Raw genomic sequence first — 288,358 nt, forward strand, 5'->3', positions numbered from 1 at the left:
TCCTTAGGGTCTGACCCCTAGGAGGCCCTGTGATCCCCACAGATTAAGGGATGGCTACCACTTGGTCTTCCTCTGGGAGTCCTGTGGTCTGTACAGCCTTCCCTAGGGATTATCACAGGGTTCTTCCTCAGGACTTTGGCCCTGCCTAGGAAGTCCAGTGATCCCCAAAACCACGTTTCTCACATCTGCAAGGAGCTCCTAGATACACCTAGACTACCTCTAGACACTCAAAGAGGAAAATTACTCTTTATTATATTTGTATATCAAGAAACAAATGTAGAATTGTTTTCCATCTCTGCAGCAGATATAGGCAGCAGCTGTGGATATGTGGATACTTTTTCTTTATTCATTAGCTATCATCTCTGCATTGGCAATATGCAGGAATACTTGCTCCAGTGTGGCCTGACTGATGGAATAGTCTTCCAAATCGAATTCTTCTTTGGCATTCTCCAAGATACCAAATACCTTTGAGGCAGTAAACAGTCAGTGTAAGACTCTGAAAGACTCCCTAATGTGCTCTTAAGTATGCATTGTGGTGGGGGTCGGGGAGGAATGTGTATGTGGTTGCGTTGGCATGAAAGTAAGTGCAATAGGCAAGTGAAAGACAGAGTGGGGAAAAGTATCACTTTTTCTCCTACCATTTATGGCCATGGAATGAAACAACAGATAAGAGGGGGAGGGAAGGTATGGAAAGGAGAGAGAGACTGAGAGAAAATTCTTTGTAAAATACATCCCTCCAGGTTATGAGGCATAGAAGTTAGTCATTTGAGCTCTCACTTTATAAAGAATGCATGTCAGAATAAAAGAATTTTTTTCTTTTTTGGCCTATTTCTGTGATTTTATTGGTACAAGAAACTCCTGGTAAGGAAACTTCCATGACCAACATGGAATAGCAGCTGTTTTACAACTAAAAGCCTTAGAGAGTTTCCTGAGATAATTAAGAACAAGAAATCCCAAAAATGTAGAATATCAGAAGAAAAACTCTAATAGAATGGATTTTCGCTCAAAGGGAAAAACAAATTCTTTACAGAAAAAGTGTCCCTGAAAGACTTGAGTTTATTGCATTTTCAAATGCTTGAGTCTCAATGTCTCATGCTACTCACCCATTGTGAATTTACCACTTAGCCTTTCTTCTGTGGCATTCAGTTAGCCCCATACTCACCTTTGACCAGCTGAGATTCTCAATGGGAATGCAGAATCGGACCATTCTTTGATTCCGGAATAACAGGGTGCTGCCTGAGAAAAAGCAAGAGGCTCTTTTGATGGTCAGGGTTGGGGCATTTCCATGAAGATTAATTTTTAAGCCCAAAGTAATTATTATTGTTATTCACACTAACAAAGACAGAATATATGTACAAATAATTTAAATGATCTTTTTCCTTTGGAATCAATCTTATAATTTTTTTTTGATATTTTTTTATTTTTAGTTTACAACACTCAGTTCTACATAATTTTGAGTTCCAGATTTTCTTCCCCCCCTTCTCCCCTCCCTCCCCAAGACGGCATGGAATCTGATATATCTTCTACATATAACTTCACATTGAACTTATATACATACTAGTCACAATCTTATAATTTTTAAGCAGAATATTTATTCTCAAGTTATATTTTATCCTTGATATGTTTTCTATGACATGCAGAAAGGCTAGCTGCTGAATTTTAGGCGCTAGGCAACTCTAATAAAGAAGTATAAATAAATTCGTTATGACTGAACACCTTGAAAAACACATTAGTCCTTTGTAAATCCATGCATACTACAGGAATTTATGCCATGACAAAGTTCCAAAGCAGCAGTTAGGATTATTTTCTACTGGCTAGTGTCTATACACTTTCTGCCCCTCCAGAAGAAATGCCTTTACACACTAAAAAGCAGATTAGGTTCTTGTGCAGCTGAACAAGGTATATGACTCAGAAGTATCTTCTGGACAGGAGAGAGGGGACACTCACATCTGCTTAAGAAAAATATGAGTAATAGGAAAAATCATGTTTATATTTATTATTCCATATATAAAGTCTAGTGGGAACTAGAACCAAAGTGTTCCAGCAACACTGGAGAAAACACTCTATCCCTGTTTTAAAACCTGGTTGCATTCCACTTAACAATGTTTTAAAATTTTTACAAAGAAAAAAATTGTGGTCCCCTAAAATGTTTTTTAATAAATCTGAAAGGAGCTTATTGTCTAAGAATGATTAATGGATAATTTCAAATAATTTAATGCAGATTAAGACAGAAAACTAGGGTGGCTAGGCAGTGTAGTGGATAAAGTGCCAGGCCTGGAGTCAGAAAGAAACCTCTTCCTGAGTTCAAATCCAACAACAGATACTTACTAGCTGTTTGACCCAGGCAAGTTACTTAACCCTGTTTGCCTCAGTTCCTCATCTGGAAAATGAGCTAGAGAAGTAAAAGATAAACCACTTCAGCATCTGCCAAGAAAATCCCAAATGGGGTCACGAAGAGTCAGAGGTGACTGAAAAATGACTAAGACAAAAAACTAGGTAAAGAGCAAGGAGAGGGAAGTATATTAATTGAAAAGAAACTTTAGGGGGAGGGGTGAGGAGAGGGAACTAATACAGAGTTGGAGAATCTGTGGCATAGATTCTTCTCTTCTTGACTTCATTCAAAGGAGAAGAGGAGGTAAAGAAATTGAAAAGAGCAGTTGGGTCCCTTCACCCCAGAAAATGGGAGTGCCAAATACAAAGTAGGTAATAAAATTAAAGGTACCAGAAAGCTGGTTATATAAGGGAAGTTATTTATTCATTTATTCTTCCCTCCCTCCTTCTCTTTTCCCTTTTTTCATTTCTTCCTTCTCACCTAGCAAAACTAGGTATAAGGTAGGAAAATGGATATTTAATAAAATAGATTTTTAGTATTCCTAATGAAAAGACCAGAGATGAATAGAAAATTTGATTTTCAAAAACAAGACTCAAGAGAAACACCTTTTGTACTCAATAAGATTAAACTGTTTACAATCCTATATGGGAAGATGGTATTTGTAACTCATAAGACTTTATCATTTGAAGAAATCAAAGTTATCTATAGTCATATGAAAAAATGCTTTAAATCACTATTAATTAAAGAAATGCAAATTAACACCATTCGGAGGTACCACTTGACATCTATCAGATTGGCTAATAAGACAGAGAAAGAAAATGATAAATGTTGGAGAAGATGTGGGTAAAATGGGACACTAATGCATTGTTGGTGGAGTTGTGAATTGATCCAACCACTCTAAAGAACAATTTGAAACTATGCCCAAAGAGCAATCAAACTGTGCATACCCTTTGATCCAGCAATGCCAAAGAGATCATGATAAAAGGAAAAGGACCTACATACAAAAATATTTATAGCAGTTCTTTTTTCGGTGGCAAAGAAGTAGAAATTGAGGGGATGCCCATCAATTGAGGAATAGCTGAACACATTGTGGCATATAAGTGTAATGGAATACTATTGTGCTATAAGAAACGATGAGCAGGCAGATTTCAGAAAAACCTAGAAAGACTTCCATGAACTGATACTGAGTGAAGTGAGAACCAGGAGAACACTGGACACAGTAACAGCAACATCGTGCGATGATCAACTGTGAATGACTTAGCTTTTCTCAGTAATACAATGATCCAAGACAATTCCAAAAGAATTATGATGGAAAATGCTATCCACATCTAGAGAAAAAAATTGATGCGTCTGAATGCAGATCAAAGCATACTATTTTCACTTTCTTTGTTTTTTGTGTGTTTTCTTCCTTTTTTCCATTTCTTTCACAACAGGACTAAATGTGGAAATATTTTATATGATTGCACATGTATAACCTATATCAGATTGCTTGCTGTCTTGGGGAGGAGGGCAGAAAGGGAGGAAAGAAGAAAATGTGGAACTCAAAATCTTATAAAAAATGAATGTTGAAAATTGTCTTTATGTGTAATTGGAAAAATAAAATACTATTCAAAGAAGGGGAAAAGACTTTATCATTATTAGGGCAGTTAAAAAGAGTATACATAGAGGGCACAGGTGTGAATTGATTATGATGAGATGCTTTAAAAAAATTAAGAGGGAAAAGGATTCTGGGAAGATGGCAGAGTAGGTCAGAAAAATTCCAAGCTCTCCAGATTTCCCCTACAAACACAAACAGCTCCTCAGGGCATATATAGAGTGGTAAAAATAAACAAGACTTGGGCCCTCTGGGACAAGTGGAGAAGGATGGAGATTTGGTGCCTGTTTCAACAATCTGGCTAGCAGCTGCTGTAGGGGTGAAAAACCAACACAAGCCCAACAACAAGCACTCTACCAGCACACTGCAAAAGCCCAGGTTCTTTTGATCTGTTTTACTAAGGAAAGCAACGTTAAGGGGTTAACAAGCTTACTTTAATTTAGCATAAAAATACCATTCACTTAGTTCAGGGGAAAAAACCAGCACCCTGAACTTCTGAACAAATACAAACAAATTATAAACATCGACAGACAGACCAAATACAATTCATAGTTACCAACATCTAGGTTCAGCCCGGGAGCTCATAACAAGGGCTGGCCTGGAGTCACTCACGCCACAACTACTGTGGGTAAGAGCTCCGAAAAAGAGAAAGCCAACCCCTAGTTTTATATCTTTTTCAAGGTCAATGTGTGACTCACCCACCTGACCTAAAATCGTCACAAAGAGGCGATTTAAACCCACGTGGTCTAACAGCCTCTGATGTCTGAAACATGTCACTCAAGCTCATGTGTAAACTAGGCCCTCCCCTGAGGCAAAGGGGTCACCAAGGACTCTTAATCTAATCAAGGAAACAAAGGCCAGACTCTTCAAGGGCACTTGGTTGAACTGAGTGCTAAGAGCCCATTTTGTTTGCCAACACAGTGCCTTTGAAATGTAAACACCTCCAGGGTATGTCCTATGAAATAGCAAGCATTGAGCCCTGGGACTAATTGCATTAAGAGGTAGTCAGGGGCCCTCACCACAGGATATTTCACCTCCTGGACAGTGTTGGGAGTCCAGCATCTAAGAAAGGAAAGATTGAGGGAACCTCTGGTGATAAGAAATGCTAGGACCAGCTATGCTGCCCAGACATGGCCCAGGACAAGAAAGAACCAGCACATACCTTGTGAGTGCAGAAGCAGTGGGGCAGCAATGCTGCTGGCTGTGGACACTTACTTCCTGGTTTTGGTTCCAGATGGGAGGCGAGAACTGAAGGAGGATCTGAAGCCAGAGGCATCATACACTCCACCCTATCCCATACTCCTGGACTAGAGGTGATTACAATAATTTTTTTTTAAATGAGAAATCAAAGGAGAAAGAACTCAATCATAGAAAGTTAATATAGGAATAGAGAAGACCAGGACTCATCTTCAGCGGAGGATACTGAAGCAAAATAAAAAGCCTCTCCTACTCCAAAGAGTAATGTCAAATGGTCACCTGACCAAAAAGAATTCACAGAACAACTTAAAAAAGGCTTTAAAAATCAAATGAGAGAGATGGAGGGAAAATTAAAAACAAAAAAGAACAACCCAAGAAAAATAAGATTATGAAAAGAAAATTAACCAACTGGAAAAGGAGATCCAGAATTTTTTTAATATAGTATTTTATTTTTCCCCAGTCACAAGTAAAAACAATTTTTAACATTCATTTTTAAAAATTTGAGTTCCAAATTGTCTCCCTTCCTCCCTCCACATCTACCCTGATGGAGAAGGCCAGCAATTTAATATAGGTTAAACATGTGTAGTCATGCAAAACATATCCATAATAGTCATGTTGTGAAAGAAAACATTAAAAAAAACTCAAGAAAAATTAAAAAGTAAAAAAAAAGCATGCTTCAATCTGTATTCAGACACCATCAGTTCTTTCTCTGGGAATGGATAGCATTTTTCATCATAAGTCCTTCAGAGTTGTCTTGTATCATTGTGTTGTTGAGAATAGCTAAGTCATTCATTGCTGTTCATCTTACAATATTGCTGTTACTTTGTACACAGTACATTACACTTTGCATCAGCTCATGTAAGTCTTTTCAGGTTTTTCTGAGAGCATCCTGCTTATCATTTCTTATAGTACAATAATATTTTATCGTGATAACATACCACAACTTGTTCAACCAGTCCCAAATTGATGGGTAACCCTGCACTTTCTAGTTCTTTGCCCCCAGAAAAGAGTTGCTATAAATATTTTTGTACATATGGGTCCTTTTCCTTTTTGGTTTTTTATCTCTTTTGGGATACAGATCTAGTCATGGTATTGCTAGCTCAAAGCATATGCATGGTTTTATAGCCCTTTGGGCATAGTTTCAAATTTCTTTACAGAATGGTTGAATCAGTTCACAACTCCACTAACAGTGTATTAATGTCTCATTTTTCCCACATACCCCCAAAATTTGTCATTTACCTTTTCTGTCCTATTAGCCAGCCTAATGGGTATGAGGTAGTGCCTCCAAATTGTTTTAATTTGCATTTCTCCAATCAGTAGTGAGTGAGAGTATTTTTTCATATGGCTATAGATAGCTTTGTTTACTTCATCTTAAAACTGATCATATCTTTTGATCATTTATCAATTGGGGAATGGCTCTTATTTTTATGAATTTGACTCAGTTCTCCACATGTCTGAGAAAAGAGGCCTCTATCAGAAGAAACTTGCCAAAAAAATTTTTGAGAGAAACTTGCCTCAAAACTTTTTCCACAGTTACCATTGCTAACTGTATTTCCTTCCATCTTATTCCCCCCATTTATTCTTTTCTCTCTCTCCTTTCACCCTGTCCCTCCTCAAAAGTGTTTTGCTGCTGACTACCCCCTCCTCCAATCCGCCCCTCCCTTCTACCACCCCCTTTTCTTATTCCCTTTCTCTCCTACTTTTCTGCAGGGTAAGATAGATTTCTATACCCACTTGAGTGTGTTTGTTATTCCCTCTTTGAGCCAGTTCTGATGAGAGTAAGGTTCACTCACTCCCCCTCATCTCCTCCATCTTCTGCTCCACTGTAAAAGCTTTTTTCTTGCCTCTTCTAGTTGAGATAATTAACCTCATTCTACCTCTCCCTTTCTCTTTCTCCCAGTACATGCTGCTCTCACCCCTTAATTTAATTTTTTAGATATCATCCCTTCATATTCAACTCACACCTGTGCCCTCTGTCCATATATATATATATATATATATATATACTCCTTTCAACTACTCTAATAATTAGAAAGGTCTTATGAGGTACAAATATCATCTTCCCATGTAGGAATGTAAACAGTTTAACCTTAAGTGCCTTATGATTTCCCCTCTGGAGACTTGTATTTGAAAGTCAAATTTTCTATTCAGCTCTGATTTTTTTTTTCATTAAGAATGCTTTTCTGGGTAGGTGATTCTTGGTTGTAATCCTACTCCTTTGCCCTTCAGAATATCATAGTCCAAGCCCTTTGACCTTTTAACATAAAAGCTGCTAAATCTCATGTTATCTTGATTGTGGATCCACCATACTTGAATTGTTTCTTTCTGGTTGTTTGCAATATTTTCTCCTTGATCTGGCAACTCTAGGATTTGGCTATAATATTCCTGGGAGTTTTCCTTTTAGGATCTCTTTCAGGAGGTGATCAGTGGATTCTTTTTTAAAAAAATAATTAGTAGTTTATTTTTAGTTTTCAACCATCACTTCCACAAGATTTTGAGTTCCAAATTTTCTCCTCATCTCTCTCCTTCCCCAACCTCAAGACAGCATGCAAGAATGCTTGAAAGTCCTCTATTTAATTGAATATCCATTTTTCCCCCTGAAGGTTTATACTCAGTTTTTCTGGGTAGGTGATTCTTAGTTTTAATACTGGCTCCTTTGACCTCAAGAATATCATATTCCAAGCCCTCTGATGCAGAATGCTGCTAAATGTAGAGACTCATAAATCTTGTGTTATCCTGATTGTATTTCCACAATATTTGAATTGTTTCTGTCTGCCTGCTTGCAATATTTTCTCCTTGACCTGGGAACTCTGGAATTAGGCTACAACATTCCTAGTTTTCCTTTTGGGATCTCTTTCAGAAGGTGATTGGTAGATTCTTTCAATTTCTATTTTCCCCTTTGGTTGTAGATATCAGGGCAGTTCTCCTTGATAATTTCTTGAAAGATCATGTCTAGTCTCTTTTTTTTTTAAATCATGGCTTTCAGGTAGTCAATAATTTTAAAATTCTCTCTCCTGGATCTATTTTCCAGGGCAGTTGTTTTCCCAATGAGATATTTCATATGGTCTTCTATTTTTTTCATTCTTTTGATTTTGTTTTATTGTTTCGTGATTTCTTATATAGTCATTAGCTTCCATTTGCTCCATTCTAATTCTTAAGAAATTATTTTCTTTGATGAGTTTTTGGAATCCTTCTCCATTTAGCCAATTCTACTTTTTAAGACATTCTTCTCCTCATTGGCTTCTTAGACCTCTTTTACCATTTGGCCTAGTCTATTTTTTAAGGTATCATTTTCTTCATTATTTTTTGTGCATGTTTCCTTTACCAAGCTATTGACTTTTCATTATTTTCTTGCATCACTCTCATTTCTCTTCTCAATTTTTCCTCTACTTCTCTTACTTGATTTTCAAAATCTTTTTGAGTTCTTCCTTGGCCTGAAACCAACTCATGTTTTTCTAGGAGGCTTTGGATATAGGAGCTTTGACTTTTTTGTCTTCTTCTCAGTGTGTGTTTTGATCTTGTCACTATAGTAACTTTTTATAGTCAGAGTTTTTATTTCCATTGTTTGCTGGGGGAACCAGCCAATTACTTAACTTTGAACTCTTTTATAAAGTAGGGCTCTGCTTCCAGGGGGGAAGGTGTACTGTCCCAAGCTTCAAGGGTTTTGTGCAGCTATTACTTCTGGGCACCTGTAAGTTTTAAGTTCTTCTTAGGTGGTATGAACTAAGGCAGACCTGATCAACATTCGGTTCTTACCCCACTTGAGGCTGGCCAAAGGATTTTGGGTGGCCCATGAAAATTGTAGAGGATATAAAACAGGCCTGCACAACATACAGCCCTGGAACTCTGAGGAGGGTCTCCCCTTCACTGTGGCCACAAGTTCTGTTGTATTAGTGCTCCTCCTCACCCTGGGACTACCACCCAGGACTGGAACCTGGATCCAAGTATGGGAGTTCTGCCTCAGTTCCAGCAAAAAGACCCATGAGTTTCCATCTGACCACTTTTTTGACCCCTTTACCATCTTTTGGCTGAAAGCTCTGGAAGCAGCCAGTGTTGCTGCTGATTCAGTCACTCCCAAGGCCTGATCTTGGTTTGCTGTGGTGGGGGCTGTGCTAGCGTGGCCTGTGCTGGTCTACACTCACCCAGGTTTGACAGACCTTTCTTGCTGACCTTATAAGTTTTTTTGGCATCTGTGCGATGAGAGGCCTGGAAACTGCCACTGCTGCCATTTATTCAGTTGCCTCAAGTCCTACTCCAGCTTTGCTGGCGTCTGATCTCAGTTGGCATGACCCATGCTGGACTGTGCTCCTCTCTCACCCTGGTGCAACAGACCTTTCCTGCTGAGCTTCCAAGTTGTTTTGGGCTGGAAATTGGTTTCACTCTTTTTGTGTTTTCTGCTTCTCCAGAATTTGTTTAGAGTCATTTTTCAAAGGTTTTTGGATGGGCTTGGGGGAGAGCTCAGGTGAATCCCTGCCTTTACTCAGCCATCTTGGCTCTGCCTCCCTCAAAAAGGATTAGGCTTGAGAAAAGGCCAGTGGATTTGACAATTAAGAGAATACTGGTAATTTAGAGAGAGAGAGAGAGAAGTTTCAGTGGAATGATGAAATCAGAAGATGGATTGTAAGGAATTAAGGAGTGAGAATAGAGAAAACAGAAGGAACTAGTATAGATGGCCTCAAAGAGTTTTGCCATAAAAGACATGAGAGATATGGGAACACATGTTTGAAGCTGAATAGTCATCTAGTCCAACCTCTTCATTTTGTAGATGAGGAAACTGAGGCCTAGAGAAAGGAGATACTTGCATAATTTCACTTAAGTTATAAGTAGTGGAATGAGGATTTGAACCCACATCCTCTGACTCCAAGTCTGTATTCTTACTAGTATACCATGCTATCTCATTGCACTAGGCATTTCATTATCTGAAAGAGCTTATTACTTGGAAATTTCACAGTATTCTTTACCTGATTATTTATACAAATACTACACAATATCAGTATTCAAGTACTTACTCATTCATGGCATGAAAATGACAGGTGTTATACTAGTGGAGCTTAAACTCTTGCAATAGTGATCAACCTGTAAAGTGTTGTGTACTGTCTCTGTACTAGGTAAGAGACAACTTAGCTAAGTATGCAAACAAAAGAGATGCATAGAGAGATGGATACATAGACATAAAGGCTCTTATAAAATGCCATGATTGACATTTCTATGGCTTTATTATTATTATTGCATGGAAAGGTTACTTATGAGAACCTTTCTATAGCTATGTATTATCATTGTGGTTATTGTTATTATTATCTGGAAAGCTTCTTCATGAACCACAAGATGATGACTTTTTACACCCACAAAATGATCTAATAAGGCATGATGTATGTGGGTGGTGGGGGAGAGTGGTGGAGGGCTACAAACTGTGACAGTGCAATAAGCAACTATACTAATGAAATCATGAAGCATTGAAAGATTGAATTAGGATCATCCCCAGATCCAGTCCCCTAGGAACTACCAGTATTTACCATATTCTGGTTCAACATGTCTGTTCATCCCTATCCTTTGGTTTTTGTCTGCAAAAATAATTGCTCGTCATCGCTATCTCTGATAAAAAATGTGCCAGCCAATCCCACGTTGATATGATTTTTAAAGTTAAAAAGGTTATCAGTCTGAATTTATCTTACCTGAAATAATGAAGAATTAATCCCTAAGCTCGAAAAAGAGGCAATATGGTATGGTAGATAGAACACTGGTTCTGTGAATTATCTTGCACTATTTCTGTGGACCTAGACAGGTCACTTAACCTCTCTTCGCCTTTCACGTAAAATTACGGGGTTGGAACAGATGATCTCTATGGCTCCTTTAACTTTAAATTTATAATCTTACGAACATTTGGAATTTTAAAGTAGCTGGTAAGCAAGGAACAGAGGAATTGTCTCCCCAACTTACAGACAGGTACAGCTTAAAGGAAAAACATTTATTTTAGCAAAACCAGTGAGACCTGGAGGAATTTGTAATATCACCACCAGTTTTACTTCCCTGGAGAGAGTTTGGGCTTCTGATTGATTTTTCAGGGTGTGGCAAGATGAAGACCACAGCAGCCTCCTAGAGGAACATGGAAAGCCACAGCTGTCAACAGATCTGCTATGTGCCTCAAGAATGGGCACACATATGTTAGTTTTGAACAACTAAGGTATTTTGCCATTTGCATGGAGAAACATACTTTGTCAGGGAATGAAACAGAATGGAAAAGCATTTATTAAGTACTTAACTATGTGCCAATCACTGTGCTAATACAATACTAGGAATAGAATGGAAAAGGAAGACAATCCCCACTCTCAAACACCTCTCATTCTAACTAGGAGAATGAACATATTTAGGAGGGTTCAGCTTCCGGGGAGATGGAAAGGCCTAGGATCCTAAAGGGCAAAATAGCAAGGCATGTGGTAAGGCCTAGTGGAAGGTTAGTGGAACCAAGGATAGTGGGTCCAGGAATTGGAGTGGAGTGGAGCTTTCCCCCTAAGGGAAAAGGGAAGAATTTAGTGCAAACAGGGCAATGGAGAATGGGGTAGGAAAGAATAATGAGATGAGGTTAATTAGAAGTATGATATTGGGGGCGGAGCCAAGATGGCGGCTGGTAAGCACGGACTAGAGTGAGCTCCGTACTGAGTCCCTCCAAAAACCTATAAAAATGGCTCTGAACCAATTCTAGAACGGCAGAACCCACAGAACAGCAGAGGGAAGCAGGGCTCCAGCCCAGGACAGCCTGGATGGTCTCTGGGTGAGGTCTATCCCACACGGAGCTGGGAGCTGGGAACGGAGTGGAGCAGAGCCCAGCCTGAGCGGCGTGGACGATCCAGACCAGAAGCCAGGCGGAGGGGGCCCTAGCGCCCTGAATATGTGAGCTGCGGCAGTTACCAGACCCCTCGACCCACAAACACCAAAGACTGCGGAGAAGGTTAGTGGGAAAAGCTGCGGGAGTGGAAGGAGTTCGCGGTTCGGCTTCCAGCCCCGGGGGCAGCGGAGGTGGGGCAGCTACAGCTGTTGTTACTTCTGGCTCCAGGCCCACCTGGTGGGAGGAATTAAGTGGCGGATCAGAGCAGGAGTGCAACAGCCTGCTGAAGATCTAAGCCCAGCCTGGACTGGGGGGTCTTGGGGAAGGAGTAGTGCGGGTCTGACAGAGCTGGCACCTCCCTCCCAAACGTGGAACATAGAACTCTTTAGTCTACAAGCAGTCATACCCCACTGAAAAACTCAAGGGTCAAGTTAGTTGGCTGGGAATATGGCCAGGCAGCGAAAACGCGCCCAGATTCAGTCTCAGACTTTGGATTCTTTTTTTGGTGACAAAGAAGACCAAAACATACAGCCTAAAGAAGACAACAAAGTCATAGAGCCTACAACCAAAGCCTCCAAGAAAAACATGAACTGGCCCCAGGCCATAGAAGACCTCAAAAAGGATTTGGAAAAGCAAGTTAGAGAAGTAGAGGAAAAATTGGGAAGGGAAATGAGAAGGATGCGAGAAAACCATGAAAAACAAGTCAATGACTTGCTAAAGGAGACCCAAAAAAATACTGAAAAATACACTGAAGAAAACAACACCTTAAAAAATAGACTAACTCAAATGGCAAAAGAGCTCCAAAAAGCCAATGAGGAGAAGAATGCCTTGAAAGGCAGAATTAGCCAAATGGAAAAGGAGGTCCAAAAGACCACTGAAGAAAATACTACTTTAAAAATTAGATTGGAGCAAGTGGAAGCTAGTGACTTTATGAGAAATCAGGATATTATAAAACAGAACCAGAGGAATGAAAAAATGGAAGACAATGTGAAATATCTCATGGGAAAAACCACTGACCTGGAAAATAGCTCCAGGAGAGATAATTTAAAAATTATTGGACTACCTGAAAGCCATGATCAAAAAAAGAGCCTTGATACCATCTTTCAGGAAATTATCAAGGAGAACTGCCCTGATATTCTAGAGCCACAGGACAAAATAGAAATTGAAAGAATCCATCGATCGCCTCCTCAAATAGATCCCAAAAAGAAATCTCCTAGGAATATTGTTGCCAAATTCCAGAGCTCCCAGATCAAGGAGAAAATACTGCAACCAGCCAGAAAGAAACAATTTGAGTATTGTGGAAACCCAATCAGAATAATCCAAGATCTGGCAGCTTCTACATTAAGAGATCGAAGGGCTTGGAATGCAATATTCCGGAGGTCAATGGAGCTAGGATTAAAACCTAGAATCACCTACCCAGCAAAACTGAGTATCATGCTCCAAGGCAAAATATGGACTTTCAATAAAATAGAGGACTTTCAAGCTTTCTCAGTGAAAAGACCAGAACTGAATAGAAAATTTGACTTTCAAACACAAGAATCAAGAGAAGCATGAAAAGGTAATCAAGAAACGGAAATTGCAAGGGACTTACTAAAGTTGAACTGTTTTGTTTACATTCCTACATGGAAAGATGATGAGTATGATTCATGAGATCTCAGTATTAGGGTAGTTGAAGGGAATATACACACACACACACACACACATATATATATATATATATATATATATACACATATATGTATATGTATATGTATATATGTATGTATGTATATGTATGTATGTATATGTATATATGTTTATGTGTATATATAAGTGAATGTGTATGTATGTATATATCTATGTGTATGTGTATGTATGTGTATATATATGTGTTTATATGTGTATATATATATATATATATATGTATATATATATATATATATAAAAGAGAAAGAGCAGACACAGGGTGAGTTGAAGATGAAGGGAAGATATCTAAAAGAAATAAAATGAAATTAAGGGATGAGAGAGTAACATACTGAGAGAGGGAGACAGGGAGAGATAGAATGGGGTGGATTATCTCGCATAAAGGTGGCAAGAGGAAGCAGTTCTATGGGAGGAGGGGAGAGGGCAGGTGAGGGGGGAATGAGTTAACCTTGCTCTCATCAGATTTGGCCTGAGGGGGAATACCATATATACTCAGTTGGGTATCTTACCCCACAGGAAAGAAGAGGGAGGAAGATAAAAAAAAAATAAAAGGCAGGGGGATGAGGGAGGGGAGGGCAGATGGGGGTGGAGGTAATCAAAATAAACACTTTGGAAAGGAGACAGGGTCAAGGAGGAAAATTCAATAAAGCGGGATGGATTGGGAAGGAGCAAAATGTAGTTAGCCTTTCACAACATGAGTATTGTGGAAGGGTTATGCATAATAATACATGTGTGGCCTAGGTTGAATTGCTCAACTTCTTAGGGAGGGTGGGTGGGAAGGGAAGAGGGAAGAGAATTTGGAACTCAAAGTTTGAAAATCAGATGTTCAAAAACAAAAAAAGTTTTTGTATGCAACTAAAAAATAAGATACACAGGCAATGGGGCGTAGAAATTTATCTTGCCCTACAAGAAAGGAAGGGAGAAGGGGATGAGAGGGGAGGGGGGTGATAGAGGGGAGGGCTGACTGGGGAACAGGGCAACCAGAATATAAGCCATCTTGGAGTGGGGGGGAGGGTAGAAATGGGGAGAAAATTTGTAATTCAAAATGTTGTGAAAATCAATGCTGAAAACCAAATATGTTAAATAAATAAATTGCATTTAAAAACTAAAAAAAAAAAGAAGTATGATATTAATAGCTAATGTTATAGTTACATATTATATATATAATATATAATCATATATTATGTATATAATATATATGTATTATGTATATAATACATCATATTATATATGTGATATATAACAACTAGTTAATATCAATAACTAAAATAATAATGTAACTATAGTAATAATAATATGACCCCATCATATACTTATTTTTTGTGCTTCATAACTGTAGGCTCTCTGATTAATGAAGGTTCCTTAGCATTAATTTACCTTTTCTGGATACATTGTTGATGCAGCAGGAGTTAGCAGTTGTACGGAAGGTAGTTACAAGAAATCTTAAAATTAGGCCACAGATGATGTTCATAATTAACAAAATAATCCTTAAGACTTTAACTCTAAATATTGTTAAATTAACAAAGACAAGAAACACTACACTAAAATTAGCTGTAGATGGTTAAGAAGCAAGAGATGCAAACCAAATGCTTCCCAGCATGATTAGGGATTATTTCAGGGAGTAACATGCACCTCAAGGGATCCCATAGGGAAAGTTTGTGCTTAAGTTGTACTACCTGGGAAGGTCTCCTTGATGAATTTCTTAAAATATTCCAGCACAGACGCCTGATGATCACTCTTAATCTTGGCTAATAAGGTGTATCCCTTGCTAAACTTGTTCTTGAGATGCTGTAGACTTCCTAGACACTGAAATCTCCCCTTCACCATGATGGCCATTCTAGTGCATAATGCCTTGCACTCCTCCATGCTGGGGAAACAAAGAATCAAGACTGCAGATTTATCACCTTCCCTCTCAGTGAGGACTAAGGACTAGATGGAGGCAGAAGTTTATATTGTTTTTCTGTAGAGGCCAGTCTGAGCACTACAGGCTCCCAATGCCCAAAGCTTAGATAGAGTATAAAGGTGCTGTCAAGATCAGTGTGCTTAGCACTGAAAGGAAGGGGCCAATTCCTAATCTTCAGTGGGAACTTCTCCCCAATTTCCCTGTGTTCTGAAGCATTAAAAGCAATATAGATCATAGCCCAGTGACCAACATCTGAGTAATGTGGGGTATCCCCTTTGGCAAAATTAGACATTTCTCCCTCTTAAATTACAGATTCCAGAAAGATAATCAAGCAATGCTTCTGGCACCAACTCAATACTTATTGATCCCACTATATTTCCCTTCAACCTCTGACCATGAATTAGATCCATACCTATGGGAAGTTATGACAATGGCCTTCCCAGATTGACGGGTCTGTATTATCATGTTCCAAAATAGACGTCTGGCCACAGGATCCATGCCACTGGATGGTTCATCCAGGAAGATGACTGATGGATTTCCAAGTAGGGCAATACCAGTACTCAGCTTCTTCTTAGTGCCACAACTCCAAAAAGAAGGAAGAAAAGGAGGGGAAAGAATAGAATATAAATAGCAGTAATTCATAGAGAACCATTTTTAGAATTTAGCAAGACAGTTGAAAACTCTCTTAGGTCCCAGGACCATAAGAAGGCAGCTTTAAATAGAAGTTCTTAACCCAACATCAAAATCTGTAGCAACATTTCTGGTTTCAGAAAGGGACTGGGTGTGGCAGAGATCATCCCTATAGCATGAACTCAAGATATAGAGTTCCTCATAGAATGATGATTGCTGAATGGGTTCTTGAATGACTCCATACAGCTGCTGCTGACCCATCAGTAATTTTAGTTGGATGGATACTAGTAATTTCAATAGAAATTTCAAAAATACTAAGTCAAGAATGAAACTAGAATGTAGAATTGGTGATGAGGGCATGAGAGTTTGGAAGTATACATTTCAAAAGATAAATTGGCCATAGAAAAAGAATTACTGGGACTACAATTAAAGATATTCTAGGTTGTCTGTCATCCTTTCTTCTTGAAGAGGACCAAAATGACATCACTATGCTTGAGTCAAGATTCAATGTGCCTGACTGTGGCTAATCAGGAAAATACAAGCTCAGAATGCTCTACCACAGGTCAGGCACAAGTAGTCTGTGTGAACATTTAGGGTGGGTATTCCAAACTTATGCATCCTGTATTTCCTCTGAGCTGTTTCAATTCTCCTTTGCTCATAGAGCACAGCACCTTCTTCGATGTGGGAACACCAATGTCTCCCATGTCACACAATCAATTCCAAAGTTCTTGAGAGAGACCTTGAGAGTGTCCTTGAGTCTCTTCTTCTGACCACCATGTGAATGCTTGCCCTGTGTAAGTTCTCCATAAAATAGTCTTTTTGGCAAGTGTACATTTTGTATTCAAACAATGTGGCCAGCCCATCGGAGGTGTGCTCTCTAAAGCAGAGTTTGAATGCTTGGCAGTTTAGTTCAAGTAAGGGCCTCAGTGTCTGGTACCTTATCCTGCCAGGTGATCCTCAGAATCTTCCTAAGACAAATCTTACTCTCTGCTCCAGAGTCATCACAGTCAATGCAGCCTCTGAAGCTGAGATGCAATGAAGTATGGATCAACTCTCTGCTGCTTGTGCTAATTTTGGCCCAACAATTAACACCAAGAAAACACAGGTGCTCCATCAGCCACCGCAACACCATCCATATGTGGAACCAAAAGTTACAGCAAATGGAGAAGTTTTAAATGCTGTGGATAAGTTCTCTTACCTTGGTAGTGTACTTTCCAGGTCTGTACATGTTAATAAGGAGGTTGACGCACACATTGCCAGAGCTAGCTCAGTGTTTGGGAGGTTCCGAAGGAAAGTATGGGAGAGAGGAGGTATTAGGCTGATTACCAAACTGAAGGCCTACACAGCTGTGGTGCTGACCTCATTGTTGTATGCTTATGAAACCTGGACAGTCTACTAGCACCACGCCAGGAAACTGAATCGCTTCCATTTGAATTGTCTTAGGAAGATTCTGAAAGATGTTCTAGGAAAGTCAAGTGCAATGTAACTTTTGCATGTCGTTCAGTCATTACAGTCATGTCCGACTCTCGGTGAACCTCCTCTGTGGTGTGCTGTTTTGTTCTCCAGCTCATTTTTCAGATGAAGAAACTGAGGCAAACAGGATAAGTTAGTTGCCCAGGGTCACATAGCTGGTGTCTGAGGCCAGATTCAAACTCTTGTTGAATGCAGATATTTTCTTAACTCAGGATGGCACTCTATAGTTTGGATACACTGTATTACCTAGCTGCCCCAACTTTTGCATACAATAGCCTAATAAAGGACTCTTTTTTAATATAAAAAGAAATAGAATGTTTTCGCATTCTACCACAATAACAATTTAAGATTCATGCCTTCTGAAAAGACTGACCACCGTGGGTGTACTTAACTAACATATGGTGATTACATAAGAATATAGCTAGGTCGCAATTGATGCTAGTTTGAATAATGCAAAATTCTATTTATTGTGAATTATAAAAGTCAAATTCAATTAATATGACATTGACAGCTATTTGAGGGTTTTAACATGTGTAGATGTGATATGCAGTTTTGTGCCATATTGCTACCAGTTGTGTTAATTGTTTTAAGTTATTGTAACAAAATGGATCAGAAAAAGACTTTCAGATGTAAACACTGCCAGCGCTAAAAAAATGACATTAGAACAAAAATTTATAGTAACTGAATGATATCAATGTGGTTATAATAACTCTAAATTCAGACAAGATGTCAGAATGCCTGAATCTATAGCATTATAAGACACACAGGCAAAAGAAAAAACAGCAAGGTTGCGAAACAATTACAAGGAATAGAAGTCTAACAATGATGGAAATGGACCATCTTTTAGCCATAAGGATTGAAGCTTGCCATCAAAAACACTTTCCTCTTAGCAAAGCATCCATTTAGATAAAAACTTAAAGTTTAAGGCAATGACAGGAAAATCAGAAATAAAGTGGATAGTGAAGAAACTTTTACTGCAAGTGTTGTTGGTTCAATCACTTTAAAAATTGAATCCAACTGTTTAATATTAAAAATACCAGAGAAGCTGCGAGTACATATGAGGACATAGGAGCTATATATTCTCATGTTTTGGAGAAAATAATAAAAAGTAGATATACTGATCAACAAAATTTTAATGTGAATGAAACAGGCTTATTCTGGAAAAGGATGCCTTCCATAATTTGTATTTCTAAGAAAGGAAAAACTCAATCTGGATTTAAATTATCTAATGATCAATAAAATTTTTATTGGGATGTAATGCAGAAGAGGATTTTAAGTTAAAGCAAGTCCTTGGTTATTGTTCTCAAAAGCTTCACATCTACAGCTTCCAGTTCTTTGGCAGTCAAACAGAAAAGAACTGGCAACTGAAGCTGTTCTCTTTTCTCTTTGAAATTTATTATTTAATTATTTTAAGCATTCTTCTCTCTTTCAACTCTGGGTTCCAAATTCTCTCTCTCCACCACCTACCAAGAAGGCAAACAATATGATGTCAATTATACATATGAAATCATGCAAAATATATCTCCATATTATCCATATTGCAAAAAAAACCATAAGAAAAATAAGGAAAATTATGCTTCATTCTGTACTCAGTTGCTCATTTCTCTCTTTGGACGTAGGTAACATTTTTTCACCATGAGTCCTTTGGAACTGTCTCAGATGATGGTATTGTTGAGAATAATGAAATCATTCACAGTTGATCATCATTACAACATTGCTGTTACTGTGCATAATAATTTCCCAGCTTTTCTCACTTAACTTTGCCTCAGTTCACATGGGTCTTGCCATGTTCTTCTGAAACCACCCGCCCTGGTCACTTTTTATAGCAAAATTACGTTTCATTACAATTATATACCACAACTTCTTCAGCTATTCCCCAATTGATAAGCCACCTTAAATCTTTGCCACCTCAAAAAGAGCTGCTATAAATATTTTTGTACATATATGTCCTTTTTCTTTTATCTCTTTGGGGTATAGTGGCATTCCTCAGTCAAAGGTAGTTTTATAGCCTTTTGAGTATAGTTTCAAATTGTCCTCTCGAATGGTGGACCAGTTCACTCTTCTACCAATAGTTCATTAGTATACCTATTCCCCTCCCCCATATCCTTCAACATTTGACATTTCTGATGCCTCAGTTTTTAAAAATTTGCATTTCTGGCCAAGATGGCGACTGGAAAGCAGGGACTAGCATGAGCTCCCCACCAAGTCCCTCCAAAAACCTATAAAAATGGCTCTGAACCAATTCTAGAACTGCAGAACCCACAAAACAACAGAGGGAAGCAGGACTCCAGCCCAGGACAGCCTGGATGGTCTCTGGGTGAGGTCTATCCCACACAGAGCTGGGAGCTGGGAGCTGGGAGCTGGGAGCGGAGCAGAGCAGAGCCCAGTGTGAGCGGCTCGGACCAACCAGACCAGGAGCCAGGCAGAGCGGGCCCTAGCACCCTGAATCAGTGAGCTGTGGCAGTTACCAGACTTCTCAATCCACAAACACCAAAGACAACAGAGAAGGTTAGTGGGAAAAGCTGTGGGAGCGGAAAGAGTTCACAGTTCGGCCACCGCCCCTGGGGCAGCAGAGGTGGGGGCAGCTACAGCTGCTGTTGCTTCTGGCCCCAGGCCCACCTGGTGGGAGGAATTAAGTGACCGATCAGAGCAGGAGTGCACAACCTGCTGAAGATCTAAGCCCAGTCCAGGTTGGGGGTTCTTGGGGAAGGAGGAGTGTTGGTGTGGCAGAGCTGGCACATCCCCCCAAAACGTGGAACATAGAACTCTTTAGTCTACAAGCAGCCATACACCGCTGAAAAACTCAAGGGTCAAGTTAGTTGGCTGGGAATATGGCCAGGCAGCGAAAACACACCCAGATTCAGTCTCAGACTTTGGATTCTTTCTTTGGTGACAAAGAAGACCAAAACATACAGCCTAAAGAAGTCAACAAAGTTCAAGAGCCTACACCAAAAGCCTCCAAGAAAAGCATGAACTGGTCCCAGGCCATGGAAGAGTTCAAAAAGGATTTGGAAAAGCAAGTTAGAGAAGTAGAGTAAAAAATTGGGAAGAGAAATGAGAAGGATGAGAGAAAACCATGAAAAACAAGTCAATGACTTGCTAAAGGAGACCCAAAAAAATACTGAAAAATACACTGAAGAAAGCAACACCTTAAAAAATAGACTAACTCAAATGGCAAAAGAGCTCCAAAAAGCCAATGAGGAGAAGAATGCCTTGAAAGGCAGAATTAGCCAAATAGAAAAGAAGGTCCAACGGACCACTGAAGAAAATACTACCTTTAAAATTAGATTGGAGCAAGTGGAAGCTAGTGACTTTATGAGAAATCAAGATATTATAAAACAGAACCAAAGGAATGAAAAAATGGAAGACAATGTGAAATATCTCATTGGAAAAACCACTGACCTGGAAAATAGATCCAGGAGAGAGAATTTAAAAATGATTGGACTACCTGAAAGCCATGATCAAAACAAGAGCCTAGATATCATCTTTCAAGAAATTATCAAGGAGAACTGCCCTAATATTCTAGAGCCACAGGGCAAAATAGAAATTGAAAGAATCCATCGATCGCCTCCTCAAATAGATCCCAAAAAGAAATCTCCTAGGAATATTGTCGCCAAATTCCAGAGCTCCCAGATCAAGGAGAAAATACTGCAAGCAGCCAGAAAGAAACAATTTGAGTACTGTGGAAACACGATCAGAATAATCCAAGATCTGGCAGCTTCTACATTAAGAGATCAAAGGGCTTGGAATACGATATTCTGGAGGTCAATGGAGCTAGGATTAAAACCAAGAATCACCTACCCAGCAAAACTGAGTATCATGCTCCAAGGCAAAATATGGATTTTCAATAAAATAGAGGACTTTCAAGCTTTCTCAGTGAAAAGACCAGAGCTGAATAGAAAATTTGACTTTCAAATACAAGAATCAAGAGAAGCATGAAAAGGTAAACAAGAAAGAGAAATCATAAGGGACTTACTAAATTTGAACTGTTTTATTTACATTCCTACATGGAAAAATGATGTGTATGATTCATGAGACCTCAATATCATAGTAGCTGAAAGGAATATGCATATATATGTTTATGTATATATATATATATATATATATATATATATATATATATATATATATATAAGTGAATGTGCATGTATGTATATATGTATGTGTATATATATATATATATACATATATATACAGAGAGAGAGAGAGAGAGAGAGCAGACACAGGGTGAGTTGAAGATGAAGGGAAGATATCTAAAAGAAATAAAATCAAATTAAGGGATGAGAGAGGAATATATTGAGAGAGGGAGATAGGGAGAGATAGAATGGGGTGGATTATCTCTCATAGAGGTGGCAAGAGGAAGCAGTTCTGTGGGAGGAGGGGAGAGGGCAGGTGAGGGGGGAATGAGTGAATCTAGCTCTCATGAAATTTGGCCTGAGGAGGGAATACCATACATACTCAATTGGGTATCTTACCCCACAGGAAAGAAGAGGGAAGAAGATAAAAAAGGGGGGGATGATGGAGGGGAGGGCAGATGGGGGTGGAGGTAATCAAAAACAAACACTTTGGAAAGGGGACAGGGTCAAGGGAGAAAATTCAATAAAGGGGGATTGGTTGGGAAGGAGCAAAACATAGTTAATGAGTATTGTGGAAGGGTTATACATAATGATACACATGTGGCCTATGTTGAATTGCTTGACTTCTTAGGGAGGATGGGTGGGAAGGGAAGTGGGGAGAGAATTTGGAACTCAAAGTTTTAAAAACAGATGTTCAAAAACAAAAAAAAGTTTTTGCATGCAACTAGAAAATAAGATACACAGGCAATGGGGTGCAGAAATTTATCTTCCCCTACAAGAAAGGAAGAGAAAAGGGGATGGGAGGGGAGTGGGGTGACAGAAGGGAGGGCTGACTGGGGAACAGGGCAACCAGAATATACGTCATCTTGGAGTGGGGGGGAGGGTAGAAATGGGGAGAAAATTTGTAATTCAAACTCTTGTGAAAATCAATGCTGAAAACTAAATATGTTAAATAAATAAATTTAAAAAATTTGCATTTCTTCAATCAGTACTTATTTAGAGCATTTTTCATATAAATAGCTTTTAATTATTCTTCTGAAAACTGCCTGTTTATATCCTTTGACTCTTTATCAATTAGCAAATGACTCCTATTTTTATAAATTTGACTCAGTTCCATACTCAGTATATATTTGAGAAATGAGGCCTTTATTAGAGAAACTTGCTATAAAATATTTTTATATTACATTGTACCTATTAGCAAAATGTAATTTCCCTGGTTATTTCTTTTAAATAGGTCTATTTTTGTTTTTGCTTTGTTTGAGATCATGATTGCTATCTCTGACTTTTTTACTCCTGCCAAAGAATATTGGATTCTGCTCCAGCCCTTTATTTTAACTCCGTGTGTGTCTTTCTGTTTCAAGTGTATCTTGAGTAAACAACACATTGTTAGAGTCTGGTTTCTAATCCATTCTACTATCCATGTCCATGTTATGGATGAGCTCATCTCATTCACATTCACAGTTATAATTACTGTGTATTTCCCTCCATCCCATTTTCTTCTGTTTCTTCTCTCTTTTTGTCCTACACCTCATCAAAATTGTTTTGCTTCTGACCACTACCACCATTATATGCTCTCCCTTTTATTATCTCCCCTTTCTCTTATCCCCTTCTCCTCCTGTTTTCCTATTGGGTAAAATAGATTTCTACAATCACCTGAGTTTGTATATATTCTTCCATCTGAATCAATTCCAATGACAGTGAGGTTCAAGCATCGCCCACCCTGCTCATTTCCCCTCCACTGTAAAAGCTCTTCTTTGGGCAGCTCTTTATATGAGAAAACTTCCCCCATTCTGTCTCTCCCTTCCCCCCTCCCCCAGTGCATCCATCTTTATCATCCCTTCAATTTTTTTTCAGTTTTGGAGACCATCCCAACACAATCAACTCACACCATGCCTTTTGTCTGTGTAGACTCCTTCTAACTGACCCAATAACGATAAAGTTCTTAGGAGTTACCTGTATCATCTTCCCATGTAGGAGTAAAACATTTAACTTTATTGAGTCCCTTATGATTATTATTTTGTGTTTACTTTTTATACTTTCTTGAGTCTTGTATTTGAAAGTCAAATTTTCCATTTGCCTCTCATTTTTATATGAGGAATACGTGAAAACTTTCTATTTCTTTAAATATCCATTTTTTGCCCTGAGTTATGACTTGCTGACTAAGTTATTCTTGGTAGTAACCCTAGCTCCTTTGCCCTCCCAAATATCATATTCCAAATCCTCTATTCCTTTTCTGTGGAAGCTGCTAAATCTTATTTCCTAACTTAAATCCTAACCATGGCTCCACAATATTTGAATTCTTTCTTTCTGGCTGTTTGCAATATTTTCTCTTTGACATGAGAGCTCTAGAATTTGGCTATAATATTCCTGGAAGTTTTCATATTGGGATCTCTTTCAGGAGGTGATGGGTGGATTCTTTCATTTTCTATTTTACCCTTTAAATAAAGCTGTTTACAAAGAATGGTTTTTAAGTTATTTTAGCCTACCTGTTGAAAAATATTACAAGGGCAAAAAAATCCTGTTTAGAGCATTATTAATTTTAGTTAATGTCCCAAGTCTTCCAACTACACTTGGCTCACTGTGTGAGAAAATAAGCATGCAAATGCAGCAAGGTTTAGATAAACTTTCTGCACCTACCAGTATATGTATGAGGATTTAAAGATAAAACATTTCAGTTTGTTTTGCTAAAATATTTTAAATAATAATGATATTTTCATTATACTGTGGCTGTAGGCTTATTTTAGGTATGATATTCAGTGTTTTTTATTTTTTAAAAATTTTGCTTTCTATAACTACTTTATTACTATGTAATAAACTTGAATCAGAAATACATTTTTCTTATTTTCTGTTTATTTGCTTATATAAGCAAATTGTAATTTACTTATATAAAATAATATTTGCTTATATTTATACACATAAACAGATAAAACATATTTTAAAATTTTAATTGCATTATTTCCACTTGAAATAATGGCTGGAATCAAATCCTATAATTTACATGTAATTATAACTGTAAATAGTGCAAATCTGAATCATGGGACAACTTCACAGTTTTCATTATTTGCACTAATTAGGACCTAGTTATCAGTGTGAATTTGTGAATCATTCAGAATGAAATTGGATGATTACCAAATCTTACAAAAATCAAAAATCTACTTCTGTTTAGTGGTTTGTCTTAAGATCCCTACTTCCTGGTTTCCCATTTCTTACACAGCATTTATTTTGGTGGAGAAAGGAAAGGGAGATGAGTTCTTTCAACAAAGATTGACTTTTGTTACTTGTCCCCGTTAAGTCTAGACAAAGATCCTTTAAATTCCTGCTATATGAGGTCCAGAGGCCCCAATATCTTGACCAATGTCTACCAGCTTTTTGAAATGATTCTGATACATGCACTCTGACACTGGCTCTTACTGTCAAATCGTTGTCCTAATGTCTTCAACCAGTGCAATATATCAGCTACTAGACTTGAACTCATTGCCCTGTTATTGCCTGTTGACATAACCTAGCCTCTGGCTCAATCCTTATGTTGTCCCTTACTTCAGCTGATCAGTCCCAATTTGAACCCCTTTCCCAGGTTGGGGCTCTCTATCCTCCACATTCTCCTAGAAAATAGCCAGTTGTAAGTATAGTCTAGTAGAATGGCTCTTTGATCTGGAGTCAGAGTACCTAGGTTCACCTCCTGGCTTTGTTATTTACTGGCTCTGTGGTTGTGACTAAATTATTTAACACTTAAGGGTTTATCATGGGCACAAAGGACTAATTCCAAGGAGTAGAGGAGTAATCAGCCTCTTGCACTTATTTCCTGACATTTAGTATCAGGTCTTCTCTAAATGAAGAGTTATGTAGAAAACATCATTGCCACACCACTAACTGGTGAAACTAATGTACATTCCATGAGGGCATATTGAAGGATATGGTAAAGCTGAATATAAGACAGATAGTGAAAGAGAATGATAAAACTTCATTGGCTTCTTTAGTTGCCTCCAGATGAAATTTGAGACCTATGCCAAGAGTCAACACAGTGACAGAAACACCAGAATCCCTATGAGATCCAGGGGAAAATTCTTTGGCAGTAGTTTAATTTTATCGTTCTTATAGAGATAAAAATCCTTATCCTCAATATCACTTATCAACAGTCTTATTTCATGATTCTCTTGAAGGCTCAGAGTGATCACTGTGACCAGGGTACATATAAATGAACTCAGGGACAATCGTTTCTGAACTAGTCATTGTTCTTTCAGACAACTTGACCTTACCACAACACTCAAAATCCTTAATTGTCTCAGATGCACGTAATTATTACCTAGGGTAGGGGTGGAGAGAGACTATAATTTTAATAATTTTCCTAAGGATAATACACCTTCAATGACACTATGAAAGGGCTGTTTTATCAGGATGGGAAGCCTGCCCAGTTCAGGTACTAATATTTATCCTAAGAATGACCTTTGAAGAAGTACTATTATCACAGAGTAGGATAAAGTAGGGAAGCAGGAAAAATCCATCTTGCAAAAGTTATAAAGGGGAAAAAAATGATGAATTTTTAGCAGGCAAACTATGAAGTTGTAAACCACTATACATCAAATAAAATTATTAACTCAAAGTAAAAGCAAAAATAATTATGGTAGAGAAAACAATTTTCTTCTATTTAAAAGTCTCCCAAAATGGCTAGCATTTATTTAGTTTTTTAAAGTTTACAAAGCATTCTATATAGCTTAACTCATTTGATCCTTAGAATGCCCTTGTGAAGTAGATGCTATCATTATCCTAATTTTACAGATGCATAAACTGAGAATGAATGAGGCCAAGTAACTTGCTCAGGATCATATAGCTAGCAAGGGTCTGCAGCATGATTCAAATTGACTCCAAGCTCATTCTCCTTATCCGCTACACCATTTGGCTGCCTCCAAAATGAGGAGGCATTTATGGTTTCAGAAAATAAATGGATTCAAACCTAAGCAACCCACCACTTAACCACACTTCTACAGGTATAAATTAAGACACTAGTAGCACCTCAAACTCTGAGAAACACCACCATAGTCAAGGAAAGCACTGATCAATGGAAAAGACCATCCAGGACAGTCACCCAGGCTTCCTCATCTGTAAAATGCAGTAGTGAGATGAAATGATTTACATGCTGCTTTGAATCCTATGATTCAATTGCTTCATAACCAATTGCAAATCACCTGCCTGTAGCTCTCAGGTGTGTCCCCAGTGACCACCTGGAGCATTTTCCTACCTATACCTCCTCTTTTGGAGACAGTATACTTGGAATTGGCCCCCTGTCATTACAGAAGTGGGATAATCTGTTTCTGGTACATTTTCTTCACTAAAATGAAAGATATGGTTCTACATGTGTTTAAATGAAAAATATAATGTAGACAGTTTTAAACAAAAATAGCCAAAACTCAGGAGAAAGGAGTGAGTTGACAGGCATATCCTTCAAATATTGACTAAATACTTGTCTTTTAGGGGGACTGTCTCATTTAGTAAATGGTTTTGTTTTTCCACCTTAACTTCCATTTCTTTAAATTCTGCTTATGTCAGCTTTTTTTTTAAAAAAAATCTGCCTATATTAGCTTGTGTGTTTTTATCTCTTGATGATATCTCCTTAACCCTGTTGGTCAGTCTTCTCCTTCTGTTTCTCTTTTTCAAAATAATCTCTAAATTTGGAGGTAATTTATTTCAGTGCTTATTCTTTCCTTGGTAATTGTGCTTATTAAATAGAATATAAGCTTCTTGAAGTCTGGTATTATTTTTGCTCTTTCTTTGCATCCCCTGTGCTAACACATTGCCACAGACTAAGCACTATAATAAATGCTTATTGATTTGTTACCTATCATGTGTTTCTATTGTTTGGAGTTTTTATAATTCCAACATTCTGTTCATGTGTTGTTTTTTTTTTATGAATGACTCAAATGCTCCTCTTTTGTTGAATATCCATCATGTTTATTTGACGATTAGTCTCAGGTTTGCAGGGTATGTCAGGGTTGCAGCTTGAATTTCTTTGCTTTTCAGAATACACTATTCCATTCCCTTCTATGGTTTCTAGAGGTTATAAAATAATCTTGTATTATTTGAATTTCCTTTCCTTTATGCCTAATGTATACTTGAGGATGCTTTACTGAGGCAAATGTATACAAACAGAAGAATATTAACCTGATAAGTAAAATTAGAGGCAACAAATAAAGATCACTGAAACCAAAGCAGCTAGGCCCAGTGGACTGTTAAGGAAAAAAACTGTTAAGAAAAGAAAATTAAGTAATGTAGAAAGATTTGCATTCAAAAGATATACACATGCCCACTCCCTTAAAGTGCATATAAAGGACCCAAGGAAATGGAAGTCTTTGAGACATCCCAATGAAATTTCAGCTGAAGCTATGAACTTTCTGTAACAACTTCTTTATGTTTCCTGGGTTGACCAGGAGGTATGCCCGCCAACTATGCACTTTAAGCAAACATATCTGGAGTGAATGAAACTTTGTCATTAACAGATCTTTTGAAAATCAAAGTCCCATGCCCTAAACCATCCTCTCAGGTCTGGTTATGTATCTCTTACATAACATCTGGAATCAATTTTTCCCTGTCCCTGAGTATACCTCAATAATTATATGGTAACTATACTTTCCAAGGGGATGATACCCTTACAGACATTGATAAGACTAAAATGGTCATGTGTCAAACATCTTGACAAGGAATTCCCATTTCTCCCATATGAGAAATGCCTTCTCTGCTTCAAAAGGGAAATTTTGTGAGAAGAATACCTGGAAAATACTAAGTCTTACCTGTAGTTCATTGTGATTTTATCTGCATATTCATCCAAGAGTAGCAACTGCAGCATTTCCTTCACATATTGGTTGATATAAGACTCAGGGATGCCCCAAAGTCTAGCATACATGGTTAACATTTCCCTTGATGTCATGTAGTCCAGTAGAGCATCAACCTGTGGACAGTAGCTGATTCTATTTCTCACCTGAAATGAGAATCCAGCCACAGGCAGTAGGCAAAAGTCAAAGGTTTGGGCTAAATGAGAAAAATATAACATTGTGTGTGCTATAAGCACAGATGAGACTGATGATTTGTAGTCCCTGATACCCAAGTTCTTGATTGAAAAGACTATTTACCATGACAGCACCACTGGCCCTATACTTTGCTACCAAGGCTATGCTTTCTGTTCACTGGAGTGTTTTTCATGGAGTGTTTTTTTTTAACTGTGGAATTTTCCTCTGGTATTCTATACTACTTGGCCAGTGTTACTCGGCACCTTTATGGGCCCAGCACTGTTCTGGGAGTAAGAAGTTAAATTTAAAAAAAGACCTTGTTCTTTACTCTCAAGAAATCTCCTTAGAGGGGAGAAAAAATGGCGAAATTAAAGAAACTTGCTTTAGTACATGGTTATAGGTGAGTATAGCCAGTAAGTGTTATGGCCAAGAGAGATACAGATAAAAACATAAAATGAACCCCAAGGGCCATAAGCAAAGACTTTGATAACAAACAAGAAAAGAACAAAGTTGGTTTTTGCCTGCATTCCTGTCATGGAAACATTTAAAAAGTTGAGAATGTGGGTAGCATTGAGGCTCTAGACGTCAGGCAATTATGTTGTGACTGGATTCCTTCCCCACAGCTCCATCATTAACCTATGGATTTCAGTTATACAATACGCATTACTCAAATCCAAAGTCAACTGCAAGCCATGTCATCATTTCCCTGATGTCATGGTCCTTTTCAAAAATGAAGGACAAACAAAACCTGTGAGTAGACTGAGCTGACTGAAAGGGGACCCAGTTAGTTGGGAAACTCAGCTTGTCCTTTCCCTCTCCCTCTCCCTTTCCCTCTCCCTGTCCTTCTCCACTCCAAAGGAAGGCAAATTTTGATGGCCAGAAGCTGCCCAATTAACTTGGGGTTTACGAGCTAGATTTCTTTCTTTCTTTTGCTTTCCTTCTTTTCTTCGGACGTTCCTTCCTTCCTTCCTTCTTTCCTTCCTGCCTTCCTCTCCTCTCTCTCTCTCTCTCTCTCTCTCTCTCTCTCTCTCTCTCTCTCTCTCTCCCTCTCTCTCTCTCCCTCCCCCCCCATTCCCTCATTCCCTCCCTTTTTGGCTACATCCAGGTCAGAGGGCAGACAGGAGAAAAGAAAAAAAAAACTCAGTGAAGATTATTTGGGATATGATTGGTAAAGGAAATATTAGATCAGAATATGCAAGAAACAAGACAGGTGCAGTCTTAAAGGGCTTTGAACTAACTCTAAAAGAAAAGTTTCATGGACCCTAAAGAGGGTTGAGATCTTTTTTCACTTTGCAGGATTTTATTGAAATTTTGCATACAGAGCTTAGTAGGAAAAACTGTGTCAGCAAATTTATCTCTCTGTCTTGTTAACTTTTTTCCTAGAAACAAAAAGAAAATGTAAAACTCTTTAGGAAGTTCTCTGAGTTTTCAAAAGGAGACTTTCTTTCACTTTGCATTCCTGAACTATGGCCAGGTTTGTAGAGGGAAAGACAGAAAAGAAGTAAAGGAATCTTTTCCCTCACACTGCATAATGTTTTTACATCATAAACTAACTATAAACTGAGTTTGTGACTAAAATATAAATTCTCTACTGTGAATCTCCAAATTGTGGTTTGAATACTTTTATAAATGTTTATATACTTTAACAAGTTTTGGGTTAACATTCTTTAGAATTTGTTTTAAGGAATTAAGAGCAACTATTCCCTCCCCCAGAATGACAGATATATTGTTTTACAGCTAGGAGAGGAAGGTCATTTTCATTGATTATAAAGAGGTGCATTTGTGGGCAGTGTCAATGAAGTTTCAAAGTGAAGACAAAAGTAATAGGCTGTAGTTTTACACTTTGAAATAGATGTGGCATTTAGAAACTGCCTGCCTATTATTAACTTTTTCGTGATTAATGACAAGGAGAAAAAATGTGTGTACATTAGGTAATGACAAAACATAAATAAGTTTGATAACATCCATTTAGATACTTGAGGAGTCTTACAAACTGAAGTTAAGTACTGATGACTTTAAAAATAATTTTTAATTGGTGTGTCTTGAAATTATTAATTGTGCTGTAAATTATGAGATTCCCACCCACTTTTGTAATAGATTATGTTCAATTTGTAGTTTAAGAACTATTTGCTTCCTCTCTACAAAAAGAGAAGTTTATTTAAAGGCACAGGAGGACCGACCCTGACCCCTACTACTGAGTCCTCATCATTTAGGGAGGACAGTGTGTCTACTCTGGATCCTGGTCTGTAGGAACATCTTACCTTTCTGAGATCCTTGTAGACACTGTAGTTTTCAACGAAAGCATCCCCAGAGGTGATAGTCTCATCTCCAGTCAACATTTTGAAGGTGGTGGTTTTCCCTGCTCCATTCAAGCCAAGTAGTCCAAAGCACTCCATTTTTTGGACTTCTAGACAGAGTCTATCCACAGCCAGGAAAGGTAACCACTTAAAATACACCTAATAAAACATAAAACATAAGGATATAATTGATTAATCTTTTGCAAGAAACATTCCTAAGGTGACTTTACAAGAACTATCTATCCCCCATTCAGCTCAAGTTCCTTTCCCGATTGCAAAGATGAGCTTAATTAAACTTGTGTCATCTCCAACATGCCTTTGGTGGGACGATATTGATCATTGATTAACTCTACCTTTAGGAGATTCTTAATAATTAGTGGTCTGTCCAAAGATAACAGCCTCTCTGAAGGGTATTCTCGGATTTTCTTCTTCTCATTTGCCACATCTTCATCTTCAGAAATCTCTGGTACTTCAAATCTCTGCTCCTGTATTTCCAAGACAACAATTAATGATGTGGATGGCCTTAAGGTATCTGCCCAGCCTAAGCTGGTGGGGGAGAGATCCTGGAGGAGGGTGGAAGAAAGACACTCCTAGGGAGGTTACAGAGTTCTGAGAAGGGCTTTAGAGGAAGTTTCAGACTTACTACTTCAGTTTTCACAAACATAAAACTTCTGGATTCTATAGTTTTAGAAATTGGGCCTATACAGCCATGTTTAGGGGATGACTATTCTTATTGGAACTAAGAAAATTATATGAAATTGCAAATATTGATAAATCTTTTGAAAAGTAATAGTCATTTGTACCACAGTTACAAAATGCACCTAAGGCCTGAGCATGCTGAGCTGCAATTGGGGAAGGTTTCTAAATTGTTCTCTTGGGGAACTTAGTCACAGAACTAACCCAGTCAGATTCAAAATCGATAAGGGGCCTAAAAAGCCAGGTATCCCTCCTACTTAGGATGTGAGTGACAGTGGGAGACAAACATTCCATTTAAGTGTCTTGACTTTATAGGACTTAATGTTGTAGTGTCCTTATCCTTCCAGTTGATTATACCTTCTCCAGTTCCTCTCAGCTTTGTATCAAGCCTGGATCATCTCTATTCCAATTATAGCATCCCTCTGGCTTCCACCAACTTGCACTCACACCTATAGGTTGGACCTCAGAGGGTGGCTGCTACCTTGAGTTCTACGCCCTGTTTGGACCCAAAGTCTTTCCACCATAGCTCACAAGCCCCCTCTAGTGTGTTTCTCGTATCAGCCAGTAAACACAATTAGCTCTTAGCAAAGGCATTTACTAAACTGGCAGAGTAAAAACAGTAGCTATGAAGCATTCCCCTATAAATCTGGGATGCACTCTCCTACAAATACACAACTTTTGATATCTCCCTCCTCCTCTTTTTCTAATGATTTTCCCTCAAATTACTTTAACTGTATTCTCTATTGGAAACTGCTTTCAGACTTCAACAAAGCTAAAGGCCATAAAGGGCAAAGACAATGAAGTATGAGGGTGAAGGTCTCTTAAGGGTAAATGAAGCATTCCACACTTTACAGGGGTCTCTGAGGCATTAAGTAGTTCTATTATATATGAAAACTCCAGCAGAGATAATGAATTTGCCCTAGGACACAGTAACTTTCCCCCACTCCACTCAGTTACAAAGAGCAACAGGAATTTGGGAAATGCATGGGATGGTCACCACTAGTTGGGTAAGATTCCTCACCAAAGGAATCCAGTTTTGAACTGGGTACACATGTTGAGAAGGAGAGGCTGTATCCCTCCCTCCTACTATTATAGAGGTGACAAACCTTGGAGCCAAGATCCCAAGGAAACATCTGTAAAGACTTCTGACAATGCTAGGCTAAGGGTCTTTGCCCACTCTGAAAAAGTATAATGGCACATGGCTGTACCTAAGATAGGAAGTGGTGAAGACTACAGCTTCCAATTGAAGAGTGAATCCAAGATGTCTAGCAGGTTGATCCAGCTAGCAAATACACCACTTTCTAAGGTCTTTTAAGTTACCTTGGCCACATGTTTTCCCTACACTTGTGCCTCATAACCACTGTTCTTTAGGTTTCTGCCCACTATCTCTCCTACAAGATGTTGTATACTTACACAAGGGTACACTACAGGTTTCTCTGGGAGAATGCTTTATAACTACTATTTTTTTCCTATGCCATTTGAGTAAATGTCTTTTCTAAAGGATAACTACATACACTGGCTGCCTGCATGAGCAACAGTGTTAGGAGGAATTACCCCCAAGAACCCAAGGCTTGTTGCTCACAGCCCGGTTGCTCCTCTGGGTACCCAATCTATCAGCATAAGTATGAGTTAAGGAACTGAGCTAAGAGGGAATGCTAAATATATATTTCGCATATAGCTATATTTTGTAAGTGGTGTTTTTCCAGATAGAATGTAAGTTCTTTGAGAGCAAAGACTTTCAGTTTAGTCTTTGACTCAGTAGCACCTAGCACAGATCCTGGCTCAAAGTCATTACTTAATGAATGTTTACTGACTTCATGATATTTCTGTGGACAAGTAAGCCAGAAAAAAATATTCCCGTATCTATATACTGAATCTCGGAAAGTAATATCATAGTAGGAAATGAAACTATCTGAAAACATGTACAACTATACATGCACATATATATGTGTACATATACATATACATACATCTATATACATATACATCTCTCTATGTGTATATATATATGTATGTATATATATATACACATACATATACACACAAATTTATATACATACATACAAAGAAAGAAGGGACAACATGGCATAGTGGATAAAAAATTGGCCAGGAAAGACTGGGCTTTAAGTCCTAACTCTGCCACACCCTGCGTGTGTGTCTCTGGTCAAGTCTCACAACCTCTCGGTGTTCTAGGTATTCTCTAAGACTATAAAGTTGCAAAGAAAGATAGGAACTTGAATTGGTAAAGGGAGTTTCCTCATCTAAGCATTCTCTGTAACAGTGAAATCACAAGACCAGTCCCTATTTGTAGCCCTATAAGGAAGGAAATTCCATAGTTACACTCAAGAGACCTCACATGTGTGCACAGGCATACATGTCTTTTCATCACAACTTGTTTACAATCAAGCTTAGTTTTCAGGATGTCAGTAACCACAATGGTTACCATGAATATCAATGTATCTAACTTAATGAAGTATCTAACTTAAATGGGTACCAACAGTACCAAACAGTACCAAACAGTAAAAAAAAATTAATTTCCTTTTGGTGCAGTACCTTTTTCTGGCTCAACCCTAGATCCTTACGTATATGTTGCCACATCAGGTAACCAGAGAAAAGGAAGTGAGTGCAATGGTTTCTTAGTTTCCAAACATATATTTCAATCAAACAAAGCAAGAGGAGATAAAAGAAGCCTGAGGCAGCCATGGCAACCAGAAACTTTCCAATCCCATCACCGTTCCATGAATAGAAATTAGTCTCAGCACCTGGGAAATGGAAAAAAAAAGAAAGTACCTTGTTTTGTAATTTACTATTTTTAGAAATGATCAATACTCTCCATCTACCTTTTAATTTTAATCTGCGTTCAGATAATGGTCTCTTAGGTAAGCAACCAGTTATGAAGGCAGAGTACATTTGAACATCATTCAGTATTATATGATAAAATATAACATAATTAATGTGAGATATATATTGATATCCATAGTAATGCTTGCATTTTAGGATTACTACACACATTTCCATATTTTAAGCATGAATCTCAGCATCTCCCTTTAAGATTTTTAATAGGATGGAGAGCCCAAAATGTGTGTAACCCTTCCCTTATACACAGATTTCAATAAAAACAAGGAGTCAATTGCTCACTTTTTGGCAGGAATTCAAAAACACTGATAGTACCAATTACTGATCAGCCACATTTTCTTAAGTACCTACTATGTGCCAGAGAATGTCCTAAATGCTAAGACTAAAAACGAGGTGAAATACAGCCCCTGCCCTCAAGGAACTTACAATCTAATGGGAGAGACAACATGCAAATAAATATATACAGAGCAAGCTATAATACAGGATAAATAGGAAATCATTAATAGAGAGAAGGCAATGGAATTAACAGAGGTTGGGAGAGGCTTCTTGTAGAAAATAGTATTTTAGATGGGGCTTAAAGGAAGCCAGGGAGGTCAGTAGTTGGAGTACAGTGGGGAAAGCATTCCAGGCCTAGGTGACAGCCAGGGAGAATCCCTATAGATAAGAGATGGAGTGTCTTGTTTGTGGAACAGCCAGTAACCTAATGTCATTAGATCGTAGAGTATTTGTTGAGGAGCAAGGTGAACAAAAGCTGGAAATGTAGTAGGGGGCTAGGTTATGAAGGGCTTTGTAGGCCAGAGTATTTTGTATTTTCTTCTAGAGGCAATAGGAATTCACTGGAGTTTACTGGGTGATATCAAACCTGTATTTTGGGAAAAGCACTTTAATTTCTGAATGGGATGCTGAACATGGATTGGAGTGGAGAGAGACTTGAGGAAGTCAGACCCACCAGCAGGCTATTGCAATAATCCATACATGAGGTGATGAGAGCCTGCACTACAGTGTCGTTACTGTCAGAAGAGAGAAGGGGGCATATTCAAGAGATGCTGCAAAGGTGAAATTGACAGGCCTGGGCAACAGCTTGGATATGGGAGGAGAGTATGTGAGATATAGTGAGGAGTCTCAGGGTGACTCCAAGTTTGGACTGGAAGGATGATGTTACCCTCTAAAGTAATAGGGAAGGTAGGAGCCAAGGGGTGGGGGGAGGATTTAGGAGGAAAGATAATGAGTTCAATTTTGGACATATTGAATTTAAGATGTCTACTAGATATCTAGTTTGAGAAGTCAGGAAGGCAGTTGGAAATGTGAGATTGGAGGTCAGCAGAGAGATCTGAGAATCATCAACATAGAGATGGTAATTAAATCCATTGGGAGTGGATGAGATTACTAAGTGAAGTAGTATAGAGAGAGAAGAGAAGAGGGAACCAGGACAGAATGCTGAGGGACACCTATGGTTAGATATTGTACTTTGGAAGAGGATCTAGTAAAGGAGACAGAAAAGGAGCAGTCAGATAATAGGAAGAAAATCAAGAGAAAGTGGTATCCCAAAAACCTAGAGAGAAGAGAGTGATCAACAGTGTCAAAGGCTGAATGCAGAGAGATAAAGGAGAATGAGACAGAGGAAAGGCCATTGGATTTAGCAACTAAGAGATCATTAGTAACTTTAGAGAGAGCAGTTTCAGAGGAATAATGAGATTGGAAGCCAGACTATAAGGTGTTAAGAAGGGAATGAGAGGAGAGAAAGTGGAAGCACATATTGTAGATAGACTTTTCAAGGAATTTAGATACAAATGGCAGAAGACATAGGATAATAGGGATGGAAGGATCAAGTGAGGGTTTTTTCAGAAAAAGGAGACATGGGCATATTTATAGGGAGTAGGAAATAAAACAGTAGATAGTGAGAGATTGAAAACAAGTGAAAGATGAGAGATGACAGAGAGAACAATAGATGGAAAAAAAAGGATGGAATGAGATTATTTAAACAAGGGGAGTGGTTTGCCTTGGTAAGGAGTAAGGCCAATTCAAGGGCAGAAGGCACCTGAGTGGTAGGAGATAAGAAGGGGAAAGAGTTCGTGGTGAAGGGTCTCAATTTTTAGTAAAATATGAGGCAAGGTTCTCAGCTGAGAAAGTGGGAAGAGGGGAAGCCATGGGAAATTTGAAAAGATTTGAAAGAGCTGCTCTGGAGAGTGGGATAGTAAGTTGATAAGGAAGGTATAGAAGGATTGCCTAGCAGTAGTGAGGCCCCAGTTCGAGTTATGTAACATAAATTTCTAGTGGACCCAGTCAGAACCATTGCATGATTTTCTCCGCCTTCATTACTCATCATGTGTATGTAGCCAGGGTGTAGTGAAGTAGCTCATGGGAAGCAAATAGGTTGAGGAACTGAGTGATAAGGGTATTTGTGTGAAAATTAATAAGTATGTTGGTGTCCCCAGAAAAGAAAAAAATTGTAAGCCAGGTATTAAACTCATTGAGGGGAATGAATGACCTTGGGATCAAGTAGATGACAGCTACTAAGATTTTAATTGGGTGGTAGATATGAATAGCATAAACCTCGAAGGGAGAGAGGCTACTGAATGATGGAAGAAAGAAGAGAACTGGAAGAGGTAATGGGGAGCAAAAAGTATTCCAATTTCCCTGAATGAAAGTGCAGCCAGTACTGAAAATAGTAGCCAGGGAAAATATGTCATCAGGAAAAATCCAGGTTTCAGTAAGAGTTAGAAGATGGAGAGTGGGCGAGGAAAAGATTTAAGATGAAGGGAAATTTGTTGTCTAATGTAACAATCATTCCAGAGGGCACAGGGGAAGGACTGGGTAGAGTGAGGATGAAATTCTAGGCAAGAAGTTTGAGGGAGGTGGGACTAAAGAACTGGAAGGTGAGGGGTATGAATTGGGGCATGGATAATGAACAGGAGTTCAGACTCACTGGGGTATGAAAGATATAACAAAGTATGAGAATATTCATCACTAAGTGAAGGATGTCACATTTCTACCCTCAAAGGGTAGAATGCATCAAATGGACAGGAGGCCTGAAGTAAAAGGATGGCTTTCTCTTCTTTGTACTAGAGGTTCTTAACATCCCATTTGGCAGACTGATTGGCAGCAGGAGGTAAAAATTCCCTAATGAACCTCAAATTCTTAAGAACATTCATTCCTCATGAGATCTGTGATCCTCTTGAATTTACACTTGTATCTTCTGAAACCTCAGAGTACTTCATAAAGATGCTCTCAGCTAGAGAAATGACTTTTGTACTGGGATGTGCTGTAATGATGCCCTAGCCTTTCTCCACTGGATCCTTTCCTCCCTGGATTTTTAAATTTTTTTCTTTATTTATTTTTAGTTTTCACCATTCACTTTTATAAGATTTTAAGTTCTAAATTTTCCCCCTCCCTCCCCTCTCCACACCCTAAGATGGCATGCAATCTGATATAGGCAATACATGTACAGTCATATTTAACATTTCCACATCAGTCATGTCGTGAAAGAAGAATCAGAACAAAAGGGAAAAACCACAAAAACAAACTCAACAACAAAAAAAGAGAAAATAATATGCTTCATTCTGCATTCAGACTCCATAGTTTTTTCTCTGGATGTGGATAGCAATTTCCATCATGAATCTTTTGGAACTGTTTTAGATCATCACACAATGTTGCTGTTACTGTGTACGGTTTTCTCCTAGTTCTGCTCACTTCACTTAGCATCAGTTCATGTAAGTCTTTCCAGGTTTTTCTGAAATCCACCTGCTTATCATTTCTTATGGAAATAGGCCCCCTGGCCTATTACATGCATATACCACAACTTGTTCAGCCATTCCCCAATTGATGGGCATGCCTTCAATTTCCAACTCGTGGCCACCATGAAAAGAACTGCTATAAATATTTTTGTACATGTGGGTTCTTTTCCCTTTTTTATAATCTCTTTGGGATACAGACCTAGTATGCACAGTTTTATAGTCCTTTGGGCATAGTTTCAAATTGATTTCCAGAATGGTTGGATCAGTTCACAACTCCACCAACAATGCGTTAGCATTCCAATTTTCCCACATCTTCTCCAACATTTATCATTTTCCTGTTTTGTCAATGTTAACCAATCTGATGGGTGTGAGGTACCTCAGAGTTATTTTAATGTGCATTTCACTAATCAATGGTGACTTAGAGCATTTTTCATATGACTACATTTCTTCCTTCTTTTAATTTCTCCTCTGATAACTGTTTATTCATATCCTTTGACCATTTATCAATTGGGGAATGACTTCTATTCTTATAAATTTGATTCAGTTCTCTATATATCTTAGAAATGAGGCTTTTATCAGAGATGCTGGCTGTAAAAATTGTTTCCCGGCTTTCTGCTTCCCTTCTAATAATTTTGGTTGCATTGGTTTTGTTTGTGCAAAACCTTTTTAATTTGGGGCAGCTAGGTGGCACAGTGGGTAGAGCACTGACCCTGGAGTCAGGAGGACCTGAGTTCAAATCTGGCCTCAGATGCTTGACACATCTACTAGCTGTGTGACCTTGGGCAAATCACTTAACCCCAATTGCCCTGCCAAAACCCCCCTTTTTTAATTTAATGTAATCAAAATTATCCATTTTGCATTTCATAATGTTTTCTATCTCTTGTTTGGTCATAACTTCTTCTGTTCTCCATAGATCTGACAGGTAAACTATTTCTTACTCTCCTAATTTTCTTCCTTTATATCTAAATCATGTACCCATTTTGACCTTATCTTGGTATGTTGTGTAAGATGTTGATCTATGCCTAATTTCTGCCATACTTTCTCCCTGGATTTTTATGACACTGCTATATCTTTATTCTTTTCTTACATATCTGAATGATCATTCTCATTTCCTTTACTGGATCTTCATCCACATTTCTTTACATATATAGATAAGTACATTTCAAGATCCTCCTCTTACCCTCATACTTTGTGTGTGTGTGTGTGTGTGTGTGTGTGTGTGTGTGTGTGTGTGTGATTTCGCTAAATCCCATAGATTCAGCTATCATTTCTATGCAGATGACTCTTAGATATAGCCTTCATTTGTCTCCTGAACACATCATGTGAAAAACTGAATTCATTACTCTTCCACCCAAATCTATCTTCTCCTAACTTTCTTGTTTTTGTCCAGGGTATGCTATTCTTCTAGTCACCCAGGTTTATAAGCTAGAAGTCATCCTCAACTCTTATTCTCATTCACCTTCCATTGCCTCTAGAATAAAATACAAAACCCTGTTTGGCATTTAGAGCCCTTCACAATATGGCTCAAGCCTACCTTCCCAGGCTGATTGCACACCACTTCCCTCCAATTCCAGCATAATTAACTTCCTTGCTGTTTCCTTCACATAGCATTCCATCTGCCACTTCTGCGTTCTTGCTCTCAGACCATCCTTCATGACTGTAATGGTCTCTTTTATCACTAGCACCTCTTGGAACCCCTAGCTCCCCTCAAGAGTTAAGTCAAAAGTCATCTCATTCAAAAAGCTTTCATGAATCTTCCAATTTAGTGGGCTTCCTTACTAATATCATTTTGTCTTAATTTTGCATAAATGCTGTAAGTATGAATTTGTGAACATATTGTGTCCTCTGAGCAGAATTTGAGATCCTTAAAGGTAGGAATTAACTTATTTTGGTTTTGTGTCCTCAGCTCCTAACATAATGCTTGGCATGTTGTGGGTACTTAAATGCTTTTTGATGGACTCCACCCACTCTGTTTTGTGCTCCAAAATAGGGACAACTATGAAAAAAAGATTAGGGTAAGGGACTTTAACTAGGATCCAGAGCAGCCAAGGACACTTACCTTGGCAATTAATGGACTGAGAAATGGCACAGAACTTCTTGGCCTTGAAATTTTCAAAAAATCCTTGGACAGACATCCCGAAAGTATAACTGGGAAGCAGCAGGAACGAATTGGTCACAATTTCTGAGTAAACTCCCAAATCGAACACTGTGATGGAGAGGTGATTGATTAACTTTCACTGTAGGACACATACCTCTCCAGGGCAACCAAACAAAGCCACTGAAGTCCCCAGTGGCAACATACATATGTTTCTCCTAAAACAGCAATCAGAGTTCTTCAAATGTTTTTTTGATTTTATCAGTTTCTATATAACATGATCCATGTTTCTGCTGTCTGAGATATCAGAACCATTTGGACCAATTCTCCATTTCTCAATCTCACCTGAGGCTCAGAACATGAACGTTATGCTGCTACAGGGCACGAAGCTTGAGAAATGGTGAAGAGGTAGGAAATTATAGGGTTTATTTTCATTTCAATAAACTAAGGATGATAATACATCCTCACAGAAACATGTTTACAAGTTAATCAGGTTTTTCCAACAATAAAGCAGAATTCTCCCAGATACTGGCACTCTAAGTTATTATATAGGTGGATAACAAGGAATTAATAAATTATGTTACTGAGACTTACCTTAAAGGACTTCAAGTCTGAACTGACATGACTACAAAGTTTGACCCGTATCAGGGCATACATTGGGAAAGGAGACAAACTGAAGATAAGCAACATTCCTCAAAGCTAAAGTCACAGGCTCTCTCTTCTTTAGCAAGTAGGTCAACATTTTTGTTCCTTATTAGAGGAATAATTAGTCTACTAGGGAAAATGATTCCGGACACTCACTGCTTCACTGGCCAAAGAAGACTAGGATATTTTAGTGGACAATAATCTATTTCATTGTGTTCCCACTGAAGATATAATGACCTTCTCACTTCTGATGAATGAAAGAAAATCTCCCATGGTAAACAAGAATTGGAGGAAGAAAGTAAGTTTGATTTACTTGATATAAAACTTGCCATGCTGGGAGAAAAAAAAATAAGTCCTGACTTTGTCCTACAAGATTCTAGAAATGAAAGGAAATACAAGGATTGGTACAGTGAGAGTTTTCATGAAAAGAGCTCTTCAATAAAACCACAGAATTTTAGAGCTGTGGAATGAGGGGAAAGACTGTCGAAGATTTCAGAAAGAAAAACATTCAAAGACTTTGAACATAAGCAGATAAAGAAAGAGAAAAAACCCCAATAACAACAGAAGGAAATATGGCCTCCAGATCTAGTAAAAGGGTGTAGGCATCTATAACTAGACAGTACAAAACAAAGAATAATGATCCAACACTTGATGAGACAGAGGACTCTGCAGAGTTTGAGGAGAAGACAGAACCACATAGTGTCTCTGAGTGGTTCAAAAGAGAAATGTGTGTGTGTGTATGTGTGTGTGAGAGAGAGAGAGACAGACAGACAGACAGAGACAGAGAGAGACAGAGACAGAGAGAGAGAGAGAACAATACATTAGGAAAGCAAATACATAGAAATGAAGGACAATCTAGAATAAAAGAAGCAAAAAACAGTAACACTAAAAGAAAATATCATCACTATACAATCAAAGCATACTGATCTTGAAGACAGGATGTGCGGAGACAACCTAAGGATCATAAGTCTCCAGGAACAAAACAGGACAGAAAAAAAAACCTTAGAATCATAATGAAGGCAATAATAGAAGAGAATTTCCCAGAACTTCTGAACATAAAAATGAAATTCCAATTGAAAGAATTCACAGATTGCTCCCAGGAAAAAAAGTCCAAAGATGTCAACTCCAAAACTCCATACAGTTAAATGTGACAATTCAGTTTAAAAACATCAAGTTCTGCAAGCCATCAATAGAAAGACCTTGAAATATAAAGGAAAGGATATTTCAACAACACAAGACTATTCTGCATCCACCAGAAAACATGGGAAGGACTGGAATAATGTACCCCAAAAAGCACTGGAGTATGAGCATGAAGACCAGGGTAACCTAACCTGCGAATCTGAACTAAGCCATACATGAAAAATGCTAATATTCAACAATAAAGGAGGGTTTGGAACATTTTAGGAAAGAAAGCAGTATTGAAGAGAAACAAGAGTGAAGGGTTAAATCTGATAAAAGTAACTGAAAAAAGAGGTGGATGGGGGGGTTTTTCAGAATTTGGTGACATCTTGCCTATAGGTGAATCAATGTTGAAGTTTTTTTGTGCGAATACATTAAAACATGAGAAGGCTCATGAAAGGGAAGGGGGAGCTGTTGGATAGAGAGAAATGTGTGATGTGCTGTGGGCAAATCAAAAGCTAGCAATGAGGGGAAGGTGGCCTCTGAGGTCTCAGAAAGGGAAAACATACAGGGGATTTGATGAGGAACAAGGGGAAAAATTGAGAAGATGGGAAAAAGAAGGAGGCCTTACTTTAGTTTTGAAAAGTGTTTCCACTGATGAATGCTCCTTTGGGTGAAGACCGATGGTCTATGAAGGGAGACGGTGACTTTAGACTGGATGTGGCCTTAGGGATTTGCTATTTGAAAAGTCTACTCAGGGGTGGAGTCAAGATGGAGGGGTAGAGACAGCAATCCAGCCAAATTCTCCCAATATTCCCCCTCCAAACAACCTTAATATAACTTGCAAAATTGAATTCTGGAGCAATATAATCAACAAAAGGTTGGAATGGGACATTTTTTCCAGCCCAAAACAATTTAGATGGTTGGCAGGAGAGGTCTGTGACATTGAGTTGGGGGTCCCAGAACCCATGCAGCAGGAGCACTAACTGTGGGTCTTCGAGATCATGATAGAGGCAGCAACACTATCCAGAGTTCTCAACCCAGACACAGTAAACTGGTCAGAAAAAGATTACAAGGGACCTTGTTGAGGTCCTCCGCCCCAATACCTAACTTGGGGAGGGGTCTGTTACCCCCCCCCCAAAACCCAGGCCTTTGCCTAGCAAAGGGCCTGATCTCGCAGACAATGAATGGGGTGGGAGCCAAAGGTGGTGAGTGACTCCGTTTATTGTTTCAGCAAGCAGCATTTTTATATCTTTGGTTATGTAGGCATTAGGGGTGCCCTGGTCCCACCTACTCTCCTCCCCTTCTCCGAAGTTCCCTGCGGACAGGCAGTCCAGGCAAAGAACCGGAGGTTCCATGTGCTCAGGCAAGCCCAGTCAGAGAGCCGGAAGTGCCATGTGGTCAAGCAGGTCCGGGCAAAGACCTGGAATTGCTACTGAGGCAACAAAGGCGAGACCCCTCCTCCTGGCTCCACCCATATCTCAGAGCCCTGAGTTTACCTGAGCAGGCCCTGGGCGTGGAGGTCCGAGGAGGGCAGGGCTCGGCTCTAACTCGCCCGGTAACAGGACCTTTTGCAGACACTGAGCATAGGACCTGGTGCCATTTGGCAACTTCATTGCTCATACACAGTTCTGGGTCACAGTTTCAGAGTGGAGGGCTGTGTTCATGGCCGATCACAAGGGAGAAGGGGCCCTGGTTGCGGTTCCAAATCACAGAAACAATCAGTAATTTCATTAAAGATAATGAGACAACATACAAAAATTTGTGAGATACAGGAAAAGCAGGACTGGGGCGGGGTGGAATTTTAACTCTAGATGCTTACATCAATAAAAAATGAGAAGAGTAAATCAAGAAATTGGTCATTTGATTAAAAAACTAAAAAAGAACAAATTAAAAATCTCCAATTAAACAACATAATAGAAATCCTAAAAATCAAAGGAGATTAATAAAATCGAGAGTTAAAAAACACCATTACATAAATAAAACTAGGAGCTGGTTTTATGAAGAAAAAATAGATAGAATATCAGTTAATTTGATTTTTTAAAAGAAAGAAGAAAACCAAATTACCAGTATCAAAAAGGAAAGGGTGAATGCATCGCCAATGAAGATAAAATTTAAGCAATTCTAAGGGGGCATTTTGTCCAATTATAAGCCATTAAAACTGAAAATCTCAGTGAAATAGATGAATATTTACAAAAATATAAATTGCCCAGATTAACAGAAAAGGAAATAGAATACTTAAATAATCCTATCTTGGAAAAAGAAATTAAATGAACCATAAATGAGGTCTCTAAAAAAAATCCCCAGGACCAGATGGATTTACAAATGAATTCCATCAGATACTTTAATTTAAATATTATATTAACTATTTGAAAAAATAGATAAAGGATTCCTAGTCAAATTCCTTATATGACAAAGATATGGTTTTGATACCTAAACCAGAGAGAGCAAAAACAAAGAAAGAAAACTATAGACCAATTTCCCTAATGAATATTGATGCAAAAATTTTAAATCAAATATTAGCAAGAAGATTACAGCAAAATATCATAGAGATCATACACTATGGCCAGGTGGGATTTATACTAGGAATGCAGGGCTAATTCAACATTGGGAAAACTCTAAGCATAACAGACCATATCAATAACAAAACCAACAAAAAAACATATGATTGTAGCAATAGATGCAGAAAAAGCTTTTGACAGAATAGAACACACTCATTCCAGTTAAAAAGACTAGAAACCCTCGATATGAATGAAACTTTTCTTAAAATGGTAAGTAATATCAATCTAAAACCAGGAGCAAGTATTACATATGACAGGGATAAGCTAGAAACCTTGCCAATAAGATCAGAGGTGAGGGAAGAATGTCCATTATCACTGCTATTATTCAATGTTGTTGAACTAGGTCACTAGAAATGCTAGCTATAACAATAATACAAGAAATAATTCGAGAAAAAGAAACTGAAGGAATAAGATCAAGTAATCAGGAAATAAAGCTATGATTCTTTGAAGATGATATGGTGGTGTACTTGGAAAACCCTAGAGAATCAACTAAAAAACTGAGATAATTAACAACTTTAGCAAAGGTAAAAGTTGCAAATAAATCCATGTAAATCATCATTTCTATTTATTACCAATAAAACTCAACAGGAAGAGATAGAGAAATTCCATTTTAAAATAATGGCAGACAACATAAAATATTGGGGAATCTACCTGCCAAAAGAATCCCAGGAACTATGTGAACAGAACTACAAAATATTTTTCACACAAACACAGTTCTAAACAGCTGGAGAAATGTTTACTGCTAATGAACAGGTTGAACCAATATCACAAAAATGACAATTCTACCCAAGTTGATTTACTTGTTCAGTGCCATACCGAACTACCAAAGAATTATTTTATGGAGTTAGAAAAAATAATAATGAAAGTCATCTGGAAGAAAAAAGGGTCAAAATATCAAGAGAATCAATGAAAAAAATGTGAAGGAAGGCAGCCTAGGAGTACTTTATTTCAAAATACTACAAAGTGGTAATCATGAAAACAATCTGGTTCTGGCTAAGAAATAAGAGTACTGGATCAGTGGAATAGATTGGGTTTGTAATACACAATAGTAAATGACCATAGTAATTTAGTGTTTGATAAACCCAAGGTTCCAACTTTTTGGGGCAAGAGCTCACCATCTGATAAAAATTGTTGGGAAATCTAGAAAGCAGCTCGGCAGAAGCTAGGCATAGACCAACATCTCACAACATATACCAAAACAAAGTCAAAATAGATCAATAACTGAGACATGAAGGATGATATCATAAGCACATTAGGGGAGAATGGAAAAATTTAACTGTCTAAACTATGGATAAGAGAAGATTTTATGACCAAACAAAAGACAGAGAAGTTCACAAGAAGTAAAATGGATAATTATGATTATATGAAATTAAAAAGATTTTGCACAAATAAAACTAATGCAGTCAAAATTAGAAGAAAAGAAACTGGTAAAAAAATTTTCTATTGAGTTTCTCTGATAAATGCTTCATTTCTCAAATATATAGGGAATTGAGTCAAATTTGTAAAATTAATTAGTTAACTAAATTAATTAATTCCCCAGTATTTTATGTTGTCTGCCATTATTTTAAAATGGAATTTCTCTCTCTCTTCTTGTTGAGTTTTATTGGTAATAAATAGAAATGATGATTTACATGGATTTATTTGCAACTTTTATTTTTGTTAAAGTTGTTAATTATCTCAGCTAGTTTTTTAGTTGATTCTCTAGGGTTTTTCATGTATACCACCCCAATTAATAATTGGTCAAATAATATGAACAGGCAGTTTTAAGAAGAAATTAAGACTATCTATAGCAATATGAAAGAATGTTCTAAATCACTCTTTAGAGAAATGAAAATTAAAACAACTATAAGGTACCATGTCATACCTATCAAAATGGCTAACAGGGCAGAAAAGGGAAATGAGAAATGTTAGAAGGGATGTGGAAAAATAGGAACACTAAGGTGCTGGTGATGGGTTTGTGAGCTGGTCCAACCATTCTGGAGAACAGTGTGTAACTATTTCCAAAATGCTATAAAACCCTTTGACCTAGCAATATCACTACTAGGTCTGTATCCCAAAAAGATCTAAGAAAAGAGAAAAGGAATTATATGTACAAAAATATTTATAGTGGTGGCAAAGAATTGGAAATTGAGGGGATGCTCATCAATTCAGGAATGGTTTAACAAGTTATGGTATATGCTTGTGATCTAATACTATTATGATAAATGACAAGTAGAGTGGCTTCAGAAAAACCTGGAAAGACTTATACAAATCGATGCAAAAAAATCAGCAGAACCAGATCATTGTACATAGTGACAGCATTATTGTGATGATGACCAACTGTGAAAGATTTAGATACTTAATACAATGATCCAACACAATTTCAAAAGACTAATGATGAAAAATGATATCTACATCCAAAGAGGGAACTGATGAACTGAGTGCAAATTCAAGTATAATTTCTTCACTTTTTTCTTCTTTTTTAGCAACATGGCTAATATTAAAATACATTTTGTGTGATTTCACATGAATAATTGATATCATATTTCTTGCCCTGTCATTGGCTGTGGGAGGGGTGGGAAGGAGGGACAAAATTTGGAACTCAAAAATTTTTTTAAAAAGATTACAAACAAATAAATAATACACCCCCCCCCCAATCTAGTAATCTTATTTACATTGGGAAAGAGAGGATTACAATTCCTAGAAGCAACTGACACCTGGGAAAGTGGAAAGACAAGGATCCAAGGAGGAAATTTTTGAGACAATTGTGGAAAAATGGTAACCAGGCAGGTGTAGAGAATTCTGGTAGGCTGCCAAATCAGAGTCATGGTGGAGGAAGGGCCCTATTATTTGTCAGCATCCTCTATGATACTTATGATACTCTATGATCTTTTCCTGGGGCTGAGGTGCAATGCAAAACAGGAATCCATGGGTCAAGCCCTGCAAGGCAGTGGTAGAAAGTGCCTAGAGTGGAGAATGTAGAATGGATATCCAGAAGCTTTAGGTATACAGAGAAACAAGAGAGACATGGTAATTATAGGTGCCATGCATCTGAGAATGAGGGTCTAAAATAGACAGGAAAAGTGAATGGATAATTTAGAGAATGAGAAAAAGAGATGCACAAACAATTTTAAAGCATTTTTTTAAATTTTAAAAATTAAAAAAAAAAACAGTTTGATCTGGGAGTGGAGCCAACATGGCAGAGAAAAGCCAGGAAGTTGTCTGAGCTTCCCCCAGTTTCCCTCAGAAACAATTTTAAATCAAGTCTCTAAAAGGATTTTAAAATGACAGAACCAATGAAAAGACAGAGTGAAATATTTTCCAGCTTAAGATGACTTAGGAAGACTTTAGGAAAAGTCTATCTCATTTCAGTAAAAGAGGAAAGAAGCTCAGCATAGAGTTTGGGCAAGCCATCAGGAGGCTCTTAGTCACAGCACAGATCAGCAACTGAGGCTTCTCAGTCCTGGCTCAGCAGGTCAGTGGCACAGCAGACCAGCTGTGAGGCCTGTAGCCCCAGCACAGAAGACAAACTGGCAACCCCAGAACCCCTGGCACAACTGGCATGACTAGGCCAGGCTACTCCATTGCAGTGGGCAAGGCACCAGCACCTGAGGACCCAGCATGGAAAGCCAGTGACTAGGCCCCTTGCCCCCAGCACAAGAAGCTTGGGACAGTGCCCAAGGAGCAAAGCTCAACTTTAAAAGTCACTAAGTAGGCTAAAAAATCAGCAAAAATCAGAAAAGAGCTCTGATCATAGAAAGCTGCTATGGCAACAGGGAAGATCAAAACACAAAGGGGACAACAAAGTCAGAATGCCTACATTCAAAGCCTCAAAGGGAATATGGATTGATCTCGAACCCAAAAAACCTTCCTGGAAGAGCTTAAAAAAGATTTTAAAAATCAAATAAGAGATATAGAAGAAAAATTGGGAAAATAAATGAAAGTTATACAAGAGAGAGTCAATAGCTTGGAAAAAGGAAGGACAAAAATCCGCCAGGGAAAAAAAAACAACTCCTTAAAAAGTAAATTGGTTAAATGGAAAAGGATATACAAAAGCTAACTGAAGAAAATAATTCCTTCAAAATTAGAATTGGGCAAGTGAAAGCTAATCACTCTATGAGACATCAATAATTGGTCAAACAAAATAAAAAGAATGAAAAGATAGAAGAAAACGTAAGATATCTCATAGGAAAAACAATGGACTTGGAAAATAGATCCAAGAGAGTTAATTTAAGAATTATTGGACTACCTGAAAGCCATAATCAAAAAAGAGCCTGGACAGCATCTTTCAAGAAATTATCAAGGAGAACTGATCTGAGGTCCTAGAACCAGAGGGTAAAATAGTCATTGAAAGAATCCACCAATTACCTCCTGAAAGAGATCTCAAAATGAAAACTCCAAGGAACTTGGCAGCTTTACATGAAAGCATTGGAGGGCTTGGAATATGATGTTGCAGAAGGCAAAGGAGCTTGGATTACAACCAAGAATCAACTACCCAGCAAAACTTAGCATACTCTTTCAGGGGAAAAGATGGACATTCAATGAAATAGGAGACTTTCAAACTTTCCTGGTGAAAAGACCAGAGCTGAACAGAAAATTCAATCTTCAAATATAAGACCCTAGAGAAGCATAAAAAGGTAAACAGGAAATAAAAATGTTATTCAATAATATTAAACTGTTTACATCCCAAGTGGTGAGCTACTTTGGGAAACTAGGTTTCCTTATTCACAGTCCAGTGCCCATTGCATTATAGGAAGTTTCTTTCTCCCTCCCTGACCTAGTCCTAGCTAGTAGGTTCAAAGCCTTCCCATTGTCTTCTGCCTAGAATATTCTCGTGGTCCAATGTTGCTTCTCCCTCCCCTCCATAGGTTTTACCAAAGGATACATGGAGAGAGACATTAGCAATCTTTGGATTGACCTAAGCAGCTACTATTGCTTTATATCACTCTCCTGACCCCAGAAATCTCTAAAATCTTAAGGATATGATGGCTGTTGCTAAGAATTTGCCTTACACTGGTCTGGTCTGGACTAGTGTTAGAGTGGAAGAATCCATACTTTCCAGGGTTTGCTGTATTTACCCTACAGAATATTTTCTCCACTTTGGGAATACAGAACATATTCTTGGGTGTGGATGATATGTTCAAGCCTGGGGAAGTTGTAATTGATCCTGGCCTGGACTTCCACAGCCGACGTCTGGCCAATTCAGTCCTCGGAGAACATCTTTTAGCCCACCGACATAGTCATGCCCTAAGTAGCACAACTAAGTATTATCAGCTCCCCTAAAAAGAGAATCTGAACCTTGTTTTAAATAGAACATATAGAGTTCCTGAAATAGGTTCATGCCTTTCTCCCAGGAATGGCAATAACTGCTTCTCTGTACCTTTCTCCTGGGAACTACAGATCATCACTGTGTTTGAGTTACAGACATCTCCTTTAGTAGGGAACTTTTCTCCTTAAATTATTTAATTATTTTACAGTAAAATCAGGGGTTTGTGTTAGACATCTAAGGCCTCTTCTAGCTTGAAGAATCTGTATGTTAGAAATGGACATCTTCTTTATTCCAATAGTATTTACCTAAGTTCTAGGCAGGTGGGATTGAGAAGCCTCTCCCTCATCTCTTAGGAAGAAAGAACCAGAGAATTCATCTATATTGGTATGCCAGTCATTCTAGGAGGGCAGGAGCACGTGCCCTTCCATTAGTCATGTTCTTTGACTTTGGCCATTGGCCAAAAAGTGTTATTTTCTAGAACTCTGAATTGCATATAGAGAAAATATATTTTAGAGAAACTCTGATCCCTTCCCAGCCATGATGATAATGACTGTATTGTCTTTAAAAAAAGTGTCTCTCCTGGAAAGTCAACGTGGCCAACATGGTAGACAGAGTACTGGAACTGAAGTCAAGCAGACCTGGGTTCAGAGCTTATCTCAGACACTTACTATTTTGCCATTGGCAAATCTCTCAACTTCTCTAAGCTTTACATAGCTCTTTTTGACTCTTAAGTTATAGAGAAGTTGTGACCAGGAGGACTGAAATCACAAACCTTTCATGAATCTTTACTAGCTGATATTTATAGCATAATTTAGACTTTAGAAAGCATTTTACATATATTATCATATTAAATCTTCATAATAACCTTTAAGAAAGGTATCTCAGACATCTTTGTATGCAGAAGCTGAGTATGAAATATAAGGTGACCTGCCCAAGATCATATAGCCAATAAGTGTTAGAGGTTGGATTCAAAACCAGATCTCTATACTACATGTTCAGTGCCCCTTCTTTTAATACAAACTTTCTTCTCATGTAAAATAAAAGTAGTATTTTATCAATATTCCCAACAAGGGGACAGGCCTCTTAAAACTCATCTTCTTGTTTTCATTCAGTCATTTCAGTTGTATCCAACCCTTTGTGACCCCACTTGGGGTTTTCTTGGCAAAGATACTGGAGTAGTTTGTGTGTTGGTAAGCAAAATGGGCTCCTTAGCACTTAGTTCAACAAGTGCCCTTGAATAGTTTGGCTTTTCTTCCCTTTGAGTAATTCATTGAGCCTCACTAGGTGCTAAGACCCAGGCCTAAATCCCTATTAGGTGTAAAACCTTAGTGGGTGTGGATTGGCAACTAAGGTGGGGCCCAGGGTGGGGCTAACTCCAGGGAGGGCCTAGTTTACATGTCTGGGAGAGCAGAGGCTTTTAGACCACGTGGGTTTAAGTCCGCCTCTTTGTGACGATTCTAGGTCATGTGGGTGAGTCCCATGTGTGAATCACCCCTGATGCTGAAAAAGATATAAAAACCAGGGGTTGGCTGTCTGTTCTTTGGAGCTCATTCCTACAGCAGTGGTGGGGCTCGTGACTCTGGGCCAGCCCTTGTTCCGAGCTCCCGGGCTGAACCTAGATGTTGGTAACTATGAATCTGTATTGGGTCTGTCTGTTGATGTTTGTAATTTGTTTGTATTTTGTTCTGAAGTTCAGGGAGCTGGTTTTTTTCCCTGAACTGAGTGAATGCTGTCTGTATGCTGGATTAAAATAAACTTGTCAACCCCTTCACCTTGCTTTCCTTAGTTAAGCAGATCAAGAGAACCTGTGCTGTTGGCAGCTTTCTGGGTGCTGGGTGTGGGTAGATCTTACACCCCCACAGAAGCTGCTAGCGGGATTGTGGAAACAGTTTGCCATTTCCTCCTCCAGCTCATTTTGCAGATGAGGAAATAAAGACAAACAGGGTTAAGTGACTTGCCCAGGGTCACACAGTTAAGTGTCTGAAGCCTGATTTGAATTCAGAAAGATTAGTCTTTCGGATCCCAGGCCCAGCATCTCTATCCACTAAGCCACCAAGCTGCTCCAAAACTCATCTTACCCATCTGCCTCTTCCACAAAGAATGTGAACAACTATCCTGCAAGAGATGAAATAACCCTAACTTTTTCAAGGGTTCACAATTAGAAATAATTTCTCCTTTTTTACCAGTTGCTTCATTGCTTTAATTAGTAGCATTGGTTTGAGACATCTCTTCCAAAAGAGACCCTATATGATTAGAAGATTTGGGTAGTGCTGGTAGTGATGGAGAAAAGTCAACAAGTCAAGCATCTAGAATTTATAAAGCAACTAATTATGTCCCAGGTAATGTGCTAAATGCTAGGGATACAAAGAAAGGCAAAAAACAATCCCTGATCTCAAATCTAATGGAGGAGACAACATGCAAACAATTACAGACAAGATTTATACAGAATAAATTGGAAATAGTCTCAGAGGAAAGGCAACACACACACACACACACACGTATTTGTCAAATAGCAAAAATCCACCTCCTCTCACTTCTATCCCAAAGTCTTCTCCCCTAATGGAGAATGAAAGAAAAACAAAAACCCCATTACAAACATGCATAGTGTTAGAGTCCAAATAGGGTAATTAGAGGCATAACATTTTGAGCATGATCAATTTACTGGTAAAGTGAGAATTTACCAATAAATAGGATCTTGGCTTCCAGAGCAAAGCTAAGACCCAGAAGGAAGGGGCAATCTCTTTTTTATGGTTTTGAGGAATACAGAACAAAGAACAGGATTTCATAGGTGAGAGACAAGTTACAATTGGTTAAAGGAGCTTGACATCATGAATAGTGAAATCAATATGATTGGTTACAGAGCTGAGACATGTGGGACAATATGATTGGTTGGAAATTGGGAATGAGGGGCTAGCCAACCACCTCCTTCTTTCCTCTTCACTAATAAATTATTTCAGTCCACTTACAATGTTAGAAGTAGTAGAGCAGATTTCTTTGAATAATATACCAGACATTGTTGAAGGATAGCTTGGTGGTGTAAAGATACTAGACTGTGGTCTACCCACATCCCACAAGGATAACAGATTTCCTTGAGGCAAGAATAGAACAGAGATTAGCAGGGAGAACTGAATTTCTTTTTTTTAATTTTTATTTTTAGTTTATAACACACAGTTCTACATAATTTTGAGTTCCAGATTTTCTCCCGTCCCTCCCACCTCCCTCCCCAAGATGGCATAGAATCTCATATAACTACCACGAATAACTTCCCATTGAATTAATTTATACACTAGTCAAGTTGTGGAGAAGAATTATGACCAATGGAATGAATCATAAGAAAGATGAAACAGAACCAAAAAAAAAAAACAAAACAACAACCCAAAAACAAAAACAAAAGAGAAGAAAAAAAAGGGGGGAGAAAAAGGCAAGCATGAAGTGTGCCTCAATCTGCATTCATACTTCATAGTTCTTTCTCTGGATGTAGATAGAATTCTCCAACGTGAGTCCTTTGGAGTTGTCTTTGTACCTTGTGTTGCTGAGAACAATGAAGTCTGTCAGGGTTGGTTCTCACAGAATCCATATATCTCTGGTTGTGCATAATGTTCTCCTGGCTCTGCTCCGCACACTCAGCATTATATCGTGTAGGTTTTTCCAGATTATTATGAAGTCCATATTATCCTCATTTCTTATGGCACAATACTATTCCATTACCTTCATATACCACAGCTTGTTCAGCCATTCCCCAATTGATGGGCATCCCTTTGATTTCCAATTCTTAGCTACCACAAAAAGAGCCGCTATAAATATTTTTGTACATATGGGTCCTTTTCCCGCTTCTATGATTTCTTTGGGATACAACCCTAGAAGTGGTATTGCTGGGTCAAAGGGTATGAACATTTTTATAGCCCTTTGGGCGTAGTTCCAAATTGCTCTCCAAAATGGCTGGATCATCTCACAACTCCACCAGGAATGTAACAATGTTCCAATTTTCCCACATCCTCTCCAGCATTTATCACTTTCCTGTTTTGTTATTTTAGCCAATCTTACAGAAAAGATGTGGTATCTAAGAGTTGTTTTGATTTGCATTTCTCTAATCAGTAGTGATTTACAGTATTTTTTCATATGCCTATAGATATCTATAATTTCTTCCTCTGAAAACTGCCTGTTCATATCCTTTGACCATTTCTCAATTGGGGAATGGCTTGTATTCCTATATATTTGGCTCAGTTCCCTATATATTTTAGAAATGAGGCCTTTATCAGAGATACTAGTTGTAAAGATTTTCTCCCAATTTTCTGCTTCCCTCCTAATTTTTGTTGCATTGGCTTTTTTGTACAAAAACATTACAATTTAACGTAATCAAAATTATCCATTTTGCATTTTGTAATGCTCTCTATCTCTTGTTGGGTCATGAATTCTTTTCTTTTCCATAAATCTGATAAGTAAACTATTCCTTGCTCTCCCAAATTACTTATAGTATCAGCCTTTACTCCTAAATCATGAACCATTTTGACTTTATTTTGGTATATGGTGTAAGATATTGGTCTATGCCCAGTTTCTACCCTACCATTTTTCAATTTTCCCAACAGTTTTTGTGAAATAGTGAATTATTAGCCCAGAAGCTGGCCTCTTTGGGTTTATCAAAGAGTAGATTGCTATACTTGTTGACTTCTCCATCTTGTGTTCCTATCCTATTCCACTGATCCACACCTCTGTTTCTTAACCAGGTAGTTTTGATGACTGCTGCTCTACAGTACAGTTTAATATCTGGTATGGCTAGGCAACCTTCTCTAGCATTTCTTTTCATTAATACCCTAGATATTCTAGACCTCTTGTTCTTCCAGATGAATTTTGTTATTATTTTGTCCAGCTCAGTAAAATAATTTTTTGGTTGTTCAATTGGTATGGCACTGAATAGATAGATTAATTTAGGTAAAATTGTCATTTTTATTATATTAGCTCGGCCTAACCATGAGCAATTGATATTTTTCCATTTATTTAGATCCGACTTTATACATGTGAAAAGTGTTTCATAGCTATGTTCATATAGGCCCTGGTTTGTCTTGGCAAGTAGACTCCCAAATATTTTATAGTGCCTTCAGTAACTTTGAATGGAATTTCTCTTTCTGTCTCTTGCTGTTGGGCTTTGTCAGTAATGTATAGGAATGCTGAGGATTTATGTGGGTTTATTTTATATCCTGCAACTTTGCTAAAGTTGTTTATTATTTCAAGTAGTTTTTTACTTGGTTTTCTAGGATTCTCTAGATAAATCATCATATCATCTGCAAAAAGTGATAATTTAGTTTCTTCTTTTCCTATTCTAATTCCTTCAATTTCTTTTTCTTCTCTTATTGCTATAGCTAATGTTTCTAGTACCAAATTGAATAGTAGGAGTGATAATGGACATCCTTGTTTCACCCCTTATCTTATTAGGAATACATCTAACTTATCCCCATTACAAATAATGCTTGTTAATGGTTTTAGGTAGATGCTATTTATAATTTTAAGGAAGATTACATTTATTCCTATGCTTTCTAGTGTTTTTAGTAGGAATGGGTGTTGTATTTTGTCAAAGCTTTTTTCTGCATCTATTGAGATGATCATATGGTTTCTGCTAGTTTTGTTGTTGATATGGTCAATCATGCTAATAGTTTTCCTAGTATTGAACCAGCCTTGCATTCCTGGAATAAATCTTACCTGGTCATAGTGGATTATTCTGGTGATAAGTTGCTGCAATCTTTTTGCTAATATTTTATTTAAAATTTTTGCATCAATATTCATTAGAGAAACTGGTCTATAATTTTCTTTCTCTGTTTTGACTCTATCTGGTTTGGGTATTAGTATCATATTTGTGTCATAAAAAGAATTTGGTAGGACTCCTTCACCTATTTTCCCAAATAGTCTACAAAGTATAGGAATTAGTTGTTCTTTAAATGTTTGATAGAATTCACATGTAAAACCATTTGGCCCTGGAGATTTTTTCCTAGGGAGTTCATTGATGCTTGCTCAATTTCTCTTTCTGAGATGGGGTTATTTAGAAATTTTACTTCCTTTTCTGTTAACCTGGGCAATTTATGTTTTTGTAGATATTCATCCATATCTCTAAGTGTCAAATTTGTGGGCATACAATTGAGCAAAATAATTCCTAATTATTGTTTTGATTTCCTCTTCATTAGAGGTGAACTCATCCTTTTCATTTTTGATACTGGTAATTTGATTTTCTTCTTTCTTTTTTTTAATCAAATTGACCTAAGGTTTATCAATTTTATTGGTTTTTTCATAAAACCAGCTCTTTTATTTATTAATTCAATAGTTTTCTTGGCTTCAGTTTTATTAATCTCTCCTTTGATTTTCATTATTTCTAATTTGGTATTTAATTGGGGATTTTCAATTTGCTCTTTTTCTAGCTTTTTCAGCTGTATGTCCAGATCATTGATTTCCTTTTTCCCAATTTTATTCATGTAAGCATTTAGGGATATAAAACTTCCCCTAAGAACTGCTTTTGCTGCATCCCATAAGTTTTGGTATGTTGTTTCATTATTGTCATTCTCTTGAATGAAGTTATTAATTGTTTCTCTGATTTGTTCTTTGGCCCACTCATTCATTAGAATTAAATTATTTAGTTTCCAATTAGTTTTTAGCTTATTTTTCCATGGTTCTTTGTTACAAATAATTCTTACTGCATCATGATCTGAAAAAGATGCATTGACTACTTCTGCTTTTCTGCACTGGACTGTGAGGTTTTTATGCCCTAGTACATGGTCAATTTTTGAGTATGTGCCATGTACCACTGAGAAGAAAGTATATTCCTTTTTATCTCCACTCGGTTTCCTCCAGAGGTCTATCATATCTGCCTTTTCTAAAATTGTGTTTACCTCCTTAACTTCTTTCTTATTTATTTTGAGGTTAGATTTGTCAAGTTCAGAAAGGGGGAGGTTGAGGTCTCCCAATATTATAGTTTTGCTATCTATTTCTTCCTGTAACTCCCTTAACCTCTCCTCTAAGAATTTGTATGCCTTACCACTTGGTGCATATATGTTAAACAATGATATTGCTTCATTGTTTATGGTGCCTTTTAGCAGGATGTAATGTCCTTCCTTATCTCCTTTAATTAAATCTATCTTTACTTTTGCTTTGTCTGAGATTAGGATTGCTACACCTGCTTTTTTTACTTTAGCTGAGGCGCAATGTATTTTACTCCAGCCTTTTACCTTTACCCTGTGTGTATCCCCCTTCTTCAACTGTGTTTCTTGTAAACAGCATATTGTAGGATTATGGTTTTTAATCCATTCTGCTATCTGCTTCCATTTTATGGGAGAGTTCATCCCATTCACGTTCACAGTTATGATTTCTATCTGTGTCTTTTTCTCCATCCTATTTCCCCCTGTTTATGCTTTTATTTCTCCTTTTCCCCTTCCCTTCCTCAACAAAGTTTTGCTTTTGACTGCCGCCTTCCTCAGTTTACCCTCCCTCTTTATTCCCCTCCCTTATTGTTTCCCACTTGTTACTTCTCCTTTCCCTTCTGACCACCCCCCTCCCTTTTTTCCCCCCTTCCCCTCCTACTTCCTGTAGGACAAGTTAGGTTTCTATACTTATCAGGGTATGTTATTCCCTTCTTGAACCAGATCAGATGACAGTGAAGCTCAAATACTGCTCTTCTCCCTCCCTTCTTTCCCTCTACTAGAATATGTTTTTGTGCTTCTTCATTTGGTGTAATTTACCCTTTTCTACTACCTCCTTACCTCTTTTCTCATAGCCCTCCCTTTACATCTCTTACTTATGTTTTTTATCCTTATATCAATTATTTTATACAGGCATTCACAATCTATGTGTATCCCTTTCAATCATCATAATGGCTGTACCATTCTCACGACTGACATATATATGTCTATATATAAAAGAAATGTAAGATGATATAATCCTATACAAAGATGCAAATAATTTGCCCTTATTAATAATATTTGTGGGGGTTTTTCCCTCTGTTTACCTTTTTATGTCTCTCTTGAGTTTTGTATTTGGAGATCAAATATTCCATTGAGTTCTGGCCTTTTCATCAGGAAGGTCTGGAATTCCCTTATTTTGTTGAACGTCCATCTCCTTGCCTGAAAAATTATGCTTAGTTTTGCTGGGTAGTTCATCCTTGGTTGCAATCCCAGCTCCTTTGCCCTTCAGAATATCATATTCTAATTTCTGCTGTCTTTTAATGTAGAAGCTGAGAGATCCTGTGTGATCCTGACTGTAGTTCCATGATATTTGAATTGTTTCTTTTTGGCTGCTTGAAGTATTTTCTCCTTGACTTTGTAGTTCTGAAATTTAGCTATGATATTTCTTGGTGTTTTCAGTTTGGGATCTCTTTCAGGGCGTGATCGGTGAATTCTTTCAATGACTATTTTGCCCTGTGGTTCTAGGACCTCTGGGCATTTGCCTTTGATAATTTCTTCGAAGATACTGTCAAGGCTCTTTTATTCATTGTGGATTTCCGGTAGACCAATAACTCTTAAATTGTTTTTCCTGGATCTATTTTCCAGGTAAGTTGCTTTCCCAATCAGATATTTCACATTTTTTTCTATTTTCTCATTCTTTACATTTTGTTTTACTACTTCTTGGTGCCTCATAGATTCATTAGCTTCCACTTGCTCAACTCTAATTTTTAATGAGTTAGCGTTTTCATTTTGCTTTTGAGTCTCCTTTTCCAGTTGGTTGATTTTGCCTCTCAGTGTGTCATTTTCTCTCTCTAGATTCTGAATCTTCGTAGCCATTTCGCCAATCTTTTTTTTTTCCATATTTTCTTTTAGGTCCCTAATTTTGTTTTTAAAATCCTCCTTTAGCTCTTCCAGCCATGCTTTTTGGGCTGGAGACCAGTTCACATTACCTTTTGAGGTATCTGATGTATCTATAGTGTCATTGCTTTCCTCTTCCATATTGGTATTTTGATCCTGCCTGTCTCCATAAAAAGAATCGATGGTCCTCGTTTTTTTTTTCTTTTGTGTTCTTCTTCATGTTGGTTTGCCTTTTCCTGGCTTTACAACAAATTTCTGCCTTTGGAGCTCAGGGCTCTCTGCCCCAGCTTTCTTATTCTGGGGATTGTGAGTCTAGAATTATAGCCTTCAATTTCCTGAGGTGTGGGGGAGGGGTCTGGCTCCTTGACGTCTCTTTCCCTAAGGGCGCTCTCCAGTACTGTTGCTCTTCAGCAATGGTCTCAGCTGTTTGTTGTTTGAGCTGATGTCTGACACTTCCCCTGGGGGAGCAAGATTATGTCTGGGCTCCTGGTGTTGACCCCTGCTGGCTCTGCCCCTCTGGGACTAATGAACTTCTGCTATTTGACCACTGAAGCCCCACTTCTTTCTCCTCTGTTCCAGTGTTCTTTTTCTTTTTTCCCAAGGAATTCTCTGTGTGGGAAGGGGAGGGATTAGAGCCGTTTACCTGGCAAATATGTCTCCCGGAAGTTCAAGAAGTGTTTCATACCTTCGGGCTGCAAGGCTCAGGAGTTGGTGTTTCAGGGCCGGTGGCGTTGTGCTGCCTCTTGTCGCTTCCACAGATTCCTGTCCTGTGTTGGGAGGCCTGGGGATCTCCACCGGTTTCGGGTGCCCAGCTTTCTCCCAGCCTGTGTTCCACATGGGTTTCCCAGCCGACTGCTTCCGCTTTGGTCTGGAGCAGCTCCACACGCCGAGCACTCTCCAAGCCTACAGATTCATGCCTTTGGCTTTTCAGACTCTCCTGGCTCGGAAATTTGCCCCACTCAGACTGCTCGCAGTTTCTAACTCTCTCAAATCTGCTCAAATTCACTTCCTTATGGGAATCTGACTGACCTTGTCGAAAACTGGATTTCTAAACTTAATTCCTTGTAGGCCAGCTGAATTTCTGCACTAAGTTCATAGAAAAAGAACCCATGACAAGCACTGACAGGACAAAATCAATTAAAAGTAAAAAAGGATTGATTTTTTAAAAGACACAGAATCAATCTGATCATGTCAATTATCAAGCAAGGTAAATTTCTGCACTGGTCAGATCCAAATATGGGTGTGCATGTGTGTGTGTATCATTCTGCACTGAGTCCTTCACTTCTCTATCAGTAGGTACTCAGCATGTTTCATCATTAATTCTCTGGAATTGTGGTTGGTCATTACACTGATCAAAATCATTCTTCTGATGGTATTCACTTGTCTCTGCATCAAATCATGTAAGTCTTCCCAAGTGCCTCTGAAACTATCCCTTTCATAATTTCTTACAATGCAACAATGTTGTACCACATTTATTTATTCATTTACATAAATTAATATACAGATGAAGTGACTGGTGGAGCTTTCTATTTCCACTTTGCCTTCTGTTTCTAAGAAATTTGAGCAGTTTTCTTGTAAGATTTCTTAAAACAGGATCTCATTTTGGTTATGGTCTCCAGGTAGTTCAGTAGTTCTTTTTTCTCTTTGATCTGTTTTCCAGGTCAGTTATTTTTACTAAGATCTTACATTTCCTTCTATGTTTTATCCTTTTGACTTTGTTTTCATATTTTTGTTGTCTTACAGAGACAATTGCTTCTATTTATTCAGTTCTAACTTTCAGGGAGTTTCCTGCTTGGCAAGGCTCTTATACTTCTTGTGCCAAGCTATTATCTTTTCAAATACTTTTTTCACAGTGCTTATTTCCTTTCCAATTTTTCCTCTAGTATTTTCATTTCATTCATTAAAAAGCCATTTTACCTCTTTTGAAAAAAATATTCTTGTTTCATCTCTTCCAAGAATTGTACTTGAATTTGTGCCCAAGTGGTGTTTTTTATTGATGCTTTACTTGCAGGTTTTTTTAAAGAATTATTCTTTTCTTCATTTGTGTCATTAGTGTCCCTGTCATAATAGCTTTTTATGGTGAGATTCTTTCTTGTTTGCTCATTCTTCCAGTCTACTTTGTAGCTTTGGAGTTGTGTTACGGCCAGGGTCTGTGGACTTCTATGCACAGGGAAATGAAAATATCTGGACTTGGGACATGGAGTGTCTTTTGGTAGGAATGACAAGGAAGCCAGAGTCATTGAATCACAAAGTATATGGAAGGGAATAAGGTATAAGGAGATGACAAAGGTAGGAAGCAACCAAGTTACAAAAGAGTTTTAAGAGACTTGATCCTGGAGGCAATAGTGAGCCACTAGGGTTTAGTGAACAGGGATTTGACATGGTTACACTTGTGCTTTAAGAAGATCAATTTGACAGCTGTGTAAAAGTATAGAGTAGGGAGAGACTTGAAGCAACAGGCTGAATCATATAAATCTAGTTTTCCTAATCCAAAAGGGTTGGTCAGTCTGAGTTTCACCCCTTTGATTAAGGAATTTTTATAAACAGGGGTTTACAGGTACATAGGACCTTTTGTCTACTCAGTAAGATCCCTATGCCTATATCTCATTCTTTGTACTTTCTAATTACTACATCCTGTGAAAGGGCTAATTTAAGGAAAAGTAGGTTTTGATAATCTTACCTTTGTTGTCTATCATGAAGACAATGGGCATGCTGACCAATCCAGAAAATATATTGAATAGGAAAAGGCCGAATTCTGCACTTGGACCTCGTGAGAAGAAGAAACTCATCAGGTACGTGAGGGGAATGATGGACCATCCATATAACATGAATATAAGTAAGACATTCAAAGAGTATATGTCTTCAAAAAAATATTTCAAATCATGGGCTCTGAATAATCCCTGAGACATAGAGACAAAGTAAAGGTGTTGAGTAGAATGAAAGAACATGGTACACCAAGCAAGAAATCAATCCAGAATAGCAAATGAAGAAAACTGCTAGTTTCACCTTTAAAAGTAGAGCAATGTGGGGCAGCTAGGTGGAGCAGTGAGTAGAGCACCTGCCCTGGAGTCAGGAGGACCTGAGTTCAAATCTGGCCTCAAACACTTGACACACTTACTAGCTGTGTGACCTTGCGCAAGTCACTTAACCCCAATTGCCTTGCCTACCCCCCTCCAAAAAAGAAATAGAAAGTAGAGCAATGTAACTATTCGTCATAGAAGCATATTAAAAACTTCCTTTTGTAGTTCCACAGAAACATTGAGAAATATTTTCCTCTGAAGTCCTTTCCAGATTCTTTGGAAACAGTCCTTGGCAAAATAGACAAAAATGCTTTTCTTAGGGAAAGGTGGGTAAAAGTTTTCTTGCTGGCATTCTTTTTCTGTTTGCTCATTCTTTCAGACTACTTTTTGACTTTAGACTTTTTGTTAGGACCAGGCTCTGTGAACTTCCCAGCATGGGGAGTTCCTGGCCAGTGAAAATGACTGGAGTTGGGAGATGAAGTATCTTGTAGGAAAAGTATGTGGAAGGGAATAAGGTGTAAGGAGACTACAAAGGAAGGAAGGTAGAAAAGAACTTTAAAGGGCCGTGACTAAGCCTCAGAGATGATCTAAGTTGAGTGCCCTATTACATAGATGAGAAACCTAAGACCCAGACACTCCAAATCAGTGCTCTTTTCATCATACCACTCCAGCATCTGTGAATTCTGAGGTCCCATTCTTATATCTACTTACCAGTTCTTGGGAGACAGTGTACTTTTAAATGAAATCTGGCAGGTAATAAATCTGCCCAATGGGCATTCTGCTTAGATAAAACCTAGTTTTCCTGTAAATACCTAGATTTCAAAGTTCTGTGGCAGGTGAAAGATGAAATGACTGAGGAAACAAAGGTTTCAGCTCCCAAGCATATCAATTTATTAAGTAATGCATGCTAACTGCACATCAAATTGGGACCAAGCCACCTCAGCTTTGGCTGAATGTGGGGGGGGTGCAGGGAAGGCTTAGCTTTTTATGCATTAAAAACAATTAATCAAATTAGACCAATTAATTAAGAGCAAACAATTAACCAGCATACAAAATTAGGTAATCTGATTTCTAATTGGAGAAAAGATTAGGTACTTTCCAAGTTGGGAAGGAGAGAGTAAATAGGTATAATTCCCTGAAATCAGAAAAAGAGGTGTCCATCTCCCCCTCTCCCCGTGACTGTATTCAATCAAAGGAACTTGGAAACAATAAATGATTGACTAGTACAGGGCCAGTTTTCAGATAAGATACATGACCGGGGGGGACTGAAAGCAGGATAGTTTTCTTTAAAAATAAGTTTTATTGATACTTTCTATTTCTTACATGATGTATGCCATGTATTCTTCCCCCCTCCCAGAGATCCATCCCGTATGACAGTAGTATTTTTGGAGAGGAAAAAGAGGGGGGAAAGCATATCTGATCAGCACAATGAAAAAGTCTGAAAATGTGTGCAATGTGCAACACCTGTGGACCTGCCACATCCTCAAAGAGTTAGGTTGGGGGTGTATTCTCATATCTTTTCATTTGAATTCCACTTGATCTATATACATTTGTTACATTTACTTTTGATTTGGGGGTGTTGTTTTTTTGCATTTAAATTGTATTTACTGTGCTTATCGTTTTATTGGCTCTACTGACTTCATTCTACATCAGTTCATGTAAACCTTTCCATGCTATTTTATATTTATCACACACGTCATTTCTTACATCACAGTAATATTCCATTCCATTCAAATATCACAGCTTAACTATTCCCAAATAGATAGACATCTACTTTGTTTCTCATATTCAGCTATCACAAAAATGCTGCCATCAATATTTTGGAGTAGATGGGGATTTTTTTCTTATTGATGGCTTCCTTGGGATAGAAGCTCAGTAATGTAATTTCTGGTTCAAAGGGTATAACATTTTAGTCACTTTATTTGTATAATTCAAAATTGCTTTATAAAATGCTTGTGCCACTCCACCACTCCACTGACAATGTATTGAATTGTCTGTCCTTCCATGACTCCTCTAACATTGATTATTGCTATTTTTTGTACTCTTTGCTCATTTTCAGAGTGTGAGGTGAAGCCTTCAGGTTGTTTTGACTTTCATTTTCCTTATTAGTAGTGATTTGGAGCATTTTTTCTTGTGATTGTGAATGCCTTGCAGTTCTTTTGAGAACTATTTCTTCCTATGCTTTGACCATTCAGCTATTAGGGAATGGCATATTTATGTGCTATATATGTATATGTGTACATATATGGATATGCTATTATAAATACATATATATGATATATACGTACACATGGATACCAACCCCTTATCTTAAATATTTGATACAAAGATTTTTCCCATTTATCTTAGATACATTAATGTTGTCTGTGTAGAAGCTTTTCAGTTTTAAGTTCCCTCTTCTGTTATAAAAACAGCATTATATTCCTTCGGTTAATTTAATCTTTTTTTCACGTGGCTCCTTTCCCACTGACTCTCTTCTCACCTGATTCCCTCTTTTCACTTGGTATTCCCTCTTTCTCTCCTCCCCTTCAGGCACCTCTGTTCCTTAGTTTTTATATAAATATATATATATATATATATATATATATATATATATATATATATATATATATATATATATATATATATATTTTTGGTGCGTCTTTCCAAAAAGAATTTCCCCCTATCTCTTCATTACCTATCTTCTCTGTTTACTCTAAACTCTCATTTTCTTATCCTATTATTATCTGGTCCCTCTCTTTTTTCTGTATTCTTCATGCTATCAAAGCTTTCAAGGTATCCATTCTGTGGTCTCCCCTTTATGTGCTTTCTATCACTGCCTTAAAGGGCTCATACCATGGATTCCTCTTTTCCACTGTGCCTCATTTCCAGAGCAATGACAATTAAGAGGAATAAGAATAAGAATAACAGGGAACATTCGCACAATGCCTACCATTGGCCAAGTGCTCTACAATCTTTACCTTACTTGATCCCCGCAACAATCCTGGAATGGAGGTGCTATTTTTATCCCCATTTTACAGATAAGGAAACTGATACAAACAAAGATTAAGTTACTTGCCTAGGGTCATACAGCTAGTGTCCGAAGCCAGATTTGAACTCAGGTCTTTCTGAATCCAGGCCCAACACTCTATCCACTACACCACCTAGCACTGTCCCATCATAGGGACCCTCCTTGACTATGTCTCTGATTATGCATTCCACCACTGATCGATACCCTTTCTTATTGACTGCTTTGTCTTCACCTAGAAATCTCCTGTGTCCATGCTCTTTTACTCCTCCAGGTGCCAGTTGTCCCCAAGGGTTCTAACTCTTAGCTCCAGGACAAATAGATTTTTCAAGCACTAAGTCCCTGAGACTTCATCCAGTGTAATGTCTTCATCTCCCTTCACCACCCATCTCTTCATTTATAGGAATATTCATCAGTGGAACCACTTCCCACCTCCAAAGTAAGGATGTTTCCCTTCCCCCCTCCTTTTCAGTCTTTCTCCTCTCCTCCTCACCAATTCCCTTGTAGGCTCTTCTCTTTCTGACACCAAAGAGGCCATCTTTCCCTCATTGCTAACCCTTATTTGATCCAAGACATCATTCATTCTTCTCTGTTCTCCTACTCCCCCTGCCACCTATTACATATTCTCTCATGTTATAATGTGGTCCCACAAAAGAAGCATTCACCCATAGGCAGGGTGTTGCTAGGTTTTGTCCATCATAACTCATCTGCCCCCTCATTGTTATCTCCACCAGACTTCTACCTTCACCGCTATCTCCTTGTGTACATTTAGAAAGAAGTCTCTTACCCATTTTTACATCATCACTCTGTTGTGGTTATTCTCCCTACCTGCTATGCTCATTCACTACTCCTGTATTTCTGCTATTTGGAGTGTTCAAGTTCTCTTCAGTTCTGTTTTTCTCTTTTTAACATGTTTTATTGATATGTTCTGTATCTCACATCACCCTAGTATCAGGAGCTGAGGCTTCAGTCTGGAGCTGCAGACTCTTTCTGGCTTGGTTGGAATTCAGCATAGCACTTGCTTAAGAGGGAGTTTCTATGGTATAGGAAAAGATATACTCACATGGTACTTACCAGCAAAAGTAAATAGAGAATAAAGAAGCTGATGATATCCCATATCAATGCAGACAACCAGAAACTTAGGACATACACACCACTCACAAACTGGATGTGCTTTGCTCCAATGACTCTTTCAGTGACTGGTTGTTGAGAAAAACTACTTGGCAAGGTAGCTATGCCAAATATTAAAATAAAGGCAATCTCATATCCATGAGAAAAACTAAAAGAGAGAGGACACAGGGACACATTAATATATGTGGGAAATAGGAAAGATTCCTATTGTATATAGAAATTTCCAGAGTGTACATAAATGGACAAACACAATTAAGGGGGGAGAAATAATATAGCTGTGAAAACTACTCTTCCCCTCCAACCTAAGGAGAATGGAAAGCCACACATACCCTAAAGATTCTTTTGGAGAGTCGGTGGCTCTGTGAGGCTGAGGTTTGTTGAAGACTTCAAGAGAGGCTTTGGGGCCACAAAATAACATAAATAGGATATTATCCACCACTGCTAGGGATGTTGCAGGTGAATGGTATGCCTGATTGTTGAACAGAGCAGTGGCAACAATAGTGGATTTATTGACTTCAATGGAAAACGCAACTATACAGTGTTCAACACAGCTTCTACTTTCCCCCAGGAACTCTTCTAGGTTACCTAAGGTAGAGAGGCATTTGGGGTAAGTCAGGTGATTATATAGTTCACTATATAATTTCTGCCATGTATAGATGAAAATAAAATAAATGAAAATTATATTAGCTGTCTTTAAGAGGCTTACAACTCTAAGTTTTAAAGACGAAACATAAACATTAACATAGCAACTACCTTTCTTCTAAATCTACACAGGGTTAAACCTAATATGACAGAGAAAGATATACTCATAATCCTTACTTTTACAAATTTAACATGATAATAAACTAGAACTACAATCTAAACATATCAAAGTCATCACTTATATTTGTAATAGTTCCAAAATATAATGATGGCAGAGGTCTAGCTAGAGTTTTTCATGGCCATTTAAAGATCTATTTCCTTGTTACTAGTGGTTATCTGTATCTCTCCTCTACTCTGGCCCATGTCATAGCTATCATCTCTAATATAGTGAGAATATGGGTTTGAATTTTTTAGCAGCTGGAATAATTTCTCAACCTCTGTCTGGTCCAGAAACAATAATGAAACAATAGGGGGACCTAACAGTTGGACATTTTATTATTGCCTTTTACATATTGTTTCCTACTTGAAATGTTGAGAATAGCTAAATAGATTTGCTCCAGAGGAAAAGCAGTGTGATGAGCTCCTGAAGAAAAAAAACTATAGATTTGCAAATGAATTCAATTAAATATTCAAACAGATAATTGAAATATTACATAAACCATTTGAAAAATAGGTAACAAAGCAGTTGTATCAAATTCTTTCTAGGATATAAATTTTGTCTTGACACCTAAACCAGGTTGAATCAAAACAAAGAAAGCTTGTGACCAATATCCATAATGAACTGACACAAAAAAATTTAAATAAAATATCACCAAAGAGTCAACAGCAATGCATCATAATCATTATAACCAGGCTGGATTTTGACCAGAAATGCAGGATTGGCTCAACATTAGGAAAACCATTAATGTAATAGATCATATTAGTAAAAACAATGAAAATCATATCATTATATCAATAGATGCAATTTTTTGACAAATACAACACCCAATCTTCTTAAAAACATTAAAAAACAAAAGAATAAATAGACTTTTCCTTAATATGATAAAAAGTATCTATGTAAAGCCAAGAGATAGCGTTATATGTAGTGGAGATAAACTAATAACTTTTCCTAAAAGATCAAGGGTAAAGCAAGGATGTCCATTTTCACCACTAATATTTGATATAATACTAGAAGCTATCCAAAAAGACAAGAAAAAGAAACTGAGAAAATGAGCATAGACAAAGAAAAAAATAATCACTTTTTTATAAATAATGTGACGGTTTACTTAGAAAATCCTAAAGGGATAAATGAAAATTAATTAAAACAATAACTTCAGCAAAGCTGCAAGATATAAAATAAATCTATTCAAATCACCAACATTTCAGTATATTATCAACAAAACCTAACAGGAAGAGATAGAAAGGGAAATTCCGTTTTAAAACAACTACAGAATGTAGTGGGGCAACCAGATGGCTCAGTACAGCGAATGCTGGGCCTGGAGTCAGGAAGGTCCAAGTTCAAATATGGCTCAGACACTTATTAGTCAAGTGACCTTGGACAAATACTTAACCCTATTTGCCTCAGTTTCCTCCTTTGTAAAATGAGCTGGAGAAGGAAATGGCAAACCACTCCAGTATCTTTGCAAAGAAAATCCCAAAAGGGGTCATGAAGAATTGCACATGCCTACTATGCGCTAGGTACTTTGCTAAGTACTGAGGATACAAAAAAGGGCAAAAACAGTCACTATCCTCAGTGAACTTAGAATCTAATGGAGGAGGTAACATACAAACAACTATGTACAAATAAGATATATACAGGATAAATTAGGGATTTATCTTGTCACCTAGAGAAAAAAAGTTTCCTTGCTTAAGGAAAAGGGGCTGTATTGTCTTCTCCCAGTGAGGTTTACCCAGCATAGGTACCTTGTGGGTCCCCACAGCCATCAACTCAAGATATGTGGGACCAGCTACTGCCAGGGGTCTGCTCAGAAGAAAACAGGGTCCCAGAAGTAAAAGCACAAGGGAATAAACAATGAAGAGAGAAGCAAGAGACAAATGGCCATGACTGTAAGAAAAAGGATGAAATAAAAATATGCTAAGTATGAGCATGATTCCACATAAATAAACCAACAGTGAGACTCAGAGAAAGGAAAAATAATCAAGAATGCCCCTAAAGGTCACAACACAATAAATGCCATAGTTTAAAGGAGAGTAAATCCAAAATCCCTAACAAAAAAGAGAGTAACGGATAAGATCTATGGACTTCTCAAGGTTCATGGAACCAAATTAAGAAACTCTAAAACTTTCAAAAGATAAGGCTTTTATGTTTTTAAGAAAAATATTTTTTTTTATTTTTATATCACCTTTGTTTTCCACTATCCTTCTCCAACCTTTCGCATAGTCATCTTTTGTAACAAAGAATGAGAGAAAAAAAATTTAAAAAGCTGGTCTCCAAGGCTAACCCAAACATCAACTGAATCTAACAGTATATTTCCAAGCCCCACTGCTGCAAAGAAGAGAGAGAAATGAATTTTCTCTTTTCTATTCTGTGTCCAAGATTGGTCACTATAATTTTAAAATACTCAGTTTCATTTTTATTTTCTTGTAAGCAACAGATTGCAGGGTTTTGTTTTATTATCCAACTGGTCACTTTTTTTCATCTTATTGGATTATTTAATTCATTCATATTTAAAATTATGCATTAGTTTTATATTTTCCTCCATTTGTTTCTAATATTTTTAAAGTATAATTTTTTCTTCTTCTCCCGTAAACACACTATTGTGTTCCTTTAGTTACTTAACCTAATTTTTTTAAGGTGGCCCTGTTCCCACTGATTCTCTTCCCCTCAACTCTGTTTCCCTCTTCTCATTTGTTGCCCCTTTACTTTTAAGGGTTTACCTATTGATTCCTTCTACTCTCTTGATTTTTTAATCTGGTTATATAATTCTTCCCAAACCCTTTTCTTCCTTTCAGTTAGTCAATTAGATTCTTCTTTCTTCTGCTCTCTTTTAACTAGTCATGTTCATTGCTTTTAAAATTTTCATTTTTGAAACCCCTTTTAAGAGAGGGTTTCTCTTACTTTGTCATTGTCTGTCTTCTCTTTGGGTCTCCTCTAGACCCTCATGCTCTAATTCATGACCCTTTTAATTATCTAGTGTCTCTCTTTTCTCTGTATTCTTCATGCAATAAAGGGTTCCAAAGTATCCATTCTAGACTCTCACTTCTGTCATTGTCATCTAGAACTTGCCCTGTGGATTCCCCTTTTCCATCATGCCTCGCTCCTAAAACAAGGCCAATTATTACAGGTGTCAGAGAGGACACTGTCCCATGGTAGGGTCCCTCCCCTACCATATTATGCAGCTTACCACTGTTCTATATTCTGCTACTTTTTATCTCCATTTGCCTCAACATGCGCTTACTACATCCATTCTCTCCTGGTGCTAGTTCCCCCAGGAGTTCAGACTCCCACCCTTCCCATCCTAAAATGGGATGAGTAGACTTCAAAACTGGTGAGGCACTAGAGTAGACTAATGTTACTTATATTAAATGATCTACATTTCCATGGGCACTTTGATCTTCTACAGTGGGAATTAAAATTATTAATGTCTTTTTATCTTGACATCACAATCAATTCTTGGTAAGGAGGGAAGAAAGTTCCCTCTACTTCTGCCAGGTTTAATCCTCCTTTTAAGAAAAATGAGGGGGGGGGGGCGGAGCCAAGATGGCAGCTGGAAAGCAGGGACTAGCATGAGCTCCCCTCCAAGTCCCTCCAAAAACCTATAAAAAATGACTCTGAACCAATTCTAGAGCTGCAGAACCCACAAAACAGCAGAGGGAAGCAGGGCTCCAGCTCAGGACAGCCCAGATGGTCTCTGGGTGAGGTCTATCCTGCACGGAGCTGGGAACTGGGAGGTGGGAGCTGGGAGCGGAGCAGAGCAGAGCCCAGCCTAAGCAGATCAGACCAACCAGACCAGGAGCTGGGCAGAGCGGGCCCTAGCACCCTGAATCAGTGAGCTGCAGCACTTACCAGACTTCTCAACCCACAATCACCAAAGACAGTGGAGAAGGTTAGTGGGAAAAGCTGTGGGAGTGGAAGGAGTTCGAGGTTCAGCTACCACCCCAGGGGCAGCAGAGGTGGGGCAGCTACAGAAGTACAGCTGCAGCTGCTTTCGGCCCCAGGCCCACCTGGTGGGAGGAATTAAGTGGCGGATCAGAGCAGGAGTGCACAGCCTGCTGAAGATCTAAGTCCAGTCCTGGTTGGGAGTTCTTGGGGAAGGAGTAGTGCTGGTGTGGCAGAGCTGGTGCATCCCCCCCAAACGTGGAACATAGAACTCTGAAGTCTACAAGCAGTCATACCCCGCTGAAAAACTCAAGGGTCAAGTTAGTTGGTTGGGAATATGGCCAGGCAGCGAAAACACACCCAGATTCAGTCTCAGACTTTGGATTCTTTCTTTGGTGACAAAGAAGACAAAAACATACAGACAGAAGAAGTTAACAAAGTCAAAGAGCCTATAACAAAAGCCTCCAAGAAAAACATGAACTGGTCTCAGGCCATGGAAGAGCTCAAAAAGTATTTGAAAAAGCAAGTTAGAGAAGTAGAGGAAAAATTGGGAAGGGAAATGAGAAGGATGCGAGAAAACCATGAAAAACAAGTCAATGACTTGCTAAAGGAGACCCAAAAAAATACTGAAAAATATACTAAAGAAAACAACACCTTAAAAAATAGACTAACTCAAATGGCAAAAGAGCTCCAAAAAGCCAATGAGGAGAAGAATGCCTTGAAAGGCAGAATTAGCCAAATGGAAAAGGAGGTCCAAAAGACCACTGAAGAAAATATGACCTTAAAAATTAGATTGGAGCAAGTGGAAGCTAGTGACTTTTTGAGAAATCAAGATATTATAAAACAGAACCAAAGGAATGAAAAAATGGAAGACAATGTGAAATATCTCATTGGAAAATTCACTGACCTAGAAAATAGATTCAAGAGAGATAATTTAAAAAATTATTGGACTACCTGAAAGCCATGATCAAAAAAAGAGCCTAGATATCATCTTTCAAGAAATTATCAAGGAGAACTGCCCTGATATTCTAGAGTCACAGGGCAAAATAGAAATTGAAAGAATCCATCGATCGCCTCCTCAAATAGATCCCAAAAAGGAATCTCCTAGGAATATTGTCACCAAATTCCGGAGCTCCCAGATCAAGGAGAAAATACTGCAAGCAGCCAGAAAGAAACAATTTGAGTATTGTGGAAACCCAATCAGAATAACCAAAGATCTGGCAGCTTCTACGTTAAGAGATCGAAGGGCTTGGAATGCGATATTCCGGAGGTCAATGGAACTAGGACTAAAACCTAGAATCACCTACCCAGCAAAACTGAGTATCATGTTCCAGGGCAAAATATGGAATTTCAATAAAATAGAGGACTTTCAAGTTTTCTCAGTGAAAAGACCAGAACTGAATAGAAAATTTGACTTTCAAACGTAAGAATCAAGAGAAGCATGAAAAGGTAATCAAGAAACAGAAATTGCAAGGGACTTACTAAAGTTGAACTGTTTTGTTTACATTCCTACATGGAAAGATGATGAGTATGATTCATGAGACCTCAGTATTAGGGTAGTTGAAGGGATTATGCATGTATATATATATGTATATATATATATAGTATGTGAATGTGTATGTATGTATGTATCTATGTGTATATATATATATATATATGTATATATATATATATATATGTGTATATATATATATATATATATATTTAGAGAGAGAGAGAGAACGGACACATGGTGAGTTGAAGATGAAGGGAAGATATCTAAAAGAAATAAAATCAAATTAAGGGATGAGAGAGGAATATATTGAGAGAGGGAGATAGGGAGAGATAGAATGCGGTGGATTATCTCACATAAAGGTGGCAAGAGGAAGCAGTTCTGTGGGAGGAGGGGAGAGGGCAGGTGAGGGGGGAATGAGTGAATCTTGCTCTCATCAGATTTGGCCTGAGGAGGGAATATCATACATACTCAGTTGGGTATCTTACCCCACAGGAAAGAAGAGGGAAGAAGATAAAAAAAAGGGGGGGAATGATGGAGGGGAGGACAGATGGGGGTGGAGGTAATCAAAAACAAACACTTTTTAAAGGGGACAGGGTCAAGGGATAAAATTCAATAAAGGGGGATGGGTTGGGAAGGAGCAAAATATAGTTAATCTTTCACAACATGAGAATTGTGGAGGGGTTATACATAATGATACACATGTGGCCTATGTTGAATTGCTTGACTTCTTGGGGAGGGGGGGGGAAGAGGGGAGAGAATTTGGAACTCAAAGTTTTAAAAATAGATGTTCAAAAACAAAAAAAAAGGTTTTTGCATGCAACTAGAAAATAAGATACACAGGCAATGGGGCATAGAAATTTATCTTGCCCTACAAGAAAGGAAGGGAAAAGGGGATGGGAGGGGAGTGGGGTGACAGAAGGGAGGGCTGACTGGGGAACAGGGCAACCAGACTATACACCATCTTGGAGTGGGGGGGAGGGTAGAAATGGGGAGAAAATTTGTAATTCAAACTGTTGTGAAAATCAGTGCTGAAAACTAAATATATTAAATAAATAAATTTAAAAAAAAGAAATAACAAACAGGATGATTTCGGAAAAACCTGGAAAGACATGAACTGATACATACTGAAGTGAACAGAACCAGGAGAATGTTGTACACAGGAACAGAAGATTGTTTGATGAAGAATTGTGAATGACTTAGCTATTCTCAATAATATAATGTTCCAAGACAATCCAAAAGGACTAATGATGAAGCATATCATCTGCCTCCAGAGAAAGAACTGATACTGTTTGAATACAGAACTGCAACATGCTATTTTTCACTTTCATTTTTTTATTCTTCTTGTACAAAATTATTAATATAGAAATGTTTTATTCAATAGTACATATATAACCTATACCTGATTGCTTACTGTCTCAGGGAGGAGGGAAGGGAGCGGAAAAGAGAGGGATAAAATTTAGAGCTCAAAACTTTAAATAAAAATGTTTTTAAAAATTGAAAAAAAAGAAAAAGAAAAATGAGGACAATTTTAAAAATTCAGTACAATAAAATGAAGAATAAAAAGAAGAAAATGAACAAAATCTACAGAAATTATACTCCTCTCCCCAAGGCACTATTGTCCTCCACTAGTGTAAACAACCAGAAATGTCCTGAATTTTGCAATTTTGCCAATCTAACTCTACTGATTTAAAATTCATAGTAGCTATCAGTAACTCAGCTAAGCAGTAGACAATTGTGAAAGGCAAAAGCCTGGAATCCAAGCTTTGCTGATCCAAGTCTTCGTAAAGTACAATAGGCTTTATCTAGTGCTCCTTAGCCTAGTTTCCTAAGCCTGCATTTGTGCTTCCAGAAAGAATTGGGAGGTGTCATTTCATTTGGTCTTTATCCCATTTACTTCCCCAGAACATATATAGGATGCAAAATATTAGTGAGTATCCAGTGTCTGGACCAACTTAGGTGTTGCACCCTGCTTTACATGGAGAGTTTGGGTAGTTAAACATTCATGAAACAGTGTTATTTGTCACAAAATGATAATGCCCAGTATCTTAGCCTGTATAGTCAATCACTGATACATAAGAAGGGGCTACAACATGCAGGAATGGTTTTAGTAAAACTGTGCATATTAACGAGGGAGTTTTGGAGCCCGAGGCATGAAGGATGGTCTTCACATGCCATGGTTGTGACCCAGCTACGTACTGCAGGGTCCATTTTCTTTCCAACTGGAAGCATATGCTGTGGCAAAGAGAGCACAGAATTTGCAATTACAGGACTTGGGTTCAAGTCCTTGAACTGCTACTTACTATCAGTTTGCCCTTATAAGTCACTTAACTCAATAAAATAATCAAACAATCTCTATGGTCTCTTCTAGCTCTCAACCTTAGGACTCTAGCGCAGATAGTTCTTCACATCAGCACACAATATTCAGACGGTCCTTACCTTTTACTTCTTTGAGGATCTGTCCCTTATCTGTCAACACAGCTTTAATGTATTTTAAAATTTCCTGGGTCACAGATGAATTTCCAGAGATAGAAAAGGGCACAATGGTTTTACCATATGAACTCAAAACCAAATTCAAGGCTGGGTCATCCTTAAGAACTGGAGAGCGAAAGATACCGAGCAGTAAGGAAACATACAGGAGAGGTACCAATATGTATATCAAGGTCATCTTCCAGTGGCGCCAACTGTACACAGCCTTTTTTACAAACATGGCATAGAACTGCTGGCAGTAAAGAGTACACTAGAAAAAGGAAAGAGACACAGCATTATGATGGTCACAGATCTCAGCAAGTCATTCAAGCTAAAATCCATCTCAGCTTGTATCTTGGTTCCAAAGTTTCTAGTCACCAAAAAGAGCCCCCTGCTATGCCCTTGATTTCAATGAGGAAGCCCAAAGAGAAAAAAGAAATACAGAATTATTATCCTGCAGTCTGTGGTCCATAAGTGTGCATGTGGAGGGAAGGTTTTCAGCATCACAGAATCGATTCTGCCATTCCTGCCTGACTGCCCCACACAGCCTAGAACTTGGTGGCAGCTGTATTAATCAAAATTTCTGTTCTCTCAGGTCCACAAGCTTTCTCATGGCTTCCCCTTCTCTAGCTTCATATGTCCTCTATAAGACTTATCAGGAGTTTGGCTCTTAACCTGGACTCACTTGAACTGACCCCTTAAACTGTTTCGCTGTATTAACAAGATGGGGTGTAGTGAATCATTATTTGGCTAAATGTTATTTCCACTTCAAGAATGATGATTTCCTCCATTAACATATCATTTATGATTAAAAAATAAAATCATATTTACTTCTCATCAATTCATCAAATCTGTATTTCTCAGGTTTCTAAATATAGTTATATTTCATAAAGACATTTTATTCACTTTTCTAAAAATATATTTCATAGATTTCCTTTTATTTTTACATCAGAGTTATTTCTTAAAGCACCCTTACAAGCATTCCTACGCTAATTCCTCCTTCACAACAACAAAAAAAAACAATTGAGCAAAAGGATAGAATACATTAAGATCTGAAAATGTGTACAACATTTTGTCTTATTAGTTTCCTATCTCTCTGCCATGAGGGAGCCAGTATGTTTTGTTTATCTAGTCTCCAGGATCTTATTGTGTTGGAGTAAACTTCAATTACAGGCACTATGTATGCTAAGTGCTAGGAATACAAATAAGAGATGGTCTCAGCATAGCCAAGATGGCAGAGTAAAAGCAGGGTCTTGCTTGAACTCTCCCCCAAATCTCTCCAAACACCTGTAAAAATGACTCTAAACAAATTCTAGAGCTACAGAACCCATGAAATGACAGCGTGAAACAAGTCTCCCGCCCAAGACAGCCTGGATGGTCTCTGGGAAGGGTCTATTGCACTGTGTTGGGAGTGAAACACAGCCCAGCATGGATTCGGGTAGTACAGACCAAGCCATAGCAGACTGGGCAGAGCAGGCCGCAGGGCACTGAATCATTGAGCTGTGGGGGTTTTCAGACTTCTCAATCCATAAACACCAAAAACAACTTAGCAGGTCAGTGAGAAAACTCTGTTGGACCTGAGTGAGCGAAAGGTGTGGTCCAGCCCCAGCCCCAGCCCCTGTGTGGCAGAGGTGGTTTCAGGCAGCTACAGTCATGGCAGCAGTAGCTTCTGCTGCTTCCAGAGCTCCAGGCCCACAGATGGTGGGGGGAATCAAGTGGCTGATCAGAGCAGGAGTGCAGGGACAACTTTGCTGCACTGAGGCAGGATTCTCTTCCTTCGTTCTGCTTGGATCTGGATACCAGTACTGGGTGGTGGTCCTGGGGTGAGGAGGACTGCTTGTGTGGCAGAGCTTCTGGTGGCTGTGGAGAGGGAGTCCTCCTAGAAGCTCCAACACAGAAAAGAGTGCTTGAAGTCACTCACAGACCAGAGCACAGGTCATGAAATAAGTAAACTCTTCTCATTGGATCATACCACCTCAGAAGAACTGAAAATTTACATGCCTATAAGTAACTCGGAGAACAGCAGGACAAAACCCCTGAAGCTTGGGACAGAGTACTCCACTCTGGAAGCAGAGTCATACCTTGAAAAAGCACTCAAAAGTCAAGCAATTGGCTGGAGAAATGAGCACACAGTGTTAAAAAGCTCAGATTATAGAATCTTACCTTGGTGACAAAGAAGATCAAAACCTACAAACAGAAGAAGACAACAAAGTCAAAGATCCCACTTCAAAAGCCACCAAAAAAAATATGAAATGCTTGCAGGCCATGGAAGAGCTCAAAAAGGATTTTGAAAATCAAGCAAGAGAAGTAGAGGAAAAATTGGGAAAAGAAATGAGAGTGATACCAAAAAACCATAAAAAATGAGTCCACAGTTTGCTAAAGGAGACCCCCAAAATACAAAAGAAAGTAACACCTTAAAAATAGACTAACCCAAATGGCAAAAGAGGTCATAAAAGCCAAAGAGGAGAAGAATGCCTTAGAAAAACAGAATTGGCAAAATGGAAAAGGAGGTCCACAAGATCACTGAAGAAAATAATTCCTTAAAAATTAGAATGGATCAAATGGAAGCTAATGACTATGAAAAATCAAGAAATTATAAAACAGAACCAAAAGAATGAAAACATGGAAGACAAATTGAAATAACTCATTGAAAAAAAACCACTAACCTGGAAAATAGACCCAGAAGAGATAATTTAAAAATTATTGGACTACCTGAAAGCTATGATCAAAAAAAGAGCCTAGAATCTTTCAAGAAATGAATCAAGGAAAACTGCCCTGATATTCTAGAACCAGAGAGCAAAAGAGAAATTAAAGGAATCCACCAACTGCCTCCTGAAAAAGATCCCAAGAAGAAAATTCTTAGTAATATTGTAGCCAAATTCCAGAGTTTCCAGGTCAAGGAGAAAATATTGTAAGCAGCTAGAAAGAAACAATTCAAGTATTGTGGAAACACAATCAGGATGACACAAGATCTTAGCAGCTTCTACATTAAGGGATCGAAGGGCTCTGAATAGGGTATTCTGGAGGTCAAAGGAGTTAGGATTAAAACCAAAAATCACTTACCCAGCAAAACTGAGTATAATGCTTCAGGGCAAAAAAAAAATGTATTTTCAATGAAATAGAAAAACTTTCAAGAATTCTTGATGAAAGGACCAGAGCTGAATCGAAAATTTGACGAGAATCAAGAGAAGCATGAAAAAGTAAACAGGAAAGAGAAATCATAAGACACTTATAAGTTGAATTGTTTACATTCCTACCTGGAAAGATGATATTTGTAACTCAGGAGACCTTTCTCAGTGTTAGGGTAGTTGAAGGGAATATATATATATATATATAGACAGAAGGCACAGGCTGAGTTGAATATGAAGGGATTCTATCTAAAAACAAAAATTAAAGGGTGAGAGAGGAATATATTGGGAGAAGGAGAAATGGAGAGATAGAGTGGGGTAAATTATCTCACATAAAAGAGGCAAGAAAAAGCTGTTATAATGGAAGGGAAGAAGGGGGAGGTAAAAGGGAATGAGTGAATCTTACTCTTATCAGATTTGGCTTAAGGAGGGAATACCATACACACTCAATCGGATATCTTACCCTACAGGAGAGTAGGGGGAAGGGGATAAGAGAAGGGGGATGATAGAAGGGAGGACAGGTTGGAGGAGGGGGTAGACAGAAACAAACACTTTTGAAAAGGGACCGGGTTGAAGGAGAAAACTGAATAAATGGGGAACAGAATAGGATGGAGGGAAATAGTCTTTCACAATATGACTTGTTATGGAAGTTTTTTGCATAACCCATATTGAATTGCTTGCTTTCTCAAGGAGAGAGGGTGAGGAGGGAAGAAGGGAGAGAATTTGGAACTCAAAGTTCTAAAAACAAATGTTAAAAACTGTTTTACATGCAACTGGGAAATAAGATATACAGGCAATGGGGTATAAAAACCTATCTTTCCCTACAAGAAAGTAAGGGGAAAGGAGATAAGGGGGGAGTGAGTTGATAGAAGGGAGGGCAGACTGGGGAAAGGGGCAATCAGAATACATGCCATCTTGGGGTGGGGGAGGGGAGAGATGGGGAGAAAATTTATAACTCAAAATCTTGTGGAAATGAATGTTGAAAACTAAAACAAAACAATATAAGAATTAGAGGACTTAAAAAATAAATTAAAAATTTCTGAACTTAAAAAAAGAGATAGTCTCTGCTCTCAAGGAGCTTACAGTTTAATGGGGGAAGACAACACACAAAAGGTGTCAGGAAAGCAGGTGTATCCTGACATCACGGGTACCTAGCAGGTAGGCATCTTATATTGTGAAACCAGGCAGAGCAGCAGGTACAAAATGGAGTGAGCTCAAAGTCCAATTTTGCTCTCTAAAAAGGAAGGCTTTGAGAGAATTTGGTACTCCATCCTCAAGCCCTCCAGAGACAAGAGGAGACAGAGGCAAGTGATTCTTGGCTTGAGTTAGTAGCATGATGATAGCATTAGAAATGAAGACCTTATCCTGGGAGGGGCATCATGTTCCTAAGAGATAAAACCAGCAGAGCAGTGGATGCAAAGCGGAGTGAGACTCTAAGGCTGATTTTTTCTTTTTTGAGTTTAATAGTATTTTATTTTCTTCCCCAGTTACATGTCAAGAAAATGTTGAACACTGATTTTTACAAGATTTTTGAGTTCCAGATTTTTCCCTCTCCCCTCCCCTTCTGAAAATGCAGTTTGATATAGTTTATACATGTGCTATCATGTATAAATATTTCCATACTATTTGTGAAAGAAGAAACAAATCAAAAGAGAAAAAAACATGATAAAAATAAATGAAAGAAATATGCCTCGATATGCATTCAAAATCCGTTATTTATTTTTTTGCGAGTCTTTTGCATTTTTGTACTTATCTTGGATCATTGAGTTGCTGAGAAGAGCTGAGTCATTCGTAGCTGATCATCACACAATGTTGTGTTCAATGTTTTCCTGATTCTGCTCATTTTGCTTTGCGTCAGTTCATACAAGTTTTTTCAGGTTTTTCTGAGGTCTACCTGTTCATCACTTCTTATTACCCGATAGTATTCCAATATATTCATATACTACAGCATGTTCAGTCACTCCCCAATTGATGAGCATCCTCTCAGTTTCCAATATTTTGCCACCACAAAAATGGCTGTTATAAATATTTTGCATGTGTAGATCCTTTTCCTTTTTTATAATCTCTTTCAGATACAGACCTAGTAGTGGTATTGCTGGATCAAAGGGTACGTACAATTTGTTGCTCTTTGGGCATAGTTCCAAATTGCTCTCCAGAATGGTTTGTTCAGTACCAACAGTACATTAGTATCCCAATTTTCCCATATCCTCTCCAACATTTACCATTTTCCTTTTTTGTCATATTAGCCAATCAGATAGGTGTGAGGTGGTATCTCAGTTGTTTTCATTTCTGTTTCTCTAATCAAAAGTGATTTAGAGCACTTCTCCATATGCCTATAGATAGCTTTGATTTCTTCATCTGGAAACTGTCTTCTAAGACTGATTCTTTGCTCCCTGCAACATACTGCTTCTCAAATTATTCTGAAAGCCATAAGTTCATTTTCTGTAAAATATTCTTGAATTTAGTTGGGAACTATATTGGTAAGCAAAATGGCCTTTGTTTTCTTTGAGTGACTCAGTGTATTTCATTGAGCCTTGCTGGGTGCTGGGCCCCAGGCCCAGAGCCCTGTTAGGTGTGGAACCTATGTGGGTGCGGATTGGTGACTGGGGTGGGCCCAGGATAGGGCTGGCTAGGGGGAGGTGTTGACTCCAGAGCCATGCCCTATTGGGTGTTGACCTAATCTATGTGGATGTGAGCCTCCCAGGGTCCTGGGGGGAGGGGCCAACTCAAGAACCAATCACCAGAGCCTGGGCTCTGGTCATTCAGATGATGCTTGATGATGTCCAAAGCTCTATAAGAGGAGAGAAGACAGCTTGAAGATCCTTTTTCTGTTGGAGCTCTTTGTGGCAGCAGTGGTGACGTGTGACTCTGGGCCAGCCCTTGTTCTGAGCTCCCGGGCTGAACCTAGACATTGGTAACTAAGAATTGTATTGGGTCTGTCTGTTGATATTTGTAATTTGTTTGTATTTTATTCTGAAGTTCGGGATGCTGGCTTTTTCCCCTGAACTAACTGAATGCTGTCTGTGTGCTGGATTAAAGTAAACTTGTCAACCCCTTCAGATTGTTTTCCTTGGTTAAGCAGATCAAAAGAACCTGTGCTCTCCCAGCATCCTGGCAGCTTTCTGGGTGCTGGCTGTGAGTGGATCTTACACCCCCACAGAAGCTGCTAGCAGGATTGTTGAAACAGGAACCCTTGGAGGTTTATTCTACAGAAGTGGATGCACTGACATATGGACATGGCAGCAATGGTTTTTTAGACAGTCATCATTTCTAATGGACATTTATACTTTAGAATCAACATTCCACATGTTGATTAATGTGAGTCAGTTTACCAGTGCCTGGTCAACTCTGACTGAATGAATAATCACCTTTTGGGATAACAGAACTAAAAAAAATCCCAAATCAAAGGTTACTGATTCTGATGAATGAGATTACAAATTCGTGGTGTTTGCAAAGTAACCTTGGCACCATTTGAAATGGTATAAATCTTGACTAAAGCCCATAAATCAGCATTCAGAAATTAGTAGGTCTACATTTTGAGCAGGCAAGCCTGGCTACATTTTTCATTGCTGACATCTTCAAGCCTTTACAAATTTCTAAGATATCCTTTGTACCCTACATAAACTTTAGCAGGCTTACATTCCCAAGCAAAGTGCTCACCCCAGTGTTGAATGTCATACTAGAGAGATCATGCATGGGTAAGGTGTTAAAAAGGTAATTCGATTCCTTTCCCCCACCATGTACAATTTCTTCTTTGTTCTCTGCTTGCTGGTCTGATAAAGAAGAAAGCTTCTGGAAGTCCTGAAGATCCATCTTTAAATCAACCAGTTCGCCAACCCTGTACCAAAAAACATTTCCTTTTAATTGCAGGTAAAACATTTTAGGTATGTGAAACAAGACAACTGATAAAACAATAAACATGTAAAAGGTTCCTTGGCATGATAGCTTGAGTGGGTAAAAGGCATAGAACAGAAAAAAGTAAATTTTACTTATGTCTTCTATATTTGACATCGCCATAGTTGTCCCTAGTATACCTCTCCCTCCCCCTCCCAGAATATTTAAGTTATACTTGATAATTTCATGCATTTACTCTTGATTTTTCATGTGTGTGTGATTCTTTGTTCCATTTACAGTTGCCATTACTGTGCAGTTTTCTTGGCCCTGTTTACTTTATGCTACCTCAGTAGATCTTTCCATGTTTCTCTGTACTCATTATATACATCATCTCTTACAACACAATAATCGAGGTAACTGGTGGTGCAATGGATGGAGAGTTGGGCCTTTGTTCACAAAGACCTGAATTCAGTGTCCTCAGCAAGTCAATTAACCTTTGTCTCAGTTTCCTTAATTGAAAAGTGGAGATAATTACACTGACCTCACAGGGTGATGTGAGGATCAAATGGTAATATTTGCAAAAGCACCTAGAACTAGTAGGCATTGTATACATGCTTCATCCCTTGCCTTTCCTTCTTCAATGATGTCCTTTTACATTCATGTGCCACAATTGTTTAGCCATTCCTAAATCAATGGCCATTATTTTGTTTTCAATTTCTTGCTATCACAAAAAAAATACTGATATAAATATTTTTGGTGTGTATGGGGACTTTCTTCTTATCTATGCCTTTCTTTGGGTATAAGCCCAGTAATGGAGTTTCTGATTCAAAAGGGATAGACATTTTAGTCACTCTGTTTGAACAATTAAAAAATGCTTTCTAAAATGGTGATACCATTTCACAGGACAACGAACAATGCATTAATGTGTCCATCAAGCAACAATCCCTCCACAATCAACTATTACCATTTTAGTCAGCATTGCCAATTCTGGTTGTCTTGATTTGCATTTCTTATAATTAGTGATTTTGAGCATTCTTTCATCTAGTTGTGAATACGTTGCAATTATCCTTTTTAGAACTGTTTTTCATATTCTTTGACCACTTACCTATTTGGTAATAACTATTAGACATATATACACACATATGTATTGTATGTGTGTGTGTGTGTGTGTGTGTGTATATGTGTATATATATATATATATATATATATGGTGTGTGTGTGCGTGTGTACATATGTATGCTTATGTGTACAATATGCCTTTGGGCCCTAATTGACCAGTTGTAACTATAGGAAAGAGGTCCATATAGTGGAACTCAGGTAGGTTGGAAATTATCTCCTTCACTTTATTTTGATTGCTTGGGAAATGGGTGAACTCCCTGTCCAGGGAGGGATATCTGAGGAAGGTAGTCTCTGAATGCTTTCAATTGGGGAATTTCTTAGAAGGAATAGCCAAAAAGGCATGTGCCTCAGGAATCTAATCCAATTCTCTCAAGGGAAGTTCCACCCAAGAGTGCAGCTCCTGGTTGGGGATGCCCACAGGAGAGATGGGGTAGGCATAAGAGGAGAAATGCATCCTACAGGATCTCCATTAGTTACAGCCTGGGAAAAGGGTGGACTCCCTCTCCAGTGGGGTGGGGATGAATAAAGAAAAAGCTATTAAGCTGTGTAAAGTTTGTTTCGAGAATACAAAGGGTTTAGGGGATTGTTTTGGCCAAAGCACAGAATTTTTGACTACTTAGAAAGTTATGGAATTTTATCAAATAACCTCCCAAATCAGCTTAGAATAAATGAACTACTGATATTGCTAAATCTTTCACCACTCTCAGTTTTTCTTTCTTTGATTATACTTTGACAAAAGTCTACCAGAATGGAACTTTAGCTAGTTCTTCTATTTATTAGGGACTTGTTCTAAAAACAAAATGTGCTTTAAATAGGTGAACCCAATTGGCAAATTAGACTAAAGCAATTTGTATTGTTATTAAATTACATGTTTTATTGATAAGATTCTAAAAGCATTAACAAAATTAAGAAACAAGAATTATCTTAGGCTGATGGCAGGACTTCAGCTACAAAATGGTCATAAAGTTCTATACTTAATGGAGGAGACCAGTAAGATTTTGATTGCAAAATCTTCTAGAAAAAAACTTAGGAAAAGTTCAGGCCTGATTTAATGTGTTGTCTTATTTATATGTTCTGTGTGTGTGTGTCAGTCTGAAACTAAGTTTAGAGATAGTGGATTCTTTACTTCAGATAGTGTAACAACAATTTAGCTAGTAGCTGCTGGTGAGGTGTAAGACCCAACAAGACCAGCAACAAGAGCTACCAGCACAAGTTCTTTGATCTGCTTTGCTAAGGAAAGTAACTACAAGAGGTTAACAATCTCACTTTAATTAAACACACACATATATATATATATATATATATATATATATATATATATATATATATATACCATTCATTTAGTTCAGGGGGAAAAGCCAGCACCCTGAACTTCAGAGCAAATACAAATATAAATTACAAACAGAGACAATATCAACAGAGCAAACAACATAAACCGGTCTATCCATAGCAATACATAGTTACCAGGGAAGCATCAACATCTGGGTTTCTTCAAAGCTGGGGGGCTCCAGTGACTACCCAGAGTTTCCACACCAATACTCTTCCAGTGAGTGAGAACCCCAAAGGCAAAATACCAACCTCTGAGTTTATGTACCCTGTTCAGGGTCAAAGGGCGTCTCAACATGTGACTCAAACCCATGTGACCTAAAAGCTTCTGGCATCACAACATGTGACTCAAACTCATATAAACTAGGCTTTCCCATGAGATAAGCAGGTCATCAAAGACTCCTGATTTAATCAAAGAAACAAAGGCCAGACTCATCAAGGGCACTTGATTAAATAAGTGCTCCAAAAGAGAACAGTTAAAAAAAAAGTCTCACCTTAATTACTGATACAGATAGAAAGGAACCTTATGTAATCAGGAAAATCTTTACAGGAATGGGGAATGTGTCTCTGTTTTGTCTGTGCTATTGGTGCTAACCTATGCCTTTTCTTTTGGCATGATCAACCAAAAAAAAAACAGGCTATTAAAAAAAAACTTAAAAGAGGGTAAATCTCTCTTTTTTCTCTGTTTCCAACCCTGGCCATGTTGGAGATAAATGAGATGAAAGAGATAGGTAAATTAATTGAAAACTAAGATACAAAAAAAGAAAAATGATTGAAACCAAATTTGTGAAAAGAGAATAATCAATTTCTTTCATGCCTAAATTATAATTTGAATGTCATAAAGACATTTAAAGTATTTTGCTGACCATATAAGTTACTATCAAATTCTGTAGAGTTTTAATGAAAATAACAACAAAATTCACAGATCAGTTATTCCTTAAAAATGACTAGGGATTGATTTAAAGCTGAAGTTTGCATTTTAAGACCTGTCTTAGGAGTGGAGCCAAGATGGCAGCTTGAAAACAGGGATTCGCTTAAGCTCTCCCCCAAACCCCTCCAAACACCTGAACAAATTCTAGAGCTACAGAACCCATGAAATAACAGAGGGAAACAAGTCTCCAGCCCAAGATGGCCTGGATGGTCTCTGGGAAGTCTCGACACCATGCTGGGAGCAGAGCGCAGCCCAGCTTAGGCCACACCTGAAGAGACCAGGCTGGAGCAGACCAGGAGTAGCAGGCCTTAGAGCCATGAATCACTGAGCTGTGGCAATTACCAGACCTCTCAACGCACAAACGCCAAAGACAATGGAGCAGATCAGTGGGAAAACTGCTGGATCTGGGTGAGAGAAGTGCAAGGTTTGGCCCCACCCCAGGGGCAGCAGAGGTGATGCAGCAACAACAGCAGGAAGCTCCTGTGGCTGCTTCCAGAGCTCCAGTGGCAGCTTTGCAGCAGCTTCTGGCCCCAGGCCCACATAGCGGTAGGAATCAAGCTGCGGATCAGAGTGGGAGTGTAGGGAGTGCTTTGCTGGTGCAGAGGCAGGGTTCTCTTTCTTTGCCCTGCGTGGATCTGGGTCACGATCTTGGTTGGCGGTTCTTGGGGGAGGAGGAGCACTGGGGTGGCAGAGCTTGTGGTGCCTGTGGAGAAGGAGTCTTCCTGGTAGTTACATGGCAGAAAGGAGTGCTTGTACTCACAGACCAGAGGACAGGCCAGGAGAGGAGTATCATACCACCTCAAAATAGAAGTAGCTCTGAAAACAGGAGTGTAAAACCACTGAAGCTTGGGACAAAGCACTCTCTACCCTGGAAGCAGTCATACCCTGACCAAAAGCTACAAAGTCAAGTAATTGGTTGGAAAAATGAACAAGCAGCATAAAAGCACTAAGACTCAGACTATGGAATCATTTTTGGTGACAAAAATGATCAAAGAACTGTCTTAATAATCATGAGATATGTACAGGAGAAATTCAGTGAAACGAATTCAGGGAAGTGTTAAAATAAGAAAAACTTAGGAAATAGTATAGGAGAAATTAGATTAAAAATTTTGTGAGCTTAAATAATTTCACAACTCAGAACTTAAAAAGAACACATTTTCTAAGCTTGAAGAAGTTTCAGCTAGCAAATCTCTACGTCTGAAGTTTTGGGGTGCCAATTTGTGAAATTGGTTTTAATTTTGTGTAGGATAAAGGCATACTTAAAAAACTGTACTTAAAGTTGGGATGAGTTTATCGTAGGAAGGACTTTTTATTATTGAAAGGCAGAATAAGGAAATTTTAGACCATCTTCAGAAAAGAATAAAAGTGAGTGGAATTGGAGTTCATTTACTCTTCTATTGTTTACTGCTTTTAAACAAGCAACCTGCAGGCACCAAGCAAGTCTTGATTAGGGATCTTAGATTGAAGGTGATTCCCAAAGTGCTCCCAGAAAAAAGAAGACTTGTTTTAAAATCAGAAAGCAACTGAAGGTAAGTGAAGTTTAATGATGCTACTGCAGTTTAAGTCAATTGTCTAGGTAAATTAAAACATGGTAAAACTTGTGTTGAAATCAATTGGTTAGTGAAAACAAGTTCAAATTGTATAAATAAGGTTAAGGTAAGTTAGGGAAAGAATCATTGAAAATAGAATTAAAACAAGAATATGTACTAAAAAAATAATTATAGGAATAAAATAAGTGCATGCACAACTAATAGAGGTGCCATGAGGCAGGGCCTCCTTGGGGATCTTTTTCGTCTTATGAGCCTGGACACCAATTCTGTGACTAGATCTCCAGAAGTCTTTCTTAAAGGAATAGGACCAAACCATGTGACTCTTCAGGACAGGGACCCCCAAACCCTAAAAATATAAGGAATAGTTAAAAACAGCAAAGGGCAAAGCTGCTGGTAACAGTGCCTGTGACTGGAAGAGCAGGGTACTATGATTCCAGTTGCAGAGAGTGAGGGCTGGTTGTGGGGCCCTGTAACACTTTAATAGAAGAGTATTAGAGCTGCTTATAGCTGTACCAAGGCCATTGGGAGCATCCTTCAGTAATAGCAGCTTTGCAAGTACGGGTGGCTAGTCTGAAAGCCATGAAAAGCCATAAATGATCATAGTCATAAAAATACAGGTTCTCAGATTAGAAGAGATCAAATTAAAATGAGCATATGCTTATAAAGGTATAAAATACTGAAATTTTGAGAGGGAAAAGCAGAACTTGCAAATTATTTTAAAAAAATAAATGGATTTAATTTTGAGCGATTTGAAAGGAAACAGGGAAAAAGTAATACCCTGAGCCCTTCAGAAAAGCACAATCGCCATCAAGATAGTTTTAAGTAGAGCAATTCTTGTTAACTATATATGAAGTAAAAAACTGTTTTAATAAAAACAGAAATTCTAAATCAAGAAACTATTATACTTTAAATAAAAAGATCTTTATAATTTAAATCATTGTCAAATATATTTTAAAGCAAGAACATACTGATGATATTGGGCCCTGAAATTTGAAATCTTGGCAGTTAATGGCCTTTGTAGAAGTTGAGATTTGAACTGCATTTCATTTAGGTGAATTCAAAGTTAAATTAGTGTAATAAGGATTTCTGTTCATTTGTAACTATTAGGAAATTAGCTCCTCTTTTGCTGAGAGCAAACATAAAATTTCTAACAGGGAAACTATAGCTGTGGAAAATATCAAAACTTTGTAAAAAGAAAGAGGAAATTATGTATCTGGATCATTCACAGTCAACAAGCACCAAAATAGAAGTTGCCTTTGAGAAAACTGTTCAGTGTTTCATTAACAGTGAATAATAAAGAAGAGAGCAATAATTGTAACTTAATATTGTGAGAATAGCAGAGCACCTTTTAGGGTACCAACATCTGTGACATGAAAAAGCTTAATTTTGCGGAGCTAGACCATGATTTCTTCTCTTAAGTCATCTTGCTTGTTAAAATTTGTGATACCCTAAAATGAGTAGCTTGTTCTCAGTGAGTTATTTCTTAGTCCATTTGCCTATCACTTACAAACACTATATAATTGTAGCTAATTTTAATCAGCCAAAAGCCCTTAAAGAAATTGGTATTAGCTGTGCATTTGTAACCACTAAACCAAAAGGAAGTTTACTAGAGGAAGTAAGCAAGTAAAAGAAAGAGTAGTGTTATATAAGGAAATGAGAAAATTAGAGATGAATAGATAGGTAAAGAAAGTTGGAATTTGTTTGCACTGACAGAGTAAATTCAGAGTTTGAAAGTTTTGGAGTTTTGAGAGGGAGATTTCAGAGAGGGTCTTAATTACCACTGAAATAGAAAGGATATAGGAATTTTTTTTAAAGCAATGCCCCTTAGACTGCATATCTTTCTTCCCCAGTCAACATAAGTGTAGAAAATATGTTTCATCAAATATGTTAATTAATTGACAGAAAAAGGATTACCTCTTTGCTCTGGTTTAAATAGTCATGCTAAAGGATTAGCAATTGGGAAAATTTAAAGGAATTGGTTTGGTTCTTTCGGTAACTCAAAGAAGCAGTAATGGGAAGTTAGGAATGTCACCATGAACGTTTTTGAATGTAAGCCAACTAATAATAATAGAACCTTGTGCAAAATGGAGTTTAGTTATTGCCATTAGTCATTATAAACCAAAATTGATTGGGTTGAAAATATTGTAATGGTAGTTAGTTAGAGAATCTATTCAGTTCTTATATGTACGATGGGAATAATAAATATTTACAACTATCTCCCAGGGTTGCTGGGAGAAATACCTAGTTGCTAAGTGCTTAACACAGTGCCTAGCTTGTGTAAAGGATGAGCAGAGTAGTGTTCAGACCTTAAAGGAACAGAATTGAACAAAATGTCATCCCATTTATAGGTAGAGAAGAACCTTGATTTATGAATTTAATTTGTTCCAAGATTCTGTTTGTCATGCGACTTGTTTGTATTACAAAATGAATTTTCCCATAGGAAATAATGTAAAGTTAGATGATTGATACCACATCCCCAAAAATATTCATATAAAAATAATTATTTATCATTTAAAGTAAGTTTTTATCCCTAATGCACCTGAAATACAACAGCAATGATTAGTACACAATATAAACCAAAAATAAAACAAGATAACCTGCACTCTGCCTTTGAGAAGAGTTGTGGCTGGTGTGAGGGAGATGAGAGAGAGGAGGGGAATGAGGAGGAAGGGTTATTGCTTGGAAGGAGAACCAACCTTCCATGAGAACATTGGGGATTTCAACATCAGGAGTGTTCTCTCTTCTGCTACTTTCACTAAAAGTAAGACTGATACTACTGCCTTCACTTATTTTTTTATTTTTTAGAATCACTTTCATGTTTTGCCTTACTGATTTTTTTTTTCTTTATGTTTGCTTCTGACTAGGAATCTATCTAACAACACTTGTTTTTGATGTCATATGCCATATGGAGTAAATATCTCTATCTTGCCCTACAAGAAAGTAGGCAGGAAGGGGGTAAGAGGGGAGGTCGGGTTATAGGAGGGAAGGCAAATTGCGGGAAGGGGTAATCAGAATGCATGCCATCTTACAGTGGGGGAGGGAAGAGATGGGGAGAAAATTTGCAGTCAAAACATTGTGGAAGTGAATGCTGAAAATAAAAATAAACTAATTTTAAAAAATCAGAATTGGGCCAGTGGAAGCTAACAACCCTATAAGATATCAAGAATCAGTCAAACAAAATCAAAAGAATGAAAAAAGAGAAGAAAATACAAAGTACCACATTGCTAAAACAACTGAACTGAAAAACAGATCCAAGAGAAATAATTTAAGATTATTGGTTTACCTGAAAGCCATGATCAAAAAAAAAACAGCCTGAACAGCATCTTTCAAGAAATTATCAAGGAAAACTGTCATGGTATCCTAGAACCAGAGGGTAAAATCATCACTGAAAGAAGCCACTGATTACCTGCTAAAAGAGATCCCAAAATGAAAGCTCCAAGGAATATTGTAGCCAAATTTCAGAATTGTCAGGTCAGGGAGAAAGTACTGAAAACAGCCAGAAAGAAACAATCTAAGTACTGTGGAAGCACAGTCAGAATTATGCAGGACCTAGGAGCTTCTACATTAAAGGATCTGAGGGCTTGGAATATGATATTCTGTAAGGCAAAGGAGCTTGGATTACAACCAAGTATCAACTACCCAGCAAAATTCAGCGTAATCTTTGAGAGGAGATGGACATTCAACGAAATAGGGGACTTGCTAATTTTCTTGATGAAAAAACCAGAGTTGAACAGAAAAGTCAATCTTCAAATACAAGACTCAAGCATAAAAAGGTAAAAAGAAAAGAAAAAAACAACGTGTTATTCAATGGGATTAAACTTAATATCTCTACATGGGAAGATGATACTGTATCTTTATTATGACATTTAGAAGTTGTATAACTGGACTTTAATGTGATGATAAAAAAATAATTAAGAGGAGGAAAAGAATTGTACTGATAGAAGAGGAAAGGAGGAGGGAGAAAAGTATAAATTACATCACGTGAAGAGGAGCAAAGATCCATTACAGTAGAGGGAAAGTAGGGTGGGAAGTGAGCATTGTTTGAACCTTGCTCTCATCAGATTTGACTCAAAATGGGAATAACATAATACTCAGTTGGGTATAGAAATATATCTTACCCTATAGGAAGTAGGAATGGAAAGGGGAAATAAAAGGGTGAGGGTGGATAGAAGGGAGGGAAGAAGTAGTAGGGGAAAGGGGAAAGAAAAGGGAGATGGGCTGATAGTAGGGAGGGCAGACTTAGGGAGATAGTGGTCAGAAGCAAAACACTAGTGAGGGGTGAAAGGGAGAAAGAAGAGAGAAAAGCATAAATGGAGGGGAAATAGGATGGAGACAAAGACAGTAATCATAACTGTGAATATAAATCGAATGAACTCTCCCATAAAATGGTGGTGGATAGCAGAGTGGATTAAAAACCCGAATCCTACATTATGTTATTTACAAGAAACACATTTGAAGTAGAAAGATACAAGCCGAGTAAAGGTCAAAGGCTGAAGCAGAATATACTCTACTTCGGCTGAAGAAAAAAAGCTGGGGTAACAATCATGATCTCAGACAAAGAAAAAGCAAAATTAGATCTAATTAAAAGAGATAAGGAAATGAACTACATCCTGCTAAAACGTACCATAGACAATGAAGTAATATCAAAACTAAACATATATGCACCAACTGGTATAGCATTCACAAATTCTTAGAGGAGAACTTAAGGGAGTTACAGGAATAAATAGAAAACACAACTATACTAGTGGGGGACCTCAACCTCTCCCTCTCAGACCTAGAGAAATCTAACCACAAAATAAACAAGAAAGAAGTTAAGGAGGTGAATAGAATCTTAGAAAAGTTAGATAAGGTACACCTCTGGAGAAAACTGAATGGGAACAGAAAGAAATATACCTTTTTATCAGCAGTACATGGCACCTACACAAAAACTGACCATGTACTACAGCATAAAAATCTCACAATCCAAAGCAGGATTAAATATGTCCTTTTCAGATCATGATGCAAAAACAATTACATGTAATAAATGGCCATGGAAAGACAGACAAAAAATTAATTGGAAAATAAATAATCTAATCCTAAAGAATGAGTGGGTGAAACAACAAATCATAGAAATAACCAATAACTTCATACAAGAGAATGACAATAATGAGAAAACAACCCAAAACTTGTGGGATGCAAGCAAATCAGTTCTTAGGGGAAATCTTATATCTCTAAATGCTTACATTAATAAAATAGAGAAAGAGAAGATCAATGAATTGGGCTAGAAAAAGAACAAATTAAAATCCCCAATTAAACACCAAATTAGAAATTCTGAAAATCGAAGGAGAGAATAATAAAATTGAAATTAAGAAAACTACTGAACTAACAAATAAAACTAAGAGTTGGTTTTATGAAAAACCAATAAAATAAACCTTTAGTTAAATTTAAAAAAGAAACCAAATTACCAGTATAAAAAATGAAAAAGGTGGATTCATTATCAATGAATAGGAAGTTAAAACAATAATTAGGAGCTGTTTTTATCAACTATATGCCAATAAATTTGAGTGGATGAATATTTACAAAAATATAAATTGCTCAGATTAAAAGAAGAGGAATTAAAATACTTAAATAATCCCATTTCAGAAAAAGAAGTTGAACAAGTCATCAATATACTCCCTAAGAAAAACTCTCCAGGGCCAGATGCATTTACAAGGGAATTCTACCAGACATTTAAGAACAAATAATTCCAATACTATATAAACTATTTGGAAAAATAGGTGAAGAGAGAGTCCTACCAAATTCTTTTTATGATGGAAATATGGTGCTGATACCTAAACCAGGAAGAGCCAAAACAGAGAAAGAAAATTATAGACCTAATGAATATAGATGCAAAAATTTTGGAGATAATAATTTTAGAGATAATAAATTTTAGAGAAGAAAAAGAAACTGAAGGAATTAGAATAAGCAATGAAGAAATGAAGGTATTACTCTTTGTAGATGATATGATGTATACGTAGAGATTCCTAGAGAATCAACTAAAAGCTAATTGAAACAATGAACAACTTTAGCAAAGGTGCAGGATATAAAATAAATCCACATAAATCACTGGCATTTCTATATATTACTAACAAGGCCCAACAGCAAGAGATAGAAAGGGAAATTCCACTTAAAGTTACTGTAGACACTATAAAATATTTGGGAGTCTACCTGCCAAAACCATCCCAGGAACTGTATGAACACAATTACAAAACACTTCACACAAATAAGTCAGATTCAAAGAATTAGAGAAACCATCAATTGCTCATATAAAAATGACAATTCTACCGAAATTAATTTACTTATTCAGTGTCACACCAATCAAACTACCAAATATTATTTTATAGAGCTAGAAAAAATAATAACAAAATTCATCGGGAAGAAAGAAATGCAAGGGAAGGTGGCCTAGCCCTACCAGATCTAAATCTGTATTATAAAGCAGCAATCATGAAAATTACTTGGTACTGACTGAGAAATAGAGTGATGGATCAGTGAAATAGGTTAGGTGCACAAGACATGGTAGTCAATGACTATAGTAATCTACTGTTTGATAAACTCAAAGACTCCAGCTCCAGGGATAAGAACTCACTATTTGAGAAAAACTGCTGGGACAACTGGAAAATAGTATGGCAGAAACTAGGCATAGATCAACATCTTATACCAAAATAAAGTCGAAATGGGTACACAATTTAGAAATAAAGGGCGACACTATATAAGCAAATTAGGGAGAGTAAAGAATAGTTTGCCTGTCAGATTTATGAAGAACGGAAGAATTTATGACCAAACAAAAGATAGAGAGCATTGTGAAATGCAAAAGGGATAATTTTGATTATATTAAATTAAAAAGTTTTTTGCAGAAACAAAGCCAATGCAACCAAGATTGGAAGGGAAGCAGAAAGGTGGGAAACAATTTTTACAGACAGTGTCTCTGATAAAGGCTTAATTTCTAAAGTGCATAGAAAACTGAGTCAAATTTATAAGAATACAAGACATTCCCCAATTGAAAAATGGTCGAAGGAAATGAACAGGCAATTTTCAGGTGAAGAAATTAAAGGTATCTATAGTCATATGAAAAAATACTCTAAATCATGATTGATTAGAGAAATTCAAATCAAAACAATTCTCGAGTACCACATCTCTCCTTGGCTAACATGACAAAACATGAAAATGATAAATGCTGGAGAAGATGAGGGAAAATTAGAACATAAATGCATTGCTGGTGGAATTGTGAACTGATCCAAGCATTCTGGAGAGCAATTTGGAACTATGCCCAAAGGGCTATAAAAACGTACATACCCTTTGATCCAGCAATACCACTACTAGATCTATATCCCAAAGAGATCATAAAAAAGGGAAAAGGGCCCACATGTACAAAAATATTTATAACAGCTCTTTTTGTGGCAAAGAATTGGAAGTTGAGGGGATGCTCATCAATTGGGCAATCCCTGAACCAGCTGTGGCATATGAATGTTATGGAATACTATTGTTCCATAAGAAATGATGAGCAGGTGGATTTCAGAGACACCTGGAAAGACTTACATGAAGTGATGCTGAATGAAGGGAGCAGAATCAGGAGAATATTGTACACAGTAACAGCAACATTGTGCTATGACCAACTCTGATAAGACTTAGTTCTTCTCAGCAATGCAGTGATCTAAGACAATTCCAAAAGACTCATGATGGAAAATGCTATCCATATCCAGAGGAAGAATTATCGAGTCTAAATGAAGATCATACTCTTCTCTTTTTTATCTTTCTCATGATTTTCCCCTTTGGTTCTAATTACTCTTTACAGCATGACTAATGTGGAAATAAGCTTAATATCATTGTCCATGTATAGCTTATATTGAATTACAGGCTGTCTTGGGGACAGGAGAGGGAAGAGAAGGGCAGAAAAGGTAGAATTCAAAGTTTTATAAAAGTGAATGTTGAAAACTATAAATTAATTAATTAAAAGAAAGAAACTGAGTCAATAAAATTTTCTAATTCTGATTCTGTTAAGCTAGGTATTTTATATTTTCATGATATATTCATCTATTGCATTTGCTATCAATTTTGTTGGGAAAACTGGCAAATAAAGTTTCTAATGATTTCTTATATTTATTTATTTGCTGTCCTTAATTTTTATTTTGGCAACTAGATTATCCTGTTTTTTAAAAAATTAGATTAAGTTAATGATTAATCTGTTTTACTAATTTTTCTTTCCAAAAGTCAAATCTCTAGTTTTATTTATGAATTTGGGTTTTTTTTTGCTTTCCATATTGTTAATCTTTTTTACTTTAAGAATTTCTAATATTGAGTTTGAGTTTTTTTTTAATTTTTCCTTTGAAAATTATTTCTTTTAGTTGCTTTTAGTGGATTCATTCTTTGTTACTCTTAAAATGTTTAGACATATACATTTTCTTCCTAGAAATGATTTGGCAGCATCCCAAAAGTTATGGTATGCAGCCCTATACTTGTAATTTCCTTTGTTGAAATTATCAATGATGTTTATGATTTGTTCTTTGACTCCTTGTTCTTTAAAATTTAGCTACTTAGTCTTCTGGTGCCTTTAGATCCTTTCCTCAAAGGTCCTTTGTTAAACAGAATATAATTTTATTGCTTTGGGGTTGAAAGGAATATTAATATTTCTGCTTTTCTTGATTGTAAGACTTTTATGTTGTAATACATGGTCAACTTTTATTAAGGTGATATGAACAGCTGAATAATTATACTCCTTTCTATTCCCACTAAGAAATTACCAGATGGGTATAGAAATCTATCTTACTCTACAGAAAAGTAGGAGGGAAAGGGGATAAGAGAATGTTGTACTCATAGAAGAGAGGGTGGATTAGGGGAAATAAAAGTCAGAAGCAAAACACTTTTGAGGAGGCTCAGGGTAAAAGGAGAAAAAGAATAGAACAAATAGGAGAGAAACAGGACAGAGAGAAATACAGATGGCAATCAACTGCAAAAAAATTTTTGAAACAAATTTCTCTGATAAGGGCCTCATTTCTCAAATGTGTGTGTGTATATGTGTGTGTGTGTGTGTGTGTGTGTGTGTGTGTGTATACACCCACTCACATATATGTTTATATACAAAATGAGCCAAATCTATAAGTCATTCCCCAATTGACAAATGATCAAAAAATATGAACAGTTTTCAGACAGAATAGTCAAAGCAATCTACAGCTATATGAAAAAAATTCTCAAAATCACTACTAATTGGAGAAATGCAAATGAAAAGAAATCTAAGGTACTACCTCACACTTATTAGACTGTTGAAGGAGATACAGGAAAATTAAGACACTAATATACTGTTTGTGAAGTTGTGAACTGATTCAACCATTATGTAGAATAATTTGGAACTATGCCCAAATATTTATAGCAGCTCTTTTCTGGAAGCAAAGAATTAGAAATTAAGGGGATGCCTATCAGTTAGGGAATGGCTGAACAATTTGTGGTATATGATTGTGATGGAATACTATTGTGCTACAAGAAATGTTGAATTATATGGTCTCAGAAAAACCTGAAGACTTTTCATGCAAAGTAAAATGAGTAGAACCAGGAAAACATTGTACACAGTAACAGCAATGTTGTAAGATGATCAACTGTGAATGACATAGGTATTCTAAGCAAGAAAATGATCCAAGATAACTCTGAAGGACTTATAATGAAAAATGCTATCCATCTGAAGAGAAAAAACTGATGGGAGTCTGAATACAGATCAAAGCATAACTTTCTTTGCTTTTTTATTTTTCTTGGGTTTTTATTTTGGTCTACATTTTCATTTACAGCATGATTAATATGGATATATGTTTTCCATGATTATGTAAGTATAAACTATATAAATTTTCTTACCTTCTCAATGAGGTGTGTGGGGAGGGAGGGAGAGAATTTGGAACTCAACTTTAAAAACAAATGTAGAAAATTGTTTTTACATGTAATTTGGGGAAAATAAAATACTTAATTTTTTAAAAAGGAAATCGGACATCTGTCATATATAATTTTTCTAAGATTCTAGTCAGGCCTTTAACTTATTTCTTATTTGCCTTCTGATTAAATTTGCTTAGGTTAAAAATGGTATTTTTGAGCCCCCATCATTACAATTTTTTCTGGTTTTCCTTGTAATTCAACAAATACTTCTTTAAAGTACTTAGATGTTATGCTATTTAGTGCATATATTTCAAGTATTAATATTATGTCATTGTTTATTGTGCCTTTAAGCATAATATTGTTTCCTGCTTTACTCTTTTAATTAAGTCTATTTTTGCTGTTGCCTGAGATCATTATTGCAACCCCTGCTCTTTTAACTTGGTCAAATGCATAATAAATTCTTTGTTCACTCCTCATTTTAATTCTTTGTGAATCTTTATATTTCAATTATGTGTCCTGTAATACATTATTGGTTTCTACTTTCAAATCAATTTTGCTTTTCTCTTCCATTTTAATGGAGAAATTAATCCTATTCATATTAATGGTTATGATTATTAATTATTTGCAACCATTATATTCTCTTATATCCTCCCTCTTCTACTCTATATTGATACAGCTCTTTACAAAAAAACATGTGCAAGAACAGGAACATCACTTCCAAATGTAGAAAGATGACAGAGTAAAGAGAGGGACTCACCCAACCTCTCCCAAATTCCTCTCCAAACAACTTTAACAATGCTTTAAAACTAATTCTGGAGCAGCAGAGTTAACACAAGGATGGGGTAAAACAATAGTCCAGGCCCAGATAACTTAGAAGGTTGGCAGGAAAGATCTGTTTCACTGGGACAAGAGGGGAGTGCAATCCAGTGCACACTGTGCCTGGCAAGTTAGCAGTGAGTCCCTGAATCCCAGCACAAGCCAGCTGCAAGGAGGGGTACGGATGAAAGGATACAAGGGAAGATAGATTGGGGAGGTAGTGGTTCAAAGTGAAACATTAGTGAGGAAGAATAGGGTGAAAGGAGAGAGGGATGAGGAGAGACAGGGGGAAAATAAGATGGAGGGAAATACACAGTTAGTACTCATCACTGTGAATGTGAATTAGATGAACTCACCCATAAAACAAAAGTGGATAGCAGAGTAGATTGAAAACCAGAATCCTACCATATGCTGCTGGCAAGAAACACATTTGAAGCAGAGAGATGCACACAGAATAAAGGAAAGGGACTGGAATAGAATCTATTATGCTTCAGTTGAAGTAAATTTAAAAAAGCAAGGGTAGCCATCATGAATTCAGACAAAGCAAAAGCAAAAACAGATCTAATTCAAAGAAATAAGGGAGGAAACTACGTCTCTCTAAAAGACAGACTATGAAGTAATGCCAACGCTAAATGTAAATGCACCAAATGCTGTAGCACCCAAATTTTTAAAGGAAAAGTTAAATGAGTTAACAGGAAGAAACAGATAAATCTAACAACAAAATAAACAAGAAAGAGGTTAAGGAGACAAATAGAATTTTAGAAAAGTGAGATACGGTAGACCTCTGGAGAAAACTGAAACCTACACAAAAACTGACCATGTGTTAGGTCATAAAAACCTCACAACCAAATGCAGAAAAGCAGAAATATTAAGTGTGGCTTTACAGAACATAATGCAATAACATTTGATAAAGGGTTATGGAAACACAGATTAAAAATTAATTGAAAAGTAAATGACCTAATCCCAAAGAATTAAATGGGTCAAAGAACAAATTACATAAATAGTAATTTCATTAAAGAGAATGACAACAATGACCCAACATAGCAAAAGTTATGGGATTCAGCTAAAGCAGTACTTTGGGGAAATGTTATATCTCTAAATGCTTACATCAATAAAACAGAGAAAGAATGGATCAATAAATTGGGCATCCAGCTAAAAAAACTCTAAAGAGAATGAATTAAAAATCCCCAATTAAACAAAGTGGAAATCCCAAAAATCAAAAGAGACATTAACAAAATTGAAAGTAAGAAACCATTGAACTATATAATTAAAACTAAGAACTGGCTTTATGAAAAAAAACAATAAAATAGATAAACCACTGGTTAATTTCATTTTTAAAAAGAAAGAATATGAACAAATTATTAGTTGCAAAAAATAAAAAGAGTGAATTCACCAGCAATGAAGAGCATATTAAAGTAATTGTTGTGAGCTATTTTGTCCAATTATATGCCAAAAAATCTGACAATCTAATTGGAACACATGGATATTTACAAAAATATAAGCTGCCTAGATTCACAGAAGAGGAAGCAGGATGCTTAAATAGCTTCATCTTAGAAAAAGAAATTGAACAAGCCCTCAGTGAGCTCTCTAAGAAAAAATCCCCAGGGCTAGCTGAATTCACAAGTGAATTCTACCAAACATTTAAAGAACAATTCATTCTAATACTATATAAGCTATCTATAAAATAGGAAAAGGAGTCCTCCAAATTCCTTTTATGACACAAATATGGTGCTGATACCTAAACAAAGAAGAGCAAAAACAGAGAAAGAGAACTATAGACAAATTTCTGTAATGAATAATGACACAAAAATTCAAATAAAATACTAGCAAAGAGATTCAGGCACTATTTCACAAGGACCATACACTTTGACCATGTGGGAATTATACCAGAAATACAGAGTTGGTTCAATATTAGGAAAACTCTTAAAAAATTGACCACTTCAATAACAAAACCAACAGAAATAACATGATTACCTCAAGAGATGCAGAAAAAGCTTTTGACCAAATATAACATTCATTCCTATTAAAAACTCTAGAAAATATAGGAATAAATGGAGTATTTCTTAAAATATTAAGTAGTATTTATCTAAAACCAGTAGCAAGTATTATCCATAATAGGGATAAGCTAGAAGCTTTCCCAAAGAGATCTAGGGCAAAGCAAGGATGTACATTATCACCACTATTATTCAATATTGTACTAGAAGGGCTAGCTATATCAATAAGAAAAAGAAAAGAAATTGAAGGAATTAGAATAGGCAATGAAGAAACAAAACTATCACTTTTTGCAGATTATATGATGGTATACTTGGAGACTCCCAGAGAGTCAATTAAAAATCTAGTTGAAATAATTAACAACTCTAGCAAAGTTGCAGGATATAAAATAAACCCACATAAATCATCAGCTTTTCTATATATTACCAACAAAGTCCAGCAGCAAGAGACAGAAAGAGAAATTCCATTTAAAATAACTGCAAACTGTATAAAGAAGTGTATGGAATATTCAGGGAGGACTAGCATCTGTGGTATGAGGGCCTTCTAAGCCCTTTTCAAGGTTGCTCATCCATCTTTGTAGTCCACATTCACCCAACTCTCATCTGTGGCTCCAAGAAGCTGTAGCATGTGCAGCAGTCACATCCTGGTAAACAATTTTGGCAGACAGGTCAAACAAAGTTGAAGGTAACCAACTGTGCTTAAACAAGTCAGTGAGTTAGGGATGTGTACCCTGAAACACATGACACTTTCCCTAGCAGAATGGGCAGATAAGAACAATTTGTTACAACAGCCATGAAGATGGCTGAAGGAGGCATTGTGGAGTGGTTAGAGCTTGGTCAGGCACTGAAAATACCATGGTTATCCATCCCTGGCCATCTCCAGTCATCTTGACTTTTGCCATGCCACTTGACTTTGATGACTCAGGAAGAGAGAGGTTGACAACTTCGCACAACTCTGGTTCATTTAAATCCAATTCAAGCGCAAGTCAAGACATCACTTGTGATGTCATTGGCCCTGTCTTTGTTTTCATATTTCCTGTTGTCACGTGGAGTCATTAGCTTCTATTTTTTCCCTCCAATTTTCTGGGCAGTTGTTGGCTGGGTAAGGTTTTACACCTCTTGTGCCAATTATTTCCTCTAGAACTTCCATTTCATTTATAAAAATAATTTTGTTTCAACTCTTGCTTCACCTCTCCCACGAATTCTGGTTTAACTTATGTGCAAGCTGTGTTTTCCTTTGATATTTGCTTATAGAAATTTAGAATCATTTTCTTCTCTTGGATTTTTATCTTGAGTGTCTCTGTCATCTGAATGGTTTTTATGATGGCATTCATTTTTATTTGTTCATTCCTCTAGTCTCTTTCCTAACTTTGGATTTGATGCTAGGGCTGGGTTCTGTGTACTTCTGAAGAAAATGTTTAGCTGAGTTTGTGTTCTCTTAGAAGTTGCTACTGCTTTCTTAGGGTATTGAGTTTTGCATTATTCCAAGATCTCAAGGATAGCCCAGGCTGGGAACCTGAAAATTTTCAATGATCCTAAAGTGGTCTAATCCAGGGCAAAGTCTTATTGCTGTCCTCCTCCAATGAGCTCTCTAAGTTCCTGACCTGAGTTCGAGTAAGAACAATATACTTGTGACTTTGTTTACAGTTGGAGTTAAAATAGATTTTTACTGGACTAAGTGACTATCAGCCAGCTAGAAATGCCTGCTTGTTCACTGACAGGATTGTAGCTTCCTCTTTGGTCTGGAGGCTGATACTGAGACCATCTTCAGAGCCACTCTGCTTGTTTCTGAACTTGATACTTGCTCAGTACATAGCCTAGGGCCTTCAACGACTCCTCATCTGGAAAGGCACTCCTAAGTGCATGTCCTCTCCTCAGCCCACACTGGATCTTCATATGACCCAGAAGTGAGTAGCAACAGAGCTCTGACAAGCATGAGCTTTGCGTGGCTGTTCTTGGCCAGATTCTATCCTCAACATCTGCAAACCTCTGTCTTCCTATATCAAAATGAGTTAGAAAATGACTATGTTTTTTTTTTCTTGGATTTCCTGATCAGGACTTGGTCTAGCACATTATCTAGATCTGTGTAGAGTTGTAGGGGAAAGCTCACCTATACTTCTTCATATTATTCTGTCATCTTGGCCACACAATCCCCTTCTCACTCCAATTAAACTTTAAAAAAATCTCTGGAAAAGGACAGGAAGAAGCATTAGTGACAGCCTGCTGCAATAGCAGCAGACGGAGGACTCTTTTCAGGAAACTGACTAAGTCTTGTTGTTCTGGAACCTTTCTGTTTCCCTTGTTCGCAGTCCCATTTATTGAGAATCCAGAAGAAAGTGGCTGGCTTCTGGCTTCTTAGAGATGCTGGAATAGTGGTGAATCTATTCCTTTTTCTTTTTCTCCCTTTTGTTTGTTATCCTGAGTAACTAGTGGCAGTATTAGTGACTAAGGACTCCTATTCTATTTATAAGTTTTGCTTATTGATTACTCATATGTTTAACAAGTATTTGATAAAGATAAAATAATTTTAACTGCATACTGACCTTGTGTTTTCTCATAGAACAGGGATTCTTCACCTAAGGTTTGTTACAAGGTGTTTGTAAATTTAGGGTGGGAAAGTACATCTTTATTTTCAATAACCTCTCATTGAAATTGAGCATTTCCTTAACACATGAATTTTTCCAGAAAATTTATTCTGAGGTATCCACAGATGTCACTATACTGAGAAAAGGTTAAGAATCTATGCTACAGAAAATGTGAGAGAGGGAAGAAAAAGCTATAAACATAAATGTCTTGGAAAACACAAACCAACAAAAAGAATCATAAAGATGAAGAAAGGATGAGAAAAATCTCAAAGAGAGTGCAGAACCTTATTCAAGCATTATAAGACATAGGAAAAAAATAAAAACTTTCAGATGAAAATAAGAATGCTGTGGACTCCCTAGAGATCAAAGAACAACAACAATGAATTATAAAATGATTTAAAAACAAATACAATTGCCTCTTTTGGGGAAGGTACTATTGCTGCAGTTGCATGGAACAAGTACTTGCTACCTCTCCTCCTGACTCACATTGTTTGCTCTCACTAAGAAATACATCAGTGTGGATGATACACTGCAGCCATGACTTTCAAAGTCACCAAAAAGACACCAGTGAAAACTGACATGGCCATTTACAAGAATTAACCTCACAAGATGAAATGTTAAATCATTAAAGGAAGTGTGTGTTGGATTAGATATGAGAGCCAAAAATCAAGAGATATTTGAATATTTGAAGGTTCCTGTGAGCATGTTCAGTAAAATAGTTCAGATTCACCATGAGATAAACTCAATGTGATAAAGATTAAAAGAGTTGGTATTGGTTCCAGACAAAAATCCATAATCACCTTATTGATTGCATAGTCTTGAGAGTATTAAACTGGTCACTTTTATTAACACTTAAGTCAAAATTGAAGATGTCTAAACACCATTTTTAACTGGGAAAATCATTAATTGGGTAAAATCATTAAATTTGGTTTGTCTATGAAATAGAAGCAATCCTAGTTAAAGTAGTCCCTTCTAAAATTTGTTGAGATTTGAAAGAGGTAATTTGGTTTTGGAGATAAAAATTTAAACACTAAGTAATAGAAACTTTCTGACTAGAATTAAAGGGGAGGGGAAGAGAGGAAAGTCCTGATGATATCTTCCACATAATAAACTTTTGTCAAATCAGATCAGCAACTTGGTCTTAGAAAAAGATTGGGATTAACCCATGTATTTCTGACAGAATGATCAATCTTCTATTCCTTACCTCTTGTTATCTCTCTATCCTTTGTCCAATTAAATGGTTAATTGATGTTCTATTAATTTGGAACATGTTTTAAAGTTTGATTAGGTTGTTATAAGTTATCAAGTAGGAAATTTATGCATGATATTTTAATGGCATGGATAACAAGTTATAAACATAATTTAAGTGCTCAATAATAAGCCAAATTGAAAAGAAATTTAACCCAGGATTATTTTACTTTTATACTTTCAAGGGTATTTGAATTTGATCATAGAAGACCAATTTGGTCAATTAACCAAAATGATTATGTAGGCAAGCTATTGTGATTAGGATTTGTCTTATGTAAATTTATCCTATCTCTTCTTCTTTACTTAATATTCATAAGTCATTGGCTAAAAATCATTTTCTAATTCTATTGTTGTAATTCAGCCTGAATTGGGCCCTACATATATCTGCCCTCTTTCTTCCATCAATCTTCATCTTTTGTTTATAATATTTGAAAACCTTCCAAGAAAATTACATTTTATTTTAATTGGCTTACTTATAACTACCTATTTAAAATACAAAGCAAGTTCTGCATAAATGAATCCAATTTTTTTCCTCAGGTGGTTCTGGGCAGAACTGAGGGTTTCAAAAAAGTCAAAGATTGTCAGTTCCATTACTGGAACATTATAGGAACCAGTATGTTCATTAACATTGGCCACTTCTGTTTTTAATTGTCCTCTTAAATGAGCCTACATACGCAGTTTTCAGGGGAAGAAATCACAGTTATCAATAGCCATGAGAAAAAATAGCTCTAAATCACTAAAGAAATGCAAGTTGAAGCAACTTTGACAAACAATATTATAGATAAAGTATTAGTCAATTCGATTTTTAAAAAAAAAGAAAACCAAATTATCAGTATTGAAAATTCACAACCAATGAAGATGAAATAAAAACAATTATTAGGAGCTGTTTTGCTCAACTATATCCCAATAAAATTTACAGTCTGAATGAAATAGCTGAATGTTTACAAAAGTGAAAATTACCCATATTAGCAGAACAAGAAACAGAACACTTAAATATCATTTTAGAAAAAGAAATTAAACAACATATAAATGAGCTACCTAAGGAAAATTCAAGACCAGATAGATTTCCAAGAAAACTCTATCAAGGATGTCCATCATCACCACTATTATTCAATATTACACTAGAAATGCTAGCTATAGCAACAAGACAAAGAAATGGAAGCAATAAGAATAGGCAAAAAGAAACAAAAATATCACTCTTTGCAGATAATATGATGGCATACATAGATGAAGCATATTTCCAGGAGTTGGAAACATCTATGACACTTCCAGCAGCCATCTTTAACAGAAGTCTTCTCATAGCTCTTATGGCTACATTAAGACAATGCTTTTTCTGTGGTCCAAAATGACTTTCTATTATCTAACACTACATTATGGTGCAGTAATCCTAATTCTATACTATTCTCTTTGAAACCTCTAAACACTATACAATTTCCTTGTATTAATAACCCTGTCTTATCCTATACACCAACTTTCCTACCCCTAGATCAACTCACTTAATATCTTCTGCTTTTAAAGATTTCTCAATTGATTAATGCATTTTATAAGATTTAATGATCATTCTATCTGATTTCTGAATGATCAGCTTTTCTTAAAATTTTAGGATTACATATAATCCTGCTCTCCATGACCTCTCCATTATCATAATTATTAGCCCCTCTGGGTGACACAAAGCTCATGACCATTTTCAAGTGCCTTTGTCTTTCAAGAAAAACATTAATTTGAAATATTTACACATGTAAAAACTCAATGTTTTATTTCTCTGGTCCTATAGACTGGCATTTATTCAATAAATAACATGTGATTTTAAGGGGTAAGGGTACTTTTCCCATGGAATCATGATTACCTTAAGAAGACTTCTTCCATTGTAGTGACAGAAATTCCATAGCTCGCAATTCCCAGCTCTTTTTCTTCCCTTTCTAGTTCAGTAAACAAAGCTTCAAACCTAGAAGAGGGAAAGAGGCATAAAGAGAAATTGGGATTCTGAGTAGATTTCTGGCATTTTTTGAGGTCTAAAATGATTTTCATTTCAAAGGATGGGCAAAGATTGGGAGGCTATGCCCATCTTTCTGACAATTTGAGCTCAGTAGTATAGCTTGACCTTAAAGGAAAGCCACAGCAGGGTAACCCATCTTATTTCCACACATCCTTCCTCAGCTTTCCTACCTAAACTACACTTCCTTGGCTTGATCCTATCTCCTGTCACAGTTCTGCAAGTTTCTAGCAACTTCCAAAATCAGACAAGTTCTACCTGTTCCTGACCAGTTATTATAGTTGGCTGATGGACTTAGTAGTACATGATTCTATGTTATAGCACTTATTCAAATTAATTTACCAGTTGTCAACTAGGAATGTAGAATATAAAGATGGGAAGGAACTTATGAGTCATAAACATTGGGTAATACCACAAATGCTTGTGCAGAAATTAGAGGTGTCACCTTGGTACAAAAGGCTTGATTTTTGTTATCTATTGGAAAATACATATTTTTATATATGTATGTATACACACACATATTTATGTGTATGTACACACTTGTGTATATACATATACATACACATAGACAGACAAAAAGACCCTGGGAAATGTATTGCTTCTGAGGGCAAGGAGAAGAGGCAGTTCTCCAAGTAGAGGGAGGATTTTTTAATTAAATTTTATTTTAAAATCTTCCCTCCCTCCCAATTCCTTCCCTCTATTCTTTGAAAAAGAAAAACAAAACCTGTTACAAATATAGACATTTACATTTTATTATAAAATAACAAAACTCAGAGTACTAATAATAAGCACTTGATATTTGATTTTAGAGTTAGATGCCTTCACTTTAGAGTTAGATATCTTCATTTGCATAAAGAATGTTTTGTTGTATTCATGTATTTGCTGTATATATCCTGACTGGTAGAATCCAAGGTATTTTATATTGCCTATAGTCACTTTATTTTTCTTTACTTTTAAAAATTTTATTATTTATTTTGAACATTCTCAACATAAAATTTTCATTTCTAAATTATCTCTCTCCCTCTAGCCCCTCCTCCACCTATTGAGAAGGCAAGCACTGATATAAATTATACATTTGAAATAATGCAAAACAAATTTCTATATTGACCATGTCGCAATAAATCAAGAAAAATAAATAGTAAAAAATATATACTTGACTTGCAAGCAGAGTTCATCAGTTTTCTCCCTGGAGGTGGACAGCATTTTTAATCATGAGTCCTTTGGAATTTTCTTGGATCGCTGTTGTGATAAGTCTTTCATAGCTGATCATATCAGTATTGCTGTTCCTGTGTACAATGATCTATTTCTGCTTACTTCACTTTACATCAACTCATATAAGTCTTCCCAGGTTTTACAAAAACCATCTTCCTCGTCATTTTTTTGTATCACAATAGCATTACATTACAATCACATGCCATATCTTGTTCAGCCACTCCCTAACTGATGAGCACTCCCACAATTTCACAAAGTTTCAGGATATAAAATAAACCCACTTAAATCATCAGAATTACTATATATTACCAAGAAAACCCAACAAGAAGAGATAAAAAGAAAATTTACATTTAAAGTAACTGCAGCCAGTATAAAATACTTGTGCATCTATCTGCCAATACACACAGAACAATGAACACAATTACAAAACACTTTTCACATAAAGACAGAGCTAAATAACTTAAGAATATTAATTTCTCATGGGTAGGACAAGAAAATATAAAAACTGTAATTCTTTCCAAATTAATTTACTCAGTCACATCTCAATCAAATTAACAAAGAATTATTTTATGGAGCTAGAAAAATATAATAAAATTCACCTTGAAGAAAAATGGTCAAGAATATCAAGGGAATCAACTGAAAAAAATGTGAAGGAAGGCAGCCTAATGGCACCAGATTTCAAACTATACTACAAAGTGGTAATCATCAAAACAATTTGGAACTGGCTAAAAATCAGTGTGGATCAGTAGAATATATTAAGTACAAAATATACAATAGTAAATGACCATAGTAATCTATATGTTTGATAAATCCAAAGATCGAAGATTTGGGTACAAGAACTCATTATTTGACAAAAACTGTCTGAAAAAATGGAAAGAAGTCTGGCAGAAACTAGGCATAGACCAACATCTCACAACATATACCAAGATAAGGTCAAAATGAGTACATGATTAAGACATAAAGGGTGTTATAATAAACAAATTAAGGACATGGAAAAATTTACCTGTCAGATCTAGATAAGGGAAGAATTTATGACTGAATATAATGATAGTGATAAAATATTTTAATGTACTTTACACAGTAAAACAGTTATTTTATAGCAGCAGTTTGAACCTAAACACAAAGGTGCATGATGAAAGACCATAAAGATTTACTTTTCCTCTCCAATGGATCCCTGGAGTACTAGAGCATCCAACATGCACATAGTGGATGAGCTCTCATAATATTACAGCCAAGCATGCTCCTCTTACAAACAGTGCCACCCCCCCCTCCCTTTAGAATAGTTATCCTAGGTTCAAGGCATTTGGTGGAATTACATCCACTCGAAATTTGTTTTCCTTCACCAGCCTTATTGAATTTAATATTTCAGATGTGCACACATGCATAGTACTTTAGAGAGATGTTAAAAAAAAAGATATTTTTCTTATTTTGCATCCCAAATAGTCTTCCTGCATACAAGGTATAGGTTACTAGATTGACATTTCCACCTCCCCCACACACACACACGAACACAAACACACACCTCCCCAGGCACAGTAACAAACAGATTAGAGATCCTACAATTTAAACAGAATTCTCTCAGAGTGACCATCCACATATTATACAAGTAATATACACATTTTCAAGTTAATCCAAATAATTAACTCTACATTATGTTCTGAAAGTTGCTGGGTTTTCTTCTGTTATTTGGTGATGATTTTATTACCTTTAACCAGTTTGTGGGTTAGGGATAGAGGCAGATTTTTTATTCTATTTTTATGCTACTATGAGGAAAATAAAAGCAATTTTCAACATATGAATTTCTAATGTGTACATTTACATACATTACTTCCTATAGTAGTAATAGGATTATCAGAAGGTCTATTTGCCAAGCTTAAGAAATTAAAAAAGGAAAATATGAACACTGAGTTATCAAAAATTATTAGGCCAGAATCTTCAGGATTCTCACCTCTTTGTACTTTCTTTGGGCAGCATAAAAGATAATTCAGCTTCAGAGTTGCTCTCCAAAGTAGCACTTGGTACAAATTGATGAACAATATGGGAAATCTTTTCAACCTTACAGTTAGAATTCTTTACTATGATCATGTGGTATCCAGCACCTGAAAAAAAACATTTTTAAGAACAAATGAAACAGTTTTATGTATTCCTCTGATCTTTATAGACCACACTTAGCCTACTCATTGTTTGGGTTGGTTTAGCTTCTGAGGAAAGGGAAATTGAGTGTGGTGTTGTGGAAAGAGAACCCAATTCAGAGTCAGAAGACCTGGACTGGAATTCCTACAGACCATTTATGAGGTATGAACAAGTGATTTGGGAACCTCAGTTTCCTCAGGCATAAAATGGGATGTTACATTAATTATGTTATAAGGTGGTTGTGAGAAAAATGTCTAACAAGCCTCAAAGTGCTTAAATTTGAGTTTTAATTATTTGGCTGAATTTTTTTAAATCTCTTAACTGTTTCAATATTGTTGGGAACTGGCTTAAAATGTCTAAATTTAGCTATGGGGTTCTCATATTTAGACAAAACAATCAGAAGAAGAAAATTCTTGATTGGAAATCCAACACCTACTAGATGCTGGATCAAGCGGAAAATTAGCTAGGGAAAATAATCCTTTGGTTTTGAGCAAAACTCACTATTTTAGAGATCTGATGATGTCTAGTCAATGAGAATAAGATAGAGATCCACCTAGTTTCTAAATATTCTCTCTTTCCCCAATAACTCAACCAATTAATTTGGAAACAGCAATGTTTTCTGGGGAAGCATAACAAAATGTACAATAGCATAGAGGTGGGAATAAGAATGCCAACTTCGAGGGCATATTTTTCATATACCTGCTTGACTGGAAAAAAGTGAATGTTGAGTAATAGTCAAAAAAAGCTTAGGGAGTATGGAAGCACATAGTATTAAGGCTTTAGTTGTTATAAAATATTAAAAAATAATATAGGTCAAGTGTGGTAGCATACACTTGTAATCCCTATTACTGGGGAGGCTAAGGTTGATGGATTGCTCAAGTTCAAAAGTTTTGACCTCAGGAGCTCTGAGCTGTACTAGGACTAAAGACAGTAGATCTGGCATCAATGTGGTGAACTCCCAGGAGCAGAGGATCACTGGCCTTCTTAAGGAAGGGTGGATTATCCCAAATCAGTGAAACAAAGGAAGTGAAAGCTTCTGTGGAGATTCATATTATGATTGGTCCTATGAATGGCCACTGTACTTCCAGCCTAGACAAAATGTGGAGACCCAGTTAGGAAAGGAAAGGAGAAGAAACAGGGAGAAAGAAGGGGAAGGAGGTGAAAAAAATGGAAGGAAAAGGGAAAAGCAAAGGGAAAGGGAAAAATATTATAACAGTATTCCAGTCTGAAGTTCTTGCTAACACTTGAATCAAAGATTTCATCTTTCTTCAATTGAAGACTTAGATTCAGGGAAGGATCTTAATTTCCAAAGACATGGCTCATTAGACAGAGTTTGTGTTCTTCATGCTGACTGAGGAGTGGGAATGTCTTCCTGGTTAACCCAATTAAGAGAGATTTTTCCTTCTTTTTCTTTGACTAGATTATAAGGGAATCCTTAAAGAGAGTGGTTTAAAAAATGATTTGTTCCTGGAAGATATTTTCTAGGGTACACAGGCACTAATAATCCAGAATCATCAGATTTAGAATTGGAAGGGCCCTTAGGAGCCATTTAGTCTAACCATATCATTTTACAGCTAAGAAGACTGAGGCACGACTCAGAAAGGCTAAAACAGTAACATTCAGCTACTAAGTGTCAGAAGGAGTATGGGACCCCAAGTCTTCCTGAAGCCAAGTTCAGCACTATCAACTCTGCCATGTTATTTTGTTGGGTAAATTTTTAAAAACTCTCCATTGAAACTATGCACATTTTTTCACTTTGCTGTAAAATTTTGTCTTCTGCTTTTAGATTAATATAAGATATAAGTGGACATTTCTGGGAACAGAGATGATTCTCCTTAGTAGGAGATCTCTGCTTGTTTGGACCTCTCTTCTAGCATGAATGTACACTGGTAAATGATCTCTGACAGACTTTGGCTAAAATGTTAGAGGAACTAATTTTGTTCAATGAAGGGGAATGATGAAGCTAGACTAGAGGACCTTGAAAATTAGGGAGAAGAGTTTTGATGTAGTAGAGCAAGAAACATTGAAAATTTCTGTCCAGAGGAAATATGCAATAAAAGAAGTTTATAAGGATGACTAGTCTGACTTTGCTATGAAGGAATGATCAGTGCAGAGACAGAGAGACCATATTTCTGCTTGAGGAAGAGTGAAGAACCACAGCATTGCAGAGTCCCGTTGGCCATGATGGCAATGCGGTCACCCAGGAGGTCAGCTTCATCCATGTAGTGGGTGGTCAGCAGGATGGTGCACCCTCTTTTGCACTGCTGAATGAGATTCCAGGTGACCCTCCTTGAGATGGGGTCCATGCCAGATGTTGGCTCATCCAGAATAACCACCTACAGAATAGAAAGACAGCTGTGACTGTGAAAAAAAGACTGTGACATGAGTATTGATGCTGTGCCACATGGATAGCTTCCTAATATTTCTGGGACTCACCTTGGGACTGCTTTGCACTTACTTTTCCACCTTATACCCATCATACCTTTAAGGTATTTCCTCACTGAGAACACCTTGATAGGCTTCCTTTTCATGTTTTGTGTTTGTATAAACAGATTTTTCAAATCATGCAGCAACAGGGATGCATCTGATCCATTTTCTTTACCTTGGAGTTTCCTATGAGTGCAATGCAAATGGAGAGCTTGCGCTTCGTTCCTCTACTCAGTGACTTTGAGAGTGTATTATGCTTTTCTCCCAAATTCAAAGTGTTTAAAATATCAACTATTTCCTTATGGCATTCCTGCTTAGTCAATCCTTTCAGCTGAAAAATAAATCAAAAAGGACACTTAAATAGAGTTTTAGCTCTACTTAATAACCTGCACTGCCTCTGAATACTTTTAATTAGTCATATTGGTTTAGAAAGTCCCCTCCTCTCTCACCTCGCTGTCTCAGAGAGAGTTTTTCAAAAAATATATTTTGAATCATAGCAAGGATTCCGTGGCCATATGCATCCTAGTAAATGAAGTGAGAGAAAACAAAATAAACAAAATAATACTGTGTCTCTTTGGCTCACCTGAGCATAGAAGTAAAGGTGCTCAGATACTGTCATGTAATCAAATAAAATATCATACTGGGGACAAAAACCCAAGCTCTTCCGAATCTGAACAATGTTCTTTGAAACTGCATATCCATAGATATATGCCTCTCCACTTGTTGGAGGAAACATACCTAGAACAAACAAAGACATCCAAGAAACTCAACCAGTGACAAGATACTTTAATATATGTGGCTTTGAACTCAAAAGCCTGATGCTGCCTAACCTTCATAGATTAATTACAGCCCTACACTCTAGAACCACCAACAGTCAGCTAGTCACAGCTCCAAGATGATGGGCAGAATATAACCCAGGCCTATGGAGAGCTATGCCATAGAAGTGACACCGAATTTTGAGTTTGAGACCCTGGTTCAAATTCTGGCTCTGCAGCTTGTTATCTGCGTGACCTCAGCAGGTCACTTCACCTCTAGGAGGCCCTGTCTTTCATCACTAATATAAAGGGGGAAGTTCTCAGTCTACAGACAGTAAGGGGTTGAACAAATGGTCAGAAGGAGATTACTCGGGTCTCTTTGCTGGCACTGGGGGTAAGGCTCTGTTGCTTTGCCCATGTGAAGATCTAAGTCTCAGTTCTGGGTAGCAGCTCCAGGGTGATAAGGAGCAGTAGCACATCAGAGTTTGCAGCTAAAGTGGAGCAGGGACTCTCCTCACAGTTACAGGGCAGAAAAGAATGCTCATGGTCACTCACAGACCACAGCACAGGCCAAGACCATAGTAAATACACCTTTCCTTAGATCATACCACCTTGGAAGAATTGAAAACTTGCAGGTCCCTAGAAGCATCTCTGAAAACAGCTGCACAAAACCCCTAAAGCTGGGGACAGTGCACCCTCTACCTTGGAAGCAGAGCCCCACTTTAGCAAAGAGTTAAAAGTCATGAAATAGGCTGGGAAAATGAGCAAACAAGAGAAAAAAATTCTGACTATAGAAAATTACTATGGTGACAAGGAAACTCAAAATGCACACTCAGAAGAAGATAGCAAAGTCAAAGCTCCTACATCCAAAATCTCAAAGAAAACTATGAATTGGTCTCAAGCCATGGAAGAGCTCAAAAAGGATTTTAAAAATCAAGTAAGAGAAATAGAGTAAAATGGGAAGAGAAATGAGAGTAATGCAAGAAAATCATGAAAAAAAAAGAGTCAACAGTTTGGTAAAGGAGACACAAAAAATACCATAGAAAATAACACCTTAAAAAACAGAATAGGCTGAATGGTGAAATTCAATAAGGAGAAGAATGCCTTGAAAAGCAGAATTGGCCAAATGGGAAAAGATCTACAAAAATTCACTGAAGAGAAGAACTCCTTGAAGAGTACAATTGGTTAAATGGAAAAGGAGGAACAAAAACTCAATGAAGAAAATTATCCCTTAAAAATCAGAATTGGGCAAGTGGAAGCTAATGAGTTTATGAGATATAAAGAAACAATAAAACAAAATCAAAAGAATGAAAAATAGAAGACAATGTGAAATATCTCATTGGAAAAAGAACTGACCCGGAAAATAGATCCAGGAGAGATAATTTGAAAATTACTGGACTACCTAAAAGCCATGATCAAAAAAAGCCTACATATCATGATTCAAGAAATTATCAAGGAAAACTTCCCTGATATTCTAGAGCCAGAGGGTAAAATAGAAATTGAAAAAATCAACTGCTCACCTCCTGAAAGAGATATTCAAATGAAAACTCTCAGTAATATGATGGCCAAATTACAGAGCTTCCAGGTCAAGGAGAAAATATTTCAAGCATCCAGAAAGAAACAATTCAAGTATGATGGCACCACAGTCAGAATAAGAAAAGATTTAGTAGCTTCCATATTAAAGGATCAGAGGGCTGAAATTATGATATTCCAAAGAGCAAAGGAGCTAAGATTTCAGCCAAGTCTTATCACCCCTTAATGGGATGATATCTAAAAAAATAAAATTAAGGGGTGAGAAAGAGGAATGTACTGGGAGAAAAGGAAAGGGAGAGATAGAATGGGGTAAATTTTCTCACATTAAATGGTATAAGAAAGAGCTTTGACAGTGGAAGGGAAGATGGAGGAGGTGGTGGGGAACACTTCAAAACTACTCTTATCAGGATTGACTCAAAGAGGGAATAACATACACACTCAGTTGGGTATAGAAATCTATCTTAACCTACAGGAAAGTAGGCAGGGAAGGGATGAGAGAAGGGGGGTGGGGGTGCTTATAAAAAAGAGGACAGATTGGGGGAGGGGGTAGTCAGAAGCAAAACACTTTTGAAGAGTAACAGGGTGTAACAAGAGAAAGGGACTAGAATAAACAGGGGGAAATAGGATAGAGGGAAATACAGATAGCAATCATAACGGTGAAAAAACCTTTGAAGCAATTTTTTTTTCCTGATAAAGGCCTCATCTCTCAAATATATAGAGAACTGTGCCAAATTTATAAAAATAAGGGTCAATATTCGAAGTTCCATGTCATATTCCACCTTTCCAAAAAAAAAAGAAAGATACATTTTATTTTCTTTGGCGCTCAAGTTTGGTCATTGTAATAGTTAATAAACATTTATTGACCACCTACAACATGTCAGCCACTATGCCAAGATCTGGAACTACAAATAAGAAAAAGAAAATACTTTTCCCCTATTCAGATAAGGATCCCTTTTAAAAGGAATGAAAAAGATAAAAACAGAAAAAGAAAAGTGAATAAAATTAATTAATGCATCAACCAAGTCTAACAGCACATTCAGTATTCTACAGGGTACTCCTAAAGTCTGGACATATAGGCAAAAATGCATATTTTCAAGAAATGGAATGAATGAAATTTTCAACAACATTTTATTTAATTGGAATCTTAACAAATAACATTGTCAATATGATTTCCATCATTCGTGATGCAAAGGTTGATGTGCTCTGCACGATTCATGTGAACTTGATGCAATAAGTCCACATTGCCACCAATTTTAGCACATTCATTCTTTATGCGTTCAATCAAGTGTGTTGCATCTGTGATTTTCACTGAGTACACCTTCTCCTTTAGCATACCCCAGAAAAAGAAGTCAAGGGGGCTACGGTCTATTAATATTTCAAATATTTCAAAATATGCATTTTTCCTATGTGTCCAGACTTTAGGGACACCCTTACATTCACCTCTGCAAAGAAGTACATTCTTGTAGCCATCTTAAAAATAAGGATAAGGATTAGAATTATACAGCTTTCAGTTTTAGCTTTTCTTTTTTTGCTCTGATAATTTTGTTGTTGTAGACAACATTGTTGTTTTCCTGCTTCTGTTTACTTAATTTCATTTCAGTTCATATGAAATATTCCCTTATTTTTCTGTATTCTTCATAATTATAATTTCTTATGGCCATGTAATATCCCATTACATTCCTATACTACAATTTATTTAGCCGTTCTTCAATTAATAGATTTCTGGCTTGTTTCTTGTCCTTCATGTCACAAAAAGTGTTGCTATTACTCTTTTGGTGCATATGAGACCTTTCTATCTTTGAGCTCCTTGGGGTTTCTGACTAACAATGGGATCTCCAGGTCAAAGAGTCATGAGGCTTTCCTTTTCTAGGGGTAGAGTGACATTAATGTGATTAAAGATCTTCTTCCCATCCATTAATCCCATTAATTACTCAGGTGGAGCTAGTTAAAAGAAGCTTGATTAGGGGAGGCTTGTTTGTAGGAAGGCACACACCTTTTTGCTAATTAGGTTACAAGGGTTGTGAAGCCCTCAGGCTCTAAAAAGGGTATATATACTCTAAGGGTTGTGATTAAGCTCTCTCTCAGAACTGTGGGAGAAGACTAAGGCAAGCAGATGGCTAGGACTTGTGAGTGACTGTTTATGGGAAGACGCCAGCAGAAGGGAATGTTATGGGATGGTTTAGCTCCCTGCTGTGATATTATTTTTTTTTTAAATTCTCTGCTATTATAATGAAGTTGACTTGCTGGTTTTGGGATATAATTGCCGCCATGTTGAATTGGAGTTGTTGGTTTTGGGATCTGAATAAATGTTTTACTTCTTCTGCCTTCTATATGGAGAGTCTCTTATATTCTTTGATACTGAACTATACAGGCATATTCATGGTCACCATTGATATTGTGACACTTGCCTTACTAGGTAGCAAAGTGGATAGAGTACCAAGCCTGGAGTCAGGAAAATCTGAATTCAAATCTGGCCTTATACACTTTCTAGCTCTCTGACCCTGGGTAAGTCATTTCACCTCTGTTGGCTTCAGTTTCTTCAACGGCAAAATGAGGATAATAGTAGCACCTACCTTGCAGGGTTATTATGAGGATCAAATGAGATAATATTTGTAAAGTGTTTAGCACAGTGCCAGGCGCATAAGAGGTCTTTAATAAATATTTGTTCCCTTCTTTCCTCCCTTCCAGAAGGGCTGGATCAATTCATAACTCCACCAAGTCACCAGACATTTTATAAAGCACTTATCAGCCAATAACTGTACTAAACTCTAGGAATACAAATACAATTTAAATAAAGACAGTCCTTGTCCTCAGGGAACTTGCACTCTAATGGAGACTGAAGTGAAGGGAGAAAAAGAGAGAAAGAAATCCAGAGAATCAGGAAGACAGCCTGGAGAGGAATGAAGGAGTGAATGTGGCTGATCTTCCTTAAAATAAACGTTCCACTATGCCCAAAGGGCTATAGAAATGTTCATACCCTTTGACCCAGCAATACCACTTCTAGGGTTGTATCCCAAAGAAATCACGCAAGCGGGAAAAGGACCCATATGTACAAGAATATTTATAGCAGCTCTCTTTGTGGTAGCCAAGAATTGGAAATCAAAGGGATGCCCATCAATTGGGGAATGGCTGAACAAACTGTGGTACATGAAGGTAATGCAATGCTATTGTGCCATAAGAAATGGGGATGATGCAGACTTCATAACAACCTGGAAAAACCTACACGACATAATGCTGAGTGAGCGGAGCAGAGCCAGGAGAACGTTGTGCACAGCCACAGATATATGGATTCCGTGAGGACCAACCCTGACAAACTGCGCTTTTCTCAGCAACCTAAGGGGCAAGGACAACTCCAGGGGACTCACGATGGAGAATGCTATCTTCATCGAGACAAAGAACTGCGAAGTTTGAATACAGACTGAGGCACACTACATGCTCGCCTTTTCTGCTTCTCTTTTGTTTTTGGGGTTTTTTTTTTTTGGTTCTGTTTCTTCTTTCTCATGATTCATTCCATTGGTCAAAATTCTTCTCCACGACTTGACTAGTGCATAAATTAATTCAATGCAAAGTTATACATGACAGTTATATGAGACTTCATGCCGTCTTGGGGAGGGAGCAGGGAGGGAGGGGAGAAAAACTGGAACTCAAAACTATGTAGAACCGTGCGTGGTAAACTAAAAATAAATAAAGAAATTTATTTTAAAAAAATAAATAAATAAACATTCCAGGAAGAAGAGACCAATCAGAGCAAAGAGCTGCAGGGATGGAGGCTCCTCCCAGAGTGAGGAGGCTTCCGGAAATTGTTGTGAAGACCAACTGAGGTAACATCTATAAAGTACTTTGCAAACTTTGAAGTACTATGTACATTCTTGTTATTATTGTTTTAATTATTGTGCTCCTTTATCATGGAATATAGGCAAGGTGAAGAAAGGAGGAAAACGAGGTGACAAAGCTGAGACAAGGCAGAAAAATGGTCACAGTGTTGTGGCATGGATTGTGAGGCTGAGAATAAGTAAGATTAGCACAATGAAACCAAATTGAATGGGGGCATATGTTTATGAAGATAAAAGTATTGATGTCCAGTTAAAAAGCCAGGGCTAGAAAAGCTTGGAATGTTAAGAGTAAAGTGGTTAACCCACTTTTCCATGTAGCAAGTCCCTTTGACCACCCAAATGTTACCATATGGTAACATTTCCTTCAGTGTCCTGAAGTACCATTGTCTCAGTAGGGCTGGGACCTGAGAATGAGCACCTAATTATGGAGAATGGAATGTTCAAAGGGGTGGAAAAAGGAACTATGAAGTCAGGTGGAGTGAAAAACAATGAGTAGTTAAGCTTAACTGAAACAGAAGACAAAATTTTCATTCATTTAACTTAGAGGCAATGTGTAAGTCTTGTATTTGAGAATGGTATTTTTGTAGACTACAACACAAGTTGCTCCATATTTTCATACAGAACAAATCTCTTACAAAGAACTTAACACCATTTGGATGAGCAATGATAATATGTAATACTGAAATAACAAATCCAATTGCAAGAAGAAAGATGAAAACTTGATGGTGCTTGAGTTAACACCTCTACTTCTGAAAACACAAAAAAGTATATAGAGCAAATCTCTGGCCTCTCAGAAAATAACATACCTGTGAGCATTGACAGGATGGTGGTTTTCCCTGCTCCATTATGTCCTAGGAGGACACTGACCTGTCCCTCAAAGAAGTTCAGAGTCAGGTCTTTTACTGCTGTTTTGGTAGTGTACCCTTTGGTGAATACCTGTGGAAAAGGCAAAGAAAGAGTAACTTCATATGCCTCGCTGGAATTTCTGAAATATACTGGTTAAAAAACAAGAAAATTTGGTCAATGGAACAGATTAAGTACACAAGACCCAGAAATAATCAAACATAATAACTTCAGAACTTCTTGAAAATAGCATCAGCTGTGCATCAGGTACTATCCTAGGAGCTAAGGGCTAAAGATTTAGAAGGAATTTAAAAATGTGGGAAAGGAAAGGAGAAAAAGCTGAAATAAACTCCATGGTCCCTGGCCCATCCCCTCCCCACCCATTCATGGATCCATATGTTTTATGGGAGCAGTAATATAGTAACAACACACAAGAACATATATATATATATGTATATATATATATATACACACATATATATACACACACACACACATATATATATATACATATATATATGTGTGTGTGTGTGTGTGTGTGTGTGTGTGTGTGTGTATATATATATATATATATATATATATATAAAGGGTAGCCCTAAACAACTGTCAAGAGAGGAAAGGGTGTATGTATTATGAAACAAGTGCCTTATAATGAGTTTTTTTCTGGGGGGATTTTGTACATAATGTGACCACCTTCTCTGAGCAAAGTTTTTACTTCCTAGTAAAAATTCTACCTCAGGAGAGGGGATGTTTTAGTCCTCTAGAACATCTAGCATTCAGGGGGCAGGGGAACCACAGAATGTGAAATCAAATAGACTGGTAGTGGGAATTGGAGGTAAAATGAAGGACTTGGACAGTAACTCCTACCAAGGAACAGTGTTTCCGTTTGCTGATGTTTGCCTCATGAATTGATATTTCTAAGTGTGAGGCACAGCAGGAAAAAAAAGAATGAGTTAAGATCTACCAATAGATGAAAACAATAAGGAAGGAACTGGCAAAGATTAAAGAACTGGAGAATGAAATTCTGAATAGCCTACTACAGAAGAAAATAAGGACAAAGACAAAAAAGGGGGAAACTTCATGGTACAGCATAGAATGCTTCTTAAACCAAGAGGTTAGAGAGGAGGCCAGTAAGAAAAGAAAATGAACCACAAGTTTAGCTGGGCAAGGAAAGTAAAGGGACAAGAGACAGCAAAAAAGCAGAGCAATAAATACAAAGAGTCAACAATGGAAGTCAATTCAAGGCATTTGGAACTTGGCGGGTAGATAGAAAGAGTGGTAAAAGAAACATGGTGAAAAACCTGTGGAGATAGAATAGCATCAAAGTAGTATAAAATAAAACCCAAAGAAAAACAAACCTAACCCAAAAGACAGAGTATTCATTGGAAAGAGCTAGCTAATGAAAATCAATTAAAAAAATAAATGGAGGAAAACATAAACATAATAGCCTTGATTATAAATTCATTAAACAATCTTTAAAAAATGAAAAAAATGGCAGAATAGTGAAAAAGAAAAACTCAATAACTCGATGTAAAAAAAGAAATATATTAATAAAATAGACATCAGAATGAAAAATGGGAGTCTAGAACAAATTTTAATGTGTTTAATGGGAATAAAAAAAATCTGGAGTTTCAACTGTTCTAACAGACAAAGCAAAAATAAAAATTCACAATATCAGGACAGCTAGGTGGTGCAGTGAGTAGAGCACTGGCCCTGGAGTCAGGAGGTCCTGAGTTCAAATCCAGCCTCAGCCACTTGACACATGTACTAGCTGTGTGACCTTGGGCAAGTCACTTAACCCCAATTTCCCTGCCCTCCCCCCCCAAAAAAAACAAAAAAAGTTCACAATGTCAAGAAAAAGAGAGAAAATATATTAGATTTAAAGGCCTTAGACAATGAATCAATAACAATACTAAACATATCTCCACCAAATGGCATAACAGCTAAATTTACACAGGAAATATTAACTGGGGGAGGGGGACCCAAGATGGCAGAGTAATAGTGCAATAAGCTCTTATTCAGAAAATCTTCCTAAAATCTACAACTTGTACTAGACTAAATCCTGACAGCAAAATTCAGAAAAAATCATAAGTTAGCCACAAAAAGTCCAATTAGACAAAGCCTGGGAATGCCAGCCCAGCTTGGCATAGGGATACAGTAAGGTTTTTGGACACTGGAGAAAGGGTCAAGCCAGGAGCATACTGCTAACACCCAGGGAGAAGCACATTCCTGGGCAAGAGGTCATCTCAGACCCATATTTGGGTACTAATGGACCCAGTCCAGGGAACTGAAAGGAGGATAGTTGCCAACTGGCAACTTTGTCATCAGCTACCCAGTTGTAGGACAGAGATCCAGGGAAGAATGAGAAGAGAACATATGCACCAGCAATAGTGTTCTCAGCGGGAAGCCCCGTGTGGTGCATGGAACAAAAAGCAAGACCTGATGCCAGCAGCAGCAATAGCTGTGCCAGACCTCAGGTGCAAAGCAGAGTTTCACTGCTAGCATCTAGCCCAGCCTGCAAAAGGAAAACCAGGTTGAGAATCCCTGACCAAAAAAGAACCTACAATTCTGCCACTCTGAGCCCACAGAGCTTTCCAGTTGGCTGATAGGGGCAGAGTCTAGCAGCATTCCACTGTTGCCTGGACTCAAATTGGGGATGGACCTTTTCAGAGCACAGACTAGGTGAGGTAGGGCAGCAGTCAGGCTTTGTCCTGAACTAGATCACTTTGGGGGTGTTCAAAGCTTATAGGTCCCCAGTTGGTGCAGGAGATCCTGGAATAACATGATAGTAAATATGACAAGAAAGCAACACCAAGACCAGCCGAGACCCTTCCTTCAGAAGTGCCCCGAACATCAAGTTTAAAGTCAGGAAATAGGCTGGAAGAACAGGCAACAACAACAAAAAAAAGAATTACATCATAATGAGCTATTATGGTGGCAGGGATGCTCAAGATATAAATGTAGAAGAGGATGACTCCAGAACATCTACAAGCAAAGCCTTCGAGAAAAGCACAACTTGGATACAAACTCAACTAGAATTCCTGGAAAAGCTAAAGCAAGAGTTAAAAGATATTTTTATATGTAACCATGTCTCAAAGCCCATTGGCATGGGACTCTTTCTTTATCAGTGGAGGTGAATGCCCTGCCCTAAGTGAGGGAAAGGGTAGAGGTAGCAAGAGTGAAAGAGCTTCACTCTCTTCAGTATTCTTCAGACCTTCTTTAAGCATCCAGTTGCTTCAGGCACTTCTGGCTTCCAGCTTCAAGAGGGAAGATGGAAAAGGCCAATTCCACTTCAGATTGCTGAAGGAAAAGACTCTAGTAACTAATGAAAGAAGCTGGCAGTCTCCATCATGTCCCTGTCGCCAGCTTGAGATACTAGACACTTCAGGAAGTTTCTTCTTGGGTGAGATCTAGAACTTTCCTTTGGTTAAACTGAATTGTCTTGCTCCCAAAGGGAAAACTCCTTCACTCTGTATTATTTGGTATATATTCTCCTATGTATAGCTTTTCTGATTTCTGTTTTGCTGAGGTTTGGATAAATGGGTTTCTTCCCTATTCACTTGGTGTTCATTGTAGAACTGATATTTGGTGGGAAAGGAGTCAAACCGTTAACGAAGAGCTTAGGTCCTCCTTTCCCCATTTAGTGAAAGAGTGATCAGAAGTTAAATTGTGATCATATCCCCTTAGACTACTAATATATAAAGGAGCAAATAGATGTAATTATAGTCAGATCTCCCTCTCTCTGAGGAATCTCTAGGCACAACTTCTGGCTTCCCTCCCAACAGGAATGAAAGTTTCCCTTGGAGAAGAGAGGATAGAGGAGACACTACAGATGTCTATTCTGCCTCCTTTTGAGCCACGTTACGACACTCCCATGCTCCAGTATGGGGATAGCCCTCTCCAAATATAGAGCCCTCTCCACATATAGACTTTCACTACACATAGGGCTTCATTACAAATAAATGGAATGGGAATATTTGAGGAAAAAAGTAGAAAAGAAATGAGCATTATAGAGGAAAGAATTGGAAAGGGAATTAACAGTTTGGCACAAGCAACAAACTTCCTAAAAATTTGAATGGACCAAACAGAAACCAGTAACTATATAAGACAATAAGAAATATTAAAATTTAAAAGGCTAAAAAAGGAAGAAATTTTAGGGCAGCAAAAACAACTGACCTGGAAAACAGATCATGGAGAAAAATTTCAGAATCACTATCTGAACACCGTGACCAAAAAAAGAGCACACAAACACTATTTCAAGAAATCTTGAAAGAAAACTATCAAGATCTCTTGGAACTAGAGGGCAAAGCAGAAATAGAAACAATACTCTGGTCACCTCCTTAAAGAAATTCCAATATGGGAGAGAGGATTCTGGGAAGATGGTGGAGTAGGTAAAAAAATTCCAAGCTCTCAAGATTTTCTCCCACAAAAGAGATGAAATAGCACCTCAGGCTAAATATCGAGCACTAAAAATAAATAAGAGTAGGGGCAGAACAGGGGTCTTCCTGGGACAATAGGAGAAGATCTGATGAAAACTCCTAGAAAGAGGTTTGGTCCCTGATCTGCTTAAACAACAACCAGCAATCTCTGGGATTAGCTGGGTTGGGAGGCTGCCTCTGTCCCAGGAATGTTTACCAGGAACAGGGAGGGGTGTTGGTCATTTGAGCTAGGGAAAATGGAGGGAACCTCTGCTTATAAGGAATGCCAGACCCAGCTGTGCTGTGAAGACACAGTTTGGGGTGAGAAGGAACCAGTACACACCTGGTGAGTGCAGAAGCAGTGGGTTGGGGATGCTGCTGGCTGTGGGTACTTGGTTGGAGGCCGGAGGCCGGAGGCTTTGGTTCCAGTTCCAGGCCAGAGGGGAGAACTGAAGGAGGGTCTGAGGCCAGAGGCACCATCCCCCAGGACTAGATGCGATTATAAAAACTAAACTACTACAGATTTAAAAAAAATGCACAGGCAAAGGAAAAAGAATCCAACTATAATGAGCTACGATGGGAATAGAGAAGGCCAGGATTCATGTTCAGAGGAGGATACTGAAGCAAAGAAACCCTCTTCTATCCCAAAGAGTAATGTCAAATGGTCACTTGATCAAAAAGAATTCATAGAAGAATTTAAAATTTAACTTTAAAAATCAGATGACATTGAGGTAAAACTAAAAAAAATAAGAATAATACAAGAAAAACAAGATTATGAAATGAAAGTCAACCAATTAGAAAAGGAGATCCAGAATCTTAAGGAAGAAAGAGCCTCCTTTAAAATCAGATTTGAGCAACTTATAAGAGATCAAAAAATAATAAAACAAAACAAAATGAATGGGAAAAATAGAAGAATGTGAAACATTTCATAAGAAAAACAACTGATCTGGAGAACAGATCAAGAGAGAAAATATAAGGATAATTGGACTTTGAAAGCTATGATCAAAAAAAAAATCTTCATACAATAATAGAAGAAATAATTAAAGAAAATTGTCCTGAAGTGTTAGAACAAGAGGGGAAATAGAAAAAAAATCCACTGATCCCCACCTGAAAGAGATCCTATGAGGAAAACCTATGGGAATAGTATAGTCAAATTCTGAACCCCACCCCCCACCCCACCAAAATAATTTAAATATGGTGGATTAGAATCACACAAGACATAGCAGCAGTGACACTAAAAAAACTTCAGGTCTTTTAAGCAAAACTATCATGCCCGACAAAGCTAAGCATAATCCTGAATGAAAAAATGGACATTTAACCAACTGTCATACTTTCAGGACTTTGTTAAAAAAAAAAACCTGAACTTAATAGAAGATTTGACATACAAGAGCCAAGAGAAATATAAGGTACTTACCAAAGATTAATGACAATGGACTGAATAAGGACAGACTTTTATGTATGTAAAATGTAAAGTGTATGTCTAAGATTGTTATTAGTAATTGGGCAGTTCAGAAGAAAGACTGGGGTACACCTGAGCACGATGTGACTTTCAAAAGTAAAAGTGTTTAGGGGTAGCTAAAAAGTAATTGAGGTGCAAGAAGAAGAACTGATACAGAGGAATTAAATTGAGGGGAGAGTTGTTAGTTCTGGAAAACTACTTTCATTGGGAATGGGTACAAGAGGAAACAATAATATGCATATATTTATATCATATATGTACTTACATATGTGTAGAAGAGTATAAAAGTCTTCTAAAGTCAGAAAGAAATAAAACGCTAAGGGGACAGGGAGCGGAGAGAGGATAAGGGAGGGATCTCTAGAGGGGAAGGTGAGGGAATAGGTTAAAAGGGGATATAGAAGGATGTTTAAATTAATGGGAATGGGAGGGATCTTTAGAGGGGAGGGTGAGGGAATAGGTCAAAGCAGGGTATAGAAGGGTGTTCAGATTTATGAGAATGGGAGGAAAAGGGAGGGATATTTGGAGGGGGGTAGGTTAAGTAACAGGAGAACAAGGTAACAGGTAGAAGCAAAGTGCACAGCAGAGAACAAAAGAAAATTAACAAGGAAGCAAAAGAAAGGACAACTCTCAACACAACATGTAGTATTTATTATATAGACCTTCTTAAAATGGAAATTTGTTGCTATATATTTTGAATCCTCTCTTATGTTCTGCTGTTATGTTATGCTTTTTTCTTTTCTTATTTATTTATAAATATTTAAGTTTATAATGTTTCTTTTTCTTTTCTTATTGTGTATTTAAGTTTCAGTAATTAAAAAGAATAATAAATAATCATGAAAAAAGAAATTCCCATATGACAACTCCCAGGAACATACGTAGCCCAAATCCAGAGGATAGGGGGGGAATATATGTTTGTATGCATATATACACACAGATGTACATACATACATATACATATATACATATTGCAAAGAGCCAGGAATTAATAATTCAAGGAGCCACAGTCTGAATCATACACAATTTAGCAGCTACCACTAAAAAGAAGAGATTTTAGAATACTATGTTCCAAAAGGCAAAGGATGTGGGCTTAAAGGCAAAAATGACTTAACCAGCTAAACTGGTTCCCTACAAGGGAAAAAAATAACCTTCAGTGCAACAGAGGACTTCCAAGCACTGCTGATTAAAAAACCAGAGCTGCATAGAAACTTTGAAATACAAACACAAGAGTGAAGAGAAACATAAAAAGGTAACCAAGAATGAACAGTGATAATCGACCAAAAAAAGTACAAACTGCTTACATTAAAATATAGAAAGGATAATACTTGTATTTCTTCTGATTCTTATCATCATCAGGGTTCGTAAAGGGAGTCCAATTAGACAAAGTCTGGAAATGGTACATTTTGATGATCTTAAGAAAAGAACGGAAAGAGAAGGGAAGAGGAATACACTGGAAGTGGGTGGGAGGGAAGAGAAAGGAAAGTTAAGGAAAATTGACATATATAAGGAGGGTGCATGAGTGGACATCTATGCAAACAATGTGCCTGACACTTGAACCTCACTCCCATATGAACTGTTTAAAACAAGAGAGAATACACAAATACAGAGGTGGGCACATAAATACATTTCATTTGATAATAAAATAGGTAAGAAAAGGGAGAAGGGGGAGATGGAATTAGAGGAAAAGTAGATTAAAGAAATGATTAATCCTAAAGAAAATAAATTTGAAAAATGTACAAAAATAATGATAGCTCTTTTTAGGGTTGCCAAAAAATATGAAACTAAGGGAGTGTTCATAAATTGGGGAATGGATTAAGAAATTGTGGGACATAAATGTGATGTAATACTATTGTGCTGAAATATTATCAGCATAATTACCAATCAGGATTCAAGGTCTAATAAGGAAACATGGCACCCACCTCCTCAAGGTGTGAAGGATTATGAATGCAGAATGAGACTTTTTTTTTAAAGACAAGGTCAATGTAGAAATTTGTCTTGAATAAGTATATATACTAATGAGAAGGGAAGGGAGGGGGGGAGGGAGGGTGGAAGGGATGGGAGGGATGGGAGGGATGGGAGTTGAAGGAGGGGAGGAAGGGGATGGAAGGCAGGGAGTGATGAGAGGGGAGGAGGGAGAGAGGGGGAAGGATGGTACCGGAGCAGCGGGGAGGCATGGGAGGGAAAGAGGAGGGAGGAAGGGGTGGGGAGAAGAGAGGGCAATGGGAAGGAGAGAAGACTAATCTTTGAAAATAAAATAAAACTTCTCTGCCACTTCGGTTGCCCAGGTCTTTTCGCCTTAGCCCTTCATCCGCAGCTATGTGACCTGGACAACCTGCCACAGCCGGGGCTGCTGCCATCCGCCCTAGCACCACCAGCAGCGTGCACTCCTCCCCCACGGGCGGCGTGTAGGCCACGAGCTAGTCCACGGCGGGCCTGAGGAGCAGCGCCCGGATCCCCAGGGTGAGGCTACTCCAGGACTCGGTGGACTTCTCCCTGGCCGATGCCATCAACGCCAACTTCAGGATCGCCCGCACCAACTAGAAGGCGAAGCTGCGGCAGCCAAATGACCGCTTTGCCAACTTCACTGACAAAGGTGCGTTTTCTGAAGCGGAGAACAAGATCTCGCTGGCCGAGCTAGAGCAGCTCAAAGGGCAGGTCAAGTCGCGCCTGGGGGACCTGTACAAGGAGATGCAGGAGCTGCGCCGGCAGGTGGACCAGCTCCCCAATGACACAGCCTGGGTGGAAGTGGAACCCGATAACCTGGTCAAGGACATCATGCGGCTCCGTGAGAAGTTGCAAGAGGAGACCATGCAGAGAGAGGCAGCTGAGAGCACCTTGCAGTCTTTCAGACAGGATGTTGACAATGCTTCCTTAGCACGTCTAGACCTGGAGCATAAAGTTGAATCCCCACAAGAAGAGATTGCTTTCTTGAAGAAACTTCATGGTGAAGAAATCCAAGAAGTGCAGGTCCAGATTCAAGAACACGCTCAAAACAGTGTGGATGTTGCCAAGCTCGATCTCCCTGCAGCCTTGCGTGATGTCAGCAATACGAAAGCTGGCTGCCAAGAAGCTTCAGGAGGTGGAGGAATGGTACAAGTACAAATTTGCTGATCTCTCTGAAGCTGCTAATAGGAACAAAGATGCCCTGGGCCAGGCTAAGAGAGAATCTAATGAATACCAACAACAGGTGTAGTCCCTCACCTGCGAAGTAGATGCACTTAAAAGAACTAATGAATCCCTGGAATGCCAGATGCGTGAAATGGAGGAGAATTTTGGGGTTGAAGCTACTAACTACCAAGACACTGTCGGCAGCCTGCAGGATGAAATCCAGAACATGAAAGAAGAAATGGATCGTCACCTTCGTGAATATGAGAACCTGCTGAACTGTTGGCTCTTGATACTGAGATTGTCACCTACAGGAAACTGCTGGAGGGAGAGGAGAGCAGAATTTCTCTGCCTCTTTCCAATTTCTGTTCCCTGAATCTGAGGGAAACCAGCCTTGACTCCCACCCTATGGTTGACACCCATTCCAAGAGAAGACTCCTAATTAAGACTGTTGAAACTAGAGATGGACAGGATCTGAAATGAAAAGTGTGAGCTGACTTCAGTAGAATTCTATCAGCAAGAAGAGAGAATTCCATATGTTAAAGAAACAGCTTTTAAGTACCTCTTTGCAGTTTTCCAAGAGTGTAAGATATATTTGGATAGCTATATGGGAATGGACTTTAGTTCTTATGAACTGACCCTCATCAAAGATTAAGAAAATTTACAACAAAATCTAGTTTACAGTGATATCTTGTGCTATCATACTTTTTAAAGAAGTGTTTTTGAATACCATAAAACTGCTTTTTATTTCCAGCCAGTGTCTGACCAACTTATTATGGCTTCAATAAGTCTTTTGAAAATAAAAAAAAAACTTATTTTTTTTCAAAGAAGAAAATGCTAACTGGAGTGCCAAAAGGGATAAATAGGAATGTAATAAATGGAGGATACTTTAATGTTCCTTCCTCTGGGCTAGAAAAATCTAGCAAAAAGTTTTTTAACTTTTTTAAAAAAGTTTTTAAATAAGGAACAAAAAGTTTGGACAAGTTGAATCTAAAAGACTTTCATTTTCTGAATAGGAACACAAAAATATGTATGAATTTCTTATAACAAAGATGTTTACAAAAATTCATCACATACCACTAGGGTAAAGAGAAATTTTGTTTAAGTGAAACATCAGCAAGAATAAACATGTACTTTAGAGATCATAAAACAAATAAAATTCTAATTAATAGAGGATGTTTATGGAAAGAACCTAAGAGGAGACTTTAAATTGACAACCTGAATAATGAATGGAAAAAACAAAATAAAAAACAATCACTATGCAAGAGAATGATTCATAGCGAGAGGGCACCACCCAAATTTTCAAAATTTAGAGAAAGTATTTCTCAGAGGGGAAATATACTTATTTCTAAAACAATAAATTTTAAAAATAGGATGAGATGATTAATGAACTATGTCATTGAAAAACTAGAAAATCAATAAATCCAAAATAATCTCAAAAAAGGAAATTTTAAATTAAGAGAAATAAATAGAAAACAAAAAATGATAAAAATGACAAAAACCAGGTTATATTAAAAGAATAACAAAATCGATAAATATTAACAAATGTGATCAAAAAAGAGGGAGAAAAATCAAATTAACAAAATGAGAACCAAATAAGATAAAGTCGTATCAGAAAACCAAAAATACCTATATACCAATAAATACACCAATACCTATAAAACCAAAATTTCCTATACACAATCAATTAACTTAATCAAAATACTTAATAAAATCAAAATACTTAATGAATGATAAATTAATAATAAAATAAAAACTTAAAAGGATTAACAAAAAAATAATAAATTACAAAATCTTCAAAACCTGAATTAGAGATCTGAATCTAATTTCAAAAAATGAAGTTTGACAAACTATATAGGAAAAACCAAAGGGTAGCTAGTGTGGACTGATTTAATGTTTGGTAATTCTACCAAATACTAAATGAACAATAGCCATGCAAAACAAGTTATTTTTACAAATTGAAAAAGACAACATTCTACTAAACTTCATTTATAAGATAAGTAAGGTCCTAACAAACTAAACCAGGGAGGAATAAAGCAAAGAAAGTGAACCAGAAAATTCCACTAATATTCAATAAATACAAAGCACTCTGCTACTAGGGGTACTGGGGATACAAATAAAATAGAACAATGCCTGCCCTCAAGAATCTTATTTAATAAGGGAAAATAAAATATATAGGAGGTTTTAGCTGCAAGTTAAGATGGAAAGACTTAGTGAAGCAGCAAAAGTGGATGGTAATGCATCTCCTGTGTCATTTATATTAATAACAGCGTAAATTTCTAATGTTGAACATTTGATGTGCCAAGGACTTTGGCAAGAGTTTCTTTTCTGGATTTACTTACTATGGCTGCTGAGGTACCATAGAGGCAGTTTCCAAGTGGTATCTGCAGAAGGGAGATACTTCCCAGGATGTTGGTTGTGAACACAAGATGGAAGCAGAGATCATGCTATAGAGTGTGGAGGTCCCAGGGCTCTTGAGCTCACCACCCATGTGGTGGCAGATGGTGTTGGAAGTGGTGGGTCAGTGGGCACTTCTATAGATGATGACTGCAGTGACCAGGCTAGAAGCAGACCCAGTAGTCATGGAGTGGTGTTGGTCCCAGAGCTCTTGGGTTTACCATACCAACAGATACCAATAGATTCCCTTCCTTGGAGTGAAACTATCACTATAAAGCACAGTCGCCATATCTAGAAAATCTTATCTTTCCCTTGTGAATGATAAATCATTATAGAAGATCCTCCATATTATAGTGTAACCCCGGCTTTTCTTCCTTCCCCTCCACCCCATCCCCCAGCTCCTGCAAGATCTTTAAACTCTCTGGCTTGGAATAGAGAATCAGACATTCCTTTCAGGCTAGGAGACTGAGAAGCCCCTCTCTGAGGATGCACCTCTCAGACATTCCTCTCTGACTGATAGGCCCGAACAAAAGATAGAATACACTCCTGAACAAAAAACAGGAAATATTTCTGAAGTTGCTTTTTGAGGACCTAGCCAGCTCTCAAAAAGCAAAATAACTGACAGGATCTTCCCCTCCCAAGGGGAGTGGCTACCCTCTCTGGCAGAGAACATCCAGGACAGTTAGCAGTGAGTCTCCCTTCTCTTTATTTGTCCAGCACCTTATAAAAGTCACCACATGGGACAGTTACATTGGGATCTCACCCATGGGGAGGATGCTTCGCCTGGGACCAATTTTCCTCTCGGGCCTTGATCAAGCTGTGTAAACCGGAAGCCCCTCAGCTTTGAGAGGATCAAGTGCTGGAGTTCCTCCGAGAGGTAATGAATCTATGTCGTCTGTGTCTTTGTCTTTGTTGTGTTAACTGTGTTTGTTAGAGTATTTCCCCTGTCTTTCAATAAAAAACCTTGTTCTGTTGGGAGTGTGCCTTATTGCTTGTGTGAATCTGAATCTGAACCTAACTTAACTTAATTCAACACCTTGATAAAGGCACCAATGAATATACAAGTAATGAGGCAATGACTGAGCTCCCCCACTTGACTCTTCACTGAGGAAAGCAGTCATGTGGATTAGACCACATTACTAAAACCTAGCAAATAATTCTCTGCTTTTCTCCATGTCCAAAACTCTCCAATGCAGAATCAGAGGCAGACTCAAGGTGGTGGAGAACAGGAAGATTTACAGCTGAGCTCTTCCAATATGCCTTTCTGAACAAATTTAAAATAATGCTTCAAATCAATTTTGGGGGCACCTCAGACAATAAAAGTTCAGAGTGAGACATTTTTTCCAGCCCATGACAATTTAGGAGGTTGGAAACAGAGGTCTGTGGGTTGGGAATTGGTCCAGAATACTAGCAGTAGTAACACCAGCTGTGGGCCTTTGAGGTGGTTGCAGCAACAACAGCAGCAGTTTCAGGAGCTCAGAAACAGTAAGGACACAGTATGGGTCAAAAATAGATTACAGGATACCTCTGTACAAGCACTGAGTAAAAGAACCAGGTACTATTTGGCAACAACATCGCCCACACCCATGTCTTGGTCACAGTTCCAGGGTGGAGAAGAACATTTGCAGTCTCAAGGGAGTAGGGGCCCTAAGGAGAAATAGTTCTTTCAATTACAAGGGATCAGGGACCCTTCCTGGATAAAGACCAGAGCTCAGACAAGGAAAGACCATATCTCTTCCCAGATCACACCACCCTGAAAGCAATGAAAACTTCCAAATGCTTGTATCTAGTTCTAAAAACAGGAGCTCAAAAAAGTCTTTAGTTTGAAACAGTGCCTTCCCCAACACACATATCACCAGGTGAGGAGAGCTCAATTTTCACATAATGTTCAAAGTCAAAAAATAGGCTGGAGAAAATAGCACACAACAACAAAGAAGCTGACCATAAAAAGCTACTATGGAGGAAGGAAAGATCAAGACAAAAACTCAGAAGATGATAAAAGGTCAAAATAGCTACAAGCAAAGCTTCAAAGAAAAATGCAAATTAGATACAAGCCAAATAAGAATTCCCAGAAGAGCTAAGAACTTATTTTAAAGCTCAATATAACTGTTAGAGGGGAAATTGGAAATAGAAATGAGAGTGATACAAGAAATACATGAAAAGACAACAGCTTAGTAAGAGAGGTATAAAAAATACTGAAGAAAACAATGCCTCAAAAAGAGAACTGCCAGAGGCAATCCCCACCTTAGCAAACCAGCAGGAGATCCTGAGCCCCAACTGGCAAGCACCAACACCAGGACCCCCACCCCCTGAATGCCTTCACACAGCCAGGGGAATCAGACCCCGGAGCAGAGAACCACCACGTGCACCACAGACTGATTCTTGATGTCTCATAGAGTCATTAGCTTCCAGTTGCCCAATTCGAATTTTTAATGAATTGTTTCCAGTTATCTTTTTACCTCCTTTTCCATTTGGCCAATCCTACTTTTTAAGGAGTTCTTTTCTTCAGTGTACCTTTCAATTGTATTTTTTCAATTGTATTTTTAAAGGAATCATTCAGTTTTTCTACTACCTCTCTTATTTGACTTGTAAAATCCTTCTTGAGCTCTTCCAAGAAGGCTTTTTGGATTTGAAACCAGTTTATATTCCCCTTTGAGGTTTCAGATGTAGGTATATTGACAATGTTGTCCTCCCCTGAATTTGTGTTTTGATCTTCCTGTCACCAAGATGCATCTCTATGGTTATTATTTTCTTTGTTGCTTTTTGCTCATATTGTTTGCCTTTTGTCTGCCTTTTAAAGTTGATCTCAGGTGCTGGCAGATGAAAGCTGGTAGCTTACCTGGTGCTGAGCTGGAGCTCTTAGTGGTGGCTGGTATGTGCCTGGTGTTGGCACTTGCCTGCTCTGCCACTTTGGGGCTCAGGATCTCCTGCTGGTTTGCTGAGGTGGGATTTGCTCCTGGCTTGCTGGGATGCCTCCCATCTTGTACTGGCCTCTTAAAGCCACAGCAAAAGGGACCTTTCTCCCTTAATCCCCCTAGCCTCCAGAGCAGAAAGACCTCATCTTTCTGTTGACTCCACTAGTTCAGTATATTTCCTGGGGCATTATTCTCTGGGTTTTTCAAGGTTAATAAGGGAGGGTGAGAACAACTTACTGCTTCCTTCACCATCTTGGCTCCCATAAGTTGAAATAGCTCACTTTTACACATTCTGTCTATTGGCTGATAGCCCCAGGAGCAGCCACTGCCACTGCTGCTGCCACTGTCAATTCAGTCCGTCCCAAGGCCTGCTCCTGGTTTGCTGGGGCCAGGGCTGTATTGGCACACCCTGTGCTGGACTGTAATTCTCTCTCACCCAGTTCCAACAGACTGCTCCTGCTGACCTTCTAAGTTGTCTCTTGCCTCTGTAGGCTGAGAAGTCTGGAAACTGCCACTGCTGCCAGTGATTCAGTCCCCTGAGGTCTACTCTGGCTTGGCTGGGGCCAGGTCTGTGTTGGCGTGACCTTGGGCTGGAAATCTACCTCATTCTGTCTCTTCATAGGTTCTGCCACTCTAGAATTTGTTCAGAGTCACTTTCTAAGAGTCATTTGTTCAGAATTTGTTCAGAGTCACTTTCTAAGGGTATTTGAAGGGGTTTGGGGAAGAGCTCAGGTGAAAGATTTCACTCTGCCATCCTGGCTCCCCAGAAAATTATTTTATAGAGCTAGAAAAGATAATGACAATATTCATCTTAAATAATAAAATATCAAGAATATCAAAGGAATCAATGAAAAAATGTAATGGAAGGTGGCCTAGCAATAACCGATTTCAAATTATATTACAAAGAGATAATCATAAAACAATCTAGTACTGGCTAAGAAAGAGAGTAGTGGATCAGTGGAATAAATAGTTACATAATACACAGTAGTAAATGACCATAGTAATTTAGTGCTTGATAAACCCAGAGATTTAAGCTTTGGGGATAAGAACTCACCATTTTACAAAAATTGCTGTGAAAATTGGAAATCAGTTTGGCATAAACTAGGCATAGACCAACATCTTACAGCATATAATATGATAAGGTGAAAATGGATAACTGATTTAGATATTAAGATATAAAGGGTGATATAAGTAAACTGGGGGAGCTTGGAAAATTTACCTGTCAAATCTATGGATAAGGGAAGAGTTTATGGTCAAACAAAAAATAGGGAGGTACACAAGAAATAAAATGGATAATTTTTATTACAAGAAATTAAAAAGTTTTTACATAAACAAAATGAATAGAGTCAAAAATAGAATGAAAACAGGAAACTGGTGAGAAAATTTACATATTTCTCTCATAAAGACCTCACATCTCAACTATTTATGGAATTGAGCCAAATTTATAAAAATATAAGATAAATAGGCAGTTTTCAGAAGAAGAAATAAAAGCTATGGTCAGATGAAAAAATGCTCTAAATCACTATTGATTAAACTAACACACATTAAAACAACTCTGAGATACCACTTCACTTCTATGAGATTGGCTAACATGACAGAAAAGGAAAATAATAAATGCTAGATGGATATGGAAAAGTAGAGACACTAAAGCATTGTTGGTAGAGTTATAAATGAGCCCATCCATTCTGGAGAACAATTTGGAACTATGCCCAAATGGCTATAAAACTATAAATATCTTTGACCTAGTAATACCACTGCATTCCAAAGAGAGCAAAGAAAAGGGGAAAAGATCTATTAGTACAAAAATGTTTATAGTAGCTCTTTTTGTGGTGGCAAAGAATTGGAATTTGAGGAGACATCCATGAATTGAGGAATGGCTGATTGTGATGGAATCCTACTGTGCTATAAGAAATGTTAAACAGAATACCTTTGGAAAAATCTATGAAGATTTATATGAATTGATGCAAAGTGAAATAAGCAGTACTAGAACACTGTACAGAGTAATAGCAATATTATAAATTGAACATCTGTGAAAGACTTAGAAACTCTGATCAAGACAAAGAGCCAACACAATTCTAAGGGACCCATGATGAAAAATGCTATTCAGCTCCAGAGACAGAATTGATGACCTCTGGGTGAAGACTGAGGCATACTTTTTTAACATTCTTTATTTTTCTTTTTTTGTTGTGTGTGTACTTTCTTTTGCAACAGGGCTAATAAGTTAATACATTTTGCATGACTTTACATGTATAAGTAACATTATATTGCTTGAGTTATCAAGTAGTGGGGGAGGACTGCGAAGGAGGGAGGGAATTTGGAATTGATATTATTAAAAAATGGATGTTGAAAATTTTACATGTCTTAGAAAAATATTTAGTGAAATTTAAAAAAAAAACTTAAAAATTACTTTGAAACTAAATGATCTAATCCCGAAGAATAAGTGGGTCTAAGAACAAATCACAGCAACAATTAATAATTTCCTTAAGGATAATGACAACAATGAGGCAACACAACTAAATTTGGGAAAAATTTGTATCTTGAAACACATAGATCAATAAAAAAGATACAGAGCAGAGACTTATGAATTTGGCATGCAACTAAAAAACTAGAAAGAGCACAAATTAAAATTCTAAATTAAACACCAAAAAATCCTGAAAATCAATGGAGAGATTAACAAAACTAAAAGTAAAAAAATTGAAGTAATAAAAGTAGGAGCTGGTTTTATTAAAAGTCAATAAAATAAACCACTGGTGGATTTGATTTAAAAAAAGAAAACCAAATGACCAGTTATAAAAATATAAAGGATGAATGTACCAAAAATGAAGGTGAAATTAAAGCAATTATAAGAACTTATTTTGCCCAATTATAAAATGCCAGTAAACTGACAATCTAAGTGAAATGGATAAATATTTACAAAAATATAAAATGTCCAGAACAACAGGAGTGGAAATAGAATACTTAAATAACTATATCTTAGAAAAAGAAATTGAACAAGTCATAAATGAGGTCCCTAGGAAAAAAGTCCCAGGATCAGAAGTATTTACAAATGAATTCTACCAAACATTTAAGGGACAATTAACTTCAATACTATATCTTATTTGAAAAAAAAAGATAAAGAAGGGGTCTTACTAAATTCCATCTATGACACAAATATGTTTTTGAAACCTAAACCAGGGAAAGCAAAAACAGACAGACAACTATAGACCAGGTTCCCTATGCTGCCATGATAATTTTGCATCAGTATTTGTAATATCAGGGATATTGCATCAAATTTGCAATAATTACTGATGAAAATTTTTAAATATTTAGACCCAGCTAGAAAAGAAAACTGCTGAAATATAATACCTTGCACAGGTGTCTTATCTGGATCCCAGGCACTAATCCTATAGGCTCATTCTCAATATATTCATTTTTTAGATCTTCTTTGAAGTTGTCCTCTACAGCTGTGATACATTTTGAAGTCCCAAACCAGTGGGAGGGCTGAGAACAAAATCAAAAGTTGATTACAAAAATGAGCAGTTGCCAAAAGTTTGAATTGTTTGGACAGTTCAGAATAAAATAGCTTTATTAACTTTTCTGTTTAAAACTGGCAAAGCAGGTAAAAATTTAAAAGTACTGCATTTTCACAGGAAAATTACCTTAGATTTCAATTCTTCAACAATATTAAAACACATTTTTAAAATATCACTTATGATTTCAAATTGTATTACAAACCAGTATTCATTAAAATATTCTAGTACTGGAAAAGAAATACAGTGGTGAATCAGTGGAATAGATTAGATACACAATACAAAGTAGTAAATTACTATGGTAATCTGGTGTTTGATAAGCCCCAAGGTCCAAACTTTGTGGATAAAAACTCACTATCTGGCAAAAACTGTCCAGAAAAATAAAAAGCAAGAATTTTTACAATCAGTATCTCTGATAAAGGCCTCATCTCTCAAATAAACAGAGAACTGAGTCGAATTTGTAAAAATACAAGTCATTCCCCAATTGAGAAATGGTCAAGGGATATGAACAGGAAGTTTTCAGAGGAAGAAATTAAAGATATCTATAGTCATATGAAAAAAATTCTCTAAATCACTATTGATTAGAGAGCTGCAAATCAAAACAACTCTTAGGGACCACATCTCTCATGTCAGATTGCTAACATGACAAAACAGGAAAATTATAAATGCTGGAGAAGATGTGGGAAAATTGGAACAATATTGCATTGTGAGTGTAGTTGCAAACTGATCCAACCATTCTGGAGAAAAATTTGGAACTAAGCCCAAAGAGCTATAAAAATGTGCATACCCTTTGACCCAGCAATACCACTTTTGGGATTGTATCCCAAAGAGATCATATAAGTGGGAAAAGGACCTATATATACAAAAATATTTATAGCAGCTCTTTTTGTGGTGGCAAAGAATTGGAAATCAAGGGGTTAACCCATCAATTGGGGAATGGCTAAACAAGTTGTGGTATATAAATGTAATAGAATACTATTGTGCTATAAGAAATGAGGAGGAGACAGACTTCATAATAACCTGGAAAGACTTATGCGATCTGATGCTGAGTGAGGGGAGCAGAACCAGGAGAACATTATACACAATTATAGATACATGGTATCTGTGATGACCAACTTTGATAGACTTGTCTCTTCTCATCAATGCAAGGTTCTAAGATAGCTCCAAAAGACTCATGATGGGAAAAGCTATGCACATTCAGAGAAAGAATTACAGAGTTTGAATGCAGACTGAAGCAAACTATTTGCTCTCCCTCTCCCTCTGCCTCTCCCTCTCCCTCTCCCTCTCCCTCTCTCTCCTTCCCTCCCTCCCTCCCTCTCTGTCCCTCTCTCTTGTTTTGGTTCTTATTTCTCATGGTTCATTCCATTGGTATATTTCATCTTTACGACTTGACTATTGTGAAAATAAGTTTAATGTGAAGTTATATGTAGAACCTATATCAGATTACATACCATCTTGGGGTGGAGAGGGGAGAGGGGAGGGTAGGGGAGAAAATTTGGAACTCAAAAACTTGTGGAACTAAAAATAAAAAAAGAAATTTAAAAAAAGAAAAAGAAAAAGCAGTCTGGCAGAACCATATACCAAAGTAATAAAGTCAACAAAAGTACATGATTTAGCCATAAGGAGTGATATCATAAGCAAATTAGAGGAACATAGAAAGTTTTGCCTTTCAGATCCATAGATAAGGGAAGAGTTTATGACCAAACAAGAGATAAAGAGCATTAGGGGAAGTAAAATGGATAATTTTGATGTCATGAAATTAAAAGGGTTTTACATAAACAAAACCACTGCTAAAATTAGGAGGAAAGCAGGAAAATAGGGGAAAGTCTTTTCCAGCAAGTTTCTCTGATAAAGATCTCATTTTTCAAATATATAAATAACTGAGCCAAATTTATAAAAATAATGGCCACTCTTCAACTGATAAATGGTCAAAGTATATGAAGAGGTGGTTTTCAGAAGAAATCAAAGCTTTTAGAAGTCGAATAGTCTAAAACCCTAACAATTAGAGAAATGTAAATTAAAGTATCTCTGAGGTCGCACCTCACACCTATCAGATTTTCTAGCACGACAGAAAAAAAATGACAAATACTGGAGGAGATATGGAAAAACAATGGCATTAATATGCTGTTAGTGGAGTTGTGAACTGGTCTAACCATACTGGAGAACAACGTGGAACTATGCCCAAAGAGTTATAAAATGCTGCCTATCCTTTGACCCAGGTCTGTATCCTACAAAGATTTTTTTTAAAGAAGGAAAAAAGAAAAGGACTTATATGTAGAAAAATATTTATAGCGGGTCTTTTTGTGGTGGCAAAGAATTGGAAATTGAGGGGATGCCCATCCATTCAGGAATAGCTGAACAAAGTGTGATACATGATTGTGATACTACTGTGCTGTACAAAATAACAAGGGGGATGGTTTCAAAAAAAACCTGGGAAGACTTACATGAACTGATGCAAAGAGAAATGAGTAGAACCAGGAGAACATTGTATATAGTAACAGCAATATTGTATAATGATCAATTATGAATGACTTAGCTATTCTCAACAATACCATGATCCAAGACAATTCCAAAGGAACCATGATGAAAAATGCTATCCACCTTCAGAGAAAAAATCGATGATTTCTGGGCATAGATTGAAGCACATTGCTTTTCATTTTATTTTTCTTGCTTTTTTGTAGCATGACTGATATGGAAAACTGTAGTTAGACTTAACATGTATAATTGACATTATATTGCTTGTCTTACCAACGGAAAGGGAAGAAGTAGGAGGAAGGGAAAATATCTGTAACTCAAAATTTAAAAATGTAAAAAAAATGTCACATATAGAAGCAGTTTTCAGAATGAAATAATCTCAAAATGAGGTCAACAAAGAAAATATAGTAGGACGGGGACAAACAGAGAAAGAAGAAAGAAGGTATGATTCACTCCACCTTAGTTTGCTATAGCCATAAACAACTTGTTGAAAAGCCACCTAATGTACATCTACTATGTGCTAGACAATGTACTAGATCTGGGGTACATAAAGATAAATAATACAATGATAACCTCAAAGAACTTAAATTTTTGCATGGAGAGGACATGCACATTGACAACTATTATTACATACAATCTTGGTGAATTGTGAGAAGGAACTAGGGTTGTTTCAGCCATGGATACTTGCTTCTTAATAATTACGGGTTTTGCGAACAAGACACCTTAGAGAATAGTTGGAATAGTCACTCTTTTCACAAACAAGTAGCTCAAAAAAGTTCTGTAGGGACCTTAACAACAACAACTTCAGAACTCACCTTCAAGAAAAAATTCCAGGGCTGGGGGATTCCATATTGCCCCGGAAAAACAGCTTCCATATACCAGGTCACCATGGCATAGATAAAAGAGTCAAACAATAGCATTTCCAATATATATTCAAAGCATAAATCATCATCAGTGGTAACTGGCTGCCTAAGTCCTTCCCAATGAAGCCCAGTCCCTGAAATATGAGAAAGAAAACATTAAGTCAGTATTCATACCAAGATAAAAATACATCAGAGTTACCCCTACAGGACCCAGAAATTAGATGGTATTAAGAAGGGAAAAATCTGCATTTCTTGAAAATTTCCTCACTTTCCAATATGTCTTTTAATTTGTGATGAGTATATTCTTAGGTGAGAGAAGCTTTAAATAAGCTTCTAAATTAAATGTTTTTAAAAACTGAATTATAATACAATAATTTTATATAATTATTTCTCAAGGAGATTTCATTTTAAGAGAGTAGCTTACCTTCAAATACAACTAATATTTGGATGACACATTCAAACACTGAAAGCAAAACACCTTTTATAATTACTTTTTAAAAATGTTTTGCAATTACATATAAAAGCAATTTTTAACATTTTTAAAAATTTTGAGTTCCAAATTCTCTCCCACCTTCTTCCCCCCACCTTGAGAAGGCAAGAAATTTGATATAGATTATACATATGAAGTCATGCAAAACAATTCCAAATTAGCTACATTATTAAGGAAAACACAGACCAGAAAAATAAAATAAGAAAAATAAATAAACTTTTTAAAAAAAAGTATAGTTTGATCTGCATTCAGTCTCTATCAGTTCTTTCTCTGGAGATAGATAGCATTTTTAGTCATATGTCCTTTGGAAATGTCTTAGATCATTGTATTGCTGAGAAGAGCTGATTCATTCACAATTGATCACCATATGATATTGCTGTTACTGGTACAATGTTCTCCTGGTTCTGCTCACTTTATTTTGCATCAGTTCATATAAATATTTTTGGGTGTTTCTGAAAGCACCTTGTTCATTTCTTATAGCACAATAGTATTCTATCACAAGCATATACAACTTTTTCAGTCATTCCCCAAATACCAGGCATCCCGTCCAATTATTAGTTTTTCTAGCTCTATAAAATAATTTTTTGGTTATTTCTTTGGTATGATACTAAATAAGTAAATTAAAATTTAAGTAGAATTGTCATTGTTATTACACTAGCTCAGCCTACCCATGAGCAATTAATATTTTCCAATTGCTAAGATCTGATGTTTTTGTGAAGTGTTTTGTAATTGTATTCATATAGTTCCTGGATTTGTCTTGACAGGTAGACACCCAAATATATCATATTGTCTGCAGTTATTTTAAATAGAATTTCTCTTCCTATCCCTTGCTTTTGGACTTTGTTGGTAATAGACAAGAAACTCTGATGATTTCTGTGCATTTACTTTATATCCTGTAGTTTTGCTTGAGTTATTAATTATTCAATTTTTTATCAATTCTCTAGGATTCTCCTGAAATACCATCATATCATCTGCAAAGAGTGATAGTTTTATTTCCTTGTTGCCTATTATAATTCTTTCAATTTCTTGTTCTTATTGCTATAGCTAGGATTTCTAATACAGTGTTGAATATTAAGTGATGACAATAGGAATCCTTGGTTCACCCCAGATCTTATTGGGAAGGTTTCTAGCTTTATCCCCATTATAAATAATGTTTCCTAACAATTTCAGACAGATACTCAACATGTCACACTAAGAAAAGCTCCACATATTCTTGTGCTTTCTAGTGTTTTCAAAAGGAATAAATGTTGTATTTTGTCAAATGTTTTTCTGCATCTATTGAGATAATACTATTTCTGTTGGTATTGCTATTGATATGGTTAATTATACTGATAGTTTTCATAATATTGAACCAGCCCTGCATTCCTGGTATAAATCACACTTGGTCATAGTGTATGATCATTGTGATATATTGCTGTAATCTCCTTGGTAGTGATTTATTTTAAATTTTTGCATCAATATTTATTAGGAAAGTTGGTCTATAGTTTTCTTTCTCTGTTTTTGCTCCTCACGATTTAAGTATCAGCACCATATTTGTGTGATAAAAGGAATTTGGTAAGATTCCTTCTTTGCTTATTCTTTAAATGTTGGTAGAATTCACTTGTGAATCCATCTCTTCCTGGGGATTTTTCTTAGGGAGCTCATTGATAGCTTGTTCAATTTCTTTTCCTAAGATAGGATTATTTATGTATTTTATTTCCTTTTCTGTTCATTTGGGCAATTTGTATCTTGTAAATATGAATCTATATCACTTAGATTATTAAAGTTATTAGAATATAATTGGGCATAATAGCTCCTCATAATTGCTTTAATTTTCTCTTCATTGATGGTGAATTTGCCCTTTTTGTTTTTGATACTGGTAATTTAGTATTCTTTCTTTTTTTAATCAAATTAACCAATGGTTTATCTATTTCATTTTTTTGTTTCTTTTAAAATAGACTTCCATGTGCAGCACCTCATTTGGATGTGTCTGAAGTCTTGGAAGCTTGACTATCCTATATTCTCCTACAAATGGACCTTGGGAGCTTGTTCTAGTGGGGGAGCATCATCTTTCCATGTTGTAATGTAAATATTTTAACCTTATTGAATCCCTAATCATTTTTTCCTATTTGCCTTTTTATGCTTCTCATGACTCTTTTATTCAAATTGTTCAAATTCACATTTTCTATTCAGCTCTCATCTTTTCAAAAGGAAAGCTTGAAAGTCCTCTATTTTATTGAATTTCCACTTTTTTCCCCTGAAAGGTTATACTCAGATTTGCAGGGTAGATTATTTTTGTTTTTAATCCTTGTTCCTTTGCCTTCCATTATATCATATTCTAAGCCCTCTAGTCCTTTACTGAAGAACCTGCTAAATCTTGTGTTACCTGATGTGGTTCCATGATATTTGAATTGTTTCTCTCTGGCTGCATGCAATATTTCCTCCTTGACTTGGGAACTCTGGAATTTGGCTAAAATATTCCTGAGAATTTTCATTTTGAAATCTCTTTCAGAAGGTGATTGGGGGGTTCTTTCAGTTTCTCTTTCACCCTCTGGTCCTAGGATATAAGGGCATGTTTCTTGATAATTTCTTCAGATATGATGTCTATGCTGTTTGCTTGATCACAGCTTTCAGTTAGTCCAATAAGTCTTAAATTAGCCCTCCATGGTCTATGTTGCAGGTCAGTTGTTTTTCCAATGAGATACTTCATATTTTCTTCTATCTTCTTCATTCTTTTGATTTTGTTTGATTGTTTCTTGACCTCTCCTGAAGTCATTAGCTTCCACTTTATCAATTATAGTTTTTAAAGAATTTTTTCTCTCCAATGAGCATTTGTACTTCCTTTTACATTTGGCCAATTCTACTTTCTAAGGAGTTTTTTCCTTAGTGTATTTTTTTTACCTCTTTTTGCATTTGGATAATTCTGCTTTTTAAGGAGATCTTCAGTGGATTTTTGTGCCTTTTTTACAATTCTGTTTTTAAGGTGTTATTTTCTTTGGTATTTTTCTATACTTTACCAAGCTGTTGACCTTTTTCCCCTAATTTTCTTGCATCACTCTTTTTTGCTCAATTTTTCTTCTACCTTTGTTATTTGATTTGTAAAATCCTCTTTCAGCTCTTCCAGGAATTCTTGTGGCATATAAGACAAATTCATATTTTTCTTTGAGACTATGGATGTAACTATTTGTTGTGTTCTTCTGAGTTTGTGTCTTGATCTTACCGGTCACCACAGTAAATTCTTAGGGTTGGGTTCTTTTGTTGTTTGCTCATTTTTCCAGCCTATTTCTTGACTTTTAATTTGACATTAAGGTAGGGCTCTGCTCCTGACATGGACAGGAAACTGTCCCAAGTTTCAGGTTTTTCATGCTGCTATTTTCAGAGCTAGTTCTGGGCATCTTTACATGTTCAGTTCTCACAAGGTGACTATGATCTAAGGAGAGGTGCCTGTGCTCTGGTCTGCGAGAGACCACAAGCATTCATTTCCATTCTGGAACTTTGTCTGGGCTTCCCATTCCCTTGTGGTTGCAAGTGCTAGTGTGCTAATGTTTCTCCTCACCCTGGAACTGCTACCAAGAACTGTGTATAGGCAATGCACCAGTTTTGCACCCAGTGCAGTCTTCTGACCTCCCTCACTGTCTGTGAGCTGAGATCTCTGGAAACCTCCACAGCTGATGCCGCTGTCAGTTCTCACCCTGAGACACATCTTTCCTGCTTGGGCTGGAATTGTTTTACCCAACTTTTCGTTTGTTCTCCCACTCCAGAATTCATTCTGATACATTATTTTAAAGTTGTTTGGAGAGAAATTGGGGAAAGCTCTGGTGAGTTCTTGCCTTTACTTTGCCATTTTGACTGTCTTTATACTCACTCTTGATAGTATCCAAACAGGAAGCAAAACCAATGGGACTAAGGGAGGAGCAAATTATATACATGCTAACATAGAATCACCTATCCCAACTTCCACATACAATATATCTATGGACCTCACCCTCAATATTTCTTCTCCATACATATCAATTAATAGCCAGAGACCATCCAGCAAAGATATAAAATTTTAATGTTCATTTATTTTGTCTACATCACTCATATTGACATGTTGGAGTAATTTTCTGTAGTATGTACAATGTGCTTACAACAGACTGTTTGCAAGCCCAGGATTTAGAAAAAACTTCATAACTCATAAGTGACACAGGTTCCTTTTCCTATTTTTCTATTTGTATTAGTTTCAGGTAGTTCTAGGATCCAAGGCCACTCAGATCAATACTATCAACATGCCTAGCCAATGTGTATGTACATGTAAAATGGTAGGAATTGTGTCACTTTTCTTCTTTGACCTATGGGGCCGTGGTGTGTGTGTGTGTGTGTGTGTGTGTGTGTGTGTGTGCATGTTTAAAAAATGTCTGGTGAATTAAATTGCTTAAATTGTAATTTTGTTTGAATAAAGTATAATGCAAAAAGTTGAATGTATATGCCGTTAGTCCATATGAATTGATTTTTTCACAATGCAGGTATAATTTTGAAATAAAGGTTTGGACAGAAAAGTCACCTTAAAGGTGTAGGAAATTTTAAAAAATTGAGGAATTGAAAGGAGAACTAGGCAGAAAAAGTTAATCATGCTTGTTGATGATAATGATGACAGTGATAAATGATGTTTATATGGTGCATTAAAGTACAGAAATGGTACCATATGCCTATAATCCTAGCTGCCCAAGAGGCTGAGGCTGATAGATCTCTTATGCTCAAGAGCTCTGAGCTGTAGTATGCTAAGTTGATTGGGTGTGGCATAAGTGGCATAATTGTGGCATAAATATGGTAAGGTCCCAAGAGTAGATCAAACTGGCCCAGGTTGTAAACAGAATGCTTAAACCTCTTCAGTTGACCAGTAAAGGAAACAAGTGATGAGTAGCTTCAGGACTTCCTGTCTGAGAGAGACAGGGAGAACAAGGCTTTTTTTGAAAAAATGTATATGATGCTTTAAAGTTTGTAAAGTATTCTGAATATTTGATCTTCATGCCAACAATTTCTATATAGGTATTAGGGATTCTACTCATCCCGTTTTGCAGATGACTAAATCTGAGGCCCAAAGAAGTGACACAATTCCCCTGTGGTCCTAGAGCTCTGATATGTCAAAGGAAAGATTCCTAGCCAGACCTGCCCACCTCCACACCATGCCTCTATGAAGCTGCCTCCTTAACAAGACATTCAGACCAAATCGTAAAGACAGAGTGATACTATAGAAGTCTGAATTTTAGATCTATATTAGTAAAGTGACACTGCCTAGTGAAACAAAAAAGAGCTACTTAAATCTGGAAATCTCACATGAGAGATGCATAAAAGATACTGCATGATCAATAAATCAATATGCATTTATTAAGTTCCTCCCATATGCCAACCGCTGTACTAGGTTCTGTAACACAAAAAAAAAGACAAAAACAATTTGTCCTCAAGGACCTTACAACAATAGAAGAGACAATATGCAAACCAATTTATATACAAAGCAAGCTATGTACAGGATAAATAGGAGATACTTAGCAGAGGGAAGGTAATAGAATTAGTGGAAGAATATTCCAGGCATAAGGGACAGCCTGATAAAATGCCTGGGAGGGAGAGATAGAGTGTCTTGTTTATAGAACAGTCACATAGTAGGCCAGTTTCACTGGGTCAAAGAGAACAACTCAGGGAGAAAGGTATCGAAGGGATAGGTTAGGAAGGGCTTTGAACACCAAAAAGAGCATTTTCTATTTCCTCCTGGAGGCAACAGGGAACCACTAGAGTTTATTGAGTGGGGAGATGGTGGTGGGGAAGCACCTGTGTGACATGATAGGACTTGTATTTTAGGAAAGTAAAGAACAAAAATGTAGCAAGGAAAATAAGACAGGTGAAAAATAGTTTAGCATAACTAAATAAAACTTTTGTAAGAAAAGATGATATTTTTCAATGCATCAGAAGCTTTCCAGCTATTCATGATGAGGACACCCCACTTAGCTCAGGCCCATAACATGCAAACTGCCAAAAAGTAGAACTTTAAAATAAGATAGTACAGTAGAGGGAGCATTGCAAGGTGACTCTATCAACATGCTCCTCCAAACAATTTAAAAATAACTTTGAAATAATCCCATTCAAATTCTGAAGCAAGACAGCCGAAAGAAGATTGGGGGTGAGATTTTTTTTAGCCTAAGAAAACTTAGGAGTTCAGAAGAGGTCTGTCACATTGGAGTGGGAGTGATTGGACTTGGAGTGGCAGTAACAACAGTTGTAGGCTATGGAGGAGGCAAGACAGAAGAAAAAGTAGCAGCAGTTTCAGTAGATCTTACTGCCCAGGGACAATAAGGAGATTGCACAACTGATCAAAGAGATATTACATGGGACCCCTGTGTTTGTACTAGGCACAAAACTGAGTGCTCTTTGACAACTTCACTGCCCATTACATAGTTCCAGGTTGCAGTTCCAAAATGGAGAAGAGTGCTATCACATAAGGTCACAAAGGAGAAGGCTCTTACCGGGGTAAGGACTAGAGCACAGATAGGAGCAGTGAAAACACCTTTGCCTAAATCACACCACCTGGGAAGCGTTGAAAATTTACAGCCTGGGCAGAGCCAAGATGGCCACTGGAAAGTAGGGACTTGCATAAGCTCCTCCCCAGGACCCTCCAAAAACCTATAAAAAACGGATCTGAACAAATTCTAGAAGTGCAGAACCCACAAAATAGCTGAGGGAAGCAGGGCTCCAACCCAGGACAGCCTGGATGGTCACTCGGTAAGATCAATCGCATATGGAGCTGGGAGCTCAGGGGAGCGGAGTCGAGCGTGGGTGACAGCAGGACCAACCAGACCAGGAGCCAGGCAGAACAGGCCCTAGCACCCTGAATCAGTGAGCTGTGGCAGTTACCAGACTACTCAACCCACAAACACCAAAGACAACAGAGAAGGTTAGTGGGAAGAGCTGATGGGGACAGAGTTGAAGGAGTTCACAGTTCAGCCACCACCACCAGGGGCAGCGGGGGAGGTGCAGCTACAGAACTACAGCTGCAGTTGCTTCCGGCCCCAGGCCCACCTGATGGGAGGAATTCAGTGGCAGATCAGAGGAGGAGTGCAGAGCCTGTCTAAGATCTGAGTGGCAGTTTGAGTTGGCAATTCTTGGGGGAGGAGGAGTGCTGGTGTGGCAGAGCTGGCTGTATAGAAATAGCTCTGAAAACAACAGAGCATCCCCTCAAGCTTGGAACAAAGTACTCTTTGCTCTACAAGTAGTCATATCCTGACAAAAAGCTCAAGGGTCAAGTACTTGTCTGGGAACAGGGCCAGGCATCAAAAACAGACTCAGATTCAGACTCAGACTTTGGAATCTTTCTTTGGTGACAAAGAAGACCAAAACATATGGTCAGAAGAAGTCAACAAAGTCAAAGAGCCTACATCAAAAGCCTCCAAGAAAAACATGAACTGGTCTCAGGCCATGGAAGAGCTTAAAAAGGATTTGGAAAAACAAGTTAGAGAAGTAGAGGGAAAACTGGGAAGAGAAATGAGAATGATGCAAGAAAATCAGGAAAAACAAGTCAACAACTTGCTAGAGGAGACCCAAAAAAATACTGAAGAAAACAATATCTTAAAAAATAGACTAACTCAAATGGCAAAAGAGCTCCAAAAAGCCAATGAGGAGAAGAATGCCTTGAAAGGCAGAATTAGCCAAATGGAAAAGGAGGTCCAAAAGGCCACTGAAGAAAATATGACCTTAAAAATTAGATTGGAGCAAGTGGAAGTTACTGACTTTATGAGAAACCAAGATATTATAGAACAGAACCAAAGGAATGAAAAAACGGAAGACAATGTGAAATATCTCATTGGAAAAACCACTGACCTGGAAAATAGATCCAGGAGAGATAATTTAAAAATTACTGGACTACCTGAAAGCCATGACCAGAAAAAGAGCCTAGATATCATCTTTCAAGAAATTATAAAGGAGGACTGCTCTGATACTCTACAGCCAGAGGGTAAAATAGAAATGGAAAGAATCCACAGATTACCTCCTCTAAAACGTCCCAAAAAGAAAACTCCTAGGAATATTGTCACCAAATTCTGGAGCTACCAGATCAAGGAGAAAATACTGAAAGCAGCCAGAAAGAAACAATTTGAGTACTGTGGAAACACAATCAGAATAATACAAGATCTAGCAGCTTCTACATTAAGGGATAGAAGGGTTTGGAATAAAATATTCTGGAGGTCAAAGGAGCTAGGAATAAAACCAAGAATCACCTACCCAGCAAAACTGAGTATCATGCTCCAAGGCAAAATATGGATTTTCAATAAAATAGAGGAATTTCAAGCTTTCTCAGTAAAAAGACCAGAGCTGAATAGAAAACTTCACTTTCAGTCCCGGGGGTGGAGCCAAGATGGAGGCAGGAAACCAGAGACTAGCATGAGCTCCCCACCGAGTCCCTCCAAAAACCCATAAAAAATGGCTCTGAACCAATTCTAGAACTGCAGAACCCACAAAAACAGGAGAGGGAAGCAGGGCTCCAGCCCAGGACAGCCCAGATGGTCTCTGGGTGAGGTCTATCCCACACGGAGCTGGGATCTGGGAGCTGGGAGCTGGGAACGGAGCAGAGCAGAGCCCAGCATGAGCTCCACGGACCAGATCAGGAGCCTGGCAGAGTGGGCCCTAGCGCCCTGAATCAGTGAGCTGTGGCAGTTACCAGACCTCTCAACCCACAGACATGAAAGACAACAGAGAAGGTCAGTGGGAAAAGCAGCGGGAGTGGAAGGAGTTCACAGTTCGGTTACCAGCCCAGGGGCAGCAGAGGTGGGGCAACTGCAGCTGCAGTTGCTTCTGGCCCCGGGCCCACCTGGTGGGAGGAACTAAGTGGCAGATCAGAGCAGGAGTGCACAGTGGGGAAGGAGTAGTGCTGGTGTGGCAGAGCTGGTGCATTCCCCCAAAACGTGGAACATAGAACTCTCTAGTCTACAAGCAGTCATACCCCACTGAAAAACTCAAGGGTCAAGTTAGTTGGTTGGGAATATGGCCAGGCAGCGAAAATGGACGCAGATTCAGTCTCACACATTGGATTCTTTCTTTGGTGACAAAGAAGACCAAAACACACAGACAGAAGAAGTTAACAAAGTCAAAAAGCCTACAACAGAAGCCTCCAAGAAAAACATGAACTGGTACCAGGCCATGGAAGAGCTCAAAAAGGATTTGGAAAAGCAAGTTAGAGAAGTAGAGGAAAAATTGGGAAGAGAAATGAGAAGGATGCGAGAAAACTATGAAAAACAAGTCAATGACTTGCTAAAGGAGACCCAAAAAAATACTGAAAAATACACTGAAGAAAACAACACCTTAAAAAATAGACTAACTCAAATGGCAAAAGAGCTCCAAAAAGCCAATGAGGAGAAGAATGCCTTGAAAGGCAGAATTAACCAAATGGAAAAGGAGGTCCAAAAGACCACTGAAGAAAATATGACCTTAAAATTTAGATTGGAGCAAGTGGAAGCTACTGATTTTATGAGAAATCAAGATATTATAAAACAGAACCAAAGGAATGAAAAAATGTAAGACAATGTGAAATATCTCATTGGAAAAACCACTGACCTGGAAAATAGATCCAGGAGAGAGATTTTAAAAATTATTGGACTACCTGAAAGCCATGATCAAAAAAAGAGCCTAGATATCATCTTTCAAGAAGTTATCAAGGAGAACTGCCCTGATATTCTAGAACCACAGGGCAAAATAGAAATTGAAAGAATCCATTGATCGCCTCCTCAAATAGATCCCAAAAAGAAAACTCCTAGGAATATTGTCACCAAATTCCAGAACTCCCAGATCAAGGAGAAAATACTTCAAGCATCCAGAAAGAAACAATTTGAGTATTGTGGAAACCCAATCAGAATAACCCAAGATCTGGCAGCTTCTACATTAAGAGGTAGAAGGGCTTGGAATACGACATTCTGGAGGTCAATGGAGCTAGGATTAAAACCAAGAATCGCCTACCCAGCAAAACTGGGTATCATGCTCCAAGGCAATAAATAAATAGATAAAATAAAAATAAAATAGAGGACTTTCAAGCTTTCTCAGTGAAAAGACCAGAGCTGAATAGAAAATTTGACTTTCAAACACAAGAATCAAGAGAAGCATGGAAAGGTAATCAAGAAAAAGAACAAGAAAAAGAAATTGCAAGGGACTTACTAAAGTTGAACTGTTTTGTTTACATTCCTACATGGAATATATATGTATGTATGTATGTATGTATGTATGTATGTATGTATATACATATATATCTATATATATACATATATATAAGTATATATATATATGCAAAATAAATAAATTAAATTTAAAAAAAAAGAAAATTTGACTTTCAAACACAAGAAACAAGAGAGGCATGAAAAGGTAAACAAGAAAGGGAAATCACAAAGCACTTACTAAAGTTGAACTGTTTTGTTTACATTCTTTTTTTATATTTAATTTATTTAATATATTTAGTTTTCAGCATTGATTTTCACAAGAGTTTGAATTACAAATTTTCTCCCCATTTCTACCCTCCCACTCACTCCAAGATGGCATGTATTCTGGTTGCCCTGTTCCCCAGTCTGCCCTCAAATCTGTCACCCCACTCCCCTCCCATCCCCTTTTCTGATCTTCTATTGGAGGGCAAGATAAATTTCTATGCCCCATTGCCTATATATCTTATTTCCTAGTTGCATGCAAAAACTTTTTTTGTTGTTGTTGTTTTGGAACATCTGTTTTTAAAACTTTGAGTTCCAAATTCTCTCCCCTCTTCCTTCCCCACCCACCCTCCCTAAGAAGGCAAGCAATTCAACATAGGCCACATGCATATCATTATGTAAAACCCTCCCACAATACTCATGTTGTGAAAGATTAACTATGTTTTGCTCCTTCCTAACCTATCCCCCTTTATAGAATTTTTTCCCTTTACCTTGTCCCTTTTCAAAAGTGTTTGTTTTTGTTTACCTCCTCCCCCGTCTTCCCTCCCTTCTATCGTCCCTTTTTTATCTTCTTCCTCCTTCTTTCCTGTGGGGTAAGATACCCAATTGAGTGTGTATGATATTCCCTCCTCAGGTCAAATCCGATGAGAGCAGTATCTACTCATTCCTGCTCAACTGCCCCCTCTTCCCTTCCTAGAAAACCACTTTTTCTTTCCACTGTTATGTGAGATTATTTACCCCATTCTATCTCTCCCATTCTCTCTCTCTCAATATATTCCTCTCTTATCCCTTAATTTGATTTTATTTTGTAGATATCATCCCTTCATATTCAACTCACCTGTGCCCTCTGTGTGTGTATATATATATATATATGTGTGTATGTATATACATATATACATACATACACACATATATATACACCTATACATATACATACATAGACACACACACACACATATATATATATATATATATGCACACACATATATATGTGCATATTACTTTCAGCTACTACGATACTGAGGTCTCATGAATCATACACATCTTCTTTCCATGTAGGAATGTAAACAAAATAGTTCAACTTTACTAAGTCCCTTGTGATTTCCCTTTCTTGTTTAACTTTTCATGCTTCTCTTTATTCTTGTGTTTGAAAGTCAAATTTTCTATTCAGCTCTGGTCTTTTCACTGAGAAAGCTTGAAAGTCCTCTATTTTATTGAAAATCCATATTTTGCCTTGGAGCATGATACTCAGTTTTGCTGGGTGGGTGGTTCTTGTCTTTAATCCTAGCTCCATTGACCTCCAGAATATCATACTTCAAGCCCTTTGGTCCCTTAATGTGGAAGCTACTACATCCTGTGTTATCCTGATTATTTTTCCACAATACTCAAATTGTTTCTTTCTGGCTGCTTGCAGTATTTTCTCCTTGACCTGGGTGATTCTTTTAGGATCTTTTTTCAGGAGGCTATGTGTGGATTCTTTCAATTTCTATTTTGCCCTGTGGCTCTAGAATATCAGGGCAATTCTCTTTGATAATTTCTTGAAAGATGATATCTAGGCTCTTTTTTTGATCATGGCTTTCAGGTAGTCCAATAATTTTAAATTATCTCTCCTGGATCTATTTTCCAGGTCAGTGGTTTTTCCAATGAAATATTTCACATTGCCTTCCATTTTTTCATTCCTTTAGTTCTGTTTTATAATATCTTGATTTCTCATGAAGTCACTAGCTTCCACTTTTCCAATCCAATTTTTAAGGTCATATTTTCTTCAGTGGTCTTTTGGACCTCCTTTTCCATTTGGCTAATTCTGCCTTTCAAGGCATTCTTCTCCTCATTGGCTATTTGGAGCCCTTTTGCCATTTGAGTTAGTCTATTTTTTAAGGTGTTGTTTTCTTCAATATCTTTTTCAGTATTTTTGGCGTCTCCTCTAGCAAGTCATTGACTTGTTTTTCATGGTTTTCTTGCATCATTCTCATTTCTCTTCCCAATTTTTCCTCTACTTCTCTAACTTGCTTTTCCAAATCCTTTTTGAGCTCTTCCATGGCCTGAGACCAGTTCATGTTTTTCTTGGAGGCTTTTGATGTAGGCTCTTTGACTTTGTTCACTTCTTCTGGCTGTATGTTTTGGTCTTCTTTGTCTCCAAAGAAAGATTTCAAAGTCTGCGTCTGAATCTAAGTCCATTTTCACTGCCTGGCCATGTTCCCAGGCAACTTACTTGACCCTTGAGCTTTTTGTCAGGGTATAACTGCTTGTAGAGCAAAGAGTACTTTGTTCCAAGCTTGAGGGGATGCTCTGTTGTTTTCAGAGCTATTTCTATACAGCCAGCTCTGGCACACCGGCACTCCTCCTTCCCCAAGAACTCCCAACCCGAACCTGACACAAATCTTAAGCAGGCTCTGCACTCCTGCTCTGATCTGCCACTGAATTCCTCCCACCAGGTGGGCCTGGGGCCGGAAGCAACTGTAGCTGTAGTTCTGTAGCTGGACCTCCCCCGCTGCCCCTGGTGGCAGTGGCTGAAGTGTGAACTCTGTCCCCTGCAGCTTTTCTCACTGACCTTCTCTGTTGTCTTTGGTGTTTGTGGGTTGAGTAGTCTGGTAACTGCCACAGCTCACTGATTCAGGGTGCTAGGACCTGTTCCGCCTGGCTCCTGGTCTGGTTGGTCCTGCCGCCGCCCATGCTGAGCTCCACTCTGCCTGTGATAGACTTCATTCAGCAACCATCCAGGCTGTTCTGGACTGGATCCCTGCTTACCTCTTATTTTGTGGATTCTGCACTTCTAGAATTTGTTCAGAGCCACTTTTGTAGGTTTTTGGAGGGACCTGGTGGGGAGCTCACAAAAGTCCCTGCTTTCCAGTCACCATCTTGTCTCCGCCTCTCCCCCGTTTACATTCTTACATGGAAAGATGTTGTATATGATTCATGAGGCCTCAGTACTACGACAGCTGAAGGGAATATGTGTGTGTGTATATATATATATATATATATATATATATATATATATATATATATATATATATATAGAGAGAGAGAGAGAGAGAGGGAGGGAGGGAGGGAGGGATGGAGAGGGAGAGAGAAGCACAGGGTGAGTTGAATATGAAGGGATGATGTTTAAAAAAATAAAATCAAATTAAGGGATGAGATTATATTATTAGTGAGGGAGAAAGGGAGAGATAGAATGGGGTAAATTATCTCCCATAAAAGTAGCAAGAAAAAGTAGTTCTGTAGGAAGGGAAGAGGGGGCAGATGAGGGGGAATGAGTGAATCTTGCTCTCATCGGAATTGACCTGAGGAGGAAATAACATACACACTCAATTGGGTATCTTACCCCACAGGAAATATACACACACACATATCTAGAAGAGTATAAAACTCTTCTAAATTCAGAAGAAATAAAATGGTTCAGGAATAGGGAAAGCAGGGAGGACAAGGGGGAATCTCTACAGGGAAGGGTGAGGGAACAGGTTATGGGAGGCTACAGAAGGGTATTTTGATTAATGGGAATAGGAGGATAAGAGACAGATACTTGAAGGGAGGTAGGCTAAGTAATAGGAGGGCAAAGTAGTAGGTAGAATTAAATTAGAGGAGTCAGGAGGGATAGGAAACAAGAGATATACACAAACATAAAAACAAAGATCACGAGTAGAATTTGTAATGGAAAATATATGTCTATATTTGTATGTATATACATATATGGGTATATATATAGCTATATAAAAATATACCCACACTTAACTGTAGCCTCAGGGAGGGTGGGTAGGAAGAGTGAAAAAAAGAATAAAGTAAAAAGTGCACAGCAGAGAATAAAAGAAAACTTATAAGGAAGAAAAGAAAAGATGAACAGCTCTCAAGACAACATATAGTATTATTGAAATGAAAATTTATCGTTATATATTTTGAATCCTCTCTTATGTTCTGCTATGCACATGACATGCTTTTTTTCTTTTCTTATTTTGTATGTAAGTTCTAATATTTAAGTTTATGATATTTTTTCTTTTCTCTATTCTGTATTTGTGTTCTGGTGTTTGAGTCTAAAATAATTTTTTTTTTAAAAAAGAACTCTTTAAAAAAACAAAATTAGAAAGTGAAGAAAATTAGTACAAAAAATCATTGAAGAAAATTTTTTTTAAACTGTAATTGGAAAACTAGAAGCTAATGACTCTACATCAATAAACAACAATAAAAAAGTGAAAGGAATGAAAAAAGTAGAAGAAAATGTGGAATATCACCTTGTAAAAACAAGTGGCTAGAAAAAGGTCAAAGAGAGCTAATTTAAGAATTACTGGAGTACATAAAATCCTGATTAAAAAAGAGTTTTGGGAGGCAGAGTCAAAATTGTGGCTCAAAAAGAGGGACTCGCTTAAGCTCTCCCCCAAATCCTTCCAAATACCTGTAAAAAATGACTCTAAACAAATTCTAGAGCTACAGAACCCACTAAATAACACAGGGAAACAAGTCTCCAGCCCAAGATGGGCTGAATGGTCACTGGGAAGGGTCTCTACCACCCTATGACAGTAGAGAACAGCCCAACATGGGCTGCGCCAGGACAGACCAGGCAAGGAGTAGACCAGGTGGAGCAGGCTTCAGGGTCCTGAATCATTGAACTGTGGCAGTTGCCAGATTTCTCAACACACAATACTAAAGACAACTGAGCAGGTCAGTGGGAAAACTTCTAGGTCTGGGTGAGGGAAGTGTGCAGTCTGGCCACAGCCCTGGGGCAGTGGAGGTGGTGCAGCAGCAGTAGCAGGAAACTCCTGCAGCTGCTTTCAGAGCTCCAGCAGCAGCTGCTTCTGGACCCCTTATCCCACACAGTGGGATGAATCAAGCAGCTGATCAGAGTGGGAGTGAAGAAATCCCTTTGCTGGCACTGAGGCAAGGTTCTCTTGCTTTGCCCTGCTTGGATGTGGGTGAGAGTTCTGGTTGGAGGTTCTTGGGGGAGGAGGGATACTGGTGCAGCAGAGCTTTGAGGTGGCTGTGGAGAGGGAGTCCTTCTGGTGGTTAAATGGCAGAAAAGACTGCCTGCACTCACAAGCCAGAGCACAGGCCAGGAGAGGAGCATATACCACCTCAGAATAGAAGTAGCTCTGAAAACAGGAGGGTAAAACCCCTGAAGCTTGGGACAAAGCACTCACCACTCTGAAAGCAATCATACCCTGACCAAAAGCTCAAAAGTCAAGTAATTGGCTGGGGAGATGAGCAAGCAGGGTAAAAGGACTTACACTCAGACTATAGAATCTTTCTTTGGTGACAAAGAAGATCAAAATATACAGCCAGAAGAGGTCAACAAATTCAAAGAGTCTACATCAAAAGCCTCTAAGAAAAATACAAATCAGCCTCAGGCCATGGAAGAGCTCAAAAAGGATTTGGAAAATCAAGTAAGAGAAGTTGAGGACACTTTGGGAAGAGAAATGAGAGTGATGCAAGAAAATCATGAAAAACAAGTCAATGACTTGCTAAAGGAGACCCAAAAAACACTGAAGAAAATAACACCTTAAAAATAGACTAACTCAAATGGCAAAAGAGCTCCAAAACGCCAATGAGGAGAAGAATGTCTTGAAAGGCAGAATTACCCAAATGGAAAAGGAGGTCCAAAAGACCACTGAAGAAAATACTACCTTAAAAATTAGATTGGAACAAGTCGAAGCTAGTGACTTTATGAGAAATCAAGATATTATGAAACAGAACCAAAGGAATGAAAAAACGGAAGACAATGTGCAATATCTCATTGGAAAAACCACTGACCTGGAGAATAGATCCAGGAGAGAGAATTTGAAAATTACTGGACTACCTGAAAGCCATGATCACAAAAAGAGCCTAGACATCATATTTCAAGAAATGATCAAGGAAAACTGCCCTGATATTCTAGAACCAGAAGATAAAATAGAAATTTAAAGAATCCACCAATAACCTCCTGAAAAAGATCTGAAAAAGAAAATTCCTAAGAATGTTGTAGCCAAATTCCAGAGCTCCCAAATGAAGAAGAAAATATTGCAAGCAGCCAGAAAGAAACAATTTGAGTATTGTGGAAACTCGATCAGGATAACACAAGATCTAACAGCGTCTACGTTAAGGGACTGAAGGGCTTAGAATACGATATTCCAGAGGTCAAAGGAACTAGGATTTAAACCAAGAATCACCTACCCAGCAAAACTGAGTATAACGCTCCAGGGCAAAATGTGGATTTTCAATAAAATAGAGGACTTTCAAGCATTCTCGATGAAAAGGCCAGAGCTAAATAGAAAATTTGGCTTTCAAATACAAGAATCAAGAGAAGCATGAAAAGGTAAACAGGAAAGAGAAATCATAAGGGACTTACTAAAGGTGAACTGTTTTGCTTACATTCCTACATGGAAAGATGATATTTGCAACTCATGAGACCTTTCTCAGTATTAGAGTAGATGAAGGAAATATACATACATACATATATACATACATACATATACATATATATTATGTGTATATATATATACATACATATACATATATATACAGACAGAGGGCACAGGGATGATATGAAAGGAAGATATCTAAAAAATAAAATTAAAGAGTGAGAGAGGAATATATTGGGAGAAGGAGAAATGGAGAGATAGAATGAGGTAAATTATCTCACATAAAAGTGGCAAGAAAAAGCTGTTGTAATGGAAGGGAAGAGGGGGTAGGTAAAAGGGAATGAGTGAATCTTGCTCTCATCAGATTTGACTTAAGGAGGGAATAATACATACACTCAATTGGGTATCTTACCCTACAGGAAAGTAGGGGGGAAGGGGATAAGATGTGGGGATGACAGAAGGGAGGGAAGATTAGGGGAGGAGGTAGTCAAAAGGAAACACTTTTGAAAAGTGACAGGATCAAGGGAGAAAAGTCAATAAAGGGGGACAGGATAGGATAGAGGGAAATTTAGTTAGTCTTTCACAACATGACTATTATGGAAGTGTTTTGCATAACAATGCATGTGTGGCCTATGTTGAATTGCTTGCCTTCTCAAGGAAGGTGGGTGGGGAGGGAGGAAGGGAGAGAATTTGGAACTCAAGGTTCTAAAAACAAATTTAAAAGGGTGTTTTTACATGCAACTGAGAAATAAGATATACAGGCAATGGGACACAGAAATCTACCTTGCCATACCAGAAAGTAAAGGGGAAGGGAATGGGGGCAGGGGAGTGGGGTGATAGAAGGAAAGGCAGACTGGGGAAAAGTGCAATCAGAATTTAAATCATCTTAGGATGGGGGGAGGGTAGAGATGGGGAGAAAATTTGTAACTCAAAATCTCATGGAAGTCAATGTGGAAAACTAAAAATATTGAATAAGTTAATTTTGAAAATAATAATAATAATGCTTAAAAAATAAAATAAAAACCTGAGTATTTGTTGGGACAAAATAGCTTAGAAATCATCTTTGAAGAGGCAGAGCCAAGATGGCCATGTGAAAACAGCGTCTTACCGGAGCTCTCTCACAAGTTCTGTCAGATTCCGATAAAAAAGTGAATCTGAGCAGATTTGAGAGAGTTAGAAACTGCGAGCAGTCTGAGTAAGGCAAATTTCCAAGCCAGGGGAGTCTGAAAGGCCAAAGGGATGAATCTGTAGGCATGGAAAAATAAGCTAAAATTTAATTGGAAACTAAATAATCTAATTCTAAAGAATGAGTGGGCCAAAGAACAAACCAGAGAAACAATTAATAACTTCATTCAAGAGAATGACAATAATGAGACTACATACCAAAACTTATGGGATGCAGCAAAAGCAGTTCTTGGGGGAAGTTTTATATCTCTAAATGCTTACATGAATAAAATAGGGAAAAAGGAGATCAATGAGTGAGCATGCAACTGAGAAAGCTAGAAAAAGAACAAACTGGAAAGATGGCGGCTGGTAAGCACGGACTAGAGTGAGCTCCGTACCCGAGTCCCTCCAAAAACCTATAAAAATGGCTCTGAACCAATTCTAGAACGGCAGAACCCACAGAACAGCAGAGGGAAGCAGGGCTCCAGCCCAGGACAGCCCGGATGGTCTCTGGGTGAGCTCTATTCCACACGGAGCTGGGAGCTGGGAGCTGGGAACGGAGTGGAGCAGAACCCAGCCTGAGCGGCGTGGACGATCCAGACCAGAAGCCGGGCGGAGGGGGCCCTAGCGCCCTGAATATGTGAGCTGCGGCAGTTACCAGACCCCTCGACCCACAAACACCAAAGACTGCGGAGAAGGTTAGTGGGAAAAGCTGCGGGAGTGGAAGGAGTTCGCGGTTCGGCTTCCAGCCCCGGGGCAGCGGAGGCGGGGCAGCTACAGCTGTTGTTACTTCCGGCTCCAGGCCCACCTGGTGGGAGGAATTAAGTGGCGGATCACAGCAGGGATGCACAGCCTGCCAAAGATCTGAGCCCAGTCTGGACTGGGGGTCCTTGGGGAAGGAGGAGTGCGGCTCTGACAGAGCTGGCACCTCCCCCCCAAACGTAGAACATAGAACTCTGTAATCTACAAGCAGTCATACCCCACTGAAAAACTCAAGGGTCAAGTTAGTTGGTTGGGAATATGGCCAGGCAGCGAAAACGCACCCAGATTCAGTCTCAGACTTTGGATTCTTTCTTTGGTGACAAAGAAGACCAAAACATACAGCCTAAAGAAGACAACAAAGTCATAGAGCCTACAACAAAAGCCTCCAAGAAAAACATGAACTGGCCCCAGGCCATAGAAGAACTCAAAAAGGATTTGGAAAAGCAAGTTAGAGAAGTAGAGGAAAAATTGGGAAGAGAAATAAGAAGGATGCGAGAAAACCATGAAAAACAAGTCAATGACTTGCTAAAGGAGACCCAAAAAAATACTGAAAAATACACCGAAGAAAACAACACCTTAAAAAATAGACTAACTCAAATGGCAAAAGAGCTCCAAAAAGCCAATGAGGAGAAGAATGCCTTGAAAGGCAGAATTAGCCAAATGGAAAAGGAGGTCCAAAAGACCACTGAAGAAAATACTACTTTAAAAATTAGATTGGAGCAAGTGGAAGCTAGTGACTTTATGAGAAATCAGGATATTATAAAACAGAACCAGAGGAATGAAAAAATGGAAGACAATGTGAAATATCTCCTGGGAAAAACCACTGACCTGGAAAATAGCTCCAGGAGAGAGAATTTAAAAATTATTGGACTACCTGAAAGCCATGATCAAAAAAAGAGCCTAGATATCATCTTTCAGGAAATTATCAAGGAGAACTGCCCTGATATTCTACAGCCACAGGGCAAAATAGAAATTGAAAGAATCCATCGATCGCCTCCTCAAATAGATCCCAAAAAGAAATCTCCTAGGAATATTGTTGCCAAATTCCAGAGCTTCCAGATCAAGGAGAAAATACTGCAAGCAGCCAGAAAGAAACAATTTGAGTATTGTGGAAACCCAATCAGAATAACCCAAGATCTGGCAGCTTCTACATTAAGAGATCGAAGGGCTTGGAATGCGATATTCCGGAGGTCAATGGAGCTAGGATTAAAACCTAGAATCACCTACCCAGCAAAACTCAGTATCATGTTCCAAGGCAAAATATGGATTTTCAATAAAATAGAGGACTTTCAAGCTTTCTCAGTGAAAAGACCAGAACTGAATAGAAAATTTGACTTTCAAACACAAGAATCAAGAGAAGCATGAAAAGGTAATCAAGAAACGGAAATTGCAAGGGACTTACTAAAGTTGAACTGTTTTGTTTACATTCCTACATGGAAAGATGATGAGTATGATTCGTGAGACCTCAGTATTAGGGTAGTTGAAGGGAATATGCATATATATATATGCATATATATATGTTTATGTATATATAAGTGAATGTGTATGTATGTATGTATCTATGTGTATATGTATGTATGTGTATGTATGTGTATATATATATATATGTAAAAGAGAGAGAGCAGACACAGGGTGAGTTGAGGATGAAGGGAAGATAGCTAAAAGAAATAAAATGAAATTAAGGGATGAGAGAGTAACATACTGAGAGAGGGAGATAGGGAGAGATAGAATGGGGTGGATCATCTCGCATAAAGGTGGCAAGAGGAAACAGTTCTATGGGTAGAGGGGAGAGGGCAGGTGAGGGTGGAATGAGTGAACCTTGCTCTCATCAGATTTGGCCTGAGGGGAAATACCATACATACTCAGTTGGGTATCTCACCCCACAGGAAAGAAGAGGGAGGAAGATAAAAAAAAAAAAAAAAGGCGGGGGGATGATGGAGTGGAGGGCAGATGGGGGTGGAGGTAATCAAAACAAACACTTTGGAAAGGGGACAGGGTCAAGGGAGAAAATTCAATAAAAGGGGATGGGTTGGGAAGGAGCAAAATGTAGTTAGCCTTTCACAACATGAGTATTGTGGAAGGGTTATACATAATAATACATGTGTGGCCTAGGTTGAATTGCTCAACTTCTTAGGGAGGATGGGTGGGAAGGGAAGAGGGAAGGGAATTTGGAACTCAAAGTTTTAAAATCAGATGTTCAAAAACAAAAAAAGTTTTTGTATGCAACTAAAAAATAAGATACACAGGCAACGGGGCGTAGAAATTTATCTTGCCCTACAAGAAAGGAAGGGAAAAGGGGATGAGAGGGGAGGGGGGTGATAGAGGGGAGGGCTGACTGGGGAACAGGGCAACCAGAATATAAGCCATCTTGGAGTGGGGGGGAGGGCAGAAATGGGGAGAAAATTTGTAATTCAAACTGTTGTGAAAATCAATGCTGAAAACCAAATATGTTAAATAAATAAATTGCATTTAAAAAAAAAAAAAAAGAAAAAGAACAAACTGAAAATCCCCAATTAAATACCAAATTATAAATACTGAAAATCAAAGGAGAGATTAATAAAATTGAAACCAGGAAAAACTACTGAATTAATAAATGAAACAAAGAGCTGGTTTTATGAAAAAACCAATAAAATTGATAAACCTTTGGTCAATTTGATTTAAAAAAAGAAAGAAGAAAATCACATCACCAGTATCAAAAATGAGAAGGGTGAATGCACTTCTGATGAAGAGGAAATCAAAACAATTGGGAATTATTTGGCCCAATTGGATGCCCATAAATTTGACAACCTTAGAGATGTGGATGAATATCTACAAAAACATAAATTGCCCAGGTTAACAGAAGAGGAAGTAAAATTTCTAAATAACCCAATCTCAGAAAAAGAAATTGAGCAAACCATCAATGAACTCCGTAGGAAAAAATCTCCAGGGTCAGATGGTTTTACCTGTGAATTCTATCAAACATTTAAAGAACAATTAATTCCTATATTTCGTAGACTATTTGGGAAAATAGTTATTAGTACCAAATATGGTACTAATACCGAAACCAGGAAGAGTCAAAACAGAGAAAGAAAATTATAGACCAATTTCCCCAATGAATATTGATGCAAAAATTTTAAATAAAATATTAGCAAAAAGATTGCAGCAACTTATCATGAGAATAATACACTACGACCAGGTAGGATTTATTCCAGGAATGCAAGGCTGGTTCAATATTAGGAAAACTATTAGCATAATTGACCATATCAACAACAAAACTAGCAGAAACTGTATGATCACCTCAATAGATGCAGAAAATACCTCTGACAAAATACAACATCCATTCCTATTAAAAACACTAGAAAGCATAGGAATAAATGGAGCCTTCCTTCAAATTATAAATAGAATCTACCTAAAAGCATTATTTGTAATGGGGATAACCTAGATGCATTCCCAATAAGACCAGGGGTGAAACAAGGATGTCCATTATCACCCCTACTATTCAATTTGGTACTAGAAACATTAATTGTAGCAATAAGAAAAGAAAAAGAAATTGAAGGAATCAGAATAGGCAAAGAAGAAACTAAATTATCATTTTTTGCAGATGATATGATGATTTACTTAGAGAATCCTAGAGAATAAAATAAAAAACTACTTGAAATAATAAACAACTTTAGCAAAGTTGCAGGATATAAAATAAACCCACATAAATCCTTGGCATTCCTATACATTACTAACAAAGCCCAACAGCAAGAGATAGAAAGAGAAATTCCATTCAGAGCTACTGTAGACACTATAAAATATTTGGGAATCTATCTGCCAAGACAAACCCAGGGACTTTATGAACATAATTATGAAAGAGTTTTCACACGAATAAAGTCAGATCTAAATAAATGGAAAAAGATCAATTGCTCATGGTTAGGCCGATCCAATATAATAAAAATGACAATTTTACCTAAATTAATCTATCTATTCAGTGCCATACCAATTGAACTACCAAAAAATTATTTTACAGAGCTGGATAAAATAATAACAAAATTCATCTGGAAGAACAAGAGGTCTAGAATATCTAGGGTATTAATGAAAAGAAATGCTAGGGAAGGTAGCCTAGCCATACCAGATATTAAACTGTACTATAAAGCAGTAGTCATCAAAACTACCTGGTACTGGCTAAGAAACAGAGTCGTGGATCAGTGGAATAGGACAGGTACACGAGATGGAGAAGTCAACGACTATAGCAGTCTACTCTTTGATAAACCCAAAGAGGCCAGCTTCTGGGCTAAGAATTCACTATTTCACAAAAACTGTTGGGAAAATTGGAAAATGGTAGGGCAGAAACTGGGCATAGAACAATATCTTACACCATATACCAAAATAAGGTCAAAATGAGTTCATGATTTAGTAATAAAGGCTGATACTATAAGCAATTTGGGAGAGCAAGGAATAGTTTACCTATCAGATTTATGGACAGAAAAGAATTCATGATCCAACAAGAGATAGAGAGCATTACAAAATGTGAAATGGGTAATTTTGATTATGTTAAGTTGAAATGTTTTTGTACAAAAAAAAAACCAATGCAACAAAGATTAGGGGTGAAGCAGAAAATTGGGAGAAAATCTTTACAACTCGTGTCTCTGATAAAAGCCTCATTTCTAAAATATACAGGGAACTGAGCCAAATATATAGGAATACAAGTCATTCCTCAATTGAGAAATGGTCAAAGGATATGAACAGGCAGTTTTCAGAGGATGAAATTAAAGATGTCTATAGGCATATGAAAAAATGCTCAAAATCACTCCTGATTAGAGAAATGCAAATCAATACAACTCTTAAGTACCACATGTCTCCTGAAAGATTGGCTAGAATGACAAAACAGGAAAATTATAAATGCTGGAGAGGATGTGGGAAAATTGGAACATTGTTGCATTGCTGGTGCAGTTGTGAACTGATCCAGCCATTCTGGAGGGCAATTTGAAACTGTGCCCAAAGGGCTATAAAAATGTTCATACCCTTTGACCCAGCAATACCACTCCTAGGGTTGTATCCCAAAGAGATTACACAAGTGGGAAAAGGTCCCATATGTACAAAAATATTTATAGCGGCTCTTTCTGTAGTAGCTAAAAATTGTAAATCAAGGGGATGCCCATCAATTGAGGAATGGCTGAACAAGCTGTGGTATATGAAGGTAATTGAATACTGTTGTGCTATAAGAAATGGGGATGATACGGACTTCATAACAACCTGGAATAACCTACACGATATAATGCTGAGCGAGGGGAGCAGAGCCAGGAGAACATTATACACAACGACAGATATATGGATTCTGTGAGGACTAACCCTTATAGATTTTGCTCTTCTCAGCAACACAAGGTGGAAAGACAACTCCAAAGGACTCATGATGGAGAATGCTATCTACATCCAGAGAAAGAACTATGAAGTATGAATGCAGATTGAGGCACACTTTATGCTCACTTTCCCCACCCCCCTGCTTCTTTTTCTCTCTTTTTGTTTTCAGGGGGTTTTTTTGGTTCTGTTTCTTCTTTCTCATGATTCATTCCATTGGTCATAACTCTTCTCCACAACTTGACTAGTGTGTAAATTGGTTCAATGTGAAGTTATATGTGGAAGATATATCGGATTCCATGCCATCTTTGGGAGGGACGGGCGAGAGAGGGAAGAAAATCTGGAACTCAAAATTATGTAGAACCAAGTGTTGTAAACTAAAAATAAATAAATAAATAAATAAAAATTACTAAAAAAAAATCACCTTTCAAGAAATTATCAATGAAAACTGCACTGATGTCTTAGGACTAAATAGGTCAAAGGACAAAATAGAAATTGAAAGAATTCACCAATCACCTTCTGAAAGAGGTATAAATAAAATAAAATGGCAAGATGGCGGCTGGTAAGCACAGACTAGAGTGAGCTCCATACCCGAGTCCCTCCAAAAACCTATAAAAATGGCTCTGAACCAATTCTAGAACGGCAGAACCCACAGAACAGCAGAGGGAAGCAGGGCTCCAGCCCAGGACAGCCTGGATGGTCTCTGGGTGAGGTCTATTCCACACGGAGCTGGGAGCTGGGAGCTGGGAACGGAGTGGAGCAGAACCCAGCCTGAGCGGCGTGGACGATCCAGACCAGAAGCCGGGCGGAGGGGGGCCCTAGCGCCCTGAATATGTGAGCTGCGGCAGTTACCAGACCCCTAGACCCACAAACACCAAAGACTGCGGAGAAGGTTAGTGGGAAAAGCTGCGGGAGTGGAAGGAGTTCACGGTTCGGCTTCCAGCCCAGGGGGCAGCAGAGGTGGGGCAGCTACAGCTGTTGTTACTTCCGGCTCCAGGCCCACCTGGTGGGAGGAATTAAGTGGCGGATCAGAGCAGGAGTGCAACAGCCTGATGAAGATCTAAGCCCAGTCTGGACTGGGGGTCCTTGGGGAAGGAGGAGTGCGGCTCTGACAGAGCTGGCACCTCCCCCCCAAACGTAGAACATAGAACTCTCTAGTCTACAAGCAGTCATACCCCACTGAAAAACTCAAGGGTCAAGTTAGCTGGTTGGGAATATGGCCAGGCAGCGAAAACGTGCCCAGATTCAGTCTCAGACTTTGGATTCTTTCTTTGGTGACAAAGAAGACCAAAACATACAGCCTAAAGAAGACAACAAAGTCATAGAGCCTACAACAAAAGCCTCCAAGAAAAACATGAACTGGCCCCAGGCCATAGAAGAACTCAAAAAGGATTTGGAAAAGAAAGTTAGAGAAGTTGAGGAAAAATTGGGAAGAGAAATAAGAAGGATGCGAGAAAACCATGAAAAACAAGTCAATGACTTGCTAAAGGAGACCCAAAAAAATACTGAAAAATACACCGAAGAAAACAACACCTTAAAAAACAGACTAACTCAAATGGCAAAAGAGCTCCAAAAAGCCAATGAGGAGAAGAATGCCTTGAAAGGCAGAATTAGCCAAATGGAAAAGGAGGTCCAAAAGACCACTGAAGAAAATACTACTTTAAAAATTAGATTGGAGCAAGTGGAAGCTAGTGACTTTATGAGAAATCAGGATATTATAAAACAGAACCAGAGGAATGAAAAAATGGAAGACAATGTGAAATATCTCATGGGAAAAACCACTGACCTGGAAAATAGCTCCAGGAGAGAGAATTTAAAAATTATTGGACTACCTGAAAGCCATGATCAAAAAAAGAGCCTAGATACCATCTTTCAGGAAATTATCAAGGAGAACTGCCCTGATATTCTACAGCCACAGGGCAAAATAGAAATTGAAAGAATCCATCGATCGCCTCCTCAAGTAGATCCCAAAAAGAAATCTCCTAGGAATATTGTTGCCAAATTCCAGAGCTCCCAGATCAAGGAGAAAATACTGCAAGCAGCCAGAAAGAAACAATTTGAGTATTGTGGAAACCCAATCAGAATAACCCAAGATCTGGCAGCTTCTACATTAAGAGATCGAAGGGCTTGGAATGCGATATTCCGGAGGTCAATGGAGCTAGGATTAAAACCTAGAATCACCTACCCAGCAAAACTCAGTATCATGTTCCAAGGCAAAATATGGATTTTCAATAAAATGGAGGACTTTCAAGCTTTCTCAGTGAAAAGACCAGAACTGAATAGAAAATTTGACTTTCAAACACAAGAATCAAGAGAAGCATGAAAGGTAATCAAGAAACGGAAATTGCAAGGGACTTACTAAAGTTGAACTGTTTTGTTTACATTCCTACATGGAAAGATGATGAGTATGATTCATGAGACCTCAGTATTAGGGTAGTTGAAGGGAATATGCATATATATATATATGTATATATATATATATGTTTATGTATATATATATATATATATATAAGTGAATGTGTATGTATGTATATATCTATGTGTATATGTATGTATGTGTATATATATGTATATGTGTTTTTATATATATGTAAAAGAGAGAGAGCAGACACAGGGTGAGTTGAAGATGAAGGAAGATATCTAAAAGAAATAAAAAGAAATTAAGGGATGAGAAAGTAACATACTGAGAGAGGGAGATAGGGAGAGATAGAATGGGGTGGATTATCTCGCATAAAGGTGGCAAGAGGAAGCAGTTCTATGGGAGGAGGGGAGAGGGCAGGTGAGGGGGGAATGAGTGAACCTTGCTCTCATCAGATTTGGCCTGAGGGGGAATACCATACATACTCAGTTGGGTATCTTACCCCACAGGAAAGAAGAGGGAGGAAGATAAAAAAAAAATAAAAGGCGGGGGGGATGATGGAGGGGAGGGCAGATGGGGGTGGAGGTAATCAAAACAAACACTTTGGAAAGGGGACAGGGTCAAGGGAGAAAATTCAATAAAAGGGGATGGGTTGGGAAGGAGCAAAATGTAGTTAGCCTTTCAAAACATGAGTATTGTGGAAGGGTTATACATAATAATACATGTGTGGCCTAGGTTGAATTGCTTGACTTCTTAGGGAGGGTGGGCGGGAAGGGAAGGGGGAAGAGAATTTGGAACTAAAAGTTTTAAAATCAGATGTTCAAAAACAAAAAAAGTTTTTGTATGCAACTAAAAAATAAGATACACAGGCAATGAGGCGTAGAAATTTATCTTGCCCTACAAGAAAGGAAGGGAAAAGGGGATGAGAGGGGAGGGGGGTGATAGAGGGGAGGGCTGACTGGGGAACAGGGCAACCAGAATATAAGCCATCTTGGAGTGGGGGGGAGGGTAGAAATGGGGAGAAAATTTGTAATTCAAAATGTTGTGAAAATCAATGCTGAAAACCAAATATGTTAAATAAATAAATTGCATTTAAAAAAAAACAAAAAAAATAAAAATAAAATAAAATGCTTAAACTTTAATCTCAAAATAAAATAAACAAGCAAAAATAAAAACTCCCAAGAATAGTATGGACAAATTCTAGGGCTCCTAGGGGAAGGAGAAGATACTATAAGCCACAAAATAAACTATTTAAATATCACAAAGCCACAGTCAGGCTCACACAAGATTAATTTTTAAAAAATATATTTAATATTTTATTTTCCCCAAATTTGTGCAGAAATAATTTTAACACTCATTAAAAGAAATATTTTTGAGTTACAAATTCTCTCCCTCCTTTGCTTCCCTCCTAATTGAGAAGGCAAGCAATTTGACCTAGGTTATATACGAGCAGTCATGCAAAACATATTTCCATATTAGTCTTGTTACAAGAGAAAACACAAACCAAAAAAGGAAAAGAAAGTTTTAAAAAGTATTATTCAATTTGCATTCAGACTCCATCAGTTCTTTCTCTGGAAATGGGTAGTATTTTTCATTATAAGTCCTTTGGAATTGTCTTGATTCATTGTATTGCTGAGAATGGCTAAGTCATTCACAGTTGTTCATCTTACAGTACTGCTCTTAACGTACACAGTGTTCTCCTGGTTCTATTCATTTCACTTTGCACCACTTTGCAGCCTATTCCCCACCTCTATCAGTTCATGTAAGTCTTCCCAGCTTTTTCTGAAACTGTTCCCCTTGTCGTTTCTTACAACACAGTAGTATTTCATCAAAATCATATACTACAACTCATTCATCCACAGCCCAATTAATAAGCATCCCCTCAATTTCCAATTCTTTGTCACCACTAAAAGAGCAGCTACAAGTAGTTTTATACGTATAGGTCCTTTTCCTTTTTTAAAATCTCTTTGGGATACAGATCCCATAGTGTCATTGATGAGTCACAGGGTATGCACAGTTTTGCAGCCCTTTGGACATACATAGTTCCAAATTGCTCTCTATAATGGTTGACTCAGTTCACAACTCCCCCTGCATTGTATTAGTGTCTCAAATTTCCCACCTCCCCTCTAATATTTGTCATTTTCCTTTTTTGTCATATTAGCCAATCTAAGAGGTGTGAGAGAGTACCTCAGAATTTTTTAAATTTTCAATTCTCTAATCAATAGTGATTTAGAGCATTTTTTCATATGACTACGGATAGCTTTGATTACCTCATCTGAAAACTTCCTGTTCACATCTGTTAACCATTTGTAAATTGGGGAATGGCTCATTTTTATAAATGTGACCCAGTTTTCTATTCATTTGAGAATGCATACTTACGTATACTTTTAACTGTCCTAATAATGATCAAATTCTTAGGATTTATTTACAAGCATCATCTCCCCATGCAGAAAATGTAGACAGTTTAACCTCATTGAATACCTTATGATTTCTCTTTCCTCTTTACCTTTTTATGCTTCTCTTGAGTCTTGTATTTTAAATTTTGATATTCAAATTGTCTATTCAGCTCTGGTCTTTTCATCAGGAATGCTTGAAAGGCCTCCGTTTCATTGAATATCTGTTTTCCCCCCTGAATAGTTTAAAGGGGGCATAGAAGGGCATTTAGATCAATGTGAATTGGAGGATAATAGAGGGATCTCTAGAAGGGAGGGTGAGGGAATAGGTTACAGGGGGCTATAGAAGTGTGTTTAGATTTATAGGAATGAGAGGATGGGGGAGGGATGATCCTTGGAGGGGGGTGGGCTAAGTAATAGGAGGACAAGGTAGTGGGTAGAAGTAAAGTAGAGGAGTCAGGAGGGATAGGAAATGAGATATGCACAAACATAAAAACAAAGATCAGGAATAGAATTTGTTAGGAAAAGTATATATCTATAGTTGTATGTATTTATGTGTATATATGTATATGTGCATGTATATATGTATATCTATACAGAAATATACCCACACTTAATTGTAGCCTTCTGGGGGTGGGGGAGGAGGGAGAGGAAGGGCAAAAAAAGCTAAAATTCTTCCCCCCACCAAGGATTATGCTCAGTTTTGCTGGGTAGGTAATTCTTGGTTGTAAACCTAGCTCCTTTGCCTTCCAGAATATCATATTCCAAACCCTCTGATCCTTTAATGTAGAAGCTGCTAAATCTTGTGATATCTTCACTATGGCTCCATGATATTTGAATTGTTTCTTTCTCGGTGCTTGCAATATTTTCTCCTTGACCTGGCAGTTCTAGAATTTGGCTATAATATTCCTAGAGTTTCTTTTTGGGATCTCTTTCAAGAGGTGATCAGTGGATTATTTCTATTTTACCCTCTAGTTCTATAATATCAGGGGAGGGTTTTTTGATAATTTCTTTTAAAATTATGTCTAGCCTCTTTTTTTTGATTATAACTTTCAATAAGTCCAATGAATTGATTTAAATTGTTTCTCCTCAATCTCTGTTCCAGGGTAGTTGTTTTTCCAATGAGATATTTCACATTTTCTTCTTTTTTCATTCTTTCGATGTTTTATTTTTTCTTTTATTGTTTCCTGCAGCCACAAACTCTGCTGTGCTAGTGCTTCCCTTCACCCTGGGACAGTAACCCAGGAATGAGACCCATATCTGCATATGGGCAATGCAATGCAGTCCTGCACCTAGTGCCATGGAGTCACTAGGTTTCACTTGTCCAAATCTATCTTTTAAAGAACGATTTTCTTCAGTGAGCTTTTGTACCCTCTTTCTCATTTTGCCAATTCTGATTTTAAAGAGTTCTTTTCTTTAGTGAATTTTTGTACATCTTTTCCATGTGGCTAGGTCTGCTTTTTAAGGAGCTCTCTTTAGTGAATTTTTGTGCCTCTTTTTACCATTTGGCCCATTCTGTTTTTAACAAAATTACTTTCTTCAGCATTTTTTATTCTTCCTTTACCAAGCTATTGATTCTTTTTTTTTCATGATTATATTGCATCACTCTCATTTCTTTTCTCAATTTTTTCTTCTACCTTTCTTATTTGATTTTTAAAATTCCTTTCATGCTCTTCCAGCAATTCCTTTTCAACCTGAGACCAAATCACATTTTTTGAGGCATTGCACAAAGCAGTTTTGAATTTGTTGTCTCCTTCTGAGTTTGTGTTTGACCATAGTTTTTTCCTAAGGTCAGGTTCTTTTTTGTGTGCTTGTTTGCTCATTTTTCTAGCCTATTTCTTGACTTTTAACTTGATGTTAAAGTTAGGTCCTCTTCTTAAGGTGGAGAGTTAGTTTTCACTTCTTCCAAGTGGTATGATCTAAGGCGAAGCTGTCCAACCTTAGGTTTTTGTTGAAACAACAGATAATGTATTTTGATTTGCCATTTTAGTGAGGGCTCTGTAGTAGTTCAGCTTGGTTTACCAAGGCAGCTATGTAAATTTTTATGCTTGTAGGCAGGTCGCATAAATCTCACTGCAGGCTGCATTTTGGACAGCCCTGATCTAAGGAAAGGTGTGCTTACTACTCTCCTGGCTTGTGCTCTGGTCTGTGAGTGACTCAAGCTCTCTTTCCCACTCTAGAACTGTGACCAGGTCTTCACTCTCCTGCAGCTACAAGCTCTACTGTACTAGTGCTTCTCTTCACCCTGGGACTGCAACCCAGGAATGAGACCCGTATCTGCATATGGGCAATGAAACAGAATCCTGCACCCAGTGCCAGCAAAAAGGCCCCTGTAATCTCCTTCTGGCCAATTATCTAATCCCTTAACACCTGTGGGTTCAGAGATAAGGAAGCTATTGCCTTCGCCTCTGATTCAGTCACCCCCAAGGTCTGCTACTGGTTTGGTGTACTAGTGCAGCCTGTGCTGAATCACTTTCCACTCTCACCCCAGTGCAACATACATTTCTTGCTAACCTTCTAAGTTGTCTTGAGCTGGAAAACTGTTTCACCCAGTCCATTTGTGGGCTCTGCCACTCCAGAATTTGTTTTGAGGTGTTATTTAAAGTTGTTCGGAGGAGAATTTGGGAGAGTTTGGGTGAGTCCCTGCCTTTTCTCACCATCTTGGTTCTGTCCCCCAAAGCTCATCAGGATCACACAAAATTTAACAATTACCAGTCTAAAGAAGCAGAGGACTTGAAATATGATATTCTAGAGGGCAAAGGAGCCAGGATTACAACCAATAATAACCAAGCAATAAAACTGATAATAATCCTTTGGGGAAAAAAGAGCATTAAATTAAATTAGTTAATTAAATACTCTAATGCAATCTTGATGAAAAGAGAAGAGATAAATTGAAAATTTGACTTTCAAACACAAAACTTAAGAGAGACATAAAAAAGTTATGAAAGAGAAATCAAAAATGACTCAATAAGGTTCTGTTTACATTCCTACTTGGGAAGATGATACATGTAACTCCCAAGAACTTGATCATTAACAAGACATTCAGAAGGTATTTGTACAGACAAAGGGTATGGGTATGAGCTGATTATGTTGGGAAGATATCAAAAAAATGGAGGGGTAAAAAAGAGGGAAACACTATGAGAAGGGGGAAGGGAGAGGAGAACGGGGGGAAATATCTCAAATAAAAGAGGCAGGTAAAGAAGAGTTTTTAAAATGGAGGGGAAATGAGGAGTAGGGGTTAAGGGCAATGCTGGAACCTCACTCTCATCTGAACTGGTTCAAAGAGGAAAAATATACACATATACTCATATACTATTTTATCCAACATGGAGTGTAGTAACAACCACACTAGTACACAGGGTGGACTGCTAACACAGGTTCTTTGGTCTGCTTTTCTAAAGGAAAGACAACTTTTAAAGGATTCAACAATCCTATTTTAATTACAGATAAGTAGAAAATAGAAGCAGAGAAATTAGCACAGAGATTCAACAGACAAGAGCTCCAACTGGCTGAACAAAGTAATACAACCACCTACATACACCACCAGATCAGGGGAGCACTAACGTCTGAGTAGTTGGGGGCTCTTAACAAGTGGTTAACTCAAGAGTTGTATCCAGGCAAGCAAAAGGTCCTTCACATAAGAAAGCCCCAAAGCAAAATCTCACCTCAGAATATATATACACTTTTGGCTAATAGGCTCAGAGCTAGAAGCCATCACAACCCTTGTGACTCAGTGCCTAATTAGCTTAGTACCAAAAGGTGGGAAAGTCTTCCTACAAGCAAGCCTCCTTTAAGCAAACTCCTCCTTAGGCAAGTTCTCCCCCAGTGGGCCGTATGTGACTCAGGATGTATCACAGCTGGGCCAGAGTTCAAAGCAACAAGACATCTATGTAGTCATGTGACATGTAGTCACATAGGCCTTTTAACAGAAATGAAAGATTTTCCTATTCCTTTAACATTACAGGGGGATAGGAGGAAAAGTAAGTAAAAGGGCGGGGGTGATAAGAAAGAGGGCTGATTAAGGGAGACAGTGGTGAGAAGCAAAACAGATTTTTGAGGAGGGACAGAGTAAAAAAATGAGGGAAAAGAAGAAACAGAAGAAAATAGGTTAAAGGGAAATACAAAATTAGTCTTATAACTGGATATAAATGGGCTGACCTCACCCATAAAAGGGAAGAGTACAGCAGACTGCAGAGCAGCTAGGTGGCGCAGTGAGTAGAGCACCAGCCCTGGAGTCAGGAGGACCTGGGTTCAAATCGGGCCTCAGACACTTGATACACTTACTAGCTGTGTGACCTTGGTAAGTCACTTAACCCTGATTGCCCTGCCCTCCCCCCTCCAAAAAAAAAAAAAGAAGACAGCAGACTGGATTAGAAATCAAAATCCAACAATATAGTTTTACAAGAAATACACTTGAAACAAAAAGACACACAAACTGTTAAAATAAGCAGCTGGAGCAGAATCTATTATGCTTGAACTGAAGTAAAAAAGGAAAGGATACCACTCATGGTTTAAAGCAAAGCAAAGTCAAAAAGAGACATAATAAAAAGAGATTCAGGGAAATTACATTTTGCTAAAACGTACCATGGACAAGAAAGTAATAACAATACTAAATATGCATGTAACAAATGGCATCAGATCCAAATTCTTAAAGGAAAAGTTAAATAAAGTATAGGAAGAAACAGACAGTAAAACTATACTAGTAGGGGACAACTCAACTTTCCCTCTCAGACCTAGACAAAACTAACCATAAAATAAATAAGAAAGAAATAAAGGAAATGAATGGAATTTTAGTAAAGTTAGATATATAACAGAGCTTTGGAGAAAATTGAATGGTAATAGAAAGGAATATACCTTTGGTCCATGGCACCATGGCACTGTCACAAAAAAAATGACCATTATATTAGTGCATAAAAACTTCATAAATGAATGCAGAAAAGCAGAAATACTACACATACCCTTTTTATCCAATATGCAATGAAAATTACATTCAAGAAAAAGCCTAAGAAACAAAGATTAAAACATAATTGGAAACTAAATAACCTAACCTAAAGAATGAGTGGGTCACATATGTACAAGAATATTTATAGCAGCTCTCTTTGTGGTAGCCAAGAATTGGAAAGCAAAGGGATGCCCATCAATTGGGGAATGGCTGAACAAGCTGTGGTATATGAAGGTGATGGAATACTATTGTGCCATAAGAAATGGGGATGATGCAGACTTCATAACAACCTGGAAAAACCTACACGACATAATGCTGAGTGAGCGGAGCAGAGCCAGGAGAACGTTGTGCACAGCCACAGATATGTGGATTCCGTGAGGACCAACCCTGACATACTGCGCTTCTCTCAGCAACCTAAAGGGGCAAGGACAACTCCAGGGGACTCACGATGGAGAATGCTATCTTCATTCAGAGAAAGAACTGCGAAGTTTGAATACAGACTGAGGCACACTACATGCTCGCCTTTTCTGCTTCTCTTTTGTTTTTGGTTTTGGGTTTTTTTTTTGTTGTTTTTTTTTTTTTTTTTGGTTCTGTTTCTTCTTTCTTATGATTCATTCCATTGGTCAAAATTCTTCTCCACGACTTGAATAGAGCATAAATTAATTCAATGCGAAGTTATACATGACAGTTATATGAGACTTCATGCCGTCTTGGGGAGGGAGGGGGGAGGGAGGGGAGAAAAACTGGAACTCAAAACTATGTAGAACTGTGTGTGGTAAACTAAAAATAAATAAAGGAAAAAAAAAAAAAAAAAGAATGAGTGGGTCAAAGAACACATCATAGGAACAACCTCTAATTTCATTAAAGATAATGATGAAGTAAGACAATACATGAAAACATGTGGGATGCAGCCAAAGTTGTACTTCAAGGAAAACATATATCTCTAAATGCTTAGATCAGTAAAAAAGAGAAACAGCTGGGCAATGAATTGGGTAGGCAACTAAAAGACTTAAAAAAGAACAAATTAAAAATCCCCAGTTAAACACCAAAGTAGAAATCCTAAAAATTAAGGAGAGATTAATAAAATTGAAAGTAAAACAAAACACTGATCTAATAAATTGGGAGTTGGTTTTATGGGAAAAAACCAAAAAATAGATAAATCTATAGGTAATTTGATTTTTATGATAAAAAAAGAAGAAAACCAAATTACCAATATCAAAATGCACCAACAATTAATATGGAATTAAAGCAATTATTAGGAGCTATTTTACCCAATTATATGACAATAAAAAAGACATTCCAAGTGAAATGAATGAATATATACAAAAATATAAATTACCCAGATTAACAGAAAAGGAAATAGCATAAATAACCTTATCTTAGAAAAAGACATCAAATGAGCCATAAATTAGCTCCCTAGGAAAAATCCCCAGGACCAGATGGATTTACAAGTGAATTCTATCTAACACTTAAGGAATAATTAATCCCAAAACCATATAAACTCTTTGAAAAAATACGTAGAGAAGGAGTCCTACCAAATTCTTTCTATGGCACAAATAACATTTTGATACCTCAACCAAGGAGAGCAAAAACAGAAAGACAACTATAGGCCAATTTTCCTAATTAGTATTCAAGCAAAAAAAATTCAATTAAATAATAACAAGGAGACTACAACAATATATCACAAAGATCATATATTGTGACTAAGTAGGATTTATACTAAGAATGCACGGATTGGTTCAATAGTGGGACAACTATAAGCATAACTGACCATATCAATAGCAAAATGAACAAAAATCATATGATTTCTTCAAGAGATACAGAAAAAGCTTTTGACAAAATATAACACCCATTCCAATTAAAAACACTAGAAAACATAGGAATAAATGGAGTTTTTCTCGAAATGATAATCAATGTTTCTCTAAGACCAAGAGTAAGCACTATCTGTAATGGGGATAAACTAGAAGCCCTCCAAATAAGTTCAAAGGTGAATCAAGGATGTCCATTATCAGCACTGTTATTACATACTGTACTAGAAATGCTAGCTATAGCAATGGGACATGAAAAAGAAATTGAAAAATAAAAATAGACAATGAGGAAATGAAATGATCACTCTTTGCAAATATAGTGGTATACTTAGAGAACCCTAGAGAATCAACTAAAAAACTAGAATAAACTTTTGCAAAGTTGGAAGATATAAAAGAAACCCAGAAATATCAGCATCTCTACCAACCAAACCCAGCAGGAAGAGATAGAAAGAGAAATTATACTTAAAATGACTACAGACAGTATATATATATATATATATATATGTGTGTGTGTGTGTGTGTGTGTATGTGTATGTATGTGTGTATATATGTGTATATGTATGTATGTGTATATATATGTCTGTATGTGTATATATGTGTGTGTGTGTGTATATATATATATATATATATGCCAATCTTGAAAATTGTACAGTTATCTCAACAATTGAAAAGGATACACATAGACTGAGGGTGTCAGTATAAAGTAACTGATGTGATGAGAAAAAAAATGTAATTAAGGGGTGCAAAGAGATTGTTCTGGAAGAAGAGATTAGGAGGAGGTAAAAAAGGGTAAATTATTTTACATGAAAAGGCACAAAAACATAGAGGGAAAGGAGGGAGAAAAGCGATGTTTGAGCTTTACTCTCATTGGATTTGGTTCAAGGAGGAAATAACATACTCTGATAGGTATAGAAATCAAATTTGTCCTACAGGCAGTAGGAGGGGAAAGAAAAAGGGGGTGGATAGAAGGGAGGGAAGAAGTAGCAAGGGGGAAAAGGGTAAGATAAGGGAGGGGTGTCATTAGGGAGGGAAAATTAAGGAAGACAGTGGTCAAAAGCAAAACTCTTTTGAGGAGTGGAAGGGAGAAGGGAGAAATAAAAACAAAACAGGAGGGGCAAATAGGATGGAGAAAAAGACACTGTAATCATAACCGTGAATGTGAATGGGATGAACTCTTCTATAAAATGGAGGCAGATAGCAGAATGGATTAAAAACCATAATCCTACAATATGTTGTTTAGAAGAAACACATTTGAAACAGGGGGATACCCACAAGGTAAAAGTAAAAGGTTGGAGTAGAATATATTAAGCTTCAGCTAAAGTGAAAAAAAAAAAAAACAAGGGTAGCAATCCTAACCTCAGAAAAGCAAAAGCAAAGACAGATCTAATTAAAAGAAATAAGGAAGGACAGTACATCTTGCTAAAAGGCACCATCGACAATGAAGCAATATCATTACTTAACATATATGCACCAGTTTTTTTCTTGGCCAAGATGGCGGCTGGAAAGCAGGGACCACCTTGAGATCCCTGCCGAGTCCCTCCAAAAACCTATAAAAAATGGCTCTTAACCAATTCTAGAATGGCAGAACCCACAAAACAGCAGAGGAAAGCAGGGCTCCAGCCCAGGGCACCCTGGATGGTCTCTGGGTGAGGTCTATCCCACACAGAACTAGGAGCTGGGAACGCAGTGGAGCAGAGCCCAGCCTGAGTGGCGTGGACCGGCCAGACCAGGAGCCGGGCGGAGGGGGCCCTAGCGCCCTGAATCAGTGAGCTGCGGCAGTTACCAGACCCCCTCAACCCACAAACACCAAAGACTGTGGAGAAGGTTAGTGGGAAAAGCTGCAGGAGTGGAAGGAGTTCACAGTTCGGCTTCCAGCCCCGGGGGCAGCGGAGGTGGGGCATCTACAGCTGTTGTTGCTTCTGGCCCCAGGCCCACCTGGTGGGAGGAATTAAGTGGTGGATCAGAGCAGGAGTGCACAGCCTGCTGAAGATCTAAGCCCAGCCCAGGTTGGGGGTTCTTGGGGAAGGAGCAGTGCTGGTGTGACAGAGCTGGCACCTCCCCCCCAAACGTGGAACATAGAACTTGTTAGTCTACAAGCAGTCATACCCCACTGAAAAACTCAAGGATCAAGATAGTTGGTTGGGAATATGGCCTGGCAGTGAAAACACACCCAGATTCAGTCTCAGACTTTTGATTCTTTCTTTGGTGACAAAGAAGACCAAATCATACAGCCTAAAGAAGACAACAAAGTCATAGAGCCTACAACAAAAGCCTCCAAGAAAAACATGAATTGGTCCCAGGCCATGGAAGAGCTCAAAAAGGAGTTGGAAAAGAAAGTTAGAGAAGTAGAGGAAAAATTGGGAAGAGAAATGAGAAGGATGCAAGAAAACCATGAAAAACAAGTCAATGACTTGCTAAAGGAGACCCAAAAAAATACTGAAAAATACACTGAAGAAAACAACACCTTAAAAAATAGACTAATTCAAATGGCAAAAGATCTCCAAAAAGCCATTGAGGAGAAGAATGCCTTGAAAGGCAGAATTAGCCAAATGGAAAAGAAGGTCCAAAAGACCACTGAATAATATACGACTTTAAAAATTAGATTGGAGCAAGTGGAAGCTAGCGACTTCATGAGAAATCAAGATATTATAAAACAGAACCAAAGGAATGAAAAAATGGAAGACAATGTGAAATATCTCATTGGAAAAACCACTAACCTGGAAAATAGATCCAGGAGAGATAACTTAAAAATTATTGGACTACCTGAAAGCCATGATCAAAAAAAGGGCCTAGATACCATCTTTCAAGAAATTATCAAGGAGAACAGCCCTGATATTCTAGAGCCACAGGGCAAAATAGAAATTGAAAGAATCCATCAATCACCTCCTCAAATAGATCCCCAAAAGAAATCTCTTAGGAATATTGTCGCCAAATTCCAGAGCTCCCAGATCAAGGAGAAAATACTGCAAGCAGCCAGAAAGAAACAATTTGAGTATTGTGGAAACCCAATCAGAATAACCCAAGATCTGGCAGCTTCTACATTAAGAGATCGAAAGGCTTGGCATACGATATTCCGGATGTCAATGGAGCTAGGATTAAAACCTAGAATCACCTACCCAGCAAAACTGAGTATCATGCTCCAAGGCAAAATATGGACTTTCAATAAAATAGAGGACTTTCAAGCTTTCTCAGTGAAAAGAGCAGAACTGAATAGAAAATTTGACTTTCAAACACAAGAATCAAGAGAAGCATGAAAAGGTAATTAAGAAACAAAAATTGCAAGGGACTTACTAAAGTTGAACTGTTGTGTTTACATTCCTACATGGAAAGATGACATGTATGATTCATGAGACCTCAGTATTAGGGTAGCTGAAGGGAATATGAATATATATATATATATACACACATATATATACATATATATGTATATATATATATATATATGTTTATGTATATATATATAAGTGACCGTGTATGTATGTATATATCTATGTATATCTATGTATGTATGTGTGTGTGTATATATATAATATATACACATATATATATATATGTATAAGAGAGAGAGACAGCAGACACAGGGTGAGTTGAAGATGAAGGGAAGATATCTAAAAGAAATAAAATCAAATTAAGGGATGAAAGAGCAACATACTGAGAGAGGGAGATAGGGAGAGATAGAATGGGGTGGATTATCTCGCATAAAGATGGCAAGAGGAAGCAGTTCTGTGGGAGGAGGGGAGAGGGCAGGTGAGGGAGGAATGAGTGAACCTTGCTCTCATGAGATTTGGCCTGAGGAGGGAACACCATACATACTCAATTGGGTATCTTACCCCATAGAAAAGAAGAGGGAGGAAGATAAAAAAATAAAAGGGGGGGATGATGGAGGGGAGGGCAGATGGGGGTGGAGGTAATCAAAAACAAACACTTTGGAAAGGGGACAGGGTCAAGGGAGAAAGTTCAATAAAGCGGGATGGGGTGGGAAGGAGCAAAATATAGTTAGTCTTTCACAACATGAGTATTGTGGAAGGGTTATACATAATGATACACATGTGGCCTATGTTGAATTGCTTGACTTCTTAGGGAGGGTGGATGAGAAGGGAAGAGGGGAGAGAATTTGGAACTCAAAGTTTTAAAAACAGATGTTCAAAAACAAAAAAAAAGTTTTTGCATGCAACTAGAAAATAAGATACACAGGGTGTAGAAATTTATCTTGCCCTACAAGAAAAGAAGGGAAAAGGGGATGGGGGGGGGGGCGTGGTAGAGGGGAGGGCTGACTGGGGAACAGGGCAACCAGAATATATGCCATCTTGGAGTGGGGGGGAGGGTAGAAATGGGGAGAAAATTTGTAATTCAAACTCTTGTGAAAATCAATGCTGAAAACTAAATATGTTAAATAAATAAATTTAAATTAAATTTAAAAAAAAACATATATGCACCAAGTGGTATAGCATACATATTCTTAGAGGAGAAGTTAAGGGAATCACAGGAAGAGAAAGACAGCAAAACAATGGTAGTGGGGGACCTTAACCTTCCCCTCTCTGAACTTGATAAATCTAACCTCAAAATAAACAAGAAAGAAGTTAAGGAGGTGAATAGAATTTTAGAAAAGGTAGGTATGATAGACCTCTGGAGAAAACTGAAAGGGGATGAAAAGGAATACACCTTTTTTCTCAACAGTATATGGCACATACTCAAAAACTGACCATGCACTATGGCATAAAAACTTCACAATCCAGTGCAGAATGGCAGAAATAGTCGATGCATCCTTTTCAGATAATGATACAACTCAACTTATGTAATAAAGGACCATGGAAAGATAAACTAAAAGTTAATTGGAAACTAAATAATCTAATCCTAAAGAATGAGTGGGTCAAATAACAAATCATAGAAACAATAACTTCATTCAAGAGAATTTAAAAAATGGGACAACATACCAAAACTTATGAGATGCAGCAAAAGCAGTTCTTAGGGGAACTTTTATATCTCTAAATGCTAACATGAATAAAATAGAGGAAAAAAGATCAATGAATTGGGTATGCAAGCGAAGAAGCTAGAAAAAGAACAAATTGAAAGTCCTCAATTAAATACCAAATTAGAAATACTGAAAATCAAAGGAGAGATTAGTAAAATTGAAATCAAGAAAACTATTGAACTAATAAATAAAACTAAGAGCTGGTTTCATGAAAAAAAAACAAACAAAATTTATAAACCTTTGGTCAATTTGATTTAAAAAAAAGAAGAAAACCAAATTACCAGTATCAAAAATTAAAAGGATGAATTCACCTCCAATGAAGAGGAAATTAAAACACTAATTAGGAATTATTGACAACTTGAGGGAAATTGATGAATATTTACAAAAATATAAATTGCCCAGGTTAACAGAAGAGGAAATAAAATACCTAAATAACCCCATCTCAGAAAAAGAAATTGAGCAAGCCATCAATGAACTCACTAGGAAAAAATCTCCAGGGCCAAACTATTTTACATGTGAATTCTATCAAACATTATTCCCATACTTCATAAACTATTTGGGAAAATAGGCAAAGAAGGAGTCCTACCAAATTCTTTTTATGACACAAATATGGTACTAATACCTAAACCAGGAAGAGTCAAAACAGAAAAAGAAAATTATAGACCAATTTCCCTAATGAATATTGATGCAAAAATTTTAAATAAAATATTTGCAAATAGATTGCAGCAACTTATCATGAGAATAATACACTATGACCAGGTAGGATTTATTTCAGGAATGCAAGACTGGTTCGATATTAGGAAAACTATCAGCATAATTGGTCATATCAACAATGAAACTAGCAGAAACCATATGGTTATCTTAATAGATGCAGAAAAAACTTCTGATAAAATACAACATCCATTCCTATTAAAAACACGAGAAAGCAGAGGAATGAATGAAGTCTTCCTTAAAATAATAAGTAGCATCTACCTAAAACCATCACAAGCATTATATGTAATGGGGACTAAGCTAGATGCATTCCCAGTAAGATCAGGGTGAAAAAAGGATGTCAATTATCACATCTATTATTCAATTTGGTACTAGCAATGTTAGCTTCAGCAATAAGAGAAGAAAAAGAAATTGGAGGAATTAGAATAGGCAAAGAAGAGACTAGGTTATCACTTTTTGCAGATGATATGATGATTTACTTAGAGCAGGGCTGTTCAACTTTAGGTTTTTATTGAAACAATGGATAATACATTTTGATTTGCCATTTTAGTGAGAGCTCTGTGGTGGCTCACCTTCCTTTACTAAAGCATTCATGTAAATTTCTATGATTGTAGGCAGGCCACATAAATTGCAGTGCAAACTGCGTGTGGCCTGCAGGCTGCATTTTGGACAGCCCTGACTTAGAGAATCCCAGAGAATCAAGTTGCAATAGATGAAGAGATTTAGAGTTTCTACAATGAGTTTGATAATGTCCTTCAAATTAAATCAAACTGACACTCTGATATTAGATGATTTCAATACAAAATTGATAAAATAGACTTTTTGCCTTTCATGACTAGTGTCTTCCTTTATTAATTCATTTATCTCTTTTTACCACATTCCCCACCAAAGATCGTATACTTCCAACTTAAGAATTTCTTTAAATACTAATAGTCTATATCACAAAGATATAGAGCCTACCCACAGGACCAAAGTCAATACCACTATTTTACACTGTGTCTCAAAAGCCTTAGTGCAGTTTTAAGCTTTATTAAACACCATGCATGTATATGTGTGTATGTGTGTGTGTGCCCAGCAGAGTTTTTACTGCTGGCTCCCATTTGAATATTGCTTCCCAACAAATTAGTGATCCTCTCTTCTGATATTCTTCCTGTTTTGCATCTGCTACTTTCTATGATACAACTTTTCCAGTACTATATTTGTAGACAGTTTTGTCATTTTGTTTTCATTATCAGTTTAGTCTTTTGGAACAGACTAACAAGTCTCTAGGCAAATATGCAGAAATACCAGTTCTTGTCAAGTATACTACATCACTTGCCAAAAACTCATGATTATTAATATAAGTATATAATATTATCAATAGAAATATATAATATATAAAAGTTCACATTTATAATAACATAAGTAACAATAATTCACATTCACATAGCTTTTCGTGCTTTACCCAAACAACCCTATTAGGTAGGCAGTATTATTATTTCAAATTTTCAGGTAGGAAACTGAAGTAAAGAGAATTTTCCATTAAGTATCATATCCAGGAAATAAAACCGAGTTTCATGAGTCAAGGCCAGCCTTCTCTCTACTACATTACACACTGCATCTTTTAAGCCACAATCCAGACACCCAAATACAATACAATAAATTCTCAATCAGCATTTCAATTCACCATGGCTCACTGAAAGACAGGTGTAGTACAGGCCATTTCTTACAAGCAAATGAGCTCCCCTTAGAAATCTATGTTTAATGTAAATTTAATCATAGAATTTTCATATTGCATTAACTAAAAACCCTCCATAATTCCTTTCAAATACTGAGAAAGGAGTTTTATTTGAAAAAAATTACAAACCCAGGAACTCCCAGTTCTATTTAAATAAGTAAAATATTTTTGTAAACTTTAAGGTACTATGAAAGGATGAATTACATTTATTATTATTAAACACACTAGGAATCTTTTACTTACGCTTATAAAACATATCAGTTTAGGGAGAACCCAAAAGGGATTCAACTCAAATTAAACGTTTTGTAGGTGCCTACTCTTTGCAAAGTACTATGCATGCTGCAATGTCGGGTTTTCCCCCTCTGGACCTATGATTGTGCTGATATAGGAAAACCTAGATGATGAAACTGAACTTCTACCAATGTAGATCAGCAATCCTATGCTGCATATGATTCAGAGAATTGCATCAGGTACTGATAGGTTGAATGCCTTGCCCAGGATTTACATAACTATATTGTCAGAGGAATGCTTTAAATTTTAGCCTTAACTTTGAGGCCAGCTCACACTCCACTTTGCCATGAGGTCTTTCATATTTAAGATCCAAAGGTAAAAACAAAATAATCTTTGTGCTCGAAGAGCTTAGGTCATATTGGAAGAAAATGCTTACCTTTAATTTCAGATTTGATGAGTAGTTTAATCCCCAAATTCATTGCAACATTTGAAAAGAGACAGGAAAGCAGCTTTTGGCTGAGAGCCAATTGCTTGTATTTACTTTGGACGAAAATATGTGGGAGGTAGGATATGAAATAGACCAAAAATCCTACAGAAGAGATCATTTTTGCTAAAAAGTTTAGAGAAAGAAAATAGAATTAAACAACATTCAATAATCTTAAATGACACATAAAAACATTTTTGGCCCCAATAAGGCAGTTTTACAAATTTCCTAAAGTATGGCAGTCAGAACTAAATACAGTAGTCCCAATGTGGATCTATGTGGACAGAATACAGTGATAATATTATCTCTCTCATTGGGCACCGACTCTTTTTCTTTTTTCACTAGACTGGTGATTTCATTCATATGGAGAACTCCTGGTGAAGAAATTCTCTCCACCAACATAGATTAGTACCTGCTCTGAATCATAAGAGTAACAGAACTGTTTGGGCACTGAGAGGGCAAGTAGCTTATCCAATCATTTAGCCAGCATCTATCAAAGGGTAATACTTGAACCCATGTCTTCCATATTCCAAGACCAGCCCTCTAAAGGCTAATTGTCTGGCTGCCCAATTGATAGTAACTAATAATCAAAGGAATCACATACTCATGAAAGCTCACCATGGCTTCCCTCCCCTCCCCTTCTGCAACCAAGGTTTACTCTAGAAGCCTAAGGAAAGAAGTATGCCCCCCTTCAGGGCCCCAACAGCACTATTCAGTAGCAATGACACATTTAAATAGAAACCGTGCATAAACTTTATCACAGGAGGTGGAGCCAAGGAGGTGGAGTAAAGGTAGGGACTTGCCTGAGCTCTCTCCCCAACCCTCCAAATACTTTTTAAAAATGACTCTAAAACATTCTAGAACATCAGAACCCACAAAAAGAGTGTGAAACAAATTTCCAGGCCAAAGACAACTTGGAGGGTGAGCAGGAAGGGTCTGCCCCACCAAGGTAAGAGAGGAGAACAGTCCAGCATAGCCCCCAGAAAACCAGAAGCAGGACTTGGGAGTGACTGAATCAACAGTGGCAGTGGCTGTTTATGGAATTCTCAGCCCACAGATGGTAAGGGGGTTGAACTGGTCAGAAGGAGATTACAGGGGTCTTTTGCTAGCACTGAGGCAGGCATCTGTTGCTTTCTCCATACTCACAGCCCTGGGTGGCAGTCCTAGGGTGAAGAAGAGTACTAGCATAGCAGAGCTTGTGGCCACAGTGGAGGCAGAGCCCTCCTTAAAGGTCCAGGGCAGAAAAGAGTGGTTTGTTGGTTGCTCACAGACAGAGCACAGGCCAGGAGAGTAATAAACATCTCTTCTTAGATCATACCACCTTGGAAGAACTGAAAACTTACAGGTTCCTAGAAGCACTTCTGAATACAGCTGCACAAAACACCTGAATCTTGGGACAATGCACCATCTACCTTGAAAGCAGAGTCCTACTTTAATGAACAGTTAAAAGTTAAGTAATAGGCTGGGAAAATGAACAAACAATGGGAAAAAAACCTCTGACTATAGAAAGTTACTGTGATGACAAGGAAGATCAAAACACACACTCAGAAGAAGACAACAAAGTCAAAGCTCTTATATCCAAAGACTCCAAGAAAAATATGAATTGGTTTCAGGCCATGAAAGAGCTCAAAGAGGATTTTGAAAATCAAGTAAGAGAAGTAGAGGAAAAATTGGGAAGAGAAATGAAAGTGATGCAAGAAAATCATGAAAAATTAGTCAACAGCTTGGTAAAGGAGACACAAAAATACTGAAGAAAGTAATACCTTAAAAATCAGAGTAGGCCAAATGGTAAAAGAGGTCCAAAATGCCAATGAGGAGAAGAATGCTTTAAAAAGCAGAATTTGCCAAATGTAAAAGGAGATCCAAAAGCTCAATAAAGAAAATAATTCCTCAAAAATTAGACTGGAGCAAATGGAAGCTAAAGATTTTATGAAAAATCAAGAAAGAATAAAACAAAACCAAAATAATGAAAAAATAGAAGACAAGGTGAAATATCTCATTGGAAAAACAACTGACCTGGAAAATAGATCAATGAGAAATAATTTAAAAATTATTGGACTACTTAAAGCCATGATCAAAAAAAGAGTCTAGACATCATCTTTCAAGAAATGATCAAGAAAAACTGCCCTGATATTCTAGAAGCAGAGGGTAAAATAGAAATTTAAAGAATCCACCAATCACCTCCTGAAAAAGATCTGAAAAAGAAAATTCCTAGGAATGTTGTAGCCAAATTTCAGAGCTCCCAAATGGAGAAGAAAATATTGCAAGCAGCCAGAAAGAAACAATTTGAGTGTTGTGGAAACACAATCAGGATAACACAAGATCTAGCAGCTTCTACATTAAGGGACTGAAGGGCTTAGAATATGATATTCCAGAAGTCAAAGGAACTAGGATTAAAACCAAGAATCACCTACCCAGCAAATCTGAGTATAATACTTCAGGGGAAAAAAGGATTTTCAATGAAATAGAGCACTTTTAAGCATTCTTGATGAAAAAACCAGAGCTGAATAGAAAATGTGACTTTCAAATACAAGAACCAAGGTAAGCGTGGAAAGGAAAACAGAAAAGGGAAATCATAAAGGACTTAATAATGTTAAGCTGTTTACATTCCTACATGGGAGCATCATATTGGTAACTCATAAGACCTTTCTCATTATTAGGGTATTTAGAAGGAGTATATATAGACAGAGGGCACAGGTGTGAGTTGAATATGAATGGATCACGTCTAAAAAATAAAATTAAGGGGGGTGAGAAGAATGTGTTGGGAGAAAGAGAAAGGGAGAGGTAGAATGGGGATAAATTATCTCATGTAATAGAGGCAAGAAAAAGCTTTTACAGTGGAGGGGAAGAGGGAGGTGAAGGGGAGTGAGTGAACCTTACTCTCATCAAAATTGGCTCAAAGAGAGAATTACATACACACTCAATTGGGTATAGAAATCTATCTTATCCTAAAGAAGAGGAGGAGGGAAAAGGGGTAAGAGAAGGGGTGTATGCAATAGGGAGGGCAGAATGGGGGAAGGGATAGTCAGAAGGAAAACACTTTTGAGGAGGGACAGGGTGAAAGGGGAGAGAGAATAGAATAAACAAAGGAGGGGGTAGGATGGAGGGAAATATAGTTAGCCATAGTAATTGTTAAAAAAAAATTTTGAAGCAACTTTATCTGATAAAGGCCTCATTTCTCAAACATGTAGAGAACTGAGTCAAATTTGTAAAAATAAGAGCCATTCCCCAACTGATAAATGATCAAAAGATATGATCATTTGTGAGGTGATATATCTACAGCCATATGAAAAAATACTCTCACTACTCATTGGAGAAATGCAAATTAAAGCGATTCTGAGGTACTACCTCATACCTATTAGATTGGCTAACAGGACAGAAAAGGTAAGTGACAAATGTTGAAGGGGATATGGGAAAAATGAGACATTAATGTATTGTTGGTGGAGTTGTGCATTGGAGACATTCTCCTTTTCTGGGTTTGTGTCTTGAGCAACCCTGTCACCATAACAGTTTCTTATGATATGATTCATTTTTTATTTTTTGTTCTTATACCTATTTTACAACTTTGGATGTGATGTTCAGCTAGGCTCTGTGGGCTTCTGGGGAGGTCTAGGCTGGTCCTGCTACTGTTTTCTTGTGGGCATTGAGTGTTGTTTTATTCTAAGCTCTTATAGATAGCTGAGACTGAAGATGTGCAAGCTGTCATCGCTCCCAGAGTAGTTAGATCCAGGGCAAAGTCTGATCTCAGTTCTTTTGGCTCTAGGTCTCAAAGTTCCCAGTCTGAGTATGGGTCAGTACCAGTAGACTGTTGCCAGAACTCGGCCACCGTCAGTTAGCTGGTGACATTCTTCTGGTTCAGCGTGATAAACTGCAGGTTTGCCTTTTGTGTGAGATTCCTACCCTGGTTACTCCTGTGCAGACTTCAGAATGGGCTTGAAGGTGGAGTCTGAGCCACACTGCTATGGCTTGTTTCTACATTGCCTCCTAGGACCAATGACCACTTTTCACCCCTGGATGTGGGTCACCTCAGCCTTCCATGGATACCATGAACTGGCAAAGCTTCCAAGTAGCACCTATTCCTGCACCCTGCACAAGGCCACATCCCAGTGGGTCTAAGGCATCATGTTGCAGTTTGGCACAGTCCTTATCTGCTGAAATGCTCTGCCTCACACACTCCTGGCCAAATGCCCTCCCTAGTGTTTATTTATAGACCTCTCTGTGTCTCCCTATGATGATCTGAACTGGACAGTAATTTTTCTCAGATTTCCCAATTAGGAATCAGTCTGGTGCATTTTCTAGATCTATTGGGGTGAGTTTGAGGGAGGAGGTTGCTGTTCTTCTTGCTGCTCCCTGCTCAGGACTTTAGCTCAGATGAGAATTATTATTGGCCTACAGCACCATCAATACCTAATGGTTCGGCAGATCACAGAAGAGCTAAGCATATTCCACTAGTGGTCAGACTACCTTAATGATGTCCTGGGAGAAACTAGAGAAAGAATTACACAAGTAGCCAGACAATCATGCTAACGTTTACCCATGTAATATGTGCCATATGTCTAATTGCAAATGTTTGCTGATTCACATGTAAATTATTGCATGGTTTTAAGTGTGCTTTTTTCCCTAATCATGTCTATTTGCTTTTGTGTTAATATTATGTAAGTTCTACATTAGTCTCTCAACTATACATAATTTTGCTATTTATTGTGTACCTATGCTGCAATTTCTGCATGTTTTGTTAACTGTAGGCCTATTGGTGCTACTATTGCTTCAGTTTGCTTGCTGTTAGGCACATTTGCTTGTGTTCAACATATATGCATATACTGCTACGATATGTGAATTTATTATGTCCTACATATCATTTAGACTTTGTAGTCAGTCACTGAAGTGGCCTGTCATGTAACACTTTACACTGTACGTCTGTATTGTTGGTGTATGTTTGCTATGAATGGCATGCTTAGATAATTACCTGGGATGCTGGATTAATCATCCCTTTTATATTAAGTGCAGATGTTTATATTGTTATGCTATACAAATGCAGATGTCAGGTATACTGTAACTGACTTTGCAAGAGAATGCAAAATTTCAAACCCTAAGCAGAATGTATCCAGATTTGGGAAGAGAGGATTTCATTTGCTTATCAGAGATAGCCACAAAATAGAAGATGAGTGAACTTCTTGGCTGACAAAATGACAAGAATCCCAAGTTGCTCAAATGGTAAAGAAACAATTTAAAATGTTTAATTTTAAAAGTCAAAGTGAAATGCCTACAGCAATCCTACAAGTGTTCTGGAGTCTCTCCTACCTCTCACAAGAGTATAATAGAGCTAATGGGCTTTTGTGAATTCTTTGAGGATTCTGCATTTTTTGTTTACAGATTCCTGTATGGTTTATCTAAAGACTACTGTTTTATGTTTTAAATATTCATCAATGCATACCCACAAGTCCTCTGTGATTTAAGTGTTTCTTTGTAAAGAAAGAACTATATAGCTACCCTCTTACCCAATGTGCACTATTCTGTAAATTAAGTATCATTCTAAAAGGGACTCTGCTAAACCCTCTTTGGAGGAGATCCTTGACATGAACCATTCCAAAGCTCTGTTTAAGAGAATTTCCCCAGAACTGCAAGAATGGAAGCAAATAAGCCAGAGTTGATTTTAAACACACACACACACACACACACACACACACACACACACACACAAACACTTCTCTATTTGGGTTCATTTGGGATCAGGCTCTACCAAATATTGAACCCCATCCATGTGTGCCTAGAGCTTGAACTCCTTTTGGGAAAAGGGTACTCTCCTTTGGCTTTGTGTCTTTATAAGTACAGTTTTATGTTGATCATTAATGAGATATACTGATAATACATTAAAAGTATAGCTTTGCTTAAAGCCTCTAGCCATTTAGGATCTAAAATTACAAACTGGTGCTAGCCAACCACCTAGGGTTTTTCAGTTAGCAGTTTTATTCAGGGAGGATATCCAAAAAATGGGTCATGTCTAACATATACAAAACATTCATTTTGTAATCCACATCCATGATAAGGCTCTTCACTTGGTGGATTTTTATGTTTGTACAAATATCATAAATTTACTTATCTATAGCTTTGTTTGACCATTCTAAGAAGCAGCACACTAGCAGCTTAGGTGCATTCACCACATAACTGCAGCAATCTGTTCTGGTCCCATTTAAATATTCACAAAGAACCTAGCCTAGAAGAACACTTTGTATCTTTACATTATATACATATATATTATTACTATTATTATATTACACTATATCACTAATGAAGGGGCCCTCTTATTTTCCAGAAAAGAAATGGTCACATTTCAGGGTTGAGCCATTCCCCATTCTCCTTACAGGATACGCAGGCTATCATATTTTTTTTTTCTTTTTCAGGCAAGCAATAAAAGCATAGGTAGATCAAATACTGAAAGAAAGTATATTCATTTATGATATCAAATGTCACCTTTTAAAAAAATCACTCACAGTGGTATAATTGATATGCTAGTTAGATTCATACTGTCAGATTCAAATGGGCTTTTAGGAATTGCAGTCCCAACTACATTAAAATTTTTTTTCAACTCAATGTTTTCTCCCTTCCATCCTACTCCCCACAATTTAAAAAAACTGAAAAAAAAAAACACAAAATAAATTCCTACAATGGCCAGGCCGAAAAAAAATCCACCCCATTCTGCACCCTAAATCCCTCACCTTTCTGTCAGAGGGTGGGTAAATGCATCATTGGTCCTTGGGAATCATGGTTGATCACAGTGTCAACATGAGTTCTTAAGTCTTTCAAAGTTATTTGTCTTTAAAAATGTTGTCATTGTATAAATCACTCTCCTGGTTCTGCTCAATTACTCTACATCAGTTCATACAAAGTTTCCCAGGTTTTTTCTGAAACCCTTCCCTTTATCATTTCTAAGAGTACAATGCAATTGCGTTTACCTACCATAATTTGTTCAGCCACTTCTCAGTTGAGAGCCACACCTTTAGTTTTCATTTCTTTGCTACTTCAAAAATAGCTGCTATAAATATTTTTGTACTTAAAGGTACTACTTTGTTGTTGCCCATCCCCCATCTTGGAAATGGGCCAGACTTTGATGTAACTATTATTATTAACAATAATAACATGAAATATTTGAGAGTCTACCTGCCAAGACAAACCCAGGAACTATATGAACACAATTACAAAACATTTCACACAAATAAAGGCAGATCTAAATAATTCATTTAGGGGCAGCTAAGGGGCACAGTACATAGAGCACTGGGCTTGGAATTATGAAGACTCATCTTTCTGAATTCAAATCTGGCCTGAGACACTTTTTAGCTATGTGACTGTGGGCAAGTCAATAAAACCCTGTTTGCCTCAGTTGAGCTGGAGAAGGAAAAGGCAACTCACTCCAGTATCTTTGCCAAGAAAACTCCAAATGGGGTCCTGAAAAGTCGGTTATAACTGAAAAATGACTGAGCAAGAAAAACTGTCACTTCTTTAAATGTTATATTAATAAAGATTGCATAGCTGTTGCTCTATGTGCTCACAGACACTCTATCTCTCCCAACAAGAGCACAAACTTTGAAAGCAAGGAAGGAGACACATCGTTCTTGTATTTCCCCATATTACCTAATGAAATACTCTGCATTCAGCAGGAATTCAGTTCTTAATTGAATATCTTTCTATATGTACATCAAGAGGGATTATATCAAGCCACTCAATGATTGTAAATAACAATCACAAGTTAAGTCTGGAAACAAAAATGCATTATTAATTAAAACAGCCTTTATCAAAAAATAGCTAGCATATTTAACTAAAAGGTATTAAGAATAGGAACTTGGTTCTCAAATGTCTACCTAAATCTTCTCATATTCTCATGAATAGAAAATATAGTACCTGATAATGCTACCTGAAGAGGGAGCACTAAAACATGTTCCCACTGTATCTTCATAAAATCCAATTCAACAAACATTTATTAAGTGCCCACTGTACATGAGGCACTGAAGCTACAAAGATAAAAATGAAAATAATCCCTGATGATTTGACATAGAATGGCCCCTAGACTCACTTTTGCTGAAGAATGTGCTGAGCATGAAGCTGAAGATTATGGAAACAATGGCGAAACACATCAGAAAGACAAACACCAAAGACATATCACTGTAGCGGATTACTGGCAGGTGTACAATCTACCACAAAACATCCAATAAATTCATTCAGTTACACCAAAAATGTTGTCAAAGGAAAACAAAGGAGAAATGGGGAAGAAATAGATCATGTTCTTAAACACTGCAATACTACAAAAGCAATTAACCTAACCTATCCACTGACTAAAGTTCAGATAAAGGGAATGTAAACTAAACAGCTCACCCCTTGGGGAAGGGCAAGGGGTCTTCCTGGTCTCTATAAATAGAAGGAATAATTCCTAAGAGACTAAGTACATACTTCTGATCAGTCTCAGAGCTTCATTCACCCAATAATCTCAGTAGAACTTACTTACATCAGGCTTCTCTCCCAACAGTTCCTTTATTACACTCTTGCATCAACCCACTCAATTGCAAAACCTGGCTAAGGTAGGGTTAGGAAAAGTGTAACTTCTGTATTATCTTCCATGTCTTCTTTTCTCCTGGTATCTTACAGAGGTAAATGCTTGCTTAGGTATACCATCACTACCCTGACAATGCAACAATTGCTTTATATTACATCTTGGGTTTGGTGTTTGATTGTGGAACATTTCTTCAACAATAAAATGTCTTCTCTGCACCAACATCAACCAAGTTAAAACATACACACACACACACACATACACACACACACACAACCAGACATACACAACCGGACACTTGCCTTGGCAAAGAGGAGCACAATCAGGAAAAGGACAATGAGAAGAAAATGCATGAAGAATACAAAAAAATAAGAACTCCAGAGCAAAAAATTACTAAGTCCCATAATGCGAAGATATTCCTGTTAGGAACCAGAAAAACCAAACAAATAGTACATGACCAAGCATTTTAGTCTCATGACATAGTAAACTGTTAAATACAACTCTGCAGGACTGAACTGAAGGTTCCTTTCATTATCTGTTACATCTTATCCTCGGGAAATATGCATATCTATAGAGCCCAGTTTTACCTCCAACTGCTAATTATTAAAAAATACTAAACATCAAAGCTCAAAGAGAAATAAAACCATAAAGATTCTTTTGATATTATTCACAATGAAAATACCTGATGTTTCAAACTGTAACAAACATCATCTGGTACAGGCTGTTTAATCATGTTGTAGTAATAACTTGCAAGGCCAACAGATAGGATGAAAATGTTGGCCATATGAGAAAGCAATATGTTATACTATATATTTTATTATGCTATAGTATTTTTAATGTCTATACATATATATACTTCTGTGGGTCTTTGGTTATTGGAGTTATTATTTAGATTATAAAACATAATGGCTTTTGGTTCTTTGCATACTTTGAGTTTGGTAAGGAAAGCCCTCTCTATTCAACAGATGAATGAAAAAAAAAGCTGCCAGTGTATTAAGAGGGTTGCTTTATTTAGAGAAAAAGTTGGGATAAATGGGTAATTTTCTGAAAGGATAACTATAAATAATGACATTTCCCTGGGGATCAGTGCTACAATTGGTCCATATAACATATTTCCATAAATTGTCTGAGTAATGGAGCCCACAGTAAAATCTCATAGTTTTCAGGTGACATTAAGCTCTTCTAAGTGAACAAGTCACACCAATGAAGATAATGAAGATAAATTAATCTATTTCCCTTCTTGACAGAATAAAAGTAGATCAAGGAATTCAATAAACATAGCATACTTTGGCCTTTGCAAAACAAGTTTTTCAGGCAATTCTTGTAGAATTTGTTGAATGATCAAACCAAAAGAGTAATCATTTTAATGGGCCAATGTCAAAGTCTCTAGTGCAATGCCCCAGTGGTCTATATTTGGTCCTGAGCTCTTCAGTACTTTTATCAACTATTTGGACAAAGTCATAGATGACATAAAGCCAAGAAGAAAAACTAATATTTGGTTAACAGAGTCAGAATCTTAAAAATCCTTTATTTCTTTTCATCTCAGAACAAAAGCTAAATCAAATAAGGTCAAATTTAATAAATATAAAATTCTAAATTAGGTTCAAAAAATCAATGTCAAAATGAAGGGATGAAGCTAAACAACAGCTCCTGCATATATGGTCTGTGGTCCCTTTATGAAAGACAGACAAGTTGGAGAGTGTCTAGGAGAGGGTAACAAAGATGATAAAAGGACTAAATAATATGCATGCAAGAGTTGATTGAGGGAACTGGGTACATTTAAACTAGAGAAGAAAAAGACTTAAGAAGAAAATTATTCAAATTTTCCAAAGGCTTTTGAAAGACAAATTAAATTTGCTCTGTTTGGCCCCAGATAATAGAAGTAGGAGCAATAGGTGGAAGCTGCAAAGGTCAGATTTTGGTTTAATACAAGGAAAACTTTCTGACAATTAGAACTATGCTAAAGTGGGCAGGGAAGATAAGAGTGACAATCTACTGTAGTTTTTCAAGCAGAAGGTGTATGACACTTGTTAGGGATATTGTAGGCATTCTCAGGGATTGTAGGTATGAAGTGGATTAGATGGCCTGTGAAGTTCTCTCCAAATTTTAGATTCTGTCTCCAACACCCCAGAAGAATTAAAATCTAAAAGGGTTTTAAATCCAAGCACAAATGGTTTACCTTGGAATTGTTTTGCTTTTCTGACACAACAGAATGGACTGCATTGATTACAGTAGTAGAGAAAACTAATAAAATTGAAAAGGGAAAAATTAAGTGGAGAATATTGTAGAAGTCATCAATAATCATAGATGGGAGTGGAAATCTCTTTACAAAAACAAGAGGAGTGATATTAGACTTGTCTTTCACAGTATTTCTTCTATGGTACTGTATTATGGCTTTATCCACAGCATGCTGTACAGCCAGGAAACCTTCAACGAAATACCCTGAATGAGAAATAATAATAAAATCTTAATCAATATGCAGTTTTAGATTTTAGAAATCATTGTCATATACATTATCTTTTATGATGTTCTCAACAACTTTGTAAAGCATTGGTAGAGTGGTTATAATTGTTGCTTTTTTACAGCCGAGGAAATGGGATCAGAGAAGATTAGGTGTCTTACGTCATTTAGCTAGACTTAAACTATTTAAGATTAAATCCAAAAGCTAGACTTAACTTAGGTAACTGATTTAATCTTTAAATTCACTGTGCTTTCCACTGCACTACAAAGATGACAAGCTCATTAGACTGAAAAACAGGTCAAAGATACGAATCAGACAGAACATAAGATAAATCAATATTTTCCATTTCCAGAATAGAAGGAACTGAGATATGAAGGCCATCTCCACAGTCACAATTCTCATAGTGTCTAGTATCCTTTCCAGGAAGGATTTAATAATACCCAAAGCAAGCCAAGGATTAATGGTATTCTAAATAATCCAGAGTTTTTCTAAGATGGGGGAGAAAGGACAGAGCACTTAGTGCCAAAAGGGGCTTCTGGTAAGTGCAGTCCATGATAGTCAAGCTAGGAATTTAAAAGTCCCTTATGCAAGAAACCCTAAAACTACCCAGATCTATTAGAACCAATTAAAACCAGAAAGAATCAGCTGGTCACTTCCTAAATGTCAAAGTCAAAATTCAGAGATTCTATGTTAAATAAAAAATATCACAAGTGGCCAGAAAAAAAGTATTCAAGTACCAAGAAATTAGAATAAGGATGATAAAAGACTGCAACTATTTTAAAGGAGAGAAAACCTTCCATATTCCAAAAGGGGATGGAACAGGGAGGGAGGGAGAGTGGGAATCTAATAATCAAAAATAAAATGTCCTATAAAACTGAGTATAATCCTACTGGGGAAGGTGAGGGACAGAGAAGTATACCTTTAATAGAATAGTAGGTTCTGTGATTTTTTCATTGTAGGAAACTTCCTCTACCAAGGTAGATCAACAGCTTCTATTCAATTTGTGGCCAGGGAGACCAACTGATACATTGCCTGCTGCCCAATTCCAGCCAGCCAGTCCCAAGTAGGAGAATATAGGTTAACCAAAGCCCTATTTCTTGGGGCTTGCCCAGAAACAATACTCCCTGGAAACTTGGAGAATTATGATTCATCAGTCAGACACTATTACTCCTGTATTTATAATCCAACACCACTTGCTTCTTTTCCTATCCTATAATGTTGTTTGTCCTTCATTTTCAAAGAGGACCAATGACATCACAGGGTGATATTTTGACTTACATGTGAATTGGATTTAAGTGAGATGAGTTGCACAAAGTCAACAGCCTCATTCTCTTTTCCTGAGTCAGAAAAGTCCCATGGCAGGGAACAAATCAAGATGACGAATGATGGCCCAGAATGCAGTGGAGGATCTTAGCGTTTTGGATGCCTGAAACAAACACTCCACAGCACCTACTTCAGCTGCTTCATGGCCATTGGAACAAAATGTTCTCATCTGCCCATTCCACTGGGGAAAGTCTTCACATGCTTGGGGTAAACATCCCCCTAACTCACCAATAGGTTTGAGGTTTCTGGTAAGTGCAGTCCATGATAGTCAAGCTAGGAATTTAAAAGTCCCTTATGCAAGAAACCCTAAAACTACACAGATCTATTAGAACCAATTAAAACCAGAAAGAATCAGCTGGTCACTTCCTAAATGTCAAAAACCCTCAACCTGGTTTAGCCCATCTACTGAGAAGGTTTACTGGGATGTGGTTGCTGTGCATGCTACAGCTTCTTAGAGCCACAGGTAAGAGTCCGGTGAATCAAGTGGACACCAAAGTAGATGAGTAGCCCCGAAAAGGCCTCAAGCAGGCCTCACACCAGAGCTGCTAGTCCTCCTGAAAACCCCCCACACCCCCATTCCAATGATATTCAATTACTGACCACTTCAGAACAAAATATCTGCAATTCTATACTCCCAGGCTCTTAGGTCACCCTTGTCAACCTTATGCCATCTATTTTATATGCTGGCTGCCCATTCACTATGACTTCCACTGTGTACTCTAGAATTCTCATTCCAAAGAAAACAAATTCCTCTTTGTCCCAGATTTACTTCTTTTATGTTGCTTTCCAGTACTTGCCCTCACTAATACCTGGATTCCCCCAGAAATCACTGGATCCCTCTTCATTCTTCCCATCAATGTCTGTACCTTCAGTAACACCCCACAACACACTAGTCCAACAGGGAAAGGTAGACGACTTCTTGCTCCCCAAGGCTACTTCCAGGCCAAGATGGGAGAGTAAGAGCAGGTACTTGCTTGAGCTCTCCCCCAAACACCTCCAAATACCTAAATACTAAAAGGGAATATAACTTTCTAATAAGATTGGGGGTGAAACAAGTATGTCCATTATCACCCCTATTATTCAATTTGGTACTAGAAATGTTAGCTTTAGCAATAAGAGAAGAAAAAGAAATTGAGAGAATCAGAATAAGCAAAGAAGAAACTGTTATCACTCTTTGCAGATGATATGATGATTTATTTAGAGAATCCTAGAGAATAAAATAAAAAATTACTTGAAATAATAAACAACTTTAGCAAAGTTGCAGAATATACAATAAACCCATATAACTCATCAGCATTCCTATACATTACTAACAAAGTCCAACAGCAAGAGATAGAAAGAGAAATTCCATTTAAAGTTACTGTAGACACTATAAAATATTTGGAAGTCTACCTGCCAAGACAAACCCAGGAATTATATGAACACAATTACAAAACACTTCTCACACAAATAAAGTCAGATCTAAATAAATGGAAAAACAGTTACTCATGGTTAGGCCAAGCTAATATAATAAAAATGACAATTTTACCTAAATTAATTTACTTATTTAGTACCATACCAATCAAACTACCAAAATATTATTTTATAGAGCTAGATAAAATAATAACAAAATTCATCTGGAAGAAAAAAAGATACAGAATATCACGGGAATTAATGAAAAGAAATGCTAGGGAAGGTAGCCTAGCCATACCAGATATTAAATTGTACTATAAAGCAGCAGTCATCAAAACTCTTTGGTACTTGCTAAGAAATAGAGTGGTGGATCAGTGGAATAGGTTAGGTACACAAGACACAGTAGTCAATGAGTATAGCGATCTTCTCTTCAATAAACCCAAAGAGTCCAGCTTCTGAAATAAAAACTTACTATTTCACAACAACTGCTGGGAAAACTGGAAAATGATATGGCAGAAATCGGGCCAATATCTTACTCCATACACCCAAATAAAGTCAAAATGGGTTCACAACTTAGATATGAAGGCTGATACTATGAGCAATTTGGGAGAGAAGGGAATAGTTTTCTTGTCAGACTTATAGAGAAAGGAAAAATTTATGACTAAACAAGAAATAGAGAGCATTATGTAATGCAAAATGGATGATTTTGATTATGTTAAATTGAAAAGTTTTTGTACAAACAAAACCAATGCAACCAAGATTAGGAGAGAAACAGAAAATTGGGAAAGAATTTTCACAACCAGTGTCTCCGACAAAGACCTCATCTCTAAAATATACAGGGAACTGAGTCAAATTCATAAGAGTATAAGTTGGGGCACCTAGGTGGTGCAGTGAGTAGAGCACAGGCCCTAGAGTCACAGGACCTGAATACAAATGTGGCCTCAGATACTTGACACACTTACTAGCTGTGCAATCTTGGGCAAGTCACTTAACCCCAATTGCCCTGTCTTCCCCCCTCCAAAAAATAAAAGAATATAAGTCATTCCCCAATTGATAAATGGGCAAAGGATACTAACAGGCAGTTTTCAGAGGAAGAAATTAAAACTATCTGTAGTCATGTGAAAAAATGCTCTAAATCACTATTGATTAGAGAAATGCAAATCAAAACAACTCGCAGGTGCCACATCTGTCCTTGGCTAACATGTCAAAACAGGAAAATGATAAATGCTGGAGAAGATGTGGGAAAATTGGAACACTATTGCATTGCTGGTGGAGTTGTGAACTGATCCAACCATTCAGCAGAGCAATTTGGAACTATGCCCAAAGGGCTATAAAAATGTGCATACCCTTTGTCTCAGCAATATCACTTCTAGGGCTGTATCCCAAAGAGATCATACAAGAGGAAAAAGAACCTGCATGTACAAAAATATTTATAGCAGCTCTTTTTGTGGTGGCAAAGAACTGGAAATCAAGGGGATGCCCAGCAATTGGGGAATGGCTAAACAAATTGTGGTATATGAATGTTAATGAGGAGGAGATGGACTTCATAAGAACCTGGAGAGTCTTATATGATCTGATGATGAGTAAAGGGAGAAGAACCAGAAGAACATTGTACACGACCACAGACACATTGCTTCTGTGATGACTAACTTTGATAGACTTGGCTTTTCTCAGCAACGCAAGGTTCTAAGACAGCTCCAAAAGACTCATGATGGAAAAGGCTATCCACATCCAGAGAAAGAATTACAGAATCTGAATGCAGATTGAAGAAAACTATTGGCTCTCTTTTTTTATTTTATTTTTGGTTTTGTTACATCTTTCTCATGGTTCATTTCATTGGTTATAATTCTTGTTTACAACTTGATTACTGGGAAAATAAGTTTAATGTGAAGGTATATGTAGCACTTATATCAGATTTCATGCCATCTTTGAGGGGGAGGAGAGAAGGGGGAAGAAAATCTGGAACTCAAAAACTTGTAGAACTGAGTGTGGCAAACTGAAAAAAATTAATAAAAAACGAAAAAACCCACTAAGCTACCCTTAAAAAAAACCTATGTAATGAACACTGCTCATTGTTTTCAAAGCTATCCAGCTTTTCTGTGCTTCCAAGTTTTCTTTTGTTCTCTGCTATACACATTTTATTTTTTTCTTCCTCCTTCCCTCTCCTCCCTGCCCTAGGGAAGGTATCAATTAAACATGAATATGTGTGTATACATACATACATACATATATATACTCACACTCATATATATATTACAGAAATACACATAGATGGCTACATATATATATATATGCATGTATGTATGTATATATATACATATATATATATGTTCAATTAAGCTTAGTTAGGTTCAGATTCACACCTGTAATAAGACACACTCCCAAAGGAATAATGCTTTTATTAAAAGATGGGGAAATGCTATATTAGACCTACAACAACATTAATCAACAATTCCTAATAACACAGTTAACACAGTGACAACGACAAAGACACAAACAACATAAAAACTTCACCATTCAGGAGAACGCCTACACCTGAGGTTTCTTCAAACCTGGGGAATCCCAATTCACAGCTCCTCACAGTCCTGAACAGGAAAAATCCCAGGCAGAATGACCTCTCCTTGGGTGAGATTCCAATGTGACTCACCCACATGGCGACTTATATAGGACCCTGAACAAAGAAAGCTCACTGCTAACTGTCCCGGATATTTCCCGCCAGAGAGGGGAGCCACCCCACTCATGGGGGTCTCAAAAGACATTTCATTCTTAAGAACTGGCTAGGTTCTTAGAAGGCAGTTTCTCAGGAAGGTTTATCGCTCTTTGTTCAGGGCTTGCCATGTCTCCAAGCAGGAGAGTCCAAAGGTTTGTTAAAGGGTGAGAGAGCTCATGCAGAGGATAAACTGATGCATATGTGCTGGGCTTACACTATAATATGGAGGATCTTATACACACACACATATATATATATACACACACACACACACACACACACATATATATATACACGTATACACACACATATATATATAATGATTTATCATCCAGTATAATATATTTATGTGTATGTGTGTATATATATACATATGCATGTGTGTGTGTGTATATACACATATACATATATATATATGTAAGACCAAACTATACACAGTTCTATTTTTCAGTTCTTTCTCTTGAAGTACTGGCTAGATTTCTCTCTCCTTTCTTTCTCTCTCTCTCTCTCTCTCCCTCTCTCTCTCTCTCTCTCTTCCCCTCCACTCTCTCTTCCCCTCCCCTCTCTCTCCCCCTCTCTCTTTCTTCTTTCACAAAACTTTAAACCCAGTTTACCCTGAAGCTCACTGATTAGACCACAATAGGTCCCTGCCCAAGCTCTACTTAATGGCTGTATTTTGGGGCCTCCTGGCTTAGAGTGAATGTCAGTGGTAACTGTTTCTCTTTGGAATAGCAACCCTGAGGGTCTTCAGCTCCCAGTTTGATTTTTTTTCTAATTAAAGGGGCCATCCCTTCACTTACTTCCTAAAGAGGCCTATTCACTGAATGGGTGTTACCTCACTCTAAGTGAGTACACAAAAAGGCCTTAGCTTGAAAGGGCCAGGGCCTCACATTGCATCCTGGGTCGTCTCCAGTCATCCTGATGAATTTCTGGTCACTGGATCCAGATGGCTCTGGAGGAGAAAGTGAGGCTGGTGACCTTGCATAGCCCTCCCTCACTCAAATCCAAAGTCAACTGCAACTCATGTTATCATTTCCCTGATGCCATGGTCCTCTTCAAAAACAAATGTTACTCACAACCTGGATAGCATCTTCCTTCATAGGTCCAACTCTTTCCATGTTTTAATAAAATAAACCAGCTCATTTGTTATATCACAGTAGTATTCCATCACAATTATATACCACAAATTGTTTAACCATTCCCGAATCGAAGGGCATCTATCATTTCAGACAATCTGATAGGTATAGGATGATATCTCAAAATTGTTTTAATTTGCATTTCTTTAATCAATAGTGATTTAGAGCATTTTTCATATGACTATATGTAGTTTTGATTTCTTCATAAAAAATTGCCTATCCATATAATTTGACCATTTACCAAGTGAGGTATGCCTTGTACTTTTTATAAATTTGACAAAGTATTTTATATATTTGAGAAATGAAACTTTTATCTTATAGACTGTGTATGAAAGTTTTTTTCTCCTGATTTTCTGCTTTCCTTCTAATCTTTATTACACTGGTTTTATTTGTACAAGGACTTTTTAATTTAACATAATTAGAATTATACATATTATACCTTACAATGCTATCTCTTGTTTCTTTATATATTATTCTCCTGTTCATGAGTCTGATAGATAATAGTGATATCTCACTTTATATCTAGGCCATATATCCATTTTGACCTTATCTTGGTACATAATACATTGGTCTATGCCCAATTTCTGCTAGACTGTTTTTGCTTTCCAAGTTTCCAAACAATTTTTACCAGTGAATTCTTATCCCAAAAACTTAAGTCTTTCAAGGTTACAGTAGTTCTTTACTACTATGTATTGTACGTCTACTATCTTCTACTGATCTGCCTTTCTATTTCTCAGCCAGTATCAGACAGTTTTGATATTTATAACACAGTTTAAGGTCTGGGACTCATGAATTTCCTTCCTTTATATTTTTTTTCATTAGTTTCTTTGAAATTCTTGACCTTTTGTTCTTCCAAATGAATTATTATTTTTTCTAGCTCAGTAAAATAATTTTTTAGTAATTTAATTTGGATGGCATTGAATAAATAGACTACTAGGTAAAACTGTCATTTTTATTATATTGTCTTTGCCTACCCATGAACACTTAATACTTCTACAATTATTTAAAATCTGACGTCACTCTTAAAAAGAGCATTTTATATTTATGTTCATGTAGTTCGTGTGTCTGTTTTGGCAGATAGATAATCAGGTATTTTATACTATCTATAGTTATTTTAAATGATCTAAAACATTATTAAGTAATATTGGCAACAAATAGTGTAGTTTTCCTCTTTTAATTAAATCTAGTTTAGCTTTAACTTTGTCGGAGATCATAATTGCTGCCCCTGCATTTTTTACATAATAAATTCTACTCTAGCCTTTTATTTTAATTAACTCTATGTGTCTCTCTCATTTTTACTATGCTTCCTGTAAACAACATGGTTGAATTCAGATTTTTAATTCATGCTGCTATCCATTTTTATTTCACGGATAACATTCATCCCATTCATATTTAAAAAGTTACAACTACTCATTCTTTATTTCTTCCCATTCTATTTTTCATCACTATCCTTCTTGCCCTATTTACCCTATTCCTTCCTCACTGTCCTAACTTACTTCTACCTACTACCTTGCCCTCCTATTCCTTAATCTGCCATAATATTAATTAAGGTGGGACCTTTTTACTGCTTTCTCTTTTGGAGCACTTATTTAATCAGGTGCCCTTGATGAGTCCAGCCTTTGTTTCTTTCATTAAATCAGGAGTCTTTGATGACTTGCTTGCCTCAAGGGAAAGCCTAGTTCAAATAGGGTTTGAGTCACATGCTTGTGATGCCAAAAGCTTTTAGGTCACATGGGTTTGAGTCACATGTTGAGATGCCCTTTGACCCTGAACAGGGTATATAAACTCAGAGGTTGGCATTTTTCCATTGGGGCTCTCACTCACTGGGAGAGTGGAGAAGAGACTCTGGGCAGTCATTGTTAAGAGCCCCCTGGCTTGTAAACCCAGATATAGATGCTTCCCTGGTAACTATGAATTGTGATTTGAATCAGACAAGTTCTGTCTGTTGATGTTTGTAATTTCCATTTGTTTTTGCTCTGCTGGCTTTTCCTCCTGAACTGAGTGTCTCATATATATATATATATATATATATATATATATATGCGTGTGTGTGTGTGTGCGCGTGCATGTGTGCATGTATATACATATATAGGTATATATATATGCATATATGTATGTATATATATACGTATATATGTATGTATGTATGTATATGTATATATATGTATGTTTGATTAAAATGAGATTGTTAACCCCTTAAAGTTATTTTCCTTAGTAAAGCAGATCAAAAGAATCTGTGCTAGCAGCTCTTGTTGCTAGTTTTGTTGGGTCTTACACCGCAATAGCTGCTGCCAACCACATTGTTGTTACATCTATCCACCTTCTAAGAGTCCTTCCCTTATATCCTCTCTCCACCCCCCATCCACTTTAATCTACCTAAACCTCTAAGACTCCCTCCTTTATCTTCTCCTACTCTCCTAATTCTTAATTTATATACTCTTCTAAAAGTCTTTCCATTATCCTACCTTCTCACTCTCTTATTTCTTTCTAAATTTAGAAGACTTTTATACATTTTTAGATGTATGTTATTCTCTCTTTAACCCATTTCCAATGAGAGTAAGGTTCCAGCACTACCAGCCTTCTTGCTTCTTCTGAATCAGTTCTTCCTTTCATGCCTCATTTGTATGAGATAGTTGCTCCTTTTTACTTCTCTCTACCCAGTTTTAATTTTTAGATTTACCCCCTTCATATTCAGCTCAGCCGCAGTCTTTCTTTCAAAGCACCCGCATAATGATGATAGTCATAACATAACTCATAACATTTTCACACAGAAGAAGTGAACAGTTTGACCTTATTGAGTCCCTTATATATAATTGGTCTTTAATGTTTATCTTGTATTTCTCTTGAATCTTATATGTCAAACTTTCCATTAAGTTCTTAACTTTTTTGTCACAAACATCTGAAAGTCTTTCAGTTTTTTAAATATACATTTTTTTTTCATTTAGGATCATACTTGACTTTGCTGGGTGAGATACTCTTGATCACAACCCTTTTTTTCCCTTTGAAATATAGTGTTCTAAGACCTACAGTCCTTCAGAGTAGAAGCTGTTAGGTTTTGTGTGATCCTGATTAAAGTTCTGCAATATTGAAATTGTTATTTTCTTGTTGCTCCTTAATATTTTCCTATATTCCTTAATATTTCCTATATTTTGTCCTTAATCTGGGAACTTTGAAATTTGGCTATGATATCCCTGTAAGTTTTCCTCTGGAAATGCTTTCAGGTGGTAATCAGTGGATTTTTTTTTCTATTTCTGCTTTACCTTCTTGCTCTAGAACTTCAGGGCAATTTTCCTTAATTATTTTTTGTAACATTGTATCAAGATCCTTTTTTATTGTAACTTTCTGGTAATCCAGCAATTCTTATATTGTCTCTCCTTGATCTGTTCTTCAGATTAGTTGTTTTTCTAATGATGTTTTACATTCTCTTTTACTTTTTCATTCTTTGGATTTTGTTCTATTATTTCTTGATATAATGTCATTAGCTTCCCCTTGCCCAATTCTAGTTTTTGAGGAGTTGTTTTCTTAAGTTTCTGATTCTCTTTTTCCAGGTGGTTGACTTTCTTTTCATAATTTTCTTGATTTTCTTGCATTATTCTTATTTTTTACCTAATTTTTTCCTCAATCTCTCATTTTATTTTTGAAGTCTTTTTTAAGTTGTTCTAAGAACTCTTTTTGGGCTTGTGACCATTTGACATTTCTCTTTGAAAAAGGAGTGGCTTTTTTAGCTCCACTGTCTTCCTCTGAATATGAACCCAGATCTTCTCTATCCCCATAACTATCTATGGTTGGGTTCTTTCTCCTTTGCTTACTCATTTTTATTTTATTTTATTTTTAGCAGCTTATTATTATAAGCAGGTTCTAGTCCCAACATGTGAAAGATGGTGTCCCACACCCCTGGTCCTTCTTACTGTTATTTTCTGAGCTCTCTCCCAGGGCCAACCTTGGGTACTCCTCTACTCCTAAATCAAAGCCAGCACACCCAGGCACACTGACCCACAAATGCTCTTATTCCCTGTGGTCCCTCCCTTCGCTGCAAGCTTCAGCTCTCCTCTTTGCCCCAGAACTGAAGCTAGGGACTCAGTTCTCCTGCAAGTGCCCATAGCCAGTAGGGTCCATGCTCATCTGCCACCACATTCACCAGGAGTATACTAGCTCCTTCTCACCCATGGCCTCAGCTGCAGACCACATCTGGTCAGCAAAGCTGGGCCTGCCATGCTGTGACAATGGAGGGTCCTTCAATCCTCCCCTACTTAGCCATCTGACCTCCACACTGCCCAGAAGTGAAAATTCCTGAGGCTGAGGCTGCCTCCAAGTGCCCTCAGGGCTTTTTGTTTGTTGGTTCATTGGAGTCCCCCTGGAGGTATTTGCACTTCATTCAGGCCAAATCATTGCCCTTGGAGGTAGAGTCTCTCCTGAGGCCTTTCAAGCTGTCTTAGAAGGAAAACTGCTTTACCATGACTTTTTTTTTTTTCTGCAGCTTTACATTCACTCTGAGGGGATGTTCTGGTTATTTTTGTTGTTGTTTGTGAAGTAAATTTGGAGAATCTGGACTTTTCTGACCTACTCTGTCACCATCGCAGAATCCTCTCTGAGAAGCAAATTCAGGAGCAAGAAGAAGTAGTGTGATTTGGACTCCAGTAGTGAAGCAGGTTCTCACTGAGCCTCTAGCCCAATATGAAAACTTCAGAGGAATAACCAGGGCATAGATCCTAGACTAAAAGGGAGTCTGCAGTTCTGTCAGCAGAGCTCTTTAGCTTAGGTAGTGGCTGAGTCTAGGAGCAGTCTTTTATTCCTCAGACCCAAACCTGGCTTAAGAACTTGCAGAGCTCAGAGAGGGTGGAGTAGGGGTGAGGTAGGGGAGGTACCAGCAAACAGACTTTTCCTTGAATCACACTACTTTGAGAAAAATGAAGTTTGCAGGTTAACAACCTGAGTTCTCCCTAAGATCCTGGAATGCTACAGTATTCAATACCCCCAAGAAAACAACAGAACCAGCCCAGTCCTTCCCTCCAGAAGTCTGAATCTAATACAAAGTACAAATTCAGAAACCTGACCGAGGAAACAAAAGAAGAATTCTACCATAAAAAGCTATTATAGTGACAAGGACTTTATAGATATAAACTCAGAAAAAAAAGAATGATTCTAAAACATCTACAAACAGAGTCTCAAAGAAAAATATAGTTTGGACACAAATTCAACTAAAATTCCTGAAACAGATGAAGCAAGAGCTTTAAAAGAGTTTTTAAAAAATTTTTTTTATAAATAAAATGAAAGTACAGGGAGAAAATTGGAAAGAAAGGAGAATTATGGAAGGAAGAATTGGAAAAGGAATTCACAATTTGGAACAAGAGGTACAAAACCTTGCCCAAGAAACAAACTCCCTGAAAATTGTTGCTGTTGTTATTGATCAGCTGTTTCAGTCATATCCACCTCTTCAGGTCTCCATTTGGGGTTTTCTTGGGAAGACTAGTAGAGTGGTGTAACAACAATCTGGCCAGCAACTACTGTGGCTGTGTAAGACAAACCACAACCAGCACACAGAGGGCTGCCAACACAAGTTCTTTGATCTGCTTTTCTAAGGAAAGCAACTTTAAGGGGTCAACAATCTTACTTTAATCAAACATACATATATCATTCACTTAGTTCAGGGGGAAAAGCCAGCACCCTGAACTTCAGAGCAAATACAAACAGAAATTACAAGCAGAAATTATATAAACAGAGAAAGTAAACACAAGTTAGCAAACACGCTTCTAGCCATCTGTCTAAGACATTACATACAGAGTTACCAGAGAGAAAAGCACCAATATCTGGGTTTTTCAAAGCTGTGGGGGCTCCTTAACCCAGAGAGTCTCATCTGGTCAAATTACATGACACTCTTCCAGTGAGTGAGCCCCAAGCAAAATGCTAACCTCAGAGTACATATATGTGCTTCTTCAGGGTCAGAGGGCATCACAACCAGGGGACTCAAACCCATGTGACCTAGGCCTTCCATGGTATAAGCAGGTCATCAAAGACTCCTGATTCACTCAAAGACTCTTGATTGAAACAAAGGAAAGACTCAAAGGCACTTGATGGCCTTAGTGCTGAGAAGCACTCCAAAACAAAAGACAACAAAAAGTCCCACTTTACTTTCCATTACAAAAAGTCACAATGGTTACATTTAATAATTCCAATAACAATAAATTCTACAAATAAGCAAGAGAAAGACCTTCAAATACAAAGGAAAAGAAATTTAAATAGCATAAGACTATTCTTCACCCACCAGAAACCACAGAATGGAATGGAATAATGTGCTCTAAAGAGCAAAGAAAAGGGCAGAGCCAAGATGGTGGAGTGAAAACAGGGATTTACCAGAGCTCTCTTACAAATTCTGTCAGATACCTCTAAAAAAGGTGGATCTGAGCAGATTTGAGAGAGGTGGAAGTCACTAGGAGACCAGGTGTGGCAGATTTCCAGCAGAGGAGAGTCTGCAGGATCGACGGGACAGATCTGTGGGCTGGGAAAGCACCAGGCATGTGGAATGCACCTGACCACACAAGAGTGGAAGCAGCAGCAGAATCCAGTCAACTCATCAGGCTGGGAGAGCACTGATTGCTTGGAAATAAACCATACTGGAGTCGGCGTGGGAGCAGGCCTGGGGCTGAATTGCTGGTGACAGTGGCAATCCCCAGGCCTCTCAGCCCAAGACAGGAGTCTGTCAGAGCTAGGGAATACAGAAGCACAGAGCCTGTGGCTGTGACAGCAGCTACTCCTGTGGTTATCAGCCCACAGTCTAAAGGTTTGAAACTCACCTTCTTGAACTTCTGGGAGAGATGAAGAACGAGTAAAATGGCTCTCATCCCTCCCTTGAATAACCAGAGAATATCACCCTAGGAGAAACCCTGGAATACAGGAGCCAGAAGAGGTGGTTCAGAAACCTTTTACCTCAAGAGGCTGGGGAGATGGGCCCCTCTTGTGGTGACAGAAGACCAGTGCAGGAAGCCCCACCTTAGCAGACCAGCAGGAGTTCTTGAGCCACAAGGGGGTAGAGGCAGTAAGCACCATTGCCAGGACCCCTGGCATGCCTCTGCACAGCCAGGAAAATTAGTAGACACCAGCACAGACAATGGCTGAGACCACCCATGCTATAGTGCAGCCCTAGGGGAAGAGGAGACTTCCAGTAGCCAGACCGCCCCTTCCTCACACCTCAAGCTATAACCCCAGGGGAAACTCAGAAAGACTTCACTGGGCCTCAATCCTTGGCACACACCAGACAGCTCCAGCTCAGGACCAGGTGAGCTGCAGCAGTATATAGCTTCTAGCCGACAAAACCAGAGGCCACAGCACACAAAGCCAGTAACCAGGCCCCGAGCTCTCAACACAAGAAGCTTGGGACAGAGCCCCCTGGACCCCAGAAACAGAGATCCATTTAAAAAGCAAGGAAAAAGGCAATCACCATGAAGAAGCAAGCTAGAAAAACAAAGACCATTGATTCTTACTAAGGAGACAGGGAAGATCAAAATACCAATTCAGAAGAGGACAGCATTAACACTATACCCACATCTGAAACCTCAAAAGGGAATATGAACTGGTCTCAAGCCCAAAAAGCATTCCTGGAAGAGCTCAAAGAGGATTTTAAAAGCCAAATTAGAGAGGTAAAAGAAAAAAATGGAAGAAAAAAGAAATAAAGAGCAAAGGAGCTCAAGATGCAAATCCAAGAGACATATGAAGCATCTCTACCAAAAAAAAAAAAAGACAATTCACTCTGCAGTAACTCACACAACAAAAACACAAGAAGAAAGGCAAATAAATACTGCTACTAAGGAAATTACAAGTAACTATATATACATATATATATGAAACTCCCTTTAAAAAGAGGAAAAGAGATACATATGAGGTTAAACAACATCGAAAAAATGAGATCATCAAGAGATTTGGTTCTAAAAGTGTACAAAGGGATAAAGATAAGAAGTGACGGTACAAGAGTACAAGAACAGGTCTGAAACATCATAGCCTATAAATCTTACAATACACCTCTTACAGATGAATCAATATTTTTTGTTTTGTGGAAAAAATGTGTGGAATGGAAGGAAAAAGATAGAGGGAATGTGGAAGTCAATGGTAAACAATGAAAGAAGAATCACTCCTGTAAGTTTCTCCAGAAGAGAGGCTACTGGAGAATGGGTAAAGTGGCAAAAGGAAGAGATTAAAACAACAGAAAGAAAGGGAGAAATGGCAAGTCAATGGTGGAAGGGGTTTCCACTTAAGAACATTTGCATGAGAAGAGAGAAATATTCTGTAATGAGAGTTGAGTATCTTGCAATGGGGCTTGGTACTCAAGAGACCACTGATGGCTGAATGTTGTGCCTCCAGGGATAGCATCCTGCCTCACAAGAGGAATCAGAGCTCTTGGGGGCAACCAAGTCAAAAGGATGGAAGGCATGGACCCAGAAAAGAAATTTCAAGTCAAATAGAAAAGAAAATGATAACAGGGAGGGCGGCAGTTAAAAATGGGCCACATGATCCATTTTCCACATGAAAATTGCTCCCATGGGGTAATACTTCCACTCTCATTTCCTATGGAAATTTATGCATCTAAGAGTGAGCCACAAGAGCAACAAAGGAGTAAGGGGGCAAGATCTACAGCATAATTGTTTATAAGAGAGAACTGAAAATAAGTACTTTAGAAGCTTTAATTCCATGAGGTACGCAGACTAAAAAGAAACAAATAAGGACCAAGAATCAAAGAATAGAAAGTTTACTGGACAGAGCAGAAAGAGAATTAATGAAGAAACAGAGGTAAGGCATTCAAAAGTTATTTTTAGAAAAAGGTTCGTAAAATTAAAAGCTGACAAAAGAAATTGAAGGAAAGGAGAGGAAGAAGGATTTTACTTAACTATTTAACTGAAAGAGAAAAAAGCTGGAAAAATTAGATAACTAGAAAAAGAAGAAAGAAAAAAAGAATTAACTAAAAGAACTCCTAAGCTAAGGGATAGGGTGGCAAACATGGGGCTTGAAAGGAAAAAAAGAAAGCTTATGGTTGTGAGAGCAAGCTGCAACATACAACCAACACTGAACTCTGGAGCACAGTCAAATCAATCAACAAGCAGTTATGTGCCAGCTAGCTCTTCAAACATATTTATGAGAATATTTATACAGACTGAAAGTACCCTTGAGGAGAGAGAAGAAAATGGGCAGACTTTAACAGGACAATACTTTACAGATATGATCTTCTGTAGAATCCTGATTATCAATATATAACAACATAAAGTAGGAAGTCAAATACACAATAAAAAGTCTTGGCCACTGCCACCGAAGATTTTTAGTACACAACCAAATTGAAAAGGAAGAATGATTCTTTGTAGAGAGTCTTTAGAATGCTCACATTTTTTAATTGTATTCTGATGACTACATCAAGACTCATAAATGAAATCCATAATCTCTTAAAAGAGATCAGTCTATCTATCCACACAGAGAAAAATCAGGTGGATAAAAAACATCTTTGTCTAGACTATAATATGCCATTGAATGGACAGCTTATAGAGCTAGTCTATCAGCAGATAAATATCTTGGGCAGACAATGCAGACAGACAGTGAACTAGGCCCAGAATTGAAAAGGAGTCAAGTTGGTTGGATTCCACAGTGCTTTTAATGATTACACATTTTTCCTCAAAGCAGTAATATAAAGAGATCACTAGAGGAAAAAGTTAAAATCCAGTTACATTATACTGTGGTATACTATATAAAATGTATGCATATTGACTATGGCTATCAGATTGTGTAAAAGTTCTGTGGCAGTTAAGTTACCAAGAACATTGGCTAAAGATTGTCACCACACAAAAAGGTAATTTGCAAAGCAACCCCTAAATAGCAGGTCCAATATGGAAAAGACTTCATATGGTGACTTAATTACCAGGTACCAAACTGATGTGAAAGGCTAACAGAAAAAATTTCACTTTATTTAGGTAAGGCCCTTCTAATACTCTCTGAAGATGAAGGGAATTGGCCTTGCCATAAGCCATTACACCAAAAATAAAATACCACCATTTCCCTGCGATGCCGCTAGAAGCTTTGCTTCCTTCTCACTATACTGTGCCATAACTACCTTGGCATTTACAACTTTGATAAAAAGGCCAGGATGACTATCTATGTGCTTATGTGTGTATGTCTCTGATATATGTGTATGTTAGAACTAATAAAGGTTCTTAGCTAATAATTCTTTAAAAATCTACTAAAAAATTTTTTTCAAAACTTTTCCTCCTCTGTTCTTGCATATCTAATGGCACTACTTGACTTTTTGGCAAAGCTGATGTTGATAGCTATAGCTGCGAGGAGTTGCAGAACTTTTCAAAGGAAATCTATGAGGCTCGTAACCTACATAACTGGAAAAGGTCCAGTCCAATTTCTAGTTTCTTCTAGGTATTAAACCTGATGAGAGCTTCTGTTGGCCAGAAGTAGTCAGCCACTTGTATGCAAATGCTTTGGGCTGCCTCTCAGGTGCTCTGTACATTTGCCTGAGTGACCTCTAGCTCCCCAAGTTAATCATCCACTACTAGGACAGCAGTATAATATATCAGGGTTGAAAATGACCTCAGGGGAAAACTTCAGCTCATAAAAAAAGAGGAATTATGTGTGGTGAACTGAGTGGAGTTATTATAACAAAAGTAGGTAATAAGCAGAGTGGTCAACTGTCATAAGAGCACAAGGCATACCAAGAGAAGCACTGCTCTAAGTTGTGAGTTTGGTGGCTTTTCTATAGTCTACTGTAGTTGCCTTCTCATATATACAGAACATTACTACATGAAACACTAAAAGAAGCCCTGAATAATTTATTCTCCATGATTTTAAAATCTCAACCCTGGAGAGAGGCTAAGGCATGATTAATCAAGGTCACAAAGCAAGACCCTAATGGAATAAGTAAAGAAGTCTCTTTAGTTAATATGCTATTCCTGTACTTTCAAGTTATTAGAACTCTCAAAATATCACCCAAATATGCAATCATTTCTTGATCTAAAAAGTCCTATAAAAGAGAATTAACAAAGTAATGAAAGTGACTAGACAATAAAAAAATCTAAAAGACACATATATCTATATTAAACAAGTGGTGTTACATTCTTCTTTGCTTTGAACATGGATCAAGAAACTGAATACTCCTCCCCCACTACTACCACCAGAGATCCAACTTAGCAAATAGTGATTAAACACAATTGGCCCATGTTGGGATACCACTTATTACATTTCACCTTTAATAAGCCAGACCTGAGCAGAGTATCATGTCAACTGACGTACAACGAATCTGGCAAAAGGCAATTTGCTACTTCTATTAATTACTTAATAAAAATTTTTTAACACATTTATGGTTTTGTAGTGTGTTAAATGAGTATGATTTTACTACTTTCCTCCATTGATGTTCTTGGAGTATCAGTGGAAAAACTGGATGTTAGGTATTAGACAGAGATAAAGAATGATAGAGCAACAAAAGAAGGTATTCTATACAGGGTAGTAGCCAGTAAAACATTATAGTGCAAACTTCAAGGGGCAAGAGTAGATATGGAAGCAACTGAACATAAGTAGGTGAGATGGACTCAGAGAATAGAAATAAGCCAAACAAGCTAGTTAGATCACCTTCAAAGAATCTTAAGACATCAGAGCTTTAGGAATCAATAGAGATTATCATGTCAAATAGTTTTTCTTTTTTACAGATGCTCAGAGTCATTATGTGACTTAGTGACAATGCTAGAACTAGAACATAGGTGTCAGACTGGGGATGCACAAAAGCTGCTGATGAGAGGCTGAAGGGGCATGTGGCTGTCAGCAACTACTAATTATGCCATGAGTTTATTCAAGACTTATCAGTATGCACTTCCAATGGTAGTATAAAAGAGTCATTTGTTTGCTGGAATCTAGCCTCCCGTATAGAAGAAAAAATCTGTTTTTTGTAGTCAGAATGGTTAAGCAAGAGCAGAAATCAGGAGTTTGTATGAAAGAGAGGATGAGCACAAAAGTGTGAAAGTATGAAAGAAGGTCATGCACTTGATAACCCCAACAGTTTGTGAATTAAGATTAAGAAAATCAGTCTAAAGTTAGCGAGGTTGACAAAGGAAAATGGATTTTTTGAGGGGGAAAGGCAGGGCAATTGGGATTAAGTGACTTGTCCAAGGTCACACAGTTAGTAAGTGTGTCAAGTGTCTGAGGCTGGGTTTGAACTCAGGTCCTTCTGACTCTAGGGCCAGTGCTCTATTCACTATGCGACCCAGCTGCCCCCAAATGGATTTTGATTACATAATTTTTTTTTTATTTTATGCACAAACAAAAACAAGGCAGCCAAAATAAAAAAAAAAAAAGCAAGAAACGTGGGTGGGGGGGAAATCCTTGCAGCAAGTTTCTCTGGCAAAGGTCTCATTTCTAAGACATGTAGAAAAACTGAGTCAAATTTATAAGAAGAGGAATTCCCCAATTCATAAATGGTCAAAGGACATGAAAAGGAAATTTTAGAGGAAGAAATTCAAGCTATTAACAGCCATATGAAAAAGTGTTCTAAAGAACTATAGAAATGCAAATTAAAACAATTCTGAGGTACCACCTCATACCTGTTAGATTGGCAAAGTATAAGAGAAGGTCATGCACTTGATAGCCCCAACACTTTGTGAATTAAGATTAAGAAAATCGGTCTAAAGTTAGGTTGACAAAGGAAAATAGCTAAATGCTGGAGGGGCTTTGAGAAAACAGATAAATTAATGCACTGTTGGTAGAGCTGTGAACTGGTCAAGATGGTGGCCTGAAAACAGGGACTCACTTGAGCTCTCCCCCAAATCCCTACAAACACCTGTAAAAAAATAACTCCAAACAAATTCTAGAGCTATAGAACCCACAAAATGACAGAGTGAAACAAGTCTCCATCCCAAGACAGCCTGGATGGTTACTGGGAAGGGTCTACCACACCATGTTGAGAGTGAAGAGCAGCCTAGCGTGGGGTGTGCCAGGACAGACCAGGAGGGAGCAGACTGGGCAGAGCAGGCCTCAGGGCTCTGAATCATTGAGCTGTGGCATTTCCAGACTTTTCAACCCCAAAATGCCAAAGACAACTGAGCAGATCAGTGGGAAAACTCTTGGACCTAGGTGACAGAAGTGAGCAGTCTAGCCCCAGCCCTGGGGTGGCAGAGGTGGTTCTGGTGGCTGTTTCCACAGTTCCAGACCCACAGATTGTGGGGGGAATCAAGTGGCTGATCATAGTAGGAGTGCAGGGAGAACTTTGCTGCACTGAGGCAGGGTTTTCTTGCTTTGCTCTGCTTGGATCTGGGTCCCAATTCCTGGTTGGTAGTCCTTGGGGGAAGAGGAGTGCTGGTGTGGCAGAGCTTGTGGTGGTGGTGGAGAGTGAGTCTTCCTGGTAGTTACATGGCAGAAAGGAGTACTCACACTCACAGACTAGAGCACAGGCCAAAAGAGGAGTATCATACCACCTGAGAATATAAGTAGATCTGAAAACATCAGCACAAAGCATCTGAAGCTTGGGACAGAGCACTCTCTACTTGGGAAGAAGTCATACCCTGACAAAGAGCTCAAAAGTCAAGTAATTGGCTCAGAAAATGAGCAGGTAGAAGGATTCAGACTATAGAATCTTTCTTTGGTGACAATGAAGATCAAAACATACAGCCAGAAGAAGACAACAAAATCAAAGATCCTACATCAAAAGCCTCCAAGAATAATATGAATTGGTCTCAGGCCATGGAAGAGCTCAAAAAGGATTTGGGAAATCAAGTAAGAGAAGTAGAGGAAAAATTTGGAAGAGAAATGAGAGTGATACAAGAAAATCATGAAAAACAAGTCAATGACTTGCTAAAGGAGAGCCAACAAACACGGAAGAAAGTAACACCTTAAAAAATAGACTAACCCAAAAGGCAAAAGAGTTCCAAAAAGCCAATGAGGAGAACAATGCCTTAAAAGGTAGAAGTAGCCAAATGGAAAAGGAGGTCCAGAAGACAACTGAAGAAAATACTGCCTTAAAAATTAGAATGTAGCAAGCAGAAGCTAGTGACTTTATGAGAAATCAAGAAATTATAAAACAGAACCAAAAGAATGAAAAAATGAAAGACAATGTGAAACATCTCATTGGAAAAACCACTGACCTGGAGAATAGATCCAGGATAGATAATTTAAAAATTACTGCACTACCTGAAACCCATGATCAACAAAAGAGCCTATACATCATCTTTCAAAAACTTACCAAGGAAACCTGCCCTGATATTCTAGAACCAGAGGGTAAAATAGAAATTGAAAGAATCCACCAATAGCCTCTTGAAAAAGATCCCAAAAAGAAAACTCCTAGGAATATTGTAGCCAAATTCCAGAATTCCCAGGTCAAGGAGAAAATATTGCAAGCAGCCAGAAAGGAACAATTCAAGTATTGTAGAAATACAATCAGGACAATACAAGATCTAGCAGCTTCTACATTAAGGGATTGAAGGGGCTTGGAATATGATATTCTGTAAGTCAAAGGGGCTAGGATTAAAACCAAGGATCACCTACCCAGTAAAACTGAGTATAATACTTCAGTGGAAAAAAATAGATTTTCAATGAAATAGATGACTTTCAAGCATTCTTGATGAAAAAACCAGAGCTGAATAGAAAATGTGACTTTCAAATACAAGAATCAAGATAAGCATGGAAAGATAAACAGGAAAGAGAAATCTTAAGTGACTTACTAAAGTTGAACTGATTTGTTTACATTCCTAGATGGAAAGATGATACTCATGAGACCTTTCTCACTATGAGGGTAGTTGAAGGGAATATACATACATATATACATACATACATACATATGTATATATACACATATATATATAGAGACAGAGGGCACAGGTGAGTTGAATCTAAAAAAAAAAAATTAAGCAGTGAGTGAGGAATATATTGAGAGAAGGAGAAAGGGAAAGATAGAATGGAGTAAATTATCTCTCATAAAAGTGGCAAGAAAAAGCTGTTATAATGGAAGGGAAGAGGGGGTAGTTTAAAGGCACTGAGTGAATCTTGCTATCATTGGATTTGGCTTAAGGAGGCAATAACATACACACTCAATTGGGTATCTGGCCCTACAGGAAAGTAGGAGGAAAGGGAATAGGGAGGATGATAGAAGGGAGGGCAAATTGGAGGACGAGGTAGACAAAAGCAAATACTTTTGAAAAGGGACATGGTCAAAGGAGAAAATTGAATAGAGACAGGATAGAATGGAGGGAAATATACTTATTCTTTCACAGCATGACTATTATGGAAGTCTTTTGCATAATGATACATGTATAACCTATATTGAATTGCTTGCCATCTCAAGGAGGGTGGGTGGGGAGAGAAGAAGGGAGACAGTTTGGAACTCAAAGTTCTAAAAACAAATGTTAAAAAATTGTTTTTACATGCAACTGGGTATAGAAATCTATCTTGTCCTACAAGAAAGTAAGGGGAAAGAGGATGGGAGGGGAGGAGTGGGGTGATAGAAGGGAAGGAAGACTGGGGAAAGGGGCAATATATGCCATCTTGGTGTGGGGGAGGGTAGAGATGGGGAAAAAATTTGTAACTCAAAATCTTGTGGAAATGAATGTTGAAAACTAAAAATAAAGTAAAAAGAAAGAGGAAAAACCAAAAAGCTATTAAGCTACGCATACCGTTTGACTCAATGACTTTAGGGGCATATTTAGGTTTATACCACAAAGAAGTTAAAAGAGGAAAAGGACTAATATGTACAAATATATTTATAGCAACTCATTTTGTAATGGCAAAGAATTGGAAATTGAGGGGGTGCCTGTCAATTAGGGAAGAGCTGAACAAATGATGATGTGTGAATGTGATGTTATTTTATTGCATTATAAGATCTCAGGAAGGAGATAGTTTCAAAAAATCTGGCAGGAGTTATATGAACTGATGCAAAGGGAAGTAAGAAGAAACAGGAGAACAATGTATACAATAACAATAATTTTGTAAAGATAAAAAAATCTGAAAGACTTAGGAACTCTGATTAACACAATGACCAACCACAATTCTAGAGACTCATGACAAAACATGTTACTCAAGGAGTAGATTGAGGCTTATGTTTTGTTTTGATATGGCCAATGGGAGTGTATTTTGTGTAGCAATGCATATTTCTTACAGGTTTTATTTTTCTTGCTTTCTCAATGGGGTGAGGGAGGAGGGAGAGGTGAGAGGGAAAGGATTTGGATCCAAAAATAAAATAAAACTGAATTTTAAAAAGAAAGAAAACCAGTCTCAGTTATTGTTGGGATTGCTGCCTCATCAGGTACATTTGGATTTCAGCACAAAGAAAATGCATGTGAAAGCTGGCTGGCCTGCATTTAGGGTTCCCAAAAGCAGTGCCATTTTGGGATGGGAATAATAAAGAAGAGACTAATCAAATTTTATTTTGTAGTACTTAAATAGCAAATTTCTGCAAGGAGAGAGCAAAGTGTCCAAAGGGGCACAAAGGGATGTAGATCTTGGTCTGTGAATAAAATCACCTTGACTGAGAAGTAGCTCCCTCACACCAGTTCTAACTCCTCATCCACTGCTCCAAAAATGTAGCAACTCTAACTCAGAATTGTTATGTCAGTATTACTTTGTTACTCATGTTACTAAGAGGAAGAATGGTTTGGTTCAATCTTACTTGGTCTATTTCCTGCTTGCTTCTCAGTATGCCCCCTACCCAAAACCTGAAAAATACACTCACCTAAAATAGCCTCTCCCAAACCATTTTTCCTTAACCAGCTCTTCTTATTGTTACTGATTGACTTTTAACACAAAATTTTCAATTAGTTTATTCCTACAGACTCAGCAAACAAGCTTTACGAAGCTGCTAAATTCTCTTGAACAATAACTAACATAGCTAATAGTTAAACCAACTAACTCACAATGATAAAATAAAATAGATTTCTTCATAGGTCAAAAAATATATAAACATAAAATATAGTGTAAGGAGATGGATTTTGTTATACTTTTTTAGAACTTAGTTTCCCAGGATCCATAATCATGGTAATGTCTAATCTCCAGGTGTTAGATAATAACTCCCAGAATAACTTCAAGCATCCAAATCATAGTGATAGTCCTATTGTGACTGTGCCATAAGATAAGGGAGTGACACAATTCATATTTACTATGCTTATGCAGAATGACAATATTGCTAAAGTTACCTTTTGAGCTTAATTGTTGGCAAAATGCCTTTTTTGTCTGTTACCCTATAAATCAGGTAGACACTGGCTAAAGAGTACGGGTGTCCTTCCTCAGTGCCTCCTTGGTGGACGCCACTTTGAGTAATAAACTGGTATGAATCCCTTATCTGTTGCTCCTTTGTCTTTCTTTGGTTCGGCTGAATCTGATGTGAACCTACCAGGAGTGGAGCTCTTGTGATACATATAGGTAAACAACTGGATTGTTAACTAAATAAACATGTATGAGCTCATTCTCACCAGGCTGTCCCCCATCCTTTGATAGGTAATTTCTGGGTCTTCTTTGTGATATAGGTGGAAAAAGATTATCTGTCAGCCAACCTTCCTTATCTTCACTTGGCATCATTTCAAAGGAATTCCTTTGAGCAGGACTGAATCGTAGGGAGTAGCTAACCTATAAAGAAAAACAAGAACACTTAGTAAAATATTGAAAGAAAACATTGACAAGCCAAAAGAAATTTAAAGTTTTCATGGGAAATTATAGTGATTAGAGAACAGAGATTCATTCACAGAGTTCAAATGAGCAAGTCAACATTCTGAGAGTTAAGGAATGGTAATACAAGTTCAAGTAATTTAAAGTAAGTAGGGACCTTAGATATCATCCATATAATTCTCTTATTTCAGAGGCGAAGAAATTCTACTTCTCTTACTTGATTTTCCAAATGCTTTTTGAGCTCTTCCATGGCCTGAGATCAATTTATATTTTTCTTGGAGGTTTTTGATTTAGGATCTTTGACTTTGTTGCCTTCTTCTGGCTGTATGTTTTGGTCTTCTTTACGCTGGTCTGCTCATTTTCCCAGCCAAGTACTTGGCTTTTTAGATCTTTGCCAAGGTAGAACTCTGCTTCCAGAATGGAGAACGCTCTGTCCCAAGCTTTACGAGTTTTGTGCTGCTGTTTTCAGAGCTACTTCTACGCACCTGTAAATTTTCAATTCTTCTGAGGTGGTATGATCCAATCAGAAGTGTTTAGTCCTCTTCTGGCCTGTGCTCTGCTCTGTGAGTGACCTCAAGCACTCCTTTCTGCCATGTAACTACCAGGAAGACTCCCTCTCCACAGCCACCACAAGCTCTGCCTCACCAGCGCTCCTCTTCCCCCAAGGACCACCAACCAGGACTGTGACCCAGATCCAAGCAGGGCAAATCAAAAGAATCCTACCTCAGCTCCAGCAAAGAGATCCCTGCACTCCCACTCTGATCAACCACTTGATTCCCCCCACTGTCTGTGGGCCTGGGGTTCTGGAAGCAGCTGCTGCTTCTGCCGCCACTGCCACCACTGCCACAACCATGTCTGCCACCCCAGGACTGGGGCCAGACAGTGCACTTCTTTCACCCAGGTCCAACAGTGTTTTCCTACTGACCTGCTAAGTTGTCTTTGGTGTTTGCGAGTTGAGAAGTCTGTGAAATGCCACAGCACAGTGATTCTGGGCCCTGAGGCCTGCTCTGCCCAGTCTGCTCCCTCCTGGTCTGTCCTGGCACAGCCCACGCTAGGCTGCTCTTCACTCTCAACATGGTGTGGTAGACCCTTCCCAGTGACCGTCCAGGCTGTTTTGGGATGGAGACTTGTTTCACTCTGTCATTTTGTGGGTTCTATAGCTCTAGAATTTGTTTAGAGTTATTTTTTACAGGTATTTGTAGGGATTTGGGGGAGAGCTCAAGGAAGTCCCTGTTTTCACTCAGCCATCTTGGCTCCACCCAGAGGTAAAGGAACTGAAACCCAGAAAGGTTAAGTGACTTTCCTAAGAGCAGAGTTAGGATTTTAACTCAGACTACTGATTCCAAATACATTCTTCTTTCCATTAAACCATGCTACAATAATCCTGCCATGGCATAAGTGGCACATGCTACTTTTTTCTCCTTTTCTACTGATACAAACTTTTTAAATTGATTTTTTCAGTAAGAAAAAAATCCCCCTTTGCCTATCCCATCTAACTGCCCCACACACTGAAAAGACAAACAAAACCCCTGTTAAAAATAATGTATATTAATTAAAACAAATTTCCACACTAACCATGTTTTTTTTTAAAAAAATGTCTCAATCTGCACTCTTGAGTCCTTCATCTCTCTATTAGAGAACAGTAGCTTGTTTCATCACAAGTACTCTGGAATCATGGCTTGTTATTACACTGATCATGGTTTCTAAGTCTTTCAAAATAGTTTGTCTTTACAATATTGCTATCATTATATAAATTGTTCTCTCAGTTCTACTCATCTTATTATACATCACTTCATACAGGTATTCTCGGGTTTCACTGAAATCATCCCTTTCAATATTTCTTATATCATATTCATGTGCCATCATTTGTTCAGTGACTTTCCAATTGATAGGTATCCCCTCAGGTTCCAGTTTTTTGCCAATACAAAAACAGCTACTACAAATATTTTTTTACATCTTTAAAGTTTGTTTTACTTAGGACTAATCCCCTGGCCATTAATATACCCTCCCTCTTTTTCCCTTCTACCATTTCCCTCCTCTTAGCACATATAAAGGACTTAATAAATTTTTATCGACTGTTTAGTCAAATGCATTTCTGACCCAAGTGTGAAGATGTACGTTCTTCTCTCCTTTGACTAGTTCATATAAGAGTGAAATTCAAGGGTCTCTCCCTTCCTCCTGGTTTTCATAGAGTTCTATCTGTGCACCCTCATCATGTGAAATAATTTTCCCCAACCTTCCTCTCCCTCTCCAACCTAGTGTATTCCTTTTCCTCTCTTTTCCATTTGGCATTTAAGATCATCTAGATATAACTGAACCTCTCCAAGACCTCCAGTAAAGTTAGATTCCTTCTGTGATTCCTGATGATGATAGGCTTCTGAGGAGATGCACATTACCTCACCATATTAGAATACAGTTTAACCTTGTTTAGTCCCTTATGATTATTCACTCACGTTTACCTTTGTATATTTCTCTTGAGTACTGTGTTTGAACTTCAAAGGTCTTACATGTAGTTCTAGTCTTTTTATCATGCCTCAAATGAAAGAAAGTTTGCAAAGGTGAACTAAGGCACAATTTCTGAGTAAGAGAACATTTTATTAACAGGAGCACTACCTGCCAATAGAATGGGTCAATAACTACCTCCGTTTAGCCAAAGACCCAGAGATGAAGACTTAATGCATTCTATAAGGTTAGAATAAAGAATAGAACAGAGTAGGTGAGGAAATAATACAAATGGTTGATACAAATATAAATAATACAAATTGGTGATATCATGGAATTGAGGACAGCATGACTGATTACATAATTGAGGCATGAGGAACAATATGGTTGTTCGAAAGTTGGGAATGAGGGGATAGCAACACGCCTCTCCCCTTCCTTTATCTAAGAAAAGTTCATTGTTTGAGTCTACCTTCAAGGTCAGAGACAATGATCCATATATCATTGAAGGACATTCTAGCACTAAACCAGACTCCCTGGTGTCCACCCACATTCCCCAAGGATAGCAGATTTCCCTGAGGAAAGAATAGAATGGAGATTAGCAATAGAAATGGATTTCTAAAATTAAGCCATTATAGATCATCTAAATTTCTAAACTAAGTTCAGAAAAAAAGAACCCAGGCAGTTACAGGATAAAATCAATTAACTATAAATGGGAGCAATACAAAATGATACAGAATCAATTTAATTTTCTCAATTAGGGATGCCAGGAAGTTCTCTATGTCATTAAATATCCATTTTATTTTCCGTGTAGGATTATACTAAGTTCTTCTGGGTACATTATACCTGACTCTAAGTTTAAATCACTTATATTTCAGTTCTCTACTCCTTTACACAGGTAGCTACTAAAACATGTGTAATTTTGACTTTAACTTCTCAATATTTAAGTTCTTTCTTTCTTACTGCTTGCAGTATTTTTTCTTTGGTAAAATATTGATTTGGGCTATATAGTTTTTTCATTTAGGGTTTTTTTTTTTCAGGAGGTTATCAGTGGATACTTTTTGTTTCTATTTTACTCTATGGTTCTAAGAGACCTGGGCAGTTTTGATTTCTTCAAACATTTTTGAGATTATCACACATATGTCTCAGTCCTTTTTTAAGTCATGGCTTTCAGGTAGTTCAACATTTCTTAAATTTCCTCTCCTCAAATTCTTTTCCAGGTTAGTCCTTTTTTGCCATATCTTAAATTTTCTTCTATTTTTTAATCTCGTGACTTTGTTTCAATATTTTTTGTTGTCTTATAGAGTCATTGGCTTCTATTTGGTGCACGCCAATTTAATATTATTATTATTATTTTCAAGGAGTTTGTTGCTCAGGCAAGGTTTTGCAACTCCTATGCTAAGCTATTAATTCCCTTTCCAATTCTTTCTTCCATAACTCTTTTAAAAAATTTTCCTCTAGTACTCATTTCATTTACAGCAACATTTCCAACTCATTTTAAACTCTTGCTTAATCTTTTCCAGGAATTCTAGTTGAACTCATGCCCAAGCTCTGTTCTGCTTTGAGACTTTGATTGATATTTGGGAGTCACTCTTTTCTTCTTGGTTTGTGCCTTGAGGATCCTTGTCATCGCAATAGCTTTATAATGGTGGGATTCATTTGTCTGTGTGCTCACTCTTCCAGTCTTTTTCCTGACTTCAGAATTTATGTTAAGATCAGGCTCTACAGTTTTCTGGAGTGAAGGTATGGGCTGATCCTGCCACAGCTTTCTAGGGGCACTGAATGCAGTGTTATTCCAAGATCTCAGAGACAGCTCAGACTGGAGACTTCAAGCTTTCAGTGGTCCCTAAGTGGTCTGACCAAGGTTAAAGTTGAATCACAGCCTTCTGGTGTGACCTCTGCAAGTTCTTGCCCTGTGTTTGGGTCTGAGCAACATGTGTGTGGGCTTGCCATACCAGGATTTCCAGCAGACTGTTACTGGATTCAACCACCAACAGTCAGATGAAAAGCACTGCTGATTCTATGATAGAACTTCAGGTTTAATCTGTGATCTGGGATTGCTGCCCTGCTTATTCTGTGACAGACTTCAGACTGGGTCAGACAATGGAACTGAGCCCACTCTGCTCCTGAGGTCAGAGTCACAGTTTTTGCTTATTTCTGAACTTGATCCAAGGTCAGTACATAGACCTTCAACTGCTCCTTACCCTAAAATTCCACTCTTAGATTCAGGTCCTCTCCTCAGTCTGTCCCTGGATCTGTGAACATGAACTGAGTAGTAAGTGCTACTATACAAGTTTGATACTCTATTCTGGATTTGGCACTTTTTCTTCCTCAGGTGCACAGTTTCTCTCTACACCAGAATGATCCACACAACCATTCTTGGCCAGATCACATCTCAGCATCCACAGATCTCACTTTCTTCCTATGCCAACCTAGGCTAGAAAAATATCTCACTGTGACTTTTTCTTTGGATTTCCTAATCAAGATTTGGTTAGGTGAGTGTTCTAGATCTATTTGAAATGGAATAGAGAGAAGAATCTCTTCTCCATACTTCTTCCTGGTACTCTGTCATCTTGGCTCACTCTATTCATAAGAAATTAAGTTATTTACACTTTCATGAAATGTTCTACAACTAATAGAGCTGCTCTTATCTCATTTTAAAAAAGAAAATATGAAGTTCTAAACATTAGGTATTGATGTAGTTCTTTAAGTCACCTAGAAGCAACAATAATGAGAAATTCAGACTGCAGTAACTAGGAAGCTCACACAAAAAGTGGTTGATTTCTGTCAAAGAATCAAGCTGCCTCAGTCTCTTTTTTGTCTATCTAAAAAAGAAAACGCATGCTAGTTTCAATAGTTCTGGCACCTACATAGCAAAGTAGCAGCAAAAAAAATCTCTATATAGAGAATTTTTTTTTTATATTTTCATCATAAACTTTTCACTTTTAGTATCTTGCACAGGGATTCTTGGAGCTGTAGTAGTCCTCACATGTGGCTAGACTAAATCTGTTCTTTCATATCTTAGTGTCCACTGGTTTCTAATAGTATTTACAAGTTCCAAATGCACTACTGCAGGAAGAGCAGCACACTGGACATCCTCTGTGCATGTCTTCTCTTCAGAAAGCTTTATGTAACAAGAAGCAAAAATGCAGCATAAAGTAAGTTGAACTTCAAGTCAGTCACTCTCATCCACTATACCACACTTCTTCAAAAATAAGAATTCTTGATCATTTTAATGTCATATACCCCTTCTTAGAATACTTTTTACTGTATTAATAAAATACTTAGGTTTACAAAATAAATTTATTATATTGAAGAAGATTTTTTTTTAATATCACAGACATTAGGCTAAAAAAAGCTCTGCTCTACAGTAAGTAGAAAATGCATACAATAACATTTTAAGAGGAGAATGCTAATATTTGGGGTGGAGTAATCAAGAAAATGGCCAGCTAGGTGGCACAGAGGATTGAAAGCCAGACCTAAAGTCAGGAAGACCTGAGTTCAAATCTAGGTTATCACATAGCAAATAAGATAATTAATCAAGTATCAAAATGCCAGTGAATGCCAGTGTACTAGGTAACTGCTTGACAACCCTTTGGATCAAATTCTTGTAATAATAAAAAATCAAAATTAAGGTGTTTGTAGTTAAAAGCTTCTCACCTGAAGGGGAAGAGAGTCTTCAATGTCACCAAAGTTATGATGAAAAACAATAGCAGCCAGTACCTTAGATGATTTACTATCAATCTTGATGTAATCTTCAAAATCAAATTCGGAAAGAAAGCCTCGAACTATGAAAAGAAAAAATTGGAAAATTAAACTGTTTGTATAAGGTTAATGACTTCTGATATATATAAACATAAAACCACTTCACAATTCAGTTCAACAAAGATTTAATAAGTAAATACAAGGTGGGGATTCTGGGAAGATGGCAGAGTAGGTTAAAAAATTCTAGTCTCTCCAGATTTCCTCCACGAACAAGTAAAAATAGTGCTTCAGGGTGAATGTATAGCAGCAAAAAAAAAAAAAAAAACAAAGAAAAAATAAATAGTCAGGACGGACGAGTGGTCCTCCTGGGACAACAGGAGAAGACCAGAGGAAAGACCCTAGGGATGGAGGTTTAGCCTGAGTGAGGGGTAAACACCTCCAGGCTATCTCCACTGAAACAACAAACCCTGGGGGCAGCTAAATTGGGAGGTAGCTTCGGCCTCAACTATAAGAATTCTCATCTCACAGACCGTGTGGGGGGTCAGATATCTGAGCAGGGGAAAATTGAAGGATCCTCTGCTGCTGAAGGATGCCAGGCACAGCTATTCTGCTGAGACTCATCCCAGGCTGTGGCTGAAGGCAACAAGGACCCAGCAGACATGCCCAGTGAGTTGCAGAAGCAGTGGGGGAGAGATGCTACTGGCTGTGGACACTTAAAGAAAAGCTTCTCACCTGAAGGGGAAGAGAGTCATTGACATTGCCAAAGTTATGATGAAAAACAATGGCAGCCAGTACCTTAGATTATTTAGATCAAGGTTCTGGGTTGGTGGTGAGAACTAAAGAACTAAAGCCCAAGCTGTGGCTTGTAGGGGGAAAGGAGTGCAGAGGTTGGGCCCTGAACAAAACTCAGAAAATAACTATAAGAAGGACCTGAGACCAGAGGCACTATCCTCCAAGGACTAGAGAGAATTATAATAATAAGCTGCTAAAAATAACAATAAAAATGAGCACACAAGGAGAAAGAACTCAATCACAGACAGCTACTATGGGTCCATTTTCAGAGGACACTGAAGCAAAAAAAAGCCTGTCTTATCCCAAAGAGTAACATCAAATGGTTACTTGCCCAAAAAGAGCTCTTGGAAGAATTTAAAAAGGACTTTAAAAATCAAATAAGAGAGATGGAGGAAAAATTAGAAAAAAAATTAAGAACAATCTAAGAAAACCAAGAAAATTATGAAAACAAAGACAACCAACTGGAAAAAGAGATTCAGAATCTCAAGAAAGAAAACAATCCCTTGAAAACTAGAATTGGGCAAGGGGAAGCAAATGGCATTATAAGAGATCAAGAAGTAATAAAACAACCCACATAAATCCTCGGCATTCCTATATATTACCCACCAAGTCCAACAGCAAGAGATAGAAAGAGAAATTCCATTGAAAGCTACTGTAGACACTATAAAATATTTGGGAGTCTACCTGCCAAGACAAACTCAGGGCCTATATGAACACAATTACAAAACTTTTTTCACACAAATAAAGTCTGATCTAAATAAATGGAAACGTATCAGTTGCTCAGGGTTAGGCAGAACTAATAAAATAAAAATGACAATTTTACCTAAATTGCCATACCAATGGAACTACCAAAAAATTATTTTACAGAGCTGGATAAAATAACAACAATTTCAGGGGCAGAGCCAAGGTGGCCACATAAAAACAGCGTCTTACCAGAGCTCTCTCACAAGTCCTGTCAGATACCTCTAAAAAAGTGAATCTGAGCAGATTTGAGAGAGTTAGAAGCCACTAGTAGACTGAGTGGGGCAACTTTCCAAGCCAGGAGAGTTCCAAAGGTCAATGGGATGGATCCATAGGCTGGGAGAGCGCCTGGTGTGTGGAGCTGCACCAGACAGCACCAAAGTGAAAGCAGCTGCAGAGACCAGCCAGCCATCCAAGCTGGTAGAAAGCTGAGCACCTGAAACCAGCAGAGAGCCCCAGGCCTCCCACCACAGGACAAGAGTCTGTTGAAGCTATGGAAGGCAGCAGCACAGAGTTTGTAGCCATGAAACATCCACTCCTCAGGCTTGCAGCCCAAAGGTTTGAAACACACCTTCTTGAACTTCTGGAAGACATAATGTCCAGGTAAATGGCTCTCAGCCCTCCCTCCCTCACTGACCCAGAGAATTCTTCGGGAAAAATGCTGTAATAGACGAGACAGAAGTGGGGCGTCAGTAGCCAAACAGGAGGAATTCCTGAGTCCCACAAGGGTGGAGAGACCAAGGGTCAACACCAGGAATCCAGATGTGCCTTTGCACAGGCAGAGGAAGTGGCAGACACCAGCACAGACAACAGCAGAGACCACTGGTGCTGGAGAGCACCCCCAAGGGAAGAGGAGACTTCCAGCAGCCAGATGACTCCTCCCCCACATGTCAGAAATCCCAAGGCCATAATACACAAAGCCAGTAATTAGGCTCACAATTCCCAGAACAAGAAACCTGGGACAGAGATCCCTGAGCCCCCAAAACAGAAATCCACTGTAAAGCCAGGAAAAAGCTAACCAACATGAAGAAGAGCATGAAAAAACTGAGGACCATTGATTCTTTTTATGGAGACAGGGAAGATCAAAATACCCAGTTGGAAGAGGACAGCATTGACACTATACCCACATCTGATACCTCAAAAGGGAATGTGAACTGGTCTCAAGCCCAAAAAGCATTACTGGAAGAGCTAAAGGAAGATTTTAAAAACCAAATTAGGGAGGTAAAAGAAAAAATGGGAGGAAAAAACACCAAGCTTGAGGGGATGTGGTGTTGTTTTTAGAGCTATTTCTACACAGTGAGCTCTGCCACACCAGCGCTCCTCCTCCTCCAAGAACCACCAGCCCAAACCTGACTCAGATCTTAAGCAGGCTCTGCACTCCCACTCTGATCTGCCACTTAATTTCTCCCACCGGGTGGGCCTGGGGCCGGAAGCAACTGCAACTGTAGTTCTGTAGCTGCATCATCTCTGCTGCCCCGGGGTGGTAGCTGAACCGAGAACTCCTTCACTCTGTCCCCGCAGCTTTTTCCACTAACCTTCTCTGTTGTCTTTGGTGTTTGTGGGTTGAGAAGTCTGGTAACTGCCACAGCTCACTGATTCAGGGCACTAGGGCCTGTTCCGCCTGGCTCCTGGTCAGGGTGCAGCCCCCACTGGGCTCTGCTCTGCTCCGCTCCCAGCTCCATGCATGATAGACCTTACCCAGTGACCATCCAGGCTGTCCTGGCCTGGAGCCCTGCTTCTTTCTGCTATTGTGTGGGTTCTGCAGTTCTAGAATTTGTTCAGAGTTATTTTTTATCAGTGTTTGGAGGGTCCTGGGGGAGATCCCTAGGCAAGTCCCTGCTTTCCAGCTGCCATCTTCTCTGGGTTACATTCTTAAAAGGACAAGCCACTAGTACACCTGAATATGTGTCAACACAAGTACATATAAATTTGCATCCTTTATCTTGGGGGTAGTGATCCAATATAATCTATCTGCCAGATCTGGGCTGGAAATTTTCCCCTTGCTATTTCTCCAGTTACTACCAGAGGAACAGTTTGTTCCTTTTCCAATTGACATATATGATATTCCTCTGTAACTTGCATTAACAAGGAATAAGAGATACTAATACCTCAATCTTGTACCCACTGGTGTGTGGCCTGTACCCCTAAATGTCTGGCCTTTGGTGGAACCATTTTGCTAGTTCTGGATCATTAGTTGGTATCAGAGGAGGGACAACATGTTCAATAACAATCTTTGCTAGTCGATCAGCATGTGCATTGTACTCTGGTTCTGGTGTAGTGAGGGGCACATGAGCGTCTACATGAAAAACTGATGAATTTAGTAACCAAAGACATGTCCCATATATCTTCCCATGGGTCTTTGTCCCAAACGTGTTTACCATGAATTTCCCAATTTTGATATTTCCACATCAGCATCCATGTAGTTAACTCATTAGCTACTGCCCATGAATCAGTGAATATATGACACTGTCCTCCTTTCTCTGTTTTAATAACTTGATGTACTGCCATAAGTTCAGCATATTGACTACTTCAACCTATCCCAGTACTTTCCAAAGTTCTCTTATTATATGGGTTATAGGCTATTGCTTTCCAGTGTCTCTTATGGCCCAAATACTTTGCTGGCTCATCAGTAAACCATGCATGTTTCTTGTGTTCTTCAGTCAGTCCATCATATCCATTATTCCATTTTACCAAGGATTATACCAACTGTTCCTTTGGTTCAGAGTGTTTGTCATTGCCATCAATGTGGATGCTTGTGATAGATTCACGTAGAACAGAAACTCCACTTTTGTACATTTTTGAACTATTCTGAATATAGCATTTCCATTTAATTACGCTAGCCTCTTGTGCATGTTCAATTCTTTGAGAGGCTGGGGTACTCATTACCCAACTCATAATTGGGATTCCAGGTCTTAATATCACTTCATGGCCCAGAGTCAGTCTCTACCAAAGTCCAACATGCAGCTAACAACTGCTTTTCAAAGGGTGTATACTGTAACCAAGATGAAGGTAGTTTCCTTGACCAAAATCCTAAGGGTACATTTCAGCTTTGTTGTTTCTGCTATAAACTCTAATTCACATAATCATCTTGTAATGTCACTTGTAATTCCACTGGTCCACTTTGCATAGGCCATAAAACCAGAGCCAAATGTATAGCAGCTTTAGCTTCTTCAAAAGCTTTACTCTGTTCAAGTCCCCAATAAAATTCATATTTTTTTCCTGGTAACTTTATATAAGGGTTTAAAAATCTGTCCAAGATGTGGAATGTGGTGCCTCCAATATCCAAACAGTCCTACGAACTTTTGTGCCTCCTTCTTATTGTGGGGACAGGAAAATCTTGAATCTTTTGTCAAGCTTGTGGGAGAATTTCTTGCAGTCCTTTATTCCATTGAATACCCCAAAACTTTACAGTTTGAGCTGACCCTTGTATCTTTGCAGGGTTAATTTCCCATCCTTTGCTTTTCATATGCTCAATTAAAAGCATCAAACTCTTCTCCACTTCTTTTACATTTTCTCTCTGTATCATAATATCATCTATGTAGCGGATAAGCTGTACACTAGGTAACTTCAATTCATCCAAACATTCAGCCAGAAACCTATGACAAATAGTTGGGCTATGCAAATATCCTTGTAGCAACTGGGTAAAAATATATTGTCATCCCTGCCATGTGAAAGCAAACTGGTCCCATTATTTGGAGTCTATTGGGATCGTAAAGAAAGCATTGATCAAATCAATAACTGTGTACCAAGTCCCACCATATTTTTGCATCCTTTCTGTTAAGGTAACAGTATCTGGAACAGCAGCATACAAGGGTGGAGTCACTTAATTCAATTGTCTATAATCCACTTTCATTCTCCACATTCCATCTGACTTTTGTACAGGCCATGCAGGATTATTCCATTGAGTGGCTGTAGTGACTAACACTCCTTCAACATATTCCTTTATAGTACTGGCAATTTCATCTTGCCCACCTGGCACATGATACTGCTTCAAAGTAATTACTTTAGAAGGTTCAGGTAAAGTGATTGGGTCCATTTTTACTTTTCCCATCAAAACTGCATTAATTCCTATCTTCCTTGCTACAAATTGATATCTCCCCTCAGGCAAATTCAGAGTCATACCTTTCAATACATCTATTCCAATGATGTATTCAGGAATGGGTAGAATGACCACAGTATATTCTTCCTTAGGCAATTGTCCAATTTTCATCAATACAAGGACACTCTTGAGGTCTTCCTGAAGAACTTTGGAATTGGAATTCCAATTGGAATTTGGAACCTAAAGCCTGAGATATTATCCCCCACACCTCAGGACTAGAGCCTGACTTTAATACAAAGTTAAAATATAATAAATAAGTCATTACAATAACAATAATAATGAGTAAGCAAAAGAGAAAAAACCCAACCACCACTAGCTACTATGGAGATAGAGTAAGATTTGGGTTCAAACTCAGAAGAAGACAGTGCAGTTAAAACAGTTACTTCTAGCTCAAAGAAAAAAATCAAAATGGTTACAAGCCCAGAAAGAGTTTTTGGAAAAGCTTTAAAAAGATTTTAAAAATCAAATAAAAGAGACTGAGGAAAAAGTAGGAAAAAATGAGTGATACAGGAAGATCAAGAAAATTGGGAAAAGAAAGCCAACCAGCTGGAAAAAGAAATCCAAAAACTTACAGAAGAAAATGACTCCTTTAAAATTAGAATTGGGCAAGGGGAAGCTAATGATTTTGTAAGACACCAGAATGAAAAAATAGAAGAGAAAGTGAAACATCTCATTAGAAAAACAACTGACCTGGAGAACAGATCAAGGAGAGACAATATAAGAATTGTTAGACTATATGAAAGTTATGATTAAAAAAGTCTAGATAGTATATTTCAAGAGATTATTAAGGAAAGTTAAAGTGAAATTTTAGAACAAGAAGGTAAAATAGGAATAAAAAAACCCACTAATCTCCACCTGAAAGAAATCTCAAGATAAAAATTCACAGGAACATCATAGCTAAGTTTCAAAGCTCCCTGATCAAGCTAAAAATACTACAAGCAAGTAGAAAAAATTAAATACTGCAGAGCTACACTCAGGATAACATGAGATTTAGAAGTTTCAACATTAAAAGACCAAAGGGCATGAAACAACACATTCTGAAAATCAAAGGAGTTTGGCTTGCAACTAAAAATATCTTACCCAGCAAAGCTGTGTATTATCCTGAATGGAAAAAATGGATATTTAATGAACTAAAGGACTTTCAGGTATTTGTGAAGAAGAGCCAGGACTGAATGGAAAATTTACCTACTAGACTGAGGAGAAACATAATTATGAAGGTAAACACTTTAAGGTAAAGACCAATTATAAAGGACTAAACAAGGTCAAAAATTTTACTTCTTACCTGAGAAAACATTATCTATAACTCTTTTGAATGTTATCATTACTTGGGTAGTTTGAAAGAGCATGAATAGATAGAAGTCTTGAAGTTGAGTTGAATAAGATAGGATGATTCTTAAAAATAACACTAGGTAGGGAGAGAAAAAATGGAGCAATTATCTCATACAAATGAGGCATGAATGGAAGAACTGTTACAGTGGAGGCAGGAATGGGTGAAGGGCAAGATAGTGCTAGTACCTTATTCTCATCAGAACTGGGTTAAAGAGAAAATAACATGTACATGTAGAAGGGTATAAAAGTCTTCTTACCTTACACAGAAATAAGAAGGTGAGAGGATAGGAGAAGGGAGGGCTTCTTAAAAGCATGGGTAAGATAAGGAATAGGAGGGTAAGGGGAGAACTTAAGAGAGGAATTCTTAAAAGCAGGTAGAGAATAAAGGAAGAACTCTTAGAAAGATGAGTAGATTAAGGAATGGGAAGGTAAGAAGGGAGGATAAGGGAGGGATTTTTAGAAAGCATGCGGATTAGGGAGACAGTGGTTAGAAATCAATTAGACATCTGAGGAGGGATAGGGTAAAAAGAGAGGGAGAGAAAGATAAACAGTGAAGAAACACAGAATGGAAGGAAATGCACAACTACTAATCATAACTTTGAATGTGAATGGGATGAACTCACTCAAAAAACAGAAATGAGTAGTAGAATGGATTTAAAAACCAGAACCTGACAAAATATTGTTTACAAGAAATACATTTAGGGGGCAGCTAGGTGGTGCAGTGAGTAGAGCACCAGTCCTGAAGTCAAGAGGACCTGAGTTCAAATCCAGCCTCAGACATTTGACACACTTACTAGCTGTGTCACCTTGGGCAAGTCACTTAACCCCAATTGCCCTGCAAAAAAAGGAAAGAAAAAAAAGAAATACATTTAAAAATGAGATATATAAAGAGTAAAAATAAAGAGCTGAAGTAGAATATATTATGCTTCAAGTGATGCAAAAAAAGTATGGGTAGAAATCATGATCTCAGACAAAGTTAAAGCTAAACTAGATTTAATTAAGATAGATAAGCAGAGAAACTATATTATAAAAAGGTACCATAGATGATGAACTAATATTAATACAAAATATATTACCAAATGCTACAGTATCCAAATTTTTAAAGGAAAGGCTAAATGAATTACAGATGGAATAGATAGCAAAACTATAATAGTGGAAGACTTCAATCTTTATTTCTCAGAACTAGATAAATCTAACCAAAAACTAAATAAGAAAGAAGTCAAGGAGTTGAAATAGCCTTAGATAAACTAGATGATATACAGCTGGAGAGAATTGAATGGGAATAGAAAGGAATACACCTTTTCCTCAGTAGTACATGGTACCTAATACAAAAACTAACCTCATATTAAGGCATAAAAATATATAGTTAAATGCAGAAAAGCAGAAGTATTACATACATCTTTTCTGATCATAAGGCAATAAAACTTACATTTAATAAGGGACCATGGAAACACAGATTAAAAGTTAATTGGAGACTAAATAACCTAATCTTAAAAAATGAGTAGGTTAAAGAATAAGTCATAGAAACAATAAATAATTTTGTTAAAGAGAATAACAATAATGAAACAACATATCAAAACCTGTGGGATGCAGCAAAAGCAGTAAGCAGAGAAAAATTTATATCATCTCTTACAATTCCTATTATTATGAGGAATGAAAACAATAAAGGATGTACTCAATAAAATAATGTAGTTTATAGGAAACCTCTTTCTTTCCATAATTCTTTCCATAATTCCTAACCTCTCATAGCAGTACCCAAAGTTTTTTGCATGTTGTCAATGACAGTCTTCACTGCATCACTTGTGGAAGGCACGTAAACCAGTTCCAATGTGTTGTTCATTCGGCTGCTTTCAAAATATGTGGGAAGTTTATTGATGTGCAGAACAGGGTAATTATAAGAGTTAAAAGAAACTTCATAGGAAACAGAACGAAGAATCAAAATAAATGAAGTGCACACCAATGACAGAGCAAGCTCCATGACTATAGGGTACCAAACCCGCTTCTGAAAGAAAAAAAAAAGCATTAATCCAATGAAGAGCACACACGTGAGGCACCCAGTCAGTTCTCTTACATTGAAAGCTTCTTATTTTCCAACCTTGTTCTATGCCACCCTGGTATTCCTTATATGAAGAATGGCAACATTTTTACCTGGTAAGATATACATTCCTCCCACTCTACTATCTTCCACTCCGGGTACGTGCTCCCATTTATCCTTCTTTCAATTTAAAAGACCCAGACTAGTCAAATTTGGGGACTGGTTTCTCCTCTAACAAGGCTATAAAACCCCTCTGGCTGAAGCAGACAGTTGTCTCAATTACTTAGGAAATCATTCAACAAATGTTTGTTGAGTTCCTGTTATGGGTATGTGCTCAGTTGAGTCCCATAAATCTCTTCTTGGCATTGGTGCTTTCCATCTGTTCTTCTGCCAATACTTCCTTTAGTTCCCAATTTTCTGATCAAAAGTTTGACAATCTGCTTTGCCTTACTTTTAGGTTCTGTGTTTTTATGATTCCTATCTGCCTAGTTAGCATTTGATCTATTTCTTCCTATATCTCTGGTAATTGTTTCTATTTTGCCATCTCCTTACCTAATTGGTATCTAACTCACAGCTTGTCTAACTTCCACAGATCTCTGGAATTTGTATTCATTTTGATTTGGGGGTGCTTACACCCAATTTTCTGACTTTTTTCTCCTGGCCAGAACTATTTAAACAGACTTCTGGACCAATGACTAGTTTGTAAATCACATCTAAGTTAGAAACCTTTGGTTGTCCATAGTCTCAACGTTAACAAAAATAAAAGAGAGAAACTTAAAAGAAAATGATTCTGCATTTCCTTTTGAGTCATTAGCTCCTCCAGTATTTTCCCAATGTCCCTATACTTACCATCATAATAAAATTCTTCCACAGAAGAATTGTGAACTTGTGGAATCTCCCCATGCTTTTACCTGAAAAAGAAATATAAATCCAATATCCGAGAAACTTTTAACTACATGCAACTAAACCATCCCAAGATCAATAGATTAAAAAAAAATCTTTGACAAAAATCTAATGATCATGATTTAAAATATTTTTAAAAGAAGATATTTTTCCTTACTATGACAAACAGTATCTATATTAAGCTAAGAGCCAACGTAATATGCTATGGAGCAATATTAGAAGCATTTTCCCTAAAAATACGTACAAAACAAGAGTACCTAACATTATTGGACATGCCATCAATTGCATTTAAAAAGGAAAAATATATTAGCAAGATTAACATTAAAAATGAAGAGGTTAAGTCACTATGACCAATAAGGTGGTGAATAAGCTACTCTCAGCAAACTTCTTCAATGTCCCAACAAACATTTACAGCCCAGATATAGAGTAATCTCAGCTAAATCTTCAATCTAAAGATATATACATACATACATATATACTATCTTTTAGAATATAGAAATTAATCCTTAGAAAACTTTAATACTTAAAGGGCTTACTCAGTGTCCTCCCCCTGCTCTTCCTCAAATTCCATGTTTGCATAACAATAAAAAGAAGCTAAGAAGACTTGTGTCAGGGTCGGGTCCTAGTTGGGAAGGCTCCATGCTACAGTGATTCTATCCAAACATTTCTGCTCTTCCCCTACTCCACAAGTAACAGCAGATGCTGACTCTGCCCAGCAACGTGAAAGAAAGGAAAAAAGCAGCAGGAGCAAGTAAAAAGACTGAAAATGGACCTACAAGAGGAGATGCTCCAGATGTGAGCAAAGAGGGATTAGAAACCCAACTGAGACCAGCTTAACACCCTAAAAATTACTCATGGCAGGGATTTGGTGCAGTTTGGCACATATTCCGCATCTTAAAAGGCTGAGACAGCCTTAGAGGTTAAGAGACACCAGTGAAGAAGGAAGTACCAGAGATGGAGAACTGGAAAAATACATTAAAAAGGGTATCAAGAAATAATAATCAATCTGGGTCACAACAGATAAACCATGAAAGAGAATCCTAAAAATCAGAAGGAAAACATGAACAAAACCAAAAAGAGAAACAAAAATACTCTTAGCAAATATTCCATCCACATTGCCTAATGAATCATAGAATCTTGTGAGTCCTTCCTACTACCCTGCCTCCAAGAGATTATGGAACAATACCAAATTGACTCCAAAGAAAAAAACAAAACTAAAAATAAATAAGAAATTAGTCATGAATTTAAGTCAGCAATTAGTGTACTCAATGATGAAAATACAGTGCTCAATATAGAATTTTAAAATACAATTAGCAAACTAATGATGAAAGATCTCTCAAAAGAATTAAAGATTAATAGATGTAGAATACAAAAAGAGTGAAGCAGGGGAAAAGTTCAGCAGAGAGGAAACAAAAATGAAGTAGACCAATGAATTGAGTATGCAATTTTTTAAAAATCTAGGAAGAGAATGAGCTAAAAATTCCCAATTAAACACTAAATTGTAAATACTAAAAAATAAACATGAGGTTAATAAAATTGAGTGTAAGAAAACCATTGAATTAATGAATAAAACTAGGAGTTAAGTTTTTTAAAAAGCCATTGCATAATATGATTTTGAAAAAGAGAAGAAAATGAAATAACTACTATTAAAAATCAAAAGGGTGACTATACCACTACCACAGATGAAATCAAAGTAATTATAAGGAGTTATTTTGCCCAATTATATGCCAACAAATTTAACAATTTAATTGAAATGGAAAAAAATATTTACAAAAATACAAACTGCCTAGATTGGCAAAAGAGAAAAGAGAGTATCTAAATAAGATCTATCTTATGTTTATTTTTAATGGTATTTTTTCAAATTACATGTAAAGACAATTTTTAACATTTATTTTTTAAAAAATTTGAATTCTAAAATATCTCTTTCCCTTATTACCCCCTCCCTAAGATAGTAAACAATTTGATAAAGTTTATGTATGCACAATCATGCAAAATACATTTCCATATTAGTCACATTGTGAAAGAAGAAATGGGTCAAAAGAAAAGAATCCCCAAAAAGGTAAAGAAGGTAAAAACAGTATGCTTCAATCTACATTCAGATTCCATTAGTTCTTTCTCTAGAATTAGATAACATTTTCCATCATGAGTCCTTTGAATTTTCTTAGATCATTGTATTGCTGAGAAAAGTTTTTTTTCATAGTTGAACATCGCACAATGTTGCTGATGCTATGTAAAATGTTCTCCTACTTCTGCTCACTTCACTTGCATCGATTAATGTAAACCTTTTTCAGGATTTTCTGAAATCGGCCTGCTCATCATTTCTTATAGCACAGTAGTATTCCATTACATTCCCATACCACAACTTGTTTAGCCATGTAACAACAATGCTACTTGTTGCTACTGTGGCTGTGTAAGGCCAATAACACAAGCACACAGGAGGGCTACTAGCACAAGTTCTTTGATCTGCTTTTCTAAGGAAAGCAACTTTAAGGGGTTAACAATCTTCCTTTAATCAAACATAGATATATCATTCACTTAGTTCAGGGGGGAAAGTCAGCACCATGAACTTCAGAGAAAACACAAACAGAAATTACTAGCAGAAATTATATAAACAGAGAAAAAATAACACAAACCAGCAGATAGGCTTCTAGCTGTCTGACCAAGACATTACATACATAGTTAGCAGAGAGAAAAGCAGCAACACCTGGGTTTTTCAAAGCCGGGGCAGGGGGGAATCTCCTTAACGGCTACCCAGAGAGTCTCATCTGGTCAAATCACATGACACTCTTCTAGTGAGTGATGTGATCTGATGACCAACTATGAATGACTCAGCTCTTCTCAGCAACACAATGATCTAAGACAAGTACAAAAGACTCACGAATGAAAATGCTATCCATATCCAGATAAAGAAGTGATGGACTTAGAATACAGATTGAAGCATATTTTCTCACTTCTCATACTTTTATTTCCTTTTGATTGGTTTCTTCATCCACAACTGTGACCAATATGGAAATATGATTTACATGATAGCACATGTATAAACAATATCAAACTGCCTACCACTTTCAGAAGAGTGGAGAAGAGGGAGCAAGAAAAATTTGGAACTTAAAATCTTGTAAAAATGAAAGATGTATGTAATTGGGGAAAAAATAAAATACTATTTAAAAAATAAAGCAAAGAAAAAGTATGCTTCAGTCTGCATTCAGACTCTATAAATTCTTTCTGAAGATGGATAGCATTTTTCATCTTATATCCTTCAGAATTGTCTTAGATCATTTTATTGCTGAGAATAGGTAATTCATTCACAATCAATCAAACCATATGAAAAAATATTTTTAAAACAAAGACATACACCCAATAAAACTGAGAAGATGGGAAAAAATTTACTATACATTAAGTGAATCCAAAAAAGCAGGAGTTGCAATTATACTATCCGATAAAGCAAAAATAAATATCCAAGGGACTAAACAAGATAAAAGTATTTACATTCCTCTATGGAAAGATGATATGTGTAACCCTTAAAAATGTTGTATCATTATTAGAGCAGTTAGAGGGAGTCTACTTAGACAAAGGTCATAGGAGTGAGTCTATTATGTTTGGATGATTTCAAAAAGAAAATGGAAGAGCAAGAAAAAGCGTTGCACTGGGAGAAGAGGAAAGGGAGAAGAAGAATGGGTAAGATTATCTCACAAAAATGAGGTGCCTACGGAAAAGTTTACATGATATAAAGGGCTGAGGGGAGAAAGGGAACTGGGCAATGCTTGAACCAACTCTCATTTGAAATGGCTCAAGAAGGAATACATACATACATATATATGTATATATATATATATATGTGTGTGTGTGTGTGTGTGTGTGTGTGTGTACACATATACATACACATACACATATACATGTATATACACATACACACACACATATATATATAAACGTATACACACACAGACACACACACACACAGACACACACACACAGACACACACACACACACACACACACAGAAACAGTTGGGTACAGAAGTTCATCTTACCCAAGAGAGAAGCAAGAGAGAAAGGGGCTAAGAGAAAAATGAAGGGGGGAGGAGAATAAGAGAGAAAGTAGATTAAGGGAGTCAGTGGTCAGAAGCAAAACAGATTCTTGAAGAGACAATAGTGTAAAAAAGAGGATAAATATAAGACAGTAGAATGGAGAAAAAGAAACAGCAATTATAAATATGGATGAGAATAGGGTGAACTAATCCACAAAACAAAACACACTAAAAACAGAAAATACGCAAAAAGTTAAAATAAGGGGCTGGAGCAGAAACTTATGTTTTGGCTGAAATACAAAAGACAAGAAATCATGATCTCAAACAAAGCAAATGGAAAAACAGACCTAATTAAAAGAGATGATCAGTGAAACTACACTTCGCTAAAAGATACCATAGACAATAAAGATCAATACTGAACATATATCCACCAAATGGCATGGCATCCAGTTTTTTGAAGGCAAAGCTAAATGAGTTATAGGAGGAAAGAGAGAGTAAAACTATAATAAAGACCTTGATTAATTTAACCATAAAATAAATGAGAAGTTAAGGGGATAAACAGAATTTTAGAAAGTTAAAATATGATGGAGCTCTAGAAAATATGAAATAGGAAAGGAAAGGAGTATATCTATTTTTCAACATGGCATCATCTCAAAAATTGACTGTGTTATTAGAACATTAAAAGCCCCATAAAGTACAGCAAAACAGAAATATTAAGTGCATCGTCTACTCACCATAATGCAATAAAAATTACATACAATAAAGGGCCTTTGAAGCATAACTTAAAAATTAATTGGAAACTAAATAAGTTAATGCTAAAGAGTGGGACAGGTAAGTGGCACAGTGGATAGTGTGCAGGCCTTGAGTCAGGAAGACTCATATTCACAAGTTCAAATCTGGCTTCAGTCACTTATTAGCTGTGTGATGCTGGGCAAGTCACTTAACCCTGTTTGCCTCAGTTTCCTCATCTGTAAAATGAGCTGGAGAAGGAAATGGCAAAGCACTCCAGTAGCAGTGTCAAGAAAACCCAAATGGTGTCACAAAGATTCAAATATGACTAAAATGACTCAACAAAACAACAAAAATAATGAGTGGGTCAAAGAACAGATCAGAGGATCAATAATTTCATAAAAGATAATAACAGTGAGACAACACACCAAAATTTATGAGATGAAACCAAAGTACTACATGGGAGAAAGCTTATATATACAAACTCTTATAGAAAGATCAGAACAACAAAGGGGATATGCAACTAGAAAAAAAAGAACTAGAAAAAACAAATTTTTTCAGGCAAATAATGGGTATAGCTTTTATTTTTCCCTTGGAAATCTGAACAGCTATAAAATAACTATGTCTGTAAAAAGTTTAGGATTATACAAAGTTTATGAATGATCTTACAAACATACATAGAAAATAAACATCAAGAATCCTGCAAAAGTCTGAACCACATTAGTACCAAAATAATTTCTGTGCAAGTTGTAGGCTTGGGTGGCTTTAGGATGGTGCAGGGGGACAAGTGGGTTGGTTTTGGTTTCTAAATCCATCTTTTCTATTTCCAACATGCGTACAACAGATATCTAAACAATCAGGTGGCAATTCTTAATTTCAAAGTACTGAAGAAATCGATGACTACTACTTAGGTCAACGCAACCAAGCCACTGCATTGTTCACATGCATACAGGAAGCTGGCTCATACTGGGCGCCAGCTTGTGGCCTAAGATGAGTGTGAATTCTAATCCAAGACCACCCAGTGTGGCCACTTTTCCCATTCTTCAGTTGGGCCCTCTGAGAGTGATTAGCATTTCCTGTCTGTACAACTTAATAACTTTTCATTTAATTCTGAACCTGAATATTTTATCCTGTTAAATGTTTAATTTGCATAAAAATATATAAATAATTTGAAAGGCTTTTAATGGACAAAAACAATGCTATCTACTCTTTAAAAATACAGGCACACCTGCCCTTAAAGGCACAAAAAGGGAAGCACTGAACGAATATCCCCCCAAAATTTCTATTTACAGTAAAATGTTCTCAACAGAAAACTGCTCAGGCAGCCCAGGGAAAGGGCTCAGCTCTTGGTGTCTAAAATAAGGGAGTCTGAAATTCTGTCCTTTCCCCAGTAAAATGTCAAACCTGGCCAATACATTTTCTCCTGAGAACAACAGAATTTTTCTTCATTCCTATAGTAACTTTCAACCCCATTTTGGATATAAAAGCAAACTGGATGATCATTTGCCATATATACTCAAGCACATGAAAACTTGGATAAGATGAAACACAAACCACTCCAACTTCTGTCCATGTTGGCACATTCACACAGGGTCAAATAAAAAGGACACTGGGCAACCCTACTTAGCCAATGTTCCACATGGAACCCAAGTCCATACAAAAGCAAACAATTCTTGTACATGAAAGTATTCCTATATAGATCCCTGACACTTCGGATTCTAACTCCTCTATATGGCTGAGCTATTTTTTATCAGTCTGACACTTCTAAGTTCATTTCGGGAGTTTCATAAATAGTGTTCTTTTCCCAAGTGGAGGCAGGTAACAAATGATAATCTGATGACAAGGCTTGTGATGTGATTAGGTAGTTGTAATGGGCAACACTGAAAAATTTATGAATGTGTTAACAAAAATTATTTGTTATTTGCATAAATAATAACACTTTAATAAATTATCCTCTTCTTAGCTAATAGATAAATGAGCATTTAAATAAAATAAAAGATTGGTTATTCTCAATAAAAGAGGGCATTGAAAAAGTTATTCTGGAAAAAATGGGGCTCCAATGGCCTTTATAATTCCTGGATGCCAGGAAGCATGGTTTTCAGTATCAAACAAAACCCTACCTAGGAGGTCAAGAGCCCATTCCCCAGCCATAGGTCTCACAATTAGTTGTACTTCTCTTCACACATTCATTATTTCTTTACCACCACTACCACCACTACCACCACCACCACATTACAACTAAGGATACAAACATACCACATAACCATTGTTAAGAAACATAAATGCCAGTGCAGCTAAGTGGCACAGAGGGTAGAGCACTGGCCCTAGAGTAAGGAGGACCTGAGTTCAAATCCAGCCTCAGACACTTGGCACACTTACTAGCTGTGTGACCTTGGGCAAGTCACTTAAGCCCAATTGCCCTGCCTTCCCCCCTCAAACAAAAAAAAACAAAGAAAATGTAAACACCTTGAGATAGTTCACTGCCAGAATCTAAACCCAGATTTCCAAGCACAGTCAATACAATTCATATTTAGAGTCATTTTTCATGTAAATCAGGGCTGTCCAGCCTTAGGTTTTTATTGAAACAATAGACAATATATTTTGATTTGTCATTTTAGTGAGAGCTCTGTGGTAGCTCCGATTCGTTTATTAAAGCATTTATGTAAATTTCTATGCTTGTAGGCAGGCCACATAAATCACACTGTGGGCCCCATTTTGGACAGCCCTGATGTAAATCAACACAAGAGTCAAAGTCTAGCTTCTCCTCTGGTGCCACCAGAGCCATCTGCTGAGATTCTTCTATTTGCTTGAAGTGAGAAATGGCCTCGTAAAATTCTCCAGGTCATGTTCAAGTTGAATTGCTTTGTTTCTTAAAAGCTTTGGATTATTTTGTATTTTCTCCAACTAATCTATTTCTTTGGACAGCTGTGGTCCTAATCATGATTTAAGATCTTCCCTGACCATTTAATAGAGCTCAGGTGGAGCTAGTTAAGGAAAGCTTGATTAGGCGAGGCTTGTTTGTAGACAGGCCCACACCCTTTTGCTACTAGATGCTAAGTTCCAGAGCCCTAAACAAGGTATACCCTGTGGGGTAGCCATTAAGCTCAGACTAGAGAGCTACAAAAAGAAAAAGAAGACACAGAGTAGAGAGAGAGCTGCAAGAGACAGAGAACTGGAAGAGATGCAGAGACAGAGAGAGAGAGAGAGAGAGAGAGAGAGAGAGAGAACTGCAAGGGCTCTGAAAATTGCAAGGACTTTCAGAACTGTGGGAGGAGAGGACACAGGCAAGCAGACAGCTAGGGTTTGTGAGTGAGTGTTTACAGGAAGGCCCCAGAAGACTGGAAGGTTATGAGATAGCTTGGCTCCTTGCTGTGATACTGTGTTTTAATCTCCTTGCTGTTACATTGAGGAGGACTTACTGGTTTTGGAATACAATTACTGCTATGTCAAATTGGGGTTATTGGTTCTGGGATTTGATCCTCTGGTGTCTGAATAAATGTTTTACTTCTTCTGCCTTCTATACAGAGAGTCTCTTATACTTTGAGATTCTGAACTCTATAGGCATATTCATGGTCACCATCGATATCATGAATCTTGCCTTACTGATACAGAAGCCTAGAAATTTCTTCTTCCAGCTGTTTCTGGGTAATATCAACTTGCTGACACAGACAAGCAAAAGTCATGGCCGTTTCCTGCTGTACTTGGTAGCTGCAATTAGCAGTCATGAAGCTAACAATCATCTGCAGTTTTTCAGTTTCATAGTTTACAAACTGCTGCTTGAAGGCTTTTTCCTTTGCTTGAGTGGTCCAAGTCAGCCATTCATAAAAATACAAAGCTCCATACAAACATAGGGAAACTGTTATAAGTTTCCAGCCCACTGTTTTCCAAATCACTCCTCCAACAACAATGATGCCCATAGAAATCCTTGATATTAAAGAAGCTAAGCCTGTTACTAGGGTCACCATGAGTTATTCCTGAGACACAAGATCTGGTGTTACAGGATTAGGAGGAGCAGAGGGAGTAGAAGCAATAGATTGAGGCACCTGTAGGATGGGCTCTGATAATACTAAAAGAACCCTCTAGGCATCTGTAGGACCCAAGAACCCATCCCAAAGAAAAATAAAATACATTATCTTCTTGAAAGTCATGACACAACTCGTGACAATTCAGGTCATAGCTGAGGTCAGATTTCTAACAAGGGATTAACACATGGAACTTATTCTGTATACCAGCAGGAAGCAATGGCTTCAAATTTTTGATCATTTCTTGCTGGGATTAGTGCATTGAGGCACTTACTTCAGTGGAACAGCAATCACCCAAATTTCTTCCCATACCATCTTTTTTGTTTTTGTTTTAGGTTTGGGGTTTTTTTTTGGGGGGGGGGGCAGGGCAATTGGGGTTAAGTGACTTGCCCAAGGTCACACAGCTAGTACATGTGTCAAGTGTCTGAGGCCAGATTTGAACTCAGGACCTCCTGACTACAGGGTCAGTGCTCTACTCACTGCGCCACCTAGCTGCCCCTCCCATACCATCTTCTATGTGCTTGTTTACTTCAGTTTTATACACTCTTAGCACACTTGGAGAAGGATGGAAGTCAGAACAAAACTCATCAAACAAAAGGGAAAGACGACAAATTTTATCTGTCATAGCACATGAAACCTTGTTCTCTACCTCTGCAGTAACCTCTTTGATTTTTTTCTTAATATCTTGCGCTAAAAGGTTCATCTGGTTTCTAATAAAGTCCAATCTGTCAGTCTGGTCCTCCCTTTCCTCCAAGGAATAAATCCTTTTTTCTGCGGCTGCCACATTTATTGCATTCATTATGTTTTTCACAGTATCTGTTTAGCTCTAATAGTGTGCTGTTCAAACTTTGTTTTCACTGCTGACCATGAGATACACTCCTCAAAGATTTGTTCAAAGTTCTGGAACTCCTGAAATCTTGTCTGAAATCCTTCAGCAAGTGCCCCACCTTCCTCAGGCATCCGTTATGCCTTTTGCTTTAGTGCACTGAGAACTTCCTTTATTGAAACAAAGAAGATGTGATTCTGTGCCTCAGAGGGAACCATAACTTTGAGCTCCTCCACCAAGAAATTCAGGGGCACTTCATGTGCTCACACTGTACATCTTCCAATATTCTGGTTCTGAGGCAGAAGCATCCCAACAGTTATTCAGGATAAAGATAAAAATAAAGATAAAGACTTGGAAAATTGCTCATTTAATATCTTGTAAAAAAAAAAGTGTTTTCTGTTTTCATTAATGTTGATTCTGAATTTGCTATCAAAACAAAGACATCAGTATCTCAGCAAAATTCATCAATCCACCTATCCAGCTCTTAGAGACATCTGTGCCTGGACTGTCTACTAAAACTTTGCCTTATGCCAAAATACACATACAAGACAGTCAGTTTTCAGGTCTTTGTTCATATGAAGAGGATGAGCCAGTTGGTTCACAATCTTGACACTTATCTTCTCATTGGATCCTTCAGTCATCAGATAGGCTTTATCCCCATCTGTCCTTTTTACACTCAGGAAGCAGTCTGTTGTGTGGCCGATGCCACTGGGAAGAACCTGGTCCCGCAACATAGCATTGAACTTGGAGCTCTTGTCACTACTTGTCAGGACAAAAAATGCCACTTTCATGTGTCTCTGGGACAGCGCCTCATCAACGACTGATAATTTATTTTTATAGCTCTGTATTTCTGCCAGATCATCCTCAGTGGCTATCCATTCAAGTTCTGGATTCTCATATTCAACAAAATTTGTGCCTTCAGTGATGTACTCCAATAACTGGTCAAAGATGGCAGTAATCGCCTTTTTAGCCAACGCAAAGTGCTTCAGTGGAGAAGTGGTTCTTTCTGCCATTTTTAACTGCAGCGGGCTCGTCTAGTCCTATTGGTAACCCAGTAATCACAGCTGCACTACTTTGCTGGTCCAATGAGACTCATCATCCTGTGCAGGGAGAAGTTGAGACTTGGCCAGGGGGCCAAAAAAGAACAAATTTTAAATCCCTAATTAAACACCAAAATAGAAATCCTGAAAACTAAATTCAAAGAAGAGATTAATAAAAATCAAACAGAAAAACCATTGAATAAATAAAAGTAGGAGCTAATTTTATGGGAGAAAAAAATAAAATAGATTAACCATTATTAATTTGATTTTTTAAAGAAAGAAATAAGAAAACCAAATTACCAGTATCAAATATGAAAAGGGTGAACATGCAAACAATGAAGATAAAATTAAAGCAATTATTAGGAACTATTTTGACAATAAATTTGACAATATTTGCAAAATGTATGCCAATGAAGCTGACAATTTAAATTAAATGGATGAATATTTACAAGAATATAAACTGCCCAGATTAGAAAAAGAGGAAATGGAATAATTAAATAGTTATCTCAGAAAAAGAAATTGAATAAGTTATATATGAGTTCCCTTAGGAAAAAAAACCCAATATCAGATAGATTTACAAGCTAATTCTGCCAAATATTTAAGGAGTAATTAATTTCAGTGCTGCATAAACTATAAAAATTGATAAAGGGGTACCAAATGCTTCTATGCCATAAATATAGTTTTGATACCTAAACCAGGAAGAGCAAAAACACAAAACACTATAGACCAATTTCCATAATGAATATTGAGGCAAAATTTTTAAATAAAATGCTAGTAAGATTACAACAATACATCACACAGATTATACACTATGATCAGGCTCAATTTATAGTTAGAATGTAGGGCTGGTTCAATATTAGGAAAACTGTAAGTGTAATTGCCCATATCAACAACAAAAGTGAAAATATGATTGTTTCAATAGGTACAAAAAAGGCTTTTGACAAAATACAACCCTCATTCCTGTTGTGAAAAACATAGGAATAAACATAGCTTTTCTTCAAATAATAAATAGTATCTATCTAAAACTAAGATCAAGCATTACACAAGTATATCCATTATCAACACTACTACTAACTATTGTACTAGAAAGGCTAGCTATAGCCATAAGACAAAAAAGAAATAGAAGGAATAACCATTGGCAAAGAAAACTATCACTTTCTGCCGATGACATGATGGTTTACTTAAAGAACCAAGGTAACAAGTCAACAAAATAACTAGTCAAAACGATTAACTTCAGCAAAGTTGCAGGATGTAAAATAAACCCAAATAAATCATCAGCATTTCTATATATTGCCAACAAAACCCAGTAGGAAGAGATAGAAAAAGAAATTGCATTTCAAGTAACTACAGACATGGCTAATATGGAAATACTATTTTCTGACTTCACACATATCATGGGTATCATATTGCTTGTCTTCTCAATAGGGAGGGGAAGGAACAGCAGGGAAGAGAGAATCTGAAACTCAAAATTAAAAAAATAAATGTTAAAAAATTTAAAAATAAAATATGTTTTTAAAATAAAACAAAATAACTGTTGACAGTATAAAATATTTAGGATCCTACCTGGCAAGACACACACAGAGGATCTACATAAACACAATTACACAACATCCTCTACACAAATATAGATCTAAATAACTGGAGCAATAAACAGTAGGCCAAGCCAATATGGTAAAAATTACAATACTATCTAAATTGTGTTATTTATTCAGTTGCCATCTAATCAAATTACCACAGAATGACTTTATTGAACTGGAAAAATTTTGTTAAATTCATCTGGAGAAACAAAAGATTCCCAATAACATCAAGGAAATCAATGGAAAAAATGTAAATGAAGGAAGCCTAGTACTGCCAGATCTCAAACTATATTACAAACCTGTAATAATCAAAACAATTTAGTACCAAATAAGAAACAAAGCCACTGTTCAAAGAAATGGACTAAGTACAAAATACCCAGAAGAAAATGAGCATAGTAACCTAGTGTTTGAAAAACCAAAGATCCAAGCTTTTGAGGTGAACACTCACTGGGTCAACAACTGCTGGGAAAACTGGAAGTAGTCTGGTAGAAACAAGGCACAGACCAACAATCTCACATCTTATGCCAAGATAAGCTCAAAATGGATACTTGATTTAGACATAAATGGTGATATTGTAGGCAAATTAGTGGAACATGGAAGAAATTAGCTGTCATACCTGTGGATATGACTTTTGCCTTTTGCTTTCTGGGACTGGGATCAGAATGTCCATGCCCCCCATCAGAGGTGTGACTGTCAAAAAAGACCCAAGTTATGTCTAAGAGAAGACCCATGAACCAGCCAGAGATATAAGGGAAAACAAGCCCCTCAATAAGTTCAAATGTCATCAATAATACATCACAACAATGAAGGTATAACAGTTAAAATTATGATAGACTGAGGCACAAGGTTCTAAGTATGATCAATTCATTAGTAAAGCATGAATTTACCAATAAATAAGATCTCAGTTTTCCCAACCAAGTTAAGACCCTGGATGAGATGGCTCTATTTGATCATTTTGGGAAGTACAGAAAATAGGAAGGCCAGCATCACTGACAGAAGTGTGAGAAACAATTCATTTGGACCAGTGGTGGGATTCAAATGAATTAACAACAGGTTCTCTGCCCTAATGACTGTTGAGTGAATGTTGGTGAATGTATATGAATGTGTGTGTGTGTGTGTGTGTATGTATGAGAATATGTAGAGTCTGTGAGTGTGTGTCAGCTTGTGTATGTGTGAGTGTGTGAATGTGTATGAGTGTGTAAGTGAACATATGTGAATGTATATGAGTCTGTGACTGTGTGTGGATGTGTATTTGTGAGTGTGTATGAATGTGTATAAGTGTGTGAGTGAATGTTGGTGAATGTGTATGAATGTGTGTGTGTGTGTGTGTGTGTGTGTGTGATAAGGCACTGGACCAACTCAGAAAAATGGTCTTGTGTTGGGTTGTATACATGGGGTTGTTGTAACCATGGACTTGCAGCCCAACTTCTCCCAGGAGTCAGCCAACACCATCCTGAGACCTGGAGACTAAGGTGAGCTCAGGGCCAGGGAAAGTCTGAGTTTCCCTTGAACAGCTTTAGTTCCACTAAAAGGCCAAGTCTGAGGCACCAAGGACAATCTGACTTTTTAGCACATCTCCCGCCACGCCCCTCCTCCTGCCCACCCCCCCATGGAACATACCCTCTGAGCCCTTGGCATCCTTGATTTCCATGACACAAGGATTCCTCGGTCATCAGAATCAGCTGAGACCAGCTCTGGTCAGGGCTCAGGCCCAGGGAGAAAGGCAGGCTGATTACAAGAAAGGGAGAGGGTGCTGGCAGAGGAAGTGGGGTCAGTAAGGACCGGGCCAGGTGTGTAAGGGCCAGAGGGTGATGGTGGTCAGAGTTGGCTGGGGGTGGGAGGGGCAGCACAGGCCATGTGTTGGGTGTCTTCCACCATCAGCACCTTCTGCCTCCTCATGCTAGGTACAGTAGAAGTGGTAAGCAGGCAGGAGGCAGGAGGCCCTGGGAGGAAGCCCAAAGTAACTGCTTGCTTTTTCTAACCTTTACACTAAGAGATGGGTCCCAGCCCTCTAGCTTCATTGCTGGCCCCTGGAGGCACGGCTTGGAGGGTGACTCATTCCAGACCATTTGGAGAGGGAGGGAGCAGGGGAGGGGGGAGGGTCTATGCCAAAGCAAGCCTCTGCTGCTGCTGCTATCACTCTGCCTGCGTCATCCCCCACCAAGTGGTGGCAGGTTCTGCTGGGGGTGTAGCCATCCCTCTCATTCTAGGCCTGGCTCTCCCCTTCCCTTCCTCCTTCCATCTCATGCTGGCACTTTATTACTGCATTAACACTTTCCCCTGTGCCTCCATCCTGGACCCCAGGGGGTGGGGTGGTCAGGGAATATATATTTGTGATTTCCACATTGGGCCCAGGCACCCACCATAGAGAGAACCCTGATTACAGGTGCTATTATAACAACTGGTTTGCCAAACTCAACATAAAATTAGGTATCAGTTCTGCCAAACTGGTGTGAATTGGCTGAATCCCACCACTGATTTGGACCCCTACTCTATTCCAATCAGCACTAATCAGTTTGCTATGATTCCATAGACTAATGATTATAAGTTCTATATAGTAGGCCCCAGAGCTGTGAGCTACAGATTGTAAGCTAACTAGAGGCCTTCCACCCTTATTTTCCCTTGTCATGGTAACCAAGCTCAGCATGCAGAGGTGACTCAATTACACAGAAAGTCTCCCGACTTGTTTTTGTGCCACCAGAGCACTCTCTTGTCAAATGTGAGACACCAGTTACAAGATATCAAAGAAGAGAATAGGACAATAATAAGAAAATGCTTCGGAGAGGGAGCTGCAAACTCAAATGACGTACTTTGCAAATCTGAGACCACTTGGCCAGTGGAGATGCCCCATGCTTCACCCAACCCAAGGGCCCCAGCTGACGCACCCTTTCTAGATGATGAGTCATTCTTAGCTCATGAAGCATAGTCTGTCAACCGATGGGATTCTGTACTTTGTATAGCCCTATAGTGAGACTATTCAGATATCAAATTTGTAATCAAGCCTTATAAGGCCCTGGATAGAAGAGGGCTTCTCAGATCATGAGGAAGATCTGAGGTCCACTTCGTTAGAGGGGACCATGGACCCTTTAATAAAGTGTCATTGGCTCAGAGTTCTGCCTCAGTCTCTTTTATTGTAGGTTGGACAATTTAAATCCCCACAGAAGACAATATGATTGGAGGGAAATTGGGAATGAGAACTAAAAACAATCCTTCTCTTTTCCTCTCATAACTAAGATATGTTCATTGTTTGAATCCAGCTGTATCTGCAAAGATAAAGATAGTAAACTAGAATTCTTTGGATAACACCATATTTCACAATACATTCTGATGGATATGGGACCTTAATATTAAAGATGATACTACAACAAAATTAGAAGAGAAGCAGATGATATACCTTTGACACCTATGGTAGGAGATTTATTCTTAACCAAACAAGAGATAGAGGAAATTGCAAAAGATAAAACAGATAACTTTGATCACATGAAACTGAAAACTTTCTGTATAAAATTAATGTGCCTAAAATTAAGAAGGGAAGTGGTCCTATTTTTCCCTTTAAGAATGTAAAAACAATTCTTTGAATCAACATTCTCTGATAAAGGTTTGGTATCCAAGATAAAAAAAACAATTAATAATAATTGCTATTGACTAATTGCTATCCTCCATCCGATAAGTGGTCAAAGGATATGAACAAATAGCTCTCAAAAGGACAACTGCAAAGTATTTACAACCACAAGAATTCTCCAAATCACTAATAAGAGAAATACAAATCAAAATGAGCCAGATATTTCACCTTACACTCTGAAAATTGGCAGATGATCAAAAAAATCACAATAGTTAATGTTGGAGAAGTTATGGAATGTGAAGTGATAGGCCCACTAATACACGGTTGGTGAAGCTGTGAAATGGTACGAACATCTTGGAAAGCAATTTGGAATTATGAATTTATGCAAATTAAGCCACTAATATGCCCCTACTCTTTGAACCAGAAACTCCACCACTGGGCTTATACCCCTAGGATAAGAAGAAAGTCTCCAAATACTCCAAAATATTTATAGCAGCACTTTTTGTGATAGCTAAGAATTGGAAACTAAGTAGATACCTACTGATTTGGGAATGACTAAACAAATTGTGGCACATGAATACAATGGAATATTACTGTGCTGTAAGAAATGAATGTAATCAATGCAGAGAAGTGTGGGAAGATGTACATGAATTGATGTAGAGAAGTAAAGCCAAGAAAACAATATACATGACTATAACAATGCAAATGGGATGAACAACCACACACCAAAAAATCAAGAGAGAATGCAACAAAATTATAACAATCAAGCATGACTCGAAGGAAGACACATGAGAGGATACCCCCAACCTACCCCTTCATGAACATGGAAGGTCCCTGGGTATTTTAAGTTATACATGTCTTCAGACTTCTTCAATGTTACTTGGTTTTTTCTCTTTAAAAAATACTGCTTGTTTTATGGTTTGGCTCTCTGGGAGAGAATCTGGGATACTACAGATAACTATGATGATGTAAGAAACAAAATATCAATAAAAACTTATTTAAATTTTTTAAAATAGACAAATAAAATGCATTAACAAAACAATTTTAAAAAGAAAAAACACACTTGAAACACAGGACATATATTATTCATTAAATTTAACAATTCCAATGATAATTTTTTTCAGCATCCTAGAAAAAGACCTTCAAATGTGAAGTAAAGACAATTTGAATATGCAGGATTATTTTCCAGTTACAAGATATCAAAGAAGAGAATGGGCTAATAATAAGAAAATGCTTCAGAGAGCAAGCTGCAAACTCAAATGACATACTTTACAAATCTGAGACTGCCTAACAGTGAACGAACAAAGATGGACAGTTCAACAAAAAAGAAGTACTTAAGGCATTTGGGCAAAAAGAGGCAGGGCTAGGGGGAAAGGGGAGCAGCAGATTTTGCTTGTGCATACCCCAAATAGAAACAGAAAAAAGAGAAATAAATACAATTACCAAGACTAAGTAACAAAGTAGTTATTTTATATTTAGGGCCTATGGTCTTAAGAATCAAAAGTTAAAACATTGTTATTTGCAGATGATATGATAGTGTATTTAGAAAACCATTTGTCTCAACTAGAAAATTTAGACAACAAATGAGTACAGCAAAGTTATAGGTCACAAGACAAACTTATAAAACTCATTGTCATTCTTATATATGAACAATAATGATCAAGAAAATATCATTTTAAAAGAAACATTTTTCATAAGAACAACAAAAACAAGAATCTATTTAGAAATGTTAGCTTCATGAGAACAACAATAAAATTATCATCACCTAAAACTGCTAGTGATTAAAATTGTTGTAGAAAGGATTCTTTTTCAGTTATGAATTGGACTTGAGTGCCTCTTGAGATCCTTTCCAACTCTTAACATTTCAGGAGTTTGTTCTTGGAATAGGCTCTTTCCAGACTTGCCAGTCTTGGAGAAAGACAAGTTGCTAAGGGTCTCTAGGCTGGAGGCAAGGCTTGGGCTCTCTCTCACCCAGAGTTTGCACAAAGCTGAATGAACATGCCACTGCTCTTGCTTCTTTTTCTGTAGTGTCCATTCTTTCCTGCTTCTAGGTAAAGGAGATTTGATTTTAATGTGTTAGCTTCGAAATGTCAGGAAAGCAAGCCACCAAAGGTGAATGAGAAAAATCTATGACTGGTTTAGAGGCCAGTCGGTCCAGAATGAATATCTCAAGGAATAACCTTTAGGACCTAGCCCACCAGCAGCTGAGATGCAAGCTCTTTAGCTAATATTACATTTGGACATGAATTGGGTGTGACAAAGAAGGAGCAGTAGAAACTTCTCTAAGTCTGAACCTATTTTCCCCAGGGACTAAGATGGACCAGGGGAGAATGCACCACCCAGATATTGGGAGGAAATGTTTATACTTTTGTTTTTGCTAAATGGGCAAAATAAACATCCCTTTGCTTAAAGAAAAAAAGCTTTTAAAAAATTCTGAGTGTGAAATAAAGGATGATATAAGTACCTGGAAGGATATTCGATGGTTGCAGATGGATTAAATCACTAAAATCAAAATGACAATAAGTGATATCAATAAAAATATCATGGGGTAACAATGAAGAGGGGTTTTGAGGTGCAGAGTAGGGTGGGTTTTATTCTTTGTACTTGTATTCTCAGCACTTTGAATAGTGCCTGGCAATAACTGGCACTTAATAAATACACGTTAATTGATTGATCGTTGCTTTACTAGGGTACTTGAGGAACCAGTTTTTGTGTCTATAGTTCAACATCTTTCAGGAATTTGCCATGACCACTCAGGGAAGCAGAAAATGGGAAAGACTTCTGTAAACAAGCATTGAAGAAATGGAGTGGAGGAAAACAAGAAAAAGGAGCTGGAGAAAAGGGGCTGAAGAGAACAAGTAACTGAGAAAAAAATCTTTGCAGCAAGTTTCTCTGATAAAGGTCTTACATCCTTGATACATAAAAAATTGATTAAAATTATAAGAATAAGAACCATTCTCCAATAGACAAAAATGGTCAAAGGACATGAAAAGGCAGTTGTCTAAGGAAGAAATTCAAGTTATCAACATTTGCATGAAAAAATGCTCTAAATCACTGATAATTAGAGAAACGCAAAAAAAGTAATTGTAATACAACTTTATATTGTCTTTATATTCTAATATATTTTTATATCCATCAAATTGGCAATGACGCAAAATGAAAATAAAAAATGTTGGAGGAACTGTAGGAAAACAGGCATACTGATCCTCTGTTAGCAGAGCTGTGAACTGGTAGAAGCATTCTGGGAAAAAATCAAGAAGAAAAATTTCACTAAACTGTGCACACCCTTTGATCTAGCTATAACACTGCTAGGCCTACACCCTACAAGAGATTTTTTAAAATCCGCATAATATAAAAAATATTTATAACAGCTCCTTTTGTAATATCAGAAAACTGAAGACTAAAGGGGGAGAATGGCTAAATTGGAAGATGAATATAATGGAATATCATTCCACCATACAAAAATGACCGAAGATGAAGTGGACAGTTTCAGAGAACACGGGAAAGACCTATACGAACTGATGCAGAGTGAAGTGAGCAAAAGCAGAAAAACAAATTATACAGTAATGTCATAAAGTACAACTTCGAAAGACTTGAATTCTCTGAGCAATGCAAAGGCAAACCATGGACTTAAGAACACACAAAAAACGTATGCTACCCTTCTGACAGAGAGGTGAGGGGCTCACGCGGAATAAATAACATATATTTTGGACACAGCATGAATTTGCTTAGCTCGACTATACACATCAGTTACAACGGGATTTTGTTGCTGCTGCTTAGAGAAAAGAATTAATAAAAATGCTTGTTAATTTCAAAATTTAAATTAAATTTAAAAATTTTAATATCTTAAAAGTGAAAAGATGTGGGGCTGGGACCGGACCCGTAAAGGAGTGCAGGACAGGTGGGAGGAAGATGGTGCGACTGGGGTCAGACTCACCTGGCCACTCCCCGGCGGCAGGTGCGGTGAAGGCTGTAGTCTCTTCGTCCCAACCTTGGGCCTCTCAGCTCCCAAAGAAGACCCCCAGCTCCCTACAGCCCTCCTAGCTCCCAGAGAAGACCCCTACCGCCCTACAGCCTCCGCGCCCCCAAGGCAAAATTAGGGAGCGGAATTGAGCATGCGCAGGACGCCAAGGTAAGCAACACCTCTCAACCGTTTCTTCCTGGGTCACGTGACCAAAGGGGCCCGCCCTTTCTTTGATGCGTGTGGGTGGTGCCCCCTAGTCTACCTGTTTGCCTTCTCTCCTAGCAGATGGATCCCTTAGGTGTCTCGCTAGCAGCCCCTCTTGTCAAGGAGTTTGAGTTTTACCTGGGGGCTGTTTGGAGCTCCTGAGTACAAGAACTCCAGATCCAACAGTTCACCCAAATGGGATTCATGTCACCTCTGCTCAAAAAAGAAATCAAAGATGGAAAATGAGGAGCTTCACCTTGTTTCCTCCCTGCCCCAAATTCTGCTAAAAAACAACTATTCAGTTCTCCAGGTTGCGTTCTTGCCAAACCTAGTCTCCTCTTCCCAAATTTTCAAGTCAATTCAAATAGTTATGAAGTGATTACAGGAGGAAAACACTTGATTGGGCATTGTTTATATGAAAAGGAAAAACAAAGTTAGGTCCCTGCCCTTGACACACGTATTCTAAGGAGGCCTTTGAGGTTGATCTTTTTTTTTCTTCTAAATTAATTTATTTATTTTTAGTTACAACATTCAGTTCCACAAGCTTTTGAGCTCCACATTTTCTCCCCTTCCCTCTCCTGCCCCTTCTCCCTACCCAAGATGGTATGCAATTTGATATAAGCTCTAGATGTACATTCACATTTGTAACCAGAATGGCCTTTGTTTTCTTTGAATGACTCAGCTTACCTCATTGAGCCTCTGGATGCTGTGGCTTGCTCTTCCGGGGCAGGAAGCCCAGAGAGCATGTCAGGAAGCAGAAAACTTCCTGTGTGATGAGTCATGGGGCTGGCTGAGGGGAGGTGTTAATGTCTACGCTAGGGGGAGGGGCCAAGTCAAGAACCAATCGGCCCTGGTCATTCAGGCGGTGTTTCATGATGTCAAACGCCTTATAAGAGGGGAGAGGACAGCTTGAAGAGCTCTCTTTTTCCTCTTCCGGTTGGTGTGGGAAGCAGCAGCAAGCAAGCGTGACTCTGGGCCAGCCCTTGCTCTCGGGCTGAGCCCAGATGTTGGTAACTATGAATTGTATTGGGTCTGTCTGTTGATATTTGTAATTTGTTTGTATTTTGTTTTTGAGGTTCGGGGTGCTGGTTTGTTTTTTCCCCTGAACTAAATGAATGTTTTGAACCTCAGGGTGCTGGTTTTTTCCCCTGAAGTAAGTCAATGAATCTGTATTTGGTCTGTCTCTTGATGCTTGTCAGTATGCTCCCCTGAACTAACTGAATGCTAACTGAATGCTGGCATTTTCCCCTGAACTAAATGAATGTTGTCTGTATGGTAACTGAATGCTGGATTAAAGTAAGCTGGTCAACCCCTTCACTGTGCTTTCCTTGTTTAAGCAGATAAAAAGAACCTGTGCTTTTCCAGCATCCTGGCAGCGTCCTGGGTGCATCTTACGCCCCCACAGAAGCTGCTAGCTGGGTTGTTAAAACAACATTAAACATATTTTCACATAACTCATGTTACAAAGAAGAATTATAACCAATGGGATGAACCACAAGAAAGAAGAAACAAAACAAAAAAAGAGAAAGCAAATGGTTTGCTTCAATCTCCATTCAGACTCCATACTTTTTCTCTGCATGTAGATAGCATTTTCTATCATGAGTCTTTTGGAGTTGTCTTAGAACCTTTTATTGATGAGAAGAGCCAAGTCTATCTAAGTTAGTCATCACACAATGTGGCTGTAACTGTTCTACTTCCTGGTTCTACTTCCCTCATTCAGCATCAGTTCATATAAGTATTTCCAGGTTTTTCTGAACTCCACCTGCTCTTCATTTCTTATAGCACAATAGCATTCCATTACATTCATATACCATAACGTGGTCAGCCATTCCCCAATTGATGAGCATACCCTCAATTTCCAATTCTTGACCACCACAAAAAGAGCTGCTATAAATATTTTTGTACATGTGAGTCCTTTTCCCATTTTTATGATCTCTTTGAGATATAGCCGTATAAGTAGTATTGCTGGGTCAAAGAGTATGCACATTTTTATAGCCCTTTGGGCATAGTTCCAAATTGCTCTCCAGAATGGTTGGATCAATTCACAACTCTACCAACAATGCATTAGTGTTCCAATTTTCCCACATCGTCTCCAGCATTTATAATTTTCCTGTTTTGTCATTTTAGCCAATCTGACAGGAGACATGTGGTACTTAAGAGTTGTTTTGATTTACATTTCTCTAGCCCATAGTGATTTAGAGCATTTTTACGTATAGATAGCCTTAATTTCTTCCTCTGAAAACTGCCTGTTCATATCCTTTGACCATTTCTCAATTGGGGAATGACTTGTATTCTTATAAATTTGACCCAGTTCTCTATATATTTTAGAAATGAGGCCTTTATCAGAAACACTGGCTGTAAAAATTCTTTCCCAGTTTCCTGCTTCCCTCCTAATCTTAGTTGCATTGGTTTTGTTTGTACAAAAAGTTTTCAATTTAATGTAATCAAAATTATCTGTTTTGCATTTTGTAATGTCCTCTATCTCCTGTTTGGTCATAAATTCTTCCATTCTCCATAAATCTGACAGGTAAACTATTCCTTGCTCTCCCAGATTGCTTATAGTATCAACCTTTATATCTAAATTGTAAACCCATTTTGACTTTATTTTGGTATATGGAGTAAGATATTGGTCTATGCCCAGTTTCTGCAATACTATTTTCCAGTTTTCCCAGCAGCTTTTGTCAAATAGTGAGTTGTTATCTCAGAAGCCAGAATCTTTGGGTTTATCAAATAGTAGATTACTATAGTCATTGACTACTGTGTCCTGTGCATGTAACCTGTTCCACTGGTCCACCACTCTATTTCTTAACCAATATCAAGTAGTGATATATATATAATACAGTTTAAGATTGGGTATGGCTAGGCCATGTTCCCTAGCATTTCTTTTCATTAATTCCCTTGATATTCTGGATTTTTTGTTCTTCCAGTTGAATTTTGTTATTATTTTTCTAGCTATATAAAATAATTTTTGGTAGTTTGATTGGTATGGAACTGGATAAGTAAATCAATTTAGGTAAAATTGTCATTTTTATTATATTAGCTCGGCCTACCCATGAGCAATTGATGTTTTTCCAATTATTTAGAACTGACTTTATTTGTGTAAAAAGTGTTTTGTAATTGTGTTCATATACTTCCTGGGTTTGTTTTAGCAGGTAGACTACCAAATATTTTATAATGTCTACAATAACTTTAAATGGAATATCTTTCTATCTCTTGCTGTTGGGCTTTGTTAGTAATATATACGAATGCTGAGGATTTATGTGGGTGTATTTTATATCCTGCAACTTTACTAAAGTTATTTATTATTTCAAGTAGTTTTTCTTGATTCTCTAGGATTTTGTAAGTATATCATATCATCTGCAAGGAGTGATAACTTAGTTTCTCCTTTGCCTATTCTAATTCCGTCAATTTCTTTTTCTTCTCTTATTGCTAAAGCTAACATTTCTAGTACCAAATTGAATAAAAAGGGTGATATTGGACATCCTTGTTTCACCCCCGATCTTATTGGAAATGCATCTAGCTTATCCCCATTACATATAATACTTGCTGATAGTTTTAGGTAAATGCTACTTATCATTTTAAGACTTCATTTATTCCTATGCTTTCTAGTGTTTTTAATAGAAATGGGTGTTACATTTTGTCAAAAGCTTTTTCTGTATCTACTGAGATAATCGCATGGCTTCTGCTAGCTTTGTTGTTGATATGATCAATTATGCTGATAGTTTTCCTAATATTTAACCAGCCTTGCCTTCCTGTCATAAATCCTACCTGATCATAGTATATTATTCTCATGATAAGTTGCTGTAATCTCTTTGCTAATGTTTTATTTAAAAATTTTTGCATCTATATTCATTAGGGAAATTGGTCTATAACTTTCTCTGTTTTGACTCTTCTTGGTTTAGGTATCAGTACCATATTTGTATCATAAAAAGTATTTGGTAGGACTCCTTCTTCATCTATTTTCCCAAATAGTCTATACATTATGGGAATTAATTGTTCTTTAAATGTTTGATAGAATTCGCTTGTAAATCCATCCGACCTTGGAAATATTTTTCCTAGGGGGTTCATTGATGACTTGTTCAATTTCTTTTTCTGAGATGAGGTTATTTAAGTATTTTCCTCCTCTTCTGTTAATTTGGGCAATTTATATTTTTATAAATATTCACCCATTTCACAAAGATTGCTAAATTTATGGGCATACAATTGGGAAAAATAGTTCCTAATTAATGTTTTAATTTCCTCTTCATTCGTGGTGAATTTACCCTTTTCATTTTTGATACTGATAATTTGGTTTTCTTCTTTCTTTTTTTTAATCAAATTAACCAAAGTTTTATCAATTTTATTGGTTTTTTTCATAAAACCAGCTCTTAGTTTTATTTATTTGTTAAATAGTTTTCTTAATTTCAATTTTGTTAATCTCTCCTTTGGTTTTCAGAATTTCTAATTTGTTATTTAATTAGGGATTTTTATATTATTTTTGGAGGGGGGAAGGCAGGCAATTGGGGTTAAATCACACAGCTAGTAAGTGTGTCAAGTGTCTGAGGCCAGATTTGAACTCAGGTCCTCCTGATTCTAGGGCCAGTGCTCTACTCACTGTGCCACCTAGCTGCCCCCTGATTAGGGATTTTTAATTGATTCTTTTTCTACCCTTTTTATTTGCATGCCCAATTCATTGATCTCCTCTTTCTCTATTTTATTCATGTAAGTATTTAGAGATATAAAACTTCCCCTAATAACTGCTTTTGCTACATCCCATAAGTTTTCATATGTTGTCTCATTATTGTCATTCTTTTGGTTGAAGTTATTGATCATATCTATGATTTGTTGTTTGATCCACTCATTCTTTAGGATTAGATGATTTCATTTCCCGTTGATTTTTACTCTATCTTTTCATGGCCCTTTATTACATATAATTTTTATTGCATTATGATCTGAAAAGGAAGCATTTAATATTTCTGCCTTTCTGCATTGGATTGTGAGGTTTTTATGCCCTAGTACATGGTCAATTTTTGTGTAGGTGCCATGTGCCACTGAGAAAAAGGTATATTCCTTTCAATCCCCATGCAATTTTTTCCAGATGTCTACCATATCTAACTTTTTAAAAATTCTATTCACCTCCTTAACTTCTTTCTTGTTCATTTTGTGGTAAGATTTATCTAGCACAGAAAGGGAGAGGTTGAGATCCCCCACTAGTCTAGTTTTGCTGTCTATTTCTTCCAGTAACTCCTTTAACTTCTCCTCTAAGAATTTGGATGCTGTACCACTAGGTGCATATGTGTTTAGTATATTGCTTCGTTGTCTATGGTGCCTTTTAGCACAATATAGTTTCCTTCCTTATCTCTTTTAATTAGATCTATTTTTGCTTTTGCTTTGTTTGAGATCAGGATTGCTACTCCTGCTTTTTTTTTACTTCAGCTGAAGCATAATATATTCTACTCCAGCCTTTTACCTTTACCCTGTATGCATCCTGCTGTTTCAAAGGTGTTTCTTGTAAACAACATATTGTAGGTTTACAATTTTTAATCCATTTTGCTATCTGCTTCCATTTTATGGAAGAGTTCATCCCATTCACATTCACACTTAGTATTACTATTTGTGTTTTTCTCTCCATCCTATCTCTCCACCCCTTTACGCTTTTCTTTCTCCTTTTTCCCTTTCCCTCCTAACTAGAGTTTTGCTTTTGACTGCTTCCTCCCTCAATCTGCCCTCCCTTCTATCAGCGCCCCCTCTGTTTTCTTTCCCTTTTCCCTTACTACTTGTTCCCTCCTTTCTCTCCCTCCTTCCCTTTTCTTTCCACTTTCCCCTCCAACTGCTTGTAGGGCAAGTTAGATTTCTATACCTAATTGACTATATTATTCCCTCCTTGAGTCAAATCCAACGAGAGTAAAGTTCAAGCAATGCTCATCACCCTCCCTTCTTTTCCTCTACTCTAATATGTCTTTATGCCTCTTCATGTGGTGTAATTTACCGTTTTCTGCCTCTTCCTTTTCTCTTCTACCATTACAATCTTTTTTCAGCACTTAATTAGGTTTTTTATCAACACATCAAAATTAACTTAAACCTATCCCCTCTGTCTATATATTTACCTTCTATATGATGTAATAAAGATACAGTTCTCAAGAGTTGTATCATCTTCCCATGTAGGGATGCAAACAGTTTGTCCTTATTGAATAACATGGGGGTTTTCCCCCTTTCCTCTTTACCCTTTTATATCTCTCTTGAGCCTTATATTTGAAGATCACATTTTCTGCTGAGCTCTGGTCTTTTCACCAGGAAAGTCTGGAAGTCCCCTATTTCATTGAATGTCCTTCTCCTCCCCTGAAAGATTATGATCAATTTTGCTGGGTAGTTGATCCTTGGTTATAATCCAAGCTCTTCTGCTTTATGGAATATCATATTACAAGCCCTCTGATCTTTTAATGTAGAAGCTGCAAGGTCCTGTGTAATCCTGACTGTGGTTCCATGACATTTGAATTTTTCTTTCTGGCTGCTTACAGTGTTTTCTCTTTAATCTGATAATTCTGGAATTTGGCTACAATATTCCTTGGCATTTTCAATTTGGGATCTCTTTCAGGAGGAGATTGGTAGATTTTTTTCAATGACTATTTTACCCTCTGATTCTAGTACCTCAGGGTAGTTTTCCTTAATGATGTCTTAAAAGATGCTGTCCAGGCTCTTTTTTTCATCATGGTTCTCAGGTAGAACAATAATTCTTAAATTGTCTCTCCTGGATCTATTTTCCAGGTCAGTTGTTTTTCCAATGAGGAATTTTACAATTTCTTCTATTTTTTTCATTCTTTTGATTCTGCCTGACTGATTCATTAGGCTCCAGAGTCATTAGGCTCCAGCTGCCCAATTCTAGTTTTTAAATAATTTTTATTAATAAATTTATTTTTTATTTTTAGTTTACAACACTTAGTTCCACAGGTTTTGGGGTTCCAAATTTTCTCTCCCTCCCTCTCTTCTCCCCTCCCCCCCAAGACAGCATATAATCCAATGCAGATTCCACATATATCTTCACATTGAACTTATTTACATACTAGTCCAATGGTAAAGAAGAATTATAACCAATGAAATGAATCATGAGGAAGAAGAAATGAAACAAAAAGGAAGGGGAAAAAAGAGAGCAAATGGTTTACCTCAATCTGCATTCAGACTCCATAATTCTTTCTCTGGATGTGCATAGCTTTTTCCATCAAATTCTAATTTTAGCAAATTGTTTTCTTCAGTTAGCTTTTGTATTTCCTTTTCCATTTGGCCAATTGTACTTTTTAAGGAGCTGTTTTCTTCAGTGTATTTTTTCCATTTTGCTAATTGTATTTTTAAATTTTTCTTCTACCTTTCTTATTTGATTTTTAAAATATTTTTTGAGCTCTTTCAAGAAGGCTTTTTGGGCTTGAGACCTAGATACATATTCCCCTTTGAGGTTTCAGATGCAAATATATTGACCATGTTGTCCTCTCCAGAATTTGTGGCCAAAGCTTAATGATTATACAAATCAGAATCTTTCTTAGAGTAAATACCCAGAGATTCAATAAAACCTTTCATCACTCCCTATTTCCCAATCAAGTTACAAGCTTCCTTTAGCTTCAGCTACCTACAGTCTTTCAATGTGGAGGGTGGGGGAAGGGTGTGGCCAGGAGCACATGGCAGCTAAGAACTACAACCCCCCCACCTAAATTCCTTTATAAAAGTTAGTGTCTCTTTCCCAACTTTTACCTTAACTTTTTTTTTCTTTTCTTTTCTTTTTACCCTCTGTATCTCCAATTTCAATCTTTCTTTCCTAATCTTGCCTCAAACATTGCAAGTAAATAATAAATTACATACTCACCCAGCTTTTCCTTTTCTGAGCTGCTTTCTTTTTCACCTTAAAACTTAAAGGTTAAAATGACCAACAATTTTTGAACACATCATAAGCGGACCACTGAGCCCCTTTAAAGTGGTCATCCAATTTTTCATACAGACCCCTTTACTTCTCTTCTACAGTTTAAACACTTGCCTGATGTTAGATAGGCTAACTCAATACAAAATACACAAATTTTTCCTTTAGGATCTAACCAACCCTTAATTCAAAGCCCCCAGCCCTCCCAGCTGGCAGCTTCAGCTCTGATTCCTTAGCATACCAAAGGAGCCCATTTCAGTCTCCTAGAGTTAAACATTATTACCTGAACATAGAACAGAAAAACACAGACAAAACATTAGTCAGACAGACATTTCACATGAACAATTTCGAATTCGAATTCAGACCCACTTCCAACATTACCAGGGGAACCCATTTTCCCCACCTGAGTCAAATTAAGAGCTCTTTCTATGGCCATTCCTTTCTACTTTGGTGCAGCACATCAGGGCTGTCCAAGCTCTGCTTTTGCAACCAATTTACACGAGACAGGTCACCCTTGCCTCCGGGTTAGAAACCCCACAAATTCCAATCCTTCCAATCCCCTGGCACTCCAAGGCCAGGTGGCTTGGCTTTTCCTAAGACCTCTCGATCTTAGCTCAGTCCCCGAGTGTCTTCTCAGAGTCCTTAAATCTGTCAGTCGACACTCTTGGATCACAAAGACAGAGGACACTGAGGACTTACCCTCGGTCACACGGCGTGTGACTGTTCGTGACTGAAAATTTCACGGCTGGCCGATTTCCACCCAGCTCATAGTGCACTCAAATTTCCCCCTTTTTACTTTGCTTCTCTGAGTTCCTCTCCGCCGAGTTTGTGACTTCCCAGTCAGACCAGGCCTGCCCTCAGGCGCTCAGCTAGTCGGAGAAATCCCCAGTGCACGCGCTGGCTAAGCCCTGAGCCAGGTGCCTGCCCACATGGAGAGTGCAAATCTCCGTGGGACCTCCAAATCTGTATGGCACAGAATCTTTAAATAATAGGAGAGACATCTTTAAGAGAAACAAAGTAAATTTATTCTACAAACCTTGCAAGACTCAGGCACACCTCCATAAGGGAGGAGGCAAGGCAAAAGAGAACCTGCCTTAATTTATAGTCTTAATGAAAAAGATTCCCACCCACCTCTATCCCTTCTCACCACTGGCTGGGGGGGGGGGGGGGGGGGGCGGAGCTTACAGTCTAGGCGAGAGAACTACACAGAGGACCAAGATTGATCCGGTTTGTCCAGGTTTTTCCCTATCAGAACTCCACTGCCAAGGTGGAGTCTGAAAGTCTAGGAGGGGAAATGGGATGGGGGAAGGAGAAACCCTTCCCAGCAGAGAACAAATAGCTCACAGGAAGTTCACTATCTTCTAACATCTGAGAGAGAGAGGGGGAAGGGCATGCCTTCCCAAAATTACAAGGCCAAATCCCAAAACCTCTCCATTAGACATACCCTGTGAAGTCTTCACAATTATCTACCCCATACACTTCTTTCCTTCCTTCCTTTCTTCCTTCCTTCCTTTCCTTCCCTTCCCTTCCCTCTTCCCTTCCCTTCCTCCACATAGGGTATCATATATCCTTACCTGCTGGTGCTCTGCTCAAAGGAATGTAAATTTCGATGACTGAAACCTAGCAAGATATCTTGGGATTACTTTCTTAACACCATGCCTTAAACCCAATTCACTCTGGCTCTCATTGATTGGCCAACAATAGATCCCAGCACAAGCCTCACTTAGTGGTCATTGTTTGGACCCCATTAACTCAGAGTGAATGTAAATTATTTTTTTTCCATTTTGGCCAGAAACCCTGAAGGTCTTCCCTTCCCAAAGTGATTTTTTTATTAGGTAAAAGGGGCCATTCCTTAGTTCATTTCTTACCTAACCTTAATCACTGAATGGGTGTTGTCTCAGTCAAAGTGAGAACTCAGAAAAACCTTAGCTTAAAAAAAAGGCCAAGGACTCCCACTGCATCTCAGGCCATCTCTAGTCATCCTGAACTATATCTTGCCACTGGACCCAGATGGCTCTAGAAGACAAAGTGAGGCTGGCAACTTTGCACAGCCCTCCCTCACTTAAATGCAATCCACTTACAAGGGAATTGTATCACCTTCTTGATGGTCCTCTTCCAGAACAAAGGACAAACAATAACAATAATGTTGTAGACAGGTTAAAAAGGAAGACATCTGAAGATAAGGCCACCAGATTTGGCAATTAAGAGACCATTGGTAACTTTGGAAAGAGTAACCTCAGTTCGAGTGATTAAAGTCAGAAACCAAAGTGCAAAGAGTTAAGAAGTGAGTGAAAAAAAATTTTAATAGGAATTTGGCTGAGAAAGGGAAGAAAGCTTGAGTCTTGGTAGGGTCAAATGAGAGTCTTTTAAAGATGAGGAAAACTTGGGTATATTTGAAGGCAGCAAGGAATGAGCTACTAGTAATTAGGGATAGATTAAAGGTGAGAAGGGGAGAGAGAGACAGAGAGAGAGAGAACATGGTGGGGAGGTGATGATGGTAGATGGTGATAATGATGGTGAGTGTGTGTGGAGGCAATCTATCAGAGGGGACATAGGGGGTGAGATCAAAGGCACAAGTAAAGGTATTAGACTTGGAAAGAAGACCTACTATTCCACCAGAGCATTGGAAATGAACAAGAGAATGGGAAATAATATCAAGGGATTTTGATACATTTAATAAGAAAAAGCAAGGAGTGCATAGCAAATAGCCTCTATTTTCTCAATTAAAAAATAAGACTGCTTCTCAGTGTTTTATCAGCAATAGTGCTCATGGTTTTCCACCATCTTCTTTCATAAGACTAAAAAATATATTTTATTGAGCCTTTTGTTTTTAAATCACAATCATTTTTTTGGGAGGGGGAAGGCGGGGTAATTGGGGTTAAGTGACTCGCCCAGGGTCACACAGCTAGTAAGTGTGTCAAGTGTCTGAGCTCGGATTTGAACTCAGGTCCTCCTGTCTCCAAGACCAGTGCTCTACTCACTGCACCACCTAGCTGCCTCTAAATCACAGTCATTTCAAAGGAAAAAAATAGACATAGAGAATACCTGAGAGTGTCATATTCCATCTCAGCAATCTATTGCCTATGTGCCTTGAAGGAAGCATGTTTCTCTGTGAGACTTTTTGAATGAGTTTATATTTTAAACCAAACCCTTGGTTGCCATATTTCTCCTTTTTGTAAGAAGATTAAGTATTTTAGGTAGTTCTTTTGGTCTCTTCCTTTCGGTGATTGATTAACACTGAATAAATTGTAAGGTAGTTCATTAAAATAGAGTTGCCTCACTTGCAAACTATAACTTCTCCTTTTTATTGTTACTTCTAACTTGGTTTTGATTTTGTTCTTTGCTCTAACATTGGTGGCTTGTTGTACAAAGATAGCTGATTCAGAAATGACTTTAAATAAAGAACCAGTCGTTTACTATCAAAATATAAGTGCAAGAGTGGGAATGTAGACAATGACCTCAACTCACTAAGTGACAAAATGCTATGTACCAGAATTTTAACCAGATGGAATATATGTTAATTGATCACTAGGTATGAACAAGTTCTAGATACTCACTGAGTCAATCTATTAACCATAGGCTTCAGACTAAAGGTGAAAAGTCCTCCATTAATTTAAATGTCTTTGAAAACCTCTTTGTTGGGGGCAGAGCCAAGATGGCAGCTTGAAAACAGAGACTCACTTAAGGTCTCCCCCAAATCCCTCCAAAAACCTGTAAATAATGACTCTTGACAAATTCTAGAGCTACAGAACCCACAAAATGACAGAGTGAAACAAGCCTCCAGCCCAAGGTGTTATATTATAAAATATAAAGTTCAATTTCCACACAAATGAAGCCATAGGGCCCTCCAGTGAAATTTTCCACACAGAGGACTTAGCAACCTAAAGGTTGCTGATGTAGGATCTCTGACAGTCTTGTGAAATAAGTTTCTGCACAGTTCCATCCATAGGGCCCCTCTTGTGAAACAAGTTTCTATATAGAGAGCCCTGACCTTGTGACAGCCCGAGGGTTGCCAAAAAAACCTTAAAAAGAACCTGACCCCTCAGCAATGTATGTAAAGTGGGGATTAGAAGCCTTGCCTTGGTCAGCAACATAATAACTAACATGGCATATGATGTAACCAGGGACCAATCCTGACCAAGAGGGGAGGGGGTTTGCTGAGGGAGGGGGCATCCCATAAAAGCTCAATTTCTGCTTCTGTAAGATGCACTTTTCCTTTCTGAGGATTTGTGCTTTCTTCTCCAGAACTGAAAGGAGAAACTCTTCAGCCTCTTGAATAAGACACTGAGATGCCAACTTCAGAATTGAGTCTGGGGTCTTCTTTATAACAAAGATGGCCTGAATGGTTGCTGGGAAGGGTCTATTGCATGGGGCTGGGAGAGGAGCACAGCCCAGCTTGGGCTGTGCCAAGATAGACCATGCCAGCACAGACCAGGCAGAGCAGGCCTCAGGGCACTAAAACACTGGCAGCTGTGGTGGTTTCCAAACTTCTCAACCCAAACCCATGCCAAGAACAATGTAGCAAGTCAGTGGGAAAACCGTTGAACCTGGGTGAGAGAAGGGCATGGTCCAGCCCCAGCCCTGGGGCAGGGGAGGTGGCTGCAACAGCAGAGGCAGCAGAAGCTGCTTCTGGAGCTCCAGGCCCACAGATGGTGGGGGGAATCAAGTGGCTAATCAGAGTGGGAGTGCAGGGATCTCTTTGCTGGCACTGAGGCAGCATTCTCTGGCTTTGCCCTGCTTGAATCTGGGTCCCAGTTCTGGATGGCAGTCCTTGGGGGAGGAGGAGCACCGGTGTAGCAAAGTTTGTGGTGGCTATGGAGAGGGAGTCCTCCTGGCAGCTACATGGTGGAAAGGAGTGCTTGCACTCACAGACCAGAGCACAGGCCAGAAGAGGACTCTGAAAACAGCAGCCCAAAACCCCTGAAGCTTGGGACAGAGCACTCTCTACTCAGGAAGCAGTCATACCCTTACAAAGAGCTCAAAAGTCAAGTAATTGGCTGGGGAAATGAGCAAACAGAATAAAAGGACTTAGACTGTATAATCTTACTTTGATGACAAAGAAGATCAAACCATATAGCCAGAAGAAGTCAACAAAGTCAAAGATCGCACATCAAAAGCCTCCAACAAAAATATGAATTGGTTTCAGGCCATGGAAGAGTTCAAAGGGGATTTGGAAAATCAAGTAAGAGAAGTAGAGGAAAAATTGGGAAGAGAAATGAGTGATGCAAGGAAATCATGGAAAATGAGTCAACAGCGTGCTAAAGGAGGCCAAAAAAAAAATACTGAAGAAAATAACACCTTAAAAAATAGACTAACTCAAATGGCAAAAGAGCTCCAAAAAGCCAATGAGAATGCCTTAAAAAATGAAATTAGATAAATGGAAAAGGTGGTCCAAAAGATCACTGAAGAAAATACAGCCTTAAAAATTAGAATGGAGCAAGTGGAAGCTAGTGACTTTATGAGAAATCAAGAATTTATAAAACAGAACCAAAAGAATGAAAAAAATGGAAGACAATGTGAAATATCTCATTGGAAAAACCACTGACCTGGAGAATAGGTCCTGAAGAGATAATTTAAAAATTATTGGACTACCTGAAAGCCATGATCAAAAAAGGAGCCTAGACATCATCTTTCAAGAAATGATCAAAGAAAACTGCCCTGATATTCTAGAACCAGAGGGTAAAATAGAAATTGAAAGAATCCACCAATTGTCTCTTGAAAAATATCCCAAAAAGAAAACTCCTAGGAATATTGTAGCCAAATTCCAGAGTTTCCAGGTCAAGAAGAAAATATTGCAAATAGCCAGAAAGAAATAATTCAAGTATTGTGGAAACACAATTAGGATAACACAAGATCTAGCGGCTTCTACACTAAGGGGTTGAAGGGCTTGGGATGTGATATTCCGGAGGTCAAAGGAGCTAGGATTAAAACCAAGAATCACCTACCCAGCAAAGCTGAGTATGATACTGCAGGGCAAAATATGGACTTTCAATAAAATAGAGGACTTTTAAGTATTCTTGATGAAAAGACCAGAGCTGAATAGAAAATTACAAGAATCAAGAGAACCATGAAAAGGTAAACAGGAAAGAGAAATCAATAATGGACTTACTAAAATTAAATTGTTTTGTTTACTTTCCTACATGAAAGATGATATTTGTAACTCATGAGACCTTTTTTCACTATTAGGGTAGCTGAAGGGAATATACATATATATAGACAGAGGGCACAGAGTGAGTTGAATATGAAGGGATGATATCTAAAAAAATAAAATTAAGGGGTGAGAAGGAATATATTGGGAAAAGGAGAAAGGGAGAGATAGAATGGGGTAAATTATCTCACATAAAAGTGGCAAGAAAAGGCAGTTATGATGGAAGGGAAGAGGGGGCAGGTGAAAGGGAATGAGTGAAATCATGCTCTCATCACATTTGACTTAAGGAGTGAATAACATACACACTCAATTTGTTATCTTACCCTACAGGAAAGTAGGTGGGAAGGGATGGGGGGGGATTATAGAAGGGAGGGCAGATTCAGGGAGGAGGTAGTCAAAAGCAAACACTTTTGAAAAGGAACAGGGTGAAAGGAGAATATTGAATAAAGGGGGACGGGATAGGAAGAAGGGAAATATAATTATTCTTTCACAACATGACTATTATGGAAGTGTTTTGCATAATGATACATGTGTAACCTTTATCGAATTGCTTGCCTTCTCAGGGAGGGTGGGTGGGGAGGGAAGAAGGGAGAGAATTTGGAATCAAAGTTCTAAAAACAAATGTTAAGAAAAATTGTTTTTACATGCAACTGGGAAATAAGATAAACAAGCAATGGGGTATAGAAATCTATCTTGCCCTACAAGAAAGTAAGGGGAAAGGGGATGGGGCAGGGAATGGGGTGATAGAAGGGAGGGCAGACTGGGGAAAGGGGCAATCAGAATTCATGCCATCTTGGGATGGAGGGAGGGGAGAGATAGGGGGAAAATTTGTAACTCAAAATCTTGTGAAAATGAATGTCAAAAACTAAAAATAAATTTTAAAAAATCAGAAAAAAAGAAAACCTCTTTCTTGAGTACTCATGTAGGTAATCAGTCTAGGTATGGTATAGCTTTTCTGCTAGGTTTCAAGGTAAATCTTTAAATCTGCCTTTGCTTAGCACATCCATGCAATCCTTGGCTCCTGATGAAGACATTGCCTCCAGACACTGCTGTCCTGGGGATGATTTTAGGATGCTGATGAAAATCCAGTCCTCTGGTCCTCCAAAATTCACAGACCTAAGGTAAAGGCACTCTCTTACCCATCTTCAACTCTAAGTTAAAAGACTTCAATCACTAAGAAACAATACTTAAATCTTTAATTTCACCTACCTAGATAATTTTATTCCATATAACATGATCAAATCCTTCAAGCAATCCAAACAGATTTTCTTTGCAACTTCATTCCAGTTCATCCAAAGAGTTTACAAATATTTATTATGAGCATCGAGATAACCCTAATGTCCCATGAAATATTTCTTGCCGCCTTTGGATATGAAACAAAACCAACTTTGGGAACTCCTTCATTTACCTCTCCAAAAGAAAACTTGTGAACCATCCATCATCTGAAAATATCCTTTTGTCTTCTTGTTTCATTTTTTTTAGAAAAAGAAATATAAGAATTGTTAAGATTTAGCTCTACCAACAGAAGTCCACTGATTGATCACTAAACAAGAGTCTCACATTTAGAGTATCAACAACTAAGATGATGTTTGTAGATGGTCTAAAAACTGAGGCTGGCTCAGCATCTTGTCTTGTACTTTGTCACTTTTGCTGCAGAAACAGGAGGGGGCAGCAGAAGACTGAGGATTATTTTGTATATTTCTTTGCTTCATAGGTCTCCGTGGCCAGGTAGGCTGATCCTCTGAAAAATGACATAATCTATTTTCAGGACCATACTTGAGACCTCTCCTACATGGTAGCGCTTGCCCAAGCTTGCATTTAGCTGACTAGAGTGTTGAAGAACCCAGGGTCACCTCCATATCACTCTTGGATGTCAAAAGAAAGACTTTGTGGAGGACATACCTTCTCATGGCAGAATAGACAGAGCACTAGCCTTGGAGTCAGGAAAAACTGATTTCAAGTCCAACCATTATCACATTCTGGATGTGTAATCCTGGACTCAATCATTTCTCTGTCTGCCTCAGTTTCCTTAGCTGAAAAGTATTAATAATAATAGTACCTTCCTCACAAGAGTTGTGAAGAATCAATCATTTCTCAGTGACTCAGACAACTCTCTAAGACTGTTGGTTGCAGAACAGGCACTAATCTGCATTGGTCATGGGACTTTCTCAGCATCAGGAGCTACTCTGCCAACAAATTCACAGGTCTAGTCCAAAAAAATAAAATCTTTAAGACTAATCTACACACATCTTGAGAGTGTCCTCGATGAGAGGCAGAGTTTTGGGGAAAAAAGTCTCTATAACAGAAACACAATTGAGTTGAAGACCCTGAGAATATGAGATCCTGCTGTTTGTTCATTACAAAATAACGTCTGACTTTGGACAGTAAGACTCAGCTTTCAAATCTCTTTTAACAAAGAGACACATGCAGGAGCCAGCTCAAACTGGTGGTTAAATTATTAGCATGAGCCTTTATGCCTCGGAATTGCTGCAAATCAGGGCCTGGTTTGTTGTTTTGCTGATTGTCTATGTTATTATTATTAAGAGAGTGATGGAGAAATCATAGTGTAGATTAAACTTATAAGTGTATTGTGTGTACATTTTCCCTCCAAAGAGCCGGTTGTTAAACTTTGCTAGTACGCCGCTGCTCTTACGCATGTGCTAATAATAAGAATAATAACTAACATTTATATAGCAGGTACCATGTGCCAGGCACTGTGCTCAGTGCTTTACAATGAGTATTTCATTTGATCTTCACAACTCTTGTGAGGATTTATTAATTAATTAATAAATATTATTAATATTTTTCAACTAAGGAAATTGAGGCAAACAGAAGTTAAATGACTTGCCCAGGCTCACACAGTCTCACATGTCTGAAGCCAGATTTGAATTCAGGTCTTTTAGACTCCAGGCCTAATCCACTATAGCACTTAGCTGCCCTGTCAAGATCATACAAGAAAATTTTAAAACTTCAAATGCTTCAGAGAGGTCAAGAAGGTTAAGGACTGAGAAGACCATCAGAGCTTGCAATTAATAAATCATAAATCACATAATAACTTTGGAGACGGTAGTTTCAGGTGAGTCGTGAGGTCAGAAGCCAGCTTTGCAATGGGCTGAGAAGTTAGAAGAGAGAAAGATGCAATGAGTTTGGCTAACAAGGAGAGAAAGCTGTAAGAAGAAAGTTTGATGGATTCAAAGAAAAGATGTTGTTTTTGTTTTTAAGTGTGGAGACATCTGGGCATATTTATACAGAACCATAAGTCTTCTTTCTCAAGGCTGGAAGGCAGAAGACCAAGATCTCACCTTTCAAGCTCTCCAACTCTGCCTCTTACATAAGCAGAGAAGACTGAGTAATCTGTCTCCACCTATGAGGAAAGTCTTATGCAAATCAATTTTAAAATGAGGGTTACGTTTATAAGCAATAAGATGAAGCCGATGGATTGAGAGCAGGGGTGAGGGAAGCTTTGTGGCACAGTGGATAGAGTGCCAGGCCTGGGGTCCAGAAGACTCATCTTCCTAAGTTCAAATCTGGCCTTAGACCTTTATTAGCTGTGTAACCTTGGGCAAGTCACTTGGCCCTGTTTGCCTCAGTTTCCTAGTCTGTAAAATGAACTGAAGAAGGAAATGGCAAACCACTCCAAAAGCTTTGCCAAAAAAAAAAAATCACAAATGGGGTCACAAGGAGTTGGACATGACTGAAAAACAACTGACCAGCAACACTGGATAAGAAGTAGCTGGAAATCAGGGGGAGGGGATGCTCTCCCTGGGCAGTTTTCCAGGGATAATCAGCCAATGGTATCATCGTCTGCAGATCCCTCTTCCTCAGACATTGGTGTGAAGAAAGAGAAAATAGCAGATGATATTGAGTTGGATAGAATATGTAGAAGATAGGGCCTGAGTATAATAAAGTGGGGCCTGTCTAGCTATGGAAGTGAGGAGTCTTTGAGGTACTCACACTCAGAACATCAGCCAAGAAGTCTCTGCCCCAGGGTAGGTGAATCAAGATATGTTTTTCCTGGGATAGTGACCATCGCTGCTGCAGAAGAATTCCTGGTCCTTCCTGATGGTCAAAGTAGGGAAGGGTAGATATGTGGACCCTAACTAATGACAGGGCAGGCAGGTGGCAAAGAAAGAAAGGTGATATGAACGAGATGAGATGATAAGTTTTCCTGAGTTGCAGTGTAGCAGGTTAAGAATTCAGTTGGATAAATCCACATCAAACTGCTAGAAAGATCTGGGTTCTCACCCCATTGGTAGAGCCAAAAGGGAGAGCACAGTAACTGCCATAGCACTTGAGAGAGGCCTAGGAATGTGGGTTAATACTTCAGAATCTTTCTGGTTGTGGGGTGCACATGGCATGTGAAGTGAGCACTTGATTGATAGACATAGACATAGCCCTTACTCCTGAAGGGAAAAGGAACCTACTTCATTGGCCACTGTGCCAATGTCCCTCACCCCACCCTACAATTTCACTACCAAACTTCTCAAATAAGTAGGTTTTTACATAGGCCAGCCCCCAATCGTAAAGGTATCTCTCCAACTGTTAGAACTTGGTTCCTTTCAAAGCTTGATTCAAATTCCACCTCTTTTTAGAGGTCTTTTTAAAAAAAAATTCTCCCAGTTATTCACACCCCACCACCACCATTACCATCACTTTGTATTTACTCTGTATATATACTACATTTACTTATTTGTGAATATGTATATCTCCCCAGAAAAATGAAACCTTGATATTTGTGCACCTAGGTCAGGACCTAGAATACCTAGTAAGACCTAGTAAGAGCTTTAAAAATGTTATTGATTACCTTTGTAGAATTAGTAATTACCTCTGTTATTATCAGAGTTTGATTAGAAAGAGATACTAGAAGACCATAGGAACCTTAGAAGTACCTTAGAAGTCCAACTCCCTTATTTAACAGATGATAAAATAGACACAGAGTAGTTAAGTGACTATTCTAGAGTCACACAACGAATAAGGAAGTGTTTAAGGCAGGATTCAAACCCAGGCCTTCCTGACTACAAGAACAGTACCTTATTAAAGGCATGATGCCTTTAGACATGAGAAATTCATCACTACTCACTTTCCCCCTAACTTTTAATCTGGCTTCTACTCCTACCACTTTGCAGAGACAATGGGCATGTTTGAGGAGCTCCTTGATCTGATGAACTGGGGCACTTCCCATGGAGCTGGGCATGTAGTCAGTTGCTGAAGGATATGTGCTTTCTTTAAGTGATGTAGCAACTTCAAATTGGTCCCCAGTGATGTGGGGTTTCATTGAATAAAATTGGTGACAGAGCCAGGAGAAAGACAAAAAGGTTTTGGTCCTCTTGAACCCTGCTTCTTTAGGGAAACCAGTGTTTTCTCTCCCTTGACCCTGAGGATGGAAGGGAAAGGATTTCCCTCCCAGACTCTCCCCTAAAGACAATGGGAACATGTGCTTGCCTAGGCAAATTTGAAACTGGATCCCAAGTCCCCAGCTATCTCCTTTGCTTTTTGTTTCCTTCTCTGAACATAGGTCATGAACCAGAAATGCTGAAAAAAGGATGTTTCCAGTCCTGGTGATAAGTTTGAGAGATCAACAACTTCTTTCCTTCCTTCCTTCCTTCCTTCCTTCCTTCCTTCCTTCTTTCATTCCTTCCTTCCTTCCTTCTTTCCTTCCTTCCTTCCTTCTTTCATTCCTTCCTTCCTCCTTCTTTCCTTCCTTCCTTCCTCCTTTCCTTCTCTCTTCCTTCCTTCCTTTCCTCAACCCTGCCTTTCTTTTTTTTCTATCTTTCTTTCTTCTGTTCACATGACATAGAAATTATTGAGATGAAAACCAGACTGTGAAATAGGGACAAAGGCTGGAGAACTTGCTGGGAGAGAGGGAGAACAGAGAGGGAACTGAAAGTTGAGTATGCAAGTAGTCTGGAGGCTCAGCCTGGCCAAGGAAGAAAATACAGAGGAGAATCCCATACAGAGGAAGGTCTGAGGTGAGAATAGCGAAGAGGAGAGGAGATGGTGAAACAAAATATATTACAGCTATCGTTTCCATAACACTCCTTGCTTATAAAACCCTTTGCATACATTATGTCATTTCCTCCCAACAACTCTGTGAATTAAGTAGTATAGGCATTACTTTTCCCATTTTATAGATAAGGAAAGGCTGAGAGAGTTGCAGTAACCTAGTAAACATCACAGTATAATGAATGGCAGGTCTCCCACCTCCAAGCCTAGCTTTCCTCAGTGCCATGAAGAAGGACCTTCAACAGGGAGATCTAGGGAACATAATTTGGACACAGAGGGTCTGTACAGGGATAAGGTTAGGAAATCTATGTGCTAAAGAAAGGGGGAAAAGATTCCTGTTTCTTTTTCTTAGGTCCAAAGGATACGTATAAAGAACCCCAACAAAGAGAAGAAAATGTTAATCTGTCCTTTCTTTGGTGGAGAATACAGATGTGGCACTCTGCATAGATTGTCAGATTTTGTTGATATGTTAATTTTGATGAAATACTTCTCCATGCCCCTTTCTTATTCTTTGTTAAACTTAGTTAATATCTGGGGAAGAGAGGAGGGGAAAGATATACATGGAAATGAAGGTGATAAAAAATAGAAGATGCCAATAAAATGTTATTTTTAAAAAAGAATGTAAAGAAGGGAGGGCTATTCAGGGAGAGAAAGTCTTTGCTCCTGTCAGAATTCACTGCGTCAGGAGTGGGAAAGAGGAAGTAGCCCCCACCACCACCCCTGTAATTTGTTGCAGTAATTTTTTCTTGCAGTACTTAAAATCTACCCTGGTGCCTTGTTTGTAGAACTTCATGGGAATGCAAGTATTTCCACAATCCTGATAGCCACACACCTTCATAGAACTTCCTCAAAAAACACTGCTAACTACCACTAATATTGCAGAAGCCCTCACTACATACACACCTACACACACACACATTCCCCTTTATTGTTGACCTTGTCACACTTGAAACATTGAAGAGAGGTATTCTGGTTTAGTGCGTAATATGGAGCATCCAGGATGCAGAGCAGGACTGAGAAGCCCAGCAGAAGAAGTTTAACCCTTCTTTGGGAGAATCCCAGCTCCAGAGGAGAGTGAAGAGCAGGGAAAGAACTGGAATCTTCACTTAAGTCAGTAGTTTCTAGGAGGAGGTGTTAGAAAAGCACTGAGGGAAAAGGAAGAGACAGGAGAATGTTGTCCAAAACACTGAAAAGAAGCTACATCCTGACAGGCCAGAAAATTTGGACCTCCTGAGCTGCCTAGATAGTACAAGGCTGAGGTGAATGCTAAATGTGATTAATCTTCAGCAGTTCCACAAAATTGCTTTACTTCCAGGACAGTATAATGTGTGTAGTGAGTTATAAGTTTATACTTTTCTGCATTTGTTAATTTATACTTTTGAGCCATTTTTCATGATCATTTTTCAGTTAGTTTTAAGCATTTTCTGTGATGGGGAAAAATAAATAGCTGTTCTAGACTAACTGATCTCCATATTGTACATTAAGTAACTTTTCTAGAAGAGGTCCTGTTACTTACTTTTGGGGAAAATCCTAGATATCCTTCCTAAGCTTTGTTTTAGAGGCCAACTCTCCTGACCTTATGAATTCTTGAGACTGGAACCTCTAGAGTAATCTTCTTCCCCTCTAATGGAAGAACACATGCCAAAGAATAGTAAGATGCCCATTTCACAGGCCACATGTTGGCATTGGGTGGGTGGGACACCAGAGTTCCTCCCCTTACAGCATCATCTCTCACTGGATGATATCAACAAAGCAATCAAAGAACAGCCAATGAGAATGAGGCCTAGGAAACCAAGGCTTTCTGAAGACCCACTTCCAGTGATGCAGCCAATTAAAAAGGTTTCTCCTAACCACAAGGTTAGCAGACAGGAACCAGTTACCGAATGTCTACAGGAGCTCCGTAGTCTCTCTCCAAGGCAATCCCATACCAATGAAACCACAGGCATAGTCCCACCCCCATCATCTTAAATATAGTGGCCTCCCTACCTCCAGTTTTCCTCCCTCCAACCCATTCTGCACAGTGACACCAGATTGGTTTTTCTAAAATACCTGGGACCATATGATTCTCCTACTCAAGGCCATCAATATTTCTCCACTGACCACAAAACTCCCTCATCAGCTCACTTTGACTTTTCTAGTCTTGTCTCTCTCCCATTCCTCGAGTTAATCCTCTACTATAGATAAATGGTCTCTTCACTGTTCCTTGAACTTGTCTTGTGTTTTCCCACTTCTGTGCTTTCCTAAGTCTGGAAGGCCCTTTCATCTTTGGTCTGCTTATCAAAATTTTACCCAAAATGAGGGGCTTGAAATTGTTTTTACCCATCCTTTTAGACCTAACTCATGTCTTGCCTCCCTGACCACTCCAGATCACCAGAGTTTCGTCCTCCTATGTGCTTCAGAGTGGTTTACAGTCTGTGTATTGAGCACTCAGTCTTTACTGACTGCACCTCTCTAGTAGATGCCACACCTCCTCAATTAGCCTGTGAGCTCCTTGAAGACAGGGGCATTTCTTACACCTCTTTGGATTCTCTTTACTCTCCCCTCCCTTTGGCATCTGGCCCACTCTCAATGAATATTCACTGATGGATTGGTTGTGTTTGTCCTTAACTAACCCAGCTTTAGTTTAAAGTGGATGCCTGCCTGGTTCCATAGTTAAGATTTTAGGGAACAAGCTTGTGACTTCCTTAATCGGTCATGCATTATTTTATAGACATCAGTTGTGTGCTATTTTTCTTTTGTTCCTAAGTGTAGAACCAACTTTTTTCTCATCCGCTTCTAGAAAGGAAGATAGAAGGAAAAGTATTCTAATGTTGAGAGGGACTTCCAGACTGTAAGAACCCAAAAAAGGATCACTAAAGACACCAAGGGGGTAGTTATAAATGTTCATATTGCAAGGGTTGTTGAAATATGTTTTTCTTCTGGAGAGTAGAGTCTTAGTATGCTCAGACCCCTTCAATCAGTGCCCAGGGGCCGTGTGCAATTAAGGGCAGTGTTTTGTTGTTAAAGGTAGTGGTCACTCGAGGAGAAAATTTGAAACCCAAAGCAATTCCCAGCAATGAGATGCGGTCAGACCTGGATGGGAGGCCCTGGGAGCCCCAGTGGACTGAACAGAAAACAAAGTGTTTTTAAATGGCACCCTGCCTCCTTTCATCTAGGGTTCTCCTAGCAGTAGGTAACAATTAAGACCTGGAAGAGTCTCCCCACCAATCGCCAACATCTCTGTCTCGCAGACTTGGAGGGAGATAAGAGATGGGAAGAAACGATTGCAAAAACGCTTTGCAAATACTCCTTTCAAAGAATAAGGCTGACGATAATTACAGTGTTTAAAACTTGGACCCAAAGACCTTATTTCCGAAGCTGTCAAAGCCCAGTCTGGACCAGTAGTAGTTATGCCCGGCATTCCCCACCCAGAGTGTGCATTGGTGAGGTGCTGGAGGGGCGGGGTTGTGTCGGCTCCAAGGGCCCCCAGGGCAGGGCTGTAGCCAGTAGGCGTCTCTGCTGGGCTGCCAGCCTCTCTATATAGAGATTGTTGGGGTAGCAGCTGCTCAGAGAAGCCGAACAGCAGAAGCGGGCTCTGGAAAAGTCCCGGGAGCAGGCGGCGGACAGCGGGCAGCAGGCGGCGGACCGCGGACAGTGGGCAGCGGGCAACAGGCGACCGACAGAGAGCAGCAGGCTACGGACAGCCGGCAGCAGGCGGCGGACAGCGGGCAGCATGAGCGGGAATCCGGCTTTCCTGAGTGCTGCCGAGGTGGAGCGGTACCTGAGCAGCTCCAGCCTCTTGTTACCACCCCTGGAGAAGGCCCTGGCCAACTTTTCTAGCGGCCCCGAAGGGGGAGTCGTGCAGCCAGTTCGCACCGTGGTACCTGTGGCCAAACACCAAGGGTAAGGGGGAGGGGAAGAGGATGGGGAGAAAGAAAGGCTGTGTGGGTCGAGAGAGGGGAGAGCGGGAGGGACTAAGAAAAGGGAAACACAGGAAAAGATGAAGAAATGACAGGAGTGGGACATAGGATGGGGGAAGACAGAAGAAAGCGAATAAAGGGAAAGGCAGAAAAGGATACAGGATCGTAGATCTGAAAGCAGACCTCAGTAGCCATCTAGTCCATTTTGCAGATGAGGACACTAAAGCCCAGGTAGGTTAAATGATTTTTCCTGGGATTTAAACCCAGGTCTTCTGATACCAAGAAGAAATGGAACCCAAAAGGGAGGAAAGCCAAGGAAAGTGCCTTAGGGAAGACACCTGGGGAGCAGAATCATCAGCTGAAAGTGATGGGAGGAGAAATTCCCTTGTGGGGAAGTGGGAAAGGACTGGAAATGTGTCTGCAGATCTAAACTGCTCTCTGCTTCATCTCCTTGTAGTTTCCTGGGCGTCATGCCTGCCTACAGCGCTAGTGAAGATGCCCTTACCACCAAGCTAGTGACCTTCTACGAGGGAGTGAGCCCCACCTCTACTGTTCCCTCACATCAGGCCACAGTGCTGCTCTTTGAGCCCAGCAATGGCTCTCTACTCTTGGTATGTAGGTACTCCTCTGAAAGAGAAAGGGTGAGGGAGAGATATGGAGGTCTTTGTGAAGTTTCTTGGTTGGTTGCCCCAGGATCCAAGGTTAGAAGGTATGAATGAAAACCAGAGCTGAGTGTCTGATGATGCACTTATGACTGTGTGTCTACCTATGCCTGAGTGTAAGTGACAGTGACTGTCTAATACAAGCATAATTGTGTGTTTGTTTTTCTAAGGATGTATGTAAAAAACAGTAAATCTGTGGATGTAACTGAAGGACAGTTACATCAATAAGAAAGACTGTATACCTATGAGACTGTGTGACTGATGCTTCCCTGAGATGATCTCTTAAGATGAGTGGTTCCTGCTAATTCAGGAGCCTAAAATATACTTTTCTCGAGATACTCCCTCCTTTCAAGTAGGGCAAGGAGGTTATCTTATCTGAGAATGAGGAGGTCCCAAAAGGGGACCCCTCAAGCTTTGGCTCTTACACTTTCCTTTTATATGACTTTGTGAGTCATATTTAACATTTCATTAAATGTATTCTCCTTAATACCAATTTACATATTTATGCCTTTTTCATTCCCTTAAATTTCTAGTTATCTGAATTACCTTAGGCCCCTACTGCTTGGAATAAGTTAGGGATGGGAGATTGAGTATTGGGGTAGATTTAGATGTGTCTTGAATTCTACTTCCACAATGACTCACGTCTTACCTGTTCCAGTAATTTCACTCAAAAGGCTGACTAGTCCAAGTCCATACCACCTCTCTTGGTTTTTCTATCTGGTTGGTGTCCCTGTATCTAGTTGCTCCTTCCTCAGGTCCATTCTTTACACAGCCCCCAAATTAATATTCTTAAAATATTAATTCTTAAAATATCTGACAACCTTCATAATTCCCCACTGCCTCTGGGGTAAAATAGAAATTGTTCAGCCTCACTTCTAAAGCTGTCTGCAATCTGGCTCCCCTCCATATCCAGACTTATTTTATATTACTCTCCTTGTACTCTTTCATTCGGTCAAACCAGACTATTAACTGTTTCTCCAAGTAGACACTCAATCTCTCTTACACAGGCATGCTTGGAATGTATTCCCTCTTCTACCCCAACTGTTAAAATTCCCAGCTTCCTTCAAGACATGACTCAAATGTCAATTGATTCCTCCTACCCAGTTGTTAGTGGGTTTTTTTTCTCTCAAATTATCCTGTATTTGTTTCTTTGTGTTCATATTGTATCCACATAGTAGGTTTCAGACTTCTGGAGGACAGGGGCTGTGTCCTATTTGGTTTTGTCTCCCCAGTGTCTTGTACACCATAGGTACTTACTGTTTGTCTAATTGAATGGAAACAAAGGGATTTTTTACATTATTGTGGGTATCTAGCTCTTCTTATTTACCCTGGAAGAATAGAAATGAGGTCCAGGTAAAATCTCAAGGCCTTTTTGTGAATATCAGGGGACTGTTTTGGATCCTCAAAGGCCTGCCCAGTTCAGTGACTCAAGAACTACATGACAAGGGCTAGGTCCTAAGGAATGGAAATCTCTTGACTAGGGTAGAGGGAAGGAAAGCATTGTTTTCTGATGCCAATAGTGTCTCTATACTCTGGGTTCTGCTCACTCCACTTGTCAACCTTTTCCTAAAGGTCATGGATGGAAACGTAATTACTGCAAAGAGGACAGCTGCTGTGTCTGCCATTGCCACCAAGGTAAGACTTGCTTCTGACGACAACTTTTAGAGTCAAGTTGTGTGTGGTGGGAGAAGGGTTTCTGTCACTGATTTATTTGGCATGTAGGACCCAAGACTTGATAAGACGAATAAGACTTAGCAAAGGATATAGGGAAGAAAAGGCAAAGAAAAAACGTAGAATGTTAGTCCAATCAGAGTAAAGACGGACAATAGTGTTTCCCAAACTGGAGATAAAGGTCACCTGTGCAAGAGAGGAAGGGTATCAGAAAGAGTGTCACTTTAAGGGGGAGAAGGAGAAACTGAGGAACTTTTCAGTACTTGCTAGAGGAGTTGGAGATTACAACCTTTCAAATCCAGTGAAGACAAGCAAGAGGAATAATACACTGAGAGGTGGGGGAAGGGAGAAATAAAAGCCTTAATCTCCAGGAAACTTGGGAAACCAGTGGGAGGAGTAAAAGGAACAGGTGTATACTTTATGAATGTGTTAAAATCGGATTAGGCTCTGGGCCTGTGGGGAAGGGAATTGAGGGATTACTTTGTTATGGAACACAGTAATTGTGTATGAAATGAGATAACCATGGCATCTACCTTGGTGAACTGGTTATTACATACATACAAACTCATTTTAGTTTTGAATGAAAAGGGGATTGTTCTGAGACTTTTCCAAGGCTTGGATGGGAGACAACTTAAATATTTGTACTAGTACTTGACCAACCTTGTTATAAGAATAGGACTTTGCATTATATAGCACTTCTATTTTTCAATGAAGATTTCAATCTGAAGGAAATTTCTCCTTTACTTCTTGAAGTGTTTTTTCCCACCTTCCTTTTTGGTTTTACAATTTTGCTTTGGGAGAGGACTGGTGGGGAACTAAGAATCCATCTGACTCTGTGGCACCTTTGGGGTTTATAACAACCTGGGATAGGTGACCCCAAATGTTCTCTACCTAAAACAACAGCATATCTCAGTACATTCTTGATTCTGTACGTTGACATACCCGCCCTGCCCCCACACACCCTGATGCCTAGAAGTGTTCCTAATCCTCTCTTTCATTGGATCAAAGAAAGTCACCTAATCTTGCCATAGTAGGATCATAAATCTAGAGCCATAATAACTGGCATTCTAACAAGCCCAACAGAGGGCAGAGGACAGAATTGAGACCCATGGTGACAGGAACAGTGTGATTTTTAGAAGCTGTCATGGGCTTTATTAAATTATAGGTTTTGAGCATGGAGATGATGTTAGCATGCCCACTATCCAGATGGGAAAAGTGAGGCACAAAATGATTTATTCCAGATTACTTTAGTGCACCAGCTGTGTGGGGATAGGTACTATACCACCTGATTTGCAGCCTGAATGCTCTTCTCTCTCTAATGTGCTACAGGGAAGTAGTCTTTGTGAAATTGCCTCTCTATTGGCCATTCTTCCCTTTCCCCCAACAGTTTTTGAAACCCCCTTCAAGTGAAGTTTTGTGCATACTCGGTGCTGGTGTCCAGGCCTACAGTCATTATGAAATCTTCACAGAGCAATTCTCTTTTAAGGAGGTAAGATGGAAAAAAGGTGAAGCAAAGGAGTCTGCCTACGTCTGTCAGTAACAGTGGTAATTATCACTCACGTTTACATAATGCTTTAAGGTCCTCCCCACACTGGGAGATTGGAATGATGAATAATATGTTCCCGCTTTACAGATGAGGAAACTGAACCTTGAGAGAGGTTAAGTGACTTGTCCTTGGTCACACAGCCAGTACATTTCTGAGACAGGATATAAATCCCAGGCTCCTGACACAAGTCTAATACGCTTTTGACTATTCCGTATTGCCTCCTCAATGCCCCCAAACATGACTAAGTCAGTGGATTACACAGAAATGTCTAGAATCAGTAGATTGTACAGGGTGTCCCCAAAACAGTTTTAGGCTATTCAAGCTTAGGCTATTTAAGTCATTAAAGCTTAAAACTACGTTCACATTGTTAGACATGCCATATACCACAGGGTTATCATCTGTTTTAGTAGAGGGAATACCCACACTCATGAACTCCTCTCGGATCTTTTAAAATATCGAAAGAAATCTACTTCAGTGTTTCTTACCTTTTTTGTCTCATGGATCCATGGGACGTTTTGTACGTAGGATTACAAAGGAAACCATGAAATACAGTTATCAAAATACCTTTTTTAAAAGAGTAGCAATAGTAGCTAGAATTTATGTGATGCTTTAAGATTTGCCAAGTACGTTACAAACGTTATCTTTTTACCCTCACAGCAACCTCATCACTTTATAGATGAGACAGCTGAGGCAGACATAGGCTAAGATCAGTGACTTGCCCAGGGTCACACAGCTAGTAAGTGTTTGAGACTGCTTTTGAACTCAAGTCTTCCTTACCCCTCCTTCCTAGGTCCAGCACTATCTACTATGCTACCTAGCTGCCTAGCAGAAAGCTTCTGGAACCCCAGGTTAAGAGTCTCTGGTCTGAGGCAGCTAGGTGGTACAGCGAGTAGAGCACTGGCCCTGGAGTCAGGAGGACCTGAGTTCAAATGGGAATTCAGATACTTGACACACTTACTAGCTGTGTGACCTTGGGCAATTCACTTAACCCCAATTGCCTTGCCTCCCCCTCCAAACCCTGCCGCCCCCCAAAAAATGTCTCTGGTCTAGAGTTAGAAAAATGGGGCCAGTTTACATGTGACTGATTTCCCTCTTTTGAGGTAAAAGGGTCAGTTTGTCTCCTCTGTTTCTTCAGATTCTTTCTTGTTGGGCCCTGCCTGAGGATATGGAGACAGCGTAATTAGTCTTTAAAGGATAGGTGCTGATAATACACAGTAAGGTGTCCTTGACTTCCCTACCTATTATCGTTACTTGCAACAGTCTACTGGGAAACCAGAAAGGAGATCCAATCTCTGAGACTCTTGTGGGGTACTGGGTATAGTATCCATCTGGCTACGAGATCACATGGGATCCCATCAGCTGCTTCCCCTGGCTAAGGCCTCTAGTCTCCCACTGCAGCCCCATCCTTAAGAATATTTTAGGGCACCTCCATAGTTGCTACATTCACTGAGGTACGAACTGGTTCCATTTTTCTGAGTTCATATATTTCAGTGAGATCCACTGATCCTAAACACCAAAACCTCCTGAACCCAAGATCTTGGCTACTGGGTCCCTGAGCTGCTGCTCCCCTTTTAGTTCCTTCTTCGCCTCCTTCTGTCTGAGGCTATCACTCAATCAATAAGAATTTGTCAAGTATTTACTATGTGTCAGACATCAATGTCCAGATAGGCAGTGGGTAAACAGAGGCAAACATGTGTATAAACATACACACACACACACACACACACACACACACACACACACACACACACACACACACACCCCGTGACTTCAAGTGGCTTACATTCTGTCAGAAGAGACTACATATCTGTGCACACATACACAGGTTTATGTAAAATAGACACAAACTTATATCCAGGTGGTGGGGGAAGGGAGAGACAGTGGAAGTTCTGAGGAAGAAAGACCAGGAAAGACCTTACCCTGTATCTTTACTGGCCCTGGGTACAAAACACCACATGAGAGTGCTATGAGGTATCAAGATACTCCATCATTGGCTATGTCCTAAATGAGCTGGCTACATGACCTCTACAGTCCCCACAACTCCTTCGCCGATTGTGCCATGCAGTTCCCTTATTGAGTGCCCAGCCCATGTGCCTAGGCTTGTGTGATGACCCAAGAGAATTACGAAGCATTACCCCTCCTCTAGCAAAGCCTATGTAGCCTGGTTGGGGAGGTGAGAGTGGTGCAAGGTAAAGGCTTTGAGGACAGTACAAGACAGGCTGTAATCAAATGCTACATTCCGTGACGCAGACTAGAGATGACAAGGTTCTGAAGCCCTCTGACATAGCAGAAAGGATGACCACTTTAAAAATGAGAGTAGTAGCATTGATGTTTTGTTTTTCAGTTGTGCCCAAATTTTCATGGCCCCGTTAGGGATTTTCTCGGAAAGGATACTGGGGTGGTTTGCTATTTCCTTCTCCAGCTCATTTTGCAGGTGAGGAAACTGAGTCAAACAGGGTTAAGTGATTTGCCCAGGGTCATGTAATGAGTAAGTGTCTGAAGCCAGATTTGAACTCAGATTAATTAATTATTAATTAATTCATATACTAATGATAAATAAATAATAAATCATTTAATAAATGATAAATAAAAGCTAATGATCTATTTATTTATTTATTTATTTATAAGCAGGCTAACTCCAGGCCTGGCCCTCTATCCACTGTGCCACCAGGCTGCCCCAGCATTTATACAGCACTTGGAAATTTTCAAAGCATTTTCCATACACTATCTCAGTTGATCCTTACCACAACCCTACAAGCTAAGTGCTATCATTCCCTTTTAATGTAAGAGGAAAGGTGAGGTTTGAAAGATATTCTGATTTGCCCAGTGCCACATAGCTAGAAAGTGTCGGAGGCAGGATTTGAACTCAGGTCTTCCTGACTCCAGGTGCAGTGCCTTAGACTGTTTGCTGTGTCAGATACCAATCTGCCTCACAGAGTGATTCCATCTACTCTGTGCTTATCTTGTATGAATTAATAATGATAATAACAATGACGCTTAATCTGTGCCAGACCCACGATGTTTAAGTGCTTTGCAATCATTACCTCATTTGACCCTCACAGCAGCATCGGGAAGTAGGTGCAATTAATATACCATTTTACAGTTGAGGAAACCGAAGCAAACAGAGGTGAAGTGACTTGGCTGGTGCCACTCTACTAGCGCCCGAGGTCACATTTGAACTCAAGTCTGCCCCTCCTAGTGTTGATTTGTATGTTACCCTCCCCATTAGAATGTAAGCTTCTTGAAGGCAAGGGCTATTTTGGCTTGGTTTTGGTACCCCCACTGCATAGCACAGTACTCGGCATGGAGTAAATACCTCATAGACGTTTCTTCCTTCCTTGAATAATTTAGACAGCCCTATCCCCTGCCTCCTCTGCAGGAAGCACTGTTCTCTAACCACCCTTGGAATGGGAACAATTGTCAGAAAGTGTGACTGTTTATAATTCCCCCTTGCCGCCTGGTTAAAGGTCAGGATATGGAATCGAACCAAGAAGAATGCTGAGAAGTTTGCTCAGACAGTGAAGGGAGATGTGCGAGTGTGCTCATCGGTCCAGGAGGCGGTGACAGGTGCAGATGTGATCATTACTGTCACCATGGCAACACAACCCATTTTGTTTGGAGAATGGGTGAAGCCAGGAGCCCATATCAATGGTAAGCAGCCTGGTTGAGATCCTTAGCTTTTAAAACAGGATATAAATGTTGTCAGGGGAGGCATGAAAGGGGTTGGGGTCGACAAGTACCAGAAATACTCTTGCCATGTAGTTTATCGAGTCACTAAGATTTGAATGACAAAGTACCAAAGACTTAACCCGTTGCATACAGGGGCCAACTCCTGACCACGAATGCTACCAGCAAGGCTAGAGAAGGCTTGAAACTAAAGTCCAAGCAAACCTTCAAGGTTAGGTGAAGGCGAAGGTTCTACACATAGGAGTAAGGTCAGGGATCATTTGTTCTAGGTTCAGGCATGTAAAGCGATGGCATTTGGAAGCTAGGTCCCAAACCAGAAAATGAATTTAGAGCGTGGATTCTTAACCTTTTTTTTTTATTAAACCACATCTTGTTAACCATGACACACAGGACCCTTTTGGTAGTGTGGTGAAGCCATGGATCCCTTCTCAGAATAATGTTTGTTGCCTTCACTCGTGTCTGAAAGAAAAGCTGAATGTCAGTTACATGTTAATGAAAACAAATATCTATTTCTCCCATCCAAATTCATGTCCCTCTCACCCTCACCTCCACCCCCGAAATCTCCTCAGAGACTCCAGTTTCGGAACACCCGATTTAGAGGGCAAAGGGTAGGTAATAAGCAAAGACCATGAGCTAAAGGTCAACCCCAAGTTTTCAGATGTGTAGGGTAGAGCAGATAGAGAGCCAATAGGTGGGCAGTCATTTTTAGAGTGGTCCGGCAGCCAAGGGGCCTAGTCACAGGAAGATGAAAGGTCAGAGGCACACCCAGTTGTGTGGAGGACTGGGGACCCGAAGCAGAAACCGAAACGCAGAGAGGACTAGAATCACGCAGCGGAAACCTACACATTGGGAGATATAGGGGTATAGAGTAGAAGCCCTTGGTTTAGCATTTAGGAAGGACCAGGTACAGGGCAGCCTGGTGGGGTGGGGCAGAACGGAAACTCAGACCTTGGGAGGACTGAGGGGCACTGAGCAGAAACTCAGCCAGTGATACATAAAATAGAAATATAGTTATTAGCAAATCTGGAGACAGAATAGGACCCCAGCCAACGAGGTACCAGAGTCAGGGAAAAAATGAAAAACAAAAATGAAGCACCTAACTACTGAGCTGCCAAGAACTTATTGACCCAAGGCTCTTAATACACTCCTTACCTAAAGAGTAGATGACTACCTGTAGTAGGGCTCAACCTAACTAAAGGCAAGTAGTAATGGAATTCTTATGGAATTTGAAGGATGCAGAGAGAAAAAGAATGACTTCTTTGATAAGGAAATTTGTTTCAAGCCAAAACATCCCCCTTTTTGTTCACATTCCTGGGCCAGAGGGAGAAAGTCACTGCTTTTTCACATCCTCTGTGCTCTTCGGGCAGTTAAACGTGTTTCTGGGGCTGGAGTCTCACCAAGAATTCTGTTTTGCTGTTTGTTGTTAGCTATTGGAGCCAGTAGACCTGACTGGAGAGAACTAGACGATGAAGTTATGAAGAATTGTGTGCTGTACGTAGATTCCCATGAGGCAGCCCTCAAGGAGTCTGGAGATGTCATATTGTCTGGGGTAAAGTTCTTTCTTTTGTTGTTGAACTTAGAGTACCCATGACCTTCTAGGGTGTATGGGGTGTTCAGGAGAACTAGCACCTCTGGTGTGAGGCCCTGACAAGAGCCTTTCAGGGCTGCTTGTCCACCTTTGGTGTTCACAGGATTCACCCACCTCTCACTTGTGGCTCCAAATAACTGGGGTATGCTCAGCAGCAACCCCCTGGTAAACCGTTTTGGCAGACGAGCTAGAGCAGGTTGAAGGTAACCAGCAATGAGTTCGAGGGATGTCTACCCCCAAGTATTGGAAGACCTCTCTTGGCAGAATGGGCAGATGAGAACAATTTGTTCCAATAGCCATGCTGTGGAGGGCTCAGACTAACTTGGTGTCAGACAATGAAGACTCTTGACCCTCTGTCTCCTCAATGGACATGGGACAACCAAATGCTGGTTTACAATGCCACCCCCATCGATGCAGACCTAACTTAATCAATGCGTGTTTATGTCATAGGCTAAGATCTTTGCAGAGCTGGGAGAAGTGGTGAAGGGAGTGAAGCCAGCCCATCGTGAGATAACTACAGTGTTCAAATCCTTAGGTAAGAGTCATCACCCCCTGAATACAAATCATATTTGTATTCATATACAAAGTTGTATTTGCATAACTAGAAAATATGGTGGTTTACCCACTGGTGGAAATAGAAATGACTCCTCTGGTAACTGGAACTATTTATAATAAATGTATATGATATTTATTAAGGAAAACATTAATACAGTTGCATGATTTACATACTAGAGGGGCCCAGAAGGGCATATGCATTTAATTTAAGAAGGGAATTTAAGGTAAGTGGCAAATTTCCAGGCTGAGAATACATTCGTGTATCCATCATCCAGCCTCAGACACTCATTAGCTATGTGACCCTGGGGACGTCACTTAACCTTGGTTAAGTGCCTCAATTTTCTTATCTATAAAATGGGGATAATAAGAGCAAAGGTTGTTTGAGGATTACATGAGATAGTAATTAAAAAGTGCTTAGCACAGTGCCTGGCACATAGTAGGTGCTACATAAATAGTAGCTATTGTTATCATTGAAAACCCCTAGCAGCTCAAATGAAGGACAAATAGTGAAAACTGGTCTCTCTTCTTGCTTTTTTGACCATTTCTTGTTTTTTCCTTCCCTCCTTCATCTCCTCCCACGCTAATAATAGTTCTATCCTGGAGTTTCCTATGGGAGAGGCCACATTACACTTGGGGTAGTGGAGGAAACAGATCCAAGTA

At 38.0% G+C, this 288,358-nt stretch overlaps 2 protein-coding genes and 2 pseudogenes across 2 annotated transcripts in view; 2 read left to right on the forward strand and 2 right to left on the reverse strand.

Annotated features, from left to right (window-relative positions):
* Nucleotides 1-222: 222 nt before the first annotated feature.
* LOC118834196 (ATP-binding cassette sub-family A member 3-like) lies at nucleotides 223-234,113 on the reverse strand. Its single transcript, XM_036741643.1, has 30 exons — nucleotides 234,053-234,113; nucleotides 232,909-233,170; nucleotides 224,163-224,290; nucleotides 217,871-218,024; nucleotides 193,608-193,870; nucleotides 191,731-191,847; nucleotides 190,955-191,072; nucleotides 182,839-183,012; nucleotides 138,755-138,936; nucleotides 135,301-135,435; nucleotides 117,628-117,757; nucleotides 111,284-111,438; nucleotides 110,876-111,031; nucleotides 110,399-110,609; nucleotides 108,089-108,239; nucleotides 104,782-104,880; nucleotides 81,326-81,503; nucleotides 74,508-74,808; nucleotides 66,225-66,480; nucleotides 65,839-66,043; nucleotides 61,418-61,637; nucleotides 40,346-40,498; nucleotides 34,256-34,464; nucleotides 31,360-31,491; nucleotides 30,971-31,165; nucleotides 28,494-28,681; nucleotides 15,945-16,115; nucleotides 15,306-15,496; nucleotides 1,163-1,236; nucleotides 223-465 (listed from the first exon to the last, which is right to left on the reverse strand). Exons 1-30 carry the CDS (start codon nucleotides 234,104-234,106, stop codon nucleotides 343-345), a joined length of 5,085 nt encoding a protein of 1,694 aa, XP_036597538.1. The 5' UTR covers nucleotides 234,107-234,113; the 3' UTR covers nucleotides 223-342.
* Nucleotides 125,447-127,126, forward strand: LOC118828328 (annotated as a pseudogene).
* Nucleotides 234,114-241,661: 7,548 nt separating the features above from the next.
* LOC118834197 lies at nucleotides 241,662-244,723 on the reverse strand (annotated as a pseudogene).
* A 32,898-nt stretch (nucleotides 244,724-277,621) lies between these two features.
* Nucleotides 277,622-288,358, forward strand: part of CRYM (crystallin mu) — a 13,274-nt gene continuing 2,537 nt past the window's right edge. Inside the window, exons 1-7 of the mRNA XM_036742006.1 lie at nucleotides 277,622-277,972; nucleotides 278,447-278,600; nucleotides 280,224-280,286; nucleotides 281,710-281,811; nucleotides 285,336-285,519; nucleotides 286,983-287,104; nucleotides 287,594-287,678. Of these exons, the coding sequence (XP_036597901.1) occupies nucleotides 277,803-277,972; nucleotides 278,447-278,600; nucleotides 280,224-280,286; nucleotides 281,710-281,811; nucleotides 285,336-285,519; nucleotides 286,983-287,104; nucleotides 287,594-287,678 (880 nt within the window). The 5' untranslated portion in view covers nucleotides 277,622-277,802. The remainder of the gene's footprint in view (nucleotides 277,973-278,446; nucleotides 278,601-280,223; nucleotides 280,287-281,709; nucleotides 281,812-285,335; nucleotides 285,520-286,982; nucleotides 287,105-287,593; nucleotides 287,679-288,358) is intronic.

Source organism: Trichosurus vulpecula, chromosome 1 (assembly GCF_011100635.1).
Source record: "Trichosurus vulpecula isolate mTriVul1 chromosome 1, mTriVul1.pri, whole genome shotgun sequence".
In the NCBI taxonomy this organism is placed as follows: Eukaryota; Metazoa; Chordata; class Mammalia; order Diprotodontia; family Phalangeridae; genus Trichosurus; species Trichosurus vulpecula.

Excerpts from the sequence above, each read along its gene's own strand:
- LOC118834196 (XM_036741643.1), bottom strand. The coding sequence starts at position 234,106 with ATGGGGAGATTCCACAAGTTCACAATTCTTCTGTGGAAGAATTTTATT. Across the intron at positions 191,848-193,607 it reads AAAAGCAAAACAATTCCAAG|GAATATCTTCGCATTATGGG; the intron begins GTAAACCATTTG and ends GGTTCCTAACAG. Across the intron at positions 138,937-182,838 it reads CATCAAATCTGAAATTAAAG|GGACTGGGCTTCATTGGGAA; the intron begins GTAAGCATTTTC and ends CTCATATTTCAG.